At 35.5% G+C, this 288358-nt stretch overlaps 1 protein-coding gene across 1 annotated transcript; it reads right to left on the bottom strand.

Moving 5' to 3' along the window:
- Nucleotides 1-75030: 75030 nt before the first annotated feature.
- On the bottom strand, nucleotides 75031-204295 carry HDX (highly divergent homeobox). The gene is made up of 9 exons (XM_057719049.1): nucleotides 204149-204295; nucleotides 196659-197774; nucleotides 157188-157241; nucleotides 117074-117220; nucleotides 102459-102666; nucleotides 88518-88597; nucleotides 85187-85270; nucleotides 79324-79446; nucleotides 75031-75156 (listed from the first exon to the last, which is right to left on the bottom strand). Exons 1-9 carry the CDS (start codon nucleotides 204293-204295, stop codon nucleotides 75031-75033), a joined length of 2085 nt encoding a protein of 694 aa, XP_057575032.1.
- Nucleotides 204296-288358: the final 84063 nt, after the last annotated feature.

The raw sequence follows: 288358 nt of genomic DNA, 5'->3' as shown, positions 1-288358 counted from the left end.
CAGTTGATGAAATGCCTCCCATACTTTCTATCTGCCCTCAGGGGTACCTTAAAGTTACAGCATCGCTTGTCATATTCTAGGAACAGTTCTGTCTATTGACTGGGGAGAGAAAAATGCCCATTTTTCAGCTCATACTAACAACCAGAACAATGCTTGAAGATAATAATTCAAAGAGATATTACCTGCTCAGTCTCTGAGTCTCTTTGTTTCTGAATACCAATACTGGTGTCCTTCTCTGAAACAGCAACTACACCTCAAATGGCTGGCTGTGATCAGAAAGCAGCCTAGTGGTCCTCACAAGGGGTGTATAAGACCTGCCTGTTTTGACTGAAGAAAGTCTTAGGTAATAGATCAGAAATATATATTTGCACAAAAATGAGGAAAAAGAATCAGATGAAAGTCTCTGATTCTAGGTTCTGATATAGACTGACATGTTTCTTTCTCATAGAGGCCTAAAGTTCTGAGTTACTGGTTTCCAGGAAGGTCACTGGTTACCCTTTATGGGAATCTGATAGAACCAACTAATAATCAACAAAGAGTTTCAGAATTTCTGTGCTTCAGAAAACATAAAATAAACAACCTTAAGCACCTGAATTCCATGGGAATTAAACTACAGTCAGGATCTCATTCATTCATTCAATAAACATTTTTGTGTCATTAAAAAAAAAAAATCTGCCTGTTTACCTGTTTATTTCCAGTGCTCTGCAGGAAGAAAAATCAATGATGTTTGGCAAGATTATCAGCTTGAATGGCAGAAATAAACATTTTCTTAAAAATGGAAGAATAAAAGAAAGCAATAACCAACAACCATTTAATTGAAAAGGTATTAAAAAATGGCTGCTAAAGAAAGCAAAGTTGAATTCTGGAAAGCTCTTTGAGTGTACTGAGAAGAAGGAGCCCAAGTCCCCAGGAATAACCAATGACAAGTTAATCCTTCACTCTGGGGCTTCCAGGCCTGTTCTAAGAACACTCTTGAAAAACTACTCATCACAGAGAAGTTGGCCCTTCATAGGGATCCAGAAGCAGTCAGTCTGCTTCGGTGGGGGAGTACAGGACAGGGAAGTGCAAGCCTAGGTGTTTTAGTTCCACCTCTGTCACTGACTCGTTTTGTAATCTTGAGCAAGTTCCTTCACCTCTAATACCAATCTAACCACCCCATAGAGGTACTAGAACACAATGAAATCACGGAGGTGGAAGCACTTTGCAAAGCAAAGAGCACTGTACCTGTGTAAGAGATTATTATCCAAATAGATTTCATGCCAACCCTTCTGACATCACCCTCAAGGCCTCCTCAGCTTTGGCACAGGATCCCCAACTTCCTCGTTGCTCTCTCCAATTCCTACCTGGCTTGGAAACAGGAGCTTTCATCCTACCCCCACCCTCCCTCCCCAATCTGCCTTCTCTTGCCAGCGTCCTCCTTAATAAGGCCGGCTGAATATAATTATTCTTCATTATATTCTCTCCTAGAGGGGTCCAATCCTCCTCAGGAAAAAACTCCATCTTCTATAACACCAACAACTCTTCAGAAACAACCTACCTATGTGGTAAGTGTGAAGCAGGGGAGAAAGAAAACTGGAGCACTCTACAGCCCCAGGGGAGCAATCTGTGATTTGAGTGAAACTTGCTTAAGAAGCTCTCATTGCCCAGAGCGTGGATGCTCGCGCGCTCACACACACAATCTTAATGAAAGGCTCAGGCTGTTCATTTACCATAGCAATCAGAAATCTTACCTGATTGCTGCTCTCTGCTCCTGAGTCTGTGCTGGCCACTCTGTCTGCCTTCTTTCTATCACCTGTGAAGATTCTAATTGAATGCTGCCCATTTATACACTCCTGGGAGTGGCAGGACTCCAGGAATCTCTGTCCTTACCAATCGTAAGTCAGAATTCCCAAATTTTTGGCCATGTCTGATTTAACCCTGTTTATGTAGACATTACATCAGTTTTGTCAGCTATATATATATATATATATATATATATATACACACACACACATATATATATATATATATCCTTTTCCATATTCTTTTCCACTATGGTTTATCACAGGATATTGAATATAGTTCTCTATGGTATACAGTAGGACATTGTTGTTTATCCATTCTGCATATAGTAGTTTGCATCTCCTAATCTCCAACTCCCAATCCTTCCTTTCCCCACCTGCCCTCCCCCTTGGCAACCACAAGTCTGTTCTCTATGTTCTGTGAGTCTGTTTCTGTTTCATAGATATGTTCATTTGTGTCATATTTTAGATTCCACATATAAGTGATATTATATGGTATTTGTCTTTCTCTTTCTGACTTCACTTAGCATGATAATCTCTAGGTCCATCCATGTTGCTGCAAATGGCATTATTTCATTCTTTTTTATAGCTGAGTAATATTCCATTGTGTATATATATACCACATCTTCTTTACCCATTCACCTGTTGATGGACATTTAGGTGGTTTCCATGTCTTGGCTAAATTATTCTAATTATTTAATATGCCCTATCACATAAAGTAAAAGATGATATTGGACAGATGTGCAGGCCTAAATTAAGGCATAGGCTGGTTATGAAGGAAAGCAGAGTCCAGAAGCTTAGAGGTCTGAAAGTTGTCCAGAGGATGAAAGATGTGTAAGGTCAATTAGCTTTAATCTGAGGGCAGCATCTATTTGTTTCTGACTGATTTTAACCTGTTTGCTGGGTGTGGTTGTACAGGTGTAGATCATAGCCAGAAGAAATATCAGCTGCATAACACAGGGAGATCAACTCAATGACTGGTGATGACCTAGAGGGATGGGATAGGGAGGGGGGGAGGGAGGCTCAAGAGGGAGGGTATATGGGGATATATGTATAAATATAGCTGATTCACTTTGTTGTACAGTGGAAACTGGCACAACAGTGTAAAGCAATTGTCGTCCAATAAAGATCTGGAAAAAAATGAATAAATTAAAAAAAAAGTTTATAGGTGAATTCTGCTTACCAGAAAACCAGTGTGAGAGATAGAACACTCCTATCTCTCTCTCTTTTTTTTTAATGATTTTATTTATTTATTTATTATTTTTTGGGGGGTACACCAAGTTCCTATCTCTTTTTACCTGGTCCCTTCTCTGAGAGGGAAAAGAGTAGTCATTAAACATCTTATCCTGCATCTTAGTGCCAACTCTTGGGGCCTATCTCTTCACTGAGCTCACTCTTTTTATTTCCCCAAATTTGCTGCATTTTCTATCCTCCAGTTCCTCTCTCACTGACTGTTTTACTGTTTCTCCCCTTTCTGCCTAACCCTCTACCCCCCATTTCTTGCCCTTTCCTTGGCTCCCTGGAATATGTTGGCCTCACACAGCTATCACCATCACTTTCTCTAAAGTCATTATATTTTTTAAATTTATTTTTATTGGCTGCATTGGGTCCTCATTGCTGCGCATGGGCTTTCTGTGTTCCAGAGGTCAGGGGCTACTCTTCATTGTGGTGCATGGCTTCTTATTGCGTTGGCTTCTCTTGTTGCGGGGCATGGGCTCTAGGCGCGCAGGCTTCAGTAGTTGTGGCTTGCAGGCTCTAGAGCGTAGGCTCAGTAGTTTTGACACATGGGCTTAGTTGCTCCGCGGCATGTAGGATCTTCCTGGACCAGGGCTTGAAACTTTGTCCCCTGCATTGGCAGGCAGATTCTTAACCACTGCGTTACCAGGGAAGCCCTCTCTAAAGTCATTTTAAACCTATATCTTTCAGGATGCCCTTGACTCATAGTTCATTTATAAACCCATAAATATCAAGTTGACAGAAAAGACTGGACAGAATCAAAATCAAATCCAAATGTTGAGAAAAGTTTTCCACTTTCTCATTTAGTATTTTTCTACTTTCTTAATAGTATTTTTTTATTCTAGTTGTGAATTATGGAGATTTGAAGGACATTTCTTCTGTATTTTACCTACTATATATTTTAAAATGTCTAACACTAACAATGTTCTAAGTAATAATAACAACATTGAATACTATAATTCAGTTGTATTGGGGAGGACTTGAGGATTCCTTAAGGAAACTCTTGATAAAGAAGCAGCCTAGTGTAGAGGAAACAGCACTGAACTAGGAGTTGAGCTCTCCATTCTAGTCCCAGATGCATCATTTAATTCCTGTGTAACTTTCAGCAAGTTGTTTTCCTTCCCCAGTGTAACAACAGCAACAATAATAATAGTAATGTGTATTGCATATTTACTATCTGCCAAGCAATGAAAGAAGCACTTTAGATGCCCTATTCCATTTAATCTTTACAACACCCCTATAAGATAGAAACTACTGCAATTAATATTTAGGTAACTGAAGAGGTTAGGTAACTGAAGCTCAGAGAACTTGAGAAAATTGCCCAAAGTTGTACATAGCCTAAGGCTATGGGAGTTTTCAAAACCAAAGTCCAAGCAGCTAGTAAGTATCAGAACCAGGATTCAAACTCAGGTACATCTGACTCCTTAGTTCTCACCAGTAAGAAATGCCGCTGCTTTACAACATTTTATTGAGCCTTAGTTTCCACATTCATAAAAATAAGGGGATTGGACTGATTTCTAAAGTCCCTTTTAGCTCTAGCAGGTTAAAAGTTATATCAAAGGAATATTGAGATCTCCAGTAGCAGCTAAAATAGCAGATAAAAGCCAAAAACCCAGTGTCAATTCTTTTTCTCACATTGTGTGAAAGGGCCATGGCATGCCAATGCTTTTCTTAGTGATGTTGGGAAGAAAGAGGCATGTTTCACATCAACAATGCTTTGAGTCATAGGTTAAGGGAGAGGAGAGCCTGGCCTTTCCATCGGGAAACTGAAAAACTGGGAGAAAAGTGTGGCTTTTAAGTTCAGATCTAATACATTTGCCAGGGGAAAAAAATTAACATTCTCTTCCAAGAGTGAAGGAGACCAACCCTGCACAAACTGATAACCAGTAACAATGTAGCAAGCAGTCACTGAATCGACTGAGAATTCAACCATATTAATTTCAGTGCCATAAATAACAAATTACTGCCAAGGAGTAATATTCCAGAAGAGAAATTCATGTCTTTGGTTGACATACCAAAAAGGCATGGAGCACTGGTGAGGCCAAGAGTTATTCTGGGAGTTATTCTCCCTCTACATTCTCTTCCTTGAAGATCTTGCCCGCTAACGTGGCTTCAACTATCATATCTATGTGGATGACTCCCAAATCTATATCTGCAGTCCTATCCTATCACACTAACTCCAAATCTGTATCACAGCTGCCTAACAGACATTTCCACAGCAACATTTAGATGCCACTTCAAACCCATCAAACGTCAGATTTATCATCTTCTGTTCCAAGTCATTTCCCAATAAAGTGGGAAAGATGTTTTGACATCTGTAAAGACAAGTACAAATATAAAGTATTATTTTTCTCATTCAGTGTCAAGGACAACATTGTTTACCCAGACACCTAGGCCTGGGACTTTGGAGTACTCCTCCAAATCCAGGCACTTACTAAATTTAAGAGATTCCTCTGTTGTGATATCTCTTATATCTGTCCCTTCCTTTCCATTCTCAACATCATCACCTCCAGACTATTGAATTCTAAAGCTTTATCTCTCACCTTACATAAATGAATGTAAATATGTAAAGCACCTGGAATACAGTGGTGATCAAACAGTGTTAGATGTACTTTTAAGTACTAGACATACTCCACTTAGATGTCCCTCTGGCACCTCAAACTCAACATGTTCTTGTGTGTGTGTGTGTGTGTGTGTGTGTGTGTGTGTGTGTAATTAAAATTTTTATTGGAGTATAGTTGATTTACAACGTTTTGTTACTTTCTGCTGTACTTCAGCAAAGTGAATCCATTATACATAACATGTTCTTAACTGAATGAATTTCCTTCTCTAAACCAGCTTCTACTGATTTCCCAATATCAATTATTGACACCATAATCTACTCACTCAAGTCAAAAAACTGGGGGTGAGTTTTCTTTGAATTTTTTCCTTCTCTTTGTACCTGCGTGTAATTTCTCATAACATCTTATCAGTTGTCTCTAGTGTTACTTTCAATATGTCCCCTTTTATATGTCCTCATAGGCACTGGCCCAAAGAAAAATCTTTTGAGTCAGACATAGCTAGCTCTGGATTTAGCTCAGCAATTTACTGTGAGATCTTGGGCAAATTATTTAACTTCCCTTAATCTCAGTTTCTTTCTCTGTAAGCATGGAGATGTTTTCTGGATTAAATGAGATTATTGTATGTGTAGTTCTGATAATAGAGTTACCTCTCAAAAATATATTCCCTTTCCCCTCTCACAATCTTCCTCTTCTTCAAGTTGTTTAAAGTGTAAAGTTAGGCAGTTGATTTGAGGTCTTAATGTAGGCATTTATATTTATAAACATCCCTCTGAGTACTGCTATTGCTGCATCCCATAAATTTTGGTATTTGTATTTCCCTCGCATTAATCTCTGAGTATTTTCTAATTTCCCTAGGATTTCTTCTTTAACACAGTGGTTGTTTAAGAATGTATTGTTAATGAGAAAAAAAAAAAGAAAGAATGTATTGTTAATTTCATGTATTTGTGAATTTTTGTTTTCCTTTTGTTATTGGTTTCTAGCTTTAGCCCACTGTTGAGGGAGAAGATACTTTGTATGATTCCAATCTTTTTAAATTTATTGACTTATTTTGTGGCCTAATCTATGGCCTAAGGAAAATGTTCAATCTGTACTTGAGAAGAATGCACAGTCTGTTGTTAGGTGGATTGTTTTGTATATGTCTACTGTGTTTAGTTGGATTATACAGTTGTTCAAGTCCTCTATTTCCTTATTGATTTTCTGTCTAAATAGTATATCCATTATTGAAAGTGTGATATTGAAGTCTCCAGCTATTCTTGTAGAACTATTTCTCCCCTTCAGTCTGTCAATTTTTACTTCATATATTTTGAATCTGTTATTAGGTGCATAAATGTTTGTAATTGTTATGTCTTCTAGCTGTACTGAACAAAACCTTTTATTAACATATAATGCCCTTCTTTGTCTCTTAAAACTGTTCAGATTTAAAGTCAGTTTTTTCTACATGGTTCGAAAGGATATATGCACCCCAATGTTCATTGCAGCACTATTTACAAGAGCCAAGACATGGAAGCAACCTAAATGTCCACCAATGGATGAATGGATAAAGAGGATGTGGTACATATATACAGTGGCATATTACTCATCTGTAAAAAAGAAAAAAATAGTGCCATTTGCAACAACATGGATGGACCTAGAGATTGTCATACCTCAGTATGACATATCTCAGAAGTAAGTCAGAACAGAAAGACAAATATATGATATTGCTTATATATGGAATCTAAAAAAAAGGGTACAATGATTTTATTTACAAAACAGAAATAAAGTCACAGATGTAGAAAACAAACTTATGGTTACCAGAGGATAAGGTGGGGAGAGACAAATTGGGAGATTGGGATTGATATATACACACTACTATATATAAAATAGGTAACTAAAATAACTGTACTCTGTATAGCACAGGGAACTCTACTCTGTAACGGCCTATATGGGAAAAGAATCTAAAAAAAAAAAATAGTGACTATAAGTGTACGTATAACTGATTAAATTTGCTGTACAACTGAAACTAACACATCATTTTAAATCAACTATAATCCAAATAAATTTTTAAAAGATCTTAAAAAAAGAATATTTTTCCTGTTATTTAGGTTATCAATTATAAACAAATGTGTTAAAAGCTAAAAATATCTTCCAGAATAAATTAATAAATGCATGATAACATTAAAAAAAGTGATACATATATATACAATGAAATATTACTCAGCCATTAAAAAAATGAAATAATGCCACTTGTAGCAACATGGATGGACCTGGAGATTATCATACTACATGAAGTAACTCAGGCAGAAATGCAAGTATCATATGATATCGCATATGTGCAGAATCTAAAGAAAATGATACACATAAATTTATTTACAAAACAGAAACAGACTCACAGACTTAGAGAACAAACTTATGGTTAACAAGGGCCAAAGGTTGGGGTAAGGAATAGATTGGGAGTTTGGGGTGGACATGTACACACTGCTATATTTAAAATAGATTACCAACAAAGTCCTACTGTACAGCACAGGGAACTCTATTCAATATTCTGTAATAATCTAAATGGGAAAATAATTTGAATGAAGAATAGATACATATATATGTATAACTGACTCACTCTGCTCTATACCTGAAACTAACACAACATTGTCAATCAATTATACTTCAATATAAAATAAAAATTAAAAAAAATAAAGTTTATTTTCTGATATTATTAAAGCTATCCCAGCTATCTTTTGGTTACTATTTGCATGTAATGTCTTTTTCCATACTTTCATTTTCAACCTATTTGTGTATTTGGGTGTAAAGTGAGTAATTTGTAAGCAGCATATAGTGGGATTGTGGTTTTTATCCATTCTGCCAGTCTCTGTCTTTTAATTGGTGAGTTTAATCCATTTACACTTCAAGTGATTACTGGTAATGAAGGACTTACTTTTGCCATTTTGCTATTTTAATATATATCTGATATCTTTTTGTTTGCTCTATTCTTCCAGTATTGCTGGTTTTTTTTTTTTTTTTTGGACTTTGGTTAATTTTTTTTTAGTGTAACATTTTGAATTCCTCTTTATTTTCTTTTCTGAATGTTTTAGTTATGTTCTTAGTAGTTGCCATGGAGATTACAGTTAACATCCTAAATTTAGGGACTTCCTTGATAGCACAGTGGTTAAGAATCCACCTGCCAATACAGGGGACATGGGTTTGATCCCTGGTCCGGGAAGATCCCACATGCTGCAGAGCAACAAAGCCCATGTGCCACAACTACTGAGCCTGTGTGCCACAGCTGCTGAAGCCTGCACACCTAAAGCCTGTGCTTTGCAACAAGATAAGCCACTGCAATGAGAAGGCCATGCAACACAATGAAGAGTAGGCCCTGCTCGCTGCAACTAGAGAAAGTCTGCACACAGCAGTGAAGACAAAATGCAGCCTAAATAAATTAATAAATTAATTAATAAAATAAAATAAAAATTAAAAGAAAAACATCCTAAATTTATAACAATCTAATTTAAATTAACATGAATTAGCTTCAAGAACCATAACTTTACTCCTAACTCCATCCCTCCCTTTATGTTGTTATTGTCACAAATTAAATCTTTATACTTTGTGTGCTCATTATCATAGATTTATATTTATCATTTAATGCATTTGTTTTTATAAATCATGTAAGAAACAAAAAGAGGAGCTACAAACCAAAAATACAATGATGCCAGCTTTTATTTTTATCTATGTAGCTACCTTTACTAGAGATCTTTATTTCTTCATATGACTTTTAGTTACCTTTCCTTTCAGCTTGAAGGACTCCCTTTAGCATTTATTGTAAGGGAGGTCTACTAGCAACAAATTCCTTTAGCTTTCATTTTTCTGATAATGTTTTAATTTCTGCTTCATTTTTTAAAAATATACGTATAGAATTAATTTTTTTTTTTTTTTGCTGTGTTGGATCTTCATTGCTGTGTGTGGGCTTTCTCTAGCTGTGGCAAGAGGGGGCTACTCTTCGTTGCTGTTCACTGTGGTGGCTTCTCTTGTTGTGGAGCGCGGGCTCTAGGCTCATGGCTTTAGTAGTTGTGGCTCACAAGCTCTAGAGCACAAGTTCAGTAGCTGCACATGGGCTTAGTTGCTCCGAGGCATGTGGGATCTTCCCAGACCAGGGATCAAACCGGTGTCCCCTGCATTGGCAGGCAGATTCTTAACCACTGCACCACCAAGAGAAGTCCACTGCTTCAGTTTTGAAAGATAGTTTTCCTGGGCATAAAATTCTTGGTTGACACGTGACCAAGCAATTCCACTCCTAGGATTATATCCAAAAGAACTGAAAGCAGGAACTTAAGCAAGTATCTGTACAGAGTTAAGAAAACAAATTGAGACCCCAAAACATCATTTAAGAACTAATGTAAAGGCCAGCCTAGTTGAGTGAGCCTGAGTATGAAGTCTACTGAAGGAAAAGAGATGAGTCCTTGACAATATCGGAGCCCTGGATGTAGCCCTCTCGATCGCCTGGCTTCATCTGGCTTTTCAGTTAGATAAGTCACTAACTGCTCCCCCTTTTTATTATTTATGAGAGTTTGAGTTGTATTTTTCTATGAGCAACCGAAGGAGTTTCAGAACCAGATACTTAACAGATGTCCTAGAGGGACTTAGGACACTCACCCTGGGAACCCAGTAGTCATGTTATAAGGAAGCCCAGGCCACACAGAGAAGCCATGTATAGGTGTTCAGGCTGACAACCCCAAGTGAAGTCTTAGCCAACAGCCAGCATCAACTGCCAGACCGAAATAATTCTCCAACTTCCCTGATGATGCAATGGTTGGGAGTCCACCTGCCAAAGCAGGGGAAGCGGGTTTGGGCCCTGGTCTGGGAAGATCCCATGAGCCACAGCTGCTGAGCCTGAGCACCACAGCTACTGGGGTCCATGTGCCTGGAGCCTGTGCTCTGCAACAAAGAGTGGGCTCTGCTTCCCACAACTAGAGAGAACCCGCGTGCAGCAGGGAAGACCCAACACAGCCAAAAAAAAAAAAACAACTCTTTGCTTAAAACATCTTATAAAAAGAAACATAAGAAGCTTGTGGCTGGAAAATTCCAAGAGGGCAGGACCTCCTATCCCACTTTCTTCTGCGGCCTTGACCTCATCTCTCTTAGAACTTGACAGCTATCGCTTCTCGGCCTTTTGGCTAAGATCAAGTGTAGAACTTGACAGCTGTCCACACAAGCTTCCTGTCCAGGCTGCCACATCTTTCCACCCAAGCAACCACTTTCTCCTGCTTGTTCCTCTCATCTCCAACTTGCATCTACCCTGTAATGCCTGGGTGATTCCACCGAGTGCCCTTGTGCCACCAGCCCTGTCATTAGAGGGGCAGAAGATTTGGAAGCTGGATGTGGTGGGAGCTTTTCTTTTCTACAGGAAGCCTGCATCTTGTGGTGGCCAAGGGCACAAACTCTGGGTTCAAGTCCCCACCCTGCCTCTTCCAGGTTGTGTGCCACTGGGCAAATGAAGAACCTTCTCTGAACCCCATAGTCCTCTTCTGAAGAATGGGCATAATAAGAGTCCCCCTTCCAGGGTGGATTCAGGTTTGGAGGGCCTGAAGTTTGTATGATTTTGGAGGATCTAATTAAGAAAAAATTTAATTATGAATAAAGAATTAGCTACAAAAAATAACTAATGTAAAGAGCAAGGAACTCAGTAGAAATGCTAAAAATCAAATTAATAAAATGAAGAAAAATTCTGGGGTAATCATAGTGAATGAAAAGGATAAAGACAAATTAAACTAATATTATAGAATAATAGAGATGGGATCAAAGATAATCTAGTAAGTATAATGCTGAAACAGAATAACTTCTACAATAGAACAGAGAACATATTAGAAGATATAACATCAGAAAAATTCCCTGAAATAACAGAACTAAATTTGCAAATCTAAAGACTATACTCTGAGTTCAAGGTGAATCTGACAGATATTGATTGGAATCAAGTTATATCTTGATTACATTATTAAACAAAGGATAAAGATGGCAACCAGGCACAGAAGGCAAGTCATGTACACAAGGGGGAAAAAAAAAAACTTGTTGACATAGTATTTCTCCAGAGACATAGCTAATGCCAGAAGACAGTGGAAATGAATATAATGTTCTAAAAGACAGTGTGATACAAGAATACCAGCAAAGTTTTTAGAGCAAATGTAAATTTAACAGGCATACATTATAAAGCACGAAAGAATTCAGACTATATAACTAGCATGAGAACATTTTTTAGAGAGGGAAAACTACCGAAAGATGAAGTATTTCATTAAAAAAAACACCCTACCAAATGATGAATGGCTGGCCAACTGAAAGAAGAGTGGAGAAGCTCTAGAAAAAGCACTAGTAGTAAACATTTATTCCATTTAATCACACACACACACACACACACACACACACACACACATCCATTCATCTATTAATAGACACTTAGCTTACTTCCAAATCCTGGCTATTGTTAGTAATGCTGCAATGAACATAGGTGTGCATATAACTTTTTGAATTAGTGTTTTTGTTTTCTTTGGATAAATACCCAGAAGTGGAATTGCTGAATCATCTAGTGTTACATTTTTAATTTTTTGAGGTAGCTCCATATTGTTTTCCATAGTGGTTGTACCAATTTACATTTCCAACAACAGTGTAGGAGGGTTCTCTTTTCTCCACTTCCTCTCCAGCATTTGTTATTTGTAGTCTTTTTAATGATGGACATTCTGACTGGTGTGAGGTGATATCTCATGTGGTTTTGATTTGCATCTTGATATTCGTGAATTTCTGATACCCATAGGCTCACTTTTTCAGCAAGGCTGAATCTAGGACAAAGTTCCCTAATTGGTAATTACTAGACATCCATTTCCAGACATAATTCTTGGCAAAAGTATGAAGCTGGCAAAACTTATCTCTGGAACACTTCCATCCTCCTAATTCTGTGGGCACCTCTAATTTTGCTGCTTGTTTCAATTCCTCCCCCACTTCTTCCAACAGCTAATCTAAAGCTCTTCAAAGGTTAGCTGATAATGGTTTAAATGCTGAAGGTGGGGCAGTAGGAAGGGATTAAGGAAGCATTTACGGAGAGGAGTGATTAACTTTTTTTTTTTTTTTTTTTGGGCACACGGGCTTAGTTGCTCTGCGGCATGTGGGATCTTCCTGGAGCTGGGATCGAACCCGTGACCTCTGCATTGGCAGGTGGATTCTTAACCACTGCGCCACCTAGGAAGTCCCAAGGAGTGGTTAACTTTTGAAGTGTGACTATTTGGGCAAAGGGAGTAGTCCATTTTGCTGGACACATGGGGTAGATTTCTGGGAAAGAAAGGTTAGATTAGGATCAGATTGTGGGGAACTTTATACCTCTGGGTTGTGGCATTTGAAATTAATTTGATTGACAGTGGGGAGCCTTTGAAGGTTTTGTTCAGGTGGTGACTTGAATAGGATGAAGCACAGGTCTCTAAAAATCCTCGGTTAAAATGCAAATTATGTTCCCCCAGAGGGTAATGCATTGGTTCATTAGCACTTATTAACACCTTAGAGAGAAATTTATTATCAAGGAGCAAAGTGCCCTGAGGGACTGGGTCACAAGCACAAAACAGAGCAATATTGATTAGGAAGAAAAAAGGAGTAAACAAGTTTCAGAGAACAAGTGGTACCTGAATGTACATTGTAAGGGGGCCCTGGGCAGATGGAAGGAAGCAGGAAAGCAGCACTAGGCCTTGGGTGGGAAGACATAAGGGCACCAAGAGTTGAGGTGCCAGGCTAGGTCCTGGGTCCAAGTATAGTGATCTGAAGACAGCTTCTGGCGCAGAAACAGCTGTCTTTTCTGCTAGCTGGAAATCATACCATGAGAGATTCATTCTATAGGATCTGGAAAGCATTTATTTAAAGATACTTTGAGACCCCTAAGAAAACCCAAATTCCACCAGGTAACAACACCTAGTGCACATTATTGGGCTCTAGTTTCATCACTTCTCACAATCTCCCTTTTCACATCTGTAAAATAGGGATAGTGCTGTTTTGCCTTGCTCATATATTTGAGGTAAGAGAATGAGAGGGTCAGATGAGATGATAGATGATATAGAATGTTGTAAATAATAAAATGCTAGACCAGTATAAGGAAGGGTGTATTTTTTATAGTTTTCCTTTTCCCCCACAGTACTAGACAGAGAGCTGGACATTTTCACATATGTACTTATTAAGACTGAATTGAAATGATGAATTGCTGTAATTTAATATATTTTCACAAGGATTATATGAAGCTAAAAATCTTTAACAACAACAAAGACAAAAAAGCCTTACTTTAGGAAAAATAGTCCATGATCAATCTTAGAGTCCAAGGACTTCCCTGGTGGTTAAGTGGTTAAGAATCTGCCTGGGGACAGGGGACACAGGTTCAATTCCTGGTCCAGGAAGATCCCACATGCTGAGGAGCAACTAAGCCCATGTGCCACGACTACTGAGCCTGTGCTCTAGAGCCCTCAAGCCACAACTCCTGAAGCCTGTGTACCTAAAGCCCGTGCTCTGCAACAAGAGAAGCCACTGCAATGAGAAGCCCACACACCACAACAAAGAGTAGCCCCCGCTTGCTGCAACTAGAGAAAGCCTGTGTGCGGAAACAAAGAGCCAATGCAGCCAAAAACTAAATAAATTTTAAAAAATAAATTTATAAAAAAAAAACTTAGATTCCAGAAGATATATTGCTTGAGAGAGAACAATTATTTACCTTTACTTTTGCTGTAGCCTCTGCAAGCTATATGGCTAGGCTGCTGAAGTCCAAATTTGTTTTAGACTATCACCACTTCCTAATTAAGTACAGTTTAGTGTACTGCTCTGTGCTATTTAACTTTTAAAAAGTGATCTAGTACAGTTTGTTTATTTAAGCTATTTTCATATTTAATTTTAATATAAGAAAGTAGATAATTATTTTTCTCTAAATGCTTTATATCAGTAGTTATTGATTTCACCTTATCTATATATATTTTTGCTGAAGCTCTTTGATCATTCTAAGACTTCATTTAAATTCAAAAGGAAATCATTGAAAGTCTTTAAATGTAAATATATATTCACCTGATCTTCAAGTCATAGTCAATCTTATAGGGCCTAGGTCCTGGTACTTCAAAGCACTGTGCAATGGGTTTGAAATGCTTCTAGCTCTTAATCTCTCTCCTGGTTCTCTGCTTCCTTAACTATATCCCAATCTGGCTGGACAACCCCAACACCAATGAACCCTTTAAAGTGATATAGGTCAGTGAAAGGACATAGCTGTAAGGGAAAAATAAGATTTACCTATGGAAATCTCAGTTTTCAGAAGAGCAAATAATAAAATTTGAGTTAGCAGATCTGAGCTCCAGTCCTGCACCAGATGTTTACTATACTCTGCAAGTCACTTTCCCCTTCAGGCCCATAGTTTCTCTATAAGTAAAATGAACTACTGAACTAGAAGATATCTAAGGTCTTTTCCACCTCAATCAACTGAATTTCCATGCCTGAGAATATAGGATACAATTGTGCCCATTGGCCTAGGTGAGCGATGTCAAAGGACAGGCACACGCTAATTATTTCCTCATGTTACGTGCTCTTTTAGCAAAACCTCACGGAAGATCACTTGTCTAAGTACTCTCATGGTTGTCAACTTTAGATACTGTACAAGGCCTTTCAGAGTACTTGCTATTGACGTATCTCATCACCCACTCAGCAATATCTCAAAAAGTGTGACCTGGGGTTATCCTCATTAGAATCACCTAGAATGTGTGTTCTATGGTTCCATTCCAACCTGCTGTAAATAATAATATTCTGGATAGGTGAGGACTGTGAATCTGCACCTTATCAAGGTCCTCAGTTGATTCTAATGTCCCCTAATGTTTGAGAATCATGGAATACAAGGTTAGAATCATTCAAGAATATGTGAGATACAGGGAGAAGCAGAATAATCATGCCTTGAAAACAGTGCTTGCTGAGGTGGGAAGAGTGTGGGTGAGGAGGTAGCACACTCAGTATAGAAAAAACAAATACCTGCTTATAGAACAGAACATTAAAAACAATTGAAGAGGTACTTTCAATTTTTCACCATTGAGAGTGATGTTTGCTGTGGGTTTGACATATTGCAGCAGTATTTACAATAGCCAGGATATGTAAGCAACCTAAATGTCCATCAATAGATGAATAGATAAAGAAGATGTAGCACATATATACAGTGGAATATTAGCCATAAAAAGGAACAAATTTGGGTCATTTGTAGAGATGTGGATGGACCTAGAGTCTGTCATACAGAGTGAAGTAAGCCAGAAAGAGAAAAACAAATATTGTATATTAATGCATATCTACAGAATCTAGAAAAATGGTACAGATGAACCTATTTCCAGGGCAAGAACAGGGATCAGATGAAGAGAACGGACATGTGGACATGGGAGGGGGAAGGGGAGAGTGGGATGAACTGGGAGATTAGGTGTGACATAAATACACTACCATGTGTAAAATAGATAGCTAGTGGGAACATGCTATAAAGCACAGAAAGCTCAGCTCCGTGCTCTGTGACGACCTAGATGGGTGGGATGGGGAGGGTGGGAGGGTGGTCTAAGAGGGAGGGGATATAGGTATACATATAGCTGATTCACTTCATTGTACAGCAGAAACTAACACAATATTGTAAAGCAATTATACTCCAGTAAAAAAATTGAAAAAGAAAACAATTGAAGAATATATTAGGCTTGAAACTAAGCACAAGATTACATGAGAATGAATCCTCAGAGGGGAAAAAGTGAAATGTGAACATTTAACATTCTAAAAAATCCTTCAAGTTAAGATATTACACTTGTAGACAGTACTGGTAGTAACATCTTTCGGGTGTCTTGATTTTATTAAGGGGGTAGACTACTCACTTCTTTTCCTCAAAGACCAGGAATGTGGTACTGGAGTTGCTGGAATTTTCCCTTGGAAAGTGGGATTTCCCTGGATTCTTTAAAAGCCAAATTATCAGGGGCTTCTCTGTACTGTGAGGTGCCAAGGCTGGCAGGAGAAATAATGGAAAGGGAACTAGAGGAAAAGGAAAATGTGAGAAAGAATATGGAAAATGATAGATGAGTCAGGGAAAGGAACTAATCAAAGAGAGACAGTTTATAGGAATAGAAAGAGAAGGCTAAACCATGTAAAATATCGTATAGAGACTGGGATTGAACAAAGCTGGAAAGGAGAAAGAAGAAAACTAGGTGCATGGTTTTCTGTGGGGAACTCTAATTCGTCACATGAAAGGAGAAATAGTTTGATTCTGTACCTAACCTGAAATAGGGTCCCCTGAAGGTCTTTGTGCCCATACAAATGACTTTCTCCTTGAAGTTGAAAGCTGGTTTCAAGGTTGTTCCTGCCTTAAAACATCTTTAAGAACTGGTCTTTTTTTTTTTTTAAGGGAAACATTCAAATCCCTTTGCACATGGTTGGTTATATATTAATTCGGCAAACAGACAAACCCTTAGAGTTGGGTAACAGTGTTAGCCTAAGGTACAGTGATAGGCTCTATCTTGTGATTCGAGGTTAAAGGGTTCCCACTCAGAACCTTATTCTTCACTAGCCTGGTCTGAAATTCCCAGAAAGACTCACTCCAGTCCATTAGCTTTCTCTCAAGAGTCTCTATTAAAATGCAAATATCATTCCTGGAAGAGGTAACATATTAACCAATTCACACCATTAACATTTATTAGTTTTCTCAGATTAGCTCTAGCAGGTTTGCTTAGAGCAAGGCCTGGGAATAGAATAAATCTGCAGAAGTTTAGATTTTTTTTTTTTTTTTGGTGGGGAAGGTGGTCAGAAGGGCAAGATGGTTTTGGGGAAATTCCTGAGAACAGGCTTTTTCTAATATTTCATTTAAGGTTGACCTGGGATGGGATGGTGAAGACCAGGAGAAATTGAAGGAGGAGGTATAAGTTGGGTTCCTCAGAAGCCAGTATTCATGGACTGGATATATAGGCTAGAGGAAAGTGTTGGAAAAAGGTATAGATACAAGAAGATATTTTGGGATGGGAAGATGGGGTGGAGGGAGAAAAAGCTCTGAAGACCATCACTTGGTAAGACCTATCTGGAGCTCAGTTTTCTCATTTGTTAAGATAAGGGGGATGGACTAGATAATATCAAAACTCCTTCAGAGGCTAACATTCTAGGATGTTTGCTCCACAATGTGATCTAGGGCCTTCAGTTCCTGGTAAAGTTGAACTCCTAATGTATTTACTGTGAACAAGCACTCTGATTGGGAGTGTGAAACAAGTGAAAGAAAAATAATAACTTGCTGGCTGCTGGTCTATCTGTTGGTAAAAGTCCAATGAATCACACATTGGTTTTGTATTAGTACAGGAACTGCATTCTCATAAAGACAAATGCCTATACATAGGGTTTAATAACTATAAAGAATAACGTGTTCTTGCAGTTTCAACTTTCTTTCAGAGAATGGGATTGATGAGAAGTAATGTCTCTCCCTGGGCAGATAGTCAAGGAAAGAAAAGGTTCACAAATTTTCAGTCTGTTGATGATTCACCAAGATCTATTGAACCTAAAAGAAATGCCTTGGCCATTATATAAAAGTGGTATCATAGGACAGATAACCTCTTTCTCAATAAACTATATATACATATACATATTTACAAGTACACAGTAAAACGCTCCCAGCCCTTATAGTAACTTAACAGAAAAAGGATGTGTTTTCAACATTTATTGATACCTGAATAGAATGTCCTTCACTGAGTTGATGAGAAGTAAGCAGAAGTTTAGTAACCTTCAATCCTCTGTTACAACATGGAGGGCAAAGACCTATTTCCTGCAGAGATGAGTTGGAAGTTTACCAAAGATCATTCAGCCCAACCCTTTCATTTTAAAGTTGAAAAAATATGATCCAGTAATCCCACTTCTGGGCATATACCCAAAGAAAACCATAATCCCAAAAGAAACATGTACCATAATGTTTATTGCAGCACTATTTACAATAGCCAGGACATGGAAGCAACTGAAATGCCCATCAACAAATGAATGGATAAAGAAGATGTGGCATATATATACAATGGAATATTCCTCAGCTATACAAAGGGATGAGATGGAGCTATATGTCATGAGGTGGATAGACCTAGAGTCTGTCATACAGAGTGAAGTAAGTCAGAAAGAGAAAGACAAATATTATATGCTAACTCACATATGCGGAATCTAAAAATGGTACTGATGAATTCAGTGACAAGAACAAGGACGCAGATGCAGAGAATGGACTGGAGAACTCGAGGTTTGGGGGGGCGGGGGGTGAAGGGGAAGCTGAGACGAAGCAAGAGAGTAGCACAGACGTATATATACTACCAACTGTTAAATACATAGCCAGTGGGAAGTTGTTGTATAACAAAGGGAGTTCAACTCGAGGATGGAAGATGCCTTAGAGGACTGGGACGGGGAGGGTGGGGGGGGGGACTTGAGGGAGGGTGGGGGGGGAGTTGAGGGAGGGAGGGAATACGGGGATATGTGTATAAAAACAGATGATTGAACTTGGTGTACCCCCCAAAAAATAATTAATTAAAAAAAATAAAGTTGAAAAAGTGACTTGGCCAGGGTACCACAGTGATTTAGAGGCAAAATCTAGATGCAAAGCCAGTCTCCTGAGTATGTACAGAGGCAGTGGGCCATCAAGGTAGAGCCCATGGACATTAGAACTGCAGATATGGGTTAAAAACCAAAAATACTACTTACTAGCTATATGACCTCAAATTAGTTACTAAATCTTTCTAAGCCTTGTTTTTCTTATCTATAAAATGGAGGTTAAAATATCTACCTTGTGGAGCTCTTTTGAGGATAATAAACTCTAATACACATGTCAAGAAATGCCGAGACCAGCTCAGCGACTTGAGGCGAGTGACGGGTGCCGCAAGCTTGAAGAAGACACAGACACAGACTGAAGAGAAAAGTGGGACCGGGGGGCTCAAGACCTCCCGGATCAAGAGCCCTGCTGACTCATCCCAGGTTGCTTTTATTGAGTTCGTGGGCTAACATTCTCAGGTTACACTCATAAACAATCAAAGGCCTCACATGACTGAGGCAATTATCTTTGTTTACTTCCTGGGTCCAAGTTGAGCAGGTGTGGATCTGAGCTGGGGGTGGAGAGCAAAACAGCCCTGGGGGCAGGAGACCTCTCTCAGATATTGGGGGTCTGTGCCCCACCCGTGTTGGCCCCTCTGCGACTGTGCCTGTCTTAGGTTGTTCCTCCCTTGAGGAATCTTACCCGTCTCTGGCTAACCAGTCATCCTTCAGGACCAAACAGGGTGATATTAGTCTCCACGCCCCGCACCCTCAGCTCCTCCACTGCTCAAGCAGGACATTCTGAATCCCACATACTTTAACATTTTCAAGGTTTCAGAAAGGTTCCCGAATGTCTTCCCACAAAGAAACAGTATAACATAATGGTTAAGGGCAAGTATTCAAGTATTCTGGAGCTAGGTTGTCTTGGTTTGAATTATGACACCACCACTTAATCTACTTTTCCATGCCTCAGTTTCCTCATTTGTAAAATATCAAATTAGTATTTACTTTATAGATTTGCATATATAAGTTTCTGTCATATAGCAATTCAATATAGATGCTAGCTCTTATTACTACCATCATCACGTCCACTTGCTTATCACCTCCTGCACGCCATTAACTGCTTCTTTTATGGTTGTTAAAGTAGACTACAAAGGGTAGGGTCTCAATAATATCGACTTTCCCCACTGGCACACAGTGTGGCCTGGACTAAATATTAGTAGAGTTCCAGATTTCATTAAAGGCATCCATTAGCATACAAACCCTCTATGTAGGAGGGAGAACACTTAAGCCATTATCATTTTAGTTAGAATAATCAGATTAGCTATTATCAAGGCCTTCATTGTCACGATCTGGGGAGTTTGGTGGGAGTTGAGGAACACTACAAAGTTTGAAAACTAGGGATGGAAACCAAGGTAGAAATGCATAGGAAGATGTTAGACACCTCCATAGGTGTGGAGGGTGGTTATAAAACAAAGGGAGGGAATTAAGAAGGTTAGAGGGGTGGAGAGCAAATCCAGCCCTAGGCAAAGCTGTGGATTTGTCCAGTGCCACTTGTACCCCTTCCCCCAGCCAATTCTTGTTGCTTTTAATACCACCTTCCCTCTGGGCATTTAGCAAACAAATACCCCTAAGGTGTGGGTGGCTTAATGTGTTGCCCTTCCCAGGAGTATGACTGTGCCTAATCTAACAAATCTTCTTCTTAAAGATGTTTTTTTTTTTTTAAATAACCAAATACCATCTCAAGATAAATCAGGATATATGAAAATGGGATTCTTTGGAAAATCTTGGTAGGGGTAGCAGTAAAAGTAAGGGGGAGTTCTGGTCTCCAGCTTCTCTAATTCTGAGTAGGGGAAGCACCACCAGCAGGGAGTAGAGCACAGGGAAAACCACAAAAGGGGGAGGAGAATCCTCCCTGTGGCCTCAAGCCAGTTACTTGGGCAGGGATTCTTATCTGGAGTGAGATTCCCTCTGGGATCCCCATGTTCTATAAGACATCCCTCTACTTTTCCATGAAGTTTCTGACTCCTAGATTGGTTATTAGTATTAATTTTCTTCATTTTTAGAGGTATCTATGATTCCCATTAAAAAGAAGGGACCTTCCAAAGGATATCACTCAGGCATCTGCCTATTGATATGCCTTACCCAGGGATTTAGTATGGGTTGAATACAGAAGTGGAAGAGCCCTAAGTATAACATTTCCTCACTGATACTTGTGCCAGAGGTCAGCCAAATATTTAACTCAAGGAATCAAAATGTAAAGATTCTCTTTTCCAACTCCTCTAAAGACAGCGGTAGCCATTTTGAGACGCATTTGTACACTGAGATCCAAGGCAGCTTGCATCCAACCATTTCATTTGTTTTCAAGTGACTTACCTTGAAATAGAGCTCTGAACAGAAGAAAATATATCAATGGCATTCACATACCCCTGCTCTCCATTATGATGTGTGAGTCACTGGCCTCACATTGCTATTTCCCTAGGCACCCCAAGTGTGTCTGCTTTTTTCTCATTGCTTTAGTCATTACAACAAGGTGTGACTTCCCCTGAGAGTTGGAAATTGTAGTTCCTGCTGTAACTGACATATTTGTTAGATGGATTCAAGTCTTTCACTCTCTTGATTCAGGCCAGAAAAACAATAAACTAAGCCAGTGAAATGGATATACCAACAAATAAACTTTGAGACTATGAAGAAATGTCAATGTCTATTAACACATCACCACTCTTCCAAAATGAGTTTTGTTTTACATCTGACCTGTGGACACAGAATGTTGCCTGCCATTTCAGTAAACAAAGAATATTGTAGCTATAAAGCCATCAGCCACTGCAGCAGCCCCCAACAGTGTACCCTGAGGGGAATTCAGGATGGAGAAAAATAGGATACTGGTCCTAGATAGTCAGATGCATATCAAAGGAATAATTCCAATGAGCTCAGACTCTTGCATCTTCCCACATATAGAAAAGCACTAAAATCATTAACTTGAGAGGTCTGTTTTTTGTGATTAGCAGTAATCTTTTGATGTTCGACTACAATTTTTTTTCCAGCAAAAAACAAATCTTGGCTCCTTTATTATCTCTTTAGAACAATCTCTCAGAGCTATCTGAGTGGCTGTATCCCAGGATATAGTCCTCAGTAATGCCCCAAATAAAACATAATTCTCAACTTTTAGGTTGTGCATTTTTTTTTCAGTTAACAGACCTAAGAACCAAAATCAGCAATATACCTTTTCTCTCCACAAATCTATCTCTGATCTAGTTTGTGGTGTGAAAGGAAACTTACCATTGGAAAATCAAAATAAAATTAAGGGACTCTAAATCCACTTATGTTTCTTCTGATTTTAAGAACTGTACTTATAAGTAAGAAGAAGGAGAATCCTTTATGGTGTGATTTAGGGTATAGTGAGAAAGCACTATTTTTCCCCAAATGTCTTCCTCTATTAAACTGCTAATGCTTCAATATCTGTTTATTCATTCAGTAAAACATTTGTAGTGTCTACCATGTACCAGTCACATTCTCAGGAATATGAAAAAAGTTGAGGGTATCTTCAGATAGGGAAAGGGGAATGTAAAAAAAGCACTTGGAAGCTGACCTGTGGGTAATGGGGGAGGGGAATGAAAAAGGGATATGGCCAAGAGAAGAAAAAGTTCAGAAAGCAGAGAGCAACAGATTTTCCTGATTTCTCTGTTGTGGTCCCAATGGCAATATGTTTATATGTCTCATTCACTGCTCCAATTAGCTAGTTCAATTGGTGATCATAGCTCTTAACCAATTAGTACCCTTCTTAGTTGTGGGAGAGAATTATTCTGAAAAAAGTAATGTTATACATTTAGGTTTTCTTTCTTTACTTTTAGGGTTTTGGAATGATTGTTGAACAGGAAATTTATTAATTTAATGAATTTAAAGTAAATTAAATTTAATTCAGTAATTAAATATCCACTGATGTTGTTAGCATATAACTGACTCAGCACTCTTGTTTTGAACATGAGAGAGCAGGTAAATATTTTGGCATAGCTTATCAAGGTTTTTCTCCAAGTTTTGTTTGTTTCTAATTCCTAAGCACATATTACTCTAGGGCATATATTTTTTGTGAACCAAATTTGAATATATTTTAAAAGCACTGATTACACATTGTTGGTATTGACAGTTTCCCACAAGGACTGACATTGGTTTTACCAGCATTTTTTACCTGATTCCTGAGACCAGTAGGCAATGATACCAATAATACTTCTGGACCACACCAGTAAATAAGACCTACTCTGCAGTAGAAATCTCACAGCCTGAGATGGCTGACATTGAAGAATAGAAATTAGCTTTTTAAATCTTCTTTACTCTCTACTTAAGTAGACAATCAACAGATTTCTTCCCCTGAAACATAAATGATTCATTCCTTAGTAGATCTGATACCATAAAAATTCAAAAAAATTTAAAAGTATAATCAAGGAGTTCCCTGGCTGTCCAGTGGTTAGAACTCCATGCTCTCACTGCCGAGGGCCCTGGTTCAATCCCTGGCCGGGAAACTAAGAAGATCCCACAAGCCTCGCAGCTTGGCCAAAAAAAAAAAAAAAAAAAAAAAGAATATAATCATGATAGAACATTTCTCTAGGTTGTGAAATATATATATGGCTGTTCAACATAAGATCAAAACTATAGTGATGGTACATTTTATGTGATAATTTTTAGTGATGTTAAAGTTGTCAATTTTCAATACATTATCCAAGAAAAACACTATTGGGGCCAGATCAATTTATCAGATTAAGTTTTACTCACTTGAGAGTTTTCAATCAACAGTCCTTTGAAATAATTCCCTGTTGAATTAATCTGTTTCGGAAAACTGTTATGCCCCATGAGGGGGGAAATCTGTTTACTGAATTTTGAATGGAAAATATTCACATAGGAAACCAAAAGGTTCTGATTTTTATTGAAGATGTGTGTTTAGAAAAACTAAGAAATTAATGTTGAAACAATACTATTTATTATACAATACATACATACTAATCTATGGACCTTTTAAAAGTTCTACTGGTTTTTATAGGAATATACTTTTTCTTCTCCAGGAGGACCCCACATTCCACTTAGTTGTCATGTCTTCTGTGTCTCCTCTGGTCTGTGACAGTTCCTCCATCTTTACCTGTCTTTCATGACCTGCTCATGATTAGATTGAGATTATGTATTTTTGTATGAACAACACAGAGGTGACATATCCTTCTCAATTCATCATAGTATGTCTTATACTGGTCATGATAACTTTGATCATTTGGTTAAGGTGATGTCTGACAGATTTCTACACTGAATAGTTATTATCTCCACCCCCCACTTTTAACTAATGATATCTTGTGGGAGAGGTACTTTGAAATTATGAAGATATTCTGTTTCTTATTATATTTTTGCCCATTGATTTTAAAATCCATCTAAGATTCTTGCTTGCAACAGTTATTACTGTGATATTTGCCTAATAGTGATTTTTTTTATTTGCCTCATTTCTTCTACATGTATTGATTCAAATCTTCTAAAAGAAAGAGTTATTTCTTCTTTCTCGTTTATTTACTTATCCAATCATTTATTTACATAAGTATGGACAGAGAAATATTTATTTTATTTTATGGGTTATAATCCAATAGTATCATTATTTATTTTGTTGTTCAGATTGTTCTAGTTTGGGCCACTGGGATCTCCTTCAGGCTGGTTCCTCTGTACCTTTGACATGCCCTCTTACTTTATTGAGCACTTCATTACTTTCTGGGACAACAAGATGCTCCACACTCACCTTTTATATTCCCTGCCGCAGCCCTAGAATCAGGAATTTCTCCATGGAGTCTTGGCTCCTTTCATTGGAGAACAGTAATTAGAAACCAAGATCTGAAAACTATGTAGACATATTGCTACTGCCTCTAGGTGCTCTTTGGCACACAGATCTATAATTATTTCAGTATCTATCCATCTGTATACATATTAAACAAAACAGGAGTTCATTTTGATGTCTCCAAATTTCGTCTCCAATTCCAATCCAACATGACAGGTTTCATTCTAGTCCTCCCCCTTTTCCTATTTGTAACTTCTGTCTCTGACAATGAGAAGGCTGGCTCTCATTATCCACAATCCTATATATACATAAAGTAGTTTCAGTCTGTTTCTGAACTTTATATTTTATTGTATAGATTATTTTTTACAATTCCAATTGACAACATAAGGAGAGGAATGGTTTACTTTACAATAGGATTAGTATAGGAAAATAAGATTGGGAAAAGCCTCCATCCTGACTGCATGAATCACATAGACAAATGTCCCATGTGTTGTGGACTCTATTCTTTCCTTTACATGCAGTGGGCTAACTGTTAAGTACCTTTCTAGGTTCATAGGAAAACAATATGGGGGGTTTCCTTGCTCTCCCTCTCATCTACATGGTAATCAGCCTACTGGCAAGATTGATGCTAACATTATATCAATAACAACTAACAAACACAAACATGATTTCCTGTGCAAGGCACTATGCTAATTGTTCTATGTGCATTTAACCTTCACAATAGTCCCAAGTAATGCAAGATTATAATATTCCCTTTCCAATTTGCAAACAAGGAAAGTGAGGATCAGGGAGGTAATATGCTCAAGATCACACAGCAGAAATGGTCACAAAGGTCTTTTTGATTCTAGTATCAGCACTTGACCAGTATTTTATATTGCCTCACTACAGTAAAGCATACTGGTGAGAAAAAGAAGTTCAGCAGCTATAGAAAGGATGAGATCACTTACATGAAAATCACCCAAGATGTTTGTAAAAAATAAAAATTCCTAGGCCACACTCCAGACCTCCCACACCAGAATGTCAGCAATGGTGCCTGTAAATCAGTAGTTTACATGTGTTCCAAGCGATTCCTCAGTTTGAGAACCACTGCTATAAACTATGTGCTTCTTGGTAGCTTGAGTGTATTTGGACATACTCTGGTCACACATCTCATGTCAGGCTTCCCACTGTGGAACAAGGCATCCTTTAGTTTCTTAAATATATGGAAAATATCTGATACCACACGTTGTCAGCTTGCATCCTCCAATCAGGGAGAATCTGATTCTACAAGAAATATCCATTCTCTCTCAGAAGTTATTGAAAGTCTAGTCATTTCATTTTCTCAAAGCTCTTCGCAGCCTTGAAGTAAAATAAAATGCTCTTGTCTCCTGTTATAAGGACTGTGGAGTATCTGTGAAAAGCTAATAACCAGTTAAAACTAATAAAGAAGTAGCATTTTTCCTAAAAGCTATAACAAATTTATAATAACAGGTGTTTTTGAGGAACACAAGACCTCAGGATTATGAAGACAGAGAGAGACGATTTAGGCAGGGTTAAGGTTCAAAAATTGTGAGATGCAATCTTTTCTTGTTAAATCTTCATGTAGTTACTACCATAAACTCACAAGCTGCAAAGAGTTGTATTGGGTGGGCCAAAAAGTGCCTTTGGTTTTTTCAGTAAAAATAAAAGATACATTTTTCATTTTCACCAAGAACTTTATTGAACAATGTATTCACCCTTTTGTTCCACTACCTTCTGCCATTTTTCAGGCAACTTCATAATTCCATCTTCCAAAAACTTTTTATCTTTTTGAGCAAAGAACTGTTCCAGGTACCTTTTACAGTCTTCCAGGGAATTGAAATTTTTTCCAATAAGAGAATTTTGTAAAGACCAAAATAAATGGAAATCAAAAATGCAATGTCTGGTGAATATGGTGGATGAATCAGAACTTCCCAGCCAAGCTGTAACAATTTTTGCCTGGTCATCAAAGAAATGTGATCTAGCATTATCCTGATGGAAAATTATGCATTTTCTGTTGACTAATTCTGGATGCTTTTCATCAAGTGCCACTTTCAGTTGGTCTAATTGGGAACAGTACTTGTTGGAATTAATTGTTTGGTTTTCCAGAAGGAGCTTGTAATAGAGGACTCCCTTCCAATCCCACCATATACACAACATCACCTTCTTTAGATGAAGACTGGCCTTTGGTGTGGTTGCTGGTGGTTCAGTTCTCTTGCCCCATGATCTCCTCTGTTCCACATTATTGTACAGTATCCACTTTTTTTTTAAAGCTCTCTATTGGAATTTAATTGCTTTACACTGTTGTGCCAGTTTTTGAGGTACATCAAAACGAATCAGCTGTATTTATACATATATCCCCATATCCCCTTCCTCCTGTGACTCCCTCCCACACTCCTTATCCTGGCCATCTAAGTCATCACCCATCATCGAGTTTATCTCCCTATGTTATGCAGGAACTTCCCACTAGCTATCTATTTTACATCTGGTAGTGTATATATGTCAATGCTACTCTCTCACTTCGTCCCAGGTTCCCCTTCACCCCGCTTCCACCCTGTGTCTTCAAGTCCATTCTCTACATCTGCATCCTTATTCTTGACCTGTCACTGGGTTCATCAGTACCATTTTTTTAGATTCCATATATATGAGTTAACATACGGTATTTGTTTTTCTCTTTCTGGCTTACTTCACTCTGTATGACATTCTCTAGGTCTACCCACCTCATTACAAATAATTCAATTCCATTCCTTTTTATGGCTGAGTAATATTCCATTGTATATATGTGCTACATCTTCTTTATCCATTCATCTGTTGATGGGCATCTAGGTTGCTTCCATGTCCTGGCTATTGTAAATAGTGCTGCAATGAATATTATGGTACATGTTTCTCTTTTGGATTATGGTTTTCTCTGGGTATATGCCCAGTAGTGGGATTGCTGGGTCATAGGGTAGTTCCATTTTTAGTTTTTTAAGGAGCCTCCATACTGTTTTCCATAGTGGCTGTATCAATTTACATTCCCACCAACAGTGCAGGAGGGTTCCCTTTTCTCCACACCCTCTCCAGCATTTATTGTTTCTAGATTTTTTGATGGTGGTCATTCTGACTGGTGTGAGGTATGTATCCACTTTTCATCTCCTGTCACAATTTGTTTTAAAAACAGAATGTTTTCATTACTTTTCAGTAGGGAATTGCATGCAGAAATATAGTCAAGAAGGTTTTTTTGCTTAACTTATGTGGAACCCAAACATCAAAGTGATTCACATAACCAAGCTGGTGCAAATGATTTTCAACACTTGATTTAGATATCTTGAGTATGTCAGCGATCTCCTGAGTGGTATAACGTTGATTGTTTTCAATTATTGTTTCAATTTGATCCATATCAACTTCAATTGTTCTACCCGACAGTGGAGCATCGTCCAGTGAGAAATCACTAGCACAAAACTTCGCAAACCACTTGACATATTCAATCAGTCATAGCACCTTCTCCTTACACTGTACATATCTTTTTTTTTTTTGCTTTTCCATTGTGTTTTTACCTTTCTTGAAATAATAAAGCATAATATGCCAAAAATGTTGCCTTTTTCTTCTGTCTTCAATATTAAAATGGCTACATAAAAAAAATTCACCAATTTTGATGTCTTTTTTTAAATGCACACTGATATGACAGCTGTCACATACAATCTAACAAAATTGTTTTGAATGAAGTTAAAGACAACTAAATGCTACTAGAGCCATCTTATAGAAAAAAACGAACAAACCTTTTGGCCCACCCAAAATTTGTTAGTGCACTTTCAAATATAATGCACCCATATCATTGACTTATGCACATTTTTCTCCTCCACCAACTCCTTTGCTACAGGAAATCTACCAAATCATTGCTTTGGGGCTGCAGCTTCCACGGAGTAGTATGCTTTCTCAAAAGCCATCCAGTGGTCCTAAAACCATGCACCTCAGATTGGGACTTGAACCCACGTGGTCAGGACTCAAACCTGGCCAAAACCCTAGATCTTCCAACTGAGATCACACACCTGGTTTCAGGACTTAATGAAGCTCAGGTTCTTGATGTCTCATCACAAAAAGAATTCAGTAAGAGACAAAGTGATAGGTAAGAAATTTATTTAGAGATTTATTTAGAGAGAAACACACTCTGCAGACAGAGTGTGGGCCATCTCAGGAGGTGAGAAAGCCATCAGGGTATGGGTGTTGTCGGTTTATGTAAGGGTGGGTAATTTCATAGGCTAATGAGTGGGTGGAGTATTCCAGAATTAGGCCACTGCCCACTTTTTGATCCTCATGGTCAGCCTTGGAACTGTCATGGAGCCTGGAAGCTGACTTGTCTGCCATCTTGGACCCATTTGGTTCTAATCAATTTATATCCTCAGGCTATGTCATTCTTTCAAAGGTTGTGCCCTGCCCTTTTCCCTCCTGTTTCAGTCCTACAATTGCAACACAAGCAATACAGTCTCTTCTCAGCATCTCTAGATCTGGTTACAACTATGGCAAACAAGCCTATAGACATGTAGCAGGCAAGGAAAGTTATTGGAGCCTCATATCAGGTTGTTCTTGTAGTCCATGCTGTGGATCCACCCAGATGCAGATTTACTGTGAAGCTAATAAAGTTGAAGCTTCAGGGCCTTTCACTTGTATAGATGCTTTCCAAGGCTCTGAGAGGCACTTTAGCAATGTGTTCACATGTTCACATGCTTGTGCAAAATTTGCAAGTAAATTGCATGCATTATTTTTCCTAAATAGGGAATGCCACGTTATATACATTTCAAGCCCTACAAAACTAGATCCATTCTGTGTCTACCATATCTCAAGCAAGTTCTAGCTCCTGTGTAGTTAGAACCCTGTGGACTGGGTTCAAAATAGGCATACTTTTTACCATATCCTGCTTAGAGTGAATAACCTTACTTACCTCAAGTGTGACTCTCCAGCTTGTAGCTCTGAGGTGTGCCAGAATATGCAGGAAAGAAAATACCTTCTTTTTTTCATTTGATAAATTATTTTCTTCACTTGACTGCTTTGAAGGCAACTATGGGCTGTTTTCTGACCTTTGAAGTCACAGGGAGAAAACTGGCTCATGCAAATAGCTCTCTATTTCACCATCCACCCTATATTTAAGCTCCTTCCCTACCAACAGGAAGGGTCATGACCCTGGCCCAAGCTCTGTTTTCTCTTCTGTCCTAGTTATCAGTATTTAATCAGGACCTACATTGAGATGAATGCACTTAGTAGCCTTCATGAAATGTTAAATTTAGCACAGTAACACACACCAGTGTTCCAATCTCATCTTGAAGTAATGCCAACATTGTTTACCTCCTAGTTCTGTGAGCAGTCCCTGAAGACAACTTTTACATGCAAAGAACTTGCTTCAATACTCAATATCTACAATGATGAACAGAATGGTGCCTGAAAATATGCCCCAAAGTAAAATTACTTATAACGAACAGAAGTTTGGGCTTTCATTCTCTTAAGGCTTCAGAACTACCTGCTTCAGTAACAACAACAACAAAAACACTTATTGAATATTCACTGGGTGCATGACATTGTACTAGGTGCTCCCATCATTTGATGCTGTTTAAGGGAAAAATGGGCCTCCTAGTCTTTGGGCAGCTCTAATCAAGAGTTAGAGCTTCATATGGCTACTCTTAGGTCAGAAGAGAGAACAGCATAAAATCAGAATTGAAAATTTCTCTTTAAAAGTTTGCTCAAACAAAATAAAGAATAGGGATGTTGGATTATAACCCATTGTATATATAAAATAATAATCCATGGGTCCATGCTGATATAAAAATTATTTAATAAGTAAACAAATAGGAGAGAAGAGAAAGCTCATATCTACTAGTAGAATTTCAGCTAATAAATGTTGAAAAAAGGATGAAAATAGAAAACCACTATTTGACAAACAGCACACTAAAAACATAGTCTCAAAGTATCCCCCCCACAAGATAATTATTAATTAGCCAAAGAAAAATAATAAATTTAGAGTGGAGAAATTCTCAAGCAAATTATCAAAGTTAATAACATCACCAGTAATGGGACAAATGGAGGTGATATGATTCCTGATATGATCCACCAAGAAGCATGCATTGCTTCTATGCTATTTCTACCAAAGTGCATAATCTGATCACAAACCTAAATTGAGGAATATTCTACAAGAAAATTGCCAGTACTTTTTAAAGATTTCAAGGTTCTGAAAGACAAAGAAAGACTAAGACTCTATTCCAGTTTAAAAGAGACTTAGGAGATATGACAACTGCAAATGTAACATGTGATCTTGAATTAGATGATGGATTACAAAAAGCACATTGAGGGGGCATTGGTGATATTCAAATAAGGTCTCTAGATTAGATACTACCATTGGATCATTGTTATTTTCCTGATTTTGATAGCTGTGCTGTGGTTATGTATGATGAATCTGATGAATATGGGAATTCTTTGTATAACTTTTGCAACATTTTTTGTAAGCCTGAAATTGTTGTAAAATGCAAAGTTAAAATAAAACTTAAAATTGGTTTATATTTCTGAACACAACAGATACTTATGTTCTTTTATTAACTTGCTATCACATTTCAGAGAGACAAGATGCTTCTTAATATTGGCTTGAAGAGATTCAGTATATCATGTATTGAACACATCCCATATGAAGGGCACAGGAAAATGTGGAAGATACTAAAATTAGTAAGACCTAGTCCCAGGTCTCACTGTAATAGGAAAAAAGGACATACCCAACCAAGATGAAGAGCTGTGATTACCGCTATAAGAGAAAGGCAGATCACGTGTTACAGGCACTCAGAAGAAGGAGAGCTTATTTCCTGCTTTAGAGTATCAGAGAAAACACAGTTGTGAAAATAATCTTTGGGCTAGGTTTCAACGGAAGGCAGGATTTCAATAAGTGTAATTTGGGGATATTGTGGTAAAGTACATATAAGACTAAGAGAATAGCATGAATAAACTTCAGAGGAAGCAAGAAAATTCAGAGAAAATTCAACAGCCCCAACACAACACATTTGCACATTTTGTTTTGGACTACTTTATTGGGATATTATTTGATTATTATAATTTTTGATTGCTCATGAAAATTGCAGGCTCATACCCACAAAACACTAGATTTGGAAGGTACCTTAGAGGTCTTCTTACCCAGCTTCCTCATTTTATTGCTGGGGAAAATGAAGAGGCTCTTTCTTCTAAGGCTTCACACAGTTAGTAACAGCAGTAGAACTAGGATTCAGAGCTCCTATTTCCAAATTTAGTACTCTATCTACTCTAACATTGTGAAACTTTTAAATAAGCATTGTATCAGCCAGACACATTACCATGCAGATACAGGAATTCTCCAGATTCCTATCACCCCCAGAATCTAGTCATACTGCAATTCTGTCCTCCTTTTCCTATGCCCCTTCTATTTTCCTTACGAAGTTTTATGTTGAAGATTGGGCAGAGAGGCACAGTTTTACAGTTCTCTGTGACAGCCAGCAAGTAGCCAGCTATTAGCTGACTTTGATGGGGCTGAAGTTCTATTCTCATGTAAGCCCACGCATGTGTTCATTTCTTCTGGCTATAATTGGTTGATGAATCACTACTTAGTCTGAAAGAAAACAATCAACAGAAAGCCAAATTATCCTGTCATTTGTATCTCTTCAGGAAAAGCCTTCATAGCCATCCTACACACCCTTCCTTCAGACGCATATGCTTTTCTTTTTGAAGAGATGACATGAATTCTAAAAATGCATTTGCTAAAATAATAATATCCTCACAAGGCATGAAGCCAGGCCAGGGCACCAGCGAAGGAGAGTGAGGGAATTTGGGCTGGAAATTAATATTTTCTACTCTTTACATATGCAACTGACTGTGTCTGCTCTGAAGGCCCATCTAACAATGTGTTCCTCACTGTAAAAACCTCCCTATTATCTTCAATACATCACTTTCTTATCTGCATGAGTGTAGGTAAGATTTATGCACAAAGCATGGACAATTGTGAGAAGCAGGCAATGGTGACTTAGAGATCTTCTCACCTCACTGCACACTAGGCTTGCAGAATGAAAGGGAGGACTAGAGACCCTTTTGGAATTCTAAGCAGTTTGCTGGTAAATCTTAAGATTCAGATTTAAATGGAGCTAACCCCGGTCCTGCCTAAAGCCAAGATTAAATCCATTTAAGTTTGACCCCAAGTAACCAAGCTGGCTATGAATGACAATTAGAAAACTACAAAGAGATGATGGGGATGGAAGCAGATTGTCCCCGTTCAGCAGAAGAAACATTGAGGTTTCCATTGCTAATGGGTTATTAAAGAAAGGGAAAAAAGCAGCTAGCTCTGTAACTCTCACATTTAGGAGCAGCTTCTTTATGATCAGGATCACAGCCAGAGCATCAGGAAGTCCTGGCTTCTAGGCTGAAGTGCATGTATCCCCCAAATTAGTATGTCCAAGTAGGGAAATTGAGGACAGATATGGTGAAGGAGGTCAAGATTAAAGACTTATGTTACCTTTCTTGTTTTTGTAGATCACCAATTTTCCATGCCATCTACTTCAGTTTCCCAGCGACAGAAAATGCCTGGGGAAAAAATACTCATTTCCAATTTTCTCTTCCTACTTACTGCTACTGTCAGTTTCTTCCCCTCCAACCATCAACTTTTGCCTGTCCTCCGTCACATTTTCTCATAATCCTGCTCAAGGAAAAACTAGTTGAGATGGTTGAGACTGATGATTGTGTAATATGTTCCTCATTTCAGGTAACATTTATATTCTAACAGGGGCCTTTGATCCCTTATTGAAAGAAGTGGCAAGCTAAGGAAGGGGCAACACTTTGGGGTTGGGATGCCTCTTTCTGCTCTTCACATCGCTGCAGGGAGCTGGCCATCTATTTCACTCTATCGGTAAGGCTGCCCAGTACAGTAGAAAGCCATCTGAATAGCAGTAACAGCAAAGATGCTACAGCCAGTTTCCCATTCTATGTTCTGTGGGTATAGCCTTAATGAGTTAATAATGCAAAGTACAAACATATCAAGCTGAGTTTTTAACATGTGGTTAGATTCAGTGAGGAGAAGAGTTACTAATCTGACTTTTTCTTGAATTATCTCTACCCTCCCCATACATACTATCCCCTTGCGATCTCCCCTAGGATTGCTAAAATAATTTCCAATATAACATTCATTATTTAGCTTTTTCAAACCCTCCCCACTCTGGATGCTGCTATTTAGTTGCTTTTATGTATGGGCACCATCTGAGAATTATGAGAACAACCATGAGGTATGGGGCTTTTAATCTTTATCTCATGTACCTGCTTTGTAGATGGTTCTAGCCTTTCTGAGCCAGGGAAAGTATTCATAATTCAGATGCTATCATAAGAATAGGATTGTCTGCTTTATATAGTGGCTACAAATCAGCTTTTGAGATGGTAAATCAGAAACTGGGAGCCACTTTAAACAAATTAAATAGTACCATAGTCAATATGTTATTCATTTCTTTCCACTGTTCCTGTAATAGGTTCAAAGTAACAGAACTGGGCTTCTCAGCCCTGAGGAGGCAAATTGTCTCCAGGGGCAGCATGACATTCTCTAAAAGGAAATTATATTTAATTCTTAACTGAAAGTAATAAATATAACCCAAACAAACATTTTTTAGAAAGCAGGTGGGGTCATGAGTTTAGTAAAATCAAACAGATGACAAGGTTGTCCTGACCTTCCCCTAAATCAGAAATAAGTGCAAGAGTGTATATGTGAAGCATGCAAGTGGTGAGCAGAAGACAAGGTACTCTCAACCAAGTCTCTTAATACACCAGACTCAGGGAAAAGCTGGACTAATAAAATGTGTTTTACATAATCCCCTGAAGGTCAGAGCCCCAGGCAGAGAGTTCTTTTGCAGAAGGAAATTCTGAAAGCATAAAAGCTATTTTGACTCAAGGCAGAGCAGAACATTTTCAGGACCTGAGGAGTGACAGGTACATTTTCTGGGTGACAGCATGATTAGAAATTCCCAATGGGCAGCTATGTGTGTTAAGGGAGGATCAAAGAATGAGAGATCCTTGATTCTCCTATAGGGAGATGACAGTTGACTAAGAATCCAAAGTGTTCCATCCTGACAGTTTGCTTAAGGGCTTGGATTTAAATTAACTGTTATAAGAGGCAGGGGAAAGCATCTTAGAGTTGTGCAGTGGGAAAAAGTCAAATGTTAACATTTTCCACATGTTCATGAACAAAGTTGTAGAGTTCCCTTGCAAGGCAACTTAGGGTATTAGGAAAAAGGGCTAGTCTTGGTGAAAGAATATCTGAGTGCTAGTCCTGGCCTCTGCTACTGGTTAGCTATTTGTTGCTGGTCAATTTTCTTCTTTTTGGGCCTCAATTTCTTCAATTTTGAAATAATTTATTCTCTCTTTGTATTTTTTAGACCTAATAAAAAGGTGGGGTGCAAATATAGGTTTGCTTAATTTTTATCTTACCAATAAAGATACTTTAGAAGATACTTTCAAAAATACCCTACCATCTACTATTGCCATCATCTATAAAGTGGAAACAAAATGGTACTTACCTCATAGGGTTGTTGTGAGGATAAAATGAATTGATGTATGCAAAGTGTTTAGAACAGCACTTGGCACTTAGTAAACATTTAATTTATATTATTGTTATTATCATTATTATTAATTCAATACATAAAATATATTTTAACAAATTAATAGGATTAATAATGCAAAATTAGAGGAAAAATAATTATTTTTTAATAAATTTATTTATTTATTTATTTATTTATTGGCTACATTGGGTCTTCATTGCTTCACATGGGCTTTCTCTAGTTGCAGTGAGTGGGGGCTACTCTTCATTGTGGTGCGTGGGCTCCTCACTGCGGTGGCTTCTCTTGTTGCAGAGCATGGGCTCTAGGCACGTGGGCTTCAGTAGTTGCAGCATATGGGCTCAATAGTTGTGGGTCATGGGCTCTAGAGTGCAGGCTCAATAGTTGTGGTGCACGGGCTCAATTGCTCCATGGCATGCGTGACCTTCCTGGAGCAAGGATTGAACCCACATCCCCTGCATTGGCAGGCAGATTCTTAACCACTGCACCACCTAGGAAGTCCCCAAAAAATAATTCTTGAAGTTGCTTAAATTCTGGTTTATGAACAATTCAATTTGTTTTATATTTCTCTTAAAAAGCCCTCATAGATCAGGACAAGTCTCACATTTGATAATCACTGGTCTGGATGATCTTAAAAAGTCACTTCTAACACCAATATTTTATTCAGGGGGCATTTAAAATGTAAAAGATAACTAATTGATAATATAACATATTAAACTTCACGGGTCTTTGTAAGATTTACCAGTAAATTTGTTAGGGGAACCACTGACTGAAATCACCCACCCTGGCCAGGCAAAATAGTAGCCACTTGCATGAGTTATCCTAACAACAGGAGGTCCTGGTAAAGAATGCTGAACTAACAAGCTACCATCAACCGGAATAACTCAGGAAAGGTCAAAAGAAGAGAGGAGACACCAGCCCATATATCCTACCAACCTCCCAGAATCCTTCTCTCTGGAATTCATCTTGGCTGAGCGATATGCATGCCACCAGGAAAGACCCTGAGTCAGAATGGCCAGAGACAGCCCAGAAACTAACCCCATCACCATAAAACCCAAAATTGTGAGCCACGTGGTAGAGCAGTTCTCCTGGTTTCCCTTACCCTGCTGCTCTCTGCCTGGGTGCCCCTTCCCAATAAAGTTTCTTGCTTTGTCAGCATGTGTGTCTCCTTGGACAATTAATTTCCGAGTGTTAGACATTAATTTCTGAGTGTTACACAAGAGCCCACTCTCGAGCCCTGGAAGGGGTCCCCCTTCCTGCAACAAATTCAAGGAAATTATGACAATATTCAGAAATTTGCAAATCAATTTTTCGTGGCCCCTTCCAAACTCTAGTAGATCCTTTTTGTCTTTCTCTACCCAGAGCTTATTCTGCCATACATTCTTGTGAATTCCTGCTAAAGATTTTATATCACTAAAAGTTTAGCATTGCCACTCAGGCAAGGATGTTGGCTAGCTAGTTGAATTGAAGCTCCTTAAAAGTGCAACTCTTGGGGCAAAGGCGAGGGGGTGGAGGGTAGTGTATTAATGGCTTGTTTCACAAAGTTAGTTGGGTGAATGTCTGTCCATAGGTCACATTGCTATAAATGATGTAGCAAAAACATCCTCCAAAAGTTAAATATTACAATAAAGATCTACTTTCTTTGCTAATTCCTATAGCATCCTATTGAACAAAGTATTTTCCATAGAAAGTTAATTAGTTCTAACATTCCAGTCTTGCCTCCCAAATCTTCCTCCTATGAAACTTCCCTTTGGCCAGAATTGAGCCCTTAATGTTATTCATGCTTTTGTTCTTTGTTTATGCCATTTCTTCTCTGTGGAAAGCACCAGTTCCCATCACTCTCCATTTCTGTCAATTAGAATTCTATTACCTTTTTAAAGTTTGTCTTAATCTCCATTTTTTCCACGAAGCCTCTCTTAATTCCTTCTCACTGGATATGATAGTCTCCTTCTCTGAGTCTCCTTGATACTCTTTAATGTTATTTCTCTTCAGTTTAACACAATAATTAATACTAACTTTATAAGCCATACAATAATCATGAGGAGAAAGAAATAAAAATGAAGTACAAATTTCTTTTCACAAACAGAGTAGTGGGCAATGAAAAACCTAAGTCTGTGATGGTTAGTTGTGCTTTTCACCTTTCCTTAACAGTAGATTATTAGAAGTACTAGAAGCCTAGGCACAAGGAATTGCCTCTCTTTGGAAGCTCTCTGAGCCCTTCCACCAGTAAGGGAGTAGAATTTGCCACCCAAAAATATGTGTTCTTGGTGTATTAATTATTTTAAGCTAGTTATTTTCTCAGCAGGCACATGGGAAAAACTCTGACAACCAAGTAGGAGTTACTCTTTTGTAATAAATATATCTACAAGAAAAATCTCCACTTGTAAGTGTGTCTCCCTCACTGTACCAGGAAGAGGAGAATGACCAAATCTCTAGAAATCTATCATTAGAAATAGCAAGGACTTAAATGTGCATAACAAACTCACCCTTGTTTACTGTGCTTTTCCTGGTAGCCTTCCATAACTGACTCCTTGCCCTCAACACCCCCTTTTGTCTTTAGCTGAGCGTGGTATTTAAGGTGAGGGCTTCAGACATTTTGGTGAGTTATTCAGTTTTCCTACATCTCTCCCATGTATACATGTTATTAAACTTGTGTGTGATTTTCTCCTCTTAATCTGTCTCATGTCAGTTTAATTCTTAGACCAACCAAAAGAACCTAGAGGGGAGGAAAAAATTTTCCCTGACATACCTCACCCACACTCTGATCTTATTTTCAAAGAAAATGCAATTTTCTAAGTTGTTCTCGGAAAGTCAGACGAACCTTGCACTAAAGGTCAGCCTGAAAGTCATACTGGAAATTTGCCTGACCTTTTCACACCTAGCTCAAATGCAAGTAGAAATTTTACACACACATGAAATGAAAGCCCAAAGAAGGTCTTAGGATATGTGACCTTGAATATTTATAAGCTCTAGAGAAGCAATGTGAATGCATCTGTATGGCTGTGCTACCCCCTTGTAGTGAATGCAGATAAGAAAACTGATTAAGGGGAACAGCAGTATCATTCCTTTAAATTTCACAAATTAAGTCTCATCCAGTGCTTGAGATGAACAAGATATAATGCTTTAGGCTTCCAAAGATAGGACAATGATCAATCACTCACCATCATTCTGCTGGCCTTTTTAAAGGTTGAAGGTGCATAGGACTATGAGATTGCCTACTTTTCTCAGCTGATTGATCAATTGAGTCATACAGCCAACTAGTTTGACAGATTCTTTTTATCCAGCTGACAGAATTGATTGGTTATTTTGATATCAAGTAGGCTCAGCTTCAATATCTTCAGGGAATCTTTCTAGTGAGCACCTTGTAGAGAAAATATTTCATTATAGGCAGAAAAAGAAATATCTTTTAAAGAATTAATGGCTACAGTTTATATCAGGGGATTAGGAACTTCAGCTTTTACTTCAAGCATAGTTTTCCACTTTAAACATGACATTGAATGAGTCATATAACCTCAGAGTGGCCTTATTTTCTTCATTTACAAAACATAAAATTATACCAGCACCTTATTATGATGTCATTGTATTTTATAGTTGTATTTTTCAATATCTGCTATGTATTCATGTCAGTTCGAGCATCAGATCTTCAATATGATCACTTCCAACCCGGCCAACAGTCCCCTGAGATCATACTATTGGAGTCACTGCTGGTTAGTATAAAAGGGATTCTATCATAGTTCATAAAAACAGGCTGAGAGCTAACCTATCTATGGGTTCAATCTCCTGACTGAGATTCATGTACATCACCCCCCCCCCCATTCTTTATGAAGCTACAGAGCAGAATGATTATTTCTTATTGCTTAAAGACTGGAAAGAGAATATTGAGGTAGTGTGGTCTAGTTCTCTTAAGAAGTAGAAGGCAGAAGTATTTCTCACTGCTTAAAATGTAGTCAAATCTACCTCTCATTTTCCAGATTTTTCAAGTGTAAAATGAGGAAAATAACATATATTACATTATTTCAGCTTACCAACATTTATGCCATCTATCTATTAAATACTATAGAAATATCTATAGTATTCTGGTCCATACTACCGAGGTAAATTTCTGGTCCATACTACCTAAAAAAATCTGCAGATTCAATGCAATCCCTAGCAAAATCCCAATGGCATTTTTGCTTAAATAGAGGAGAAAAAAATTCTATAATTCACATGGAATCTCAAAGAATCCAAATTGCCAAAACAATCTTAAAAAAAACAAAACAAAAATTTGGTGGCCTCTTACATTCTGATTTCAAAATATATTACACAGTTACAGTAATCAAAACAGTGTGGTACTGGCATAAAGACAGACACATAGAATAATGGAATAGAATAGAGAGCCCAGAAATATACACCCTTGTGTTTATAGTCAGCTGGTCTTTGACAATGGCACCAAGAATACACAATGTAGGAAAAGACAGTTTCTTCAATAAATGGTGTTGGGAAAACTAGATATCCATATGTAAAGAATGAAGTTGGATTTTCTTATCCTACATAATATACAATAATTAACTCCAAGTGGAATAAAAACTTAAAATTAAAATCTTAAACTATAAAATTCCTAGAAGAAAGCACAGGAAAAATGCTTTTGGACATTGGCATTGACAATGATTTCTTGGCTATGAAAGCAAAAGCACAGGGAAGAAAATAAGACAAATAGGACTACATCAAACTTAAAAACATCTGCATAACAAAGGAAACCATCAGCAGAATGAAAAGGCAACCTATGGAATGAGAGAAAATAATTGAAAAATCATATCTAATAAGCAGTTAATATCTAGAATGCAAAAAGAAATTCTACAACTCAACAACAAAATCCCAAATAATCCAATTAAAAATTGGCAAAGGAACTGAATAGAGATTTTTTCAAAGAAGATATAAAAATGGCCAACAAACATACAGAAAGATGTTGAAAATCATTAATCATTAGAGAAATGGAAATCAAAGTCACAATGAGATATTACCTTACACCCATTAGGATTGCCATTGTCTAAAAAACCAAAATAAATGTCATGAGATTGTAGAGAATTGGAAACTCTTATACACTGCTGGTATGAATATAAAATGGCATAGCCACTATGGAAAACAGTACAGAAGGTCCTAAAAAAACTTAGAATTACCATATGATCCAGAAATCCCATTTCTGGATATATATTCAAAATAATTGAAAGCAGGATCTCAAATAGATATTTGCACACTTACATTCACTGTAGCATGTTCACAGTACTCAAGAGGTGGAAGCAACACAAATATCTATCAACAGATAAATGGATAAAGACAATGTGGTATACACATACAATGGAATATTATATGGCCTTTAAAAAGAAGGAAATCCTGTCCCATGCTACAATATATATTATCATTGAAGATGTTATGTTGAATGAAATAAGCCAGTTACAAAAGAACAAATACTGAATGATTACATTTAATAAGATATCTAGAATAGGCAAAAACATCAAAACAGAATGTAGAAGAGTGGTTCCTTGGGGTTAAGGTGAGGGGAAAATTGAGAGTCATTGTTCAATGGGTATAGTTTCAATTTTACAAGATAAAAAAGTTCTAAAGGTCTGTTACACACCAATGTGAATATAGTTAACACTTTACTGAACTGTACACTTAAAAATGTTTAAGATGGTAAATTGTATATTTTATGTCTTTTTACCACAATTTAAAATATATTCTAGAAAAAATGACAAACATTTAAAAATAAACTTTATGAATTATTAAATTAGAAATCATTTTCATGAGATGTCATGCTATATGCTCCCCAAATCATTTTAATTAATACTTTAAAGGTTCACATCTTTGGATGGAGATCAAGATGGCAGGATAGGAGAATGTGGGCTCATTTCTCCCACAAACACATAAAAATACATCTACATGTGGAGCAATTCTCACAAAAAACTAACTAGAAACTGGCAGAAGGTCTCCTCTATGACCAAAGTTGCAGGAAAGATCTCCACATAACCAGGTAGGATGGAAAAACTAAAAAAGGTATCAGTGCCCCTCGGAGACAACTATAAGGAAGAGAAGGTCCACAAAGGCAGACACTCACCCTGGGGAGACCCCTTGCCTACTGAGAAATCCACTGGGACAAATAGAGGGTATGGAAAAGCCTAGACTCTACTCAGGAAGAGCATGCATGCTGGCTTGCTAACAATCAGGGTGGAGAGAGGCTTGCGCTGGCAGCTGATGCCTCCCTGAACTTCCCAATCTAAAGGGACAAACACCTTGGCCCATTCACTCCACACAACAGCTTGGAATGAGATCAGGGCAGAGATTTGGTCTAGTTGTGCAGAGACAAACCAGGGCACCTGAGGTGTGATCCAAGGGGGAACTGTGAAGCCTGTTGTCAGTGCACACAGAGTGGGAGCAGGTCTGGCCATGGCAAACATTGTTAGAGCCTACATGAGGCAGTGCTACAGGGATGTGCAGAGGTTGGGCACTGAATCTCAGGCAGATAGGCCCTGGGAGAGTACTTGATCTAACTACTCATACATGGAGAAAGCCCAGAGGGTCTGGAGTGTCATCTTGTGGTTCATTTCCTGGAGGGATCCACCCATTCCACAACTCAGCTTGGTCCCAGATCAGGGGCTGAGAGGTCCTGGGAGAAGTATGCCACAGAGACAGCCCAGGTCTCAGGCAGTAGCATGGCCACCTCAATTCCTGCATCCATAGTGCCCCAGCCCCCAGTCTCAGCCTATTTCACACCAAAGTCTTGAACCAAGTCTGAGATGAACACAACAGAGCAAGGGATGTGACATTGGGCCATTTCTGGGGGGAACCTTGGATGCCTACACAGGAAGTGCATAGGTTCGCTGTGACCACACGGGCCTCACTTTCTTCAGTAGTTATCTCCTTTGAGGCAGCGAACACAGTCAAGGGCAATGTAGCCTAATCAAGCCCCACTCTCAGGGCTTCTACTCCAACAACTGGGGAGAAGACCACACTCCCAACAGGATGGTGATAGTTTCAAAGAGGAGGACCCACCTTACATTCAGCATAGACTCTGAACACCACAACAGCAATCACACCCCCTATCAAGGGGATAATGGCCAGCATACTCTGAGGAAAGATGTGACTGGCATCCATACTAAAACCAGCCCTTGCACCAAAAATATTGGACACACACAGTCTACACAAGAATGCTCCCACATAAAAACACCCCTTCAAGACTACAGTAGATAACTATTTCTCCTAAATTCGTAGAGATCTGTCTATGAAGGGGAAGGACGCAGAAGGAAGTAAATAATAAAGCTCAGAGAGGAAATAAATAAAACAGAGAAAAAAATAGAAAAGTTCAATAAAACCAAGAGTTGGTTTTTTGAAAAGATAAGCAAAATTCATAAATATTTAGACAGGCTCACCAAGAAGAGAGAGGGCCCCTATAAACTAAATAAGAAATGAAAGAGGAGAAATAACAACAGATGCCATAGAAATACAAAAATATCATAGGAGAATACTATGAACAGTTATATGCCAACAAATTGGACAATCTAGAAGAAATGGACAAGTTTCTAGAAACATACAGCCTGTCAAAACTGAGTCAAAAGGAAACAGATAATTTGAAGGACTGGACAGCTTCACTGGGGAATTCTATCAAACATAAAGGGAAGAATTTATACATAGACTTCTCAAACTTTTCCAAAAAAATTAAAGAGGAGGCAATACTCCCAAATTCATTCTATAAAGCCACTATCACCCTGATACCAAAACCAGACAAAGACACTACAAAAAAGAAAATTACAGGACAATAACTTTGGTGAAAATAGATGCAAAAATCCCCAATAAAATACTAGCAAACCAAATCCAACAATACATAAAAAGGATTACACACCACGATCAAGTTGGATTCATTCTATTGTTGCAAGGATGATTCAACATATGCAAATCAGTCAATGTGGTACACCATATTAATAAAAGGAAAAACAAAAACCACACAATCATCTCAATAGTCACAGAATTTTGTTGACAAAATTCAGCATCCAGTTATGATGTCTCACCAAAGTGTGTACAGAGTGAATATATCTCAACATAATAAATCCATTTATGACAAACCCACAGCCAAAATAATACTCAAAGGTGAAAAGCTGAAAGCCTTCCTGCTAAGGATGCCCACTCTCACCACTTCTACTCAACATAGTATTAGAAGTCCTAGCCAGAGCAATCAGACAAGAAAAGAAAAAAGAAATGAAAGGTATCCAATTTATAAGGGAAGAGGTAAACTGTAACTATTTGTAGATGACATTATACTCTATTTAGAGAACCCTAAAGTCTCCATACAAAATCTATTAGAACTAATGAATGCATTCAGCAAGGTAGCAGCATACAAGGTTAGTATACAGAAATCTGTTGCATTTCTTTACACTAATAATGAAGTATCAAAAAGAAAGAGTAAAAAAAAATCCCATTTAAAATTGCATGCAAAAACATAACTTGGAACAAACTTTTCCAAGGAGATGAAAGCCCTATATGCTGAAAACCATAAAACATTGATAAAGGACATTGAGATGATTCAAAGAAATGGAAATATATCCCATGCTCTTGGATTGGAAGAATTAATATTGTTAAAATGGCCATACTACACAAAACAATCTATAGATTTATTGTAATCCCTATCAAAAACCCATGACATTTTTCACAGAACTAGAACAAATAATTCTAAAATTTATATGGAACTACAAAAGACCCAGAATTGCCAAAAGCAATCCTGAAGAAAAAGAATAAAGTTGAAGGAATAACCCTTCAGACTTAAGACTAAACTACTAATGCTACAGAAATCAAAACAGCATGGTATTGGCACAAAACAGATATATAGATCAATGGAACAGAATAAATAGCCTAGAAATAAACTTATGCACCTATGGTCAATTAAATTACAATGAAGGAGGCAAGCATATACAATGGAGAAAAGACAGGTGCTTCAACAAGTGCTACTGGGAAAGCTGTACAGCTACATGTAAATCAATGAAATTATAACACTCCCTCATACCATATACAAAAATAAACTCAAAATGATTTAACAACCTAAATATAAGACATGACACCATAAAATTAGAAAAGAACATAAGCAAGGCATTCTTTGACATAATTTGTAGCAATATTTTCTTAGATCTGTCTCTCAGCATAAAATAAATAAATAAATAAGTAAATAAGTAAATAAATGCAAAAATAAACAAATGGGACCTAATAAAACTTAAGAGCTTTTCCACAGCAAAGGAAACCACACACACAGAAAGAAAAGCTAACCTATGGGACCAGAGAAATTATTTGCAAATGATGCTGCCAACCTGTGGCTAATATCCAAAATATACAGACGGCCCATAGAATTCAATATTAAAAGAACAAACGACCTAATAAAAAAATGGGCAGAAGACCTACATAGACATTTCTCCAAAGAATACATACAGATGATCAGCATGAACATGATAAGATGCTCAACATCACTAATTATTAGAGAAACGCAAATCAAAACCACAATGAGGTATCAACTCACACTTGCCAGAATGGCTATAATCAAAAAAATCTACAAACAGTAAATGCTGGAGAGGGTGTGGAGGAAACGGAACCCTACTACACTGTTGGTGGGAATGCAAATTTGTTCAGCCACTATGGAAAACCTTACACAGGTTCCTTAATAAAGTAAAAATAGAGCTATCATATGATCCAAAAATCCCACTTCTGGGTATATATCTGGAAAAAGATGAAAACTCTAATTAGAAATATACATGCACCCCAATGTTCACAACAGCACTAATTACAATAGACAACACACGGAAAGAATCCAAGTGGACATCAACAGACAATTGGCTTAAGAAGATGTGATATAGGCACAGCTAACAGGAGCCCTGTCTCCTTGGTATCCGAAGGGGCTTTAGCTTCTGGAACATGCAAGGATGAGTCCATGCTGACAGCCTGGGCTTTGGGACAACCCAGGGCCAAGTCCACAGGATTCCCCAGGGTTTCAGCTTTGGGACACTGTGGAGTCCAGTTCTCTCTGACAGGAGTCCAGTCTTCTTGGAACCTGCCAGGAGGTGGTGCCACTGAATGAAAAGGTAATCCACAGGACCCAAGACATGGAAGCTACTAATATACTCCTGCCATAGTGCCTTTAATACCATGTTGACTCGTACAAGGGAAATAAGAATCACAAGTTGAAGCTGAACTTAGTCTGGTCTCAGATTTACCTGATGGTCACCGCTCACAGTTCCTGCAGAGTCCAGAGATTTCTCCTTGAAGGAAAGGTTCTGGAAAAATCAGAGGGATAAAGAATGTAGCTGATTCCCATCTTGTGCTAATGCCCAAGAGGGTGATAAGAGTATGGCAGTGATATCAGAAATGGAGAGAGAATGGGTAAACTTAGAACAATCTGAATACCAATCTTTTCTTAAGACACAGGAACAAAAACAGTACCACTTGCTTGGAGACTTAAATTTCATACAATCAGTACACTGCCACTCATCCTGAGAGTCTGGGGCTTGGATAGTCTTTTTTTAATCCCATTTATTGCTGGTACAAGTGACCTGTGGTGTATGGATTCCTCCACCAGAAGTCAAGTCTGAGGCTCTAGGGAGGGAGCACCGAGTCCAAGACCCTAGAACACTAGAGAATCCTAAGCCACAAGGAAGATTAATCACAGAGAACTCTCAAAGAAACCTCTATCAAAGTCTAAAACCTGGTTTCACCTGACAGCCTGCAACTGCCAGTGCTGGATACCTCACATCAAACTACAAACAAGACAGGAACACAAACCCACCCATTAACACACAGACTACCTAAAGCCATACTAAGCTCACAGATACCCTAAAACACACCACCTGACATGGCCTTGCTCATCAAATGGAAAAGATTCAGATCCACACACCAGAAAGCAGGTTCCAGACCCTCCCATCAAGAAGGCTACTCAAGACACTGGACCAACCCCACCACAGGGGGCAGAAAACAGAAACAAGAGGAATTACTACTAGGCAGCATAGGGAAAGGAGACATTAAATACTAAAAATTAGACAAAATGAGAAAACAAAGAAACACCTTGTAGGCAGAGGAGCAAGATAAAAACCCACAAGACCAAATAAATGAAGAAGAAATAGGCAAATTGGCTGAAAATGAATGCAGAGTTATGATAGTAAAGATGATGCAAAAATCTCAAAAAAAAATAGAGAAAATACAAGAAATATTTAATAAGGATATAGAAGAACTAAAGAGCAAACAAACAGTGATAACACAATAACTGAAATTAAAAACACTCTAGATGGAATCAACAGCAGAATAACTGAGGCAGAAAAACAAGTAAATGAGCTGGAAGATAGAATGGTGGAAATAACTGCAACAGAGCAAGAAAAAGAATAAAAGAATAAAAAGGATGCAAGACAGTCTCAGAGACCTCAGGGACAACATTAAGCACACCAACATTCGAATGATAGGCATCCCAGAAGAAGAAGGAAAAAAAAAAACAGTGTCTGAGAAAACATTTGAAGAGATTATAGTTGAAAACTTCACCAACATGGGAAAGGAAATAGTCAATCAAGTTCAAGAAACACAGAGAGTCCCATACAGAATAAACCCAAGGAGAAAAACACTGAGACACATATTAATCAAACTAAAGAAAATTAGACACAAAGAAAAAATATTAAAAGCAGCAAGAGAAAAGCAACAAATAACATACAAGGGAAAGCCCATAAGGATAACAGCTGATCTTTCTGCAGAAACTCTGCAGGCCAGAAGGGAATGGCAGGATATACTGAAAGTCCTGAAAGAGGAAAACCTACACCTAAGAATACGCTAGCCAGTAAGAATCTCATTCAGATTCGATGGAGAAATCAAAAGCTTTACAGACAAACAAAGTTTAAGAGAATTCAGCACCACCAAACCAGCCTTACAACAATTGCTAAAGGAACTTTCCTAAATAGGAAACACAAGAGAGGGAAAAGACTTACAAAAAGAAACCCAAAACAATTAAGAAAATGGTAATAGGAACACACATGTCAATAATCACCTTAAATGTAAATGGATTAAATGCTCCAACCAAAAGACACGGACTGGATGAATGGATACAAAGAAAATGACCCTTCTACATGCTGTCTACAAGAAACCCACTCCAGACCTAGGGACACACACAGACTGAAAGAAAGGGAATGGAAAAAAGATATTCCATGCAAATGGAAGTCAAAAGAAAGCTGGAGTAGCAATACTCATATCAGACAAATTAGACATTAAAGACTATTACAAGAGACAAGGAAGGACACTACATAATGACCAAGGGATCAATCCAAGAAGATATAACAATAGTAAATATCTATGCACCCAACATAGGAGCACCTCAACATATAAGGCAAATGTTAACAGCCATAAAAGGGGACATTAACAGTGACACAGTAATAGTAGGAGACTTTAACACCCCACTTACATCAATGGACAGATCATCCAAACAGAAAATGAATAAGAAAACACAAGCTTTAAATGACACATTAGACGAGATGGACTTATGATATTCCATCCAAAAACTACAGAATACACTTTCTTCTCAAGTGCACACAGAATATTCTCCAGGATAGATCACATCTTGAGTCACAATCAAGCCTCAGTAAATTCAAGAAAATTGAAATCATTTCAAGCACATTCTCCAAGCACTACACCACGAGACCAGATATCAATTACATGAAAAAAACTGTAAAAAATACAAACACATGCAGGCTAAACAATACACTATTAAACAACCAAGAAATCACTGAAGAAATCAAAGAGGAAATCAAAAATACCTAGAAACAAATGACAATGAAAACATGATGACCTAAAACCTATGGGATGCAGCAAAATCAGTTCTAAGAGGGAAGTTTACAGTAATACAATCCTACCTCAAGAAAGAAGAAAAATCTGGAATAAACAACCTAACCTTACACCTAAGAAAATTAGAGGAAGAAGAACAAAAAAACCCAAAAGTGAGCATAAAGGAAAGAAATCATAAAGATCAGATCAGAAATAAATGAAAAAAAATGAAGGAAAAAATAGCAAAGATCAATCGAACTAAAAGCTGCTTCTTTGAGAAGATAAACAGAACTGATAAACCATTAGCCAGATTAATCATGAAAAGAAGGAGAAAACTCAAATCAACAGAATTAGAAATGAAAAAGGAGAAGTAACAACTGACACCACAGAAATACAAAAGATCATGAGAGACTACTACAAACAACTATATGCCAATAAATTGGCTAATCTAGACGAAATGGATAAATTCTTAGAAAAGTACAATATTCCAAGACTGAGGCAGGAAGAAATAGAATATATGATCAGATCAATAACAAGTAATGAAACTGACAAAGGATTAATCTCCAAAATATATAAGCAGCTCATGCAGCTCAATATTAAAAAAGCAAATAACCCAATCCAAAAATGAGTGGAAGACCTAAATAGATATTTGTCCAAAGAAGACTTGCAGATGGCTAACAGATACATGAAAAGATGCTCAACATCACTAAGCTTTAGAGAAATGCAAGTCAAAGCCACCATGAGGCATCACCTTACACCAGTCCGAATGGTCATCATCAAAGCATCTAGAAACAATAAATGCTGGAGAGGGTGTGGAGAAAAGGGAACCCTCCTGCACTTTTGGTGGGAATGTAAATTGGTATAGCCAGTATGGAAAACAGTATGGAGGTTCCTTGGAAAACTAAGAATAGAACTACCATATGGCACAGCAATCCCACTCCTGGGCATATACCCTGAGAAATTCATAATCCAAAAAGAAACATGTACCACAGTGTTCATTGCAGCACTATTTACAATAGCCAGGACATGGAAGCAACCTAAATGCCCATCAACAGATGAAAGGATCAAGAAGATGTGGCACATATATACAATGGATTATTACTCAGCCATAGAAAGGAATGAAATTGAGTTATTTGTAGTGAGGTGAATGGACCTAGAGTTTGTCAGACACAGTGAAGTAAGCCAGAAAGAGAAATACAGATACCATATGCTAACTCATATATATGGAATCTAAAAAAAAAAAATGGTACTGATGAACCCAGTGACAGGTCAAGAATAAAGATGAGATGCAGATGTAGAGAACGGACTTGAGGACACAGGGTGGGGGGTGAAGGGGAAGCCGGGGCGAAGTGCGAGAGTAGCACTGACATATATACACTACCAAATGTAAAATAGACAGCTAATGGGAAGCTGTTGCATAGCACCGGGAGATCAACTGGAAGACTGGTGTTGACTTAGAGGGGTGGGATAGGGAGTGTGGGAAGGAGTCGCGGGAGGGAGGGGATATGGGGATATATGTATATATACAGGTGATTCACTTTGTTGTACAACAGAAACTGACACAACAGTGTAAAGCAATTATACTCAAGTAAGTAGCTTAAAAAAGATGCGATATATATATTTTATATATATATTTACACAGTAGAACATTACTCAGCCATAAAAAAACATGAAATATTGCCATTTGCAGTAACATAAATTGAGCTAGAGATTATTAGTGAAGTTAGTCAGGCAAAGACAAATATTACATGATAGCACTTATATGAGAAATCTAAAATACAATACCAATAAATCGGTATACAGAAATGAAATAGACTTCCAGGCATAGAAAACAAACTTATGGTTACCAAAAAGGAAAAGGAGGGATGGAGAGGTAAATCAGTGGTATGGGATTTACAGATACAAACTACTATGCATGAAATAGATAAGCAGCAAGGATTTACTGTATAGCACAGGAACTATATTCAATATCTTATAATAATCTATAATGGAAAATTATCTGAAAAAAATAACTGAATTACTTTGCTATACACCTGGAAACTATTACAATATTATAAATTAACTATACTTCAATGAAAAAATTTAAAAAAAGGATTCACATCTTTGTATACATTTCTAAGATATGGTATTTCAATGTTTAAAACATGACTTAACTGTAACATTTGGCTTAGTCACAGCTGTGTAAAACTATTTTATTTCTGTAAATTACTGCAGTCTAAGAAGTAGGTGCAGCTCATTCAAATTTCTTTATCTTGTATTCTCACATTTATTGTTATGCCGTCTCACTTTAAATGTTATTATATTGGTCTCCTGACTCTAGGAACACAAGAGCTTTATTTTAGTCAGGAGGTTCTCAGGAGTCTCAAATGGTCTGTGTCATAGCAATTCACCTCTGAGTCCCCTCTACCTTTTTCTTTAAGGTGATAGGATACAGAAGATTACATTACAGCCCTAGGATGCTATCACTGTATGCTCTCTTAACTCCTCGTATGTGAGGGTGAGTCAAAAATTATCTGCACTCCAGTTATATTAAAACTTCTGTTGGCCACACTGTCTTATCAGTGCTCTCCGTTCAAGGCTACTGTCTCCCCAGTCACTGCTGTGCAGGTATGAATGTGTTACATCAGTTCATTTGTAACTGAAGTGTAAGCAAAAATGGATATCCCTCTTGTGATTTGCATGAAAGAAGAGCAGCCTGCAGTGATTCATTGTTTTGTGGTCTGAGGGTGCACCTGGTGCCATTATTTATCGAAGACTTTGTGCACAGTATGGAGACAGTGTTTTGCCGTGAAGAAGTTTATGAGTGGATAGAGATGCTTATTGGAGAGCTGAAGCCTAAACTTCGGATTAAACGCAGAGGACTGCTATCCAAGCACGTTGTGATCTTGCATGACAATGCAAGTCCGCACACTTCTGCCCACACTGTCGACACTCTGCAAAAACTTCATTTTGAGGTGTTAATGCATCCTCCCTATAGTCCTGATCTTGCTACATCAGATTTTCACCTGTTTGGCCCCCCGAAAGCAGCCCTGCAAAGAGTAAGATTCACTTCTGATGAAGAAGTGAAGCCAGCGGTGCATTTGTGGCTCGCGGCTCAGCCTAAAACATTTTTTAATGTGGGAATACGAAAGCTTGTTGACAGATGAACAAAGTGTATTCAAAAGCAAGGAGATTATGTCCAAAAATGATGTATTTTTCTTTTCTAAAAGTTAATTAAAATAAATTCTACAGCCAGAGTGCAGATAAGATTTGACTCTTATAATTCAACCCCACAGGGACAACACCCTTGTTAAACCGAAATAATCCTTGTCTGAAAATGAGGTGTCAACTTATTATAAATTATTGGAATTGTACAGTCAAGTGAGTGGTGCTCCCTTCAAAGTAATAACTTTGAGAACTATATATTTTATTCTAATGGTGATGCCTTTGATCTAAACAATGCAAGAACTTCTGTTTTGGAGCTGCCAGCAGAGCCAATTTTTGAGCCACATGAAGAAATCAGTCCTACCACTTTATAGTCATGCCTTGTATAATGTGTGAGACAAAATGGCAGGACTGTTTCTCTCAGTGGGAACTTATCTGAGATTACATCCTCACTACCATTATGAGGGAAAATTAAGACCTGGCTTAAATGACCAACTATTTCCTAAAACTTTGTCTGACTCTCCTCAGTCAGAGGGAAACCCTCTCTCCTCTGAACTGCCAGAGTGCCTTGTTGATACCTTTCTTGGGACACTGAGGTCATATTGTTTTTGGTTATAGTTAATTCTACACCTTTCCTTTTTTTAATTAAAGCTTCTTAGGAGTATGTCTTATTTAGCTTTATATCTCTCTCACAGAGTGGGCTATCAGCCAATATTTCTTGAGCGAATAAATGAATGAAAGACCCAAAGGGAACCATTTTTTGACATTGAATAAAAAAGCTTTCTGGGCCTCATCTATGAAATGGGAATGCTAATAATCATATCTAGTCCACAAGCATGTTGTGAAGACCAAATCAGAAAAAATGAAAAAACGCTTTGAAATAGCTAAATGCTATAAAAAATGTAAGCTATTGTTATTAATTCATTTTTTGTTAAATTGAAACCATTCAAAACTTTCAACATATATTTATTGGCACTGTAGTGAAACAAAGATGAATCTGACACCTTCATTGCTCTTAAGGAGTTTCCAACCTTCTTCATAGCACTTTATGACTCCCTAAGTTATATAGTGATTATTTTTTGTGTCTTCCACTAGAATGAAAGCTTTAAAAAGATAGATGTTGTGTGTCATGTTTAATGCTGTACCCCCAGTAAATATTTGTTGAATGAGTTAATGAACGATTGGCTATACCTAGGAGAAAATATAGTACTTTAGTCAATATTCAACAAATATTTACTGAGTTCCTACTATAAGAAAGCAGAGGATGCAAAGGTGAAAAGAAAATGCTCAGATATCTAACATAGACGGCAGAGTGTGAACAGAAAGTTGATAGAGTTGTAAGCAAAATTCTGTGTGACTCTATAAGTTTTCATGGAGTTCATATTTAATCTGGACCTTGAAATATGGGCAGAATTTGGGCCAGTGGCGATGAGGTGAAAATATTTTAAGCAAAAATAGTCTCATGAGCAAAGCATAAAAAGTAGGAAGGTTTAGGTACACTTGGGAAATCCAAATAGTTCACTATAACTGGAGCATAGGACCCAGAGGAAGTGAAAATGGTCGAGTCCATACTGGGGAAGGCTTTGAATACCATAATAATTCAGCCAAACAATATTCCTGTCTGTAGAAAGAGGAGTTTTGTACAATATTGCTGGGAAACATGGTGTTAGACTTGATGACTTAGAAGTTCAGCCTGGACCCATTATTTCCTGACCTTTTAATGATGTTGCCAGTGTTATTTTAGTTTAAAATCCAATTATAACAAAAGGTAGGGTCCTAGAGTTCAGTTTTATTCGAAGATCTTTTCTGACCCCATAGAAAACAGTTTTGACATGTTTGAAGAATCTGTTTTTGTTTCTGTTTTTGTTTTTTTGTTTGTTTGTTTGTTTTTGGCCATCAATGGAAAATCTCACATAAAACAGGGAACAGCAGAAATAAGTCATTTCCTTTTGTTGTGTGACCTTCATAACGTTGGTCAGAAATTTACTCATATTTTATTGTGTTTTAATTTCCACAAATCAGTACAAATCAAGTAGTATTAAACTCTGGCTAAGAAAATGTAAATGAGATTTTGAGCAAATGCTTTCCAAAGACTAATGATCAGAAGAAGGATGTAAGAAGGAGGTCAGTAGAGTCAGTCTTAGCTGGTTGCCCAATTTTAAGGATAGTACCAATGCCATCTAAGAGGAATACATGTGAACATGAGACCGGTTCTCTTCTTTGGCAGATCTCAATAATGAGACTTTTATTTCTTCATTCTAGTTCCACTTCATTTTCACACACCCTCCTGTCTGTAAAACATTTGGCAATGGAAGTTGTTGCTTTATTTCACTCCCACTGAACACTTAAATAAATGAAAATGCAAACCAAATCATTGCTTTATATAGTCTCCTCCTTGTACACCCACTCTTATGTAGAACTGAGTGCTTGATGTCTGCCATCTTCATCCATACATCCAGCCATTCATCTATCTGTGCATCTACCCATTAAACAAGCATTTACAGAATAAGTACATTTTCAGATACCGTGTCAGGTACTATGGGTTCTGTGCTTTATCTTAATAAGGTAACTTACATTTATTTTCATTATATTCACATGTAAAATCTAGAATGGGTATAGAAAACAAACATATTAACCTATAGATGGAGCCATTTAAAAACTTTTAAACATTTAACAATATACTGATTTATTTTAAATTCCTGGTAACTGAATGGATTACCTCAAGAGAAATGTTCCTTTTAAAGTCAGTTTGCTTCAGGAGCTGTAGTTAATCATTGAATTGAATCTTTCTTTCTTTCTCTCTTTTTTAAGGAAGTCCAAGAATCTAAGAGTTAGAATGAACCGTGCAATCTGATCATTGAAAGGCTCATTTACTTACCATTCTCCAATGAGGAAATTCTGTTATATTTATTCTTAAATATACGGTGTGATTTTTTTTTTTGTTGGTTTTTAGCTGACATGGTGATGGTCAATAAAAAGAACACTGAATTTAGAGTGAGAATTTTGGGTTTGATTTTCACTTCCATAATTTATTAGTCATATGACCAGAGGAAAATCATTTAATTCTTTATAAGTATCAGTTTCTGTATTTGAAAATAGGAAAAACAAGGCTGCCTTGTTTACCATCGGGTTGTCATGAGAATCAAAAGAAATAATAGATATGAACACCCTTGTTAAGCTGCCAAATGCACTTTAGCTATAAAAAGGAATTTTTTTTTCTTCTTCAGGCTGCGTATCCAGAAGAATCAATAAGTATTGATTAGAGTTAAACTGCTGGAAATTTTCAAAGAATTGTTGCAGAAACCTAAGGAGAAGAAAGATATTTCAAGTGAAAGACAAAAACAAAACAAACAAAAAAACCTCCTTATTTATAGCAATGCATTAAGCAGGTTCAAGATCATTCATATTTGATTCTGGATGGTGTTTTTTATTCCTCTAATCTCCAATTCATCTGTTTTGCTTTGAGTTTAAAACATGCCTGAGTAGCAGAGCTGCCCCTATGGGATGGTGATTATTACTCCAGGCCTCAGGATTTGTGCGTGTGTGTGTGTGTGGTGGGGGGCTCACTCTAGAAACTAGGAAGTGACTAAGAGAGGTAGCCTATAGGGGAGAAGATGATGACTCTCTTAGAAGATACTTAAACAAACAAACAAAAAACACAGGAGTAAGTTCAGTCCATAAACTTTCGCACTAGAGTGAATAGACTGAAATAGCCCTAAGGATAAAGATGGTTCCTGTCTTACTCATAATTGTTTTAGTGCCTGGCACACTGTAGATGTTTTATAAATATTTGTTCATTGACTTTCAATTTATAACAAAGGGAAGGACTTTCCAACTCTAACCCTCCCACAAAGCCTTCTAAATTTGTACATTATTTTCTGTTTTCTTTCCTGTTTAATGATTAATTTAATCTAAATATAAATGACTGAGGAAGGGCAACGGGTAAAGCACAAGTATTGTCCTAGGGTTTTCAATCGAAGTGTTTTTATACAAATGCTGTTGACCTGTTCCATTTGTGACCTGGGCCAGTTCATTTCTCCCTAGGCAATCTGGTGCTCCCCCACTCCTGGGAGATCACCATATTGATACCAAACTTTGTGTGGACCTCAGCCCAGTTCTCTCTCCTACCTCTCCTTTTTACTCGAATGAGACCTCAATAGGTTTCCAATCTGTGCAGTTTTCCTCTCACATGGGACACCACACCCAGGAAAGATCTTTCCTGGCACTGAGGGACAAAAGCTGCTGAAACCTGACTCTTGATCACTGGTGATTTCAAAGAAAGATCTTGATCAAAAGGGGGAAATATAAAAACAAAAAATCAATTAAAATAGAGTTGGGAGGCTAGAAGGGGGTGCTCTCATGCCCTATGATGATAGCAGAGCCCAACAAGAAGAATAAAGTTTCCCTCTTCTTGTCTGGTTAAGAGCTCAGGCACTGAGGGACTGTAACAACTCATCCAATGAAAGCCACTATATTTTGAATTCTCAATTCCTCCAATGGACTTTTTGTTTAACATAGCTATCCCAACTTCTTTTTCCTCTCTTTTTTTCAAAAGAGTTCTCCTTTGCTTGCTGTGTGGGAACTTGCATGTGGCTTGCCATGGTTGCAGAACTCAAATTGCAATTATTTGCTGATCCTAAATATTTGCTGGAGAAACAATCAACAATCTATTTGCTTAAGGTCAACATTACAAAACAGTGTCCCCTCTGGCCAGGTGAATTTTAAAAGTGTGCCCCTTTTAGGCTATCTTCCATTCCGAAATTGCAAGTCTAAACAAGAGGTGTACAAATTACATTTCAGCACCCATTTAATCCCTTGCCTGGGTACGTAGGTGCAATGTGCAAACCAAACAATAACATGCACCATCACTACTCCCAATATTATCACTATCTCTTAGAGATAGCCCATACTCTTCTAGAAACAACTCTGATAACTACTAATTACTCCTTATAGTTTAATTTTCTTATTTTTTTAGTAATTTCTTAATCTTGTGGTTCAGCCTGCATAACTAAAGCATTGAAAATTTACTCTACACTATTTATTTCCTTTTGGGAATAGTCATATTCAAAACCTTCATCTTTCTAAAGGCAATTTGCACACTGTATAAGAAGGTCTATTTTATATTAACCTTTCTGCAACTGTGCAGAAACCTCAAGTATAGTTGTAATCAATGATAGGTTGTTTTAGAACACAGACATAGAGGAAGGCACACTTAATGCCTCCTGAAAATAGAAGACTTTTTTCTTTACTTTAAGACCAATTCTTAAGAATTCAAGAAGCAGAAGATTTCTTTGCCCAGCAATTTAGAGATTCTTAAGGGAAGTAAATGACTATAGTTGGCCATTCCTAAACAGGTTATTAGTTGCACAGATCTCCAAATTTCAATAGGGTGTCAATTTGAATAAAGTAAAAGATGTGAGAGCATTTTTAGTATGGTTTCAATATTTTAGTTTTTCTAATATGCAGCTCAGTCTTCTTTAACCATATAGGAATCTAGAGCAACACCATTAGTAGCTCTACTTTACTCCTGACTGACTATATTGCATCAGAAATTTTATTTCCTTCCAGGTGCAACAATCTCAGATATTCTACAGGAGAGTCACCAGGTTGGCTTCAAGTTTGGTTATGAAGTCAAATATGGAATTGTTGGAAATAGCTATGGCTGTTTGAAGTGGGAAAATGCTTTTTAAGGATAAAAATTTGAGTTGTGGATGGAGAGAGAGGCCATACTTATTGGCTTCAAGTATTCGCAGGGGTTTTACATACAAAATGGAGAATTGTTCTGTGTCAATTAAAAGGGCAAAACTTGGATTAATAGGCAGAAGTTATAAGATGTCTGAATTTAATTCTTTAAAATGCTTGAGGGATGTCACAATGGAATAAATTGTCTTCTTAAAGAGAGATCTACCCATCATTAGATGTGTCCAAGTAGAATCTAGAGGTCTATATGCCAGTGATAATTGAAAGGATTTCTTTATTGGCTTAGAAATTGATCTAGTGTTGTTTAAAGTGTCTTTCTAGTCTGAGGTTCTATACCAAATTGACCCGGTGGATTTTGTCTACAGGATTAGTATTTTTAGAATAAGATACCACTATCAACAAACATGTTTGAGTGACTATTGTATGCAGATGCTGGGGAAGTTAGTAATATAGTCTTGCTCAGGCCTCAGAGACAGAAGCAGGCCTCTGACAGACCTGTGACTCTGCCTGGACTGCATGCCTGCTTGCACACCTAACAATTGCTGGTAGCAAGTCAAATGGCACTTACAATAAGAAAGGGAGTGGGTCTTGGAATTTCTTGAGCCCTGGGGACCTGGCCAGTCCCCCAGGGTCTGGAGAATCTTGTGACTCACATGGTGAGACCAACAACATTGTTAAAGTAAATCCAGAGTTGCATTTTTGCACACAAACTGATGATAGTTTGTTGTCTGGAATTATAAACAGGAGCCCCCAGAACTCCAATCTGAAGTCTTGTCTGTGGAGCGGATGCACCGTCCAGGACCCTTCCCAATTGGGACTCCAGATTGCTGTCACTCAGAATTTGCCAGCAATGTTTGGATCTGGATGTGAACCTCTGTCTTTACTATTCTTTCTTAGTTAATTCTTTTCTTAATTAGTATACTGTAATCTTTGTTAATTCAATAAACTGTCTCCAAATTCTTGTTTAACTGAGTGTAGAGTGGTTTTTTTGCCAGCGAATCCTATGAACCTTGAAACCGAAAGTAAGGCTTTCTGCAAAACAATATAGAACTGTATTCATTCTTAAAATTAGATATATGGTCATCACAATTATTTGATTAGATATTGGTGAAAGACTGAAAACCTCCAGCCCTTAAGATAAAATGTGAGAAAGTCTGCTTTCTAAACATTGTTATTGGTATTTCATTTTGTTTCTGGGAAGTGTAAAAAAAAAAAGGCCCATACAAGTACTTCTAACTGTGGGAATAGGTAACCTCAAATAGCTGCTTAGCATGTAATTGTTTGGTACAAAGGGTATAAGACAGTGAACAAAAGATTCCTGGGTTCTGTACTGGCTCCTGAGTTCTTTTGTAACTCTTGGATCTTGGATAACTTACTTTCCTCATGATAAAAGAAGTTCAATTATATTCAGTCCTAAAATATTTCTCTGCTACTGTTAGGCTTTGGAGTGCTACGGAGACTCAAGTATATCTAAACTCTACCACACCAGTCATCCTTTCCCCACTTTGAGGTTACTAAAAGAGAAATCACATGAGAAACAACAGTAAGTGAGAAAGTAAAGTGTGACTGTATTATTAGTTAAGGACTTCACTGTGTTTGTAAAAACCTAGTGCTGGGATGAGTGTAAAACTAATTGGAAAACAAGTTTAGACTGGGAACTTAACAGGGGTCTTTTTCCTGAGCCCAAATCAGTCAGATCAGCCACCAACTGGCTGCATAGTATAGCATACTGAAAAGATGTGCTTGAGAAGAGGTGAGCAGGCATCAGTGGACTATGCCTTTTGACACTCTTAGGTTCATGGAAGGAGGAGGTAAAAAACTCCAGAGAGAGAGAGAGAGAGAAACTAACATTAATGATATTTTCATACATAGTTACCGCACTCACAGCAAAAGGTGACCCAATTATTTTCCTAGGATCTGATCCATCAGTTGGTGCTGCTCCTATTTGTGGATTCTTGTTATGTGTGTTGCTTTAGATGGACTTTTAATGTGAACTTAGAGGCCTACATCTTCCTTAGAAATGTACATCTACTGTCATCAACATATGGTTTTAGGGTCTGTGCTAGGCAACAGTTGTTCTGCTCTAACATAGAATCCTTTCTAATTTTCTGAAAATGACAGACAGGTATTGATTCATGAACAACCAACTCAGTTTGGGGCCAGTGCTGTGGTAGCTTCTTATTCTATGATGAAGGAACTAAAAAATTCAAGGGTATGGAAGACTTCAATGTTAGAAAAGAACTTAAAGTGTAGGCTTTTTATATCTGCAAAGACCAAGGCTGATACAGATCAATGAAGTCCTTAGAATTATGAAGATTGTTAATGAGTAACAACAAGTCTCTGAACAATGAAACTATGTATAGACATTATTTATAACTTTAATACAGAGTTTCTCCAAGTGGGATCTGAGGATCACTTATATCACAATCACTTGGGTAAATCACAGCATTAAAAGAAAGCAAAAAAAGCAAAACAAACAAACAACAACAAAATCCCAAATAAACCAAAACCCCAAGTCTCAGGTTTCCAGAATCTCTGGCTATGAGGCCTAAGAACTTGCATTTTAAAAACCGCCCAGCCCGCCCCCCATGATTCTCATGCAGTTTTAACTTTGAGAACCATTGTTTTAAAGAGGTAGTTTAGAATCAGTAAAACAACGTACTACTCTATAATCTAGTATAATGGAAAATACACTGATCTGGGTAGGAGGAGACCTAGAGTCTAGTCCTGGCTTCACCTTTTGTTATCTGTTAGATCTTGGGTAAGTGATGTTATCTCTATGAGCCCCATTTTCCTTCTTTTTACAATGAGAGATTTGATCCAGAGAAACTCTAAGGTCTTCAGCCCTAACATTATATGAATCAACATAGAGGACATTAAATTAATTGAACTTGTTCCAAGAGGTCATAGAACCTAGTAGAACCCAGCACAATTCCTGGCACATAAAATGGATTTAATATTAAGTATGTGAATGCAGACAGAAAATATAAACATGTTCAAACTGGAATTCAGTAAGTTCTCAGGTGACAGGTGTGCAGTGAACAATGCCTTAAAGAAAACTAGGAAAATATTTGGGAGCTATCTTTAAATCTATGAAGACAAATCATGTATTTTTCCCAATATCATCTTTTTGTGGCCAACAGGGATGAATTCTTGGCTGGATCCAATCAACTCAAACTTATCCTTTTATACAAAGCTTCTTTTGATAACTGCCCCTTATTGAGGTACCCTCCAAATAACTCCTCACCAACCCCTTAGTAATCACACCATGACATTTAACACTCAATCTCAATTGTATGTTGTCTTGTATGTTACATTTTGTCTGTTTAAGCCTAATTTTTAAAATTATGCCAAGCTCCTGGAAGCCAGTGAAAATACTCTTTTCTATATGTCCTCTAGAGCCTATAGTGTTGAATATATAGGTAATCAATGAGTATTAATAGATGTTAATCTTTTTTCTGTATTGCTTTGTAAGTTGTAAAGTGCTTTTAAAACCAGTTCCATGATTCTCACAACCACTGTGAGAGGCAATCAGAGTAGGTTTTATTTCCATTTCATAGATGAAGAAATTGAGGCTGAAAGAATTTACAGCTTGAGCAAAATCATGTAGCCAGTGATCTTTCTTTTCTACCACACAACAGTGTGCCTTACTGGAGAAAAGAGAGGCTGGGGCATAGATTTTAAGATCCAGGAACTTTCCATCTCAAGAATTTCAGCCCCTTCTACTAAAAATGTTGGTAGCAAAAAAATACCAAAAAAAGCGGGGAGATAAAAGCCTAGAATATTATGAGTTTCAAATTAGAACAAGAAACATTAATTATTGGATAAGTAGCTTTATTACATTTTGACCTTGATATTGTCTTGGTTCTAGGGTTTTCTAAACTCCTTCACTGAGGCTCTTTTTTTCTTCTTCCTGGTTTCCAGCAAGCATTTGTATCCAAATGGGTCAATGTATTTTATCTGAGCGAACCTGAGGTCTCTTGCTTTTTATGTCTGAGACGTTTGTTATTGTTGTTGTTGCTGTTTTTCCAGTTAAGATGCATGTTAAATCTTTAAAAATGAAAAATGAATATAGAGATTGGTTCAAGATGGCAGAGTAGAGGGACATGCACTCACTTCCTCTTGTGAGAGCACCAGAATCACAACTAACTGCTAGACAGTTATCAATGGGAGGATACTGGAACTCACCAAACAGGATGCGCCACACCCAAACACAAAGGAGAAGCTGCAATGAGACCATAAAGGGGCACAATCATGATTAAATCAAATCCCATAACCTCTGGGTGGGCAACTCACAAACTGGAGAATAATTATATCACAGAAGTTCAGACTGGAGTGGAGGTTCTAAGCCCCATGTCAGTTTTCCCATCCTGGGGGTCTGGCAACGGGAGAAGGAGTCCCCAGAGGGTCAGAATTTGAAGGCCTGTGGGATTTGATTGCAGGACTTCAACAAGACTGGGGAAACAGAGACTCAACTCTTGGTAGGCACACACAAAGTAGTGTGTACACTGGGACCCAAGGAGAAGGAACAGTGACCCCATAGGAGACAGAACTAGACCAACTCGCTGGTGTTGGAGGGTCCCCTGAAGAGGTGGGGGGTGGCTGCGGCTCATGGTGGAGACATGGACACTGGCAGCAAAGTTCTGGATAGTACTTATTAGCGTGAGCCCTCCTGGAGTCAGCCATTAGACCCATGAAAGAGCCTGTAGGCTCTAGTGCTAGGTCGCCTAAGGCCAAACAACTAACAGGGAGTGAAATCGCCCCACAAACCAGCAGACAAGGATTAAAGTTTTACTGAGCTCTGCCCACCAGAGCAACACCGAGCTCTACTCATCACCGGTCCCTTCCATCAGGAAGCATGCACAAGCCTCTTAGATGGCCTTATCCTCCAGAGGAAAGACAGCAGAATCAAGAGGAACTACAATCCTACAGCCTATGGAACAAAATATACAACCACAGAAAAGACAGACAAAATGAAAAGGCAGAGGGCCATGTACCAGATGAAGGAACAAGATAAAACCCCAGAGAAACAGCTAAATGAAGTGGAGATAGACAACCTTCCCAAAAAAGAATTCAGAACGATGAGAGGGAAGATGATCCAGGACCTTGGGAAAAGAATGGAAGCTAAGATCATGAAGATGCAATAAATATTTAACAAAGACCTCGAAGAATTAAAGAACAAACAAACAGAAATGAACAATACAATAATTGAAGTGAAAAATACCCTAGGAAGGAATCAAGAGCAGAATAATTGAGGCATAAGAACGGAGAAGTGACCTGGAAGACAGAATAGTGGAAATCACTGTGGCAGAACAGAATGAAGAGAAAAGAAAGAAATGAAATGAAAACAGCCTAGGAGACCTATGGGACAATATTAAATGCACCAACATTCTCATTATAGGGTTCCCAGAAGGAGAAGAGAGAGAGAATGTACCTGAGAAAATACTGGAAGAGATTATAGTCAAAAACTTCCCTAACATGGGAAGGGAAATAACCACCCAAGTCCAGAAAGTGCAGAGAGTTCCAGGCAGGATAAACCCAAGGAGAAACATGGTGAGACACATAGTAATCAAATTGACAAACATTAAAGACAAAGAAAAATTATTAAAAGCAACAAGGGAAAAATGACAAATAACATACAAGGGAACTCCCATAAGATGAACAGCTGATTTCTCAGCAGAAACTCTGCAAGCCAGAAGGGAGTGGCACAATATATTTAAGTGATGAAAGGGAAGAACCTACAATCAGCAAGGATCTCATTCAGATATGACAGAGAAATCAAAAGGTTTACAGACAAGCAACAGCTAAGAGAATTCAGCACCATCAACCCAGCCCTGCAACAAATGCTAAAGGAACTTCCCTGGGAAACACAAAAGAAGAAAAGGACCTACAAAAACAAACCCCAAACAATCAAGAAAATGATAATAGGAACATACATATGGATAATTACCTTAAATGTGAATGGACTACATGCTCCAACCAAAAGACACAGACTGGCTGAATGGATACAAAAACAAGACCCATATATATGCTGTCTACAAGAGATCCACTTCAGACCAAGGGACACATACAGACTGAAAGTGAGGGGATGGAAAAAGATATTCTATGCAACTGGAAATCAAAAGAAAGCTGGAGTAACAATAATCATATCAGATGAAATATACTTTAAAATAAAAATTATTATAAGAGACCAGGAAGGACACAACATAATGATCAAGGGATCAGTCCAAGAAGAAGATATAATTGTAAATATTTATGCACTCAAGATAGGAGCACCTCAATACAGAAGGCAAATGCTAGCAGCCATAAAAGGGGAAGTCAACAGTAACACAATAAAAGTAGGGGACTTTAACACCCCACTTACAGCAATGGACAGATCATCCAAACAGAAAATAAATAAGGAAACACAAGCTTTAAATGACACATCAGACCAAATGGACTTAATTGATATTTATAGGACATTCCACCCAAAAACAACAAAATATACTTTCTCCTCAAGTGCACTTGGAACATTCTCCAGAATAGATCACATCTTGGGTCACAAATCAAGCCTCAGTAAATTTAAGAAAATTGAAATCATATCAAGCATCTTTTCCAACCACAATGCTAGGAGATTAGAAATAAGTAATAGGAAAAGAAAACATAAAAAACACAAACACATGGAGGCTAAATAATACACTACTAAATAACCAAGAGATCACTGAAGAAATCAAAGGGAAATCAAAAACTACTTAGAAACAAATAACAATGAAAACATGACTATCCAAATCCTAGGATATGTAGCAAAAGCAATTCAAAGAGGGAAGTTTATAGGAATACAATCCTACTTCAAGAAACAAGAAAAATCTCAAATAGACAATCTAACCTTACACCTAAAGGAACTAGAGAAAGAAGAGCAAAGAAAACGCAAAGTTAATATAAGGAAAGAAATCATAAAGATCAGAGCAGAAATAAATGAAATAGAAATAAGGAAAACAATAGCAAAGATCAATAAAACTAAAAGCTGGTTCTTTGAGAAGGTAAATAAAATTGAGAAACCTTTAGCCAGACTCATCAAGAAAAAGAGGGAGAGGACTCAAATCAATAAAAGTAGAAATGAAACAGGAGAAGTTACAATGGACACTGCAGAAATACAAAGCACCATAAGAGACTACTACATGCAACTATATGCCAACAAAATGGACAACTGGAAGAAATGGACAAATTCTTAGAAAGGTATATCCTTCCAAGACTGAACCAAGGAAAAATAGAAAATATGATCAGACCAATCACAAGTAATGAAATTGAAACTGTGATTAAAAATCTTCCAACAAACAAAAGTCCAGGACCGGATGGATTCAAAGGTGAATTCTATCAAACATTTAGAGAAGAGTTAACACCCATCTTTTTCAAACTCTTCCAAAATTTGCAGAGGAAGGAACACTCCCAAACTCATTCTATGAAGCCACCATCACCCTAACACCAAAACCAGACAAAGATACTACAAAAAAAGAAAATTACAGACCAATATCACTGATGAATTTAGATGCAAAAGTCCTCAATAAAATACTAGCAAACAGAATCCAAGAACATATTAAAAAGGATCTTACACCATGATTAAGTGGGGTTTATCCCAGGGATGTAAGGATTCTTCAATACACAGGAATTAATCAATGTGATGCACCATATTGACAAATTGAAGAATAAAAACCATATGATCCTCTCAATAGATGCAGAAAAATCTTTTGACAAAATTCAATACCCATTTATGATAATCTCCAAAAAGTGGATATAGACGGAACCTACCTCAACATAATAAAGGCCGTATATGACAAACCCACAGCAAACATCATTCTCAATGGTGAAAAACTGAAAGTATTTCCTCTGAGATCAGGAAGAAGATAAGGATGTTCACTCTCGCCACCATTATTCAACATAATTTAGGAAGTCTTAGCCATGGCAATCATAGAAGAAAAATAAATAAATGGAATACAAATTAGAAAAGAAGTAAAACTGTTACTGTTTGCAGATGACATGATACTCTACATAGATAATCCTAAAGATGTCACCAGAAAACCACTAGAGCTCATCAACAAATTTGGTAAAGTTGCAGAATACAAAATAAATGCACAGAAATCTTTTGCATTCCCATACATGAACAATGAAAAATCAGCAAGAAAAATTAAGGAAACAATCCCATTCGCCGTTGCAAAAAATGAATAAAATACCTAGGAATAAACCTACCTAAGGAGGTAAAAGAACTGTATTCAGAAAACTATAAGACACTGATGAAAGAAATCAAACATGACTCAAACAGATGGAGAGATTATACTATGTTCTTAGATTGGAAGAATCAATATTGTGAAAATGACTATATTACACAAAGCAATCTACAGATCCAATGCAATCTGTATCAAATTACCAATGGCATTTTTTATAGAATTAGAACAAAAATCTTTAAATTTGTATGGAGACACAAAAGACCCTGAATAGCCAAAGCAATCTTGAGAGAAAAAAAAAAAAAAAAAACAAAAAACGAACTAGAGCTGAAGGAATCAGACTCCCTGATTTCAGACTATGCTATAAAGCTACAGTAATCAAGACAATATGGTGCTGGCACAAAAACAGAAATATAGATCAATGGAACAGGATAGAAAGCCCAGAGATAAACCCATGCACATATGGTCAACTAATCTATGACAAAGGAGGCAAGGATATACCATGGAGAAAAGACAGTCTCTTCAATAAGTGGTGCTAGGAAAACTGGACAGCTACATGTAAAAGAATGAAATTAGAACACTCCCTATCACCATACACAAAAATAAACTCAAAGTGGATTAAAGACCTAAATGTAAGACTGGACACTATAAAACTCTTAGAGGAAAACATAGGAAGAAAACTCTTTGACATAAATCATAGCAAGGTCTTTTTTGACCCACCTCTTAGAGTAATGGAAATAAAAACAAGAATAAACAAATGGGACCTAATGAAATTTAAAAGCTTTTGCACAGCAAAGGAAACTATAAACAAGATGAAAAGACAACCCCTAACATGGGAGAAAATATTTGAAATGAATCAACGGACAAAGGATTAATTTCCAAAATAAACAAACAGCTCAAGCAGCTCAATATCAAAAAAACAAACAACCCAATCCAAAAATAGGCAGAAGACCTAAATAGACATTTCTCCAAAGAAGAAATACAGATGGCCAACAAACACATGAAAAGCTGCTTAACATCACTAATTATTAGAAAAATGCAGATCAAAACTACAGTGAGGTATCACTGCACACCAGTCAGAATGGGCATCATCAGAAAATCAACAAACAATAAATGCTGGAGAGGGTGTGGAGAAAAGGGAACCCTCTTGCACTGTTGGTGGCAATGTAGATTGCTACAGCCAGTATGAAGAACAGTATGGAGGGTCCTTAAAAAATTAAAAATAGAATTACCATATGACCCAGCAATCCCAGTACTGTGCATATACCCAGAGAAAATCGTAATTCAAAAAGACATATGCACCCCAATATTCTTTGCAGCACTATTTACAATAGCTAGGTCATGGAAACAAGCTAAATGTCCATCAACAGGTGAATGGATAAAGAAGATGTGGTACATATATACAGTGGAATATTACTCAGCCATTATAATGAACGAAATTGGGTCATTTGTAGAGACGTGGATGGACCTAGAGACTGTCATATAGAGTAAAGTAACTCAGAAAAAGAAAGACAAATATCATATATTAATGCACTTGTGTGGAATCTAGAAAAATGGTACAGATGAACTGGTTTGCAAGGCAGAAATAGAGATACAGAGGTAGAGAACTAACGTATGGACACCATGGGAGGAAAGCTGGCAGGGGGGTGGTGGGATGAATTGGGAGATTTGGATTGACATATATATGCTAATGTGTATAAAATAGGTAACTAATAGAAAATTTATTTTTGAAAAAAACTATATAAAATAGATAAACAATAAGGTCCTAGTGTATAGCACAGGGAATTCAATATCTATTCAATATCTCATGGTAAACCATAATGGGAGAGACAAAAAAGAAAAAAAATAAAATAATAATAATCCTAAAAAAAATAAAAATGAATATAAAAATTTATAAGGCCATATAATAAAATAAATCCATTGAAATCTTTAATTTCTCCAGCACCTATGTTAGCAGATATAGAAATAGAGCCTTGCATCCAGTAAACAGGCTTAGGGAAGATAAAGTGCCCTTTCCTCTGACTCTAGGCCAGTGAAGATGCAATGTCATACAATCCTTGATAGAGGGGTGAACCTAGTATTTTCTAATGGCATTTGATTAGAAATAATAACACTTCCTTAGAAAGCAAAATATGTGCCTATGAATAGACTGGAAGAAAGCCTGCCTGTAAATATAGAACATGTAGTTAGAAAAACCACAATGTGTTTTCAGATGATAAATAACATGTTTGAACAAAACAGGTTAAAGTATTCCAGAGCCAGTAATAACTGATTAGAACTCATTTTATTTTTCTATTGCTCTAAAAAATTCCCTTGTGCCAGCTTGCAGTCTAAGTTCTGCACCTATCCCAACCCCTGGTGACCACTGATCTGATTTCTGTTTCTATGGCTTTGCCTTTCCCAGAATTTCATATAAATGGAATAATATAGCATGTAGCCTTTTGTGTCTGGTTTCTTTTACTTAGCATAATGTCTTTGAAGTTCAACCAAATTGTTGCTTGTATCAGTGGTTTGTTCTTTGATTCACTTGATTAGAAACTGAAGACAAACCAAAAAAAAATAGCAAGTGACCTAAAATTTCTGCAGATAATTTCAAAAATCTGTCAGAAACTCACCTGTATACACATACACACTAAGATAGAGGCTAACACTTGTCATATAAAGTCAAATGAATGTTTAAAGAAATACCATTTTCCACAATGTTTGGCTCATATAAGCTTATAAAACTGTATACATACAGATAACAGATGAAAGAAAGTGGATGAAATATGTTATATGACATCGATATTGTATTCAATACAGGATAAATCTGATTAGCTCCAGTTCCCATGGCAGCTCTTTGATAGAGAGGAAGGGCTATTAACTCTCTAAGGCAGTAAGAAGGCTATTGAGGGCACTACCAATAAACTGTGCCATCCTTTGAATGTGACAACCTTACTAGCTTCTTACTAAATGTAGGTGAAATTGTTTTGAATTGTGTTTTGATTCTCTTAGATGTTTGTATTGAGCCATTTTTGTCCAGGGTAAAATTGGTAGTTGGGTATTGTATTTGGATCCCCTCAATCTCCTTTTCTATAAGTAATAGTAATAGCATTGACTAACATTTACTGAGAACTTAATGTGTGCTAGGCACTGTGCTAAGCACTTTATGGCAGGTTATCATATTTCTCACAACAACCCCATGAGATAAGTATTATCATTATTCACATTTTGCAAAGAAACTTAAACACAGAGAGTTCAAATAACTCGGTCAAAATCATACAGCCAGTAAGTGTAAAACTCAGATTTGACACAAAGACTTAACTCCTACAATATTCTACCCTAAACCCTGCACTATAATACTCTACCTACATTTAACCTTCTAGATTTTATAGTCTAGAATTCCCTCTCTTTTGCCCACCAGCCACTTAGTGCCTTCCATTTTTATGCCTCCCTCAAGACTTCTTGAGGTATTTACCCCTCCCTGGTTTTAATCACCAACCTCCCCAGCTATCCTTTTCTCAGTGCCCTGATCTTCTTCATCCAATGTTGTATAGAATGCAGCTGATTAGGCAAATGCCATTATGGTATGAATACTTTATAGCTCTCCTTAGCTTTGTCAAGGATGATTACATCTTATACCAAATTATTCCCAATAAATTACTACCAATAAACTTCCAACAGAGGCATGGGAGATGGGTGGGGACAAGAGAACTTTCCCAACATCCATTATTTTATACCATTTAAGCCATATATACGATTGACTATATGCACCCACTTCTTCCCCAGGTGCTCTGTGATGACTGATAGACTGCAAGACAAGATTTCAGACATGGTGACCCTGTAGCAGAGCATTTTTTTCCCTTTTGTATAAACTAACTGATCCTAATGGAGATGAAACCTGTGACCTGGGTCTTAGACCTGTGTGCTCTCCAATTTAAGCTAACGAGTTATAGATACCATTTCCAACATCACTGAAGCAGTACATTGACTGGTTTCCTAACAGCTTGAAAGAATTAATAAACCTCCCTACAGATGTAACTGTTAACTAGGGAGTGACCTAGGTACTGAGAAAGGTTAGAGTTTCACATGGCCTAGATCACAGGGGAGGTACTTGATAATGATAGTCTCGGTATACATTGTATTATAAAATGAAGATATACATATTGATTGTTATCTCACAACAAAATCCAGAATTGGTAGCATTTTCTAAACTTCCCAAACTGGCTGAAACAGAACACTATAATAAAAAGAAACAGTCTTATTCTTTAGAGAAAAATTGGAATTACATTCAACTGACTTCAAAAAAATTATTACTCCAAATGCATGTTGTCATACCCAATATGAGACCTTTCATTACCAAAAAAGGATTTTATTTTATTTTTGAAATTTAGAATAATTTACTAGTATAGGTAATGAAAACATTACTTAGGTAGAAGTATTAAGGAGAAGTACCTTATAACTTGCAGCCAAAATATAACTACTTTATTATTGTGAAAGTAAATAAGTAGCATCATTTGTTTTAAATCTAAGGTAAAAAGTATAGTGTTTATGTAAAGCACCTACTTGTTAATTCTCTAGAATAAATGTATTTTCATTAGTAGAAGTTTCACTTTTTTCTCGTATAAATTAAAAAAGAAATCCCCTTTAGGTCCAAATGTAATTGAGACTAAAATACCTTGGTGACAAATGGTCACATGGGAAAATGATCTCAATACACTGTAAAGAGAAAAAGCTGGACACATAACTGCATAATCGGTATAATTTCAGTATTGTTGAATATATGTAATATGCAGAAGAAATGACAGGAATTAAATATACTAAGATGTTAATGATTATTGTTGGGGAGTGGGATTGTGAACGTCTTTTTCTTTATATTATCTACATTTTCTAAAATGTCTGTAATGAACATCTATTTTTATAATATGATATAAACAAGAAATATAAAAAACTAGTCTCAAAGAGTGTGAAAAACATCACTCAATTTTATGGACATACTCATCCATTGACTTGTCTTTTAAATATATTTGTAATGATTCCAAATCATTTTTATAAAAACCAAGGATTTCACCACCTTATGTCAATGATTTTGCAGATCTGAGAACGACTTGGGTCATTTGGAGTTCATGTTTATGTGTGATTTTGTCCTTCTAACATTCTTGAAAATGTATCAACTGGGAAGGAAAACTGCTGATGTGCTGTTTGAAGCTCATCCCTTGTCCGCCCCCATTTGATAACATGCAAAGTTTTATTTGGCATAAGACTTTAACCAAAAAAAAGTATGGGTGTATTTCACCCAAATTAAAAGCATGTTCAGCTGATGTCAAAGAGAGCCAAAAGTTAGATACGATCACTGCCACTTAAAAAAAAAAAATCTGTTGTAAAAATAGCACTCTTTGCTTATACTGTGGCGATTTACTTGCTGGTTTTACCATTTGAATCTGTTGTCTATTACTGAATATTCACTCTATTCCACTGGTGTTGGAGTAATTCTTTGTTATGTAAAGTCAATTAAGGATGATATACATGTCAGCTTGGAAATCAACCAAATTTCCACTTGAGCACTCCATGCTCTCCCTTTTCTGACTCCAAATACCTTATTATTCTCTGCATTTTTTGGTCTTCTTATCAGAACCTTATTTTGGGGAGGAAAAAATTATCTGTAAAAGAGGAATAATGTTTACAACACAAAGACTTAGAAAAATAAACATTAAAAGAAAAAGATGTTTTTATTAGTTGGAAATCATTTATTGCCTCTATAAAAGTTTAAATAAAAACCCTACAAAAGTTCACATTACAGCCTGATGTGGTTTTAACGTGATAGTATGTTTCAGAGGTAGTGCCAGTAAAATGCAAAACAAGATTACTAAAATGAATTAACATGTTAATGCAAAATAAACTTTCAATGTGGAGAAATATACACTCAGTATACACTTTAATGGAACAATAATAATACATTTCCAAGAAAATATCACTTTCTTCTATTTTATCCCTTAGCAAATCTGTTCTTAATAAAGGTTTGTTTGGGGCAATGGTATGCGACTGTAGGCTCACAAGTTAGTAGGCTCCTCCATTATAACATCACAAAGCATGGCTTGGTGAAGAGCATGATACAGTGCTGTCTGCCAAGGATAACACCAATTTCAAAGATAAACCCATTTATTCATCATTTAGATACCATGGTACTGATAACTCCCTTAAAAGGCTAATCTATCAGAATTTTGCATTTTTAGCATCTGAATGAAAATCTAATGTTTAAAAAATAAGCAATATTCCTTGTATACCATGACTGCAATATGGAGGAAGGACAGAAGATAGAGTTTTCAGAATTCTTCTTAAATATGATCATAAGCTATCAGCCCAAGGTGAGGTAACTATTCTTGGAAATCGGCTGAATGCTCTCTCCTCCCTAAAAAAGGGCAACAAAGTCAATCTTAGAGCCTAGAATTCTTTTAAATGTAACATTTATGATTTCACCTACAAACTTACATACTGCTGACTGTGAAAGTACCTTAAAATAGATGTTACTGTCTTTGGAGAAATTATCTCTTAGACATCTTTTGAAGTCTTGGTAGTATACAGAGCACAGGATCTGATTGGGCTGCAGCCTTTTCTTCTCCAATAACAACGAACATTTCTATCGCAAGATTTCAATAGTAGTACAAAAGTCCTGCTGTTGATAACTGATCTTACAACAAAACATCCCTAGGTTCCATGAAGAGGCCAATTTTCTTTTAATGTTTTCCTTGCATGTGCTAATTTTTCTATTCTCCAGGGTAACTGCAGTTCTCATTTTCTTGGGACTAATTTTAGCTTGGCTGAAATGAGAAAGGTACTTCAGGGTTTTTTTTGGCTGCTCCATGCGGCATGTGGGATCTTAGTTCCCCAGTCAGGGATCAAACCCATGCCCCCTGCATTGGAAGCGCAGAGTCTTAACCACTGGACCACCAGGGAAATTCTAGTAAGTGCTCTTAGATACACATTTCTTGTTTAGAAACTGGTTGTCTATACTAAGTGAAAAGCAGACATCAAAAGATAGTTAAAAAAATAAAAAGTTTTTTTTCATGTTGGCCTCTGTCTTTGTGAGAGAGAGCATGGCTTCAGGTAGTATGCTCTGTTTTATTATTGTGTCAAAGCCCTAAAGAAAGAAACGCTAGTTGTTTTTCTCCTCCCAGTCATGATGATGTTCACAAATGCAGTCTCTAAACTGATATTTTTCCTGCTCTAAAATGTCTCAAAACCAATTCCAATCTATACATGAGAAAATATATTTTCTTCATAGATTTTTAATACTTGACCTTGGCATCTTTTTCAAAATCTATGGTGTATAATTTCATCCTGCCAATTTTGATTTTTTTTCTGGATACATCTATTTCCTTTGGTTCCTGCTACAGAAAAATTGCATTTCATTTTAGAAATGTTTTACATTCAATCACAGTAAAAGAAATAGTTCTAGGGCTGAAACACAAATGCCAAGACAAAAAGGATTCCTAAGTGTACTGTTATGATTTATACAGTTTCTATTTTAATGGAAATTTAAACAGTGGCAAGGGAATCATCTATGCTTCCTCTCAAAATTATAGACTAGGATTCCTTCCAGGAATTATACCTAGCAAAATCTTCAAATCTATTAAAATTTCTACTTAAATAATTTTATTTATATCCCTGAAAAAGTAAAAACAAATAATTTATTTTGAAGTTTATGGCTTTCTGAGGAGTAGAAATCCAATGTCCCTATTGCAGGACTAAAATGAATATTTTTATAACTGCTGAAGTGTGGCAAGTATAATCTATAGAGTTGAAAGATGTAGGAGAGAATCACCTATCTTTCCTTTGTAACAAGAACTCAATAGTAAGGGGCTTAAATTGAAGCAAGAGAAATTAGAGTTTAAAGATAGACTCAACAACTAGTAAAAAAGATCCTAAGAGAGACTTGAAGGCCTGGAATTTGTTCTTGTTACCTTAAGAAATGGTTTCTATATTTGCTGTGTATAGTAGGGACTCTTTATCTCATAGGGGAATTAGTGTGACTGATAAACTTAAATTTAATATCTGAGGTTTGTTATTCAGCTCTCTTTTCTCTGAATGGAATTTGACTTGTCAACAAGGAGCACTAAACATTGTTTATGAAGAACCATATGGTTCTCAGCTAAAAGGGAGCATACCTAACCACTGAACTATCTCTGCTAACAAAGAACCATAATAGTAGCATGGAAGCAATATTAAATCAGCTGACAAAGTGAAGGATTATCAATGACCCTTACCTATTTGTGTGTACAGGAGGGGACATTTCAAGGTCAAAGACATTCATGACTGCCTTTCTGTATTCATAAGTTGGTATCTGTGAATTCCAAGCTCAAAATTGGTTTTACTTACAAATTACAAAAATATCTGACATAGAAGCTTGATGGCCAAAAGAGCCATCTAGATACTTCATTAATCTTTTAGGTATAGATAGTAATTTAATCATGTGATACAATTCCACACTGCCAACTCACAAATATGTGATACTGTGTGTTCAGGGAGAAACTGGCATTTTCCCTTCTATGGGTCTTGGTAATGCCATCTGGTACCCCGGAAGGGAAGGCCCGCAAAAAATTGTCTACAGTGTGGTGCCATCTGGTACCTACTAATAGAACAACTGGGTAGCATGCCCATTTTAGGAGTGTACTCATATAATAGTATCCAGGAAATTCAGAGGACTGTGATTTACAACTAAAGTAGTATAATTCTTTTTGGATATTATCCTTGGCTGACGACTCTGTACAAGCCTCACATAAAAATGAGGTAAATTTTGTGGCAAATCTGAGTGACTAGATAAAAAAAAACAGAGAAAACTCAGTGGCTTACCTTGAATTCTTGTTCCATAAAATGTAAGAACTGAAAAAAAATACTAAGATAATGGTGATAAACTTGTAATATTTGTGCAACATTTCATCTAACTCAGTTATACAAATTTACTAGTAGAAAGTGAATCTTATCAATATTTGTCATTTGCAGCAATAAAGAGTTCCCATTAAGATTAATCTTTTACCACATTTTGTTTCTATACACTTAATAATTTATTTGACTTCATGTTGGTGAATTACTTTTCCATAATGCTTTCCCCCCTCCCCCCAAATATTTGGGTTAGATAATGGAAGAATATCAATAATTTATAATTATATACTAGTAATCACTTCAATTTTTTCAATCAAGTCAAATTCTCATAGGGGTTTAAAAATAAATCCCAAGACTCATCCAGGTTAAAACATTTTTAAGGTTTTGTTTTCAATTTTCAGTCCACTTTCCTGAGTAAAAGTGTATGTGAATGACAAGAAAAGGAGAGAGGAAGAAAGAAGATGTAATGGTTACAAAAACAAGACTAATCAAGCTTCAGTAACTTGATAAGCTATGTTGAAATATCTTTGTTTTTGTGTCTCTGGTCAAAACTATTACTAAAACTAAGATTCTTCTATAAAGCCCAAAAAACCTTTCAGAAATTAGACATTATGCATTTCATAGCTAAACTGCTCAAAATTAAATACATTTTTTTTCCCAGAGTTCCATCAGTTTGGAAAAAACTCTCAAACAATGCTTTTAAATTTTACATACATTTTTTGCATCATAATCATTATATCTTGCTCACCCTTCATAGCATACGTTGTTCAACAATATGTTTTTCCAACTGAAGAATTCCAGGGCAACAGAATGCAACTATCTTGAAATTCATACCTGTTAGGTAGCCAAAAGACTGTATCCTATATCACCCCCCCAACCCAATCACAAACTGTCTGAGGCATTTTTCTCTGATAAAGAAGACACACTGAATGAGGTATCATCAGGCTCCGGTGAAGCATGATTGAAATCCATCTCTTCTAATTCAGGAGGTAAATCTGACAGCAGTGCCTGAATCAGAAAAATCAATTGTTTTGAATTAGTATCTGGACATATTTTTTCTCCAATTTTATCGTTGTGGTCCTTTCATGTTTATTTATTCTTACAGATTTATTCTTACAGAAAGGAGCATTTCTCTTTCAGGACCTTATACAATATCTTACCTAAGAGAAAAATTCTTCATACACTACTAAGGAAGTAACAAAATACTAGATCTTGAGAGTGTGGATTATATAGAGTGGAACCCTGGACAAAAGGAAAAAAAGGCGAGAAATGAGCAACTATTCTGAACCAAATACTTTGAAGTGTTTGAGATAAGTGATTTTCATATGTTTTGAGTATTCACTGATCACTGCTAAAGGGCTTTAAAATTATATTCCTTATTAAAATAGTCCTGCCCAGTTATGCTGTCCTTCAGACTAACACACATTTCACAAAAGCTATTTTGTACTTCAGTGGGAGAAAGTACTTAGCAGTTAGGGAAAAAGTTCAGCTATTCTACTTTAGACTAAACTTTAAATTTAAAAGTCCAAGTGATTTTTTGTTTTCCCTTTAGGCCATGACCATATCTACAGATGGCCAAGCATTCACCAAGGCACTGCTGAACCAGTGAATTTGAGTGTAATGATGTATCTAGAGAGCTGCTCATTTCTCTGCTGAAGTGATTAGCATATGCCAAGAGCCATGAACTAAGCTTCGCCGTGGTGTAATTGTTTCACCTGTAGTTGTAGATCATGCATTCATACTAGATAAATAAATAATTAATCAAGTTTTATCTGGTTGGTAGTGGTGATGCCCATTTGACCATCAGAAATTGCAGATTAAATGATTGATTTGCTGCTCCTAATACCCCAAATAATGTAGCATATCTTGGCAATTTTTAGACAACACTACTTGTAGTGTGGGCTTTAGGTGCAATAGTAAACAAAGATCAAGGGAACAGGAACAAATGCAAGCTTGCCACTACCCAAATAAGGAACAGAAAGACGGCATGTCTGAGAACACATGAAATCCACTGTTGAAATAAGACAGTACTCTCCTATTCTCTTTATTAAAAGAAGCAACAGCTATAAATCCTATACTTTTTGTCTTAGAGCAAAGAGGAAAGATTAGAGCTTTCTGTCAGGCTGCAAAAGGAAAGACTAACTCTTATCTGAACAAAAATTTGTTATTTATTTTATGCTATTAAATAGTTCATGAACTTCTTGATGAAACAGAGTACTCTTTGCAAAGCAGTCACCTAAAGTTACTATGTGCTTTCTAAGGTTTCTAGATTGCAATAATAGGCCACAGAACCATTTTCTTCTAGATCAGTTGTTTACTACTAATCCAGTCTAGGTGAAACAAAGATGATGCTGACATTGGTTGATCATAGTTTATGAGAAATACATCATTGGATTTATTTCATTTTGCAAGTGTGAAGAAGCCACATTAAAGAGGGCAAAGTACTCCAATTAACATAGCTTAGAGTATTGGAAAGTCAAGTAGATGAGCAGACTTAATGACATTCTAAATTCTAGTGGGGAGACCTTCAAATCAAAGAAGCACTACTATTTATTTCTTTCTCATTGCATTTAATGTAGTTGATTGACTGAAATGAGTGTAGTATGAAATAGTAAAACTTTAATATCTGAAGTAGTATAAGGCACTACTAATGCATGAAGTCCGCTTCAAAATTCTTCTTTTCAATATCTTTCTGGATTGCAACATTGGCACACTGAACAAATCTTCAGATTATGTCAGTTGCTAGAAATGTCTTTTTCATAGACTAAAGTGAATACAATGAACTTTCTTCACTCCAGGTTTTTCATTAGTCAGAGTCTGACCTAGTGCCACTCTTCTCAAGAGATTAAAGCATTTCTTAAACATATCAGTCTCTGTGATACTTATTCTAGGTCCTAGGGTGTGAATGCCAAGTTACATAATGTTAATCATTCTTATCCTCCTTGCAAAGTGGAGGAATTGAAGTTCAAGAAAGGTAACTGACCTGGCTAGAATCACATAGTGAATTATCAAGGGAAGAAGGACCATAATTAATGACTTAGTTCAGTGCTGGCAACATTATTTTTATTTTAAAATGGCTGTTGATTAAAACAAAATTTGGATAATCTAATATTTCAGTCAGACATTATCATATATTTTTAAATCCTGGACTGCTTCATTGGGGCAAAATATTCTGTGGACCACTCATCTCACTCAACCGAAATCAAGATTAATAGAAAAACAGGATTCTTAAATGAGAAACCAATGACACAATGGTTCTCTTTTATTAGGCAGAATAAAAATTAATTCCTTCCAGAAATAAACCCCTAAGTATCTCATAGTGTGAAGATCAGTAATTTAAGGGATGACCTGGATAACTTTTGTGGACTACTATTGGTGCCTTCTATATTTTTAGACCATATTTTGAGATACATTATACCCAATCTCAACTATGAAAATCAGTAGTTTTTATTTGGGTGCTGATTAAATAGGCCATGATTTTCCGTAAAATTTCTGAATAACCCACTCTTTTTCCCCCAGCCAATGTTTTGTTCATATCTTATTTTATCAGCCTTTTATGAGAGGAAAAGTACAAGAAAAGGAGAAAAATAAAATGTACCATAGGTAATTTTCTTATTTGTTAGTGGTTTTGGGAAAGAATAAAGCCAGGTTAGAATTAGAAAATTAAATTCAGTTTGTGTGCTATTCCTAGATATCAAGAGATATGGACAACTGCTAATAAGCTGACCATGTAACTCTGAATTTCAAACCATGCTATGACTTTTGGGACCAGGACCACACTCCAAGTTACTCGCATAGTTGGACCTAATTCTGTCTTTTTTTTTTTTAACATTTATTTAATAAAAATTTACAGTTCCTTTGGGGCCATGTTCAAGACAACCACCTCATTCATTTAAAAATCTGTAGTTTAGTTTCCTAAAAAGCAAATACATTTTCAACATGCCATGGAATATGCATAATTCACATAATAAAGCAAAATGCTTAAATAAAACTGGCAAAGGTAACTGAAGACTACGGTCTTGGGATGCCTGTATATGTACAGCACGGGGGGAGCACAATTCATGAAACTGGACACATAATGTACATGGTGGTTTAAGCCTCAGAAGTAAATTCTTCTATAGTTTAAATTTTGTGGTTCAGTACTTTGGTGAAATTTATAAAGACATTTTCTTATAAAAAAAAAAAGGAGAATTGTGGGATGCTAAGACACTAATCTTTTCCCCTGGAGATAACTGGGGTAGGCTACATATATGCAGTCTTGCTTGGATGTAAAGGGTAAATATTTGTACTCTGGCTGAATAAAAACCTCTGAGACTACTTCCTAATTAATGGTTACCTGTGTGACATACTACTTACATTGAATTTCTCTGATAAGGAATCAACATAGTACTATACTTCTCAGACACAAATTTGGTATCATTTAGTATTAAATGGAACATTAACATAATTCTACAGTCCTTTTTAGCAAGATTAATAAATTATTACACAAATCTTAACTGAAAAAACGAGACAGAAAATGTAATTTGGGAGGAATTTGTAAACAAAAATCCATAGCGACAAACAAAAAACGTTGCATTTCATCTTTGGGGTAGAGGAATCAAACACTATCATTAAATCAGGAAAAGTAAATGCTGCACTGTGGTCACAAAGAATTTCACATTTTTTTAAGTGATGAGCAACGTATCATGAAATAGAAGGTATTCAAACACCTGTGAACTCCAGCAGTGGCTAGAAGGTAAACAAAATCCAGAAGAGAGGAAAATGCCTCACTTTCACTCACAAGGGGTCCCAAAATATGTACCTCTCCAGTTAGTGTAGCCCCATCTCTACAAACATTTTGAGAATTTCTTTAAAACTAATTAAATTAAATGATATGTGTAAGATGGGGAATACAATCAACAATTATGTAAAAACTTTAAAAAATGTTTTCCCTACTTAATGCTTGCTTAGAAATAACAAAGTATGTTAATCAGTTATTTTGATTTTCTACCAAAGCAGCACATAAAATCTGAGTAGTTATTCTCAAGAAAACTGTGCTAAAGAAGTCACAAAGTAACAAATCCTTCTTTGATGCCAAGTAGGAATGAGCCTTAAAAATGAAAAAATATGTAGAATCCAAGTGTGACATGCCACTTTTCAACATGATACATTATAGCTTACTATTCTGTCACTTACCTGCTGTTGTTCCTTATCATCAGCTTTTACAGCTAGTATCAAGCTTCTTACAAACGTCTGAAGTTTAAAATATTTTTGCTTTTGAATCTCTAGCTCGTTTTCAATGAATCTGACTTCTTCATTCTGAAGAAGAAAACATCAAATAATACAATTACTCTATGCAAACCTAGGATTGTACATGTTTGATCTACAATACAATTTTTAAAAAGCAATCAAATTAGAGGGACAATAAAGAAGATAAAATTTTAGCACAAAGGAATATAAAGCACAGAAGTAAATTCTCCTGTTACTCAAAGGCTGCCTTTTAAGCAAATCACCAACAGAAAATAATCTGCAAGGTCAAAAATCCAATTAAATAAATTCCACTAAGAGAAAAATCAAGAACTAGTTCCTTTCGTGGAAAGAATCCTCCTATATTAAACCTAATTAGCATTGGATTAGGATTAAGAATAGACAGAGCCCAATTAACCCCAAGTAAAGAGCAATAGCAGATGCAGTAATGCTGAATGTACCATTCACAAAGCCAAATACTGAGAACTAAAAAGGTTATTATTTTGTACCAAGAAGGGACTGAAATTAAATTTTTAAAAAGACTGTCTTAAGTAGTTTGCTGAGGTCCCCACCTTTATGTCAGAGTCTGTTATTCAGAAAATATCTCCAAATTTACCACTGTGTACCACTGATTTGAAACCCAGTCTCTCTTCACTATTTTTCCTAGTTGTTTAGGAAAAGAACAATAGACTAGGTTTGGGGAGGATTTTAGTGCCAGGTCTACTGATAATTGTGTAAGCTTGGGTAGACCAATTAACCTGTGATTCTATTTACTCATCAGTAAAATGGATATAATACTAGCAGTCTTTGGGAATTCTAGCTTGAGGGTTATAAGGCTTAAATAAGATAACGGCCATGAAATTGCTATGAATAGATTTACTATTTAAGCTACAGTAGTCAAGAAAGTATGGTATTGCCAAAAGGGCGGACATATAGATCCATGGACAGAACAGAGTCCAGAAATATATATTATATATCACATTATATACATAATATATACATATATATACACACATACATATTTTTTGATTTTTGATGAAGATGCTGAGGTAATTCAATGGACAAAAGAAAGAATTGTTTTTCAAAAAACAGTGGTTGAACAATTATAAATCCATAGCCCCCTCCAGAAAAGATTATCAACCCTTACCTCACATCATACACAAAATTTAATAAGAAATGGATCATAGACCTAAATGTAAAACCTAAAACTATTAAACTTCTAGAGGAAAACAGAGGAAAAAATCTTTATGTCCTTGGGTTAGGCAAAGATTTTTCAATAGGACACAAAAAGCATGAAACTTAAAAGAAAGACTTCATTTAAAAGAAAAAAAATCTCAACCTTTGCTTTCCAAAAGACACCGTTAAGAAAATAAAAATACAAGCTATATACTAGGAGAAAAAAGTTGTAAATCACATATCTGATAAAAGACTTGCATTCAGAATACATAAAGAGCTCTTACAGCACAAATATAGGACCAGTAACAGAATAAAAAGCAGACAAAATATTTGAACATACACTTTATCAAAGAATAAATGTAAATGGCCAATAAATATGTGAAAAATGCTGAATATTGTTTGTCATTAAGGAAATGCAAATTAAAACCACAATGAGATACTACTACCAACATACTACAATGGCTAATGTTAAAAACACTGACAATAGCAAGTGCTGATGGGAATGTGGAACAATTCGTAGTCTCATACTTTGCTGGTGGAAGTGTAAAGAAGTATAGCCACTTTGGAAAATGTTTTGGCAGTTTCTTATAAAATTAAGCATACTCTTTTTACCATCTGACTCAGCAATCCTACTCTTAAGTATTTACCCAAGGGAAATGAAAACACATGTCCACAAAAAGACATACATGAATATTCATAGCAGCTTTATTCATAATAGCCCAAAACTAGAAGTTACACAAGTGTTCATCAGCAGATGAATAAGCAAACTGTGGTCATGGTTACACAACAATGTCCAGTTGTCAAAACTAAACATATGGAAAGGTGAATTTTATTATATGTAAATTATATATCAAAAAACCTGATTAAAAAAATTATTAGCCAGCCCTCTTGCCAAAAAATTTGCAAATAAGCTATGTGTATCTTCTGCAACCAGTGAACCTCTCTCAAAGAGCACAGCAGGACCTTTAACAACATTTGCTCAAAAAGCTGCATAAAATACATTAAAATTAGTTAATTCTATGGGTATTCTTGTTTCAATTGAAAGGATACAGTTGTATTAACCATATTCAATCTATGAATATGTTTACTGCGTAAATTATTTTATCAGCTCAGTTTAGAACTTATTTTACCTAATTAAACTGTTTCTTTTTCAGACCACTTAATAACAAGTGAATAATCTGCAAATGATGATTCAAGCTAAACTCCTTACCCAAAGGCACTCTACAGTAATCTAAGTTATAAGTAAACATTATAATAAAATTTCACTTGCTCCTGCTATAATACATTTGACTAATTCTAAACTTTTTGTTTTTGTAGTATTCATTGTTAGAACAGGAGCATTAGTAAAGTGCTGACCAGGAAGTCTTTTTGAATACAGGAGATATCTATCATCATCATCATAGTGTTTCATTTGAATGCACAGTCCTTTTAAGCTACACTCACAGTACATTAGAAAACACTTTAAAAACATTTTTTCACATTTGTAAAACTCGGGAAGCATCTTTTGGTATGCAGACCTCTAATTTCTCACGCAAATATTCCTCCTCAGTATGTATGCAATGTTTTAAAAACATAAACAGCTTTAAGATAATTTAATATTTCAGACATTTTCTTCTTGGAGCTGCTTTTTGCAAGCTTATTAAACACTTCCTGGATTACTGCAGTGATTTATGTGTATTTTCAAGACTGTCCTAAGCAAATGGAGCAAATGGTTTGCAAGAGGAACTAGTAAGATAACATCAATCACTGAATTTCACAAACCAAGACCTAGCTCATTTTCCTGTTAAAATCTTCCCTACATTCCCACTAAGCTTTGTCAGTTCTTCAAGATGATTGTAGGGAGCACTCAAGGCTTCATGTGGAGTGGGGCTTTGATCTCTGAACAGGCTATGGATGGCAGCCAAACCTGAGGTGTTATTTGGTAATATAGCTACGCATGTCTCAGAAACTGAGCTCACTAACTTGTCTTATAAGAATTTGAGGTTAGTTAGATCTCCTAGCAATATGGATTTCTAGCAAATATCTCAGTCAGAATCTCCACTATGCCCACACTGAATATTGATGGTTGCATAGTATTAATTACTAAACACACATAGAAAACATTCTTTCATTTTGCTACAGTGAATCTCAATAACGAGAGATTATTTAATTTAGAGTGGGGGAGGGAGTTATAATAATCCAGCTTGGGATCTTAATTGATTTTATATAAATGAGCACTTGCATAATAATATTAAAAGTATTTCCAAGGACAAATTAATTTATTCACTCAGGAACCAGTTACTGGACACCTATGTCCCAAGCACTAGACCAGGTAACATGTACGTGAATAAGACAAGTATCTACCTTCAAGAAGCTTATGATGAATATATTCAAGAAACCAACAAAGTGATTTTGATCCCCAAAGAACACTAGCATGTATATGCAAATATAAATTTATTTATTTATTTATTTATTTATTTATTATTTTTATTTATTGGCTGCGTTGGGTCTTTGTTGCTGCTCCGGCTTTCTGTAGTTGTGGGAGAGCAGGGGCTACTCTTCGTTGCAGTGTGCAGGCTTCTCATTGTGGTGGCTTCTCTTGTTGTGGAGCACAGGCTCTAGGCTCGTGGGCTTCATTAGTTGCGGAGCATGGGCTCATTTGTTGTAGCTCTCGGGTTCCAGAGTGCAGGCTCAGTAGTTGTGGCTCATGAGCTTAGTTGCTCCACCGCATGTGGGATCTTCCCAGACCAGGGCTCAAACCCATGTCCCTTGCACTGGCAAGCAGATTCTTAACCACTGTGCTACCAGGGAAGCCCTGTATATACAGGTAGACTAAACCAATGTTCTCTGAAGGAAGATTAAATTTCCAAACTGGTAAGGCTATTTTATTTATTTATTTTTCTGGCTGCACCACCACACAGCAAGCAGGATCTTAGTTCCCTGACCAGGGATCAAATCTTGCCCCCTGCACTGGAAGCTCAGAGTCTTAACCACTGGACTGCCAGGGAAGTCCCTGATAAGGCTATTTTAAATCAACCTACTGAAATCAGCAATGAGAACTGCTATATGAGGCTTCACTTACCCTTACTCCAGAATTAAGGCAACAAAATTCACTGATGAAGTGAACTGAAATACCTTAAATAATGATTATAAAGAGATATATTTTCTATATAGGTGCTAATTTTTGAGAGTTAAGTAAAAGTTTATATAAGATGGTGATGTGTTATAAAAGATATCCTTAATAAAGTAGTGAAAGACCCCTTGTTCTCAGAGCATTTACCAAAATGGAAAACACTAGATCATTAAATGTCCTTTGTAATTCAAATTGATAAATGAAAATGATAATTGACATTTCTGGGCTGGATACTCTGGCCTGCCCAAGTCTTCAGCTTGAAACCTTCTCAAGTGGGCTGGCACCCCAGAGGGGAAAGGTTCTGGAAAGAATCCTCTGAGATCTGGGCCTGGCCCTATCTGACCTGTTTGAGAGTACTAAGTGGAGTACACTTAACAGCTGTGCAATCCAGTCCTCTCGTCTATAGTTTCCATAGCCTGTGCCAAGTGGTGGCTTGCAGAGCCATTTTAATTCTGAACTGGGCATTTAGAAATATTATATGACCATGTAGGAGAGATTAGAGTGATCTCCTGTACTTCAGAACCAACAACTTTATAATTTTATTAGTTGAAAATACAGTTGAAATACAGGATTATATTGTGCTCTTTGACCACTTAGCAAATAAATTTCAAACACTAATTTCCTTCTGTGTTTACAATGTTCAATATTTTAAAGTCTGACATGTTATGAACATTTGAAAAACAGAATCTGTTGAATGACATAACTTTCAATTATAGTAAAACTGAAAAGATTTTTGAGAAAATGACAGCTGTTGCCTTTTCTGATTAAATGTTGTTTTTTGTTAACATCTTAAGATTACTAGTCTCTGCTTTGAAGATATATGATATTCCAAGAAAATAACTTTTGTGTATGAAAGGAATGAATCTGTTGCCAAATTTCAGAAGGCCCCAAATTACCTACCAAAATAGGATACTGATTAACAAAGGGACAACAGTTACACCTCTATACAGAAAACATATTGACATATAGACTGACAGCTTATGTCAAAATTTAATAAAAACAAAATTATGTATGGCATGCTGTCAAAGTATGTCTTTCGGTTTATTAACAAGTGACATTAAGAAAAGGTCATTTCTATTCATATTCATTCAGTATTTGCTTTGGGGATTATTTTTACACTTCTTCTAAAGCAGGTATATTATTATATTAGAAAAAAGTCTTCAGAAATTGAAATTCAAGGTAAAATTAGCAAGGGACACTGGAAAAAATACCCCCTTTACCATCAACTTAAAAATGAACGTGGGCTTTAAAAAAAGCATATGCCTCATCTTGCTATACACCATCAATACTTACTCCTGCTCAGCAAACTGTACTTAAAGCCATAACCACTACACCAGCCAGCATTAATTAAAATGTCCAGCACCTTGACTGATATCCAAGCGAAGTGCCTGAGGAGTCAATGCAGAGCCCCAGGATGCTTAACGTATCAAATGGAAGTGAAATAAACCATTACATAGGTACTGTAAAAGTCTGCCTCCTTTAATACCTTCTCTTAAAAAATTCAGAATTTGAAATTACTTTTACCTTATAATCCAAGAGAGAATTCACTTGTTCTGCTTCAGAACTACTTATCATGTCACTTTCTTCATCATCAATCATTTCTATTTTCTGTAACACAAGTAGAGAAGTTTTCATAAATATATATCTCATCATCATCACTATGCTCAATAATGCATAGAGTATATATGCATTCAACATTCAGTTTTAGTGATGAGGTTATCTAGTCTAGGTTATCTGGAATAACTCTGACTGGCTCCTCAGCTTTACACCCAGTATGTGTCTGAGCCACTCCCTTAGTAAATAGTAAATTATTGTAATACTATTTAAAACAGAAAAAACACTTTCACCATATCCCTGAAAAAACAGGCACTCGAACCCTGCTTCAATAGTGCTCTCCAGGAACAGGGAACTTGCTTCCTGTAAGGGTAGTCTGTTTAATGATAACCAAATTTAATTGATTGGAAGGGCTTTCTTTTTTAAGTCTCCATATATCTGTTTGCAACTTGTAATATAAAATGACATGCATTGCAAAGTCAAATACAGTTTTTAAAAAAATTCACCTATTTATGGCACTCCATTAGTTAGACATTTGAAAGCAGACATTTATAATGTAATGGTGAAAGGAACATGGTGACTTGTTTTCTTCACTGGACAGTAAATAGGAGAAGAGAGCAAGAACAAGAGACACACTACACTGCCATTAGTTTTAGAATTAAGGTACAGCATAGTTTGTACAGTATCTTGCACACAGTAGCTACTAATTAAATATTTGTCAAAAAAATGAACAAAGCAGCTTAGCACTGATGAAAAAAAAATTACCAAAAAGCTCCAACCACAGAGGCAAGGCAAGTTGTCTAATCATAGTATCTTTGTTTTCAAAAAAGCAAAACCAAAACCAAAAGACAAAATCTGCTTTAAATTTTTCTTTTGCATATGAAAAACACAGTTAAGAAAAAACACTTTTAAACATTTGAATCCTGCCAACCCAAGAGAAAATTTAAAAAAGAGAAAAGCTAAGCTAGAGTTAGTCACTAGGCAGTCTTTTAAGAACAATAATATTAATAGCAACATGTCGTAGGCAGAATTTGAAATCAAGTTTCCTGCCCAGCAATAGATATGGTGATTAAAAATCACAAACAAACTTAGAATGGTCATATTTGATATATTGTCTATGAGGTTATGATACCATAACAGCATTTGTGACCTGCAGGCTTCTGAGTCAGGAGGACAGCTGCAATGAAATTGCTTTCTACTGATGCCTGGAGATGAATCTAATGTTTTGTTTTCTATTATAATCACTGTACACTTGGGGCTTAATCATGTCGGCTCTCACCAGAAGGCAGATTTGATATCTTTTTTGATGTTGTTTTTTAGATTTTTCTATTTGGATTGGTTCTAGGAAAAAAGAGCTAAGTAATCGAGGGAGGAAGGCCCCAAGGGCCACTGCATAGATTTGCGCACATAAATAGGTCTTGTATGTGTTTGTGATTTGTCATCCATGAATAATTGGGGACACTCAAAAGTTACAGGCAGAGGAGATCAACCTTTGAAAGTTTGGAGTTTTGTCTCTGAAAATCCACTGTTCTTGAAAAATTAGGTGCCTGAGTGACAGTGAGTCATGCCATGCCATGACTTCATTCACCATCTTCAAATGTCTGCCACAGGGGAGATCCAATGCTGAGAAATTCAGACTGAAAATGAGCATGTCTTTAGGGGAAAAGAGGTTCCAATTTGTAAATAATTGTATATAATGTGTAATATTATTACTCCAATCTGGAGCAAAGGAGATTATTACTCCGTGGAATTATGAATACTAGCACAATTAATAATTTTGGAAAACAATTATTGCTAGCTATCCAATGAAAACACAACTTTGCCTCTAAATAAAAGACTGTTTTCCTATATGCCCATTAAATTTAGTGTTAGAAGGGTCAAACATCAACTTAAATCAGGACTGAAATCATTAAATGCAATCTAAACTACACTCTTTATGTGGAAAATACTGTTATATGTTGTTGATGTCTAACAAAAAAGAACAAAACTGTATTTTATGTGCTCAATTTTTATTAAGGAAATGTGACAGAATTATAGTGTCAAATAAATTATGTTTGCAATGGAAGCCAGGGTAAATCTTGAAGTTACAGCCATTTTGTAATAGAAAAATCCATTATAGGGACCATTTGTAAAGGTTGCAGTCAAGCACAAAACACTGATTCGAAAGCAAAAACAAAAGCACAATGACATTTGCCTTTATGTCTGACTTTAGGTTAATACCATCTTGATTTCTGTATTACTTGATGGAGTCAGAGTATAAACAGATGCTGCTAAAACAGCTGCTTAGAGAACATCTCTATATACCAGTAATGCTTGCATTTTCACAAAACCCAGTTTAATCCCCACGTGGGCTGTGTCTGCTTGCTATTCAGTTTCTTAATACTGCCTTTCCTCCATTGCTACAATTTTTAAGATGACTAGCAGAGTCCAATTTAACTAAAAAGAAACAGAGCGAAGTAAGCCAGAAAGAGAAAAACAAATACTGTATGCTAACTTATATATATGGAAGTGACAGGGCAAGAATAAAGATGCAGATGTAGAGAATGGACTTGAGGACACGGGGTGGGGGGTGGGGTGAAGGGGAAGCTGGGACAAAGTGAGAGAGTAGCATTGACATATATACACTACCAAACGTAAAATAGATAGCTACTGGGAAGCTGTTGCATAACACATGGAGATCAACACAATGATGGGTGATGACTTAGAGGTTAGAGGGCTGGGATAGGAAAGGTGGGAAGAAGGACCGGGATATATGTATAAATATAGCTGATTCACTCTGTTGTACAGCATAAACTGGCACAACAGTGTAAAGCAATTATATTCCAATAAAGAGCTTAAAAAAAAAAAAAGAAAAGTTTCCAAATACAGTATAGATAGGTATGGTCTGAACAGAGAACACAAGAATCAGGAATCCTTGGATACAAGTCCCAGAACTAAGAAAGCCTTCCTCCATAGTCTCAGGCTAAACTTTTTTAACTCTGCCATCTGTCAAATGAGAACAAATCTGCTCTTTGCTAAATGTGTTGAAGCAAAATAACTTATGTATAAAATGTCATGTGTAGTAAGCATTAGGTTTTTATATTTGCAAAGCTCCTAAATTAAAGAAAAAAGGTACAAATGACATTGCTTTAAATTTCATTTATTAAACCCTGTAAGATATATCTTTGCATTGGTAACAGATCCGTTTCAGTTTGTGAAGTAGAGCAAGACTTTATTCTGACAATGCTGATATTGTCACCAACTGGAAACAAATCCTTGGAATCCATCACGTAATGAGGAAAGAATTTCAAAATGTACATACCACATTATCTGCAGATACCACATGGTGATTCTCCTCCTTATGAGCCCTTGCCTCATTTGGAACAACTTCATTGGATTCCTCTATAGAAACAAAGAAGGCCATGATTTCATTTTTCATTCCTTAAAACTTTATTGAGAATGCTTATTTCAAAATCACTTAAATAATATCTCCATTACAAAAAGACACAAATGGCTATTCCAACAGTGTGTTCAAAGGAAATAAGTGTGGATGGATTCGAATTTAAGGATGGTCATTACTGTGCTGTTTATAATTGAAAAAAAACTGAAGCAACCTATATGATTAACAGTGAAGGCGTGGATAAATCATGTAGGGCTTATCTTTACATTAAATACTAGAAAGCCACTAAAAATGAAGTAGAATAGTTGTTAACAAAGAAAATATTCATGATCTATTGGAAGGAGAAAAACTGAAGGTGACAAAATCTGCTATATAGGTACACTGTGATCTTAAATTTGTAAAAGAAAAAAGTGAATATTTTCATGGAGAAAAAAAAAGACTGACACTATTTACACCAAAACATTGCCATTATTATTTCTGAATGGAATTACAGGCTATTTTTATTGCTCTTCATTTTGTCTAATTTACTTGCTTTGATAATTCTTATTTTCTTCCATTTGCTTATTTATATTTAAATATTTTCTACAATAAACATGTATGGCTCATTTTAATAAGAAAAAGTGATAAAAATAATGTTCACCTATATAATATAAAACTATAAATATAGTATATTCTCAATTTGGTAAAAAGGGATATGTATTTGAGTGTACACACACACGCAAACAATCTTGTATATATGTAAAGAGAAAACACTGGCATAAATATTTTCTCACCCCCATTTCAATAAAGGATATCACTGAGGGGTAGGATTATTTCTAATTTTTCACTGTATGTTCCAATATTTTCTATAATGAACATGTATTCCTTTTATGATCAAAATTTAGTATTCTGATATTGTAGGGGGAGTGGCCAAGGTGGGAGAGTAGGGAGACTCCGAGCTCACCTCCTCCCATGGGCATACCAAAATTGCAGCTATTTGCAGAGCAACTATCCATGAGAGCAACATGAAGACTAGCAGAAAAGATGTGTTACTGCTGGAGATATAATGAAAGAACCACAAGAAGAGAGGTAGGAGGGGTGAAGACACAGTATAGCGAAGACCCATACCTCTGGCGGAGGTGATCCACAAACAGGAGGATAATTATCATTGCAGAGGTTCTCCCCAAGGAGCAAGGGATCTGAGCCCCACATCAGGCTCCCCAGCCCAGGGGTCCTGCACTGGGAAGATGAGACCCCCAAATTGTTTGGGTTTGACAGGCAGCAGGGCTTACTTTCAGGAGAGCCAGAAGGCTGTGGGAAAAAGACTCCACTCTTAAAGGTCACACAGAAAATTTTACACCCTCCAAGATCCAGGACAAAGTAGTAATTTGAAAGGAGCCTGGGTCAGATGTACTTGCTGATCTTTGGAGAGTCTCCTGGAGAGGCAGGAGGCAATTGAAACTCACCTTGGAGATATAGATGCTGGCAGTAGCCATTTGGGAGCTCATCCCCCCAAGGACACTGGTGCTAGTAAACACTATTTTGGAATCCCCCCTCTAGCTTATTAGTGCGGGGACTCATCCCACCCACTAACTGGTGGGCACCAGTTCTGGGATATCCCAGGCCAAACAGCTAGCTAGGCAGGGACTGTCTCACCCAGTAGCAGGTTGACTGCCTTAGGATTTCCTAAGATCCCAGCTGCTTCAGGACCTGACCACATCTACCAGAGTGCCCAGGACCTGGCCCAGGTCACTAGTACACCTGTGCTAACCCCAGGACTCCCAAGGCCCCACAGTCAGAGACTGTGGGACTCAACTCTGCCCATCAGTGAGAGGAACTCTCACCAATTTTATTCAACATAGTATTGGAAGTCCTAGCCATAGCGATTGGATAAGAAAAAAAAAATACATCCTAATTGGAAAGGAACAAGGAAAACTGTTACTATTTGCAGATGATATGACAATATACAAAGAAAATACTAAAGACACCGCCAAAAACTACTAGAATTCATCAATGAATATGGTAAAGTTGAAGGATGGAAAATTAATTTGCAGAAATCTATTGTGTTTCTATACACTACCAGTGAACTACCAGAAAGAGAATTTATGAAAACAATCCCATTCACAATCACATCAAAAAGAATAAATTACCAGGGAATACATCTAACTAAGGAGGTAAAAGAACTGTACTCTGAAAATTATAAGATACTAAGGAAAGAAATTGAAGATGACAAGACAGATGGAAAGAAATTCTATGTTCATGGGTTGGAAGAATTAATATTATTAAAAGAACCATACTACCCAAGGCAATCTATAGATTCAATGCATTCCCTATCAAAATATCAATGGCATTTTTCAAAGAACTAGAAAAAATAATTCTAAAATTTGTATGGAAACACAAAAGACCCCAAGTAGCTGAAACAATTTTAAGAAAGAAGAACAAAACAAGAGGTATCACACTCCCTGATTTCATACTACACTACAAAGCTACAGTTATCAACAGTAGGTTCTAGCACAAAAACAGATACATAGAACAACAGAACCAAATAGAGAGCCCAGAAGTGAACCCATACTTACATGGGCAATTAATCTATGACAAGGGAGGCAGAATATACAGTGGGGAAAGTACAGCTTCTTCAATAAACAGTGTTGAAAAAACTGGACAGCTACACAGAAAAGAATCAAAATAGACTACTTTCTCACACCATATACAAAAACTCAAAAAAGATTAAAGGTTTAAATGTAAGACCTGATATCATAAAACTTATAGAAGAAAACATAGGTAATAAGTTCTTTGACATCAGCCTTAGCAATATTTTTTTTGATATATATCCTCAGTCAAGGAAAACAGAAGCAAAAATAAACAAATGAGACTACATCAAACTAAAAAGGTTTTGCACAGTGAAGGAAACTGTCAACAAAATGAAAAGGCCACCTACTGAATGGGAGAAAGTATTTGCAAAGGATGTAACTGAGAGGTTAAGATCCAAAATATACAAAGATTTCATATAACTCAATATCAACAACACAAACAATCCAATTAAAAAGTGAGTAGAGGACCTGAACAGACATTTTCCCAAAGGAGACATAGAGATTGACCAACAGGAAAAGATGCTCAAAATCACTAATCATCAGGGAAATACAAATCAAAACCACAGTCAGATATCACTTCACATCTGTCAGAATGTCTATTATCAAAAAGATAAGAAATAACAACTGTTGGCGAGGATGTGGAGAAAAGGGAACCCTCATACCCCGTTAGTGGGAATGTACATTGGTGCTGACAGACACTGTGGAAAACAGCATGGAGACTCCTCAAAAATTAAAAATAAAACTACCATATGATCTAGCAATTCCACTTCTGGGTATTCACCAAAGAAAATGAGAACACTAATTCAAAAAGATATATGCAGCCCTGTGTTCATTGCAACATTGCTTACAATAGCCAAGAAATAGAAGCAATTTAAATGCCCATTGATAGATAAACAGATAAAGGAAAATCTGATACACACACACACACACGCACACACAATGGAATATTACTCAGCCATAAAAATAATGAAATCTTGCCAGTTGCAAAAGCATGGATGAGTCTAGAGGGTATTATGCTAAATGAAATAAGTCAAACAGAGAAAGAGAAATACTGTGTGATTTCACTTATATGAGGAATCTAAAAAACAAAACAAATGAACAAACTAATCAAAAAGAAATAGAGTCATAGATACAGAGAACAAACAGGTGGCTGTCAGATGGGGTGGGGCTGGGGGAGGAGAGAAATAGTTGAGGAAGATTAACCGGTAGAAACTTTCAACTACAAAATAAATTAGTTACAGGTATGAAATGTACAGTGTGGGGAACTATAGTCAATAATTACATAATATCTTTGTGTGGTGACAGATGACTATACTTGTCATGGTGATCATTTTGAAATGTATAGAAACATTGAATCACTATGTTTTATATCAGGAATTAACAAAGTGTTGTGGGTCAATTATACTTCACAAACAAACTCATACAAAAAGAGATCAGATTTGTGTCTACCAGAGGCAGGGGGTGGGGGGATGGGAGATAGGATGAAGGTGGTCAAAAGCTACAAACTTCCAGTTATAAGATAAATAAATACTAAGGGTGTAATGCACAACATGATAAAATAATTAATGCTGCTATGGGTTATAAATGAAAATTGTTAAGAGAGTGAGTCCTAAGAGCTCTCATCAAAAAAAAAATATTTTTGCTATTTTTTTAATGTCATTTCTATATGAGGTGAGGGATTTTTACTAAAAGTTTTGTGATTACCATTTGATAATGTATGTAAGTCGAATCATTATGTTTGTACACCTTAAACTTACACTGTGCTGTATGTCAATTATATCTCAACGAAACTGGAAAAAGAAGTTAGCATACTGTAAATATGAATGAGTAGTCAATCTCCAGCTCTGATACTAATAAAATAACAATGAAATTTTTTAAAAACCTCAATAGTTTAAAAATGAGAAATGAAAAAAAAAAAAGAAAAATTAATTCAGAAAAATCAGTCTACTAAAATGTTTTTTGTGCTGAGCTAGGGGGAGTGGCTAATTTACAACATAGTGTGTCTACAAGATAATCCTCTGTCTTAGATGTCCCCCACCTCTACCCCTTAGAAAAACAGGGCAGTAATGTTTCTCTCTTTTCTTTCTGCACAGCCTTGTCATAGAGATTATTTGGATAAATACTAGTGGAAGTTCTCTGCACTTTGGTAACGAACAATTTATTTCACCGTAGAAAGCAGAACAAAAATCAGTTCTCCTAAGATTTTTTGAGTCCATTCCTTCCCATGGAAAGACATATAAGGGTGCTCTGTATGAACATGGGCGATGACTAGGAGGAAAACATTGCTTATCCAGGAACTTACATATGAGTACACTGAGAATTAAAGATATTTGGGGAAACTTTACCAGAGTTTTAATGCAAAGTGCACTATAAATTTGATTCAATTTTTTTTCTATAAGAATCATTCCTAGATAGAGGAAACTTTATTCATTAGTTGGACATTTCAAATCACTGCATTTCAAGTCCTGTGTAATCAGCAACTAAATGAAATGAAGGAAGGGAAAATTGTCATCAGATTTAGCTGCAGAGCTGGCATTAGTACTGGTGCCCCAGGAATACAAGTTATAATCCTCATCAGCAGATCATTACTGGCATCATTACTTAGAGGTTTGCCTTACATTTCTGTCTCACTTGCTCATGACTTGGTACACAGTTCTGCTTTACCAGCAACAGATTCATCCATCATCTGATTCTTTTATAAGATGTATATAAAAACTGTTTTGAGGATTTCTAAAATAAAAAGGTATGAAATGATACAGCTGAATAAGATGTTTTCTTTTGCTTACAAATAACTTTCACATTAGTAAAAGTTTGAAAACTAAATAGTCAATGTGTCTCAATTGGAAAATAAATAAGTAGAATTATTAATCAGTGAAAACTCTAGAGGGCACTCTATGTGGTGGCCACATGCTTACACCAAGTAACTGTTTGCAGAATTATTTTTCATGTGCATACCCACACACATAATAGATACAGCTGAAAAGAGGCTTTGTTATTAAATTTAACTAATTTAATATCATAGATGTTAATTGTTCCTATACTTTAGACAGTTCGCATCTCAGGATAGTATAAATCTTTAAAGTTGCTCAACCATAAATATATTTTGGTAGACATAAAACTTGAAATTAAGGAGCTGAGTCATCTATTACTTTTGCTAAAGTTTGCAGTTGGGTGGGGAGGGGAGTGAATCGAGGTAGCTTTTTCTTTATCAATCCCAACCACATCTCCTTTCACTTCCCCTCCACACATGGAAAAGCAAAGGAAATGGAAGAAGCTAAGGTGGAAGTAGAAGGTGGAAATTGGAGGTAGGTCAGAAGCTCTGTATCAGAGAAGTACCCTCTCCCCCAGAAGCAAAAGAATGGACTTGAAACTGCTAAAAGATCAACAGCACTTTTTCATGATTTTGGCTAACTCTGCCTTTCACTGTGTTTTAAAAAATAATCCTTGTTTTTGCTTGTACAGTTTTTTCTAGACTATTTTAAAGTGATTTTAATTGTTTTTTGACATGTAAACTGTGAGCCCTGATTTAGACATTTTTCCTTCTTAGACATTTAGGAGACTAATCCTATTGAATCAACAGCTATATTTTAAAGGACCCTGTTTTTTCAAGTTTTTAGTTTTTTGAAATAGTATGGGAAGCTACTCTGATTATCTTGTCTCTATATCTCTAAGATGGAATTAATGGAAAGAAAGTAAATATACATTCGGCTACATTTTCATAACTGGAAGAGAATACGGTTAGCATATTTAAAAGGTATGATAATTAATCTAGGCCAGATGATACAATTCACTTAATTGTCACAAAAGAATCACACAGTTAAATCTATCAGATTAGTATTCTCCGTCAGTAAAATGAGGATGATAACAGGACAAAACTAGTAGGAAATCATAAAGAAAAAGATTCTTTTCAGTATTTGAGAATTCTTTTTTGCTTTTATTTTGCAATTTCTGATGAGAATGAAAAGGTTACCATGCAGCTATGAAGAATAAGCCACCGAGAGGAATTCTAGACAATCTCACTTCCCATCATAGTGTATTTTGATTCATGCATTAAATTATCTCTCCTTTTTCTCATTAGGTCTAGATTACTATGCCAGCTGTCTAGAGAGCACGCTATTAAATGACAAAGGATGCCAGTGTAGGAGCAGCAGTCCATTAGCAACCTTAAAATTAACTCACTTTTTCCCCAAAGGCCAAACAGTGCCTTCAGGTTTTTAAGTAAAAATAAAAGACACATTTTTCATTTTCACCAAGAACTTTATTGAACAATGTATTCACCCTTTTGTTCCACTACCTTCTGCCATTTTTCAGGCAACTTCATAATTCCATCTTCCAAAAACTTTTTATCTTTTTGAGCAAAGAACTGCTCCAGGTACCTTTTACAGTCTTCCAGGGAATTGAAATTTTTTTTTCCATTTTTTTCTGAAATAAATGGAAATCTGAAGGTACAATGTCTGGTGAATATGGTGGATGACTCAGAATTTCCCAGCCAAGCTGTAACAGTTTTTGCCTGGTTAGCAAAGAAACATGTGGTCTTGCGTTATACTAATGGAAGATTATGCATTTTCTGTTGACTAATTCTGGATGCTTTTTGTCGAGTGCTGCTTTCAGTCAGTCTAATTGAGAGCAGCACTTGGAATTAATTAGTTTTCTGAAAGGAGCTCATAAGAGAGGACTCCCTTCCAATCCCACCACATACACAACATCACCTTCTTTGGATGAAGGCCAGACTTTGGTGTGGTTGGTGGTGGTTCATTTTGCTTGCCCCACAATCATTTTCATTTCAAATTATTGTACAGTATCCACTTTTCATCAGCCATCACAATTTGTTTTAAAAACGAAATGTTTTCATTATGTTTCAGTAGAGAATTGTATGCAGAAATATGGTCAAGAAGGTTTTTTTCGCTTAACTTATGTGGAACCCAAACATCAAAGCAATTCACATAATCAAGCTGGTGCAAATGATTTTCAGTGCTTGATTTGGATATTTTGAATATGTCAGCTATCTTCCGCGTGGTATAACGTTGATTGTTCTCAATTATTGTTTTGATTGGATTGCTATCAACTTAAACTGGTCTACCTGACCATGGAGCATCGTCTGGCAAGAAATCTCCAGCATGAAACTTCACAAACCACTTTTGACACGTTTGATCAGTCATAGAACCTTTTCAATACACTGCACAAATTGCTTTTTTTTGCGTTTCAGTTGTATTTTTACCTTTCTTGAAATAATAAAGCATAATATTCAGAAAATGTTGCTTTTTTCTTCCATCTTCAATATTAAATTGGTTACACAAAAATTCACCAATTTTGATATCTTTTTTTAAATACACACTGATATGATAGCTATCACATACAATCTAACAAAATTGTTTCAAATGAAATTAAAGATAACTAAGTGCTAGTGAAGCCATCTTCTGGAAAAAAACAAACAAAACTTTTGGCAACCCAATACTTATTAGTTTTTTTACACATATTAGAACAAATAAATACAAGCAAAGATTCCACTGAATTCCATCCTTGGCAGTAACAATGTACAGACGGATAAACAGAAGTAAAAAAACATACAAGTATATTACATGATGGGCTATCTTTTCAAAAATACAAAAATAAGCTGTCTTTTGAAAAAGCAGGCTTTGTAGGTTTTTATTTAAGTTTGTACCTGTCAACTATAAATTGGAACTTGCCATCTGCCTGTACAGGAATTAAATCACTTTGTGCTGCTGTAGCTACTGACCTTCCACATCCCCTGAAGGGAATTCAGGGTGGAGACCAGGAATGAGGCACTCTGTGCTTTGGAGGATGGGCAAAACAGGTCTTCAGATAGTTAGATGTTTTCAGGAGCTGATTTTATGAGCTCAACGCTTGCATCTCTTCATATCTAGGAAAGCATTAAATCCCTACATGGTGACGTATGCTCCTCCTGACTAGCAGAAACTCCCTACCAAAAAATGTGTTTGATTGCATGTACTCCTCCTTTACCAAGAATACGTATATACTAATCTTCCCCCCTGCCTCTTTGGAACAGCTCTCAGAGCTATCTGGGATGCTGTCTCTGGGTTGCAGTCCTAATTTTGCCACAAATAAACTCAACTCGCAACTCTCAGGTTGTGCAATTTTTTTTTAATCGACATACCCAAACTACAAGGAAATAGCTACAAATATAAAACATTATCAGAACTCAGGTTGATATTTTCTATTTTCTATTTTGAATTGTTTAAACATTATCTAGGTCAATGGTCAGAGCCAATGAAGAGCTTTCTAGGCACCAATGCTCAAGAGTTCCTAGAGATTTGCTGAACACTCATCATGGAAATAGAAGGTACAATTCATTTTTCTCTTTCAAACAAACAAAACTATTTTCTCCACTCTGTTAATAAGCCAGATATGCTTGCATCACTCACTTCAAAGTAACAGTTCTATCAGGAATTAGAGCACCAAGTGACCCAAGAAAACACAGCATCAGTACCTAATGTCTAAAAACAACAATAATCTATTGGTTTTGAAATAGTCATGTTACTCATAGATCTCCTGTAATCAGAACAGAACTGTGTCCTTGTAGTAAAGTTACTGTTTCCTATGGACAAAGCATTATTTCATTATTACTAACTACAGAGCACAACATCTAAGCAATCTTTTCAGTCTTCAAAGCTGTGGAGAACTTTCATATTCCCTAAAATCATCAACATTAAAAATGAAACAAAAAACAGCCAACTGGTTAAAACACACAATAGGCACGTACATACACACACAGATATCTATACACAAATTCTTTCATGTTAAACACAACAATAAAACATTCCTAAATAATTATTTTGATTAATTTAAAATGTTTCTTTCTGAAGATGGTAAATACTAGAAAATATGATGAAGGCTTATGAGTCTAACATAATTATATATTCCTGTATGATTGATGTCCCATAGTTGAATTTAAATTTCCCTTTGCCACTTTATTATTATTATTATTTTTAGAACTTTTATTGAGCCAATACTTATTTTTTAAAATTCCCTTTTAGGCAGTGTAGTCAGTGTTAGAGAATGAAACTCCCCTTAGGGGCTTATGCAATTTCCTTTTATCAGAATATTTCCTCACAGCTCTTCCACTCATCCATAGAAATACACAAATCCCTACTTCCTCACTATCCCTTAAATAGCTGCCAGACATCATTCTCTAAGGATCTATTTAGAATCACTGAAAATATTTGTACACTAAAGCTGCACATAATTAATGTATACAATTCAGTGAGTTTGAACATGTATACACTTTTGTTACCATCACCACAATCCAGGTAATAAACACATCCATCACTTCCAAAAGTTTCCTGGTGTCCCTGTAACCATGTAGAGCTAAATCAGACTGCATGTTAAATCTGTTTCTTTCATTTTAAACTTTGCTTTTTGCTGCTTTTGTTATTATAATCATACATGATAGCCTGCCTCAGGGAACTCTGCCCCTCTGCCTGAATGTTAAACTAAAGTGTCTCTGTTCAGCTCACAGGCAGACAATCTGCCCTGTCCACCTGAGTGAATGGCTGAAATTAACATATCCCCTCACTGAGGCTGGTTATTCCCCGAGATCTTTTGTAAGACTGACGGCCCTTTAACTTTACTTCCTCACAGCCTCTCCCTCTTTGATTCTGTAAAACAAACTGGCATCCAGACCCCAATAAGATGGTTTTTTAAAGACACTATTCTTCCATCTTCACGGTTCGTGAGCTTTCCGAATAAAGTCGTATTCCTTGCCTCAACACCTCCTCTCTGATTCATTGGCCTGTTATGAGGATAGCAGAGCAAGCTTGGGCTGAGTAACATCGCTTGTTTTTTGTGTTACAAACAGTTAACATGATTTACCCTCTTTAAGTTTTTAAGTATACAATCACTTATTACTAACCATAGGCACCGAGTTGTTCAGCAGTTCTCTGGAACTTATTCTTTTTATGTAACTGTAACTTTATATCCATTGAATAACAGCTCCCCATATCCCTCTCCTTCTATTCCCTAGTACCATAGTTCTATCATCCACTTATATACCTTTAACCATTTTAGATGCCTTATATGAGAAGAATTTCTGCTCAACCCCTATGAAATCATTGAGATAACGATGCCTCTTCCTTCTGAAATCTCTTTCTTTCCTTGGTTTTAGTAATAACATACTATCGTGACTCCCCTATATTTGAATGTTCTTTCAATGGCTCCCTATTCTCCTCCAGAAATATGGATATTTCTCAACACACTTTCCTTGTCCATCTTCCTTTCCTGTTTTCCATTTTCTCACAGAGCTAAATCATCTATTTCTATGGCTAGAAATTTTTTTGGCCTCAATGTGGGTGATTCCAATATTTCTTCTCATATCGTATCCCTTCTTCTGAGCTCCGGACCCATATTATCCAAGGGTCTGCTGGACAGCTCCACATAGATGTCCTGCCATCATCTAAAACTCACCACATGAAAAACTGCTTTCATCTTCCCACATTATGCTACCCATTTAGTGCAGTACCCATAAAGATCTTAAATGAATTTGGGGACTGGGTAAAGGTATGAACTAAGTTCACCTAGAAGAACTGGTGTGCTACAAGAGCTAAGAATGAGAGCCTTGACAAATCTTCAGATATCTTATAAAACCATGATTATAAACAATCACATTAATCAAACATAAAAGGAAATCCAGAATTTAATTGATGTGTGTATGTATACAGACATGAATGTGTGTCTATCTACTTCTCAATCTATATATCATCTATTTATCTATCTTTGATTTAAAAAAGCTAAACAAACTCACTGTAAAAATGCTGAATTATTCAACAAATAGTGTGGCAGAATTGGTTAATCATTTGGAAAAATAAAATTATGTATTGTTTTCACACACCTGAAAGCAAAACAATTTCTAGGTGGGATAAATAACACATTGTAAAAATGAAACCATCAGGATACACGAAGCAAATATGGGGTATGTTTACATAACTGTAGTACAAAGAAGGATTTTGTAATCGACACCAAAGTCACAAACCATAAAGGAAAGAATTGGTATATTTGACAACATAAAAATTACAAACAAAAGTTCTGACATTTGAAAACCCCATAAGCAAATTTAGAAGGCAAAAATAAACTGGAAAATATAGTGTTAATATCCTAATCAATAAAATAAAAACAAACAAAATGGGCCAATGCAAAATTCTTGCTCTCAATTACAGATGCAAAAAAGAAAAACTCCACTATATATTATATGATTCATTTATGTGAAATGCCCAGAAAAGACAAATTTATATAGTCAGAAATCAGATCAGTGGTTGCCTAGGTTTGGAGTGGGAGTGGGTATTGGCTGAAAATGGGCTCATATTTTTTGAAATTTTTTGAAGTGATGAAAATATTCTGTAATTGGATTTTAGTGATATGAAGTGATTATTCTAAAATTTGATTTCAGTGATGGTGATGGTTGTAGAAATCTATACAATTTACTAAAAATCACTGAATTCTATTTTTGTAATGGATGAATTTTATTCTATGTAAATTAAACCTCAATAAAAGTGTTCATTAAAAAGGTGTCAGGAGAGGACTGTTTCCATGCTTGAAGTCAAATGAAAGATACTTCTCATGGACAAATGGTATAACTGCATGTTATTATTTGAATTATCATTTAGGGAAACTCTGAGAAGTATTATAAAGATGATCCAGCCTAATTCCCTTATTTTCCAGATGAGAAAACTAAAGCCTGATGAATTAAATACTTCACCCGAAGTCACATAATCAGCTAGTGGAAGATCTAGGACTTGCACCCAGGTTGTCCAGCCACTAGCCTGGGGTTTGTCACACTATACCATACTGTCTTTCATTACAATGTATTTGAAATGTTCTAACCTAAATTGACTAGAATTCTAATAAAATTAAAAAAATCATGTACTATAATCTATGGATTGTTGTAATAACCAATATTTCTATGCATGGGAGATCATTATTGTGGTAGATGAATGTTACTTTTTGTGATGATGATGTGGGAGACTGCTTAGATGGAAGCATTAAAAATCAAAAAGATAAAATACAAATGTTGGTGAGGATATGGAAACAAAGGGTAGAGCCATTATGAAAAACAGTATGAAAGTTCCTGAAAAATTAAAAATAAAACTACCATATGATCTAGCAATCCCTTTTCTGGGTATATATCCAAAAGAAATGAAATCAGTACCTCAAAGAGGTATCTGCGCTTCCACGTTCATTGCAGCATTAGTCACAGTAGTCAAAGTATGGAAACAACCTAAGTGTCCATTGATAGATGAATGAATGGATAAAGAAACTGGTATGTATACAAAATGGGATATTACTCAGTCTTTTAAAAAAAATCCTGCCATTTGCGACTGCTTGGATGAACCTAGAGGACATTATGCTAACTAAAATAAGCCAAACACAGAAAGAAAAATACTGCATGATCTCACTTAAATGTGGAATCAAAAAAAAAGTCAAATACGTAGAAGCAGAGAGTAGAATGGTAGGTACCAGGGTGGGGAGGTGGGAAAAATGGGGAAATATTGGTCAAAGGGTACAAAGTTGCAATTACATAGGATGAATAAGTCTAGATAACTAATTTTGAGCATGATGACTAAAGTTAACAATACAGTTGACCCTTGGACAATGTGGGGGTTAGGGGCACAGACCCGTCTGCACAGTTAAAAGTCCAAGTATAACTTTTGACCCCTCCAAAACTTAACTACTACTAGCCTACTGTTGACCAGAAGCCTTACCAATAACATAAACAGTTGATTAACACATATTGTGTATGTTATATGTATATTATGTATATTTTATGCATTCATGACATACCTTTTTCTTTTCTTTTTTTGCATATTTCTAGGCTACATGGTTTGTCTGAAAGTTTTTCCCAATTGTTGCAAATCTCCAAAAAATTTTCCAATGTATTTATTGAAAGTGGACCAGTGCAGTTCAAACTCATGTTGTTTAAGGGTCAACTGTACTATATGCTGTACCAAATGCTGGAAATTTGCTTTGGGAGTAGATTTCAGGTGCTTTCACCACACAAACACACAAAGGTAACTATGTGAGATGGATAGGTTAATTAGCTTCACTGTAGTAATCATTTCACTACATACATGTATATCTAAACGTTACACGCTTTAATTCTTTTAAAATAGAATAAAAATAAATAAAAATATGTCTATTTCTTTTTGAATGTTTAACCAAATGTTTTGAGAACTTTAGATCTGAAGTGCAGTAAGCTGAAAAGCAAGTAAAAATGCATCAAATTCACAAAAGATATCATTAAGAGATGTAGCATATAAAATACCTTGAGAGCTTCCTTCAGACAAACAGATGGATACGTCATCATTTCTGTCATTATCCTCTCCTACTTCAGGACCAGCTTCCTCTCCTGGTGTGAGTGTAGATAAAGAAACAGATTCGGGCTGCTCAGAAAAATCAGCAGGGCCTCCTCTTGGAGGTGGAACTTCAATCCCCATTAAACGATATTTCCTTCTTCGATTTCCAATCCAAGTCTTTATAAGAGAAATACAGGAGAAAGTTTTGTAAAAATAGAAACCTTAGCAGTTCACAGCATTAAAATAATGAATGGATGCTGCATAAAATATGATTAAAAAGAATAAATAGGTACCTAGAATAATTCTGGTTTTTCTTACTCAATAAGCTAAAATGAAAATAATTACTTTTATTTTAAAATATTAGAAGAAATATTTATCTAAATATTCAGACTTGCAAGCAACATGCAGCTCATTGCAGAACACTTTTTTGTTTTTGTTTTTCTGGTGAAAATAATCCACTAAATATTTCAAAAGAAACATGAATTGGTTCTTTTCCAAAAGGGACCAGGCATGCAGCTCTAAATATAGTTCATATCCTATTCCCTTTGCTCTTCCTAGGTGAAAATGTGCCTTCTAGTAACTTTGTTTGGATCCATAATGATTACCTGGATATTTTAAGTATTCTAAAATTTCATTTTATTAGATCTAGAACCAATTTTTAAAACTTTTTATAGTAAAAATAAATTTGGAGTCACAGGAAGTTGCAAAAATTGGTCTTCCCTCAGTTTCTTCCAATTTACATTTTACATAATTACAGCACCATAACAGAAAAATGAAAATGATATTGTACAACATGTGTGTACAATTCTATATTACTTTATCACACCATTCTTCTCCTCCCTCCCACCATGCTCAACCCCTGGCAGCCACCAATCTGTTTTTTACCTCTATAATTGTGTCATTTTGAGAATGTTATATAAACAGAGTCACACAGCATGTGACTTCAAAAATTTCAAGAAATTGGCTTTTCTCATTCAGCATAATTTCCCGGAGATTTATTAAAGTTACGTATATCAATAGTCCATTCCTTTTTATTACTAAATAGTCTTCCATGATACTTATGTGCCATTTTGTTTCCGTTTCTTTGCAATGCTTGTTTAACCCTTCACTTGTTGGAGGATACTTGGGTTGTTTCTAATTTTTGGCTATTCCATACAACTAAAAAGCTTCTATGAACATCCATGTACAGGTTTTTGTGCTAAGTTTTCATTTCTCTAGGATAAATATCCAAGAATGCAATTGCTGGGTCTAATATAATTACATGTTTAATTTTAAAATAAACTGCCAAATTGTTTCCATGAAATTTGTGCCATTTTACATTCCTACCAGTAATGTATGAGAGGTCCAGTTTCTTGGCATTCTTGCCAGGACTTGGTATCACAAGTAATTTTTTTTTAGCTGTTCTCATTTGTGCATGTAGTAATAGATCATCAAGTTCTTAATTTGATTTTCCCAACAGCTAATGATGTTGAAAATCTTTTCATGTGATTTTTGCCATCCAAATATCAGTGAAATGTCTCTTCATATCTTTTGCCCATTTTGTAATTGACTTGGTTTTTTCTTTAATACTGAGTTTTGAGAGTACTTTATATATTCTAGATATGAGTTTTTGTCAGATACGTGGTTTTGCAAAATTTTCTTCCATTCTGTAGCAAATATGAGTCCTTTGTCAGATGTGGTTTGCAAACATTTTCTCCCCATCTGTAGCCTGTGTTTTCATCATCCTGATCTTTTGCAGCACAAAAGTTTTTTAATTTTGATGAAGTCCAAACAACTATTTCTTTTTTCTTTTATGGATTATGGTTTTAGTCATTTTCCTAAGAATTCTTCACCAAGCCCTAGGCCACAAAGATTTTCTCCTATGCTAGCTAAAACTTTTACAGTTTTATTTTTTACATTTAAATCTCTGATCCATTATGAATTCACTTTTGTATAAGGTGTGATATTTACTTCAAGGTTAATTTATGTTTTCCTATAGATATCCAATTGTTCCAGCACCATTTCTTGAAAAGACTTCCTCCATTGAATTATTTTCACAACTTTGTCAAAAATCAACTAAGCTGGCCATGGTTGTGCAGGGCTATTTCTGGGCTCTCTATTCTGTTCCAATGATCTATACGTCTTATCAACCTGCCAATACCACAGTCTTGATTAGTGTAGTTATATAATAAGTCTTGAAATTGCAAAGATGGATTTCTTCCACTTTATTCTTTTTTTCCAGAACTGTTCCAGCTATACTAGTATATTTCCTTTCCATATGAATTTTAGAATTATCTTGTCAACATCAACAAACAATCTTGCTGGAATTTTATAGGAATTATGTTAAACCTGAATACCAATTTGGGGGGAGTTTACATTTTTACTATGTCGAGTCTTCCAGTACACGAACACAGAATGTCTCTCCATTTATTTAGAATTTCTTTTATTTCTTTCATTAGCATTTTGTAGTTTTCAGCAAACAAGTCCTTTACATGTTTTGTTAGAGTTACATGTATTTGATTTTTTGAGTGATTACAAATAATGTATAAATATCTTAAATTTCAATTTCATTGCATTCATTTTTACCATATAGACATGCAATTAATTTTTATATGATGATCTTCTATCCAGAGACTTTGAATTCACTTATTAGTTGTCAGAGTGTTTTGTAGATTCTTTAGGATTTTCTACACAGCCAATCATGTGTTTCTTTTATTTCCTTTTCTTAATTTATTGCACTGGTTAGAACTTCCAGTACTATATTGAATAAAGGTGGTTAGAGGGGACATCTTGTTTCTGGTCTCAGGGGGAAAGCATTCTATTTTTCATCATTAAAGTATGATGTTAGCTGTAGGATTTGGGTGCTTGTAAATTTCTTTTTTGGGGGAGATTTTTAATGATGAGTTCAATTTCCTTTATAGTTATAGGGTAACATAAATGTCCATTGCCAGAGAAATGGATAAAGATGTGGTGTATATATATATATATATATATATATATATATATATATACAATGGCATACATATTACACAGCCATAAAAAAGAATGAAATAATGCCATATGCAGCAACATGGATGGACCTAGAGTTTATCATATTAAGTGGAGTAAGTCAGACAAAGACAAATATCATATGATATCACTTATATGTGGAATCTAAAAGGATGATACAAATGAACTTATTTATAAAACAGAAATAGAATCACAGACATACAAAACAAACATTAGCAAAGGGGATAGCAGTGTGGGGGAAGAGATAAATTAGGAGTTTGGGATTAATGTATACACACTATTATGTATAAAATAGATAACCAACAAGGCTCTACTGTATAGCACAGGGTACTGTATTCAATATCTTGTAATAACCTTTAATGGAAAATAATCTGAAGAAGAATATATATATATACGCACACATATATATGTAACTGCATCACTTTACTGTACACCTGAAACTACACAGCATTGTAAACTAACTATACTTCAATTAAAAATGGTTAACAATAAATAAATGAATAGATACATTTTTATATCTTCCTTAGGTCCTGTGGTCCCTAGCAGATGAGACTTCTTTCTACCCTTCACAGTCTTCTTATGTTTGTTTTATATATAATATCCAGGGATTTTAGTTGTACTTAGTAGGAAGGGTAGGGAAAATTATATCTACTTCAACATTTTCAGAAGCAGCAGTCTAAAACCAATTTCATTCTCAAGTTTCTCATCCAATTATGAAAAAGCTCATTTTATATGATTAAACTTTGAAACCTTTATAGTTTTACCATGTGACTCTACAAAGTAGAATTGCCACACCAATCGACAAAGGGGAAGAATAATTCTTAAAACCTGCGTATCCTCTTCTAGTGTAGAAAGTCATTCAATACCGCTTCATAATTTCACATCTAAATTTGATTATGGTACCCTTTCTTTGTATGCCAAGTAGAATTTCTTCTATACAACAAGGTCTGCATAAATACAGAGCCACCTTGGATATTCTCTAATGTAAACAAAAAACATGAATAAGTTAACATTTAAGTGGTAAGATTCTGCAAAAAAAAAAAAAAAATGCAGGCCAAAACAGAAGAACTATCCACTTAGTCCAAGAAGAGTAATTCTTCTTCATAATTTTTTTTGGGGGGGAGCATTTTCTCCTTAAGTTCAGGAAATGTAGTACCTTTGATGTATTTGGCATTTAATGCTAAATGTGAAACCTGAAACACATGGATTGCTTTGTAGGCTCCCAAGCGAAAATTACCTGGTAGAAAAGAAAAATATTTATGGATATTAATTTTCCTAGCTTTGCTAACTTTTCCCATAGGAGAAATACTATTTTAAAGAGTATAGTTCCATTTCAATTTCCCATTATATGGTCTCATTGAGAATAAACTACTAGACTTCATAAAAAATAAGGAATTTCAACTTCTTACTAAAGTTCCATTAAATTGTCATGTACTTTCTCTATTTCCTATCTTTGAATACTGACGCTTATCAAATTTTAAACGCAGAAGCTTCTTTTCCACAATAATCTTAGCCATGGATGCTTGGGAAAATGATGGTGTGGGCAGAAGAAGAAGAATACCAGTGCTTTTTAGGATGCTTTTTGCTTCCTTTGAGTCATAAAGGATTGGAAAGAGAGAAAGAAACAGAAAACAGAAACCAATTTTCATTTATTTTCAACTTGTCTTTTTCACCTTTCTTGGGAGAAATGAGTGATTATGGAATGTATAGCGATAAAGTAAAAAATATATGTGAACATTGGGATTATATGAGATTTATTACATACTAGGGCTGACATAGTTCCTCTCTGGATATTTCTCAAAACTGGAAGGCACCGGGAAAATGATTCGGTATACAAACATAATGTTAATGGGTTTATTACATTTTCAAAGAATCATAGAAGATGGAAGTAATTTTAGAAGTCAACTAGTCTAAACTTCCATTTAATGTAAAAGTTCCTTCTTCAGCGTTGTAGGTGGATGGCTATTCAGTCTTTGCATGAAAATTTCAGGAATATGGAACATACTACTTTGCAAGGTTCCCCAGTCCAGTTTTTGGATAGTTTTTTCAAAATGCTCTTCCTTAAACTGAATCAGTATTTATTGCCCTATTAATTATCTAGGCTTTGGTTCCAGTTTTTCACTCTGGATCCACCTTATCCCAAATAGCCTCTTCTACATTCCAGCTATCAATTATGTAAAGAGTATTTATTTATTTATTTATTTTTGGCTGCATCACACAGCTTACAGAATTTCAGTTCCCCGACCAGGGATTGAACCCAGGCCATGGTGGTGAAAGTGCCAAATCATAACCACTAGGCCACCAGACAACTTGAATGTTTGTTTCTTTCTTTCAAGATAAATACCCCTACTTTTGAAATATACAGTTTTTCACCCATTTTATGTGGTCCATGTTTAAGTTATTTTATCACTCTGGGCCTCAGATTCCTTATCTGAGGAAACTGGAACTTGAGATAACTGGTTTCCAAATCTTTAGTCTCTTGAATAATCTTTATCCCTCCAGAGTTGCTCATAAATTTATAGAATAACTGTATCTTTTCAACCAGAACTCCTATGTATTGACAGCACAAATATCATGGCTATTAAAAATGAGGACTCTTAGTCCCTATAAGCTTCTAAGTACATTTCTATTAAAATAATAAAACAATATTCCAAACTATTGTTAGTTTAAATGTATATTATTATATCCTTGTATTCTGTGTGTTATACAGAGAGGGCACACTTTTCTGTTAAACATTCGTTCTTTCAAAGGAAACCCTCTTACACTGTTAGTGGGAATGTAAATTGATACAGCCACTATGAAAAACAGTATAGAAGTTCCTCCAAAAACTAAAAATAGAACTACCATATGATCCAGCAATTCCACTCGTGGGTACATATCCAAAAGAAAAAAAAGAAAAATCAGAAACACTAATTCAAAAAGATATAAGCACTCCAATGTTCATAGCAGCATTATTTACAATTGCCAAGATATGGAAGCAACCTAAGCATCCATCAACAGATGAATGGATAAAGAAGATACAGTACACACACACGCACACACACACATTGCAATCCTACTCAGTCACAAAAAAGAACAAAAATTTTGCCATTTGTAGCAACATAGATGGACTTGGAGGGCATTATGCTAAGTGAAATAAGTCAGACCAAGAAAGACAAATATATATGATATCACTTATATATGGAATCTAGAAAATACAACAAATTAATGAATATAACAAAAAAGAAGCAGAATCACAGATATAAAGAACAAACTAGTGATTACCAGTGAGGGGGAAGGGAAAGGACAATACAGAGATGGGGCAGTGGGAAGTACAAACAATTGGGTGTAAGACAGCCTACAAGGATGTATTGCACAACACAGGGAATATAGCCAATATTTTGTAATGACTGTAAATAAAGTGTAATCTTCAAAATTGTATAAAAAATCATTCTTTCATTCCACAAATATTACCGAACATCAAGTACGTACAAAGCACTGCTCTAGTGCTGGGGATACAGTAGTGAAGAAGCAGGCCTGATATATGCCCTCATGGAGCTTGAATTTTCAATCTAGTAGATGTATAGGCAATAAACGAATAGACAAGAAAAATACAAATCACAGAATTTGACCAAATATTATGGAGCGAAAGAACCAACTAGAATATTTAGCCACAATGACATAGTGTAGTGAAGTGAAATCCTTTCCAAATTTACCTATCATAAGAATTCCTGGGGGAAAGGAAACATACAGATTCCAAGGTGCTTCCCTGCTTAATCCTGATTTAGTAGGTCTGGGATGGGGTGATCTGTATTTTTATGAAGTTTGCAAAGTAATTATTATGGCAAGGTGAAGTGGAAACAGAAATAATATTAGACTGGTAACAGAGATCTAGCCTTTAATCACTGACCAGCTGTGTGACCTTCAGTGAGCCATACCCTCATCTATCCACATTTTTCTTATATAAAATAAGAGTATGAAATTCAATCCCAAGATGCCCACCAGCTTTAAGTCAATGTCCATGTGTACACATTGGTGGTGGAGAGTTATATGTAATGCAAAAAGCAAGCTAAAAACAGAACGTGAAAAGCATTCTTCTATTTAAAGACATTTCAAATCTAGCCACAATACTTGGAAAACAAATATAATCTAAAATGTAAAAACATAATCTGTTTTCCATGAAATTTACTTGTCTTTCAAAATGTACTTTAAACATCCAAACGTGTTGTTTATACAAATATTCGACCACACAAGAGTTCGTTTTGACATATGTCCACTATAACCCAAACACAGATGGAAAGGGCAGGCATTAAACTGAATTGTAGAGAGATAGAGGGGGAACTAGCTTTTATGGAGGACTTACAGTGCTTTATACTTATTATCCACTTATATTATCTCAAAACAACCCTCTGTTATATTATGTCCATTTACTGTTAACTGAAGCACAGAGACATTAAAAAAATTTGACCATGCTAAATCGTAAATTCCTAAGGAGAGCTGTGTTTTTCTCATGGTATTTAGAAGAGTTCTGGCACATAATAGGTGTTTGGTTTACCTTTGATGAATGACTAAGTCAATAAATAATAGGCACTACCTGGGAAAACATTCCAAATTAAAGAAATATATGCACATAATAATACTCAATGAAATTAAAAGGAAAATATACCAAGTTTGCTTCCTAGACTTTTTAGAAGTATAAGATATAACAAAGAAACATGAATTTAAAATTTCCACATTATTCCACAAGTAATGGTTAACTAGACATCCTGAGGCAAAGTTCATTTTGGTGATCAATAACTAGAAGATCTATTGGACTTTAAAACACCTATATGGTTTCTCCCAAAATCTCAAGAATATATTTATGTGGCAAACATTCTTATTTGCAGTTTATATACCTAATATTACAAAGGAGATCCTCTTACAACACATCACCTTTTCAAGTTTCTTTCTGCCGTGGGCATGATGCATTTTGGAAAATCACTAAAAACAAAAAGATAGTAAGTAGTTCACTATTCTTTCCTCTAGTAGAAGTTTCAACAAGCCATAAACAAGAAGAAAATGGTAATACGTCTTCCTTTTTCTGTATGTTAGTACTTTCTATAGGGATAAAGGTTTCTGCACAGTATCAATGGCTTTGGCCTTATTTAACATTAGTTATGCCTAAAACTCCTTTATATCAAATAGAATCCTAGCAAGGAACCCTCTGGATATCTTATCTTTCATTTTGGGAGAATATGTTTTTAGTAATACTGTATCCCTGTGTCCTCTCTCCTGCAGTATGGGGTCTCAAGGAACCTCTATGACAGTCCATGGAGCCTGAAAGCTGCTGTCATGTCACATGGAGTTTATTAGTATCAGTGGAAGATTGAATAAAAACAAAAATGAAAACCTCAGTAGAAAAGTTGGAAGATAAATTTGAGGATATCTTACTGAAAGTATAGCAAAAAAACAAACATTGAAAATGGAAATCTCAGGGTAATAGCTGTGCTCCAGGTGCAGAGTAACCAGTTCAGGTTGGAGCAGATCAGAGGATTCCAGAAAAAATGTCTTTAAGATGATAAAATTGTTGTACTACCAAACATGTATGAATGTATTGGAAGGAGATATGTATAACTGGGGAAGGGTTTGAGGATAAATTAGTAGTAGTAACTAGAAAATTAAGCAAGCAAATATACAAAAACCAAAAACTAAGTAAATAATGAACTCCAAGGAAACAAAATAATACTATGCAGAAAAGGACAATAAATAATATTATACTACATAAGTCAAATGTGTGAAGCATTTACATAATCATAATAATGTTAACACTATCAAACTAATCAAAATTATGAAACAATTATACTGTGAGGATAAGAAGAGAAGAAGTATGCATATAGGTGAAAGGATCAATAAAGAGATCTTGAAAGAGTTAGAAAAACATGCCTTGCATTTCACAGTCAAAAATCAATCAACAATGCCTAACACTGAAAAATCAAGAAGTAGTGATATAAATAGATAGAAGAGACATCTAGGTGTTCCCCAATATTTTTCTCCTTCTTCCAAGGATAATAGAAAGTTTAGCCGTGCACATGGCTCCCCACAATATAACTACATTTGCAGCTTCTCTTGCAGTTAGGTATGACCATGTGACTAATCTTTAGCCAATAGGATTTAAGTGAATGTGTCTTTTGGCAGTTTCTGGGAATCCCCTTTAAAAGATAGCTGGTACACACTTTTTGTCCCTTCTTTCTCTCCATCTTTGTCACGCTGCCTGGACCATAAATGCCATAATTTTGGACCTTGAAGGTAAGGGCTACATCATAGGGATGGCAGAATGGAAGATGGAAGACATCAGAGTCTCTGAGGACTTCACAAGGCACAACTGCCATGCAAGCTCTGGACTTGTACATGGAATTGAAATACCTTGTTTAAGCCACTGTTATTTTAGTTTTTTTGTTATTCACAGCAAAACCTAATTCTAATTAATATGACACATTATTCAGATGGAGGTAAATACCAAATGAATCATCTAAAAGATTGGAAAGTAGTGGGAGGAGAGGAGAAAAGAATGTTGGTTTTGTAGCAAGCTCTACAGAATTTAACTCCTTAAGCTATGTGCATGTATAACTTTGATTTTAAAAAAATTAAAAACAACTATGACAACAAAAACACATGCTCTGTATTTCCCTCGCTGTGGCTTTTGCTTAGGCTCCTCATACCACGATCCCATTCCAGTTTCTCTTCAGTCACTTATATTCTTTCATCATCCTTTTTGCTAGACTTCAAGCTCCTTAGAAATAGGACAAGTGTCTAATGCATTGCTAGTTTCCTGTTCGTATATATAACACATCATGCTCAGTAAATACAGGATTTTACTTGATTTCTCATCTGAATCCTAAAAAAATAAAAAGCAAGGCTCTGGACAGGGCAGTATTTATTTTAGGAATAGTACTTATTTTGAGAAATGTGCTCTATGATTTCTCCCTATATTTCTCCCTCTTTCTTCATGTATATATGAGAAAATACTTTATTTCTTCCTCTGGAAGAGTCCTGTGTTTTGTCCTTTTTCTTTAATAGTACTTTCCCCTTGATTTTCTGGAATGATCCTCCAGTGTGAGCTGAAGCCTCCTTATACTTGCTCACAAGAGCCAACTGTTAGCATCTCTTCTGAACTCTGCATTGAATGAGCCATGGAATCAGCCGTGGCAGGAATCTTTATATCATAGAAATCAACAAATGCTATAAATCAGGGCTTTTTTCCCTTAAAAAGCTGGTTGTTAAATACTTACCAGCACACTTGTGCCACTATCTAAATCTTATACAAATATCTTTCAAATGGAATGTAAACTATAATTCCCACAACTGATGAATATACTTTTTCAATCTATCATTCGTTGTATAATATGTGAGATGTACAGTAGTCCCCCATTATCTGAGTGAATGCCTGAAACCAGGCATAGTACTAAACCCTATACATATTATGTTTTTTTTCTATACACACACCTACAATAAATTTAAATTTATAAATTAGACACAGTAAGAGAATATCCGAATTGCCAGCATCACTACTCTTGAGCTTTGGGGCAGTTATTAAACAAAATAAGGGTTACTTGAACACAAGCACTGTGATACCATGACAGTCAATCTGATAACCAAGATTAACTAAGTGACTAACAGGTGGGTAACATATACAGCATGAATAAGCTGGAGAAAGGGATGATTCATATCCTAGGATGGAGCAGGGTGGCACAAGATCTATCATGCTACTCCAAACAGAGCACAACTTAAAACATATGAATTGTTTATTTTTGGAATTTTCCATTTAATATTTTCAGACTGAAGTTGACCACAGGTAACTGAAACTGTGATAAGCAAAACCACAGATAAGGGGGGACTACTGTATTTCACATCACCTCATTCAATTTTATGAGACTGACCTGCTGCCGGCTGCACTAAGAGGGCAGCTACCTCATTCAATTTTTAAAACGGTGTTATTGAGGTATATTAAACATGCCATACAACTCACTCACTTAACATGTACAATGAAAAGGTTTTTAATATATTCACAGAGTTGTGCAACAATTACCACTAGCTAATTCCAGAACATTTTCATCATACCAATAAGAAACTCTATACCAATTAGCAGTCACTCCCCATTCCTCCCTACCCTCAGCCCCCCAGCAACCACTAATCTACTTTCTGTCTCTATAGATGTGCCTATTCTGGACATTTTATTTTAATGGAACTATAAAATATGCAGTCTTTTGTGACTGGCTTCTTTCACTTGGCATAATGTTTTCAAGATTCATCTATTTTGTAGCGCATTTCAGTAGTTCATTCCTTTGTATGGCTCTTTAATATTCCACTATATGCATATATCACATTTTGTTTATTCGTTCACTTTATGGACATTGGTTTTTTTTCCACTATTTTTGCTATTATGAATAATGCTGCTATGAACATCCATGTATGTTTTCTTTAAACAACAAATATTTGTTTCTCAAGGTACTAGAGACTGGGATGTCCAAGAGCAAGGCACCAGCAGACCTGGTGTCTGGTGAGAGCCCACTTCCTTGATCGTAGACAGCCAAATCCTCTGTGTGTCCTCACTGGGCCAAGAGAGAGAAAGAGAGGTCTTGCTCTTTTCATAAGGGCATTAATCCCATCTTGAGAGCCTCACTCACATGAACTAATTTAACTTAATTACCTTACAAATGCCCCACCTCCAAATATCATCATATTATGGATTAGGGTTTCAATATCTGAATTTGGAAGTGACACAGTAAGTCCACAGTAGTAACATTTACCAAATATTCACTAATCAAAGACAAAAGTGGCAATGTGATTTCTACTTTTTCCACTGAGATTACACTGCATAAGATTAAGTTAAATTTGAAGATTCAATGAAAGGAAGAGCTTACTTGTGAACTACCCAGACAAGGGTAATAATTTTTGTTAAGATTAAAACTTTTCATATCAATAAAAATGATTATTTTACACATTTTATATCATGAATCAATGTGCATATTTTCACAGTAATCACCAGTGCTATATACAAGGATTTTAAAAATTACAAGAAAAATTTGAAGGATACTTCATTAATATTGATAAGTTTAGAGTTGCTTTTCAATTTATAGTATACTCTTGATTTCCATGTTAATGATGGTAAGTTGACACAAGAATTAGTAGTTTTTTTTGAACTTGAATAGATTAATTTTGAAATTTATAAACTTTTGCTTCAAAATGAAATCAATTTTTCTAAAAGAAGATGAAATGATGTTGTCAATGTAGATGCAAACAGTGAAGGAAATGCTCTTTTTTTTCCTTGATGCACTTATAGGAAATATTTTAAATAGGTTTGGAATAACTTAGTTATGTGAATCTACAGTTGGGCAGTAGCCTTGGGGGGATTGGTTCCAGGACCCATTGGGGATACCAAAATCCATGAATACTCAAGTGTCATAGTTGGCCCTCCATAGCCAGAGATCCTGCATCTCCATGTATAAGTTCTTGAGTGGTCATACTTTTCATTTCTTTTGAGTATATACCGAAGAGTGGAATTGGTGTCATATGATAACTCTATGTTAAAAATTTTGAGGACTGTTTTCCAAAGTGGCAAAAACATCTTATATTTTCACCAGAAGTGTATAATAGTTCCAATTTTTCCACATCCTGGCCAACACTTACTCTCTGTCTTTTGTGGTTTTGATTTCCATAATGACAAATGATATTAAACATATTTTAGTGTGTTTATTGCCCATTGGTATATCTTCTTTGGATAAATGTCTATTCTAATCTATTGTACATTTTTAATTGCATTATTTGCCTTTTTACTATTGAGATGTAAGAGTTCTTTATATATTCTGGGTATAGATCCTTATTAGATATATGTTTTGAACATATTTCCTCCCATTCTGTGGGTTATCTTTTTCACTTTATTGATGGCATTGTTTAAAGCACTTCATACAATTTTTAAATTAATTTTTATTGGAGTATAGTTGATTTCCAATGTTGTGCTGGTTTCAGGTTTACAGCAAAGTGAATCAGTTATACATATATCCATTTTTTTCAGATTATTTTCCCATATAGGTTATTACAGAATATTGAGTAAAGTTCCCTGTGCTATACAGAGTAGGTCCTTATTAGTTATCTATTTTATATATAGTAGTGTGTATATGTTATTCCCAATCTCCTAATTTATCACTTGCCCCCATGTTTTCCCTTTGGTAACCATAAGTTTGATTTCAATATCTGTGAGTCTGTTTCTCTTTCGTTTGTAAGTTCATTTGTATAATTTTTATAATATTCCACATATAAGTGATATCATATGATATTCGTCTTTCTCTGTCTGACTTACTTCACTTAGGATGATAATCTCTAGGTCCATCCATGTTGCTGTAAATAGCATTATTTCATTCTTTTTATGGCTGAGTGATTTTCCATTGTATATATGTACCACATCTTTATCCATTCCTCTGTCAATGGACATTTAGGTTGCTTCCATGTCTTGGCTCTTGTAAGCAGCACTGCAATGAACATTGGGGCACATGTGTCTTTTTGAATTATGGTTTTCTCTGGGTATATGCCCAGTAGTGGGATTGCTGGGTCATATGCTAGTTGTATTTTTATTTTTTTAAGGAATCTCCATACTGTTTCCCATAGTGGTTGTATCAATTGCATTCCCACCAACAGTGCAGGAAGGTTCCCTTTTGTACACAGCCTCTCCAGCATCATTTATTATTTGTAGATTTTTTGATGATGGCCATTCTGACTGGTGTGAGGCATTTTTCAGAAAAACAAAACAAAAAATTTTAGAATTTGTATGGATACACAAAAGACCCTGAATAGCCAAAGCAATCCTGAGAAAGAAAAACAGAGCTGAAGGAATCAGGCTGACTATATTACAAAGTTACAGTAATCAAAAGAGTATGGTACTGGCACAAAAACAGATATATAAATCAATGGACCAGAGATAAATTCACGCACATATGGTCAACTAATCCATGACAAAGGAGGCACGAATATACAATGGAGAAAAGATAGCCTCTTAATAAGTAATGCTGGGAAAACTGGACAGCTACATGTAAAAGAATGAAATTAGAGCACTCCCTAACACCATACACAAAAATAAACTCAAAATGGATTAAAGGCCTAAATGTAAGGCCAGATACTACAAAATTCTTAGAGGAAAACACAGGCAGAACACACTTTCACATAAATCACAGCAAGATCTTTTTTGACTAATCTCTTAGAGTAATGAGAATAAAAACAAAAATAAACAAGTGGGACCTAATGAAACTTAAAAGCTTTCACACAGTAAAGGAAATCATAAACAAAATGAAAAGACCACCCTCATAATGGAAGAAAATATATGCAAATGAAGGGACTGACAAGGGATTAATTTCCAAAATATACAAGCAGCTCATGCAGCTCAAAATCAAGAAAAAAACAAACCCAATCAAAAAATGGGCAGAATCTCTTAATAGACATTTCTCCAAAGAAGACACACAGATGGCCAAAAAGCATATAAAGAGATGCTCAACATCACTAATTATTAAACAAAAATCATACAACTTTTTAAGGCTTTCATTTATGATACTCATCAACCACAACATGAAAATTATTGAAAATGCCTTACCCGAACTATTTCACAGTCAACATTTAATTCAGTTGCAACTGCTTCAATCTTCTCTCTACAAACAGAGCCAAGGCTGGTCATGCCATTGTCCCAGTACTTCTTAAGGGTGGCTAAGTCTCGGTCACTGAACTGAGTGCGGTCTTGTAGCTGTAAAAAACATTTTTAAAAATTAGAATAATCAAAGGAAGAATATTGAAGAGAGAACCATCAGAGTGAGATGTGCTAGGTTACTTTCAACACATAAATTAATTTCACAATATTTACTCTATGTTCCCTCATTCTGAAATGGGCATTATCATGGTATTTATTTCTATGACATGAAAGTGTGCTAGAATAAAATGAGTAAAAAAATTTAACTGATAGCAAGAAAGCAATGCTGTTTTCAAAAAGATTATAATCACACAAATAATAGATGTTAATTGTAGAAAATACAGATATATTTTAAAAATAAGAGAATTTAAATCACTAACAATCCTGGAAATTAAACTTGTTAATTATAATGTATATTCTTTCAAACTTTTTTCTATAATACATACATTCACATTCACACTATGTATATTTAAAAAATACCAGAGTCAGGATCATGTAACGGCGCTGTCTTTTGATACATTAATCTATATTTACCATAGATAGGCTGCTAATAATGTTATAATTAAAAGGCTAAATAAAAGAAATTTAAGAAGATAATGTTGTTTTAAAAGAACAATCATATTTATGGCTTCAGAAAGTTTCAGAATAAGCCCATCCTTTTTGTTCTTAGGTTGTTTTTTAAAAAAAAAACAATAAACTATGGACTTTACATATTGTTTTAATTCAGTGAATCCTGGAAGCATCCCTAGTAAATAAATTAGAAGCATGATAGAATAATAACCTCTATTTGTGAATAAGGAGTCATGAAATGAAAGGTCAAAGGACTTATTTAACAGGGCTCAGAAAGACCATGGCAGAGTTAGAAATAGAATATATCTGATTTTTTCTAGTAGCTTTACCCCTATGATGTCTCCAATTATCCCAAGGGGTGGTAAAAAAAATCTAAAAATTGACTTTAATTAAAAATATATATGCTGCAAAACCCTGTATGTGTATGTGCACGTTTGTGATGAAAGAGTGTGAGTGATGAGAGCGAGAGAATGAGAGGAAGAGAGAAAGCCTATGAGAGTGAGTGAGTTGAGGATGAAAGTGGCAAATCATGGCATGAAGTATGAGGTTCTGTAGCTGCCTTCCGCCTAAGATATGATACTAAACAACAGGTGCAAATTTGTTTTAAATTTACCACCTTTTGAAAACAATTTTAGCTATCAGGAGGAAAAGCAACATATGAATTCTCAGTTTACCACCAAGAAAGTGAAGTTAGGTTGTATAATTAATGTGTGTTTTTTCATAAGACATATAGTACAGTATTTCTTTGAGTCTGTGTTAATCAATTTCCTTACCAGCTAGATCTGTTCTCCCCCCAGTTTAAAAAAAAAAGCCCTGATGAGTAACATTTATTACAAGCACTGGTACCAAATTACATGTTTCCAATAAAAGAATCAAAATATGTCATCCAAGCTTTTTTTTAAATCGAGTGAAATAACCCTCAAGTTATAATATTTATAACATAAAAATGTCATTATGTGTCCCTCTTATATTGATTGTACAATAGTTGTGGGGCTAAATTTCTCAAAACAAAACAGAGCAAAATAAATGGTAGCAAGGTTCTAGGTAGATTCAAATAGTTCATAACAGCCAGCATAAATATTCCCATAGAACCAAATTCTCCACTGCACGCTAGCCTACATTATTGTCAAAGTGGAAGGAATAATGAACAGAACACTGAACACACACAACCAATTAATTTGTAATTCATTTAGAGGACATCCAAAGCTGATTCATCCCTTAAATTGAACTAAATAAAATCTGATTTGATTTCTTAGAAATGTGTGCTGGGATCTTAGCATTAGCAATGCTGAAGGTAACCTGTTATGACAACACCTGTTAAATAGAAGCTTATGGGGGAAAGACAGTTATTTTTAAAGCTCCTAAGAGCATATTTTAACTAAGAAAATAAATAAGGTAATAAAAATCAATTAACATTAAAGCTGAATACTCATTTAGAGAAGGAAAAAAAATGTGGACCTTAAAGAAAAAGGTGAATTCTTCCCTCAGGAAGCCTGAAGTTGAAATCAGCTTTGTCTCTCTGTTGGACTCTAAAGCCACTTTCACTTTACAAGACATCCCTCAGCCTTAATTGCTGACTTAAGTGAGGGAGACATATTAGTCAATTATCTTGCTGATTTTGTGAAGAGTCACATTCCAGTAGCCCTGGAAATCTAGGTGAAAGCTGAGGTTTGGACTATGTGACAAGACAATTGTTTTCATTTCACTTGGATTATATTGTAACACAATAGAAAAAAACCTTCTGGCCTCTTCACCAGCCTTAAGGACATTTCTAGGAATTTAGTTTGATTTTTCTTTTAAAAATAAAACTTGTGACAAAACTCTGATATTGGGGAGCAGAGTTTCTTGTTTTAAGTATGTATCTTAGTTAAATGTGGAACTGAATTATATATTTGTACTCAGAAGCAACCCTTTTGAAATGAGAACTATTTAAAATTTCTAACTCAACACTTCTTTCACTTTACTCCCTCAGTTTTCCATGTGTTGTGCACTACTCTGCCCTATCCCAATCATCAGTCCAGATATTAACCCATGCTGTTGAGATTTCAAACTTGTTTTGTGAAAGCTTGTTCATTTTTCCACTAGATAATGGGCTGCTTAATAGCAGGTATCATGCCTTTTTATTTTCATTGTAAAAATAAAAGTAATTAAGCACTTGATTAAAAAAAAGTCAAACAATTAGAAAGGTATAAAACGAGCTCCAGTCTCTCTCCCTTCCCTAGTTATAAACTCCCAATCCTGACACCAAAGGCAACCGCTGTCAGTAGTTTCCTGGGTGACTTTCCAGGGTAAAAACGTGTATACACTTAAAAAAAAATCAATGACACTATAAACAGTTTTTTCACTTAGTATATCTTGAAGATCTTTCTACATCATCACATACAGATATACTTCAGTCTTTTTAACTGCTACATTGTGCTCCATCATATGGACGCTACAATTTAGTTATGTAATTGTTATCTAATATTAACTAATTATGTTATCTAATTTAGTTATCTAATGATGGATATTTAGGTGGTTTTCAGGTTATTGCTATCAAAATCAATGCTGAAATGGACATTCTGGTACTTATATCTTGCTTTATATTTGCAATTATATATGATGGGAAATTCCAAGGCATGTGTTTTGATCACCTCCACTTCTTCCAGGGAAGAAGAGATTCCTGCTTAGAGTTATGGGGATTGATAAACAAATGAATCCCAACACTAAATAGATGAAATCAACAGTAGTGTAGAATTATATATACTCACAGCCTGTAAGAGGAGAACACTGTGTGCCATGCAGGGTCATATGGGAAATCTACTTGGAAACAGAATGAACTAGCAGAGCCTGTGGTGTAACTCCTAAATGTGGTGAAATATCTGTTTCCCACAGGCGGATGTGATTGACTTGTTTGAATCATTCTGTGGGCTAGCAGAGAACTGAAGCTTGCTATTCAGGGATAAGCAAGCAGGAACTGTGCCTGGTCCCTGTACTAAGGAGAGTTGTTTGAATATGGTACTTTATCTGCAGGAACACATGGTAAGGGGAACTTGTGGTTGGGCCATCATTCAAGACCCTCTTGGCTTTCTCCATATGTCAAGACACATATAATATGGGGACTTAATTTTAGGTCTTATACCACAAAATGGAATTGGTTGGCCAAAGAGTATGTGCATTTAATTTTCTTTTTTTGTAAATGTAGCCAAATTACCCTTGGAGAAGGGCTGAAATGTATGATAGTCCCTATTTTCCCATATCTTTATCAATGTTACGTATTATCCAACTTTATAAATTTTGCTAGTTTAGTGAAAAATGGTAGCTTGCTGTTTTGATTCGTATTTCTTTAAGTGAGACCAAGGGTTTTTATATGCTTATTGGCCTTATGTATTTATTTTTCTGAGAAATGCTTATTTAAAGTATGATGCTTTTCTTATTTATTATTTTAAAAAATTTTTTATACCCTTAGTGACTGGAACTGTACTAAACATATGTTAGATATATTTTTTGTAAACAATGATATTTTTAATCATATGGCATACATTTTCTATGATTAGTAATGCATTACCCTTTTAAATTGTATGCTTTAAAAAATGTATGCTCTACAGATATAGTATTCCATTCAATTTTTTTAATGCTCTTTATTGGAGTATAATTGCTTTACACTATTGCACCAGTTTCTGCTGTACAACAAAGTGAATCAGTTGTATATATACATATATCTCCATATCCCCACTCTCCTGTGACTCCTTCCCACCATCCCTATCCCACCCCTTTAAGTCATCACCAATCATCAAGTTGATCTCCCTGTGTTATGCAGCAGGTTCCCACTAGCCATCTGGTTTACATTTGGTAGTGTATATATGTCAATGCTACTCTCTCACTTTGTCCCAGCTTCCCCTTCGCCCCCCTCCCCGCCCCGCGTCCTCAAGTCCATTCTTTACATCTGCATCTTTATTCTTGCCTTGTCACTGGGTTCATCAGTACCATTTTTTTTTAGATTCCATATATATGATTTAGCACACATTCAATTTACTTATTGATAGAGTGCCTATCCTCAGTGAAAGTGTCTTCTTATCTATAAGAGATGGAATATGGGGTCCTCACAAAGAATACTCTTTTGTGACTTCTGGGTGGAAATTTAACTATTTTTTTCCAAATTGTGGTCAAACACACATAGTATAAGATGTACCATTTTAACTATTTTTAAGTGTACAATTCAATAGTAGTAAGTACATTCACATTGTTGTGCAACCAATCTCCAGATCTTTTTCATAGCAATTAAACAACTCCCCATTTCCCCATTCTTTCCAGCCACTGGCAACCACCATTCTACTTTCTGTTTCTAAGAGTCTGATTACTCCAGAAGATAGCTTATGTAAGTGGAACAATACCATATTTGTCTTCTTGTAGCTGATTTATTTCACTTAGCATAGTGTCCTCAAGGTTCACCCATGTTGTAGCATGTGTCAGAATTTCCTCCCTTTTTAAGAATGAATAATATTCCCTTTTATGTATATACCACATTTGTTCACCAATGCATCTGTTGATGAACATTTGGGTTGCTTCCACGTTTTGGCTATTGTGAATAATTCTACTGTAAATATTGGTGTACAGGTATCTGTTTGAATCCCTCCTTTTAACTCTTTGGGGTATATACCTAGAAATTGAATGTATGGATCATATGATAATCCTATTTTTAAATTTTTGAGGAACCGCCATGGTACTTTCCATAGGGGCTGCACCATTTTACATTCCCATCAACAGTGCACAAGTGTTCTACTTTCTCCATATGCTCACCAACACTTGTTAGTTTAATTTTTTAATAGTAGCCCTGCTAATGGGTGTGAGGTGATAGTTCATTGGGTTTTGATTTGCATTTTTCTGTGATGTTGGGCATCTTTTCATATACTTGTTAGCCATTTGTATATTTTCTTTGGCAAATGTCTATTCAAGTCTTTAATCAGGTTATTTGTTTTTCTGTTGTTGAGTTGTAGGAGTTCTTTATATATTCTTAATATTAACACCTAATCAGGTAAGAGATTTATCTTTTAAGTTCTGATAATTTTTAGTCCTTGAATTTCTGAGATATATTCCTGTGATGATTAATTTTAGGTGTCAACTTGACTGGGCCATGAGGTACCCAGACATTTGGTCCAACATTATTCTGTTTATCTGTGATGATGTTTCTAGATAAGATTAACATTTGAATCAGTAGATTGAGTTAAACAGATGGCCCTCCCTAATGTGGGTGGACCTCATCCAATCAAATGAAGACATGAATAGAAAAAAAACTCTGAGTAAGAGGGTACTCCTTTCTGCCTGATTGCTTGAGCTAGAACACTGGTCTTTTCTAGCCTTTGGAGTCTGACTGAGACATTAGCTTTTCTTGGATCTGTGAGCCTACTGGCTTACAGATTAGACCTTGCACTGTTAGCTGTCGTGATTCTCAAGTTTTTAGACTTGGACTGGAACTACACTTTTGCTTTCTTAGATCTCTAGCTTGTTGACTGCAGATCTTGAGACATCTTAAGCCCCCATAATTGTGTGAGCCAATCCCTTATAATCTCTCTCTTTCTCTCTCTCTCTCACATATATACATATATATATATATATATATATATATACTTTCACTCCATATAAATAAATACATATACATACACATATATACATACATACATCTTGTTCTGTTTCTCTGGAGAATTCTGACTAATCTCTTAATCTCTTTATAAACCTAAGGCCACCTGTACTTTACTCTTTTTTTAAATAAATTTATTTATTTTATTTATTTATTTTTTGGCTGTGTTGGGTCTTCGTTGCTGCACGTGGGCTTTCTCTAGTTGCGGCGAGCGGGGGCTACTCTTTTGCTGTGGTGCACGGGCTCCTCATTGCCGTGGTTTCTCTTGTTGCTGAGCACGGGCTCTAAGCACGTGGGCTTCAGTAGTTGTGGCACATGGACTCAATAGCTGTGGCTCACGGGCTCTAAAGCGCGGGCTCAATAGTTGTGGCACACGGGCTTAGTTGCTCCGCAGCATGTGGGATCTAAGGCGCAGCGATCGAAGCCGTGACCTCTGCATTGGCAGGCAGATTCTTAACCACTGCGCCACCTAGGAAGCCCTGTACTTTAATCTTGAGAAGAACATCCTTCAACTTTACACTATAGGTGTTTGGGCATGGGGTATCTTGAATCTTTAGTCCTAGGAGTATTGCCATCCAAATCCTTGAACCAACATCCTTCAAAAGCCACCCCATATAAGAACTTACTGTCATTTTTGGTTTCACTCTTTTAAAAAGATCAATATCCATCTCTAGAATTTAAAATGACATTGTCCAGCTGACATTTTACTTGTCTCACATGCAGTTTCAATCACAATCTTCTGTTATAGGAACACCATACAAAATGTATCAGGCAGAAACAGAAAACTTCTTTCTACTGACAAGCAGCAGTAAAGCAAAAATCCCTACTATCATAGGTAAGTTTAAAAACATTGAATGCAGATAACTGGACTTTTTAAGAATTCCCTGTAAAAACTGACTCTTCCTCTTTGGAAAGAATCAAATAAGGGTTTTTTCTCTAAACTTAGCAGGCAGCAGTCTCAATACAAAATAAAGGAATTGCTGGTAAGCCTCTACATACAAGAGCAAATTTGCTGACAACAAAACACTACACAACAAAATCTCATATCTCACATCAAGAAGCCCATCCCTTCAATGTGTATACAAAACTAGCAACAAAAATTAAAGGCCAAAGCAGCAGAGATTCTGATTATGATGTGCATATAGTAGGGGTTTAGAATTGGTAAGAAGTAGTGAGGTATAATTTTCCTCCTTAGTGCAAAATAGTGGGAATCAGGAAAGTCCTAGATTTTAATCTTAACTTTGTCTCTTCCTAGTTGTGGGCAAGTGACTTAATCTCTGAGGCTTAGTTTCCTCATCTGAAAATGGGAATAATACTACTTACGTCATAGGATTGTTAAAAGGATTAAAAGAGAAAACCCATATAAAACAAAACATGCTCATAGAGGGACCCAATAAATGTTAGTCTCTCCCTGACACATACCCTGCCCACCCCCCCGCACCTACCTCTATCCTAAACAGGAAGAAAGTACAAGGTGCTATTACAGGGAGACTAATTTAAAAGAAGAGCCACAAATCATAGACCTGCAGGAATAACCTGTTATTTTAGAAAACAACAACAACAACAAAAAAAAACAGAAACAGAAAACAGCAGCAGCCCTGCATGCTTGGAATTTGCCCCAGCTACTTTGTGAAGGGCATCTCATCCTGCCTACTTTTTTCTTCTTTTAGAAATTATATATTTGCATATATTCAAGATAGAGGATGTAGCTTTTTAAAAACTATTTATATTTTAGTCACGATTCTCAGGGAACACAGGTGTTACTTGGATGATAGCTAGCATGTGAAGAAGGTCTGATTTCCTGTCTTGCCAGTATCATGTCACCATTCAAAAGGTCTAGAGATACCCCTGTGATGGCTGCTCAGGTTCACATTTGGTACTGCCAGCTGTCATGTGCTGTCTGAGGAAACTTCTTTGTTGACTAAATTAAATACTGGGAGTCCAGTATTTGGGAGTCCTGAAGCAAAATTCTAGAGCTGAAGGGCAAACTGCTGCAGGCTTATTCTGCAATATGGCACTTGGTCAGCTGCCTATTTTCACTACTTCTGCTGCTTACGTCCTACAGTTCTTATACACTGGTTATAATTCTCTATTATTAATTTAGTAATTGATAAAATTAGGAAAAAGTTAGTTAAAAATAAATCAAAATAGGAAGCCCACATTAAAGGGTACAAATGAACTTATCTACAAAAGAGAAATAGAGTTACAGATGTAGAAAACAAACTTATGGTTACCAGGAAGTAAGCAGGGGTGGGGGGAGGAAGGAGGGATAAATTGGAAGATTGGGATTGACATATACACACTACTATATATAAAATAGATAACTAATAAGGGCCTTTTGTATAGCACAGGGAACTCTACTCAATACTCTATAATGGCCTATATGGGAAAAGAATCTAAAAAAGAGTGGATATATGTATATGTACAACTGATTCACTTTGCTATACAGCAGAAAGTAACACAACAGTGTAATCAACTATACTCTGATAAAAATTTTAAAAAATGTAATTTGAGAGGAATCTCTTGATTACAGTAGAATAAGCATGGGGACATCTTGGAATGTTCAGAGCTAGTGAAACAGCAGCCATTAGGACAAAAAGGGGTATACAGGATCATAGAATTAGACACAAATGGAGTAAGCATAGTAGCAAATTGGGTAGTTAAGCACTGAGGAAAACTTACATAATTTTTCTTTACATATCTCTCATAATTTTAATCCAATAGCAGAAAGTGTTATTAAATTTTTCAATGTTAAGTATATTTTTGGCATCATATATAGATATCAAGTTATACACAACCATACTTAATATGCAATCTTAAGACATATCTAATGAAAGTAACTTTTTGTATAACCTTAAGTGAGAAGAAAAATCGGTGGTAAACCTTCCACTAGATAGGAAATTTTGTCAATCAATTAACATTATTGGGTGTCTACTGGGCGATATCATAAGCATACAGCTTTACTGTTTATAAGTTTACATTTGTTGTCACTAAAGCTCATGTGTGGCTAAAGATTCTATAAGTTTGAATCCCAGCAGACTTTTGACAAATTCTTCTTTTCTTAATTTCATTGCATCACACAGGTTCTTTTTTGTTCTTAGATTCTCTTTTTTAAAATATTTTTATCTTTCTGAACTAAGGTATAACACAGACCTAAAAATGAGAATTATTTTTGTAAAATGTAATTAAACTCCAAAAGGTTTATCAGAAGGTATGACTTCAGTCAGTTTTCATACCTGAGAATGGGAAAGCTTTTGCAATGAGTATAAAACAGATATAATCATAAAAGTTAGGCATTTCAGTTGCAGCATGTGAGAGACAAGACAGTTTAATTTAATAAAATATCTATACAGCAGGCAATTATCCTGCCACCCACACTACTATCCTAAAAATCTCAGGTGAAAGAAAAATGTCCATAATTACCTCTACAACTGTATTTAAAATACTTATACTGTTAAATGACAGCATTAATATAATTAATGTCATTAAATTGCCCAAACTTAGACCTACCTTTCTTGCCTTAAAGGATGCCATTTAAAAATAACTTATTCATAAAGGCTGATGTTTTGAAAACAGATTAAAACAAAACAAAGAAACAAGTCCATGAGCATTTTCTAAAGAATAAGACCTAATTTAGGGGAAAACCATGCCTTACCAGCCAGTATATCCTTAACCTACTCAAGTGTGAAAGAATGAAGAACAGATCTACACTGAAGAGTAGCACAATATAGATAAAAAATGAAAATTCATTTGACTGGTGCTTTTTTTTTTGTTGAAACCATTGTATTTATTTATTTTATTTCACATGGAGTTGAAGTTAATTAATATCAAGTTAAATGAGATAAATATTTTTAACCATTTTAAAAACTGAAGCATAGTTAATTAACAATGTTGTGCTAGTTTCAGGTGTACAGCAAAGCGATTCAGTTATACATATATAAATTCTTTTTCAGATTCTTTTCCATTATAGGTTATTATAAGATATTGAATATAGTTTCCTGTGCTATACAGTAGGTCATTTTTGTTTATCTATTTTTTTATTTTTATTATCCATTATTTTTTAGTTTTTATTTTGTGTTGGAGTATAGTTGATTTACAATGTTGTGTTAGTTTCAGGTGTAAAGCAAAATGATTCAGTTACACATATACATATATCTATTCTTTTTCAAATTTTTTTCCCATTTAGGTTATTACAGAATGTTGAGTAGAGTTCCCTGTGCTATACAGCAGGTTCTTGTTGATTATCTATTTAATGTATAGTAGTGTGTATGTGTTAATCCCAAATTCCTAATTTATTTCTCTCCCCTCCCTCCATCCTCTTCTATTTCCTTTGATAACCATATCTTTGGAAAACCTTGCTTTTAAAAGGGCTTTGATTCATGTTTAGAAACACAAGAATTGGGTAGGTAATGTGGATAAGTAAAAAGATTTAGTTTCTGAACATTGACACTTTGGATATGATAGCTAAATAATATGTATATTAAAAATCCAAATTACAAAGTACATTTGAATCACTTAGAAACTTTATCATAAAAAAGAAAAAATAATTCTTAAAATAGTTTTGATAATCAAATTAATTTGTGGCCATTTTGAAAATATGAACAATTATATAAATGTAAAAAGTGGTATATATATGGTAAAAAGGTAGCTTTCTTTTCAATTCTGGCCCTTCCCAATCTATCTGTAGAATGATGCCATCACCAATACAAGGAGAAAACCTTTCGGGAACACAGACTCATACAAGCAAATGTTTATAATTAACATGAGTGTTTACAGATTACTGAAATTAAGTCACCCAAAGGGATAAGAGACTATTATTAGGTAATTTTATAATATCGCAGATGAATTTTGAAACCTGATTTCATATATGATAACATAAACCATAAAAGAGAAATTTGCACACAATTCAGATCTAAAAACAGCTTCCGAAAGAATTACATTAGTTTACTGCATTGTGCAGGTAAAATTGAAAAAAACTCATTTGAAGTCTACTATAATTTTATATTAATATTCATCATATGCAGTTTCCACTGTTAACTTCAGTAACAAGTACTAAAAATGTTAAAAGTCAACATAAGACCAGAGAGCACTGGAATCACAACTAACTGCTGAACAATCATCAACAGGAAGACACTGGAACTCACCAAAAAAGATACCCCACATCTGAAGACAAAGGAGAAGCCACAATGAGACAGTAGGAGGGGCGAAATCACAATAAAATCAAATCCCATGACCACTGGGTGGGTGACTCACAAACTGGAGAACAATTATACCAGTCCACCCACTGGAGTGAGGGTTCTGAGCCCCACATCAGGCTTCCCAACCTGGGGGTCCAGCAATGGGAGGAGGAATCACCAGAGAATCAGACTTTGAAGGCCAGCAGGGTTTGATTGCAGGACTTCCACAGGACTGGGGGAAACAGAGACTCTACTCTTGGAGGGCACACACAAGTTAGTGTGTGCACCAGGACCAAGGGAGAAGGAGCAGTGACCCCATAGGAGACTGAACCAGACCTACCTGCTAGTGTTGGAGGGTCACCTGCAGTGGCAGGGGGTGGCTGTGTCTCACCACAGGGACAAGGACACTGGCAGCAGAAGTTCTGGGAAGTACTCATTGGCATGAGCCCTCCCAGAGTTCCCAATTAGCTGTGCCAAAGAGCCTGTAAGTGCCAGTGCTGGTTTGCCTCAGGCCAAATAACTAACAAGGAGGAGACTGAGCCTCATCCATCAGCAGACAAGCAGATTAAAGTTTTACTGAGATCTGCCCAAGTGAACAACACCCACTCTAACCATCACCAGTCCCTCCCATCAGGAAGCAAGCACAAGCATCTTAGATAGCCTCATCCACCAGAGGGCAGACAGCAGTAGCAAGAAGAACTATAATCCTGCAACCTGTGGAATGAATACCACAGTCACAGAAAGATAAACCAAATGAAAAGGCAGAGGACTTTGTGCCAAATGAAGGAACAAGATAACATCCAAGAAAAACAACTAAATGAAGTGGAGATAGGCAATCTTCCAGAAAAAGAATTCAGAATAATGATAGTGAAGATGATCCAGGACCTCAGAAAAAGACTGGATGCAAAGACTGAAAAGATGCAAGAAATGTTTAACAAAGACCGAAAAGAATTAAAGAACAAACAAACAGAGATAAGCAAAACAATAACTGAAAGAAAAATACACTAGAAGAAGCCAATAGCAGAATAACTGAGGCAGAAGAACTGATACGTGACCTGCAAGACAGAATGATGCAAATCACTGCCATGGAACAGAATAAAGAAAAAAAGAATGAAAAGAAATGAAGAGAGCCTAAGAGACCTCTGGGACAACATTAAAAGCACCAATATTCACATTATAGGGGTTCCAGAAGGAGAAGAGAGAGAGAAAGGACCCAAGAAAATATTTGAGGAGATTATAGTTGAAAACTTCCCAAACATTGGAAAGGAAAAAGCCACCCCAGTTCAGGAAGCGCAAGGGTCCCAGGCAGGATAAACCCAAGGAGAAACATGCCAAGACACACAGTAATCAAACTGACAAAAATTAAAGACAAAGGAAAACTATTAATAACAACAAGGGAAAAGTGACAAATAACATACAAGGGAACTCCCATAAGGTGAACCGCTGATTTCTCAGCAGAAACTCTGTAAGCCATAAGGGAGTGGCACAATATAATTAAAGTGATGAAAAGGAAGAAGCTACAACCAACAATACTCTATCCAGCAAGGATCTCATTCAGATTTGACAGAGAAATCAAAAGCTTTGCAGACAAGCTAAAGCTAAGAGAATTCTGCACCAACAAACCAGCCCTACAACAAATGCTAAAGGAACTTATCAAAGTTGGAAACACAAGAGAAGAAAAGGACCTACAAATATAAACCCAAAACAATTAAGAAAATGGTAATAGGAACATAGATATTGATAATCACGTTTAGTGTAAGTGGACTAAATGCTCCAACCAAAAGACACAGACTGGCTGAATGGATACAAAAACAAGACCCACTGCTGTCTCCAAAAGACCCACTTCAGACCTAGGGACACATACAGACTGAAAGGGAGGGGATGGAAAAAGATATTCCATGCAAATGGAAATCAAAAGAAAGCTGGGGTAGCAATACTCAGATAAAATAGACTTTAAAATAAAGACTGTAGCAAGAGACAAGGACAGACACTATACAATGATTGAGGGATCAATCCAAAAAGAAGATATAACAATTATAAATATATATGCACTCAATATAGGAGTTTCTCAATACATAAGGCAAATGCTAACAACTATAAGAGAGGAAAGAGATAGTAACACAGTAATAGTGGGGGACTTTAACACCCCACATACACCAATGGACAGATCATCCAGACAGAAACAATATGAAAATGCAAGCTTTAAATGACACAATAGAACAGATAGGTTTAATTGATATCTATAGGATATCCCACCTGAAAACAGCAGATTACACTTTCTTCTCAAGTGCACATGGAACATTCTCCAGAGTAGATCACGCCTTGGGTCACAAATCAAGCCTTGGTAAATTTCAGAAAATTGAAATCATATCAAGCATCTATTCCAACCACAATGCTATGAGATTAGAAATAAATTACAGGAAAAAAAAAACCATAAAAAACACAAACACGTGGAGGCTAAACAATATGCTACTAAATAACCAAGAGCTCACTGAAGAAATCAAAAAATACTTAGAGACAAACGACAATGAAAACACGATGATCCAAAACTTATATGATGCAGCAAAAGCAATTCTAAGAGGGAACTTTATAGCGATACAATCCTATCTCAAGAAACAAGAAAAATCTCAAATAAAAAAATCTAACTTTACACATGAAGGAAACAGAGAAAAAAGAACAAACAAAACCCAAAGTTTGTAGAAGGAAATAAATCATAAAAGAGCAGAAATAAATGAAATAGAAACAAAGAAAAGGATAGCAAAAATCAATAAAACTAAAACCTGGTTCTTTAAGAAGATAAAGAAATTTGATAAACCTTTAGCCAGACTCATCAAGAAAAGAGGGAAGGAATCAAATCAATAAAATTAGAAATGAAATGGGAGAAGTTACAATGAACAATGCAGAATTAAAAAGCATCATAAGAGACTACTACAAGCAGTGATATGCCAATAAAATGGACAACTTGGAAGAAATGAACAAATTCTTAGAAATGTATAACCTCCCAAGACTGAATCAGGAAGAAATAGAAAATATGAACAGACCAATCACAAGTAATGAAATTGAAACTATGATTAAAAAATTTCCAACAATCAAAAATCCAGGACCAGATGGATTCACAGGTGAATTATATCAAACATTTATAGGACAGCTAACACTCATCCTTCTCAAACTCTTCCAAAAAATTGCAGAAGAAGGAACACTCCCAAACTCATTCTATGAGGGCATCATCACCTGGATACCAAAACCAGACAAAGATACCAGAAAAAAAGAAAATTACAGGCCAATATCACTGATGAATTTAGATGCAAAAAACATCAACAAATACTAGCAAACAGAATCCAACAACACATTAAACGGATCGTACACCATGATCAAATGGGATTTATTGTAGGCATGCGAGGATTCTTCAATATACACAAATCAATCAATGTGATATTAACAAATTAAATAATAAAAACCATATGATCATCTCAATAGATGCAGAAAAACCTTTTGACAAAATTCAACACCCATTTATGACAAAAACTCTCCAGAAAGTGGGCATAGAGGGAAACTACCTCAACATAATAAAGGCCATACACAAAAAACTCCCACAGCAAACATCATTCTCAATGGTGAAAACCTGAAAGCATTCACTCTAAGATCAGGAACAAGACAAGGATGTCCACTCTCACCACTACTATTCAACATAGTTTTGGAAGTCCTTGTCACAGCAATCAGAGAAGAAAAAGAAGTAAAAGGAATCCAAATTGGAAAAGAAGTAAAACTGTCACTGTTTGCAGATGGCATGATACTATACACAGAAAATCCTAAAAATGCTGCCAGAAAACTACTAGAGCTAATCAATGAATTTGGTAAAGTAGCAATATACAAAATTAACACACAGACATCACTTGCATTCCTATACACCAAAAACAAAACATCAGAAAAAGAAATTAAGGAAACAATCCCATTCACCATTGCAACAAAAAGAATAAAATACCTAGGAATAAACCTACCTGAGGAGGGAAAAGACCTGTACTCAGAAAAGTATAAGACACTGATGAAAGAAATCAAAGACGACAGAAAGAGATCGAGAGATAGACCATGTTCTTGAACTGGAAGAATCAATATTGTGAAAATGACTATACTATGCAAAGCAATCTACAGATTCAATGCAATCCCTATCAAATTACCAATGGCATTTTTCACAGAAGTAGAACAAAAAATCCTAAAATTTATATGGAGGCACAAAAGACCCCGAATAGCTAAAGCAATCTTGAGAAAAAAAAAAAAAAGAAAGAAAGAGACAGAGCTGTAGGAATCAGACTCCCTGACTTCAGACTATACTACAAAGCTACAGTAATGAAGACAACATGGTACTGGCACAAAAACAGAAATATACATCAATGGAACAGAATAGAAAGCCAATAGACAAACCCACACACCTATGGTCAACTAATCTATGACAAAGGAGGCAAGGATATACAATGGAGAAAAGACAGTCTCTTCTATAAGTGGTGCTGGGAAAACTGGACAGGTATATGTAAAAGAATGAAATTAGAACACTCCCTATCACCATACACAAAAATAAACTCAAAATGGATTAATGACCTAAATGTAAGGCCAGATACTATAAAACTCTTAGAGGAAAACATAGGAAGAATACTCTTTAACATAAATCACAGCAAGACCTTTTTTGGCCCACCTCCTAGAATAATGCAAATAAAAACAAAAATAAACAAGTGGGATCTAATGAAACTTAAAAGCTTTTGCACAGCAAAGGAAACTATAAACAAGACAAAAAGCCAACCCTCAAAATGGGAGAAAATATTTGCAAATGAATCAACAGAGAAAGGATTAATCTCCAAAATATATAAACCGTTCATGCAGCTCAATATCAGAAAATGACCCAATCAAAAAAATGGGCAGAAGACCTAAATAGGCATTTCTCCAAAGAAGACATACAGAGGGCCAAGAGGCATGTGAAAAGCTGCTCAACATCACTAATTATTAGAGAAATGCAAATCAAAACCACAATGAGGTATCACCTCACACCGGTTAGAATGGGCATCATCAGAAAATCAACAAACAATAAATGCTGGAGAGGGTACAGAGAAAAGGCTACTCTCTTGCACTGCTGGTGGGAATGTAAATTGATACAGCCACTATGGAGAACAGTATGGAGGTTCCTTAAAAAACTAAAAATAATATTACCATATGACCCTGCAATCCCAGTACCATGCATATACCCAAAGAAAACCATAATTCACAAAAACACATACACTCCAATGTTCATGCAGCACTATTTACAACAGCCAGGTCATGGAAGCAACCATTAACAGCTGAATGTATAAAGAAAATGCAGCACATATATACAATGGAATATTACTTAGCCATGCAAAAGGAACGAAACTGGGTCATTTATAGAGACATGGGTGGACCTAGAGATTGTCATATAGAGTGAAGTAAGTCATAAAGAGAAAAACAAATATCGTATATTAATGTATATATGTGGAATCTAGAAAAATGTTACAGATCAACTGGTTTGCAAGGCAGAAATAGAGACACTGATGTAGAGAAGAAACATATGGATAACAAGGGGAGAAAGCTGGGGCAGGGAGGGAGGTTGAGGTGGGATAATTGGAAGATTGGGATTGCCATATATACATTACTAGTAAGAAAAATAATATCAAATTGTAAACTTTAAATATATGCAGTTTATTGTATGTCAATTATATCTAAATAAAATTCTTAAAAAAAAAGTCATCAAGACCGTATGTTTGGCTACATTTACCTGCTACTGTTGTTATTATTTTGTTAATATTACGTTGTGTACCTAGAAGCATCAACCATCCCAATCTCTATTCACACATGTATCTAGTTCTAAAGCATATAGTCCTATGGACTCTTAAAATAATCTGCTATTGGTAAGTGTAATAATGAAGTCTATTTTTTTCCAGTAAATTGCTAACCTGTGATTGATATTAACTAAACTTATTGTGGTTATAATTTCATGCTATATACATATCAAATCATATGCTGTACATATGCTTTCAACATGTACATATTATGCTTGGATGAATGCAATGTTATATGTCAATCATGTATGAATAAAACTGGAAAAAATAAAACAAAAAGTAAATCTCATTAAGGCAATAAGTCATATCTAGTTTTACTGTGTCCCATGTTATATAAACTTCTACAGAAAAATTTAAAGAATTAATTCCCGTTTCCAATGTTGTAGCTTCGTAGCCTCTGTTGTGCTGCACTTGTTATGGTATAAATATTTTTTATCATATTCTAATAATTTGCTTAACTTTTAACTAGAAGCTACGAGAGGGCAGAGACTGGAAGAATTAGCTTTTCTTTGTATAACACTTAGATTTAAGAGCATAATTCAAGGGCATGTGGCTCATAGAACTGCAGGGAAAGCAGATCTCTAGCAATTCCTCAGTCCAGGCTAGACAATTTCAAAATTATCTGAGATAAATAAGTATCGGTATTCATCTATGGTTATCCAGTGTACAAAAGGAAGATCTATGCAAGTAACCAGAAGATTTTAATTTGTGATAACTTTTGCAACCCATTGTAATTAAATTGTAAGTAAAAGAATAAAAGAATTGACTTATTTTTCATACATTTTCTTGCATAAGAAAAAAGCTTAGAGAGGTGCTGAGAAGAAATTCATAACTTTAGCATGCTTAACAATAAACTATTCAAATGGAGACTTGTCTCATAACAAGACAAATCTATAATGTGGATAAGTGTTACTGATTAAATCAGATAAATGTAGAACTTAGAACTACTCTTCAATCTAACTTGAAAGGCTGAAATATTGTACAATGAATTTCAGGTATTATGCATATCTCTACAGCCTTCTGAGGAATGGGAAATGGAATGTGTAAAGTCTTTTTAAACTGGCTGCTTCTCTCAGCAATGTGTGTTTAAGATTCATCAATGTCTGCATGACTTCATAGCTCATTCCTTATTATCACTGAATAGTATTCCAATTCTATTCAGTGTACCAGTTTGTTTATTTGTTTGCTTATTGAAGGACATCTTTGTTGCTTCCAGTTTTTGGTGATTATGAATAACGCTGCTATAAACATTTGCATGCAGGATTTGGGTAGAAACAAAATTTCAAATCGGCTGGGTAAATACCTAGGAGCAAGACTGCTGGGTAATATGGTAAGACCATGTTTAGCTTTGAAGGAAACTGCCAGATTGTCTTTCTTCTTTTTTTAATTAATTTATTTATTTATTGGCTGCATTGGGTCTTCGTTGCTGCACGTGTGCTTTCTCTAGTTGTAGCAAGTGGGGGCTACTCTTCATTGTGGTGCACTGGGCTTCTCATTGCTTCTCTTGTTGTGGAGCATGGGCTCTAGGCACACAGGCTTCAGCAGTTGTGGCACAGGGGCTCAATAGTTGTGGCTTGCAGGCTCTAGAGCACAGGCTCAGTAGTCGTGGCACATGGGGCTTAGTTGCTCCACGGCATGTGGGATCTTCCTGGACCAGTGCTCGAAGCCGTGTCCTCTGCATTGGCAGGTGGATTCTTAACCACTGGGCCACCAGGAAAACCCCAGACTGTCTTCCAAAGTGGTTGCACTATTTTACATTCCCACTACCAATGAATGAGAGTTCCTGTTGCTCCTCATCAGAAATTGCTCTATTAGCGTTTTGGATTTAGCTATTCTAACGGGTGTACAACATTTAACATAAAACATATACAATCAAAAATCACATGGAATTTTCACAGTAAAGACACTGATACTTTGCAAAGTCATCTATCTTTGTGTGAATTTTTTCCCCAAATAACATTTAAAACTATAATTTTATATTTGAGCTTAAACATGTGTTTATGCTGAAATTTACACTTGCTTAGAAAATATTCTAAAGAGTCTGGAACTATTTGCTCGAATATGACTTTGGGAAAAAATCACAGTAACTAACTCATTTTATCAATCACCTTAAAGTATTTGCTGCTTGCATACAGAAAATGCTAGGCTCTGGTCAAAGTTTCTGGTAACTGTGACTTTGAAGTATCAAGCAATTGTAATCTAAATAAGCAAACTGAGAAACACTGATAGATAAATTAAGGGTTAAACAGGATGTCCTTTGTACTTTATGTAACACTAGAAAAGGGGTGGGGGACTTGGATGAAGGTGGTCAAAAGGTACAAACTTCCAGATATAAGATAAATAAGTATTGAAAAGTGATGTACAACATGATGACTATAGTAAACACTGCTATCTAGTATATTTGAAAGTTGCTGAGAGTAGATCATGAGTTGTCATCACAAGAAAAAAAAAACTTTTTCTTTTTTTTTGTATCTATATAAGATGATGGATGTTGACTAAACTTATTGTGGTAGTCATTTCGCAATATTTGTAAGTCAAATCATGTTGTACACTTTAAACTTTTAACAGGGCTGTATGACAATTATAATTCAATGAAACTAAAACTTCTTTTGCTGTCATTAAGATAGCCAATTCCAAATCAAAACTGGTTGGTATATACAGCCAGATAGCCAGTGTCCTTCAATAGACATACACAATGTTTATTAATTAAGCTCTTTAAATTTTAATTTCATTATAATTAAAAAACAAACCAATATGTATGTAGGTAGGCAGTTTAAAATGTTTATCAGGAAAGCATGATACATGAAAGTCTCACAGAAGTTTTTTATGACACTCACTCAACAGAAGATGGATGTGTTTTACCAGGTACACGCTTAATACTAAGTCAGGAGAAAAAAAAAATAGAGCACATTAATTTAGTATAGGGGGAAGACAGGAAAAGATATGCTTCTTTAAAGTATCTCTAAATAAACCAGACTGCTAATCTTATTTTTAAAAATTCATAATTCTTATTTTTTTGGGAACCCTTTAAAAAGAGAGCCTATCTTAATTAACTGACATGTAATTGTTCTAACCATCTAGTTCCTGAACATAAAGAATGGATTAATCTAGTTAGTTTCTTAGACCATAAAAATTATCTGAATTATAAAAATACTTTTTAAAATACACACCTTTGTGTTGTTAAAATATATATATCTCCTGTGATTTTTTTATTACATACATTTCCTGCTATTTTCCCAATATCATAGCTGTGTCATATCTACAGTATATTTAAACAATGGTATGAATCAACAAATTTAGAAACAATCAGCACAGTTTTTGAAAAATCATCAAGTTGATTATTGTCCAGTAATCAATCAATTAAGTCAAAACAGCAGATCTAAGGTCCTCTGATAGAGAATACTGTAATGTAACACATTACCAATTCATTTCAACATGCTTATGGGTAGAGTATTATAGGTGACAGAAGAGAGCCTTGCTGGGAAGACTGGACAAACAAACAGAAATCAAAGGCTAAATGGAATTAAAGACTGAAATGTGTGGTACAAACAGTAAGTGTTATGTAATTTCAGACAAAAGACAGCTAAGTAGGTGGTCACTGGGGAGGACTGTGAGTTGAGGCTTGGAGGCATGAGTAAGATTTGGCTAGAGAAAGATAAGAGGAAGTGAGAACAGTGAAGGTGAAGGTGAGGATACCAGAGAACACAATAGATTCGCTCAAGTGAAAAGAGGAGGCAACAACCTCCACTGAAAAATACATTTAAACAAACAAGGTGGAACCAGAGTGAGCTTTAATGCTAGAATAAGTTTTATTAGATTCCACAGGCAATGAGAAGACACAGCGGCTGCATCAACAGAAGAGGGACATGAAAGAAACTATAAATGCTAAACAGGATTATAGAAACCAAACTGGGGTAACATATTTCATATATCACAAGGGAAAGAAGTATAGCTATGAATTCCAAATCAAAGCAAAAACTGGTATATAATTACTAAATAATGAACAAATAATTCATATATAAATAATACACTATATTTTTTAAACCCCTAGATTTCATAACAGTTAATTCTAAAGAAATTCCACAGTAGTGTTGCTGAGATTGCAAAGGCAAAAAACCTTTTGAGTAATGGAACAGTCAAGTATAAACATGCACACACACTGCAGTAAATATTCTTTCACTGCAATGAGGCCTATTTCCTACTGCAGTCAGTCCCTCCCACCCCAAACCCTTGCAATTATCCCTATTCTGCTTTCTTTTTTCTCCCTAGTACTTAAAACCTTCTGACATATAATTTATTTGCTTATTTTATTTGTTTACTGTATATGTCCCCTGACTACAAAGCAAGCTCCACAAAGGCAGGGATCTTTGTCTGTGTGGTTCCTAATATATACCAAACGCTTACATCAATGCCTGGAACATAGTAGGAACTTCAAATAAAAATATTTGTTGAATAATCAAATGAATATGGGAACTTTATTAAAATGAATTATAATATCTTGCATTCTCAGTTTAAAGAAGCAAGATATAAAGAGTTATTTTAAAATTGGTGAAAAGGAGAAAGCAGGAGGTATCGTGTAAATATTTATATGTTTAACTACCTTTATCTTCCAAGTTTCTTGAATAATTACTTTGATTTGAGTGAGAAGTTGAAAGATGAGGTGTATGAAGTAGAAAGAATAAGGAGAATTAACTATTACTTCACAGCCAAAAACTATTATAAGATTTTTTTCCTTCATGCAAAGGGCATATCATTTATTTTCTCAATATAGAAGGGTAATTAAATAGGCAGAGAATAAAGCATACTTGTTCCACTGGGTTTCGTGTTGTAAAAAAATCCATCTTTGCATTCATATTATATAAAAATTTAATGGAATAATAATCATTGAATTGAGATTTTACTTGCACTGATTTTACATAAATATGAAGGAAAAAACAAAGTTTAATTGAAAAATTTTGTTTATGGGAAATATTCTAGAAAGAAAAAGAGCTACAAAACAACAAGAATTATAAGATTTTATGTCAAACTCCATCTATCAAGCATCCATCCTTTTTAGAAAAGCTTAATTCCCAACCAGAAGTTTAGATGACCAAGGTCATTCAACTTTTAAAAATATAAATATTCACGAGTCCAACTTATTTTCCTTAAAGTTCTAAATATTTCACATGAGATAAATTTCAACCTCCTATAGACAAGATGAATATCTTCTTTTTTGACATAGTTTTCACATTTTAAATGTGTCTACATATAAGTTAATAACTTTAAAAAGGTCCTCCTAAACAGACATGAGAAAACAAAAAGATATGCTCCTTAAAAGTAACATTATGTGAATTAAAAAGGTCTTTCCACCATATTATTATTTTGTATTCCATGGTTAGTTGTTGCAAATATACTATCACTTCTTCAGAGACAGTTTGATGACTGCTGTGGCTGATTGATTTGTGATATTTTTCTATTGCTTTCCTATTTTGGAATTATGGTTTGAGGGCCTGACAGGCTCTACATTTTTACAAAAGTATTAGGGAATGCTATTAATCTATTTGGAAAATATATTTTTTCTTCTCTTGGTGCCAACTTAGTTTAAAGCATAAACTATAATCCTTTTAAATAAGCTGGACTCTAATCCCAAAACCATAGTTAGTAAACCTAAAAAATACTTTCAACTACAACATACACCATTATTGAGCACTTTCAAGTTTATTTCATTTAAAAATCAAAATAATCCTGAGTGGTACATATTATTATCTAGATTTTTATTGATTTAGGAATTGATGTTTAGAGAGGTTAAATAATTTGCTTAGGGTACCAAATAGTAAATTGTGGGACATGTTTTAAATCTAAAAAGCCTATAACATTAACCACAGACCATATGCATACATGAATCCATGAACCCCATTTTCAAGTGACCTTTATAAATTTAATATTTAAATGATCCCTGCCTAGGTGACTAACTTTAAAAAAATTTCAGAATCTGTGTAGGTCCAGCATATGACAGATGGCTTATTACAACAAATATAATTCATACAAAAATAACTACTAAGCAACAGTCTGTGGCCAAGATAGACAAGGTTCATATTCTCATGGGGTTTAAAATCTGGTGGTGGAAAAGAAAAACAAGCACACAGATAAATGTGCTACTTTGGGTTAATGTTTTGCGTAAGAAGAAAATTAAATAGAGTTAGTAGGATAAAGAGTAACTTGGGCTAGAGAAGAGCTTTTAGATAGAGTGGCTAGGGAAAACCTTTCCCACAAGAGGTGACATTTGAGCTGTGCCCTGAATAATGAGACACATATACTACATACATAAATACATATATATAAAATATTTATACAATTATATCTCCAGACATAGGTGTTTTTTAAAAGTTCACAGAGCTTCACTTTTACATGTTCAAGATGTGAGACAATTACACCAAGATTAATAAGAAAGTAGACTAAACAAAAGGCCACTAATTAATACTTTCTTACTACTATCATGCATTCATAAGCATTTTACAAGTTTAGTTTAGTCTTTAGATTTATGGTTTTAACTCAGAAGGTTTCCTTCCTATTGATCAAATTAAACTATTGATTTACAAATTTATTTCATTTGAAACTAAGTAAGAAAAAAAACACTGAAAAATTTTAGAGGCATGCAAAGGTTCATTTCTCAACTATATGTCTATCATTATTTTTTACAATTATTTTTACTTTATTGTGGTAAGGACACAAGATGAGATCTAAATGTAGCTTTGTAATATATTTTGAAAGGTGGAAGTGTGAGGCCTTCGGGTCTCTCCTTTTTAACACTGCTTTGACTATTTGGAGTCCTTTGTGGTTCCACATATATTTTAGATTTTTTTTTCCCACTTCTGTAAAAAGTGCCATTGACATTTTGACAGGGATTGCATTGAATCTGTAGATTGTTTTGGGTAGTATGGACACTTTAACATTGTCTTCCAATCCATGAGCAGGGGATGTTTTCTCATTTGTTTGTGTCTTTTTTTTTCTTTAATTTTTATTGGACTATAGTTGTTTTGCAATATTCTGTTAGTTTATACTATTCAGTGAAGTGAATCAGCTATACGTACACATATATCCCCTCATTTTTGGATTTGCTTCCCATTTAGGCCAACACAGAGCATTAAGTAGAGTTCCCTGTGCTATACAGCAGGTTCTCATTAGTTATCTATTGTGTACAAGGTATCAGTAGTGTATATATGTCAATCCCAATCTCTCAGTTCATCCCACCCCCCACTTTTCCCCTTGGTATCCACAGGTTTGTTCTCCACATCTGTGTCTCTATTTCTGCATTGCAAATAGGATCGTTTATACCAGTTTTTTCAGATTCCACGTATATGCATTAACATACAATATTTGTTTTTCTCTTCCTGACTTATTTCACTCTGCATGACAGTCTCTAGATCCATCCATATCTCTATAAATGACCCAATTTCGCTCCTTTTTAAGGCTGAATAATGTTCCACTGTATATATGTACCACAAATTTTTTTCCCATTCCTCTGTTGACGGACATTTAGGTTACTTCCATATCTTGGCTATTGTAAATAGTGCTGCAATGAAGATTGGGGTGCATGTATCTTTTTGAATTACAGTTTTCTCTGGGTATATGCCCAGGAGTAGGATTGGTGGATCATATGGTAGTTCAATTTGTAGTTTTTTAAGGAATCTCCATACTGTTTTCTATAGTGGCTGTATCAAATTGCATTCCCACCAACAGTGTAAGAGGGTTCCCTTTTCTCCACACCCTCTCCAGCATTTATCATTTGTAGATTTTTTGATGATGGCCATTCTGACCAGTATGAGGTGATACCTCACTGTAGCTGTGACTTGCATTTCTCTAATAATTAATGATGTTGACCATCTTTTCATATGTTTGTTGGCCATCTGCCTGTCTTCTTTGGAGAAATGTCTATTTAGGTCTTCTGCCCACTTTTGGTTTGGGTTGTTTGTTTTTCTGATATTGAGCTGCATGAGCTGCTTGTATGTTTTGGAGATTGATCCTTTTTAAGTTGCTTCATTTGCAAATATTTTCTCCCATTCTGAGGGTTGCCTTTTTGTCTTGTTTATACTTTCCTTTGCTGTGCAAAAGCTTTTAAGTTTAATTAAATCTCACTTGTTTATTTTTGTTTTAATATCATTCCTCTAGGAGGTGGGTCAAAAAAGATCTTGCTGCAATTTATGTCAAACAGTGTTCTGCTCATGTTTTCCTCTAAAAGTTTTATAGTGTCTGGCCTTACATTTAGGTCTTTAATCCATTTTGAGTTTATCAACATTTGAATTATAAGGGTCCCATAAGAAGTAGAGAAAGAGAAAGGGTCTTAGAAAATATCTGAAGAGATTATAGTTGAAAACTTCACCAACATGAGAAGGGGAAGAGTCAATCAAGTCCAGGAGGCACAGAGACTCCCATACAGAATAAACTCAAGAAGAAACATGCTGAGACACATAATAATCAAACTAACAACAATTAAATACAAAGAAACAATATTAAAAGTATCATGGGAAAGCAAAAAATAAAATAGGAGAGAATACCATATGGTTATCAGTTGATCTTTCAGGAGAAACTCTGCAGGTCAGAAGGGAGTGGCAGGATATATTTAAAGTGATGAAAGGGAAAAACTACAACCAAGACTACTCTTAACTAGTAAGGCTTTCACTAAAATTTGACAGAGAAATCAAAAGCTTTACAGACAAGCAAACACTAAGAGAATTCAGCACAACCAGACCAGCTTTACAACAAATGCTAAAAGAACTTCACTAGGCAGGAAACACAAGAGAAGAAAAAGACCTACAAAAACAAACACCAAATAATTAAGAAAATGGTAATAGGAACATACATATTGATAATTACCTTAAATATAAATGGATTAACTGCTCCAACCAAAAGACACAGGCTGGCTGAATGGATACAAAAAGAAGACCATTTTATATGCTGCCTACAAGAAACCCACTTCAGACCAAGGGATACATATACACTGAAAGGAAAGGGATGGAAAAAGATATTCCATGCAAATGGAAGTCAAAAGAAAGCTGGAGTAGCAATACTCATATCAGACAAATTAGACTTTAAAGTGAAGACTATTACAAGAAACAAGGAAGGACACTACAAAATGATCAAGGGATCCATCCAAGAAGAACATATCACAATGGTAAATATCTATGCCCCCAACATAGGAGCCCCTCCATACATAAGGCAACTGCTAACAGCCATAAAAGGGGACATTGACAGTAACACAATAATAGTGGGAGATGTGAACACCCCACTTACATCAATGGACAGATCATTCAAACAGAAAATAAATAAAGACACACAAGCTTTAAATGACACATTAGACCATCTCAACTTAATTGATTTCTATAGGACATTCCATCCAAAATTGGCAGAATACACTCTTCCCAAGTGCACATGGAACATTTTCCAGGATAGATTACATCTTGGGTCACAAATCAAACCTCAGCAAGTTCAAGAAAATTGAAATCATATCAAGCATCTTCTCAGACCACAACGCCATGAGACTAGATATCAATTACAGGAAAAAACCTGCAAAAAATACAAACACATGGAGGCTAAACAATTCACTATTAAATAACCAAGAAATCACTAAAGAAATCAAAGAGGAAATCAAAAAATATCTAGCAACAAATGACAATGAAAACACAACAACCCAAAACCTATGGGACGCAGCAAAAGCAGTTCTAAGAGGGAAGTTTATAGCAATACAGTCCTACCTTAAGAAACAAGAAAATTATCGAATAAACAACCTAACCTTACACCTAAAACAATTAGAAAAAGAAGAACAAAGAAACCCCAAAGTGAGCAGAAGAAAAGAAATCATAAAGATCAGAGCAGAAATAAATGAAAACGAAAGGAAGGAAGCAATAGCAAAAATTAATAAAACTAAAAGCTGGTTCTTTGAGAAGATTAACAAAATTGATAAACCATTAGCCAGACTCATCAAGAAAAAAAAGGGAGAAGATGCAAATCAACAGAATTAGAAATGAAAAAGGAGAAGTAAAAACCAATACCACAGAAATACAAAAGATCATGAGAGACTACTACAAGCAACTATATGCCAATCAATTGGATAACCTGGAAGAAATGGATAAATTCTTAGAAAAATACAATCTTCCAAGACTGAACCAGGAAGAAATAGAAACTATGAACAGACCAATCACAAGTATGGAAATTGAGGCAGTGATTAAAAAATCTCCCAACAAACAAAAGCCTAGGGCTAGATGGATTAATGGGCGAATTCTATCAAACATTTCGAGAAGAGCTAACACCTATCCTTCTCAAACTCTTCTAAAATATTGCAGAAGGAGGAACACTCCCATACTCATTCTACAAGGCCACGCTCACCCTGATACCAAAACCAGGCAAATACGTCACAAAAAAAGAAAATTACAGGCCAATATCACTGATAAATACAGAAGCAAAAATCCTCTACAAAATACTAGCTAACAGAATCCAACAGAACATTAAAAAAATCATACACCATGATCAAGTGGGGTTTATTCCTGGGATGCAAAGATTCTTCAATATATGCAAATCAATCAACGTGATACATCATATCAACAAACTGAAGCATAAAAACCATATGATCATCTCAATAGATGCAGAAAAAGCTTTTGACAAAATTCAACATCCATTTATGATAAAAGCTCTCCAGAAAATGGGCATAGAAGGAAATTACCTCAACATAATAAAAGCCATATATGAGAAACCAAAAGCCAACATTGTTCTAAATGGGGAAAAACTGAAAGAATTCCTTCTAAGAACAGGAACAAGACAAGGGTGTCCACTCTCACCATTATTGTTCAACACAGTTTTGGAAGTGTTAGCCACAGCAATCAGAGAAGAAAATGAAATAAAAGGAATCCAAGTTGGAAAAGAAGAAATAAAATTGTCACTCTTTGTAGATGACATGATATTATACATAGAAAACCCTAAAGACTCTACCAGAAAACAGCTAGCACTAATTGATGAGTTTAGTAAAGTAGCAGGATACAAAATTAATGCACAGGAATCTCTTGCATTCCTATACACTAACAATGAAAGAGCAGAAAGAGAAATTAAGGAAACTCTCCCATTCACCATTGCAACAAAAAGAATAGAATACCTAGGAATAAACCTGCCTAAGGAGGCAAAAGATCTGTATGCAGAAAACTTTAAGACACTGATGAAAGAAATCAAAGACGACACAAACAGATGGAGGGACATACCATGTTCCTGGATTGGAAGAATCAACATCGTGAAAATGACTGTACTACCCAAAGCAATTGACAGATTCAATGCAATCCCGATCAAATTACCAATGGCATTTTTCACAGAACTAGAGCAAAAAATCTTACGATTTGTATGGAAACACAAAAGACCCTGAATAGCCAAAGCAATCTTGAGAAGGAAAAATGGAGTTGGTGGAATCAGGCTTCCTGACTTCAAACTCTACTACAAGGCCATAGTGATCAAGATAGTATGGTACTGGCACAAAAATAGAAAGGAAGATCAACGGAATACAATAGAGAACTCAGAGGTAAGCCCAAACACATATGGGCACCTTATCTTTGACAAAGGAGGCAAGAATATACAATGGAAAAAACACAGCCTCTTCAACAAGTGGTGCTGGGAAAATTGGACCGCTACATGGAAAAGAATGAAATTAGAACACTTCCTAACACCATACACAAAAATAAACTCCAAATGGATTAAAGACCTACGTGTAAGGCCAGACATTATAAAACTCCTCGAGGAAAACATAAGCAGAACACTCTCTGACATCCATCAAAGCAAGATCCTTTTGGACCCACCTCTTAGAATCATGGAAATAAAATCAAGAATAAACAAATGGGACCTCATGAAACTTAAAAGCTTTTGCACAGCGAAAGAAACCATAAACAAGATAAGAAGGCAACCCTCAGAATGGGAAAAAATAGTTGCCAACGAAACAACAGACAAAGGATTAACCTCCAAAATATACAAGCAGCTTATGCAGCTTAATGCCAAAAAAGGAAATAACCCAATCCACAAATGGGCAGAAGACCTAAACAGACATTTCCCCAGAGAAGACACACAGATGGCCAACAAACACATGAAAAAATGCTCAACAACACTAATCATCAGAGAAATGCAAGTCAAAGCCACAATGAGGTATCACCTCACACTGATCAGAATGGCCATCATCACAAAATCTGCAAGCAACAAATGTTGGAGAGGGTGTGGAGAAAAGGGAACTCTCCTGCACTGTTGGTGGCAATGTAAGTTGGTACAGCCACTATGGAAAACAGTTTGGAGGTTCCTTAAAAAACTACAAATAGAACTACCATATGATCCAGTCATCCCACTCCTGGGCATATACCCAGAGAAAACCATAATCCTAAAAGAAACTTGTACCATAATGTTTATTGCAGCACTATTTACAATAGCCAGGACATGGAAGCAACCTAAATGCCCATCAGCAAATGAATGGATAGAGAAGATGTGGCACATGTATACAATGGAATATTACTCAGCTATAAAAAATGAATGAGATGGAGCTATATGTCATGAGGTGGATAGACCTAGAGTCTGTCATACAGAGTGAAGTAAGTCAGAAAGAGAAAGTCAAATACTGTATGCTAACTCATATATATGGAATCTAAAAGTGGTAGTGATGAACTCAGTGACAAGACAAGAACGAGGACACAGATGCAGAGGATGGACTGGAGAACCCGAGGTTTAGGGGGTGGGGGGTGAAGGGGAAGCTGAGATGAATTGAGAGAGTAGCCTAGACATATAAATACTACCAACTGTAAAATAGATAGACAGTGGGAAGTTGCTGTATAACAAAGGGAGTTCAACTCGAGGATGGATGATGCCTTAGAGGACTGGAATGGGGAGGGTGGCGGGGAGTCAAGGGAGGGAGGGAATAGGGGGATATGTGTATAAATACAGATGATTGAACTTGGTGTACCTCAAATATAAATAAATAAATAAATAAAATGAAAAAAAAAGAAAAATCATATCAAGCATCTTTTCCAACCACAACACTATGAGACTAATTTCTTTATTAATATTTTGTAGTTTTCATTGTACAGGCATATCTCATTTCACTGCACTTCACTTTATTACACTTTGCAGATGATGCGTTTTGTTTGTTTGTTTGTTTGTTTGTTATTGTTCTTCATTTGTTTGTTTTACAAATTAAAGTTTTGTGGAAACCCTGCATCAAGCAAGTATATTGGTGTCATTTTTCCAATAACATTTGCACATTTCAAGTCTCTGTGTCACATTTTGGCAATTCTCACAATATTTTAAACTTCATTATTATAATTTTTTTATACTGTGATCAGTAATCCTTGATGTTACTTACTACTGTGAAAAGATTACAACTTGCTGAAGGCTCAAATGATGGTTAGTAATTTTTAGCAATAGAGTCTTTTAAATTAAGGCATGCACATTGTTTTGTTAGACATAATGCTAGTGCACACTTAATAGACTATTGCATAGCATAAATATAACTTTTATATGCACTGGGAAACCAAACACTTTGTATGACTCACTTTATAGAAATATTTGCTTTATTGTGGTGATCTAGAACCAAACCCACAATATTTCTGAGGCAGGCCTATACATTTTTTATCTCCTTAGTTAAGTTTATTCCTAAGTATTTTATTCTTTTTGATGCTATTGCAAATGGAATTATTTTCCCAATTTCTTTTTCAGATAGTTCATTGTTAGTGTATAGAAACACAGCAGATTTTTGTTTCCTGCAGCTTTACTGAATTCAGTCATTACTCTTAACAGGGTCTTTTTGTGGAGTATTTAGGGTTTTGTGTATGTAAGATCATGTCATCTGCAAACAGAGATCATTTTACTTTTTCCTTTCCAATTTGTATGCCTTTTATTTCTTTTTCCTGTCTGATTGCTATGGCTAATACTCCCAGTTCTATGTTGAATAGAAGTGGTGAGAGTGAGCAACCTTGCCTTTTTCCTGACCTTCGATGTAAGCTTTTCATTTTTCCCCATTGAGTATGATGTTAGTTTTTGGCTCTTCATATACGACCTTTATCATATTGAGGGCCTATCCTTCTTTTCCTAGTTTGCTAAGGGTTTTTATCATGAAATGGTGTTGAATTTTATCAATGCTTTTTCTGCATCTATTAAGATGATAATGTGAGTATCATATGTTATTTTAATACACTATATTACATTAATTGATTTTCACATGTTAAAACATCCTTGCATCCCTGAGATAAATCCAACTTGGTAATGATGTATGATTTTTTTTTTGGGGGGGGGAGAGGGTTTTTATTTATTTTTATTTTTTTTGGGGGGGTACACCAGGTTCAATCATCTGTTTTTATACACATATACCCGTATTCCCTCCCTTCCTTGACTCCCCCACCCTCGAGTCCCCCCCACCCTCCCCGCCCCAGTCCTCTAAGGCATCTTCCATCCTCGAGTTGGACTCCCTTTGTTATACAACAACTTCCCACTGACTATTTACAGTTGGTAGTATATATATGTCTGTGCTACTCTCTCACTTCATCTGTTTCCCCTTCACCCCCTGCCCCCTCCCATACCTCGAGTTCTCCAGTCCATTCTCTGTATCTGTGTCCTTGTTCTTGTCATTGAGTTCATCACTACCATTTTTAGACTCTGTATATGTGAGTTAGCATACAATATTTGTCCTTCTCTTTCTGACTTATTTCACTCTGTATGACAGATTGTAGTTCTATCCACCTCATTACATATAGCTCCATCTCATCCCTTTTTATAGCTGAGTAATATTCCATTGTATATGTATGCCACATCTTCTGTATCCATTCATTTGTTGATGGGCATTTAGGTTGCTTCCATGTCCTGGCTATTGTAAATAGTGCTGCAATAAACATGATGGTACAAGTTTCTTTTGGGATTATGGTTTTCTTTGGGTATATGCCCAGGAGTGGGATGACTGGATCATATGGTAGTTCTATTTGTAGTTTTTTAAGGAACCTCCAAATTGTTTTCCATAGTGGCTGTACCAACTTACAGTCCCACCAACAGTGCAGGAGAGTTCCCTTTTCTCCACACCCTCTCCAACATTTGTTGTTTCCAGATTTTGTGATGATGGCCATTCTGATCGGTGTGAGGTGATACCTCATTGTGGCTTTGACTTGCATTTCTCTGATGATGAGTGATGTTGAGCATCTTTTCATGTGTTTGTTGGCCATCTGTATGTCTTCTTTGGAGAAATATCTATTTAGGTCTTCTGCCCATTTGTGGATTGGGTTATTTGCTTTTTTGGTATTAAGCTTCATGAGCTGCTTGTATATTTTGGAGGGATGTATGATATTTTTAACATGCTGTTAAATTCAGTTTTCTAGTATTTGTTCAAGGATTTTTGCATCTACATTCATCAGGAATAGTGGTTGTAGTTTTCTTATAGTGTTTTTGTCTGGCTTTGGTATCATGGTAATGGTAACCTCTAAAAATGAGTTTGGGTATGTTATCTCCTTTGTTTCTATAGCTCCCAGAGGTTTAGAGTATGCTGCATCTTATCAGCACTCTGACACAGATGAGATAGAAGCCAGTTCTTCAGACAGCACCTGGAAAGGTTGGAATATTGGATGTTTGGTACATGTCTTTCCCTCCTCAGGAAGAAGCTGTGAGCTGACTGTTTCCTCCCAATTATATGCTGCTGTGCCAGGGGTGGGAATTATGGTGAGAAGGTGTCTCCAATATTCTTACCAGTTTAATGGAGCTAATTTCATACTTGCCCTGGGTGCAAGAGCCTCTAACCTGTGTCTTGGTTTCTCACAAAAGGAACTGAACTGTGTATTGCTGTTGAATTCTGATTTCATGTGGGGAAGGAGAATCTTGCTGACACCATTCCTATTATTTTTTAAAGAGAGTAAAACTAGAGTTTCAAAGGTTTAGTTTAATATTTGTTTGACTCAATTTTATTGCTCTTTTTTTCTAAGGAGAATGTATTGTATTTTTGGTGGCTTTAAATTGTATTACATGTTTAAAACATTATGGTGCTCTCATACTTTCACTGGATTTCTTAAAAATTCTGAAATTAAATAAATCTGTAGAACTAAAAATATATTGCAATTAACCTGAGTAGATCACTAAGTACCAATCTGTATTTTTTAAGTTCTCCTTTCTGTTGAAAGTTACACATGGGAAAATATTTTGAGAAAATCTCAGGGTATAGATAGAAGTGACAGAAATTAGAGAGGATTTAATTGAAATTGTAAATAAATCACGTAGATTCTATCAACCTGTAGCCTTTTGGGAAAAAAGTCATTTAAAAAATTTGGTGGAATTAATTTTCACAATATCACGCAATTATTGCTAGACAATGGAGTCTGATCAGTGTATCCCAACCACTAGAACCAGGACAGTGTTTCACAACCTTGGCTCATCATAAGAATCACTGGGCCATTTATTAAGAATACTGTTTTCAGGTCTTCCTCTAGAGCTTCTGATTCAGTATATCTTGTGTAGTATCCAGACATTTATTTTTAACAGGCCACCATCACCACCAATGGACAAACTCCAATAATTCTTATGATCAGGCAAGGTTGGGAAACACATACTGAATGGATGGATCTTCACATTACTGACTGTGTTCTCCAGGCTTGCCCTTCATTCCAGGTGCTAAAGAGAATGAGTTGCCATTAGAACCCATTTGCAATGACTTACTTAAAAGGTTGTACTTCCATATCTTTCCAAAACTGACTGAAACAGATAATTAACCACATTCATTCTTCCACTTTCCTTTTAGTTCAGACCCTGTCTCAGGCATGTCAAGACTCCAAAGGAAAAAAAAAGAAAAATAGTGATCTTACTCAAAAACAAAACAAAACAAAAAACCAAAAAGCTGAGGACTTCTGCTGAAAACAAACAGTAGCTTTTTCCCTTTCCTGATGCTACTATGAGGCAAAATACTAAAGAGTGGAACTATGAGTTCTAATCCAAATTCAATCATTTGCTAGATATTATAGTCTTTTCAAGTAACTTAACCATCCTGAATTTAGTTTTTTCATCTATAAAGTCTCAATAGCAATGCCTGCCCTACTATCTCTCTACCTTTTTGCAAGGGTTAGAAAGAGATAATCTAAACAAAATGCCTTTAAAGTATAAAATACGGTACATATGATAGCATTATTTTTACTATTGAAGAGCCACAATCTGAGTAGAATTAACATACATTGTGGGCTTCCCTGGTGGCACAGTGGTTACGAATCCACCTGCTAATGCAGGGGACACAGGTTTGAGCCCTGGTCTGGAAAGACCCCACATGCTGTGGAGCAACTAACCCCATGCGCCACAACTACTGAGCCTGTGCTCTAGAGCCCACGAGCCACAACTACTGAGCCCATGTGTCACAACTGCTGAAGCCCGTGCACCTAGAGCAAGTGCTCCACAACAAGAGAAGCCATGGCAATGAGAAGCCAGGACACCGCAATGAAGAGTAGACCCCACTCTCCACAACTACAGAAAGCCTGTGCTCAAGCAACGAAGACCCAACGCAGCCAATAAATAAAAGAAAAAAAAAGTATGTTTATAAAAAAATATATATATAACATACATAGTTTGTTATAATAACAATCAGAAGCATTTTGTAGTTTTCAAAAGTCGAAAAGCATCAAGATTTTAAAAATTCTATAGTAATTCCCTAACTTATATAGACCTACTCTGATTCCACAGGTGGCAGCATATGCTCATACAGTTTGGTTATACAAAAAACTAAAGCAAATGAAAATTCCTTATTTCTTCTGTATTGGTAATTAATCTACATTTTCTCAGTTCCAAACACACTCTTCTATACCATGTTTTTGATGGGACTCTGCAAACCACTTTTCTGCTTTACCAACTGTCATTGAATGAGATGCTGCCATTAGAGAGCAGTAGAAGGAGATTGGAAGGCTGAAGAAGAGAAGATGGTCCTTCCTTCCTGCTTTGCTTCCTATTCCTATCAGTATCACCTAAGGAACAACCCTTCATCCTGGCATTGGTTGTTGGTAATAGTAGCAGTTGGTTTTTCTACACTACCAGGATCAACCTCATTGTGCCCCCAGAGGTACGAGTATTAGCTGGCAGTGTACCAAACTCAGAAATGAGTCCTATCTTAGCAAACCTCTCCTCTAATTTTGTAGTTTCTGAAAATACAAGCTTCTCTTTGTTTTCCTAGCCCAAGGGGTGATAGCTACTTCCTGAATTTAATACTCTTGTTGCTTCAAAGTTTCCTTTTTGCTTTTTAAAATCCTCTAAAGCCTGTCTAAAAAATTTATCATGTTAAATTCTTCTGGCGAGTTTTCTATTTTCCTGCTTGGTTCCTTACTGATACAAACCATCCATTTAATAATTAGTTTCATAAAGATGACTTTTCAGGATGGTGTGCATGGACAGTAACTGTAATATAAAAATGAGTAAAACCAAAATAAAGGTATTTCACACTCTCTAGAATAACAAATATTGGCAAAGATATAGAGATAAAGGAACAATCATACATTAATGGTGGAAATGTAAAATGGTACAACCACTTTGGAAAACAGTTTGATAGTTTCTCAAAATGTCGAATATAAACTACCATACAACCCAGCAATTCCACTCATTGGTACCTGCCAAAGAGAAACAAAAACACTTCTACCTGTAGGATTGCATGCAAACATTCATAACAGCATTAATAATAGCCCCAAATTGGAAGCAACCTAAAAGCCCATCAACTTGTGAATGGATAGACAAAGAACAGTATATCCATACAATATAATACAATTCAGTAATGAAAAGGAATTAACTAGTGCCACATGATGCATAATAGATGAATCTCAAGAAGATTATGCACTGTGACAAAAGTTAGATACAAGAGACCACATATTGTATGATTCTCTTTACATGAAATCTCCAGAAAAGACAAATACAAATTCATAGAGACAGAAAATAGATCAGTAGTTGCCTGAGGTTGGGGATAGAAATGTGGAATATCTGGAAATAGACATGAGAGATATATTACAGAGATTGAAAATGTTCTAAAACTGATATATGATGATGTTTTCACCACTAAGTAAAGTTACTAAAAATCATTGAACTCTACACTTGAAATGGGTGCAGTACATAAACATATACTGTAGTAAAGTTGTTTTATGAAGAGACGCTGTTAAGGGAATGAAAGAGAAGCCACAGATAGGGAGAAAATAATTACAGATAATACAGCTGATAAAGGACCTATGTCCAGGATACAGAAAGAATTCTCAAAACTCTATAATAAGGGAACACAACCCAATAAAAAATGGGCAAAATATTTGAAAGACACTTCACCAAAGAAGATATGGAGATAGCCAATAAGAGCATGTAAAGGTGCTCAACACCATGAGTCATAAGATAAACATAAATTTAAACCACAATATGACCACCCATTATAATAGCTAAATTTTTTTTAATCATACCAAGTTTTGGTAAGGATGTGAAGGAATCAAAAATATAATACTATAAAACTGACAATAACAAATATTGGCAAAAATATGGAGATAAAGGAACAATCATACATTGATGGCAGGGATGTGAAATGGTACAACCACTCTGGAAAACAGTTTGGCAGTTTCTAAGAAAGCTAAACATACACCTACCCTATGATCCACCCATCCTGATAAGTATTTACACAGGAGGAGTGATAGCACATATCCATACAAAGACTTGTACATGAATGTTTACAGCAGCTTTATTTATAATAGCCTAAAATTAGAAACAAACTAAATGTTCATTAACAGGTGAATGGATAAACAAATTATTTTTATTCATATAGGGAATTAGTACTTGACAATTAACACAACATGAATGAATCTCAAAATAATCAGCCTGAGTGAAAGAAACCAGATGAAAAAGAGAGTACATGCTGTATGCTTCCATCTATATAAAATTATTGAAAATGCAAACTAGTGATAAGAAGGAGATCAGTGGTTGCATGGTGAGGTAGGAGGGCAAAAGGTAGGGCAAATTGATTGAAAGGGGGCATTAGGAAACTTTTAGGGTTGATGGGTATGTTCACCCAAGATTGTTCCTTGAGCATATACACATATCAAAACATCAAATTGTATGATTTAAATATGTATAATTTAACTTCTGTTAATTATACCTCATTAAAGTTTTTTAAAAAACTAACAATTCAGTTATTAGAAAACCTGGGTATTTGAATCTTCTTTTTCAACTGTAAATCTTATGAACTTTACATATAGATCAAGTTTGTATGATGAAAATTTAGCATTCAAATTGACAAGTGCTATAAGTGTAAAATATACGATTTCAAAGATTTTGTATCGTAATAAGAATATGTAAAAATCTCAATTTTTATACAAATTACATGTTTAAATGATAAGATTTTGAATATAACAAGTTAAAGTATATTATTAAAATTAATTTTAACATCAGTTTTTAACTTTTTTAATGTTGCTACTAGAAAATATAAGCAATATATGTCTCATATTGTATTTCTATTGTACTACACAGGTTCACAATGTGCCAGACATTGTGCTTGATCTTAGGGATACAATGGTGAGAAAAAACAGATGTTTTCCTTGGTCTCATGGAGCTAATGATCTAGATTTAACAGGAAGAGAGGTATTCATGAAATAACTACATAATCAAATATAAAATGCCATTGTGACAAACGCCCATGTTGGTCACTTTCTAGCTTCTTCTGGAAGCACACTTTATCCACACAATGAAATATAACCATTGCCTTTGAAAATTCTCTCACCCACTTTTAAGGAAAATTTTACCCATGTCCTTCAGTCAAACCCACTAAGAATAAACCACTAGTTAAATACGTTGTGTTTATTACTTGTTGCAGCAAAGGAGAACACATACCATGGAGAACCATGACATGTCTTGGTAAGAAGATGTTAGGAATAAATTATCAGAGGATTTGGGCTTTTGTTGGGTGATTTAGGGGAGGGTATAAGGAAGTGAGCGTTTGCTCTAGATTGGATGCTGTGAGAAAGTGGGGGCAATTCTATGATAGGGTATATTGCATGTGGCATTGCAGCCTTGATTTTAGCTGTTGAGACAAAATTGTGAAGTAGCCTTGTTTTGTTTCATTTTTTGGTCTCTGAGTAATCTTGTTTGAGATTGTACTCTGAAATTGAACAATGTGTTCAACAAGAGAACAAAATAGACCGACTATGAGTGTCTGGCCAGCATGTAATAATATTGTGGCCTAGCTCTGAACATCAGTTCAATTTTGGATGACAGTGGCTGTTTTTTTTTTTCTGTCTCACTAGTATATACTTTGACATCATCATGCACACTGTATTTAACATTGTACAAGGGTGAGTCAAAAATTATCCGCACTCCGGTTATATTAAAACTTCTGTTGGTCGCACTGTCTTATCAGCGTTTTCTGCTCAAGGCTACTGTCTCCCCAGTCATTGCTGTTCAGGTGTGAATGTGTTACATCAGTTCATTTGTAACTGTGGTGAGAGCAAAAATGGATGCCTCACTTGTGATGTGCACAAAAGAAGAGCAGTGTGCAATGATTCATTTTTTGTGGTCTGCAGGTGTACCCGGTGCCATTATTTATCAAGACTTTGTGCGCACTATGGAGAAAGTGTTTTGTCATGAAGAAGTGTGTATGAATGGATAGAGAAGTTCAAGGAAGGTCGCACAAGTGTTAGCCATCAAGAAGGAACCAGGCACCTGTCCACATCCACGGCTGATGACAACACTGAGCGTACACTTGAAATGATTCTGTTTTCTGGTATTCTCAAGGGCCAGTATTGGAACAGTATTAGGAAAAAGGTTCCCCAATCAACAGTGCTCATTACATTGAGATGCTTAGTGAAGAACCGAAGCCTAAACTTTGGATTAAATGTAGAAGACTGCTATCCAAGGGCATTGTGATCTTGCATGACAATGCACGTCCGCACACTTCTGCCTACACTGTTGACACTAAAAACTTTGTTTTGAGGTGTTAAAGCATCCTCTCTGTAGTCCTGATCTTGCTGCACCGGACTTTCACCTGTTTGGTTCCCTGAAAGCAGCCCTACGAGGACGAATATTCACTTCTGATGAAGAAGTGAACACAGCTGTGCATTCCTGGCTCACAGCTAAGCCTAAAACATTTCTTAATGAGGGAATATGAAAGCTTGTTGACAGATGGACAAAGTGTACTGGAAAACGAGGAGATTATGTCAAAAAATGATGTTTTTGTCTTTTCTAAAGGTTAATTAAAATAAATTCTACAGCCAGAGTGCAGATAATTTTTGACTCACCCTCATAGTTTTCCTTCGAAGGAAAAGTTACATCAAAATTTCCTGCATGTTAAAATGCAGATTTATGGGTCCTACACAGACCAACTGAATAAGATTCTTCGGGAAAATACAATTTTAATGAAATTCTGTTATATTAATATTATAAGAATCATAACAGTTTTAGCAGAAAGCCAGAAAATAATATTGTTAAAATATTAGTCATCACTTCTAAATACTGAAGTACACAAGTAATAAATAGTAATGTAAATTATTTAACTTTAAGATATTTATATCAATCATGATTCAATTCTCTGATCAAATTAACTGGGATTATTAGATGTAGAAAAATTATGATATTTTATGAAATACTTTTAAATGTTTTTTTAAAACTGCAAAAACCTGCTCAAAGACTATACAATGTGCTATACTACTGCATTTTATTTAAGGTTACCTTTTTAGTATATGCAAATATGAGATTAATTAACTTACTGAGGTTCAGTTTTGCCAACTTTACAAATATCATGACAATTTTCTCAATGGCATTCTTACTGACGAGACAGGGGGAAACCCATTTGCTGCTTTAAATGAAAGATTACTTACTGCTCTTTTTCTAGAACACCCTGTAATCCAAGGCACAGTAAGGTTTCCTGAAATCTGTGGAAACAACAAATGGAATCTCAGTAAGGTATGCATTGACACTACTTGGAATGCTGATCAACACCAAAGAATTCATACAAGATGTCAAGATAGGTCTGCATTCAGAGCATATCTCCCATGTGGACAATGCTGTTACCTTATTGAAAGCAAGAGATTTAAAAGGCCTTCCTTTGTGGGAAAGTTCAAGAAGTAATGCAGTTCTTCTGAAAATTCAAGAAAATTTTGAGGACACTGTTCTGGCCTGCAAGTATGGTTTGCAAATCTATGGACAATAAAATTATTATAATAAAAATACAGTGCTCTGTGGAATAAATGTTACAATAATTAAATTAACTATATTAGCTCTCTAGATTTATTCATCTTACATAACTGCAAGTCCCTTTTTAAGTAGAAACTACTAAGGTGAATAGCTAGTAACACCTTATTACATCAGCATTGGCTCTTAAGGAGATAGATGCTACTCTCATAGGATTCTGTGGAGTGTTTACAGAGACCAAGGTGTTTCTGTGAGCTATGGCTCAGGTTAGCCTGGACTTAACCATACCTTTTCCTGGGACACACAAGGATTGTGGAGTACTCCAAACTCTCCACTTGCCCTATCCTTCTCTCCCAAACATATGCTTCCCAACAGACTGACAAGTCAAATCAGTCTTGCTAAATGGTAGTGGTGGCGGGAATGTGGTGTTCAGTCAAACATTTATTGGTTTTGATAAATTATATTCAGTGATGGTCCATGAATTTGTATTATGCTTACTGATAAGAAGTGATGATCAAACAGTCAAGGTAAATAGTAAAGTAATATCCTCAGTTATTAAAATTTCAGGTAAATGATTACTGTCCCTGGCCACCAGACCTGCCATTTCACTTTGAGTTCAAAATACATCAATATGCCAAGGACAGGCTAAAGACGATATAAACCCCCAAATAATACTTGTAAGGAAAATTTTTTTTCTCACGTTAAAAATCCCATTACAGTAAAATGGCAATTAACTAGAATGCTTGAGGGTCATGAGAAGGTGTGAATAATTGATTTTTTAAAATGGTGAACTGAGAGTGAAAACAAAATTTCTACAGAAAAATTCTTTAAAAGGTACACTTTCATGTCCTCTCACTAATACTTGGTATATGATACAATGTTTGCAAAGTAAATTGATTGCTAGTCTCAATGAAGGAAGTAAATCTGCTAAAATAATCACATAATGTACTCTTGAAAAAATACAGATATCCAACTATTTTGGAATATGTGTGCACATACTTCCATCTGTGAGGATATTTTAAAACTGAATATGTAAAATTGCTAGAGAAAATACATTAAACAAAATGAATTTCAACCCCCCATAAACTAGTAACTGCTAAAAAGTTAATATGAAACAATAAAAATGATACATATACTAAACATGGTAACTGAATTCCTTTAAACATGGACCTTATACGTTTTAAGAGTATAAAATGTGGTTTCTTTATTAAGTCAATTGTATGTAACCAAGAAAATGGAAAATTCCTATAAGCACCTTAACATTCAAATATTATAAATTCCATGTGATTTGGGAAGAGATGATTTCATTTTTTTGTTTTATAATTCTGTGGCACCAGTTACATGATACTCATGCTATATTCAACTACCCTCTATTATTTACTTCAAATCTATTCTTCAGTTCCTTATGTTTCTGCTAAAACTCAGGAATGGTCAAGCATAGTAGCTAAATTTGTAGGCTTTTTTGAATCATAGTACTGTATAAATGCATCCCTCAAATTTGGAAAGTTTTCTTTGGTGCGATAGTGATGTCAAGGTTTCTCCCTCACCAGAAGCTATAAAAACAGTATTTCAAATAAGTCAGGTAATATACTTCTCATTTAAGTGATATTTAAGTTCCAACACATTTTCAATACCCTGGTTTGTAAAATTGCAAAATAAATCTGCAAGACAAGACTGATTTAACAAATATATTAGAGCTTACATATCCAAATGAGTACTGTGTGTTTCAAAGTAAAAAACTTAGGAAGCTATAAAGTCATTACAATGATATTGCTATTATTGAAAGCACTTTGGGAACTTTTCTTGTGGAATTGTTAGTTCATGACTCACCCAGATATTCTATCTCATTCACATTGCCTCTATTTTAACTGAAAATATAGCAGTTTAGATTGAAAAATCCATATTATTCACTAAACCTGGCTCAGAATGAATTCTGTTTTCCAAAATCAAATTTTCCCTCAAATGATGAAGATTTTTTCACCACTGAAAGCATTTAAAAGAATCCCACAGGTCTTTAAAGCAATTGTAAAAGAACTTCAAAAACTTTTTGACAAATTGAAAGTTATTGAAATAAGTATAGGTAACTTTCCAAGGTAACTAATTTGAATTCTGTTCAAATATTTATCAGGCATCTCAGTACTAGGTGCTGTTTTAGGTGCTACAGGAAATAAAAAGATGGGTAAAACATAATTTCCTGGAGGGCAAGAACTATGATCTTAGAGGGAAAGATAAAACAGGTACATGAATGACTGTAATACAAAGAAAAATATGATAAGTGCCACAAGGGAGATACAATAAACGAAGTGCAATAGGAGTTCAAGATATGGAAAAATTACATCAACTTGAGGATTTATATCTCAGCTGAACCTTAAAAGATGAGCAGAATTTTGATACAAATAAAAAAAAAAATTCTAGGGGGAAAGAATGGCATGAACACTGTGGAATAAAAGGATAGGGTGTGTTTGGGAATGGTCAATTCAGCTAGAACTAGAAAGGAAGTTAGGGTCACTTTGTGGAGACCATGAATGCCAAGGTACATTTATTTCTAATTCCAAAGAAAATTGGGAGTGATTGAAAGTTTTAAAGCAGATGAGTTGTATGGTCAGAATTGTACTTTTATATATTAGGATGATTAATGTGACTAAATGTGTATAGTGAATTGAATAAGTATGGAAACTTTTATAATAATTTAGGCAAGAGATAATCCAGGCTTGGAACTAGATTAGAGGAGGTAAGAATTGAGAAGAGAAATATAAAACACATTTCTAAAGAAAGGTCTTGTGCATGAGAAAGAAGATAACTGGACAGTCTGGAGATTACTGGAATAGTCTTTTATGGCCATCATAAAACTGCCTCCACAAATGGCTGGCCTGCTCAAACCAATGGAGAGTTGGAAAGTCACAACTTTGAACGTGAATGCAAGGAAGTGCCTAGTGTTGGAAATCTGCTTCTCTTGGCTAAGAGTGGGTATACTAAAGCATGTAACACACTAATTTGAATGTAAACTGGAGTTACATCATATGGATAGTTAAGATTTATGAATCCAACTATAACACACTTACCTTTCTCATGGAAAATTATACTTAAAATACATACCATATATCAGAATATTAATTATACATAATATATATACATTATTATACATAGTTATACATTCACAGGAAAGCATGCATATAGTTACTTTTATGGATGCTTTAAGGAATTTTTAAAGGAATTTTTACTGTATTTCATTTTATACAATTTAGACCCTACATAAGACTCTGTTATAAAATTTCTGCTAGACTATGAGATTCCTAAGGGCAAGGTATCATGTTTAAAACAATTTAGTCTATTATTTTTATATAGTCACACACAGAATATACACAGAAAAGCATTTATTTGATTTCAAAAATCTTTCTGTTGGAAAGACCATTCTACACATATGATAGCTATTATATTTTTAAAAATTCAGAGCAGTTCATGGGTTTAACAAAGCTCCTATCTGAAATAAACTATATTTTATATAAGCCAGGAAAACTAAGCATATTATTAATTAGCAAGTGCTTAAAGAGAATTTGATTATCTGAAACACTCAGACAATAACCATGTCTCTCAGCAAAGTTCAGCAGTAAGCAATTCATAAATTAATGTTTTAGCTTTCAATCAGTTGTTTTGGGATCAGTTGAGCATTAAAACCAATCAAACATTCTGCTTTAATCAGCAGGGCTTCCTAGATGTTTTTCAATTATGAGGTATAGAGCACAGACACTGCTGGGTATGTGATAGGCAATCAATAAATATATGCTGATTGATTGATTGAATTAACTTGTGCCTTTATTATTCACTAGCTTCACTTGCCAAAATTCAACAAAGGCCAAGTGTGGAAATATACAAGAGACAATTATATAGGGTAGGCAGTTGCAAGGAAGGGAGTAAGTTGTTTCTGGTTGAGAACAATGTGTTCTGGAGCAAAGAAGAAAAGAAGTATTGACTTATTTTAAAATATTTTCCCCTCTTCTCTCTACCAAGTCTAGAAAAGCTGTCAGAAACTAAATAATCTTTACAATTAAAATTTTAATATCACAATTTTTGGCTAAGCAACTAACACCATTTTTTAAGCATATGGATTTGTCTTATATTAAGTCATATGAAATTAGTGTTTAGAAAAGTTTACTAGCCTGACAAATTCTTGCAATTGACAACCAAGATGCTATTTGTTTTGTTTCTACATAATTTTAGTCTTTAAAATTTCACAAACCATAAGAGATTAAGATCAAGAAAACTGGAATTCTGAGACATTTCAACTGAATTATAAAACATACTCACACATGACAGAACAAAACTGATTTCACTATACTGATTCTAGAGATACTGGCTGTTAAAAATAATGGAAGGATATAAGTAAAATAATATAAATTGACACACAGAATGATTATGTTCTGATGCCAAGGACCTGGGGAGTATACAATTACAAATATGGGTCCCCTGAAATTATGCTCTTAAAAATATTTTAAAATATTATCTTAATTCTACTCATGTAAAAAAATTGAGAAATGTTAGCTTTAAGTTCTACATATATTTATACAATGGAAATTAAATGTTTTATTACATGTACCTTCAGAGATCAGTTCCTTAAAAAACAGCAAAAGATTTATAGCTCTTATCAAGCTACAATCCTTGCTGGGCTGGACTAGCATTTTCAACATGAATCATGGTTTCATATATTTGCTTTGCACATGGATCCTTGTTGAACTAAAAGACAGGCATTTAAAAGAAATCAAATACCCTGGTTATTTGTTGTGCTAACACTATCTGTACTAATACTTTTATTCTGTAATTTAAAAAAACAAGCAGCAGAGATATCAGCAAGATGAAGGACTAAGCAGATCTAGAGTCTCATCGCTTTGCCCCAGAAACATTAAATTTACAACTAGGGATTGACAAGAATAACATCATGGTAGATCTAGAAATTAGTCAAAGATTCTACAGCAACCAAGCAAAAAAAAAAAAAAAATCAAGAAAAAGTCACATTAAAGAAAAGTAGGACATTTCATGATGTTTTAAAAAATGTCACACTCTCTTCCTCATGTAGCATGGCATGGATCAGCGAAAGTGTTGACCTGGTCACCAGTCCCCTTATGTGAACTAAAAAGATCAGAGTAGACTGAATTTACAACATTCTAACCTGGCTTTGGGCTGCTTGAGAGGTTTATCTCTTTAGCTCCTAACTTGGAGCTCACATAGCCAATAGTGGCATGGCTCAGATCTCAGGCTAAAGGAAGTGGCAGGAAGCATCAGGCAAGACTCAAAGAAATGGCAAGAAGACTACAGACCCACATACACCTGGAGAAAGAGATTACTGATTGATGAATATACTGGACCATTTGAGGGTCTAGCATAAGCAAGAATGAGACTCTTTGGGAAATAAATGTATTTATTTTTACATACAGAGTAGTTACATACAGAGGGGAATCAGTACAAAGCATGCACACAGGACCAGGGGAGACACATGTCCAGGAAAGGCCTACAGAGTCCTTAAGCCTTTATACCACTCTAATTAGTGAAGGTCTTCAACTGTGCAGATCCAGACTGCAAAGACTGGGAGAGGTGGTTGTTTATTCAAATGTCCAATTTTAAAAAATCACAAAATATACAAAGAAATAGGAAAACATCAGCCATTCAAAAGAACAAAATAAATGTCTAGGAAATGTCCCTGAGGAAACATGAACATTGGATTTACTAGACAAATACTTTAAAACAATTATCTTAAATATGCTCAAAAAACTAAAGAAAAACATAAAGAAATAAAAGAAATAAGGGTGACATATGCACAAAATGAGAACATTAGCAAAGAGATAGAGATTATAAAAAGAATCAAACAGAAATTTTGGAGCTGAAAATACTATAACTGAACTGAAAAATTCACTGAAGGAGTTCAACAGAAGATAAAAGAGGTAGAAGAAAGGATCAGTGAACTTGAAAAGAGGTCATTTGATATTATGAAGTTTGAGGAGTAAAAAAGGGAGAATAATTCTTACCAATAAAAAGGTGAACTGGGCCTAAGAGACTAATGGAACATCAACAAGCAGACCAATATATGAATTATAGAAGTCCCAGAAGGAAGAGAGAAGGGCAAAGAGACAGAGCAATGATTTGAATAAATACCTGAAAATGTCCCAAATTTGAGAAAAGTCACTGATATACAAACCCAAGAAATTAAAAAAACTCCAAGTGAGATAAATACAAAGAATTCCACACAGAGACACATTATAATCAAGATGTCAAAAGACAAAGACAAAGACAAGGAAAGAATACTGGAAGCAACATAATTGACTCATCACACACAGGGGATTCTAAATGAGATTATCAGCGGATTTCATCACAGAAAGCTTACAGGTAAGAAGGAAGTTGGATGGTATATGTAAAGTGGTAAAAGAAAAAAAACATCAACTGAGAATTATATATCTAGGAAACTGTCCTTCAAAAATGAAGGAGAAATTAAGACATTTCCAGATAAATGTAAGTTGAGTGAGTTTATTACCACTAAGTCTGCTTTGCAAGAAATGCTGAAGGGAGAGCTTTCAAACTGAAATGAAAGGACACTAGACATTAAATTGAAGCCATAAGAGATTACAAATTTCCCCAGTAAAGGTAAATACATGGACAAATATAAAAATCAGTATTATTATAACATTTGCTTTGTAACTCCACTTTTCATTTTTCTACAGGAATTTAAAGACAAAGGCATAAAATAATTATAAATCTCTGTTAACGGGTACACAATACATAAAAATGTAAGTTGTAATATCAGCAAAGTAGTAAGACAGAGCTGTAAAAGATTAAAGTTTTTGTACACAATTGAAGTTAAGTTACTACCAATTTAAAACAGATTGTTATAACTTTAAGACACTATATGTCACCCCAATGGTAACCACAAAGAAAATATGTATAGAATATGTACAGAAGGAAATGAGAAATGAAACAAAAAGAGTTACTATAAAAAAGACAGTTAAATGGGAAGGAAGGTAGTAATGGAGGAAATGAGGGACAAAAACATAAGGCATTCAGAAAATAAGTAACATAATGGCAATAGGAAGTCCTTCAGTATTAGTAATCACTTTAAATGTAATTGGAGTGACTTTCCCAATTAAAAGACATAGATTAGAAGAATGGATAAAAAAACAGGATCCAGGGCTTCCTAGGTGGCACAGTGGTTAAGAATCCGCCTGCCAGTGTAGGGGACACAGGTTCGATCCCTGCTCCAGGAAGATCCCACATGCTGTGGAGCAACTAAGCTTGTGCACCACAACTATTGAGCCTGCGCTTTAGAGCTCATGAGCCACAACTATTGAGCCCATGTGCTGCAACTACTGAAGCCCATGTGCCTAGAGCCCGAGCTCTGCAACAAGAGAAGCCATGGCAATGAGGAGCCTGAGCACCACAACAAAGAGTAGCCCCCACTCACCACAACTAAAGAAAGCCCACACACAGCAAAAAAGACCCAACACAGCCAATAAAATAATTAATAAATAATAAATAATTAAAAAAACAGGATCCAACTATAGGCTGTCTACAACAGATGCACTGTAGATCTAAGAAACCTTACCTTACACCATACACAAAATTAGCTAAAATGGGACAAAGGCCTAAACATAAAAGCTAAAACTATAAACATTTTAGAAGAAAATATAACAGAACAGCTTCATGATGCTAGATTAGGCAATGATTTCTAAGATATCATACCAAAAGCATAAGAACAAAATAAATACTAAATAAATTGAACTAGATCAAAATTTAAAACCTTTTGGCATCAAAAGGATACTATCAGTAGAATGAAAAGGCAACCCATGAAATGGCAGAAAATATTTGTAAATCACATATCTAATAAGGGGTTAATATACAGAATATTTTAAAACCCCCTACAATCTACAACAATACACAAGCAATCTGGTTTAAAAGAGGCAAGGGAAGATCAAGCTAAAGGAAATAATGGAGTAGGGAGGAAATGAAAACTATTAGAGGAGAAAAAAATCCAAAAGAGAATGGAAGAGAGGAGTCAAGATGGTGGGACAGGAGGATGCAGAATTTGTCACTCCTCACAAGTTCATCAAAAACACATCTACAAATGGAACAATTCCCATACGGCTCCTGCTGAACAGTAGCAGTAGACTTCAGACACCTAAAAGAACAAGAGAAAGAAGAAAAAAAGGAAAGAAAACAGGAATCAAAAAAGAGACCAGCAATCCTGGGGGGAAGCTGAAGGTGAGGAGAGATCTCCACATTAAAAACGACTACCTCACAGAGGGGAAATCAGCTAGGACCAAAAAGGAACTTCAGGGGATCAAAGGAGAATGCAGTGGATGGTCTGTGGAAGGAAGGACAGAGTAAGAACCACACACATGATCTACACCAGAGCGCTGCACATTCCAGCCTGAATTGTGAGTCGCCTGTTGCGAAGGGGAACTAGGTGCTGGAAAGAGGAGTTTGAAGTACAGTCCCAGGGAGAGGGCAGCTCTTGGCTGTGAAAAGACAGCCTGAAGGGACAGGAGCAAAGGGTGCCATGAGTGGGAAAATCTGTGGAAAAAGCCTGACACCATAGCACGATGTCACTGTTGAGTGGCATGCAAGGGGCAGAGCTGCCATTATAAACCCCTTCCCCAGCCACCGGCTTCTTCAGCCTTTGAAGGCACTGGGAGGGGCTCCCACATGAGCAGGCCTACCCACCCCTCAGGCTCAGGCTGGGGTTGCCTCTGCCTGCATAGGCTCTGGGGGCCTGAGCACCTCCCACCCAAAACCTCCTTGGGAATCAGCCCTGGACACCTCTGCTTGGGATGAGAGTCCACTGAAGCTGGCAGGGTTGGAGGGCTAAAGTGTAGGGTTAGAACAGACACAGGGAGGGAAACACAGTTGGCTGTGCAGATACAATAGAAGAGACAGGAGTGAGGGGATGCACGTCTGGGAATGACCCTAGAGGAAGTATGGTCTGCCTGGAAAGCCAGTTGCCATTGTTGAGAGAAGGACAGTGCTCCTATACATCAGCTCCTGCCCCTGCAGGTACTGGGAGTACCAAAGTGTGCTCCAAGCAGTTGCTGCTTTTGCTCTCTCACACCTGGGCAAAGTTCAGATGCCTGAGGGTGCACACAGGCAGAGGGGGGTTAAAACCCAAACTGAGCCTGAAGGGCAGTGCAGGTAAGGAATAGAAACACAAATCTTTCTATGTAGCAGCACAAGCTGTGAATTAAATCCCCCAAATCTGCTGGGTAAGTACTGCATTTCAACATCTAAGACCAGTCTAGCCTTTGTAGCACTGGACTTTGTGGGCAAATACACACTGGAAAAAGGCTAGATCAGAGTCTGAGCTGGCCCCACAGTGTCCACAGCAGGCCCAGAGACCTACCTAGAGGTATTGGAAGGCCTCCTGGGGAGGTGGGCCAAGGAAAATATTCTTATTACTATTCTTTGTTGGTTTGTTTTGTTTTGTTCAGTTGTTGGTATTGTTGCTTTTATTATTTTTTATTCTCTACTTTTATATTTTTATTTATCTTATGTTATTTTCTTATTATATATAAAGTTTATATTTTTATATATTTCCTTTACTTTTTTGTGCTCTGTGGCCGTTGTTTTGTTTTTGTTCCTCATTTTATGTATATTTTTTTCTTTTTTCTTTTTTCAATTGTTTTTGGGTGTGTATTCTATGTTTTATTTGCTTTTTTGTTGTTGTTGATGATGTTGTTTGCTTGTCCCCACTTCTGTTTTATTTTTCATTCTTTTTATTAGTATAACCCTAACTGACTGTTCTCCTATTAGAATTCTCTTGTTTGGTTGTCTGTTCTCTTGTTGTTTTTTCTTTTCTGTGCATGCGTGTGTGTGTGTGTGAGTGTGTGTTGTGTGTTGCTATTGCTGCTGTTTGTTGGCTGCTGTTCTTGCTATTTGCCCTGAGCTTTTTGTTTTGTTTTGTTTTTCTTTTTTCTTTTCTCTATTTTTTATTAGGCCACACTGTGCAGCTTGCAAGCTCGTGGTTCCCTGACCAGGGGTCAGGCCTGGGCCTCCAGGGTGGGAACATAGAGTCCAGGAGGCTGGAACACCAGATAATTCCTGGGCCTAGGGAATATTAATTGGCATCAGCATTCCTGAAGATATCCATATGAACACCAAGACCTGGCCCCACACAACAGCATGCAAGCTCCAATGTTAAACACCTCACACCAAACAACCAGCAAGACAGGAACACAGCACCACCCATCATTAGACAGGCTGCCTAAAGTTGTACTAAGCTCACAGGCACCTCAAAACACACCACCTGACGCAGCCCCCCCCCATCAGAGGGAAAAGACTCAACTCTACTCAACAGAGCATAGGCACCAGGTCCTCCCACCAGAAAGCCTGCACAAGCCCCTGGACCAAACTCACTCAGCAGGGGGCAGTCAACAGAAACAAGAGGAACTATGACCCTGCAGCCTGTAGAAAGAAGACCATAAGCACCGTAGGTTAGACAAAATGAAATGACAGAGAAATACGCTGCAAACAAAGGAACACGGTAAAATCCCACAAGGCCAAATAAATGAAGAGGAAATAGGCAAGCTATCTGAAAAAGAATTCAGAGTAATGATAATAAAGATGATCCAAGATCTAGGAAATAGAAGGGAGAAAATACAAGAGACGTTTAATAAGGACTTAGAACTAAAGAAAAATCAGTGATGATGAACAATAATAACTGAAATGGAAAATGCACAAGAAGAAATCAACAGCAGAATAACTGAGGAAGAAGAACGAATAAGTGAATGAAACAGAGACTGGTGGAAATAACTGCCAAGGAACAAATAAAGAAAAAAGAATGAAAAGAATTAAGGACAGTTTCAGAGGCCTCTGGTACAATATCAAATGCACCAAAATTCAAATTATAGGGGTCCCAGAAGAAGAAGAGAAAGGAAAAGAGCCTGAGAAAATATTTGAAGAGATTATAGTCAAAAACTTCCCTAACATGGGAAAAGAAACAGTCAATCAAGTCTAAGAAGTGCAGAGAGTTACATACAGGATAAACCCAAGGAGAAACATGCCCAGACACATATTAATCAAACTAACAAAAATTAACTACAAGGACAAAATATTAAAAGCAGCAAGGGAAAAGCAACAAGTAAGATACAAAGGACTCCCCATAAGGTTATCAGCAGATTTTTCAGCAGAAATCGCTCAAGCCAGAAGTGAATGGCAGGACATATTTAAAGTGATGAAAGGGAGAAACCTACAACCAAGATTACTCTACTCAGTGAGGATCTCATTCAGAATCAACAGAGAATTCAAAAGCTTTACAGACAAACAAAAGCTAACAGAAATCAGCATCACCAAACCAGCTTTACAACAAAGGCTAAAGGAAATTCTCTAGGTGGGAAACACAAGTGGAGAAAAAGACATACAAAGCAAACCCAAAACAACTAAGAAACGTGCAATAGGAACATACATATTGATAATTACCTTAAATGTAAATGGATTAAATGCTCCAACCAAAAGACACAGCTTGGTTGAATGGATACAAAAACAAGACCCTTATATATGTTGTCTACAAGAAACCCACTTCAGACCTAGGGACACGTAGAGACTGAAAGTGAGAAGGTGGCAAAATATATTCCATGCAAATGGAAATCAAAAGAAAGCTGGAGTAGCAATATCATAGCAGACAAGATAGGCTCTAAAATGAAGACCATTACAAGAGACAAGGAAGGACACTACATAATGATCAAAAGGTCAAACCAAGAAGAATATTAAACAATTGTAAATATCTATGCACCCAACATAGGAGCACTGCAATACATAAGGCAAATGCTAACAGCAATAAAAGGATAAATCAACAGTGACACAATAATAATAGGGGACTTTAACACCCCACTGACACCAACGGACAGATCATCCAAACAGAAAATAAATAAGGAAACACAAGCTTTAAGTGACATGATAGACCAAATAGACTTAACTAATATTTATAGGACATTTTGCCTGAAGGTGAAAGAATACACTTTCTTCTCAAGTGCTCACAGAACATTCTCCAGGATAGATATTCTCCAGGATAGATCACATCATGGGTCACAAATCAAGCCTTGGTAAATTTAGGAAAGTTGAAATCATACCAAGCATCTTTTCTGAACACAATGCTATGAGATTAGAAATCAATTACAGGAAAAAAAAACTGTAAGAAATAGAAACACATGGAGGCTAAACAATCACCACTAAATAATGAAGATATCGCTGAAGAAATTAAAGAGGAAATAAAAAAAAATACCTAGAAACAAATGACAACAAAAACACTATGACCCAAAAGCTATGGGATGCAACAAAAGGACCTCTAAGAGGGAAGTTTATACCAATAAATCCTACCTCAAGAAACAAGAAAAATCTCAAATAAACAACCTAACCTCATACCTAAAGCTATTAGAGAAAGAAGAATAAAAAAACCTAAACTTCGTAGAAGGAAAGAAATCATAAAGATCAGAGCAGAAATAAATGAAATAGAAATGAAGAAAACAGTAGCAAAGGTCAATAAAACTAAAAGGTGGTTCTTTGAGAAGATAACCAAAATTGATAAACCTTTAGCCAAACTCATTAAAATAAAAGGGAGAGGGGATTCCTAGGTGGTGCAGTGGTTAAGAATCCACCTGCCAATGCAGGGGACATGGGTTCAAGCCCTGCTCCAGGAAGATCCCACATGCTGTGGAGCAACTAAGCCCGTGTGCCACAACTATCAAGCCTGCACTTTAGAGCCCGTGAGCCACAACTATTGAGCCTATGTGCTGCAACTACTGAAGCCCATGCACCTGGAGTCCGTGCTCCATAACAAGAGAAGCCATGGCAATGAGGAGCCTGTGCACCACAATAAAGAGTAGCCCCCACTCACCACAACTAAAGAAAGCCCACGCACAGCCAAAAAAGATCCAATATGGCCAATAAAATAAATAAATAAATAAATAAATAAATAAATAAATTTTTTTTAAAAAAGGGAGAGGACTCAAATCAGTAAAATTAGAAATGAAAAAGAAGTCAAAACTGACACCACAGAAATACAAAGGGCCACAAGAGAGTACTACAAGCAACTACATGCCAATAAAATGGACAACCTGGATGAAATGGACAAATTCTTAGAAAAGTACAACTTTCCAAGTCTGAACCAAGAAGAAATAGAAAATATGAAATAGCAATCACAACTAACGAAATTGAAACTATGATTAAAAATCTTCAAATAAACAAAAGTCCAGTTCCAGATAGCTTAACAGGTGAATTCTATCAAACATTTAGAGAAGAGCTAACACCTATCCTTCTCAAAATCTTCCAAAATAGAGCAGAAGGAGGAACACTTCCAAACTCATTCTACAAGGCTGCCATCACACTGATACCAAAACCAGGAAAAGACGTCACAAAAAAAGAACATTATAGGCAACCATCAATGAATACAGATGCAAAACTCCTCAACAAAAAACTAGCAAACAGAATCCAACAACACATTAAAAGGACCATATATCATGATCAAATGGGATTTATTTCAGGGATGCAATTATTCTTCAGTATATGCAAGTGAATCGTGATACACCATATTGATAAGCAAAGAATAAAAACCATATGATCATCTCGATGTAGAAAAAGGTTTTCACAAAATTCAACACCCATTTATGATAAAAATTCTCTAGAAAGTGGGCACAGAAGGAAAATACTTCAACATAATTAAGGCCATTTATGACAAACCAACAGTAAAAATCATTCTCAAAGGAGAAAAACTGAAAGCATTTCCTCTAAGATCAGGAACAAGAAAAGAGTGTCCACTATTGCTACTATTATTCAACACAGCTGTAGAAGTCCTAACCATGGTCCTAGCAATCAGAGAATAGAGAGAAATAAAAGAAATTCAAATTGGAAAAGAAGTAAAACTGTCACTGTTGGCAGATGTCATGATCCTATACATAGAAAATCCTAAAAATGCCACCAGAAAATACTAGAGCCAATCAATGAATTTGGTAAAGTTGTAGGATACAAAATTCATACACAGAAATCTCCTGCCTTCGTATACAGTAACAATGAATATGCCAAAGAAAAAATAAGGAAATAGTCCCATTTACCATTACAACAAAAAGAATAAAATACCTGGAAATAAACCTACCTAAGGAAGCAAAACACCTGTACTCAGAAAAGTATAAAACACTTATAAAAGAAATCAAAGATGACATAAACAGATGGGAGAGATAAACCATGTTCTTGGATTGGAAGAATCAATATTGTGAAAATGACTACACTACCAAAAGCAATCTACAGATTCAATGCAATCCCTATCAAATTACCAATGGCATTTTTCATAGAACTAGAAAAAAATTTTAGAATTTGTATGGAAACACAAAAGACCCTGCCAATGCAATCTTGAGAAAGAAAAATGGAGCTGCAGGAATCATGCTCCCTGACTTCAGACTATAATACAAAGCTACAGTAATCAATACTGTATGGTACTGGCACAAAAACAGAAATATAGGTCAATGGAACAGAATAGAAAGTCCAGAGATAAACTCACGCAGCTATGGTCACCTAATCTATGTCAAAGGAGGCAAAAATAAACAATGGGGCAGGACTTCCCTGGTGGTCCAGTGGTAAAAAATCCACCTTACAATGCAGGGAATATGGGTTCAATTCCTGGTCAGGGAACTAAGATTCCCACATGCCTTGGGGCAAATAAGCCCACGTGCCACAACTACTGAGCTTGTGTGCCTCAACTAGAGAGACTGCATGCCACAAACTACAAGGCCCACGTGCTCTGGAACCCATGCACCACAACTACAGAGCCCATGTGCCCTGGTGCCTGTGTGCCACAACTCGAGAGAGAAAACCCACACACCACAACCAGAGAGAAGCCCATGCAACACAATGAAGAGCCTGTGGGCTGCAACAAAAGATCCAGCATGCCTCAATGAAGATCCTGTGCGCTGCAGCCAAAAATAAATTAAATAAATAAATAAATAATCTTTAAAATATATATATACAGTGCAGAAAAGACAGCCTCGTCAATAAATGGTGCTGGGAAAACTGGACAGCTACGTGTAAAAGAATGAAATTAAAACACTTCCTAACAGCATACACAAAAATAAACTCATAATGGATTAAAGACTTAAGTGTATGACTATAAAACTATAAAAACCAGGCACTATAAAACTTTTAGAGGTAAACATAGGCAGAACACACTTTGACATAAATTGCAGCAAGATCTTTTTTGACCCACCTCCTAGAGTAATGGACATAGAAAGAAAAATAAACAAATGGGACCTAATGAAACTTAAAAGCTTTTGCACACCAAAGGAAACCATAAACAAGATGAAAGGGCAACCCTCAGGATGGGAGAAGATATTTGCAAACGAAGCAATTGACAAAGGATTAATCTCCAAAATACACAAGCAGCTCATACAGCTCAATGTCCAAAAAAACCAAACAACCCAATCCAAAAATGGGCAGAAGACCTAAATAGAGATTTTTCCAAAGAAGCCATACAGATGGGCAACAAAAACATGAAAAGATGGTCAACATCACTAATTATTAGAGAAGTGCAAATCAAAACGACAATGAGGTATGACCTCACAACAGTTAGAATGGGCATCATCAAAATATTTACAAACAATAAATTCTGGAGGGGGTATGGAGTAAAGGGAACCCTCATGCACTGTTTGTGGGAATGTAAATTGATACAGCCACTATGGAAAACAGTTTGGAGGTTCCTTAAAAAAGTAAAAATAGAACTACCATATGACACAGCAATCCCACTCCTGGGCATATAGCCAGAGAAAACCATAATTCAAAAAAACACATGCACCTCAATGTTCATAGGAGCACTATTTACAATAGCCAGGACATGAAGCAACCTAAATGCCCATCAACAGATGAATGGATAAAGAAGAGGTGGTACATATATACAATGGAATATTACTCAGCCTTAAAAAGGAATGGAATTGGGTCATTTGTAAAAACGTGGATGGACCTAGAGAGTGTCATACAGAGTGAAATAAGTCAGAAAGAGAAAAGCAAATATCGTATAATAACACATATACATGGAATGTAGAAAAATGGTATAGGTGATTTTATTTGCAAAGCAGAAATAGAGACACAGAACGTAGAGAACAAATGTATGGATACCAAGGGGGAAAGGAGTGAGATGCTCAGAATTGGGAGACCGGAATTGACACTTATACATTATTGATACTATGTATAAAATAGACAACTGATGGGAATATACTGTATAGCACAGGGAACTCTACCTAATGCACTGTGGTAACCTAAATGGGAGGGAAGTCCAAAAGGGAGGGGATATCTCTATGTGTATGGCTGATTCATTTTGTTGTGCAGTGGAAGCTAACACAGCATTATAAAGCAACCATACTCCAATACAAATTAATAAAAAAGAGAGAGAATGGAAGAAAAACAATAGGAAAATCAGTGAAAACATTTTGTTTTAAAGAGCAATACATTTAAAAATGTTAGGCGGGTTGACTATATTGTATTGACTGGTGACTGCCAAAAAGATATGACCATGTCTTAACCACCTGAATCTGTGTATGCGACTTTATTTGGAATAAGGGCCTTTGAAGATGTAATTAAGGATCTTGAGGTGTAATCATCCCAGATTATTCAGGTGGACTCTAAATCCAAGGACTAGTGTCCTTACAAGAGAAAGAATAAAGGAAATGAGAGGAAGTCATGTGAAGATGGAGGCATAGACTGGAATTATGCAGTTACAAGTTAAAGAATGCCTGGAGCCACAAGAAATTGGAAGAGGCAAGGAAGTATTCTCCCTTGAGCCATCAGAGAGAGTACAACACTGAGGATACTTTGATTGAAAACTCTGGGGTCCAGAACTGTGAGACAATAAATTTTTACTGATAAGCCACTCAATTTGTGGTTATTTGGTATAGAAACCCTAGGAAGTTAATATACTAACTAAAGCAAAAGGAAAGAGGAATGAGGAACACAAATTACTAAAATTAGGAATAAAAGAAGGCACTCTACCAAATTTACAAACATTTAAAACATGAAAAGGGAATACTGTGAAAAACTTTATGGCAACAAACTAGATAACTTAGACAAAATAGATATCTAGAAAGACCTAAAATCCCAAAAGTGATCCAAGAAGAAATAGAAAATCTGAATGCGCTTTAACAAATAAAAAATTAGTAATACCAAAATGTCCAACAAAAAAAGTCCCAGCCAAGATGGCTTCATTGGTGAATTGTACCAAGCATTTAAAGAATTAATAACAATTCTTCACAAAGTAAGAGATAACACTTCACAACTCATTCTACAAGGCCAGTATTAACCTAATATCAAACCAGACAACATATTATAATAAAGAAAACTATAAGCCAATATCTCTCATGAATATACCTCCAGAAATCTTCAACAAAATAGCAAACCAAATCCAGCAACATGTAAAAAGGATTTATACCATGTTTAAGTAAGATTTATCACAGGAATGCAAGGTTGATTAACATCTAAAAATCAATTAACATAATATACCATTTTCCTAGAATAATGGACAAAAATCACATGATAATCTCAATGAGCATAGAAAAAACATTTTTAAAAGATTATCCATAATGATCCAATGGGGCTTATCCCAAGAGTTTATGGTTGGTTCAACATATAAAAACTAATCAGGAGTAATGTCACTAAGATGGGACGTAGGTCTTTCCTGACTTTGCTCCCCCTCACAAGAAGAACAAATAACAACTATTACTGGGCAAGCCACCACAGAGAAAATCTTGGAACACTGTTGTGAGGATGAAGCAGCCCCTTGGACCAGAGAGACCAAGACAGACCACATTAGAATGGTAAGAGAAGTGGCTACATGCTGCCCACATTGCCCCTCCCCCAAGCTAACCCAGCACCACACCAAGAGGTTTACTCTGAGTCTACAGTTCCTCCAATGGAAAGAGAGCACACATGGTAGATATACAGCCCTGCCTGCATTGTGGGTCACTTCTTGGGATTCCCCACTCTGGTCTAGCCCACAGGGATTACGGGGGAATTTGAGGGGCTTAACCACTATGAACCTGATTGTGATGGAGAAAGGGGGAGAGGCTAGCAACAACCAGAACTTGCATCTTGGTACACTAAGTTCCTACCTGGAGCATCCAAGTAGTGGTCTCAACCAGTGGCTTTGCTCATCTGCAGAGCCAAGTTGGTGGCACAGTCCAACCAAGAAACTTGACAGGGTGCAGGTCTGCCTAATTTGGGTCCTCAGAGGAAGAGCATTCTAGTCCTGGAGTCTGGTCTTCCCCAACTTAGGCAGGGTAGCTGAGTCATAGCCCAATCCACTGCTGAGCACAGCTCCCAGCCCCACCTGAGCAGAAAGGCTGGTCAGAAGACCTGATATCTGCATAACCCAACAACACTCATGCAGAGTGTGGCAGGCAGAACTGATCACCCACAGAGAAAACCTAGTGACACTGTTCAGCCAGAAAAGTTGGGGAGGGGGTCAGCTGATTCAAGATGATAAATAAAGAGCCTTGCCCAGCTTGGAGTCAGTTTACCTGTTCTGCCCAGACAGGGGAGCTAATTCTAGCTCCACCCATTGCTGAGTGTAGCTCCGGGCCCCTCAAGACAAGAAACCCTGACCCAGAATACCTGAGAGGCTTCTTTGGGCTGGCCCTCCTGTTCTGCCTAGACAGAGGAGCTAGTTAACACTGTTGAGTGTACCTCCCTGTCCTGCCCAACAAGAAAGCCTGGCCAAAACACCTGGGCAGCCCAGAAACGCTAGAGTGGAGAGTTCAACAGACAGAGTTGATCATCCACAGAGCAAAGCCAATGGCCCCATTCAGCCCAGAACAAAGAACTTTACCAGCTTTGGAGCTGTTTCTCCAGCTACCCCCAAGTAGGGAAACTAACTCAGAGTCCTGTTCACGGCTGAATACAGCTCTCAGTCTGCCAAACCAAGGAACTTAACCAGAGCACACAGGAAGCTGCACAGCCAATTCAACAGCCCTATGTACAGTGGCACTCAAAGAGAGCACAACCCATGGCTTCCTCCATCTGCAGAGCAAAACTACAGGCCTCATCTGACCAGGGAATTGAGTGCATAATCTAGCATGATTCTGTTCCCCAAAGAATGAGCTGTATAGGCCCTTGGTGATGTCCTGATGCCCTGCCAGGGCAGGGAGTCAAATTTATAGCCTCACCAACTGATGAGTATAGTACCTAGACCTGCTGCTGAGTATAGAAAGCCTGTCCAGAGAATACACACAACTGCAGAGCTGTTATATCCTACAGCCTAGTTTGGGTAGGAAATTAAGCCAGCAGTACTATCCAACCATTCTCAGCCAGCTGCATCCCACCCAAACAAAAAGCTTGGTCAGTAACCTTGCCCCAAAATAGACCCTGATAGCAAGCCCCACCACCTGCCCAAGGACATAACCAGCAAACACATCCAGAAACCCAACCTGAGCTGACTGGTGAAGAACTGTCTCTGCCAGAAAGAACCTATAAAGTGTGAAAGATACAACTTTCTCAAATGTGCAGATACCAAAGTAAAGAATCAAAGGTCGGGGACTTCCCTGGTGGTGCAGTGGTTAAGAATCCACCTGCCAATGCAGGGGACACGTGTTCAATACCTGATCTGGGAAGATCCCACCTGCCACAGAGCAACTAAGCCCATGTGCCACAGCTACTGAGACTGTGCTCTAGAACACACGAGCCACAACTATTGAGCCCACGTGCCACAACTACTGAAGCCTGCACACTTAGAGCCCGTGCTCTGCAACAAGAGAAGCCACTGCAATGAGAAGCCTGCACACCACAACAAAAAGTAGCCTCCATTCACTGCAACTAGAGAAAGCCTGCACACAGCAATGAAGACCCAATGCAGCCAATTTAAAAAAAAGAGAGAGAGAGAATGAGCTTTAAAAAAAAAGGAATCAAGGGTCATAAAATATCAGGTAAACAGGATACCTCCAAAGGGAACTAATAAAGCTCCAATAACTGACCCTAAAGAAATGGAAATCTTTGACTTATACAAAGAATTCAGAATAGTGTTCTTAAAGAAGTTTAGTGAACTACAAAAATATAGGTACAAATGAAATTAGGAAAACAATACATGAAAAAATGAGTTACAAAGAAATAGAAACCATAAGGAAACAACAACAATAAATCTTAGAGATGCAAAATACAATGACTGAAGAATTCAATAGAGAGCTTCAAAAGCAGACAATCACACAAAAGATTCATTGACCTAGAAGACGAGACAAAAAAAAAAAAAAAAAAGATGAGACATTTGCAATTATCCAGTCAGAGGAGCAAAAAGCAAAAAGAATGAGAAAGAATGAAGAAAGCCCAAGGAATTTATAGGATGCAATAAAATGAATATCTATATTATGGGAATTCCAGAAGGAGAAGAGAATGAGAATGTGGAAGAAAGTCTATTTAACCCAATAATGGCTGAAAACTTCCCAAACCTGGGGAAAGAAATGGACATCCAGATCCATGAGACCCAAAATATCCCAAATAAGTTGAAACTGAGTAGAGCAATACCAAGATACATTATAACTACAGTTGCACCTCATTTTATTTCACTTCATTTATTGTGCTTTGCAGATATTGTGTTTTTTACAAATATTGGGTTGGCCAAAAAGTTCGTTTGGGTTTTTCTGTAACATGGAAAAACTCGAACGAACTTTTTGGCCAGCCCAATAGAAGTTTTGTGGCAACCTTGCATCAAACAAATCTATCAGTACCACTTTTTCAACATTTGTTCACTGCATGTCTCTGTGTCACACTTTGGTAATTCTTGCAACATTTCAAACTTTTTCATTATTACTGTATTTGTTATGGTGATATGTGATCTTTGATGTTACTTTTGTAATTGTTTGGAGGCAACATGAACCATGCCCATGTAAGATAGCAAACTTAATCAATAAATGTGAGTGTTTTAATTGCTCCACCAACCGGCCATTTGCTCATCTCTCTCCCTCTCCTCAGGTCTGCCGATTACCTGAGCCACAACAATATTGAAATTAAGCTAATTAATAACCCTAAAATGGCCTCTAAATGTTCAAATAAAAGGAAGAGTCAATGTGACAAACTTTGTCTTATTTTAAGAAATTGTCACAGCCAACCCCAATCTTCAGCAACCAGCATCCTAATTACTCAGCAGCCATGAGCATTGAGGCAAGATCCTCCACCAGAAAAAGATTATGACTTGCTGAAGGCTCAGAAGATAGCATTTTTTAGTAATAAAGTAATTTTAAATTAAGGTATATACATTGTTTCTTAGACATAATGCTATTGCACACTGAATAGACTACAGTATAGTATAAACATAACTTTTATATGCACTGGGAAGCCAAAAAGTTCATATGTCTCACCTTATTGCAATATTCATTTTATTGCAGTGGCTTGGAACTGAACCCAAAATACCTCTAAGGTATGCCTATAAATAATCAAAATTCAAAGCCAAAGAAAGATTTTGAAAGCAGCAAAAGAGAGAAGTTATATACAAGGAAACCCCCATAAGACTAAAGGCAGATTTCTCAATAGAAACTTCAGTCCGGAAAAGAATGGAATAACAAATTCAAAATATTGAAGGAAATAAGCTGCCAACCAAGAATTCTATATCTGACAATGCTATCCTCCAGAAATGGAGAAAAAATATTTTCTTGAATAAATGAAAGCTAAGGGAGTTCATCACCACTAGACCTGCCTTAGAAAAAAATGCTAGGGGGAGTTCTTTGAGTGGAAGTTAAAAGACACTAATTAAAATCATAAAAATGTAAGAAGTTCGCATAAAACTCACTGCAAATGGTAAAGATATAGTCAAAATTAGATTCTGTAATATGGTAATGGTAGTGCATAATTCACATACAACTGTAGTTTTAAAAGTTAAAAAATAGACACAGTAAAAAGTAACCATAACTACAATAATTTGTTACAGGTTGAGTAGTATAAAAATATGTAAACTATAATATCTATAAGCTAAAATGTGAATGGGAAAATAATAAAAAGGGTAAAGAGCAGCTATTATGGGAAACAGTATGGAGGTTCCTAAAAAACTAAGAATAGAACTATCACTCCTGGGTATATATCCAAAGAAAATGAAAACACTAATCTGAAAAGACCCCAATGTTCACAGCTGCATTATTTACATTAGCCGAGTTATGGAAGCAACCTAAGTGTCCATCAACAGATGAATGGATAAAGAAGATGTGGTATGTATACACACACACACACACACTGGAATATTACTCAGCCATAATGAAGAATAAAATTCTGCCCTTTGCAACAGCATGGATGGACTTAGTGGTACTTTGTTTAGTGAAATGTCAGACAGAGAAAGACAAATAATCTATGTCATCACTTAAATGTGGAATATAAAAAATAAAACAAATGAATATATATAACAAAATGGAAACAGATTCACAGATATAAAAAACAAACTAGTAGTTACCAGTGGGGAGAAGGAAGGAGGTAGGGGCAAAGTAAGCACATGAGATTAAGAGATACAAACTACTATGAATAAAACAGATAAGCAACAAGGATATATTATACAGCACAGGTAAATATAGTCATTATTTTGTGATAACTTTAAATGGTGTATAATCTATAGAAATATTGAATTACTATGTTGTATACCTGAAACTAATATAATATTGTAAATGATCTATACTTCAATAAAAAAGTATAAAGTTTAGGAATGCTATTGAAGTTGTTATCAATTAAAAATAGGGTGTTATAATTTTAATATGTATTATGTAAGTCTTATTGTAACCAGAAGGGAAAATCATGTAGTAATTACAAAAAAGAACATAATAACTCAAGACATAGTGATACCAAAATACACCAAAACAGACATAAAAAAACAGCAGGATAAGAAAAAAGGAACAATGGATCTACAAAGCAGCCAGAAAATAACAATTGGCAATAGTAAGTCCTTACTTATCAATAATGAATTTAAATATAAATGGATTAAATTTCCAATCAAAAGAAACAGAATGGCTGGAAGGATGAAAGAACAAGATCCACCAATAGCTTACAAAAGCCTCAGTTTAGCCCTGAATACACGCGTAGACTTACAGTGAAGGGATGGAAAAAGACCTTTCAAGCAAACGGTAACCAAAAGAAAGCAGGAGTAGCTAGGCATATAATAGGGAAAATAGACTTTAAAATGAAATTGGTAAAAGAGACAATGAAAGTCATTATATAATGATAAAGGGGTCAATCCATCAAGAAGCTATAATGATTATAAATATGTGTGCACCCAACTTTGGAGCACCTAAATATGTAAAGCAAACACTAACAGAACTAAAAGAAGAGATAAACAGCAATACAAGAATAGCTGGGGACTTTAATATCCCATTTTCAAAAAGGAATAGATCATTCAGGCACAATATCAATAAAGAAGCAGAGGATTTAGCCAATACTATAGACAAAATGGCTTTAACAGACATATACAGAATATTTCATTTGACAACAGAAATAAGCCAAAACATTTATGGTTAACTAATATTTGGCAAGCAGGCCAAGAGTACTCAATGGAGAAAAGAAAGTCTAATAAATGGTGCTGGGAATATTGGATTTCACACTCAAAAGAATGAAACTAGACCCCTATCTAACACACTGAATTAACTGAAAATGGTCTTAAATGTAAAACCAAAAGCCATAAGACCCCTACAAGAAAAGAAGAAAAAAATCTCCTGACATGAATCTTGACAATGATTTTTTATATATGACACCTAAAGCACAAGCAATGACAAACAAACACACACACACACACAAGTGGCATTGCATCAAACTAAAAAGCAGCAGCACAGCAAAAGAATTATCCTCAAAGTGAAAAGACAAAGTATGGAGTGGGAAAAAAAGTTTGTAAACCATATAGCTGATAAAGAGTTAATATCCAAAATGTATAAAGAACACATATAACTTAATAGCCAAAAAACAAATATCCCAATTAAAAAATGGGCAAAGGACCGGAGTAGACATTTCTCCAAAGAAGATATACAAAAGGCCAACAGGTACATAAAAAGTTGCTCAACGTCACTAGTCATTAAAACCACAATGAGATATCACCTCAAGCCTACTAGAATGGCCATCATCAAAAAGACAAGTGCTAACTAAATGCTGTGGTGAATGTGGAAAAAAGGGAACCCTCGTGCAGTGTTCATGAGATTGTAAATTGATACAGTCTTGATGGAAAACAGTACAGAATTTCCTCAAAAAATTAAGAATAGAACTACCATATGATCCAGCAATTCCACTTATGGGAATATATCCAAAGGAAATGAAAACACCAAAATGAAGAGACATCTACACACCGAGTTCATAGCAGTAGTATTTACAGTAGTGAAGATATGAAAATAACCTAACTGTCCATTGATGGATGAATAGATAAAGCAATTGTGGTATATACATACAATGGAATAGTATTCAGCCATAAAAAATAAGGAAATCATACAACTTGTAACACCATGGATGGACCTTGAAGGCATTATGCTAAGTGAAATAAGTCAGAGAATGAAGTACTGTACAACCTCACTTATATGTGGAATCTTAAAAAAAAATAACCAAAATCATAGAAAAAGAGATCAGATTTGTGATTATCAAAGTTGGAATGTGGGGGGAGGGAGAATTGGAGGAAGTTGGTCAAAAGGTACAAACCTCCAGTTATAAGATAAGTACTAGGTGTGTAATGTACAACATTATGATGATAGCTAACTGATATAGAGTTAAGTTGTTAAAGAGTTAATCCTGAGTTGTCATTATAAGGAAATTTTTTATTGTATCTATATGAGAATATTGATGTTAGCTGAACCTATTATGATAATCATTTCACAATATACATAAATCAAACCATCATGTTGTAAGCTTTAAACTTATACAGTGATGTGTGTCCATTAAAAAATTAAATAATTAAACTTGCTTAATTTTAATTAAAAAAAGTTTTTATCATGAATAGGTGTTGAATTTTGTCAAATTTTTTTCTGTGTCTATTGAGATGTTTACATGATTCTTTTTTCATTTTATTGATGTTCTATAACATATTAATATGCTGATTAATATCAACATATTGATGTTAGATATGTTGAATATGTTAAACAAGGATATGTTGCATCCCATGGATAATTCCCACTTGGTTATGGTGAATCATACTTTTAATATACTGCTGAATTCATTTTTCCAGTATTTTATTGATAATTTTTTCATTTATATTCATCAGGGATATTGGCCAGCAGTTTTCTTTTCTAGCAGTGTCCTTTTCTGGTTTTAGTATCAAGATAACGCTGGCTTCATTAAATGAGTTTGGGGGTGTCTCTACTCTGTGATTTTTTGGAAGAGTTTGAGACAGATTGGAGTTAATGCCTCTTTTAATGTTAGGTAAAATTCACTGGAGAAGCCAAATGGTCCTGGGCCTTTATTCATTGAGAGATTTTTGATTACTGATTCAATCATTTTATTAGTAATTGATCTTTTCAGATTTCTATTTCTTCCTGATTTAGTCTTGGTAAGTTGTATGTGTGTAAGAATTTTGCTATTTCTTCTAGGTTGTCCAATATGTTTTTGTATAGTTGTTCATAGTAGCCTCATGATCCTTTGTATTTCTGTGGTGTCAGTAGTAATGATTCTTTTTTCATTTATAATTTTGTTTATTTGGGTCCTCTTTCTTTTATTTTTGTGTAGTCTGGCTAAAGGTTTCTCAAATTGGTTTGCCTTTTCAAAGAACAATCTCTTAACTTTGTTAATCTTTCTATTTTTTCCCTGTTCTCTATTTCATTTATTTCTGATCATTTCTTCATTATTTCCTTCCATCTGCTACCTTTTCACTCAGTTTGTTTTCCTCTTTCTAGTTCTATGAGGCATAGAGTTAAGATTGTTTATTTGCAATCTTACTTGCTTCTTAATATGTAGACATTTATTGCTAAGAATTTCCTTCTTAGAACTGCCTTTGCTAAATCCCACAAGTGCAAGTATGTTGTGTTTTTATTTTACTTTGTCTTGAGAAACTTTTTATTTCCCTTTTAATTATTTCTCTGATTCTTTGGTTATTTGGGAGAGTGTTGTTTTCATTTTGTTCTTAAATTTTTCAGTTTTCCTCTTGTCATAGGTTTCTAATTTCATGCCATTGTGGTCAGAGGATACTTGGTATGATTTAAATCTTCTTGAATGTGCTAAGACTTTTGTGGCCTAACAATATGGTCTAGAAAATGTTCTATGTGTGCTTGAGAAGAATGTGTATTCAGCTGTTGTTAGAATGTTCTGTATATGTCTGTTAGGTTTATTTTGTATAGTATTTTTCATGTGCACTGTTTCCTTATTGTTTCTTTCTGCATGCTATATCCATTGCTGAGAGTGGGGTATAAAGTCTCTAACTATTATTGTATTACCATTTATTTCTTCTTTGGCTCTGTTAGTTTTTGCTTTATGTATTCAGATGCTCTAATATTGGGTTCATACATATTTACAACTGTTATATCTTCATGATGAATTGGCCCTTTTATCATTATATGACCTTCTTTGTCTCCTTTTACCATTTTCATTTTAAAGTCTGTTTTGTCCGATATAAATATTGCTACCTATGCTTTCTTTCGGTTACCATTTGCTTGAAATGTCTTTTCTTCATCCCTTCACTGTCAATCTATGTGTGCTTTTAAGGCTAAAGTGAGTCTCTTGTAGGCAAGATATCATTGGATCTTGTTCTTTCATTCATTCAGCCATTCCATGTCTTTTAATTGAAGAATTTATTCTGTTTATATTTAAAGTAATTATTAATAGGTAAGCACTTACTATTGCCATTTTCAAAGCTGTTTTCTGAATATTTTGTAGATCCATTGTTCCTTGTTTTTTATCCTGCTGTTTTTGTGTGTGTGTGTTTCTCTCTTGATATCAGCATGCCCTGAATTATTTATCATGTTCTTTTATGTAATTACTATAGGATTTTCCCTTGTGTTGAACATGAGGCTTACATAAAATATCTTAAATATATAATACTTATTTTAAACTGATCAACTGAACTTAAGTTCCTTAATTTTACACTTTTAATTCTCTTTCCCTTTACATTTGATATTGTTGTTGTTACAATTTACATGTTTTTTAATACTGTGTAACATATTGTGTTTATGTTTACTTTGGCTGTTTTTTTAAAATTATGCACCACTATTACCATATTGCAGACTGTAACTATGACTATTTATTTAATATTACCTGTGAGATTTATGCTACTTTTTCTGTTTGTATGTTCTTAATTAGTGTCTTTTTACTTCCACTCAAAGAACTCCATTTAGCATTTCTTATAAGGCAAATGTGGTGGAAATGAACTCTACTGGCTTTGGGTTATTCAGAAAAGTCTTTACCCTTCCTTTGTTTCAGATGGACAGCTTTGATGTCTAGAGAATTCTTGGTTGACTTTTTTCTTTCAATATTTTGAATATGTCATCCCAGTCTCTCCAGGCCTGAACAGTTTTTGTTGAAAAATCCATCAATAGTTGTATATTTTTTATGTAACTACTCTTTCTTTTGTGCTCTAAAATTTTATCTTTGTCTTTGACTTTCATGAACTGAATCATAATGTCTCTCACCATGGCCCTATTCAGGTTCAATCTATTTGAGATTCTTTGGGCCTCATGCATCTGGATGTCCTTTTCTCTCCTCAGGTTCAGGAAATCTTTAACCATTATTGCTATAAATATACTATCTGTTCCTTTTCTCTTTCTCTTAACCTTCTGGAATTCTCATAATGTGAATATATCATGTTTTGTCATGTCCCATAATTCCCATCAGCTTTCTTCACTCTTTTTCATTCTATTTGCTTTTTGTTCCTCTGACTGGGTAATTTCCATTGTCTTGTCCTGCAGGTCATTGAATGTTTCTTCTGTATGTTCAAATCTATTTTTTAACCTCTACTCAATTTTTCAATTCATTTATTGTATTTTTCAACTCTAGGATTTCTGTTTGGTTTTTTTGGTGGTTGTTATTTCCTCATTCAACTTGTTTTGTTTATACATTGTTTCCCTTATTTCATTAAGTTGTTTCTCTGTGGTTTTGTGTAGTTCACTAAACTTCCTTAAGATGATCACTGAATTATTTCTGATAGTTTATAGGTCTTTATTTCTTTAGGGTCAGTTATTGGAGCTATATTATTTTCCTTTGGTGATGTCACATTTACCTTAACTTTAAGTGATCTTTGACTCCTTAAGTTTGTATCTGTGCATTTGAGTAAGTGGTTTCCTCTCTCAGACTTTAAAGGTTCTCCTTGGCAGAGATAGTTCTTCACCCATCAATTCAGGTTAGATTTCTGTGCATGCCTGCTGGTAATATCCTTGGGCAAGTGTGACTTTTATCAGGGTCTATTTTGGGGAAAGGTCACTGTCTGAGAGTGCTGAGGACAGGGATGGGAGTGTGTGTCACTGGTTCAGAATAGCTGGATAAAACTGCTGGCTTGGATTCCTGCCTATGTGAGGCTCTAGAGTGTACTCTGCAGTTGTTCAGGCTAACTAGGTGTTCAGAACTGGGATCTATACTCCAGAGTAGGCATGGCTATGAATTTGATTCCCTGTCTTGTCAGGGGAGCAGAACAGGCCCCGTGATTTGCATATCATCTTGTTTGAGGACCCAAATCAGGCAAGACTATGTTCTGAATTCTGTGGCCATACAGGGCTCCAGATTTGGTTCTGCAGATGGAGAAAGCCATGGCCGTGCTCTCTATTTAAGTTCCACTGTAAGCATGGCTGTTGGATGGGCTATATACCTTCTCACATGCACTGAATTACGTTCCCTCTTCAGTTGTACTGAATGTTATACTCAGAAATGGGTGGGGCTATGAATTATTTTCCCTGCCTAGGCTAAGCAAAAGAACCATCTCCAAGGTCAGAAAGGCTCTTTGTTTGTTGTCTTAACTGAAGCCAACCCACACCCCAAGTTCCCTTACTAAACAGGACCACTGATGTTGTTCTGCAAACTATTGGCTCTGTCTGAGCACCTCTTAGCTCAAGTGCTGCTGAGCCCCACGGCTTTCAGGAGTTGTTGCCAGCCTTTCTGGTCAGATGGGGCCAGAAGGTACTCTCCACAGCAGGTGGGTCAGCAACACTCCTTTTTGAGAATCCAAAATAGACAGATCTTTACCCTGCCATGTTCTATGGCCAGCATGCAGCCCCAACTTGGTTCTGCAGATAAGCAGAGCTGCTGGTTGGAATTACTCTTTGGTCTTGCATATGAGCAAAGCTGCTGGTTGGGATTACTATAAATGTACCATCATATCTGCAAGTATGAATGCAGTCTGCCAAGATCTGTGTGTTGGTTGTTGCAAGCCCCTCTCCATCACAGTCAGATTCCCAGTGGTTGAGCCTCACAGATTCTCCTGAGAATGCCCATGTTGCAAAGTAGGTGCTCCTGCAAAGTGCTGCACGATGTTGGGGGTGGGATGGTTGTCCCCCTATTTTCTCTCTACCCAATAAAGGAACTAAAAGCTAAGTGGAGACTGTCCACATGGTACTATGCTGGCCTGGGTGAGAGACAATGCAGTCAACATGTAGCTGCCTCTCTAACCCTTCTAATGCAGTCTGTCTTGGCCTCTGTGGTGAAGGAGGATGCTTCAGCCTCATCCCCATGTTCTAGGATTCTTTCATTAGTGTCTTATTCTTGAGTTGTTAGTTGTTATTAGGTGTTAATTCTTGTTAGTTGTTTTTGTTGTGAGGGGAAGTGAAGTCAGGAACAACTTACGTTGCCATATGGGTGACATCAGAATCCTCATGATAAAAACTCTTAGCAAATAAGATATAGAAGTAACATGCTTCAACATAAAAAGGCCATATATGAAAAGCCCACAGCTAAAATTATACTCAATGGTGAAATGTTGAAGGCCTTATTTTAAGATCAGGAATAAGACAAGGGTGCTGACTCTCATCACTCTTATTCAAGCTAATATTGGAAGTCCTAGCCAGAGCAATAAGGCAAGAAAAAGAAATAAAAGACATCACAATTGGAAAGGAAGAAATAAAATTGGATCTATTTTCACATGATGAAATTTTATATATAGAAAATCCTAAAGAGTCCACCAAAAAACTGAGCTAATCCATGTAAAGTAGCATGATACAACATTAACATATAAAAACCAGTAACATGTCTATACACTAACAACTGAACTATCTGAAAAGCAAATAAAGAAAATGAACCCATTTACAGTAGCATCAAAACCATAAAATACCTATGAATATATTAAACCAAGGAGGTGAAAGATGTCTACTTTGAAAAGTACATAACATTAATGAAAGAAATAGAACAGAACATAAATAAATGAAACTGTATCTTGTGTTCATGGACTGGAAAGATTAACATTGTTAAAATGTCAGTACTACCAAAGGCATCTATAGATTCAGTGCAATCTCTATCAAGGTTCCAATGACATTTGTTATAGAAGTAGAAAATAATCCTAAAATTTATGTGTAACCACAAAAGATTCCAAATAGCCAAAACAATTCTGAGAAAGAGTAAGGCAGGAGGTATCACACTCCCTGATTTCAGGCTATATTAAAAAGCTTTAGTAATCACTATGGAAAATAGTATGGAGGATCCTCAAAAATTAAAAATAGAACTACCATATGATCCAGCAATTCCACTTCTTGGTATTTTGCTCCCCTACATTCATTGCAGCATTATTCACAATAGCCAAGGTATAGGAGCTACCTAAGTGCCCATCAATAGATGACGGAATAAAGAAAAATCTGAAACACAAATGTGTGTGCATGTGTGTGCGTGCGCACGCACACACACACACACACACACACAGGAATATTACTCAGCCATTACAAAAAAGAATGAAATCTTGCCATCTGTGACATGTATGGACCTAGAGGGAATTATGCTAAGTGAAATAAGTCAGAGAGAGAAAGACAAATATCATATGATTCACTTATATGTGGAATCTAAAAATCAAAATAAATGAACAAACACAACGAAACAGAAACAGAGACATAGAGACAGAGAACAAACAGGTGGTAGCTGGGGGGTGGGGTGGGGAATGAGTGAAATAGGTGAGAGTTGATGTACAAACTTCCAGTTGCAAAATAAATAAGTCATGGGGACAAAAGGTTCAGCATGGGCAATATAGTCAATAATAATGTAATATCTTTGTATGGTGACATGGTAACTAGACTTATCATGGTGATCATTTTGTAATGTAGAGAAATATCAAATCACTATGTTGCATACCAGGAACTCACATAGTGTTGTAGGTCAATTATACTTCAACAAACAAATAAGCTCATGGAAAGAGATCAGATTTGTTGTTACCAGAGGCAGCGGAAGGGAGAAGTGAATTGGATGAAGGTGGTCAAAAGATGCAAATTTCCAGTTATAAGATAAATAAGAACTAGGGATATAATGTACAGCATAATTAATATAATTACTACTACTATATGCTATATATGAAAGTTGTTAGAGTAAATCCTGAGTTTTCATCACAAGGAGAAACATTTTGTTCTTTTTTATAAATCTGTGACTATATGACATGATGGTAATCATTTTATGCCGTATGTAAGTCAAAATATTAAGCTGTACACCTTAAAACATATAATGCTGCATGTCAATTGTATCTCAATAAAGCTGGAAGGAAAAAAAGCTATAGTAATCCGAATAGTGTGGTATTGGCATAAAAACAGACACACAGACCAAAGGAGGAGAATCAAGAGCTCAGAAAAGAACCAATCCATATATATTCAAATAATATTTAACTACGAAGCCATGATTACTCAATGCAGAAAACAAAATCTCTTCAATAAATGGTGCTGGGAAAACTGGATATTCACATACAAAGGAATCAAAATAGACCCCTATCTTACATCACTCACAAAAACTAAGTGAGAATGGATTAAGGACTTAAATGTAAGACTAGAAACTATAAGACCCCTAGAAGAAAACAGAAAAAAAAGTCTCCTTGTTGTGGATCTTGGCAATGATATTTTGGTATATGACACCTACAGCAACAAAATCAGAAATAGACAAGTGCAACTATATCAAACTGAAAAGCTTCTACACAGCAAAAGAAATGATTGATAAAATGTAAGGACAATCTATGGAATTAGAAAAAATATTTGCAAACCACGTATTTGGTTAGGGGTTAATATCCAAAATATATAAAAAATTAATACAACTCAATAGCAAAAAACAAATATTCCAATTAAAAATTGGCAAATGACCTCAATAGACAATTTCCAAAGAAGATAAATGAATAGCCAGCAGGTATATGGAATGTGCCCAGCATCACTAATCATAAGGTAAATGCAAATTAATATCACAATGAGATATCACCTCATGCTTGTTATAATGTTTATCATCAAAAAGATGAGATAAAAAATGCTGTCAAAGATGCGGATAAAAGGGAAAACTTGCACAGTCTTGGTAGAATTGTAAATTGGTACTGGCACTATGCGTAACAGTATTAAGGATCCTCAATAATTGAAAAACAAAACTACCATATAATCAAGCAATTTCACTTCTGGGAGTATATCTAATGGAAATGAAACCATTAACTTAAAAAGATATCTGCATCCTCATATTCATAGCAGCATTATATACAGTAGCCAAGACATGGAAACAACCTAAGTGTCCACCAACAGATTAATGGATAAAGAAGTTATGAAATATATATAGAATGTAATATTATTCAGCCATAAAAAGAATGAAATCCTGCCATTGGCAGTAACATGACTGGACCTCAAGAGCATTATGCTACGTGAAATAAGTCAGACAGAGAAAGACAATTAGTTGTATGATCTCACTCATGTGGGATCTAAAACAAACAGACAAAAAAAATCAGCCTCATAGAAAAGGACATGTGACTTGCAGTTCCCAGAGGCAGGGAGTGGGGGAGTAGGAACTGGATAAAGGTGATCAAAAGGTACAAAGGTCCACTTATAAGATAAATAAGTACTAGGGATGTAATGTACAGTATCATGACTATAGTTAACACTACTGCCGTATGGTATATTTGAAAATTGTTAAGAAAGTAGTTCCCAAGAGTTCTCATCACAAGGAAAGAAAGATTTTTTTCTTTTTCTTTTTAAAAAATATACATTAGATAATGGATATTAACTAAACCTATTGCTTAGTAATAATTTCACAATATATGTAAATGAAATCATTATGCTGAACACCTTAAATTTACACAGTACTGTATGTCAATTATATCTTAATAAAACTGAAAAAATATGCAAAATAAATAAATATCAAAAAAGAAAAGAAAAAGAAAAAAATCAATGTAACACTCCATATTAATACAATAAATGGAAAAATGCACATGAATATATCTCATTAGATGCAGAAATAGCATTTGACAAAAATTCAACATATTTTCATGATACAAGCACTCAACAAACCAGGAATAAAAGGGGACTTTTCCTTATCATCCTGAGAAAGACCATCTACAAAAACCCCACAGGTAATACCATATTTAATTGTGAGACACTGAATTTTTTCCATATGAGATCAAGAAGAATAAAAAGATGTCTTACCACTTCTACTCAGCATTGTATTGGAGGTTCTAGCAATTAGTCAAGAAAAAGAAAAAATGAAGTAAACTTTTACACAAGTAAAACTATCTGTGCTTGTAGATGGCATGATTTTATATAAATAAAACCCTAAGAAATCCAAGTGTCTAATATAACTAATAGACTAGTTCAGTACTTTTTCAGGATACAAGATCAACGTACAAAAATCAATGAACAATCCAACAATTAAATTAAGAAAGAAATTCCACTTAAAATAACATTAAAAGTTATATACTTATATATAAATTTGACAAAATAAGTGCAAGACTGAACTGAAAAGTACAACACATTGTTAAAAGAAACTAAAGAGGATCTAATAAATGGAAAGGCATACCTTTTCATGGATCAGAAAAAACAGTATTATTAATATGGCAATACTTCCCAAATCAATCTACAGACTGAACATTATCAAAATTCCATCTTTTGTTTCTGCAGAAATTGATAAACTGATCTTAAAATTCATATGCAAATTTAAGGGACCTAGAATAGCTAAAATAATTTAGAGAAAGTAGTAGATATTTGGAGGTTCACACTTCTCAATTTCAAAACTTACTACAAAGGTACAATAATCCAAACAGTGTTGTATCAGCATAAGAAGAAACATATATATCAATATAATAGAATTGAGAGTCCAGAAATAAACTCTTCCATTTGATTAACTGATTTTGAGAAGGATGACAAGACCATTCAATGAGGAAAGTATAATCTTTTAAACAAATAGTGATGGGACAGCTGGATAGTCATATGCAAAATAATCAAGGTGAACTCCTACCTCATATCATACATAAAAACAAGCTCAAAACAGCTGAAATGCCTACATGTAAAAGATACAAGTATAAAATTCTTAGAAGAAAACATATGAGTCAGTCTTTGTTATTTCGGCTTAGGTAATAGCTTCTTAGATACACACCAAAAGCACAAGTAACAACAGAAAAAAATAGATAAATTGGACTTGATCAAAATTAAAAACATTTGCATTTAAACAATACCCTCAAGAAAGTGAAAAGAAAGTGTATGGAGTGAGAGAAAATATTTGCAAGTCATATATCTGATAAGGACTAGTATAGAGAACATGAAGAACTGAATGTTTACAACTCAAAGAACAAACAACTTAAAAAATGGCCAAATTCTCTTAATAGACATTTCTCCAAAAAAGATATTTGAATGGCCAATAAGCACATGAAAAGGGAGTTAACATTGTTAGCTGTTAGGAAAGTGCAAATCAAGACCTCCATGAGATATTTCAAATCCATGATAGTGGCTATAATCAAATGACTGACATGACAAGTGTTGGTCAGGAGATGGAGAAATTAGAATCCTTTTACATTGATGGTTGGATTGCAAAGTGATAAAACCACTTTGGAAAAAGTTTTGGCATTTCCTCAAAACTTTAAGCATAGAATTTCAATATGAACAAGAAATGCACTCCTAGATATACACCCAAGAGATATTTCCACACGGAAATTTGTATATGAATGTTCATAGAAGCATTATTCATAATAGACAATTGTGTAAGCAACCCAAATGTCCATCAACTAATGAATGGATAAACAATTTATGCTATATATGCACAATAGAATATCATAGAGAAATGTAAAAGAATGAAGTGCTGATACATCTATAACATGGACCTTGAAAACACTATTCTAACTGAAAGAAGCCAGTCACAAAAAGCCATCATACTGTATTATTCCACGTATAATAATATTCAGAATAGATAAATCCATAGAGAGAGAAAGATTAATAGATGCCTACTGCTGGGTTGGGGGATTTGGTGTGCTAATGAGTATGTAGTTTATTTTTGAGGTAATGAAATGTTCTAAAATTAGACTGTAGTACTGCTTGAACAGCTCTGTGACTATATTAAAAACTATTTAATTGTACACTTTTGATGTGTGACCACTGTACTATTATATCTCAATAAAGTCATTTAAAAATGATCCATGCTAACTACACCTATTCAACACAGATTACTATTACTTTTTTAAAGTTGAATATTTGCCTGAGAGTTATTTTAGCAGTCATTCAATCTACCTTTCTTCAGGTTAAAATACCATTTGTATTGGTTTAGAACATCATAATGCTTAAAGTTTTTACAACTATAAAATCTCCATGTTTATTTAAAAAATGCACTTAAGCCCACAAATACTGAATAAATTTGGAGGGTACTACCAAAGTACTTCCACTGGTGGGGATACATTGTACTTATTTAGTACCTTTTAAAGAAAGCTCAAAGTGCTCTACCTCTATTAACTTCTAAGTTTTTAGGAAGTTCACCAGAGTTGTGAATGCAGATAATTATTAAGTAACAATATTAACTGCAACAAACATCCTGAATGTATAGCACTTGTCTTCCAAAATACCCCAATATCTTCACACAGATTATCATCAATTATTAATCTGTAATCAACACAGCACTCAAGATAAATAGGTGGACTGACATAGACATGAAAAGTGAATGGCACTTTGGAGACAGTTGCAATACAGTTGCAATTTAGCCCCAAAGGAGTGAGGTCAGCCTGCTGAGTTTCTGAAATAGAACTGGGCTATAGTATCCTGGCATAGCTACCTCCTGACAGTTTCCTTATCATCACTTCAACCCTTAATATGGTATTCCAAAGTGACTCCAAAACAGAGCTGCTTTCAATTTCTTAGCATCCTTATGGATCGCCTCAATTTGTACTCAGTCACCTAAATAGCTTGGAACTAGACTATACACTAGGAACAGGACCTCGGCTTGAAGATACCTGGTACAAGAGAGAGAAGAGGCAGATATCTCTGTTATACAGTCCCAGGGTCAGAAACTAAAGAGAATTGCTTGCTTGCTTATAATTTCATAGCTAGAAAGTTGACAAGATGGTCATAGGTTTTATCTTTCTAAGTCCTGATCTACTAAAAATACAGCTTGGTAATAGAGCATCACCAAAATCTTGGAGGATAACTGCCATGGACTGAATGTTTTTGTCCCAGCTCAATTCATATGTTGAAACCTAATCCCCAATGTGATGGCATTTGGAGGTGGGGCTTTTGGGAGGTGATTAGGTCATGAGAATGGAACCATCATGAATGGGATTAGTGTCCTTACAAAAGAGACCCCAAAGAGCTCCCTTGCCACTTCTGACACATGAGGACTCAGTGAGAAAATAGCTATCTGTGAATTAGGAAGCAGGTACTCACTAGATACTAAATCGGTGAGCACCTTGATCTTGAGCTTCCCAGACTCCAGAACTGCGAGAAATAAATGTTTGTTGGGTTTTAAGTCACCCACAGTCTATGATATTTTTGTAATAGAAGCCCAAATGGACTAAGACATTAATCTTCATGGATTACACTTCCCCAGGCTGCCTTGGTTCCCTAAAATCTCTACTAATTAAAATTAAGTTGGGGCATGAAACTAATATAATATTGGGTCAACTATACTTCAATTAAAAAAATATATAAATAAAAACAAACAAAAAAGAAAGGTGGGGCAGAGTGAAGCCCCAAGGGTTCCATGCAAGCACTCTGTACCATACTATCTCAAGTCAAGTTGGAGGAGGTCTGTTATAATATAAATAGAAATATATAGGTTTTTAATACATAGATTATGGTGAGGTTGAGAGGTGATCACCAATCTTCTTTCAGCCAGCACATACAGCTATTTCTTCTTCAACCACCTTGTGATAATTGTGGGCTGTGCAATATTCTACTTGAAATGGAATGTAAAGAAGACCTGGACCAGCAGAGTTTCATTAACTTTTCAAGTACCATGTCATACGTATAAGAAAGTTTATGTGTCAGGGAATGTACAAAGAGACTTGCACAGATTGTGTCATTTCATGTACAGCATTCCTGTGAAGTAGATATTCAGTGGATTATACAAATGAGGAAACTGTTACATAGAGAGGTTATGACACCTGCCAGAGGTCACACAAGTAGAAAGTAGCAGAGCCTAGATTTGAATCCAGGTCTGTGTGGCTCTAATCCCATACTCTAAGTTATGTCAGACTGTCATTCTTTAAAGAAATTTCTTTTCCAAAAAATGGTGCTGTTTTATTCCATTTAAAAGGTTCTTTTATATAAAATAAATTTAATTTCTTTAAAAGTTCTGTCAGGAAAAAAGATAAAGACTATAAAAAGGTAAAACCATAGGCTGAATTATCCTTTAAGGAGCAATCAATTTATGAAACATTAAAAATACACTCTGTACTCTCAAGCCTCCAAATAGTCTAATAAAGTTGAAATCATTAGGCTGCATGGTAAAGCAGAAGAAAAAAAAACCCACATGATATATTTCTGAGTTGGAATCCTGGTTCTGTCATGTACTGGCTGTATGATTCTAGGCAAGATATTAAAATGTAGATAAAATGCCTATATGACCAGATTGCCGTGAAGATTAAATAAGATCAGGTATATAAATTTACTGATGGTGCCTAGTACATTCAAGGCCCTCAACAAATCATAAATATTATTGTTATTACGATTATTAGGAACAACACTGAAGGGGTAAAGAAATGCAAAAGAGGTGAATAAAAGGGGGTATTGGGGAGGATCTGAAAGGTATGGTTCAATGTTACTTTAAGCACGATTTAGGAAAGAGCAAACACAGAAAAATGAAAAGATCCTTAATAAGAAATGACTGCTAATGATGATGACATACTCTTCCATTAGAGGTAGGTTGCAGAGGGATACTTCCTATACTATGTTATTGCTTTTCATTTTGTAGCAGGGAGCTATGAGATAAAGGGAGTCAAGAGAAGTTGGTTCCTTGTATTGGTTGAGAATAGCCTGGAATCATTTTAAATACAGATAAAAAAATACCATGGTTGAACAAATTAAAGGGTCTAGCTAGTAGCAAGAAAAAATGGCAAACATTCTTGCCTTGCTATTCAAATTCTCTGAAGCAGATTTTTCAGAGAGAAGATCTATGGCCTTAAGAGATATTCTGAGGTAGGTTTATACCTCACCGTTGTGATTACTTGAAGCATATCTAAACAACTGAATGTGTGAAACAGTAAAGAAATAATGCCTATTTTTGTACAGGTCTAAAATTGCTTTAATTCTTACTATGAATGTCTTTTCCCTATAAACATTTTAAAAAGACAATTTGATTAATGTTGCACTTAATGTTTTAATAAAGCATTTACTTTTAGAAAAACAGTTAGCTGAGATACTGCAGGCTCTGATTTCTCAACCATTGTCCCCTAGAGAAATGATTGACTTGCCTGGCTATGTACCCAGGGAAAGCACTGCTCATCTGATGACATCTTCCCAAGCCGCAAGTAGAAATCATAACAGGAATAATCTATGTTCAAGAGGATGTCTAGCCAATTTAGTCCTATTTTAGTGATGGGAAATGCATGCTTCCCATAAGGCTATTATTTCCTGAAAAAACTCATTTTAAATGTAGAGAGAAAGTTGCCATGTTATAAAAATTATTATCACATTCCATGAAAAAAAAAGGACTCTATTTTTAAACATGACAAAGAAGTACAAGATTCTTTAAAGAGTTGACCCCAAACCACTACTTAGAAGCAAAAAATATCAAATTACTTCAAAATACGAGTTCAGTGACCCAGGTCTCAAATCTAATTGATTACCAATGCAATTTTTTACACCAAACAAACTTTTATAAAACCTTTATAAAATAAACATACACATTACCTGGTAATTGTTTTGGTTTTGTGACAATCTCAATTGGTTTGATGATGCAAAATGTGAAGAAAAATTACTCCGTGATGGATTTGTATCACTATATAGTGTAGTAGACGCTGTATGCAATGAGGTCCGTGGTGTCAAATGGTATTCTCTGTTTTGATACAGTACATTGTCTGACAAGTCTCTAATATTCACCAGTTGTGAATTTGGCATATTTCTTCCTGGTCCGGGCAAAACTGTACTTTGGTTCTCAGCTCGAAGGGAACTGCCACTTTCATAAAATCTTGAGTAGCTTGGTATCTGTGCTCCCATCAATGCCAACTCTTCCTCTCTGGCATACTCATCATCAGCATCTCCAGTCTCCATTGCAATGGACAAGCAAGTTCCATCTGTTGAACTAGGAGGCTTCTGTGTGGCATTTCCTCCCAGAATTCTCTGGGGGTAATCACTAACAGCCAATGAAAATACTTCACGGATTTCCAAGTTTTGTGTTCTGCAGTAAGGGTCTCTAATAGGTGGCTTTTGCCCACTTAAGTTATGTGATGCTGAACCCGTGTGTTCAGGCTTATATGATCTTTGAATTCCGACTGGTTCAATTTTGCAAGGTCGATGGCACACAGATGCCTTTTGAGGTACCATCTCAGAGGCTTGCATTGAAGAGCTTCCATAGTGTTTCTTTGTGTGATTGTATACAGAGTTTCCAGCATTTAGCACACTTGTCTGTCTTGACAAAATAATTGTTTTTTCACCTAAGAGCAGAGAGGCATTTTTACAGTGTGCTACTTGTCTTTGAACAGGAATGTGCAACTGAAACTCAGTATCATTTTTACTGGCTGTTTTCTGAATAGGGATTTTATGTGCTTCTGTAATTTGTGTATTTGTATGTTTAGTTGTCCCTTGCCTACTTGATGAACTGGCTGGACTGTATATACCAGTTACAATGACATCATTATTGGGCAATGTCCAAGAAGACTGTTGGCTTGAGGGTGGAGCAATATTAACCACATTTCTGACTGCAACGTCTGGAGCTGCCAAAGAAGTACCAGAAACAGTTCTTGTTGTCGCTGCTCCTGATTCAGAATTCTTACTACTCATTTTTCTTCTTTTATTGCCAACCCACGTCTGGAAGGATAAAAAAAAAATGCCATTATGGAATAGTTCCTAGCAAAAAAAACAAGAAAAAATAATTTCTATGTGATACATTACATTCTCATTTGTCAAAAAATCAAGGCCTATACAAATTTAAAAGAAAGAATATACACTAAAAGAAAAAGCAACTAAAGTATAAGATTAGAGATGATCAGGGACCAGCACATAATAAATATCTTGGAACTTTAACAGGAGAATTGTATTATTGTTCTTCTCCTCAAAACCCATCCAATTAATCTGTAGCAAGAACCCTAAAATGTTTATATCCCTTGGCCTAGTAAATTCACTTCTGGAAATTTATCCTAAAAGTAATCCTAGATGTATACAAAGTTTATATGCAAATATGTTCATCATATTTATTTATGATAGTGAAAAATTGAAAACATACTAGAGGTAGGATGTTTAATGACATTGGAAAATGCTAGGAATATTGTTAAACAAATATACACTAGGAATCTTCAGATTTAACAACTTCTTTTCTATGAATATATCATAACTTGGCTAATTAATATTGCTAGGTATTTAGGTTAATTTTAGAAATATTCACTATTATAAACCATAGCAATATACATCATTGTGCATGCATCTTTGCTCTATTGGCCCATTAGAATGCCATCTTAGAAGGAAAATTGCTTGGCTTTTTGATTTTTTTAAACTACCCTCCAATGTATAAGAGATCTGGTTTCCCCACACCCTCTATAACACTCTGCATTATCCTTTTGTAGTCTCTACTAGCCCAGGAGTTATGAAAATGTATATAATTGCTGTTTTGATTTGAGTTTCTATAGTTAATATATTACTTTGATAGAGTTGCTTACCCATTACTTATACTAATTTTTATATTGGTATATTTGTCTTTTTGAATTGATTTATAAGAGCAATTTTCTACTAAAGGTAGCAGCACTCTGTCACAAGTTGCAAATATTTTTTCCGTTTGTCATTAATTTATGGTAGTTATTTTCTTCTTCATGCTTTTTTCTACTTACCAAATTTTATGCAGTGAATATGTATTATTTTTGTAAACAAAAAATTAATAAAAATAATACCAGTGGTTGGCATTTAGAATTTGATTACAAAATATGTACCTTTATATAAGTAAATTTATTATAATAATCTTAGTATTATTACACTGAATCACGATTCTTAAAATATGCAGTAAGAAATATTATGTTCCATAAAATGATTAGTAAACTTTATACTTATTTCTAAATGCATACCATATTATAAACTACCAAAACACATTAATCTATTAAGAATTTAAAAAAATAAGTGAAAACATTAAATGAACTAGCCTTGCACAAACATGATGCAGGGTGTATTTGGTTAACTTTGTGTCAAGTGCTTTTGAAAACCACATAAATTATCCAATTTTCAAAGTATATTTATACTACATACAACATTACATATTGTAATACTATAAATAAAAGCTAACAAGTATTGAATCCCCATTATGTGTTTTTATATATACATGTATTAGCTCCTTTGCTAGGTATTATTTTTCTAATTGTATAAATGAAGAAACTGAAATTCAGCAATATTAAGTAGCTTGTGGAAGGATATTCTGCCAGCTACTGGCAGAGCAAGGAATCAAAATCAATTTAATTTGATCTCAAAGAACATTCTCCTTCCACTATGGTGAGAAACTCCTGAAACGCAGTTGGTCATTTCTGTTGGTCATTTTACTTTTATAATTAGTACTTATCTAATAAAATGTTCCAGAAACTGAGATGCTCCATTTTGCTTCACATGAGGCTGTGGGAATTTAAAACTCACTCTTTTTTTTTTCCCTTCAGATCTTTATTGGAGTATAATTGCTTTACACTGTTGTGCTAGTTTCCACTGTACAACAAAGTGAATCAGCTGTATTGATACATATATCCCCATATCCCCTGCCTCTTGAGCCTCCCTCTCACCCTCCCTATCCCACCCCACTAGGTCATCACAAAGCATTGAGTTGATCTCCTTGTGTCATGCAGCAGCTTCCCACTAGCTAGCTATTTTACATTTGGTAGTGTATATATATATCAATGTTACTTTCTCACTTCATCCCAGCTTCCCCTTCCCCCCTACCCTATGTCCTCAAGTCCGTTCTCTACATCTGCATCTTTATTCTTCCCCTGCTACTGAGTTCATCAGTACAATTTTTTAGATTCCATATATATGCGTTAGAATACGGTATTTGTTTTTCTCTTTCTGACTTACTTCACTCTGTATGACACTCCAGGTCCATCCACCTCACTACAAGTAACTCAATTTCATTCCTTTCTATGGCTGAGTAATATTCCATTGTATATATGTACCACATCTTCTTTATCCATTCATCTGTTGATGGACATTTAGGTTGCTTCCATGTCCTGGCTATTGTAAATAATGCTGCATTGAACATTGGGGTGCATGTATCTTTTTTGATTATGGTTTTCTCAGGGTATATGTTCAGTAGTGGGATTGCTGGGTCATATGGTAGTTCTATTTTTAATTTTTTAAGGAAACTCCATGCTGTTTTCTATAGTGGCTGTATCACTTTACAGTCCCACCAACAGTGCAGGAGGGTTCCCTTTTCTCCACAGCTTCTCCAGCATTTAAAAAACTCACACTTATTTAGTTTTACTAAACAGCAGAGGTGAGAATTATAAGCAGAGGGACAAATGAATATAAATGTCACAAGAGAAGGAGGTAGTGGAGAAAAACTAAAACGTTTTAAAGTATATACTCAAGAGAAATATTGAAAAAGAAATGTTTGGGGATAAATATAACTTCAACTTATGGTTCAAAAAGGTGAATATTACAAATATTCAGTGTAAGTCACTGTTATGGCTTTTCAAATAAGAAAAATATGCAGAGGAAGAATGATGTATTTGTTTGTAATTTGAACATTTTAAAACTTTCAGTGGGAAACCGTAGTGAATTGGTTAAAAGTTGAACTCAAGATGTGCTATATCTGGAGGGCAGCTCTGGGCAAGATTTCTAAGAAAACAAACCACCTACCATGTTCTCATCACAATACCCACATTAACACAGGAATTTTAAGTGCATTGCACATTTATAGCTTACTTTTATAGTTTTGTAGTTCATATATAGTGTTACTTATATAGTTTACTAGCTATTTATATCATGTGTGCATAAAAAAGGAAAATGCAATAGAATATGACATGAATATGAATCTCAGCTATCTAACAATTTCATTTGTTCAGAATGCAGCCAATATAGATGTCAAGAGATCCATGTACTTTACTGAAAGGACAGCCCTTGATCTTAAAACAGACTTTATCTTATTTTACACATAATGTTACCAAACCTGGTATCCTCATCTATAGTAAATTAAAAATAACAAAACAGGAGGGGGCATTGGTAATAGTGATTGCTGTTGCAAGCACCTTGAAAGCACCAAAACTAAGAATGTTCATTAAGTATTACTCACTAAAAATGAGAAGAAAGGAAAAATATAAGAGAATTGATGTGAGAAATCATTAAACAGTCTGGGGTTCTTTAGTAAAGGGGAAAATCACCCCATATACTGTACCATGCTGTAAGCATTATTATTTTATAGCACAGTACAATAATTGATTTTCATAGTAAAACTCTGAGTCAAAAAGTAAAGGTTCAGGAACTTCCCTGGTGGTCCAGTGGTTGACTCTGCACTTCCCGTGCAGGGGGCGTGGGTTAGATCCCTGGTTGGAGAACAAGAATCCCATGTGCTGTGCGGTGCAGCCAAAAAATAAATAAATAAATAAAAAAGAAACCCAAAAAGTAAAGGTTCAGCTATTTTCAATAGTCTCTATTGAAGTAGAAAAGTATATAGTTAAGAAATATTTTACATTAAAATGTTGAAAATTAAATAAAATTCATTACCTAAGGGTTCCCAATAACTGAAACAAATTTCACTAAGTCATTCAGTTAAAGGATCCAAAATTTTCCAATGCTTATTGGATATAAATGATTCTCATTACAAATGTTTCATTGGTGAGAGAGAAAAAAATGGGTCAATCAAAATTGATATGATGAGCATTTGGGATTTGGAACTAATAAAGTGATACTACATAGAAAAAAAGAAAGGTTGGGATGGCCCTATATACATTAATATGTATAAAATGGATGACTAATAAGAAAAACATCAAATTGTACACTTTAAATATATGCAGTTTATATGTCAATTATATCTCAATAAAACTCTTTTTAAAAGGAAAAAAAAGAAAGGCAATAAAGTTGGGTCACCAATCCTTGGTGTCCATAAAATTCTTTTTAAGTCCTTTTTTATAAAGTCAATGTCTCCAAACTTTTTCTTTTTCTCTACTTCCTTCTTTGTTTTCCTGTTCCTTTGCCCCATTATATATACTTTTTTTTTTCAGTTTTTTTTTTCCTTCAGACCTTACTGGAGTATAATTGCTTTGCACTGTTGTGCCAGTTTCTGCTTTACAACAAAGTGAATCAGCTGTATTTATACATATATCCCCATATCCTCTCCCTCTTGAGTCTCCCTCCCACCCTCCCTATCCCACCCCTCTAGGTCATCACCAGTCATCAAGTTGATCTCCCTGTGTTACGCAGCAGCTTCCCACTAGCCATCTATTTTACATTTGGTGGTGCATATATGTCAATGCTACTCTCTCACTGTGTGGATGTTTTAACCTTTTAAGTTCTTTTTACATTGGGATCAAGTTCTTAGTACAGTAGGATTTTAGTTATTTTGAGAAAAAAATGCAATAAATATTATATTAAAATAATAAAGGAAGATCTCTTTCAAGTAGAACATGTAGACCTAGCAAAATATCACGGGCAGAGGAGGTTGTGGAATAATGACTCTATAAACAACTCCCTTCTCCTATGGCTGGAAAAACCACCAAAATTGTGTTGAAATTTAGATTAGGAAGACCGAATTTCTGCAGAATTTATACTCCCCTAGAATAGAGAGAATGAATCTGTTTTACACCATTCCTTACAACGTACATAACATTGTACTTGCAAGCTTACATTCTAGAAAGTTCATTTCTTTCATTCCTATTATTTGTTACAGATTTCACACCACTTGGGGCATAAGTATAACCCTTTGTATTTCCACAGTCTCAGTATTCAAGTACAATCAAGTAAGTTATTAGGGGGAAGACTGCAATAGCAAATTATAAATATGAAAGGTCACAGTCCACAGAGCAGCTGCCTAAGAAGACTTTTCATTTTAAAGTAATGATAAAATAAGAGAGAAGAAAAGAAAAAAAGTTACTGCAGAAAAAAATGAGTTTGTACTTATAAAATGGAAAACTTATCAACTAAAAATTTTTTTTCTTGAGGTTTATTAAAGGTATTGCAAGTAGGGAATTTAGAGCTATCAATAGGAGATATTTCTAGTTATTTCACAAATCTGAGTATGATGGTTGATCTCAGCAAACAAGAAACAGATATCTTGGATATATCCCCCCGTAGAACTGGTGGCATAATTCCCTATTTGAAGGTGAATATATCCTTCAGTCTTTAAAAAACAGATTTTCCAAAGAATTCTTCTTATCAAGAGATTTTTATCTTTGGGGTCTTTGAAAGTTCCTACAACAGAAAAATAAACAGAAGTCCTTTCTCTTACCAATTAGCCTAATGAATGACAAAGATGGGAAAGTTGCTAACCTTTGAATCCCTAAGGTTTCACACCAGGAGGATTTGTAGCATATTTAGACAATCATGAAAGGACCTACTCACTCACTATGAAATCTGTGACTGCCTCAGTTAGATTTGTCTCTTGCCTCCTCTATTTCACCTTCTCACTGCCTTTCCCAAATGTGTAGCAGCTCTGATTTTTACAGCTGGTTAACTATGATTGTGATAAAGGAAATTTTCCTCCCTAAGAATTTCTTGTCCCTTACTTGCTAACCCCTTAAAATGAATACACTTTACTTAGAAGGAGGAAGAGATATTCATAAAAAGGCTAGGTTTTCCTAAAAAGGCAAAAATATTGAAGTCATAAATGCCTAATGAAAAATTTAAACACAAGAAAATATGCTAGGTCCCTTGGTAAATGCCTGTTTTACTGATATCAATTTGGAGGGTTATATCTAGATGAATTCTCAGTGTAAACAAAGCATGAGATCAACAACTAATCCTAAAGGTAACTATTAGTTCAAAGGACTGGGATTTTTTAAAGATACATTTAAAATGCAAAAGTTTTAGTGCTTTCAAGGTATTTATAGAAAAAAATACATACTAAATGATTAGCTCTTTATTAAAAAATAGTAATTTTATACCAGGGAAATGAAGCTGTTTATAAAGTTAGTGACTTCATACCCTGATAGTTTTTCTCATATTAAGCAATTATCACTTGTAATAAAAAAACTATAAATTCAAGAGTTTAAGACCTTAATACTTACCCTGACTACACTGAAGTCCAGCTTAGTCTCCTGTGCACACTGTAATATGAGCTGAAAGCAATTTTTACTTTGATTTGTCATTCCATTTTCATAATAACGCTGTAAAATCCTTTGTTGTTCTACAGTAAATACAGAACGCAGATTCATCTAAAAATAAAAGAAGATACTCTGAAAATTGGAATAAAAATTGGATATGTGTAGAATTTGCATGTTTTTGTTTTTTAATACAATTTCAATGCTTTCAAGCTGCGAGATTTCTTTAAGTGAAATAATCCCAATAATGGGCAATAATTTGTGTGCTAAAGGGAGACAGGTTCTCACTGAAAATTATGCATAATGTGAACACATTGAATTTGTTCAAAAAAGTACCAACTTTAAAGACAAAACAACAACAAAAAAGAGGAAAGCCCTTATCTAGTTAATGTCAGTGCATGGAGAAAAATGTTCTTTCACCGAAATAAATATTTATGGCTAGTAAAGCCAGAGATGGTTGTATGGTGGTAGCCATATGTGGTAAATTATCAACAGGGACACTCACTGTTCTTTGTCAAGCAAGGCATCTGGTATGTGTCTTACAGCCAGAAGCTGTGCTCTGGAACAAAAGGGTGCTTTTATTTTTTTCTTTTTCTGGGATAAAGGGGTTCATTTTATGTATTAAATCAAAATCTCTCTTTAAAGGTTAAAAATAAACAGGAAGATTTAGTGACTGTGAAAATGTATTTGCTTTAGGCAATACTAACCAAAATAATTATTTTTAATGTCTGTAGTATATAAATCAAAATTAAAAATCATGTACATTTTACTAAAAATAAACCATGGACTTTTAATTAACATCATAATTAGACAAGAGAAATTTTTAAAAAACACATTACTCTTCCTGCCAATAGGCAAGATGTTTAATATTAAGGGAAAACAGCTCTGTGAATCTCACAAATAAGAGGCCGGACAAACTCTTCATAAAGGAGATGAATTCTAGTAATGCATTTTATAAAGACAAACACATAATTAGATAAAGGCAATTTCAGGTTCCTCTTAAAAGCTGTCACACTAAAATTATTATTCTTAACAGCTGACAGAAAGAAAACCCTTTTCAAGGAATGAATCTCTTCAAAATTAGGAAAACAGCAACAACTAAAACAATATAAGCCAAATCAAGCAGAAATCATTCTAGTATACTGGGTATGGAAACAACTAAGTACATTGACATGGAAATAAAAATAACTTCCCTATTTTGAATATTTTGAACAATAAAGCAGTTTCATAAACAAATTAAAGACAGTCATATAGCCATCCAGTGCAATCTGTACACATGACTTTTTTTCTTGATCATACAAATGTTTTCCTATATAGTGTTAAGAGATCTGGTGAGAGAAAATCACATGTGGAAGAGGGCAGGAACACTCAGAAACAAATAACTCCACTTTATGAAGGGGATCTCATTCAAGTACAACAATGTGGAAGTGTAAACCTCTTATCTGCAACCTGACCAAATTTTCAAGGATGTTTGGGCCAAGGGATAGCGATGATATTCATCAAAACAATATTACTATCATGTCTGCCAGCTTTCAGAGCAATTTGGGGTCCCTTTTCGTAAATGGTTCAGCTACAGTCAGGAAAGAAGCCAGAAGATGAAGATCAAATACCTGAAATACCTTATCTGGTGTGGATTAAGAAGCAAGTATTGGTATTCCAATACTGTGGAATGAGATCTGAGTAGGGTGGTAAATTTCAATTCCACTAATGCATAATCCGGGTAATGGCTCTGATTCTGCTCTGTAGGGCTATAACTACCAGAAAAAAGCCTAGAGTGCAAGATACGGCTGATCCCCAAGTGCATCACTGTATCTGCCTTAATAATGTAGGAATGCTTTCCTATTGGCTGGCTACAACTGTTGCCCCAGTATGATATGAATCTTAAAAAGCATGGCAGGTTAGTTATCTTGGTCTGTGAAGTGGCAAGTTTTTGAAGGACTGCACAGCCAAAGTTCTTAATCATTTGCACAAAAACAGGAAACAAGTTGTAAAAACTTTCATTTTAAAAGTTGGGTTGTTATTTATGTGGAAGATAAAAGGACGATCCATTGGATTCATGGAAATTGAGGTCTACTGGGTTGGGGTAGGGAAGGTAACTGAATTAGGGGATTAAATATTGAAATAACAAGTCATTTAGCTTTACCTCATGATTTCCTAGTCTAATACTACCCACTGAGCACATGCCAGCCCACAAGAAATAAGACAACCTGTGACCTACTCTCAGCTCCACTGGAGACTATTTGGTAAATTACTATTTCTCTGAGCATCTATTTCCTAGTCTGTAAAATTATGTATTATATGACATGTTTTACTTTCCAGTCTGGATTGTCAAAAATAATTTAAGATATGTGAACTTATTTTTCTTAATTTTTTTTTGGCCGTGCCCCGTGGCTTGTGGGATCTTAGTTCCCTGACCAGGGATTGAACCTGTGCTCCCTGCAGTGGAAGTGCAGAGTCCTAATCACTTGACTTCCAGGAAATTCCCATTTTTCTTAAATTTTAAAGCATGTTATAGTTGTAACATATTTATATTTTTATGGATAACTAGGCCCTTCAGTTTACCTATCATATTCAGATATGGAATATTTTAGGTTGCTCTCAGCTTTAGGATTTGGTGTTTTAATGAAGACCCTGAGCCATTGGAAAAAGATTAAATTATACTCAGTATGTTCTATTCAAACAAGCAGAGCAATGAGTGAAATATTTTAGATGTATTGCTTTGAAAGTACTTGAAAAATATAGCTTTGAGGAATGACTGCCTCCTTAGGAGTTCCAGATAGCTAAGGCTATATTTTCTCATTGGAATATTTCAGATAAATTCCTATGTAACACTGTTCTTATAGATCTGATATCATACTTAAAACCAGTTCTAATAATGCCCTAATAATGTTTTAAGTGGCTAAATCATTTGAAAAGTACCAAAGAATTTTACTTATTAAGTACTGATTCTTTGAAAACCTGATTTTAAAAATGGAATGTGTCCATAAAATCATCACCAATTCAAATAGAATACATTCTTTCCAACACTAAAAATTTGAATTTTGGGTAAGCCATCAATTTTTTTGTTTGTTTGTTTACAAAGAGTTGAGCTTAGGTTAATATAATGCCTTGAATAACTTTATCTTGGCCAACATGTTTCTATGAACATTGTCCTTTTAATCCATTATTATTATTCACTTTTAAGTTTACATACAGGAAAAATCATGATTTTTCATGTACAGTTTTATGAGTTAAAGCAAACATATATAGTCATGAAATCACCATCACAATTAAGATATGGAACAGTTCTATCATTCTAAAAAAGTCCCTTATACTACTTCTTTATAATCAATCTCTCCAGCCACCCAGCTCCTGACAATCACTATTCTGTTCCTGTTATTTTGACATTTATAGAATGCCATACAAGTGGAATAGTACAGTATGTATTTTTTATGAGACTAGCTTCTTTCATTTAGCACAATGTATTTGAGGTTCATCTGTGCTGTCTGTATCAGTGGTTTGCTCCCTTTTCTTGCAGAGTAGCATTCCATTGTAAGAATGTACCACAGTTTATCCATTCATCCATTGAAGGACATGTGGGCTGTTTTAAAACATTTGTGTGCAGGTTCCTGTCTGCAAATAATTTTCCATTTCTCTTGAGTGAATACCTAGGAGTGGGATTGCTGGGTCATATGATAAATGTATACTTAATTTTATAAGAAACTGCTAAACCCTTTTCAAAAGTGGCTGTACAAATTTGCTTTTGCGCTGATATTCCATGAAAGTTTCAGTTTTCACTTCCTTACCAGAATTTATTATCATATATTTTTTAAAAATTAGTCATTTTAATAGTTGTGTAATTGTATATTATTATTGCGGTTTTCATTTGTATTTCCCTAGTGACTAATGATATTGAGCAACTTTTAATATTCTTATTTGTCATTCATAAATCTTCTCTGTAGAGGTGTCCAAATACTTTGAAAATTTTTAAATTGGATTGTTTATTTATTATTGAACTCTTAGGGTTCATTACATATTCTGAATACAAGTCCTTTATGAGAAATATGATTTTCAAATATTTTCTCCTTGTTTCCGGCTTGTCTTTTTATTTTACTAACAGTGTATTTCACAGAGCAGCTTTTAATTTTAATGAAGCCCAATTTATCACTGTTCTTTAGTTTTATAGATTGTGCTTTCAGTGCCATATCTAAGAAATCTTTGTCTAGCACAAGGTCACAGAAACTTTTTCCTATGTTTGCTTTTAGTAGCTTTATATTTTTGCATTTCATATTTAGGTTTAGGATCCATTAGGAGTTGATTTTTGTATAAGGTGTGAAGCACAGGTCAAAGTTTTGTGGGTTTGGGGTGTTTTGTTTTTTGTTTTTGTTTTTTTTTTTTGCATATGGGTATCCAATTTTTCCAGTACCATTAATTGAAAAAAAACTTTTTATTGAATTGCTTTTCATCTTTGTTAAAAATCAATTAACCGTATATGTGTGCCTCTATTTCTGGACACTTTTTTCTATTCCACTGATCTATGTGTCAATTCTTTCATCAAAACCACACTGTCTTAACTACTGTAGCTTTATCGTAAGCCTTGAATCAGGAAGTGTGAGTCTTCCAACACTCAATTCAGCTATTCTATATCCTTTACATTCTCATGTGAATTTTAGATTCAGATTGTTGGTATCTACAAAAATTTCTGCTGGGATTGGATTCAATCTATAGGCCAGTTTAGGAAAAATTATGTCTTCCAAATCATGAATACGATGTATTTCTCTCTAATTGTTTAGATTTTGTTTGATTTATTTCCTCAGAGTTTTATAGTTTTCAGTATAAAGATTTAGTACATAGTCTGTTAAATTTATACCTGTGTATTTCTGATATGTGTGTGTGTGTGTTTTAGAGGGGCTATTGTAAATGGTAGTTTTAAAATCATGGTTACTATAGTTTATTTATTTATGTATTTTTGGCTGCATTGGGTTTTCATTGCTGCATGCAGGCTTTCTTTAATTGCGGAGAGTGGGGGCTACTCTTTGTTGCGGTGCATGGGCTTCTCATTGTGGTGGCTTCTCTTGTTGCAGCGCACAGGCTTTAGGCACATGGGCTTCAGTAGTTGCGGTACACAGGCTCAGTAGTTGTGGCTCATGGGCTCTAGAGCACAGGCTCAATAGTTGTGGAGCATGTGTTTAGTTGCCCCATGGCATGTGGGATCTTCCTGGAGCAGGGCTCAAACCCGTGTCCCCTGCATTGGCAGGTGGATTCTTAACCACTATGCCACCTAGGAAGTCCAGCAGATGGATTCATAATGGTTACTATAGTTTAAAATAATGTATGTATATTTGAAATTTGCTGAGAGAGTAGATCTTAAGTGTTCTCACTACACCAAAATAGAACTATGTGAGGTGATGGATATGATATATGAATTACCTTGATTGTACTAATCATTTCATAATACATATGTATATCAAACCATCACATCATACACCTTAAATATATACAATTTTCATTTGTGAATTATACCTCAATAGAGTTGGAATTTTAAAAAATTTCCAATTGTTCATTGCTAGTATATCAACATACAATTTATTTTGGTGTATTGACTTTGCTAAACTCATTTATTGGTTCCAGAAGCTTTTTTGCTGACTGTCCGGTATTTTCTAAAGAGTTACGTCATCCACAAACAGAGAAAGGCTCATTTCTTCTTTTCCAATGCATATGTCTTTTATTTCTTTATTGCACTGGCTAAGACCTAGAGTATAATGTTTTAATAAGAGCTGTGAGAGTGGACATTTGTTCTTTGTTCTCAATTTTAGAGGAAAAGCATTGTCTTTCACCATTAAGTGTTATGTCAGCTGTAGGTTTTTCATATGCTTTACAAGCTTAAGGACGTTTACTTCATTTCTGTTAAACTGAGAGTTTTTCTTATTATTACTATTACTATCATCATTATAATGAATGGATATTGAATTTTGTCAAATGCTTTTTCCTATATCTACTAAGATAATTATACAGATTTTGTTCTTTAACCTTTTGATATGGTAAATTATGCTGGTTGATTTTCAAATGTTGAACCAGTCTTCTGCTCCTGGAACAAACCCCACCTGGTGATGATGTATTATTCTTCTTATATATTTATTTTAGAAATATTTTGTTAAAATTTTTTGAGTCTGCATTCATGAGGGATTTGTTTGATTTTCTTTTCTTGTATTGTATTTGGTTTGGTACAGGGTAATGAGTTAGGAAGTGTTCCTTCTACTTATATGTTCTGGAAGAGTTTACATAGAATTATTATTTTCTCATTAAATCTTGCTTAGAAATCAACAATGAAACCATCTGAGCATGGAATTTTCTTTGTTGGAAAGTTTTAAGCAATGCATTACATTTCTATATTATTCAGATAATCTATTTCTTCTTGAGTAAGTTTGGGCAGTTCTTGTCTTTCAAAGAATTGGTCCATTTTATCTAAGTTGCTGAATTTCAAGGTGTAGTTTCTTATATACTATTTCTTTATTATCCATTTAATATTTGTAGGGTCTATTGTGATGTACTTTTTCCTTCTTGATACTGGCAATTTGTTTCTTGTATCTTGGTCAGTTGACAAGAGGCTTATCACTTTTATTGATCTGAAATGATTAGCTTTTGGTTTCATTGACTTTTGTCTATTGATTTTCTGTCTTCATTTACATTGATTTCTGCTCTTATCTTTACTATTCTCTTCATTCTTCTTTATTTGGACTTAATTTGCTCTTCTTTTTTCTAGTTTTGTAAGGTGGGGACTTAGGTTATTGATCTTTGACCTTTCTTCTTTTCTAAATATAAGCAATTAATGCTGTAAATTTACTTCTAAGTACTGCTTTGGCTGCATTATACAAATTTTGATAGGTTGTATTTTTTAACAGCCTTATTGAGCTATATCTGATGTACATAGAGCTGCACAATTTTTAATGTCTACAATTTGATGAGTTTGGCCTTATGCAAAAACCAGTGATGACATTACCATAATTAAAGTAATCAACATATCCAACACCTCCCAGAGTTTCCTTGTGTCCGATTGTTTATTTGTTCTGTAATAAGAACACTTAACATGAGATCAACCCTGTTAAATTTTGAAGTGCAGAATACTGTATCATTAACTATAGGTATTATGTTCTACAACAGATCTCTATAATTTATTCATTTGTCATAACTGGAACTATATAACCATTGAATAACAACTTCCCATTTCCCTTACCCTCCATCCCTGGGAATCACCATTGTATTCTCTGACCAAGATACAAGAAACAAATTGCCAAATTGCCATTGTATTCTCTATTTTAGATAGCTCACATAAGTGGAATCATGTGGTATTTGCCTGTACTACTTATGTCACTTAGAATAATGTTCTCCAGGTTCATCCATGTTGTTGCAAATGGCAGAATTTCTTTCTCTTTAAAGACAATAACATCCCATTGTATGTACAAGAGTGAGTCAAATATTATCCACACTCTGGCTGTAGAATTTATTTTAACTTTTAGAAAAGACAAATACATCATTTTTCAACATAATCTCCTTGCTTTTCAATACATTTTGTCCATCTGTCAACAAGCTTTCATATTCCCTCATTAAAAAATGTTTTAGGCAGAGATGCAAGCCATGAAGGCACCACTGTCTCTTCACTTCTTCATCAGAAGTGAATCTTCTGCCTCGTAGGGCTGCTTTCAGGGGATCAAACAGGTGAAAGTCTGATGGAGCAAGATCAGGACTATAAGGAGGATGCTTAAACATCTCAAAATGAAGTTTTTGCGGAATGTCGATAGTGTGGGCAGAAGTGTGCGGATATGCACTGTCATGCAAGATCCTAATGCCCTTGGATAGCAGTCCTCTGCGTTTAATCTGAAGTTTAGGCTTCAGCTCTTCAATAAGCTTCTCACTGTAATGAGATCGTTGAAACTTTTTTCTGATAATGTTCCAACACTGGCCCTTGAGAATCCCAGAAAACTGTAAGCATCAACATTCTAGCTGGTGGTTGACTTTTGAACGTTATCTTGGTCAGCAATTGAGAATGTTTCCATTTCATACTCTGCAGTTTACTCTCAGGCTCATAGTGATAAATCCATGTCTTGTCACCAATAATGATTCTCTTTAAGAAACTTACCTTCCTTAGAGTATCGTTCCAAATTTTGTTTGCAGATATCCAAATGCTTCTGTTTATGTTCTTCTGTGAGTTGTTTCAGTACCCATCTCACACAAACTTTTCAAAACCTAAGTCTGTCATGGATTACTTTGTTTTGAGATGTTAAAGCAGCCTCCCAACCTTTTTGGCACCAGGGACCAGTTCCGTGGAAGACAATTTTTTCATGGAATCGGCAGGTGGCGGTGGGGGGAGGTGGGGTTCAGGCTGTAATTCGAGTGATGGAGAGCGATGGGGGAGAGGCAGATGAAGCTTTGCTCACTGGCCCCAATGCTCACCTCCTGCTGGGCGGCCCAGTTCCTAACAGGCCATGGACCACTATTGGATCACAGCCCAGGGGTTGGGGACCCCTGCTCTAAATTAACTCTAAGCACTGATTTAACTGTATTCCACATATTTTGATATATTGCAATTTCATTTTCACTGATTTCACAGTGCTTTCTGATATCCCTTGTGGGCTCTCTTTTGACCCATTGGTTACTTACAACTGTGTTGTTTACTTTCCAATTATTTGAGGATTTCCCAGATATCTTTGATTTATTGATTTTTATTTTAATCCCTTTATGATCAGAAAAATCCCTCATATTACTTCAATTTTTTAACTTTTGATAGTTTGTTTTATGGCCCAAAATATGGTCCACGTTGATCAATTTCCCATGTGCTTCTGGGAATAATGTGTACCCTGCTTTCTTTGGGTGGAGTCAACTAGGTTGAGTTGGTTGAAAGTGTTGTTCAAGTCAAGCAGTTATTAATTTTCTCTCTACTTCTTTTAGCAATTACTGAGAGAAGCTGTTAACATCTCTAGTTGTATGCTAGTCTGTTTCTTATTTCTCTTTTATCAGTTTTTGATTCATATATTTTGTAGCTCTGTTATTAGGTACACAAATATTTAGGATTTTTTTGTTCTCTTAATTGATCCCCTTATCAATATGAATGGTGTTCTTTATGGCTGATATTTTTTTCTCTGAAATCTTCTTTATCTGATATTAATATAGTCAACTTTATTTAGATTCATGGTATATATTTTTTCATTTATTTATGTTTAACCTAGTTGTAGACATTTATAGATGAGTCAATGTCTAATGTGACAATACCCATCTGTTAACTGGTATGTTTAGACTATTTTGCAATTAATATAATTATTGATATGATTGGGCTTAGATGTAATCTTTCTATTTGTTTTCTATTTGTCTCGTTTTTTGTTCCTTTTTTCCATTTTGATATTAATTAAACATTATTTATAATTCTATTTTATCTTCTCGGTTAGCTCATCAATCTTCGTAATGTTATTTTAATGATTGTTTTAGTGACCATGGTATACACCTTTAATTTATTATCAAGATAATTTATCATAATATTATATATACTACTTCACATACAATAGAAGAATCTTATAATAGTATACTTCTATCTCTGTTCTACTGTCTTTTGTGCTATTGTTGTCATACATTTGCTTTTACATGTTATAAAACCTCCAATAATTGGTTATTTTAAAAAATTAAACAGTTATCATTGAAAGTGATTTTTAAAAATTAAAAGATCACACATATTTACCTACATATTTGTTATTTCCATTGTGTATGTCCAAAGTTGTTTTTTTTAGGTGCAAATGCAAGGAGCTTTACTATAGTAATGCCCTTCATTTTCTTTAATTCTTTACAGGCTACATACAAAACAAAAACACAGTAACCAACAAAAGTTAATTTCAATTTGGTATCATTTTCCTTTTGCCTGAAGGATTTCCTTGAACATTTTTGGTAGTGTGTTTCTGCTGGCGATGCATTTTTTTTCTTTAGAATGAGTAAGAAAGGCTTTGTTTTGCTTTGATATTTTGATATAGGATTCCAGGTTAACAGATTTTTTCTTTCTTTAAGTACTTTAAAGATGTCGCTCCGTTGTCTTCTGGCTTGCATTGTTTTCAACAAGATGCTTCCTGTCATTTTAATGTTTGTTCCCCTGTACACGAAGTCGTCTTTTTCCCCCTAGATGCTTTTAAGATTGATTTATCTGAGGTCTTCTTTGTTAGGCACATCCAAAATTGCCTTTAGTCTAGGGCTAATTTGTCTCATTACTAAAGTAATACCTTTCTGAGGACCATCCTAGATGTTCCATGAAATATAAAGTTTTCCAGCCTGGTGGTTGAAAACATAAACTATTCCTGGTCTTATGTGAGATCTGAGGATTGTTTGCCTGATCCTTTCTAGTGGTTCTTTCCCTGTCTGCAAGTTTTCTCACACACTGAAGTTGATCAGCATTCAGCCAAAGACTCAAGCGGTCCCTCTACAAATCTCCAGAGCTCTATGTGCAGTTTTCTCCTTTCTGTGAGCATTCTCCCCTCCAGTACTCTATACCTCAAATTCTAGTCACCCTGTCCTCCCTAAACTCTGAATTCTTTCTCCTCAACTCAGAGAGACTTCCAGGCTGTTTGGTTTCCTTTCCCTTTGTTGTGGTTTGGATACTTTCTCCAGGCAGTGAGTTGAGACACTCACACGGCTCATCTTATTTGTTTCCCTTCTCTCAAAAAATCATGGTCTTGTGCTACTTTTTGTCAAATGTCCAAAATCCACTGCTGCATACACGTTTTTGCTGTTTTTTGTTTGTTTGTTTTTAGATATTTAAGATAGATGAGTGGGTAAATCCTGTTCCTGTTACTTCATCATAGCTGTAAGCAGAAGTTCAGGTGGCCTTTTGGAGTGGTGGAGTGGGAACACTATGTTAGGAGTCAGGACATCTCTGTTCCTATTAAGCTTCACTACTTGCTAGTCTTGTGACCTTAGCACAGATAATTGACCTCTTAGGCCTCAATTTTTTCATCTAGAAAATAAAGTTGTAAAACCTGTTCTACTCTTCTTCACATGATGAATTATCTTCATTAAAATACTTGGCAAACTATAATGGGCTATGCAAAAGTTATTTTTGTTAATTATAAACACTTATATAACCAACTGGTCATTCCTACTAGGAATAATTATTTTAACACATAACAAACCACTCCCACATCATGTGTATATAAACCTCAAATAAAGGAAATATACATTAATATATTATCATGGCAAAAAGAAGACAGATCCTGACCTTATTCTATGTAATAAGAGTTTGATCTTTTAAAGTTTTGGAGAATGCAAAAATTAAGCACAACACCAATGTGCATGGTGTCCATGTATGTAGATGCCTCTGCATAATTTTTAATGTAAATTTTATATTGAAAATAAAAGGATATCATAATAAAGTAGGAGAATTCTGTTAAAAACTAAGTTATTAAATAGTGTTTTATTTAGCTAAAGCTTGATTAAATATGCAATAATGAATTGACACTTTGAACTTAATGAAATTTGAATATATGCAAAAAGAACTGCTATGGTAAATCTGTCCTCAGAAGCTGTCACTTTAATCTATCATTTACATTTAATGATCCTCATCTTTACAAACAGCAGTTTTTTTCTATTTAGTTTTTTATAATTAACTTGCCAGAATTTGTAGATATTGCAAAAAATATATTTCAACAGGCATTGCCTCTATTCAAATACTATGAAAGGATATTCACTATTTGTTTATTGAGCTATAGCTACTGAAATGCATCACACACATCTCTTATCTTCCATTTTAGAGATATAATTGACCTCTATTACTTAGGTGGAAACATGAAGCAGGAAATTTTAACAACAACCCAGATAACTTTCTCAAGGCACAAAGAAATTATACACTGACCTCATTTTAAAAAAACACTTTAAAATTCTATATATTTAATGCTCATATTTTCCAAATACATAAAAGCTAAATATATATTCATAGTGACATGGGCACAAATTCCAAGACAATATTATGTATACATTTTCCATATAAATAGATAAAAAGATATACCTACAGTGACATATATCTCTATAGCCACATGTCTAATGTCTAAATTCAAAGAAGATAAATGTTTATTTAAAAAAGTCACTGGCAAGTAGATATACTAGATCTCAGATTACTTTCATCAATTATAATAATTTGTTAGCTTTTAATGACACTTGCTTTCATCACAAAGTGGTAATGTTAAAATAATAAAATACCTTTAAACTACAAATACCTTATCATACACTCCAATGTCAAAACTCATAATAAAATAAAAAAGATCAATTTCAAACAGACAATCAGTTGGACCACAGAAGCATAAGCAAGGCCTCAACTGCATAATTGATTTCCTGTTGTCTTTAGCTCTGCTTTCATACAATCCCACATGCATACACTCATACAGAATATATGACAATTAATGACCAGCGATATATAGCATCTCCTGATAAATAAAATACTACCTTGCTCCATATATATTTGCTCACTAAACTCTATTTCTTTTTATATTTCTAGCCCCAAGCAAATCACGCAAGATAATCATTTCTACCTTTCACTATTTCATGATAGTGATTCCACTGCCCTAAGCACTCACCACTAACATTCCGCAATTAACATTCTAAGTTAATACCTTTAAATATAGGTTGCATTTTAATTTACTATGGAGGGGAACTCTATAAAATTTCTCATAATTGCACATTGCAAAAGTGACTGTTAATAAATTACTCATTATATCAAAATAATGTCTCCTTAATTTCACTATACTGTGAATTTATCCTTATTAGTTGTCTCTTTTGTTTATCATTCACATAACTCTATCCCACTGTATCCTACCTCTTCTCTCCAGCAAGAATTTTCATTGGTAACTAAAATTTGTTTTTAAAACGTTAAAGCCATATTTATTCACTTAAACTAGATATTCTTTTGGTGTTTTGTGAGTCAGATTTACATAGTACATGTTAAGATTTTAGGGTAGTTTACCTAGAAGCACAGGGATGGACTGTTCAATTCTCTTACAGTTTTCATCCCTGTTTTTATTGCAAAAACTTTGGGGGGAAATGTACACATCCTGTTCTTTAGGGGTTGGAGGGAGATTTCTCAAAGCACACCATCTGGTGATAAGTAGATAACAGTATATAATTACACACATGTATAGTGTTGAACCAACACACATATTTGATTCATCAAATAGTAGCAGTATAAATCAATCCCTACAGATAATTTTAATAGACTAAGAAACTGCTTAATTGTTTAAAAGCCTCATGGAGCGCAATTCAAATCTGATAATCACCAGTAAAGTCTTTTCTTTCTTCCTTTAAAAGAAGAAAACAAAATCAAAAACAAAATCTTTCCTATATTGTCCAAATCTACCTTTGGGTCTCTGTTTGAGGAACTCTGCCTTAAGGCACTCAACTTATTCCATCAAATGTATTTTAATTGTGCTATATTACGATAAAAGAGAAGTTTTTTCATTATACCTGGTGGAAAGGCTCTGTGTGTAAGTGAATACATGCATATTGTGCGGTTTTCTTTTCAAGATTATCAGTGAAATGAAACCCTCAAACTTAAAAATTTTCAGAAAACTTGCAGACCTCTGAGAACATGTCCTTGGAACCCTAGGGGTCTGCAGACCTCAATTTTTAGAGACACCGCCTTATGTTAAGCCTATGACATTAAGATAGAAAACATATGTTATTGCCAAATCATAGATGTTTGAAGAATGGGATAAACAGTGACCCCTAATATTTTTGTTGGCACTGCATTTCTCCTGCCTGGTCTTATTTTTCACTTGGATATGAGGCACAGAAGGAGAGATTGTTACATAACAAAGGTGCTTCTGGGTATTTCGTCACAATGATATTCATTCCTGTTAATCAGACCAGATCTGAACACATGGACTATACTCTCCAAGGTTTGATCATGACGGTATTCAGCAATTGTTATTTTACCACTAATATTTAATTCAGGTAAACTGATACCCATTTGCAAAAATATTCTCAAGTATATTTAGAAACTATAGCTTCACCTGTGAATTGTCAGAACACATATTGCTTCAATATACTCTGCATTAGTGAGAAATCAGAGCAAAACTTTTTGCAAAATAACCCTTTCCTCGCCAAGTCACTGCTCTCAAAAGCTACCAATATATGCGTATTACCACAAATATTTTAATTTACTCACTTAAGATTTTATTTATTAAGCATATACTTTCATATATAGAGCTATTAGTGTACTGTGTTCTGAACATAAGTTTTAAGCCAATTTCAAAGGGGTCAAGAGAGTCAAAAGAATAACAGTGTTTCTCAATAATGTCTTTATTACTTCTCTTTAAAGTTGAAGGTTAGGAAGTGGGCAATGAATAGCAGGCATAGTAGTTATTGAAATACTGGTTCCTGAAGAGAACCTTAACACAATTTTGTCTGCACTTAATATTTTTTATTAATATATGGATTTCATAACTTCTTAAAATTTAATTAATAAATAGGATCATAGAATTTTAAAGCTAAAGATACCCTTAGGTATTATGAAGATTGTGCCCTCATTTCACAGTTGAATAAACTGAGGGCCAGAGATGTGATGTATTTCAGAATTTGTTTTACAAAAAATGTCTAATGTATATTATAAACTCTTTGATGCCCAATTCACTTTATCCAACACCTAGAATATTATAGAACACAAACTTACTAAATAAGTGTTTTTGAGGATGATATCAACTAAAGGACTATCGACTATATTAGTTTGCTAGAGCAGCTATAACAAAGTACAAAAATTCTGGGTGACTTAACAGAAATATATTGTCTTGCAGTTCTAAGGGCTAGAAGTCTGAAGTCAAGGTGTTGGTAGAGTTGGTTCCTTCTGAGGACAGTGAGGGAAGGATGGGTTGTAAGCCTCTTGTAAATGGCCATCTTCATGTTTACATGGCATTCTCCCTGAACACTGACCAATTGCTTATCCCAATAAAAAGATTATAGGTTGGCTTCCTTTATCAGCCAAAAAGGCCATAAATTCCTGTGCCAACCCTTATCCCACCACACCCCAAGATATCTATATCCTTATTCCTGGAACCTGTGAATATGTTAGGCTCCATGGGAAAAGTAAATTAAGGTTGCAGGAAGAATTAAGGCTGCTAATCAGTTGACCTTAAAATAAACAGATTATCTTAGATTATTTTAGTGAGCCCAGTATAATCACAATTATCTTTAAATGTGGAAGATGGAGGCAGAAGAGTAACTGTCAGAGTGATGCAATGTGAAAGATGTGATCAGACGTTGCTGACTTTGAAGATGCAAGAGGGCCACGTGCCAAGGAATGTGGACAGCCTCTAGAAGTTAGAAAAGATAAGGAAACAGATTCTTCCCTAGAGCTTCCAGAAAGCAAAGCCCTGCCGACACCTTGATTTTCACCCTGTGAGACCTGTTTCAGACCTCTAACCACCAGAACTATAAGAGAATACATGTGTTGTTTAAAGCCACTGTGTTTGTGGTAGGTTACTACAGGAGCAAATAGAAAACGAATACAGTTCCTCTTGAAGATATTAGCAACAGTGACCCCAATAAATCTATACTCTTCTGTAACACTGTTGACAAGTCAAGTAATTAGGATTAATATCATTTTAACAGTATATCAACAAAACAGTGGATTCACTCAGACTCTTAACAATTTTACCCATTTCATAGGTGTAGCTATCTTCTCAATGAGACAATATTGACTCCAGAATGGAGCAAAACTGATGTATATTAGCCAAATAATACTTTGATTACATATTACTTTACACATGTGAAAATGGACGAAAGGAAATTCATGGGATTTTTTTCTATAACTACCAGTTCTTAAAAGTTTAGGTTGTAAGGAATTCATATTTCACTTCATATCAGTGCTTCTCAGACTCTGATGTGCATATGAATCACCCAGGGATCTTATTAAAATGCAGATTCTGATTCGGTAGGTCTTGGGTGGAGCCAGAGATTCTGCAGTTTCTAAGAAGTTCCCAGGTGATGCCCATACTGCTATTCCATGGGACGCACTTTGAACAGCAAGGATATAATAGACACAGATGCACCAAACCCTACCAGGAAAGTAAAGTGGCTCTAAATCACAACCAATACTGAGTTCAAAAGTAGTCTCTCTCTACATTAAGTACTACTAATTGGGAAAAGGAAAAAAAAAAACTCAAACTGACCTTTAGCATCTCTTAAGCATTCACTGATGATAAAAGTGAGCCTCTAGGTTCTAATTAAAATGTTTGAGTGATTATTCTAATAAATACATATTCAAAAATAACTTCATGCTGTCTTAGAAGAGTGGGGATGAGTCAAGGCTAAGCTTTCTATACCTAATGTAATATTTCCCATTAACATAGAATATATTTTTTCTTCCACATTTTACAATTCCTCAGATCTCTTCCAATTGCTTCCCTGTTGAGGAGATTTCAACACAATAAATGATTGGTCTATGAAAGGGCAAAGCTTTTTGGAGTATGATCTCAGGTAATTACTTTCCTAAATTGCATAGCTATTTCATCCATAAAGCACACTACAGGTAGACCAAGCTAAGCAAGTAACGTATATATAAAGAAATATATTAAAGCAATATATTAGTGTAGGAGAAAACTTATCTCATGATCTATCCTTTCACAAAACCCAATGCAGAAACGCTTTCACCATTGCTTGGTACTTGACACTAGGAAAAAGAGTGTATAGGTCTACATGCCTTCTGCCACTGAAGCCACTGGAGTCAAAACAAGGATCCCTTTCTCCTAAACCTCATCCTACCTGTTAAAAAGTTTCATTTCCATTGAGAGAGAAAGGAAAATGTCATAGGCATTACAGACACATAAAAAAGAGATAAGTCGGGGGAGATTATACACACACATAAGCACAATTTTTAAAAACAATAAATGAAGAAGGGTCTCACTCTAGCTCTCCAATCTAGAACCTAGTAGTTAAGGGTGAAGCCTCTAGAATCACACTTGCTTTGAAGTACTGGCTCTGCCATTTACTACTTGTATGACCTTGGAGAAGCACCATGCACAAATGCTTGTCTACCTGAGAAAAGTGCCCTCCCAGGGCATGTAAGTCACATGTTTCTTTGGCTGTTTTAAGAACCTTAAAATAAATTTCCCCCAACCCCAAGGGAAGAGAGGCCAAGAAAATGTTTTCCTCGATTTTTGCCACTCTAACAAATAACACATTTAAAGATTCTAAGGATCAACCCAATTGGACACAAGTCTCATGTAAAACAATAGATCAAGAAGGTAAGGCAGCTGCTGTTGTAGATTTCTTTACAGATGTCAGATGTAAAGTATGGCGTTTGATTGACACAATATAGTATTAATTGTTCAGATGCCATGTACCTAGGTCTCTGGTTAATCCAGGCAATTTTGCTACTAGTTGGCACAAGGATGATTTCATTTGCACAGACAGGTTTGTTTATTGTTTTGAAATTATATGCAGGCTAGAAAGGTCTCAGGGTGTCAGTGACAGTTTCTGAATATACTAACGTCTCCAGTCCTCTTTGTGTGCAGAATATATCTCTCTAGAATTTTCACTGTTTACTTCCAAATTACTATGCCTAGATATAGTATACTCAGTGCAAGTATAAGACACCACCAATTTCATGTTTACCTAACTGACTCCACTGTAAAATCAAAATCAACAATTCAAATATTTTTATCCTATTGGGGATTACACTACACAAAAATATAATTCCCTCTGGGAATACAATTTTAAAAGCAGAATTAATTAAATATATTTTTTACAATATTCATAGTTTACTTACAATAGTCTATGACAATAGTTTTCAGATTTATAGAATATAATACCCTTTTGGACTGCTTTTCATCCATGTTCTTAAACCTCAAACCTTGAGGTCATATTGAGATGGTGCCTAAAAGTGAAGCAGCAGTCAAAGCAAAATCTGTAGAAAGCCTCTATGTTAAACCACAATCACTTTCTTTCAAATAAATTTGAGCTCCATAGAACAATGCAGTTTGAAGCCCAAGGGGTAGGAAAGTGACAACTGATATGTCATAAAATAGCAAGTATGGCACCATCACAATGATTAGCTCTGATTTAAGATGAAAACTATCAGTGACAGTCAATGTAAAGCAGCAAATGCAAGACATCTTGCAATAAAAAGTGAATAATTAGTAAATTTAAGAGAAGATGCATAATGCAATGTTATCAAAGAGAAATATAGACAATGGAAAATGTCAGCATTTTTTAAACTGAGAAAATTACAGACAGAACCATTTCTGGGATAATGTTCCCTTGGTCTTGTTTATAAGCAAAGAACATATTCACAGGCCACCCTATATATACAGATATCTGTATTGCATTTTCTTTGACTCAAATTCAGGTTTATTCAGTCACTGGAGGGTCCCTTGCTTGACTAATGATGAATAAGTTTTCACATATATACAGTTCTTTCTATAACTATGTTACTTTGTTTCCCAAGAAATTGGAAAACAAAGACCATATAGAGCTATAGATATTTCAAATAGTCATCCAGATGCTTTGGATAAAGAAATATATGGTAGATGGCATAGTCTCAACTCTTAAGAACAGGTTTAAAATCCAGTTGAGTAGTCTAGTCTAACACACACATACACACACAAAATAAAATTTAAAAATAAGAAGACAGTATAAAGCAGGCTATAACAAAGTGACAAATATAAGAAATGATGTAGGAGTTCCAGAAAAGGCGAGCTTAATAAGGGTTGGATTAGACTTGGAAGGTACTTATGGAGAGGTGCAACTTAAGTTGAGCTTCCAAAGTGAGTAAGATTTGAATAGGCAAAGACAGAGCATCCTAAGTGAAGGGAGTGGTAGTGGTACAAGGAGCAAAGTTCTGGAGGTAGATTGTTCAGGGGACATTAGGGAGAGTTGTGCACTGAGAAATAAAGTAAAATAAGGTCCCTGTAGTATGATAAAGTCAGATTACAAAGCTCTTCACAATCCAAGTGTAATTGGGCTTGGAACAATAGAAAATAAGGAGCCAATAATATTTTGGTGAAGAAAAATGACTTGATGAAGGAAGTGATCAAGCCATTAGTCTGGCAGGATGAATTGGAAGGCTGGCTAGGAGGCTTCTGGAATGACTGGATGGGTGGTGATGAGAGTTTAGACTGTAAAATAAGGGAAGAATGGTAGGAGACGCTTTCAAAGGAAAATTCACCAGAACTTGATAACCCCTTAACTATGAGAAATGGAGAAAAATCCAGATTCCTCTGTAAAATAAGAGTTCATGATCAGACAGTGGAGCAGAAGTATTAACACTACTATACAATTTCTCCACCAAGGACAGACAGGCAAGTTGTTCCACACGGTTGTTGAGTAATATAGCCGCTCCCAAAGAAGGGGAGTCGGACAAGGTCTCTCATAATAGGATTTGACCTTGGTGGTTCTAACAGAGACACAGAGGAAGAAGGACTTAGCACCAAACCTGAAACAGAGACCAAAGCTTTATGAGACCTTACCAAGAAGGAAAAAAAAGACGAGAAAAGAAAATTTCTTACTCTAAGTCTCTCCAAAGAGTTTGTTTCAAAAATCACTGAGTGGCACGCCGAATCAGAGTTCCTTGAAGACTAAAAGTTGGATTCACTTGAATAATTAGTGGGTTTTTTTTTCTCCAAATGGTTTCTCATCTCAGTAATTTCTATTCCAAACTCCTGAGTTCTTTCCATTATTCTAAACCTGATAACTGTAGATTAAGAATTTGCCTTCTTAAATTTTTCAGGCCCACTTCGGGACTGGATATGCTCATTAGGCAAGATTCAAAGTAGCTGGCAGAGTCTTTCCATCAACTAGCGCTTGAAAAATCACAAGGCCAACTTACAAACCCATCCCATATTCTCCCCAGACAGATCTCAGCCCCACCCCCTCCAGCGAAACGGAAAAGGCGCATGCGCAAAGGCAAACTCCACGCCTATTCTCCTCTCCACGAACTCCCCCCTACCCACGCCACCTCCCCGCAGAGGTTGTTATTGCGCAGGCGCAGCACCTTCAGCGCGTTTGAGTAGGGCTGTGAGAAATCTACAGTCCAGTGAAATCTAGAAGTGGCATAATTGAATACCCCTCCTTTCTTCGGAGGCAGAGGCGCCAATTCCTCCTACTCCGGGGCCAGAAGCGCGTCCCAAACGTCGCCCTCTCTCGGAGCAAGGTCCTTCGCTCTCTGCCAGTGTCTACTGTATCCTTATCCTCAGCTCGTTTTTAACCTCACTCTGCCGCCAGGCTTCACTCGGAGGGTAAAGGCAGTTGGCTCCCCAAAAGCCGCTCCAGTTTGTTGGCAGCCTCTTTAGGCCTCTGAACCTTCGTGCCCCCCATTGGGCAGAGCATTAGCTCGGTGCCTTGCTCGCCCTCCTTCGCCCTTCACACCCACCCATGCTGGGTGCTTACCTCGGGCGTGGTGCGGTCACGGGAGGGATCAGAGGATCCCAGATCAAGCCAGTGCTGGTGCAGGCGTATTCAGCGAGATTTTTCCTGGGTCTCCACTGCCTCCTCAGACAATGAAATCAGCGTGTCCGATCATCAATTCTCATCATGATCGTGACGTCACAAAAGACAGCGGCCAATGGGAGCCCGAGATCAGCTCCGGACAGTCCCTGGCCTCAGCCCAGAACCCAAGAGTAGGGAGGGGGGAGAAGAGATAGCTGCCTGCAGTGGGGCTGCCTCTTCCTCGCACGTATTAAGCTGCATCCAAAGCCAGGCCTCTGTACCTCTCCCTTCCTGAGTAGAATTGAACGCCCAGCATCCCTGTTGCTATAGTAGTTATAAGCCAGCCATTTGAGCAGGTGCTGCCTGGTCTTCCAACTTGAGATTCGCTTACAGCAGAATTGTTGCACACTGCCAAATTCAAATGATCACATACAAAAATAAAGTTTTTTGTGGTCAGTGTTCAATTGACAAATGTATATTCAGTGTTACTGAAATCAAGAAGGTGTCCATTGAGCCTTTAGAATTTGTCGATAAGAGTGAGTATACTGTTTTATGTCTCTAGTTAACTCTGGCGAGTGAAGAAATTAAAGTTATTCTTCTGTTCACCTAACCTTCATATCTGTTCTGCTGGAAGTTATTTGAATAATCACCATTACACCATTACAGAAAAACAAAAAGAAAAACCTCAAGCCATATGCTCTATCAGTTAACACCCTTGATTCACTCCCAAAATATGCTGGATGCCATGAGAGATGTAGAATTCATTGGTCCTCTGCCATTGTAGAACTTATAACATCATTCAGAAGATATGACTAGCACACATTAAACTTTCACAACAAAATAAAGTACCGATCATGTGCTCAGTCATGAAGTCACCAACTACAGACAAGTTACATTGTTTAATGACTGAAAATATCAGTGAGGTGAGAATAGTTGGGGAAGCATTCTTTGCTGTAATTGAAACTTGAGCGGGTTCTTGAATGGTGGATAACAGAGGATGGAAAACACTGCATTAAAGAGGAAGAAATAGGTAAAAGTAGGAAAGTACTTATTTTATATATATATATATATATATAAAATATAAATATAAATAACGTGAGGTGGTCCATGATGAAATAAGCCTGACAAATAGAGGACATATGTTGAGGACTAGTGGGAGATAGGATAGACTGATACTAAAAGCCTTTGAAAGTAGGCAGAGAATTTTGATTTTATTAAAAGCCACCAAAGGCCTTAGAGCAGAGTACCTCAAACCTCTATAATCAATGATCTATAGAGCAGCTTGAGTGGTTTGTTTTGGTTTTTTTTTTTTAACAAAAGTCAGATCATGCCCAGCTCCAGATTATCCAATGGCTTCCATTCACATATACTACAAAATACAAATTAGCCCCAAGGTCCTAAATGATCTGGATTTTCCCATCTCTCTGGCCTAATTTCCTGCCACTAACTCACTTTCCAATCACACCGACCTTGTCTGCATTTCTCAGACAAGTTAAGCTCATGACCACACCAGGGCCCTTGCACTATTGTTCCCTCTGATCTTCGTAGGACTTAGTACCTCACTTGATTCACACCTCAACTCAAATGTAACCTCTTTAAAAGGTATCAATTTTATGTAACTTCTTTTTAAAAAGTAACTTCTTTAAAATTTAAAGAGGTTACACAATACCCATATTTCAAATTGCGATCCTCTCAACACTCCCTATACCTACCTACACCCCTTCCCTTTTTAATTTTTCCTTATAGCACTTATTACTAACACACTCTATATTTTTAGTTATTGCAAATATAAGGTCCATAAAGGTGGGTTTTTTGGTTTGTTTTATTATTATATCCCTGGCATCTAGAAGAGTCCTGGACACAATGTAGACAAATCAGTAAGCACTTTTTAAATGAATGAGTGAAAAAAAATTTTCCTCACTGGTCAGTCATCAATTTGCAGTTTGAATTGGATTGGGGATAGGCTGTAGTGAGAAAGATTCATTAGATAGTTTTATTGATAATCCAGGTTCTAGATAACTTGGGCCTAGATCAGGATATTAAGAGCACAATTGAAGAGAAAGAATTGAAGTTGAGACATTTCAAAGAAAGAATGATAAGGGTGAAAGTGGAGAATTCAGAGATGACCTACCTATGATGGATTAATATACTCATTAAGTACCTACTGCATACCTTGAACTGAGGTGATTTGAGAAAAAATAAGGGTAGGTTCCCTACCCTTGAAAAATTTATAGTCCAAATGACAAGAGAAAAGATATATGAAACTAGAGTACAAAAAAAGGTAATTAAAATCATCTAGTTGCTCATTTTTCTTTTTCTCTCACACTGCATATTCAAGCCATTAGTAAGTCCTGTATGCTGTACTTTCAAAATATGCTCCAAATATGAGCACTCTTCACTTCTTCCATTACTACTACACCAGTTAAAGACACTATCACTTCTAGCTCAAACCAATACAAAAGCATCTTACATGATTTCCTATCATCTTCTATTGTCCTTCTTTAATATTGATACTTTCTCTTAACATCAGTTAAAATATTTTTTACAAAGTTGAAGCAGATCATATCATTACCCAGCTTAAAGCCCTCCAAATGCTTCCCATTAGATTAACAATAAAGTTCTAAATCCTTGTTATGGCTTATTTTCCACCACTTTTTCTACCGTAGTTCACTATGTTACACTGGCCTTTGCCTCCGCCCCACTCCCCTCTTTCTGGAAAGCCTGTTCCCTCTTTAGCTTCTTGGAAAACTCTTCCCTCAGATCTCCACATAGCACACTACTCCAATCAGATTGTCTGCTAAAATTTACCTCCTCAGATGTGTCTTCAGGGACTAATCTATTTAAAATAGCATCCCCCAATCACTCTCTATCTCCTCTGTCCTCCTGCTGTGCTTTACTTTTCTTATACCATTATAGGACATCACATAATTTGCTTACTTGCTTATTTTGCTTTTCCCCAAATGGGTAAGGATTTTATCTCTTTTATTTACTGTTATAGCTTCAGTACCTAGAACCATACGTGGAACATAGTAGGCACTCGATGAGCCTTTTTTGAATGAATGGATGTAGGAAAGCATAGATTGCATGGTGTAATCTATGCTAGAGTGATAAATATTTAGAAGTCAGAAATGTTTCTAGTACCATGGCTTAGGTATCTGTACCTACCCTGTTCACAATATATTAATTAAATTCATGTTTATTGAATTTGTAAGTAAAAACAATCTGGGAGGAATAATTAAAGCATGTATATTAACCAAGATTTCAAAGATCTCAAAAGACTCAACATACAAATGGAACAAGATCAAGTCTGACAGGGCCCAACAGTATGTCTTACATTTACGTTTACAAAAATCAGTTCTAGAAGTACAGGATGAGCAATAAACATCTAAGATGGGAAATACTTTATTTCAAAATTTTATAAATTCAGTATGAGCTAGTATACTATAGATAATAAGCAAGATAATTGAGAAAAACTGCATTAAGAAAAAGCATCTAAAGCAAGAAAGTTCTACTATCCTCTACCTTGATCAGACTACATTTGCTCTGTTCAATTGACTGTCCCTTATTTTAAATGAAACATTCACAAATGGCTGCATCTAGAGAAGAGAAATCAGGAATGATGAAGGCACCTACAAAATATATGATATGAGGCAAGGCTCTAGGAACTGAGGTTGGTTAATTTAAAGAGGGGGAAGACATGAAGAGAATATAACTATTTTCAAATATTTAAAAGACTACTGGGGAAAAGACACATGTGACATTGTGTGGTCCTCCAGAATGCAAAACCAAGGCCAAAAAAGACAACTAACAGGGAGATAAGTTTCAGCTTAACATTTAAGCATTCAAAAATGATAGGGACTGCTTTATAAAGTCAAAAGACCTCAGTCATTGGGGATTTTCATGCATAATGAATAACAATCAGGAATGAAGGCTTATCTATATTGATTACTAAAGTTCATTTCAACATAGACTTTACTGACTTCTGGATCACATCATATAGGAATTAGGAAAATGCCTTAAAGGTAGAAGTGAATTTGTTCTCTTAGGATTTAGTTTGGTGAAGTCGAATAGGAGGAAAGTTCTAGATTGGAATACCACTAATAAAAGGCAAAAAATTTACTGTTCTTCAGTAGGTAGAATCTAAATAAAACATTTTCACAGTGCATTTTGGGTCAGTATAGAGCTGCATATACCAAAGAAAGTGCTTTCAACTTTCACTTTTCCTATTTAAACTTTTCCCACTAGTAAGCAATTCTTTTACCAATTTGTTTTAACCAAGGCAACCATTTATTGATACATGTCAAGCCTGCCTATGTAATTCCAGAATACAGCTCTAAACAATATGGCTTGCTAGGTTAAAAAAAAAACTAATTTCTAAGCTATTTAAAATTACATTAATTTCTCTAGTCAAGCTAATTGTCATTAATCAGAAGCTCAATGCTTTGTTTCTAGATTATTCACGTTCTTTGTCTCGTTCACTTTTTGCTGTGCAACTTTTAGGCATTTTGTAGCTTACAGACAGCTCCAATAGAAGTTGTACACCAAAAATTGATGAGAAAATTGTTGTCCTTTTAAACTCTCTTGATTCAAAGCATGTAGGAAATAAAATGAAAATGCAATGTTAAATTTATAGGTTCTCTATGGATTTCAACTATCCATGGTAGTCTTGTTCTTAGTATTTTGGTTAAAGAAATGCCCTTTGGAGGAACTTCCCTCACCTTACTGTGGGGGCAGGTCAAAGTACAATTAAGAGGAAAGAATTCTCTGGCATAAACGTTTAGTGGAAAAGCCCTGAGAATCATTAGCATGTCCGCTTCTGCTGCAATGATTCTATAAATGACCTCTGCAGAATACTAAATTTCTACTTTGTATTTTACTTATTAAGGTACCTCATATAGAAAAAGTATTAATGAAACTTGTTCACCTAGCAAATTTCTAAAATGAAACTGATTTTTGAGCTCCACTGTGGTTTTTGAGATGTGATATATTATTAATATTCCTGTTTGTTTCTACTCAAACTGAGCTTGTTTACCCTGGATCATCACCTGGGAACACTGAAGTGTAATTTTTGGGGCCTCATGTACAGATTCAGAAACTCTGAAAATGGGGCCCAGAAACCAGTGTTTAGCAAGCCATAAAGGAAATTCTTATGTATAAAAACGTTGAGATCCAGTATACTAGATCTAAGTATAAGGGGGAATAATGGAGGCAATTTTATTCCACAAATATTTATTTAGCTCCTATTATGTGTCAGCCACAGATAATTTACTAAGACATGATTTTTGTCCTCAAAATGTTCATAGTCCAGTACAACAAAATGCAAAACAGTGAGCTAGAGATGGGATGGAAGCGGGGGTTGTGAGTTCTAGGAAAACTAGAGTTATGAATATGAGTGATCGGCTTTTGCAGAGTGGAGTACTGTTTCTGACACATCAACAGCTATATTTCTGATATTTCTCTGAATGTTTTTCCTTTTAGTCATGTTGTTGATGCCAGAATGAATTGAGAGAACAGAGCCTCAGTTATTCTAATTTAGCAGTCGTGCAAAGAAAACTGCTAAAAAAAAATCAATATTTTCCATATATCCGTAAAAAGTCCACTTATAAATATCTCTCTTTAGAGGGCAAAATGAAATTCATATCCTTTTTCTCTAATTCGATATTGAAATTTACTTGTAGCATCTTGCCATATATCTAGGGCACCTACATAATTACATTGACTGACTTCTGGAAATAGCTTGAACCCTATTTATATGGGAAAGGAAATATACTGCTTTATCAAGGTTAACCTGCCTTTCTTTAAATTTTAAAGTGGTTCTCAACCAAGAGGGGGATTAGGGATACATTTGCTAATATGACACAGCCATGGATACTTTCCCCAGAAATATACTCACATACAAATATACATGATATTTACTGTGGGATGAGACCATGGATTTCCTATAGATCATCTGTGAACTTGCTGGCCTCGGTATATTCTAGGAAATAACCTTCTAGTTATGTGCTTTGAGATGATCCACAAAGTGATTTATTTGGTAATAAGTGCTAGTAGTAGTCCCAGATAAATTGCCTGGAAAGGGATTACTTATTTAGCACTATGAAGTGTGGGCCATCCCAAATGCCCCCAAATCAGTATCTTTTACAAGTTTTCACCCCCTAATCCAACCAGACACCCATAATTTGTTCTGAAATCATTTATCCTTAGTGAAACTACAAGATCTGAGGAGTTGAAGGGACCAGTAGTCCTCAGGTGAAAACAAGGGAGATGCTTTGAAAATAACTTTGCCCAAACAAGCAGAATGTATGTGAAGAAGTGCCCAAATATTCTTTGGTATCTGTTTTATAAAAGAAGATAGCAAAAAAATCTAATTATTCCAAACCAGTATTTGTGGTACAGGAAGAATTGTGGAAGGAAAAGAAAAGAAGACTTCTTAAAAATCCAGTCATTTGACAAGCTTTTGAAAAACCACTCTGCACTAAAAATATAAAGGATTGAGATGGCTATTTTTCAGGTAGATTGAATAAGGAAAAAACCTATCTCATTTTTCAGATCATCTTGCCATCACTTTTTCTGGACAAGGAAAACAAAGCAAAGTGAATTACCTAAGGTCAACGTATCAGTAACTTACTAAATGACATACTTTTGATCAAATAGAGCTGATGATATTTTGAAAGTGACTATTAACAGTCATGTCATTTCCAAGCCTAGGTAGTGGATGAAGGTTGAAGAGCTAAGGACTGGCAAGGTGAATTAATGGATCTAAGGGCTGGATCTAAGCCAAGATAGAACAAATGATCTGAAACCATGTGAATAAAACAAGTAAGTGCACATAAAATGTCCAATAGTCAGAACCAGATAGTGAGGCCCAAATTATAGGCAGTTAGAGAAAACAAATCAGACATGTAGCAAAAGTGAGCAGGCAAAATTCTGGATCCAGAGGTGCCAGACTGGATTATAGAAATCAAGAACTCAGTTAAAGAAAACAAGCATCAGAAAGCCAGCAAAATATTGGGAAACCAGCATTAGGATCTAAGTTGGCAGGCAAAAAGTTGGGCAGATTCAAATACAAAGGTCAAGTTAAAAAAAAACCCAAAAAACAAAAACCCAGAGACTAAACAAGAAAGATAAACTCCGGCCAGGCCAGTTTGCTTTAATAAACAATCAAGAATGTGAGCGGTCAGGAGTCAAGGCACATCAAGAAATGGCAGCCATAGAAGCGTAGAAGTAGAAGCTTCTGGCAGTCAGATTCTGACAATAAAACCCAAAGGAAAATATGAAGTGTTTTGGATGTCTTATAAGATTTTATAATATCTTTCTTTCAAACTTAAATTAATATAATTGTTTCTATTAGAGTAAATTTTCTAAATGACACACAGAAAATTTATTTGGTTAAGAAATTTTTCATTATTCCTTTTTAAAAATTTATACTATTTTATACAACTGGCTTCCATTATACAGACTGTATGAAAATGATATATCATCATTTTATAAGCTTGCCTTAAGAAGTTTCTTTTTATTCTTTTGTTTTTAATTGAATTAAGGTTGATTTACAGTATTATATTAGTTTCAAGTGTACAGCATATTGATTCGATACTTTACAGATTATATTCCAGTTAAAGTTATTATAAAATAAAGGCTATATTTCCCTGTGTTGTACAATATATCTTTGTTGATTACCTGTTTTATACATAATACTTTGTATCTCTTAATCCCATATCCCTGTCTTGCCTCTCCCCCTTCCTTCATTCCACTGGTAATCACTAGTTTGTTCTCTATATCTGTGAGTCTTTCTGTTTTGTTATATACATTTGTTTGTTTTATTTTTTTAGATTCTACATATAACCGATAACATAGAGTATTTGTCTTTCTTTGACATTTCACTAAGCATAATACTCTCTAGGTATGTCTCTAGGTCCATCCACGCTATTGCAAATGGCAGAATTTCATTCTTTATTATGGCTGAGTAGTATTTCACTGTGTGTGTATATATATATATATCTCATATCTTCTACCATTCATTTGTTGATAGATACTTAGGTTGTTGACATATCTTGGTGAGTACAAATAATGCTGCTATGAACATTAGGGTGCATGTAACTTCAAATTAGTGTTTTCCTTTTCTTTGGATATATACCCAAGAGTGGAATTACCGAATCATATGGTAGTTCTGTTTTTAGTTTCTTCAGAAAACTCCATACAGCTTTCCACAGTCGCTGCACCAGTTTATCAGTTAGGTCCCATTTGTTTATTTTTGCTTTTATTTATTTTGCCTTAGGAGATGGATCCAAAAAAATATCACTACAATTTATGTCAAAGGGTGTTCTGCTTATGTTCTCTTCTAAGATTTTTATGGTTTCCAGTTTTACAATTAGATCTTTAATCCACTTTGAGTTTATTTTTGTGATATTAGGAAGCATTCTAGTATCATTCTTTTACATGTAGCTGTCCAGTTTTCCCAGCACCACTTATTGAAGACACTGTTTTTTCTCTATCGTATAATCTTGTCCCCATTGTGGTAGATTAACTGACCTTAAATGTGTGGGTCTATTTCTGAGATCCCTATTCTGTTTCCTTGGTCTATGTGTTGGTTTTTGTACCAGTACCATGCTGTTTTGATTACTGTAGCTTTGTAGCCTGAAGTCAGGGTGTGTGGTACTTCTGGCTTTTTTCTTTTTTTAATTAATTAACTAATTTATTTATTTTCTTACTGACTGTGTTGGGTCTTTGCTACTGCATGCAGGCTTTCTCTAGTTGCAGCAAGTGGGGGCTTCTCTTCGTTGTGCTGCATGGGCTTCTCATTGTGGTGGTTTCTCTTGTTGTGGAGCATGGGCTCTAGGTGCGTGTGCTTCAGAAGTTGCGGCACATGGGCTCAGTAGTTGTGGCTCTTCGGCTCTAGAGCGCAGGCTCAGTAGTTGTGGTGCACAGGCTTAGTTTCTCCGTGGCATGTGGGATCTTCCCAGACCAGGGCTCGAACCTGTGTTCCCTGCATTGGCGGGAGGATTCTTAACCACTTCACCACCAGAAAAGTCCCTTATTCCTGATTTTAGAAGAAAGGTGTTCAGCTTTTCACCATTGAGCATAATGTTAGCTGTGAATTTGTCATAATGCCCTTTATCATGTTGAGATATGTTCCCTCTATACCCACTTTGATGAGAATTATTGTTTTGAATGAATGTTGAATTTTATCAAATGCTTTTTCTGTGTCCATTGAGATGATCATGTGATCTTTTTCCTATCTTTTGTTAATGTGGTGTATCACATCGATTGAGGAATTTTTATTTTTATTTATTTATTTATTTATTTATTTTTGGCTGTGCCACATAGCATGTGGGATCTTAGTTCCCTGACCAGGAACTGAACCTGTGCCCCCTGCATTGGAATTGTGGAGTCTTAACCACTGAACTGCCAGGGAAGTCCAGAGGAATTTTATTCTTAATATTGGTTCCTTCAGCACAAATCCCCAGTTTGCTTCAGATCTGTGTTGTGTTGTGTAGATTCACATCTCTTTGCTGAGCACTGTAATTGAGTTTAATTTTTTATCACCTCAGATTTATTTGGTGACACAATGCATAGGAAAGGAAATGTAATAAGCTTGTTTGAGTTATGCTGTAATATAACCCATTTTTTTTCCCAGCTGGTATGATACATGAGAGCCTTCTATAGGTTCTAAAAATCTAAATTAGTGTTAGCAGTACAGATTTTTAATTACGATTCAGCAATTCAGTCTGACAAGAGCCATTTTCTTAACATTTAACATATTCAATTGGCAATCTAGCCTAAGGTCATGCATAGTTGGTGCCTATGGTAGCCTACCACTATTTTGTTCTTCACAGTCAAAGCGTTAGTGTTAAGATCTTGTGTAGCAATTTCAAAAACACAGTTATTTGCATCTTTAAAACCTGGAGAATCTGCTACATTGAATAAATGTTAGCTTTAATGGATCTGCCTTTGTAATTTCTTTAACTTTTAAGTATTAATGTAGAGTCTTTTATATCCTTACCCACTTGTATCCCTCTTCTTGTCCTCAAAAGCATTATATCCAAAGAAATTTGATAATTTAAAAACTAGACACATTAAACAGTCTTCTAAGTGGGTAGGAAGAAGAATAGGTGAATAATGGCAGTGGTATGCTAGAGCCTACTAGCACTTGCTCAGGAGAGTTGATTGTGTGCATCTCTTCTCAATTCTGTCACTTTTGCAGCTTCAAGTCAGCTACGGTGGGGGTAGTAACATAATGAAAATCAGCAAACAGAACAAATCAGGATTTCTTCCTCACCAGAGAGCCAGTTTAAGTATTTACCAAGCACATTGAGGGTATCGGTAAAGGAAAATATGAGGACAGAGTATGGAAAAGTAGTTTGAAGCTAACTGGAAGGAAATTAGTCAAGTTACTTTTGTTACAATTACAATACAGGTACAGTCAAAAAATGAGTCCATGTTTGGAAGGAGTGAAAACATTTCACTGTATTTGTGCTTACAAATTCACTCTTCTAATTTAAAATAGAATAACTTAATTACCAAGTGAATTGAATCTAGTTAACTCTTTTGGAAAATTGTTATCGAGTAACTAAGTTATTTGATAATGAGAATAATTTACCTCATCTTAAGTTTTATCCCTAACTTGATAAAAAAGAATCATAAACATTCATAAATAATGTGAATCCTGGGATAGCGGGTTTCACACTATTCTAAGGAAGTAGATTCGAGGGAGGTAAATTGACAGGGATGTTGGTCAAGGGAGTTTTAAATTTAAGCTGGTCCTGGCAAGGTTTGCATCAAATAGGTCAGTGTTGTGACTGAAAGTTTCAAGCAAGACCTAGAATTAAGTAATCAGAAATGGAGGCAAGAGCTGCAGAAACAGAGTTGGATGTTGACATAATGTGTAAAATATTATGAAACTAAAAATAACACTTCTCCAAAGTGGGTGTTAAGATAGCAACAGGCCAGGAGAACTCTCTTTTAGAGACACATGTCTTAGGCCTATTTGTAAATCAGTGCCGTTATGAGTGAAGCTACCCTCGATTTATGAACAAACTCACCTGGAAATAATGGCCAATACTCTCAAATCTTAAAGACAATCTTTACCTGGACAAAATCATCATTAGTATTCTAATACTGTGGAAAAATTGTTTAACATAACTTAGAATTACAGGGCTGCCAAGGATCACAAACATTCATCTAGTCAATGCTCCTGTTTCTAAATAAACCTGTTCCTAAGCAACATTCCAGTAATATTTTTAATCTATGTCATGAACAATAAACTATGAAAACTCAGCACACATGAATAATTTAGTGTGGTAATCAAATAAAACTTACAAAGTCAGGCCTTTTTAAACTCAAATCTAATCTACATTTATTAAGCTCCCACAATATTGAACACCATCCTGGATATATTCCCATATGTCATCTCATTTAATCTTCAGGAGAGGAGGGAGTTGACTCTGTTTTACAGATAAGAATATTAAGTATGAATAATCGCTATGTTGCTGAACGCATTAAAGCAAAAACTGCAAACATTTCATTTAAATGATCCTATTTAGCATGAGTTTTGTATAGTCAAACAGAGGTTTAAAATTTTTTTTAATAACCAGCACTTACAAAAAAGCAAAGCCCACATTTTCTTGTCTTAGGTTGTATATCTGTTTCCCTTTTTTCACATCACACCTAGTGATGGTAATATTTGCCCTTTTCTTGAATGAAAACCTCATACCAGGTCTTAAATAAATTCCTTACATATGTCTCATTTAAGCTCCACAACAATGTTGAGATATTATTATCCCCATTTTCAGAGAAGGAACCAAGTCTCAGAGAGGTTAACCTCACAACATTTGTAAATAAAAAAATCAGGATACAAACTTAGTTGCACCTAACTTCAAAGCCCATCATTTATAAACACTTTCTTATATTGCCTTCTGTGCTCATATGATGTTCACATTCTTTAAAAAGAGATACTATTGGGGAAATCTGATTATGGACTGGGTAATAGATGATACCAAGAAATCATTTTCATTTTATTAGGGATGAGGTTAACAGTGATAATGTAAGAAAATGTCCCTTCTTAAAGAGATACATACAGAAATACGTAGAGGTGAAAAGATGTAACGTCTGGATTTTGCTTTGTAGTATTTCAGCAAAAGAAAGGTTTAGATAAGCAAATTTGGCAAAATAATAACAACTGTTGAATCTGAGTCATGGATGTATGGGGGCTTTACCATTATTCTCTCTTTACTTTTGTGTATATTTAGCATTTACATAATTATTATTTTTAAAGAAGTCATGAACCTAAGTATAATCAAGACTTCTATGTCCCTATTTTCCCTCAGTTCCACCACAATGGCCAAGGGAAGAAATTCTCATATTCTTATCTGCCTCGTGCTTTCTATCTAAGGGGTTATACACAGCAGAACCAACAGGTACACACTTCCTGTTTCTTGCCAAGAATGAGCTACTTTAGGTCTTGGATGCCAAAAGGTTTTGAAGGTAATATAAATTCATAACTACAGAAAGCTATAATATGTTCATTATGCCCTGTCCACTCTATCAAAAAAAAAAAGTCATACTCCCTGCTGGCATTCTCTTAACACCTTACACAGACTTAATTTACCTCATACAACTTATCACTGTATGATATTATATTATATATTTACATGTTAATTGTCTTTTTTACCCCCACTATACTATAAGCTCCATGAGGGAAAGGATTTGTCTGACTTGTTTACATCTACATTCCAAGAAGCTGGAACAGTGCCTGACACATAGTAGGCACTCAATAAATATTTGTTGAAGGAATGAACAAATGAATAAAGGGCTAGCTGCAATCACTTGTGAATTTCTGCCACTAGGCAAGGAAAGCATTAATACATAAGATTCATTACTATATGCTCAAGTATAAATACGTTGGGAGCTCAGGAAGAGGTAGCTTTCTTGCGATGGCCAGATGATGGTGGTACAAATGTGTTCAGGTGTCAGGGGCTTGTAGATAGATAGCTTGAATAATACAGTACCAATTCCCATTCTGAAGAAGGGTTTGGACAATGAAGATTTCTAACCATTTTCAATCTTGGATAGATGTCTACATGGACCAAAGCTAAAGACATTGAATCAGACCATTAAAGGCTTTAGAATCTCAGAGTGTCTGAAGTCTCCAGAATTACATGACGTCACTGAAAAGGTTGGTAAGAGGGCCTCAGGCATCTCGCTCCTCAGGCAGATGGAGATCCTTACTCAGTGTTCACTGATGTATATTTGTTACCTGGGTCTGGCGACAGGACTGATACCCTGCTTCAGCTTTGTTCATCTTGCCCTAGAGTAAGGAGAAAAAAAATGAAACAATTTCTTACATTGCTACCCTAGCTCTGGAAAATTTTAATGCTAAAGTGTACTTTAACAATAGCAGGTGAGCCCCTTTATTGGATAAAGGGTAGAGGGAGAGAACAGGTAGACGGTAAGACCATGAAAGGGGTACGCGATGAAGAGGGGTAGATGCTACAGAGAAAAAGTGGAAGGAAAGACAGATTTTGCCTACTTAATTTGGAGCATGAGTATTTGAGTTCCTATGTGACTGCACTCTTAATTGCCTCTCTAAAATGATACACTTTCAACCTCTGTGACAAATATCAAATTTTAAGATAGAATCAAACTTTATTAAATGATATATATATCTTAAGAAAGATTACATGACACTGGAATAGCAAAAATGAGAATAGAATATGTTACATGTTTTATAAGAATGATGTGAACACAATAGCACACTTGTGAAATTCCTTACAAATGTGAAGAAACTATTAGATCATGTGCAAATAGGATTACATGTACTTATTTTTAAGTAACTAATATACAAATTTAGTGAGTGACTGAAGTGTTAAAGTGGAAATTATTCAGTTTTAAAGCCCCTGTTCTATAAATCAAGACATTTTTAAGTCTAAATTACATCATATGTTAGACAGTAACCCTACCTTACAAGCCACAACTTTATAAAAAGCAATACCATACCTTGACAAAAGTAGAAAGGCAAGAATATTATAGGCACCTCAAACATGTGGTCAAGGAATTTCTAGAAATAAGAACAATTTATGTGAAGTAATAATATGCTCATTATGCCTTGCCCATCTTACTACCCTATCAAAAAAAAAAAAAAAGGTAAATCCCAAGTCCAGCAAAGTACTACATAGGGAAGAACAACTGGGATGGGGTGGGGGACTACAAATTCCTATCAGATATGCCATAGCTTAAATACTACAAATGCCCCAATAACCATGAATTTGGATACCATCTGAACTGTAGTTAAGCCTATTAATATAAATCTTCCAAGCTACAGGACAAGACTAATGTTGGTTACACACTATCCTTAGAGTAGTTAAATGCCTAAATCTCTCCACTACCACCATTACTATCACCTGTTCACCCTCTGTATTATACTCCCCAGCAAGAAAAATAATGATAATGATTAAGACAAAATGGAGTTCTCAAAGACATAAAATTAGGCATACAGTTTCATGAGGAGGAGATTTTATCAAATCAAGTAAAGAGAATGTGAATAGTGCTAGACTAGTACAATATCTCTTTTCCTTTCCAAGTTGTTGATGTGGTAAAACAGGACTGGAAAACACCAGACCAGGGTAAATCCAAGGGAAAAGCTCATGTGGGCAGCTTAGAAAATTCTACTGCCAGAAAAGGACTTAGGTAAAGGGAGGCACAGAACAGGTACCTCAGACTTCTCTTTAATCTGAGCATTGGGCTGAAGCAGCAAGAGTGACCTTGAGCTTCATACATAGTTTGCCTTAGCTTATTGTAACTTTACTGTGTATATTCCTTAATAAGAACCTGGGAGACTTCTATTTCCAGCCCCGTGGTCAGAAACATGAAAAGTCTCTTACTATAGTACACTTAGAAATGCTGGAAAAATAACAACTTCTTTTTTTTTTTTACATCTTTAATGGGATATAATTGCTTTACAATGTTGTGTTAGTTTCTGCTGTACAACAAAGTGAATCAGCTATATGTATACATATATATTCATATCCCCTCCCTCTTGAGCCTCCCTTCTACCTTCCCTATCCCACTCCTCTAGATTATCACAAAGCACCAAGTTGATCTCCCTGTGCTATGCATCAGCTTCCCTCTAGCTATCTATCTTAAATTGGTAGTGTATTCATGTTAATGCTACTCGCTCAGGATGTCCCAGCCTCCCCTTACCCCTCTTTGTCTTCAAGTCCATTCTCTACAGTCTAACTACATCCTTTTAAATGCATAGGCGAGCTTGCAAAAAAGTAAGGGAAGGACTTACATTTCAGTAATGAAAGGTGAGGTTACTCTCACCAAACCGTCCTGAGAAAACAAATTAAGATACTAGATAAAATATTTGTTTAAAAATATCTCTTTAGAAACAACAAAAAAATGATAAGATAGTTTGGAACTTCAGGCAAAATTTGAAGGAAAAGTGAGAATCCAGAGAGGTAAGAACACAGAAGCTATTTTAGCCCTGAGAGCATTTGGCAAACTAGAAAAAATTGAATTTTGTTAGCTGGGGTCTCAAAATATAGACCTCAGGTATTCAGGGTAAAAGGAAAAGATAAGTATACTATTTTTGTTGCACAAATACACATCACCTGTGTCATCCAAAAAACCTCAAGCTGTGAATTTAGTTTAACAAGGTAACAGAATTGTAGTGTCCCTAGACATCCAGAAGTGGATACAAATTCTCCCTGGATAAAGTCACTTTTATTTTAGGTTTCAAGTTATTTCCACAGTTAATTGTTCAAAGTACAATAAGCAGCACACAATGATAATCAAATATATAAAAAACCTAGATACCAAAAGGAAAACCAGTGGAAAAAATAGCAGATCCAAAAAAAGACTTCAAATAATAAAATTATCAGAAATACTTTTAAAACGACTATGGTTATTAGTATTAAAGAATAAAAAAGAGAATATTAACAATTTGGTAGGGAACAAGAAATAATAAAAAGTGGCTCAGCAGACATGATAAAGCAGATTTGATGGAAATTATAAAAGTAAAAAATACAATTACAAAAATTTAAAAATAAATATAATGTATAGCTTTTAATAGGAAATTAGACATAACTGAAGAGGTAACTTATGAATTGGGATATAAATCAAGAGAAATGAGCCACAATGCAAGCGTAGAGAGAGAAAATGATTGAAAATGTGGAAGAGAAGTAGGTGGCATGAAAAAATAGAATGAGGAAATCTAACGTGTGATTAATTAGAGTCCCAGAAAAAGGAAGGAGAAAGGATGGGGTAGAAGCAATATTTAAAGGGATATTGGTTGTGAATTTTCCATGAGGCTAAGAAAAGTTTGAAAGCAAAAAAAAAAAAAGACAAAAAACAGAATAAGATACCATAAAATTTTAATTTTTAAAAAGTGATATAGCAGGGGAAAAAGATGGCGGCAAAGTAGAGGGACGTGAAATGCATCCCTCTCCACAGATGCATTGGGAATGCACGGAAGGACGCAATAATTCCCACAGAGAACCAGCTGAACACCAGCAGACGGCCTCGGACACCAGAAAGGACCGCAAGGAGCCCGACATAACTGGTAGGAGGCATCTACGAGGGCTCAAAGAGGGTGAAGCAGCGGAGCTGTGGCAGACGGGAAAGAGTGAGAAACATACGGAGGGTCCGCAGCGCAGCTCAGCATTCCCGGACCGAGACATCGATCCACAGCTAAACAGAGGGTCCGGGAGCAGGAGCGTGGGAACCGGAGAGCTGGTTCAGGGTGAGAAACATTGTTGCCAGTAGGGTGATGGACGGAGAGGACAGGAGGGAGGAGGTCCACGGAGAGGAGTGCCTGTCCCTGAGAGCTGCCTGGCCATGATGGTGGCTGGAGGCTGCAGGCTCACCGGTGGGGGGAAGGAGCCATGCGCATAGCCTCCCTCTGTCTTTCAGTGCCTCTGCAACAGGCAGTGGAAAGGAGCCCGTGGGCCACCTAAGGCACTCAGGGATAACAAGCACCCTCAGGCACTCGGGCGGGGCTAGATTAAAACCCCTTGGAACACCGGCAGCAGGGAGGCTGCCGAGAAAAAAAAAAAAAAACAACAAAAAAAACCCGAGAGAGGCCCAACTCTAAGACTTTCTGTTTACGCCTGAGCCACCAGCGTCCCTCTGCAATAAGCACCTCCAAGCCCGACTGAAACAACAGTGTGCCACTGCTCACTCACTTCCAGGAGAAGGAGCCACTATTGTACCCTCTCCCTCCCCACACACTGAAGCTTACAGACGAACAATAAAGGAACCTCTGCTGGTCACAGAATAATGCAAAAAAACCCAAGGCGAGGAGAAGGACACTTACAGCTGAGACTCCAAGGAAACAGAAATATTAGTATCATTTCCTATTGAACTGGTCCATTCTGGGATCAGGTTTGGATTTTTTTTTTCTTTTTCTCTCTCTTTTTTTTAATCTTTATTAAATATGATCTTAGCCCTAAGGGATCTACAAGTTTGATAACATAATTTTTTAATGATTTTTTTATTATTTTTTTTTTTTGCCTTTTTATATACTTCTATATCTAGCTAAGTTTTTGGTACTACGGACAATATATCTCTCATACTTTCCTTTCATCCTTATCTTTTATACATTTCTATTCCTTTCTTTTTATTTCCATATTTCCAACCATACTACACTCTTCTGTTCCCCTTTCTTCCAGCCATTTTTAGTTTATTTTATCTTAACATACTTATAAGCAACACTATCGATCTGCTAAGACTCTTTGCTCTATTCTCCAGATGACACACTACCTTGGTATTTAATATTAGGTTTTTGTCTTTATCTTAGTTCTTAGTACAGTTGTCTAATTACATTCTGAGAATCTCCACTCTCTCTGGTGGTACTCTGGCTCTTTTCTATAGTTGATCCTAGCTTACAAAATCTCCCTGGATTGATGTTTATATGTGTAAGGTGTTATTTGTTTGTTTGCTTGCTTTTGCTTTTGTCTCTGATTTGTTCTGTTTCAGTTGTCAATTTCTGTTGGGTTTCTCTTTGAATATCTGATAGCACACTGGGGTTCTGTCAGGTCTTTCTAGAGCCTTATGTCCTAATGGATTCAGTAATTGTGTGTCTTATACATGTATGTGTTTCCTAGACATAATATTTGTTTAATCCAATGCTTGGACATTAGTCTGAGGCTTGGACAGTCTTCTATAAACACCTCTATTGCCAGGACAAGCAACCCGAAAAGTTTGGACAACCATGAGGAAACAAAGAAACACCATGCAGGCAAAGGAGCAGGAAAAAACCCCACAAGACCAAATAAATGAGGAGGAAATAGGAAAAATGCCTGAAAAAGAATTCAGTGTAATGATAGTAAAAATGATACAAAATCTCGATAACAAAAGAGAGAAAGTACAAAAAACAGTTCATAAGGACTCAGAAAAACAAACAGCAATGGATAACAAAATAACTGAAATTAAAAATACTCTAGATGCTATAACCAGCAGAATGACTGAGGCAGAAGAACGAATAAGTGAGTTGGAAGATAGAATGGGGGAAATAAATGTCACAGAGCAGGAAAAAGAAAAAAGAATAAAAAGAATAGAAGACAGTCTCAGAGACCTCAGTGATAACATTAAGCGTACCAACATTCCAATGATAGGCATCCCAGAAGAAGAAGAAAAAAAAGAAAGGATCTGAGAAAATATTTGAAGAGGTTATAGTGGAAAACTTCCCCAACATGGGAAAGGAAATAATTCACCAAGTCCAAGAAGCACAGAGAGTCCCATACAGAATAAACCCAAGGAGAAATACAGCAAGGCACATATTAATCAAACTAATGACAATTAAACACAAAGAAAAAATATTAAAAGCAGCAAGAGAAAAGCAACAAACAACATATAAGGGAAAACCCATCAGGATAACAGCTGACCTTTCTACAGAAACTCTGCAGGCCAGAAGGGAATGGCAAGATATACTGAAAGTCCTGAAAGAGAGAAACCTACAGCCAAGAATCCTCTACCCAGCAAGAATCTCATTCAGATTTGAGGGAGAAATCAAAAGCTTTCCAGGCAAGCAAAAGTTAAGAGAATTCAGCACCACCAAACCAGCCTTACAACAAGTGCTAAAGGAACTTCTCTAAGTAGGAAACACAAGAAAAGGAAAACACCTACAAATACAAACCCAAAACAATGAAGAAAATGGTAATTGGAACACACATGTCAATAATCACTTTAAATGTAAATGAATTAAATGCTCCAACCAAAAGACACAGACTGGCTGAATGGATACAAAAACAAGACCCTTCTATATGCTGCCTACAAGAAACCCACTTCAGACCAAGGGATACATATAGACTGAAAGTAAAGGGATGGAAAAAGATATTCCATGCAAATGGAAGTCAAAAGAAAGCTGGAGTAGCAATACTCATATCAGACAAATTAGACTTGAAAGTAAAGACTATCAAAAGAGACAAGGAAGGACACTCCATAATGATCAAGGGATCCATCCAAGAAGAACATATCAAAACGGTAAATATCTATGCTCCCAACATATGCACCTATGCACCTCAATACATAAGGCAAATGCTAACAGCTATAAAAGGGGACATCGACAGGAACACAATAATAGTGGGAGACTTGAACACCCCACTTACATCAATGGACAGATCATCCAAACAGAAAATAAATAAAGACACACAAGCTTTAAATGACACATTAGACCATCTCGACTTAATTGATATTTATAGGACATTCCATCCAAAAACGACAGACTACACTTTCTTCTCAAGTGCACAAGGAATATTTTCCAGGATAGATCACATCTTGGGTCACAAATCAAACCTCAGCAAATTCAAGAAAATTGAAATCATATCAAACCTCTTCTCAGACCACAACACCATGAGACTACATATCAATTACCGGAAAAAAACTGCAAAAAATACAAACACATGGTAGCTAAACAATTCACTCTTAAACAACCAAGAAATCACTAAAGAAATCAAAGACGAAATCAAAAAATATCTAGAAACAAACGACACCGAAAACACAACAACCCAAAACCTATGGGACACAGCAAAAGCAGTTCTAAGAGGGAAGTTTATAGCAATACAGTCCTACCTTAAGAAACAAGAAAATTATCGAACAAACAACCTAACCTTACACCTAAAACAACTAGAGAAAGAAGAACAAAGAAACCCCAAAGTGAGCAGAAGGAAAGAAATCATAAAGATCAGAGCAGAAATAAATGAAAAAGAAAGGAAGGAAACCATAGCAAAAATAAATAAAACTAAAAGCTGTTTCTTTGAGAAGATTAACAAAATTGATAAACCATTAGCCAGACTCATCAAGAAAAAAAGGGAGAAGATGCACATCAACAGAATTAGAAATGAAAAAGGAGAAGTAACAAAGTACACCTCAGAAATACAAAACATCATGAGAGACTAATACAAGCAACTATATGCCAACAAATTGGATAACTTGGAAGAAATGGATACATTCTTAGAAAAATACAATCTTCCAAGACTGAACCAGGAAGAAATAGAAACCATGAACAGACCAATCACAAGTACGGAAATTGAGGCAGTGATTAAAAATCTCCCAACACAAAAGCCCAGGACCAGATGGGTTCACGGGCGAATTCTATCAAACATTTCGAGAAGAGATAACACCTATCCTTCTCAAACTCTTCCAAAATATTGCAGAAGGCAGAACACTCCCAAACTCATTCTACGAGGCTACCATCACCCTGATACCAAAACCAGGCAAAGGTGTCACAAAAAAAGAAAACTACAGACCAATATCACTGATGAATATAGATGCAAAAATCCTCAACAAAATACTAACTAACAGACTCCAACAGCACATTAAAAAAATCATACACCATGGTCAAGTGAGGTTTATCCCTGGGATACAAAGATTCTTCAATATACACAAATCAATCAACGTGATACATCATATCAACAACTTGAAGGATAAAAACCATATGATCATTTCAATAGATGCAGAAAAAGCTTTTGACAAAGTTCAACATCCATTTATGATAAAAGCTCTCCAGAAAATGGGCATAGAAGGAAATTTCCTCAACATAATAAAAGCCATATATGACAAACCAAAAGCCAACATTGTTCTCAATGGGGAAAAACTGAAAGAATTCCTTTTAAGAACAGGAACAAGACAAGGGTGTCCACTCTCACCATTATTATTCAACATAGTTTTGGAAGTGTTAGCCACAGCAATCAGAGAAGAAAAAGAAATCAAAGGAATCCAAATTGGAAAAGAAGAAGTAAAATTGTCACTCTTTGCAGATGACATGATATTATCCATAGAAAACCCGAAAGACTCTACCAGAAAACTGCTAGCACTCATTGATGAGTTTAGTAAAGTAGCAGGATACAAAATCAATGCACAGAAATCTCTTGCATTCCTAAACACTAAAAACGGAAGAGCAGAAAGAGAAATTAAGGATACTCTCCCATTCACCATTGCAACCAAAAGAATAAAATACCTAGGAATAAACCTGCCTAAGGAGGCAAAAGATCTGTATGCAGAAAACTTTAAGACATTGATGAAAGAAATCAAAGACGACACAAACAGATGGAGGGACATACCATGTTTCTGGATCGGAAGAATCAACATCGTGAAAATGACTGTACTACCCAAAGCAATTTACAGATTCAATGCAATCCCGATCAAATTACCAATGGCATTTTTCACAGAACTAGAGCAAGAAATCTTACGATTTGTATGGAAACACAAAAGTCCCTGAATAGCCAAAGCAATCTTGAGAAGGAAAGACAGAGCTTGTGGAATCAGGCTTCCTGACTTCAAACTATACTACAAGCCTATAGTGATCAAGACAGCATGGTACTGGCACAAAAACAGAAATATAGATCAGTGGAACAGAATAGAGAGCCCAGATCGAAACCCACGCACATATGGGCACCTTATCTTTGACAAAGGAGGCAAGAATATACAATGGAAAAGGCAGCCTCTTCAATAAGTGGTGCTGGGAAAATTGGACAGCTACATGTAAAAGAATGAAATTAGAACACTTGCTAACACCATACACAAAAATAAACTCCAAATGGATTAAAGACCTAAATGTAAGCCAGACACTATAAAACTCTTAGAGGAAAACATAGGCAAAACACTCTATGACATAAATCAAAGCAAGATCCTTTTTGACCCACCTCCTAGTATAATGGGAATAAAATAAAAAACAAACAGGACCTAATGAAACTTAAAAGCTTTTGCACAGCAAAAGAGACCATAAACAAGACAAGAATACAGCCCTCAGAATGGGAGAAAATATTTGTCAATGAAGCAAATGACAAAGGATTAATCTCCAAAATATACAAGCAGTTCATGCAGCTTAATACCAAAAAAGCAAATAACCCAAATCCAAAAATGGAAGGAAGACCTAAATAGATATTTCTCCACAAAGAAGACATGCAGATGGCTAAAAAACACATGAAAAGATGCTCAACATCACTAATCATTAGAGAAATGCAAGTCAAAGCAAAATGAGGTATCACCTCACACCAGTCAGAATGGCCATCACCAAAAATCTAGAAGCAATAAATGCTGCAGAGGGTGTGGAGAAAAGGGAATCCTCCTGCACTGTTAAGGGGAAGGTAAATTGGTACAGCCACTATGGAAAATAGTATGGAGGTTCCTTAAGAAACTAAAAAGGGAACGACCATATGACCCAGCAATCCCACTCCTGGGCATATACCCTGAGAAAACCATAATCCAAAAAGAAACATGTACCACAATGTTCATTGAAGCACTATTTACAATAGCCAGGACATGGAAGCACCCTAAATGCCCATCAACAGATAAATGGATCAAGAAGATGTGGCACATATACACAATGGAATATTACTCAGCCATAAAAAGGAATGATGTTGAGTTTTTTATAGTGAGGTGTATGGACCTGGGGTCTGTCATACAGAGTGAAGTAAGCCAGAAAGAGAAAAACAAATACCATATGCTAACACATATATATGGAATCTAAAAAAATGGTACTGATGAACCCAGTGACAGGGCAAGAATAAAGATGCAGATGTAGTGAACAGACTTGAGGCCATGGGGTGGGGGGTGAAGGGGAAGCTGAGACGAAGTAAGAGAGTAGCATTGACATATATACACTACCAAATGTAAAATAGATAGCTACTGGGAAGCTGCTGCATAACACAGGGAGATCAACTTGATGATGGGTGATGACTTAGAGGGCTGAGAGAGTGAGGGTGGGAAGGAGTCATGGGAGGGAGGGAATATGAGAATATATGCATAAATAGAGCTGATTCACTTTGTTGAACAGCAAAAACTGGCACAACAGTGTAAAGCAATTATACTCCAATAAAGAGCTTAAAAAAATAAGTGGTGCTGGGAAAACTGAACAGCTACATGTAAAAGAATGATATTAGGACACTCCTAACACCGTACCCAAAAATAAACTCAAAATGGATTAAAGACTGAATGTAAGACCAGACAAAATAAAACTCTTAGAGGAAAACATAGGTAGAGCACTCTGACTGCAGCAAGATCATTTTTGCCCCACCTTCTAGAGGAATTAAATTAAAATAGAAATAAACAAATGGGACCTAAGAAAACTTAATAAGCTTTTGCACAGCAAAGGAAACCATAAAGAGACAAACGACAATCCTCTGTATGGGAGAATATATTTGCAAATGAAGCAACTCACAAAGGATTATTCTCCAAAATATACAAACAGCTCACACAGCTCAATATCAAAAAAAAAAAAACACACAAAACCACAATTAATAAATAGGTGGAAGATCTAAATAGACATTTCTCCACAGAATGCATACAGATGGCCAAAATATACATGAAAAGATGCTCAACATCACTAATTATCAGAGAAATACAAATGAAAACTACAATGAGGTATCACCTCACACCAGTCAGAATGGCCATTATCAAAAAATCTACAAACAATAAATGCTGGAGAAGGTGTGGAGAAAAGGGAACCCTTCTGCACTGTTGATGGGAATGTAAATTGATGCAGCCATTATGGAAAACAGTATGGAAGTTTCTTAAAAAACTAAAAATAGAACCATCATATGACCCAGCAGTCCCACTCCTGGGCACATACCTAGAGAAAACCATAATTCAAAAAATATATGTGCGCCCCAATGTTCATGGCAGCACTATATACAATAGCCAGGACATGGAAGCAACCTCAATGTCCATAAACAGAGGATAAAGAAAATGTGGTACATATACACAATGGAATATTACTCAGCCATAAAATGGAACAAAATTGGGTCATTTGTAGAGATGTGGATGCTCTTAGAGACTGTCATACAGGGTGAAGTAAATCAGAAAGAGAAAAACAAATATCATATACTAATGTATATATGTGAAATCTAGAAAAATGGCATAGATGGCTTTATTTGCAAAGCAAAAATAGAGACACAGACATAGAGAACAAATGTATTGATACGGGGGGGAGGAATTGAGAGATTGGGATTGACACATATGAACTATTGATACTATGTATAAAATATATAACTAATGAGAACGTACTGTATAGCACAGGGAACTCTGCTTAATGCACTGTGGTGACCTGAATGGGAAGGAAGTCCAAAAGGGAGGGCATATATGTATGTATATGGCTGATTCATTTTGCTGTACAATAGATATTAACACAACATTGTGAAGCAACTATACTCCAATAAAAATTAATTTAAGAAAGAAAAAGTAATTTTTGCTACACAAACCCTTCAAGAGAACACGTAAAAAGAATGAATGCTCCCCAACTCATTTTATGAGAACAGAATATCCATGACACCAAAATCCATCAAGGAACCTACAGGAAAAGATAAGGCAATATCACTAGCGAACTCAGTATAAAGATTCTAAACAAAATATTAATTGACAGAGTATAGTAATGTATAAAAAGGATAATATGCCATGACCATTGAGGTTTTTTTTGAAAAGCAACATATATTTAACATTAGGAAATCAAATATAATTCATCACCTTAACAGATTGAAAGATAAAACTTCTGAAATTATCTCAATAGGTTAAAAAAGTTTAATAAAATTCAGTATCATTTTATGACTAAAATACAAACAAAACTCTTAGTAGAGGAAAAAAAGAAGTAAATTTAATCTGATTCTTGGTATGTAGCCCCAAAAATCAAAAAGCAAAAACTATATGATTTCATATTTCATGATGAAACATTGAGAACTTGCCTTTTGATATCAGAACACAAAATAAAGATAATTGCTCTCACCATTTCTATTCAACAGTTTGCTAAAAGTCCTGGTCAGCACAGTAAAGCAAGACAGTGAAATAAAGGTATAAGGAGAGGGAAGTAATAAAATAAAGTGTCATTTTTTCACAAACAATGTAATTGTCTATGTAGAAAGTCAAAAGATGACAACTAAATTATTAAAACTAATAAATGAGCTCAACATGTTCTTGCATATAAAATCAATAGTTCTTTAATATACCAGCACCAAACTGTTAAAATAAGATTAAAATATCTATTTCTATATCTGCATATCTAGGAACAAATGTTAATACATACAAGATTCTTCCACATAGAAACTTTTCATACTTTATTTAGAGACATTAAAGAATACCTAACATTTTAAGAGATATATCATGTTTGAAATTGGAAGACTCAGTATTGTAAAGATGTCAATTCTCCCCAAATTGATCTACAGATGTGATGTAATTACAGTGTAAAAAATTTCAATTTTTAAAAAGAATTTGAAAAGCTGATTCTGATATTTACATGTAAGTAGAAATGGCCAAGAACAGCCAAGACACTCTTGAAGAAGAAGAAGAATGTGGGAGAAATTGTTCTACTAGTTATCAAGAATAATGTTAAAATTTAGAGTAATTATGAAAGTATGATACTCACTCTGGAATGCACACATAAGCCAGTGGAACAGAAAACAGACCAGAAAAAGTTTCATGAATATATACACATTGAATATATGACACGGTGGCATAAAATATTAGTGGGAAATTAATAACTTTTCAATAAATGATCTGAGATACAAGGTATCCATGTTGAAAAAAATGTCAACCTCTGCTTCATATCATACTAATAAATCCAACTGTAAATGGCAAAAGCATAAAGCTTTCCAAGGACAGTACAAGATCTTCACGATGTCAAGGTAGGGACAACCTTCTTAAATAAGACACAAAAAGCCAGAAAGAGAAAAACAAATACCGTATGCTAACTCATATATATGGAATCTAAAAAAATGGCACTGATGAACCCAGTGACAGGGCAAGAATAAAGATGCAGATATAGAGAATGGACTTGGAGACATGGGGTGGGGGGCAAAGGGGAAGCTGGGACAAAGTGAGAGAGTAGCATTGACATATATACACTACCAAATGTAAAATAGATAGCTGCTGGGAACCTGCTGCATAACATAGGGAGATCAACTCGGTGATGGGTGGTGACTTAGAGAGCTGGGATAGGGAGGGTGGGAGGGAGTCATGGGAGGGAGGGGATATCGGGATATGTGTATAAATACAACTGACTCACTTTGTTGTACAGCAAAAACTGGCACAACAGTGTAGAGCAATTATATTCCAATAAAGTGCTTAAAACAAAACAAAACAAAAACAAAAACAAAAAAAATTACAGGATACAGTGAAAACAGTGCTTAAAGGAAAACTTTCAAGTTTAAATGCATATAGTAAAAAAGATGAAAGATCTCCAATAAATAGCCTAACTTTACACCTTCAGGAACTAAAAAAAGATCAACTTTGAGAAGATCAACAAAACTGACAAACATTTAGCTACATTGGGTAGCCAGAAGAGAAGTGGGGGGGGGGGGGGAGAAAGAGAGAAAGAAAGAGAGGCCTCAAATTATGAAATCAGAAATGAAAGTGGGGACATTACTGCTCATTTTACAGAAGTAAAAAAGGATTATAAGAGATTATTATGAACATTTGTACACCAACAAATTGGATAATTTAGATGACATGGACAAATTCCTAGAAACAATCTACCACAACTGATTCATGTAGAAAAAAGTCTAAATAAACCTATAACTAGTAAGGAGATTGAATCAGTAATCAAAAACCTCCCAACAAAGGAAAGCTCAGGACCAGATGGTATAATTGGTGAAATCTACCAAATATTTAAGAATTATCACCAGTCCTTCTCAAATTCTTCCAAAATATTGGAGAGAAGGGAACACTTCCTAACTCGTTCTATAAAGTCTGCTAACAAAGCCAGACAAAGACACTACCAGAAAAGAAAACTACAGACCAATGTTCCTTATGAATATTGATGCAAAATGCCTCAACAAAATATTGGTAAATCAAATTTGGCAACATACTAAAATGATTATAAACCATGACCAGGTGAGATTTATTTTGGACTGTAAAAATGGTTAAACATACAAAAATCAATCAATGGAATATACCACATTAATAAAATGAAGGAATGAAAAACAAGTGGTCATCTTAATTGATGCAGAAAAATTATTTGACCAAATACAACACCATTTATTGATAAAAATACTTAATAGACTAAGAATAGTATGAAAATTCTTCAAGATAATACAGGCTGTACATAAAAATTCCACAGCTAATATCATAGGCAGTGGTGAAAAACTGAAAGCTTTCCCACAAGATTGTCTTCAAGGCTGCCTGTTTATGCCACTTCTTTTCAATATAGTATTAGAAATTTTATGTAGAGAATTAAGATAAAAATGCATAAAAGTCATCTAAATTTGAAAGAAGTAAAATTATTTTTGTTTATAGATGATATAATCTTATATGTAGAAAATCCTAAAGATTTCACAAAGAATTGTTAGAGCTAATAAATGAATTCAGTACATTGTAGGATACAAAATCAACACAAAAATCTGTTGTATTTCTATACACTAACACTGAGCAATTCATAAAGGAAAATAAGAAAATAATTCAATTTACAATAGCATCAAAAAGAATAAATACTTAGGAAAAAATTTAACCAGGGAGGCAAAACACCTGAATACTAATGATTTTAAGACATTACTGAAATAAAGAAGATATAAATAAATGGAAAGAATCTCATTTTCATGTATTGGAAGACAATATAGTTAAGGTGACTATACTACCCAAAGCTATCTACAGATTCAATGCAATCCTTATCAAAATTTCAATGACATTTTTTGCAGAAATAGAAAAACCTAGCCTAACATGCTGATGGAATCTCAATAGACCCAGAATAGTCAATCTTGAAAAAGAATAAAAAAGTTGCTGACCTCACACTTCCTGATTTCAAAACTAACTACAAAGCTACAGTAGTCAAAACAGTGTGGTACTCATATAAAAACAGACATGCAGACCAATGGAGTAGAATAGAGACCTGAGATAGAATCTCTTGCATATATGGTTATATAATTTTTGACAAGTGTGCCAAGACCATTCAATTTGGGAAAGGACAGTCTTTTCAACAAATGGTTCTAGGAAAATTGGATATTCACATGCAAAAGAATGAATTTTGACTCTTACAACATGTACAAAAATTAACTTAAAGTGGATCAAAGATCTAAACATAAGAGCTAAAGAAAACATTGGACTTGAATAAACATTCCTCCAGAGAAGATACACAAATAGCCAATAAGCAAGTGAAAAAATGCTAAGCATCATTAGTCATTAGGGAAATATACCTGAAAACCCACAGTGAGATACCACTTCAAACCTATTAGAAAAATAACAAGTGTTTGTGAGGATATGAAGAAATTGGAACCCTTGTGCATTACTGGTGGGAATGTAAAATGACATAACAGTTGTGGAAATAAGTATGGCAGTTTCTTGAAAAGTTAAACTTAGAATTAATATATATTCCAGTAATTCCACTTCAAGATATATACTGAAAAAAAATTGAAAGCAGGACTCAGTCAGATCATGGCACACCAATGTTCATAGCAGCATTATTCATGATAGCCAAAAGTCCAACCAAAAGCCAACCCAATGTCCATTGATGAATGAAGGAATAAAAAATGTAATTTATATATTACATATATTCATATACATGCATATGCATATATTTGTGTGTATACATACAACCTCAGGAATGTTAGCCTTAAAAAGGAAGGACATTCTGACATGCTAAAACATGGATGAACCTTGAGGATATTATGTTATGACAAATATTATATTAATTTTTTAATATGTGGTTCCCAGAGTAGGCAAATTCATAGAGACAGAAAGTATAATAGAAGTTACCAGGGACTTAAGGGTGAGCAAGAATAGGGAGTTATTGTTCAATGAGTACAGCATTTCTTTTTGGGATGAGGAAAAAGTTCTGGACATTTGTGATGGTTGCACAGCATTGTGAATGTATTTAATGCCACTGAAGTGTACATGTAAAATGTAAAAATGACTAAAATGATAAATTTCATGTTCTGTATATTTGCCACCATAATAAAGAAATCATGATAGTTGTAATTAGTAATCACCAAATATATGCCATGTCATGTACTATACTAATAACTTTAATATGTTTACCTCCATTTTTTCCTCAAAAAAATCTTAACTGCATCAAAAGATATCATAAATAACTGGAAAAAATGTAGCCAGAGAGAACATATATGTAATTGTCTATTTACATATACTTGTTATACATAAAAGTCCTACAAATCAATGAAGAATAAAACCCAATACAAAACAATGAGAAGACATTAATAGACTTTTCATAGAAGGGTAAACATGAATGTCCAATAAACATACTACAATCTCTCTAATGATTAAGGAAATGCACACTAAAATGACAGTGAAACATTCAGTCACACCCATAATATTGGCAAAAATTAGAAGTCTGACAATAACACATGACGGGAAGAATGTAAAGCAACAAGAACTCACCCAACTGTAGGAGTGCAAAATAATAGCAATATTTATTATTTGGCAATATATAACAATGAGGGGACAAGGATAATGACATAGGGTGAGAAATTTCAATTGTATAAATGATAGTTTCTTAGATTTAAGAGTCTGAACAAGGTTGTTAATATTATTATCTATACATTTTGTGAATCTGAAGTATTTTACTATTTAAAGAAATAAAAAAATGAATTGTTGAAAAAGTGGTATATGAAGATTTGGATTCTGGAAATACCTTCTCTAATGTGACTAACCTTCAGATATTTAAATATAATTACTCTGACAGGAAAAATAATCTATATCTATATTTTTATATATCTATATCTATCTATATCTATATCTATCAAAATCCTTGCAACTCTCACAGCTCTCATAGCAAATTCAGTCCTTAGAAGTAAAGCCAGAACCAGTTTCTGGATCCTGAAAATACCTCTAATAAATTTTCATGACAATTGTTCTTCTAGTTCCCTGACAGTTTCATACCAGCACCTGGACCATTAACATATGTTAAACCTAATGGGAGGTATCTGTTATGAACCCCAATTAAAGATATCAAGAAATACACCACTCCCTTTAGAGCTCTAAATCCTTGGGATGTATAGGCACTTACTATTCACAGATTCTGCAGGTCCTAAAAGTTTAATCACTTGCTACATCCAAATTCAAATATTTTAGCCCCAAAGCTATTTTTTTAATCTGCTAGCACAGCGGATTACTTAATTTAAACTCTTTAGCATCTTGAACCTTAATTTCTGGCTAAGTTCTCCTAGCCCTTGACTTTTCAAACTCATCTGTAAACCACTCAGATCCAAACTTTAACAATAAGAGATGAGGCCTCAGGGCTTGTTCTGTCTTGATTCAACACTACCATCCAGATAAAATAAAACCTGAAATGTTCCTTTGTTTATAATTAACAACTTGCCAATACAAAATGTTGTAGGTAACTAATTTTTTATTTTGATAAGAACACAGCATGAGGTCTGCGCTCTTAGCATATTTGTATTTGGAAGTGCACACTACAGTAATAATAACTATAGGCACAATGTTGTGCAACAGATCTCTAAAATTTGCTCACCTTACATAACTGAATCTTATACCTATAGAACTGGAACTCCCATTTCCCCCTCCCCTCAGTCCCTGGCAACTACCCTTCTACTGTCTGTTTCTGAGCTGAACTATTTTATAATAGTTCTTATATAATAGATTCATGCAGTATTTGTCCTGTGGACTAGCTCATTTTATTTAGCATATTGTCTCCTATGTTCATCCATGTCACATATGGCACAATTTACTTCCTTTTACTAATATTCCATTGTTTGTATATACCACATTTTCTTTATCAATTCATCCTTCAATGGACATTTAGTTTGTTTCCACAGCTTGGTTATTGTGAGTAATGCTGCAATGAACATGAGAGTGCAAATATCTCTTGAGATCCTGATTTCAATACTTTTGGATGTATACCCGGAAGTGGAATTGCTGGATCATATTTTGGGAAAACTGAATATCTGCATGCAAAAGAATGAATTTGGAGCCTTATCTTCACCAAACAAAAATTATCTAAAATGGGTTAAAGATTAAACTAAGACATGATATTGTAAAACTCCTAGAAAAAAACATAACAGAAAAGCTTCCTGGTATGGTTCTAAGCAATGATTTCTTGGATACGACACTAAGAGTACAAGCAATGAAAGCAAAAATAGACAAGTGGGACTAAATCAAACTAAAAATCTTCTGCATGGCCAAGGAAATAATCAGCAAAGTGAAAAGGCAACCTCCGGAACTGGAGAAAACGTTTATACAGCATATATCTGATGAGAGGTTAACATCTAAAATATATAACGAACTCCTACAATTCAATAGCAAAAAAAAAAATCCAAATTACCCAATTAAAAATGAGCAAAAGGTTTGAAAAGACATTTCTCTAAAGAAGACATGCAAATGGCCAACAGATAAATAAAAATATTTTCAATATACTTAATCATCAGGGAAATGCAAGTCAAAAACCACAATGAACTATCACCTCAAATCTGTTAGGTTAACTATTATTTAAAAAAAATAACAGAAAGATAACAACTGATGACAAGGATAGGAGAAAATTGGAAACTTTTACACTGTTGGTGGGGGTGTAGGTTTATGTGCAACCACCATGGAAAACAGTATGGAGTTTCCTCAAAAAAATAAAAATAGAATTATTATATGATACAGCAAGACACCTAATTATTTACCTTCAATATACTGATTTGTAGTCAGAGAATGAACTTGAAAACTTTTTAAAAGTTTGTTCATTCAAGTTCAATAGCTTGAATGCCTATTAAAGAGTCAGGAGTATGAAATTTACAAATACTGATCCCTGTTATAAAGCTCTGTTCTGAGGTGGAAAGTCATGTCTAGGACTAAATGCCCTACCATTAGGAGGTAGGGGCTGCATCCCCTACCACCAGGACAAGGAAGAGGGAATAGAAAAGTATCTGTCCATAATTCAGGGGCTAAACTGCAGGCAAAATCAAATTTATAGAGATATCAAATTTAATAGAGTTGGCTGATGACAGCACAACTAAGAATATTGTTTGAAAGGTTTAGCAGAAACAGAAGTTTGATTGTTTCCTAAATTCTGTTCTAAATTAAACTAAAGGCTATTTTTTTTGTATCCTGGACTGAAAGCTACATGAGCACAGACACCAGAGGAATTGTGTTCTCCATTCATTTCCCCAGTGCCTCATACATTGCTTAGCATACAGTAGCCACTTAATAAATATTTGTGGAATAAATAAATCAATATTTCTCTGATGCTAACTCCTTCATTAATTCATTTTTTATTGTTTAGAGTTATTATGGAAAAAGCCCTGGTGCCCAAAGATTCAAAACCTTCAGCTTCTATTGATGTTCCAATGAGGCTCAGACCACAGTGTTTCATCATGTGATTTGAGGCCAATTTTCTGGACATTTAAAAAATTGAAAACTTGTGTGCCCTTGGAGCATAGAGGGTCTTCAGGATCCCAGAACTTGCTAAGTTATTGGGGCCATATCCTGTTTTAACAGTTCCCTCAGTGAGACCTAAAATAAATGCCATCCCAATATAGCAACATGTATGTGGATCACATGAAGAAGTTTTGGATTTAGATCCCAGGTTTCCATAAACTAACTGTATTCCTTTAAACAAGTCATATCAACACTTCACATCTCATTGATAAAGTAAGGGAGTTGAGCTAGAATATCTTTAACTATCCTTTCAGCACAAACTGTTTAAATCATTGAACTGACATGTCGCAAGTACAAAAAAGGAACTTTAATTCTGCTGGATATCAATGATAATAATAGCAATAACTGATAAGGAATATTTTCATACTATTTACTATGTGCTAAATGTTTTAAATGGATTATTTGGGGGGTTCTTATATAATTTTTTCATTTAAATATGTATATTTTGATTCAAAATTACAGGGCTTTAAAAATATATATACTTTTTTGGGTTAAAACATCATTTTAGAAAACTTACAACATAAAAAATAACACAAAGCAAAAACTTGGTACATTTTTGGTGTATATCTTTCAAATATGTGTGTGTATGTGAATTCATATTTGTATAAACAAAATTCAAAAAATATTGAAATCCTATTTTATAATTTATTGCTCAACATAAAGTGAAATTTTCCTTAAAATGATTTCTAATGACTACATATCATTAAATTGTATAGCCTACCTTGATTTAATCAATGCCCATTGCTGGACATGTTGGTTATCTTTAGTTTTGTGATATTACAATTCTGAAATGAATACTTTTATGTATAAATTATTTGAACTGCTGGGTCAAGGATTATGCACTTTTTAAAAACTCTGAATACATGCTGCCAAATTTTGCTTCAAGAAATTTTTACCAATTTGCAATATCACCAGCAGCAGACTGTTCATTTTACCTTTTCTGACTCTGAATATTACTATTATAAATTGCCAAACCTATAAGGAAAAAATGACATTTCATCTTGCATTTCTTAGATTACTGTAATTTTTTTAAAAATTATTTTGTGAATTAATTATTTATGATCTTAGCTCATTTTTCAAAATCAAGTGTTAGGTGGGAGTAGGAGAGAAACAGGTGAGGGAGATTAAGAGGTACAAACTTCCAGTTGCGAAATAAATGAGTCACGGGTATGGAATTCACAGTGTGGGGAATATAGTCAATAATTATGTAGTATCTTGGGGCTTCCTAGGTGGCGCAGTGATTGAGAATCCACCTGCCAATGCAGGGGACACGGGTTTGATCCCTGCTCCAGGAAGATCCCACATGCCATGGAGCAATAAAGCCCATGGGCCACAACTATGGATCCTGCGCTTTAGAGCCTGTGAGACACAACTATTGAGCCCAAGTGCTGCAACTACTGAAGCCCACATGCCTAGAGCCTGTGTTCCACAACAAGAGAAGCCACGGAGCCTGCACACCACAACAAAGAATAGCCCCCAGTCACCGCAACTAAAAAAAAAGAAGAAAGCCTGTGCACATCAAAAAAGACCCAACACAGGCAGTAAAATAAATAAATAAATAAATTTATTAAAAAAATGTAGTATCTTGTACAGTGACAGACTGTACTAGACTTATTGTGGTGATCATTTTGAAATGTATAGAAATATTGAATCACTATATTGTGTACCAGGAACTAACTCAGTGTTGTAGGTCAATTGTACTTCAAAAAGAAATAAGTAAACCTATAGAAACCTATAGAAAAAGAGATCAGATTTGTGGTTACCGGAGTTGAGGGGTGGGGAGGGAAAGTTGGGTGAAGATAGTCAAATGTTACTAACTTCCAGTCATAAGATAAATAAGTACTAGGGACATAATGTAAAACATAATAAATATAATTAACACTGCTGTATGTTATACATGAAAGTTAAGATAGTAAATTCTGAGTTCTCATCACAAGGAAAAATATTTTTTTCTATTTCTTTAATTTTATATCTATATGATACAAAACATTGTGGTAGTCATTTCACAATGTAAGTCAGTGCTGTATGTCAATTATATCTCAATAAAACTGGAAAAAAAACAAAAAATATTAAGAGAAAAAATAAAGGTAAGGAAGTGGAAACAAAATCAAATGTTAATCTTTACTTAATTGGCTTATAAGAACTCTGCCTTATGGACATTAACTCTTTGCCTATAATACATGTTGCAAATACTTTTTTCCAGTCTATTATTTGCTTTTGTTCATGGTGCTACCGAAGCCATTAGTCAATTCTCACTTTTTTGTTTAAATACATAGAAATATGTTTATTGTTATAGATCAGATAACATATTATTCATTTATTTTTGATTTTATAGTTTCAAATTTTATATTTAGCGCTTACATTTGTTTAAAATTTGTTTTTGGTGTATAAGAATTAAAACCATTCTTTCAAATAATTGTCATAACACCATTTTTTGAATAATTTGTTCATCTTTTCTCCATACATTGTTAAAAAAACACACTTTAAAATCTACTGGGCTGTTTAGAATTTTCTTTTGGTTTTGTAGTTTTCTTTTGTCTTCCAATAGTGCTATGAAGTGAGTATTACATTCTTATTTTACATAGGGCAAAAGTGATTTTCAGAGATGTTGCATGACTTAAGGTCAGATAGCTAATAACTGACATAGTCCAGGCTGGAAAACAAGTGGTTTGACTCAGATTCATTTTTGCCTCATCACTACCAGAAAGGATTAGACATGTCAAACAAGTATTTGTAGGAGACCAAGTTTCAGGCCATTTACAGGCTTACAGTTGCAGGTATAGTTTCCACACTTTAATTTGATAATTTAAATTACTAAAATTGCATTTTAAAATTTTTAGTGGATGTATAAACACATCTACAAAACATACTTCACACAATTAATCTTAACATAGAGCTCTCAATTTTAAAGATGTATATACATATATATTTGTTGTGTTTTGTTTTTTTGGTTTTTTTGTTTTGTTTTGTTTTGCCACAACTACTGAAGCCCGTGCACCTAGGGCCCGTGCTCTGCAATAGAGAAGCCACTGCAATGAGAAGCCCGCATACCACAACAAAGAGTAGCCCCTACTCTAGACAGTTAGAGAAAGCCCGCACACAGCAACAAAGATGCAATACAGCTGATGAATCAATCAATTTATTAAAAAATATACGTCTACAATGTAGTTTTAATTTGCATTTCTTTAATATTTAGTGATGTTGAGCATCTTTTCATGTGTTTCTTGGCCATCTTTTTCTCTTCTTTGGAAAAATGTCCATTTAGATTTTCTGCCCATATTTTGAGTGGGTTTTTTTATTTTTCTTGATGTATTTCTTTTAGGAACTTTTATTGAGATATAATTGACATACAATAAACTGCATATATTTAAAGTGTACAATTTTGAGTTTTTTTTCTTATTAGTAATGTATATATGTCAATCCCAATCTCCCATTTCATCCCACCCCAACCCCCCCAGCTTTCCCCACTTGATGTCCATATGTTTGTTCTCTATATCTGTGTCTCCATTTCTGTCTTGCAAACAGGTTGATCTGTACCATTTTTCTATATTCTGCATACATACATTAATATATGATATTTGTTTTTCTCTTTCTGACTCACTTCACTCTGTATGACAGTCTCTAGGTCCATCCATGTCTCTACAAATGTCCCAATTTCATTCATTTTTACAGGTGAGTAATATTCCATTGTATATATGTACCACATCTTTTTTTATCCATTCATCTGTTGATGGACATTTAGGTTGCTTCCATGACCTGGCTATTGTAAATAGTGCTGCAATGAACATTGGAGTGAATGTGTCTTTTTGAATGATGGTGTTCTCTGGGTATACGCCCAGTAGTGGGATTGCTGGGTCATGTGGTAATTCTATTTTTAGTTTTTCAAGGAACCTCCATACTGTTCTCTAAAGTGGCTGTATCAATTTACATTCCCACCAAAAGTACAAGAGCGTTCCCTTTGCTCCACACCCTCTCCAGCATTTATTGTTTGTAGATTTTCTGATGATGCCCATTTTAACCGGTGTGAGGTGATACCTCATTGTAGTTTTGATTTGCATTTCTCTAATAATTAGTGATGTTGAGCAGCTTTTCATGTGCTTCTTGGCCATCTGCATGTCTCCTTTGGAGAAATGCCTATTTAGGTCTTCTGCCCATTTTTTGATTGGATTGTTTGTTTTTTTGATATTGAGATGCATGAACTGTTTATATACTTTTGGAGATTAATCCTTTTTTAATTCATTTGCAAATATTTTCTCCCATTCTGAGGGTTGCCTTTTAGTCTTGTTTATAGTTTCTTTTGCTCTGCAACAGCTTTTAAGTTTCATTAGGTGACATTTATTTTTGTTTTTATTTTCATTACTCTAGGAGGTGGGTCAAAACAGATTTTGCTGTGATTTTAAAAGTATTTTTTTGAGGACTTCCTAGGCAGCGCAGCAGTTAAGAATCCACCTGCCAATGCAGGGGACATGGCTTCGAGCCCTGCTCTGGGAAGATTCCACATGTCACGGAGCAACTAAGCCCATGCACCACAACAATTGAGCCTGTGCTCTAGAGCCCGTGAGCCACAACTCTTGAGCCCATGAGCCACAACTATTGAAGCCCACGTGCCTAGGGCCCGTGCTCCACAACAAGAGAAGCCACTACAGTGAGGAGCCTGTGCACCACAATGAAGAGTAGCCCCCGCTTGCAGCAACTACAGAAAGTCCATGTGCAGCAATGAAGACCCAATGCAGCCAATAAATAAATAAAATAAATAAATAAATTTATTAAAATAAAGTATATTTTTGAGTTCAGTTTTGTTTGTTTGTTTGTTTGTTTGTTTTTTTACCAATTTCACCTTTGTAGAGAAGTGATACTTTTACTGTATAGGTAATGAAATAATATGCCAGCTACTGGCAAACTTTCCAATATCTCATATGTACACATTTAAATAGCCTCTGTTTTTGAGAAGACAATGCTAGAAAAAATGTATTAATTCATATGTTATATAGCCCAATGACACCTGCAATTTCTCTTGGCCATTTTGTAGTTCTATATTTTGATATGTAATTGCACAGTTCATAAGAAATTTGGTCTTCTGAGACTTCCCTGGTTGCACAGTGGTTAAGAATCTGCCTGCTAATGCAGGGGACACAGGTTCGATCCCTGGTCTGGGAAGATCCCACATGCCGCGGAGCAACTAAGCTCATGCATAGGCCCAAGCCTGTGCTCTAGGGCCCACGTGCCACAACTGCTGAGCCCAAGTGCTGCAGCTACTGAAACCTTTGTGTCTAGAGCCCATGCTCTGCAACAAGAGAAGCCACCGCACTGAGGAGGCTGTGCACCACAAAGAAGAGTAGCCCCTGCTCTCCACAATTAGAGAAAGCCCGCGTGCAACAACAAAGACCCAACGCAACCAAAAATAAATTTAAAAAAAAGAGAAATTGGGTCTTCAAATAAGATATTTTTATGCTGGGGAATGACACTTTTTTGCCTAAGATGCCTAGAGCTAGGGTCTAAGAATCATACAGCCCAAACTTCACTATAATGATTTTTCTGGGCTGGCTCACAATAAGATTGCTATCATTACAGAACTTACTGAAGTGGTCAATGCAGAGCAAAGCCCTGCAGAATAAAATTCACTTTCAAATTCTCCCCTGCCTTCAGAGCAGCATGACAGGTTTTCTTATGTTCTCACCTGCACATGGAGGCAACAGATCCAGACTTAACTTCCTATATAAAAGACACTGAGGCTTTTCTCAGTTACTAACACCTTTCTTTATTAATTTTCTCCCTGCCCCCTAAAAAGCCAAAGAAGTGTTTCATTACACCTACAACCACCAGCATAATCCTGCCAGAAATTTTATTTGACTTAAACACTCCCTAGAGGTTTACATTTAATCCCTGGACACTTCCACAAATTCAGCTCAGAAGATAGACTCAGAAGTTAGAGGAAAATCTACTTTTAAGTAAAAGAGAAATTTACATGTAATAGCAATTTGGAGTTAAGCATTCAATTATGTGGTTCAGGTGAGATCAATTAAAAGGCAGTTCACCCAAATAGTCAAAACAACCTTGAGAGAGAAGACCACTCCCTGATTTCAACCTATAATATGAAGCTATAGCAATCAAAACAGTATAGTACTGGCACAAAAATAGACACACATATCAATGGAAGAGAACTGAGAGTCCAGAAATAAGCCCACACATATATAGACAATCAGTTTACCACCAATGAGCAAACAACATACAATGGAGAAAAGACAGTCTCTTCAATAAATGGTGCTGGGAAAACTGGACAGCCACATGCAAAAGAATGAACCCAGACCACTATCTTATGCTATATACAAAAAATAACTCAAAATGGATCAAAGACTTGAATGTAAGACATGAAACTATAAAATTCCTAGAAGAAAACAAAGGTAGTAACTTCATTGGCGTCAGTCTTAGCAATGATTTTATGGATCTGACTTCAAAAGTAAGGGAAGCATAAGCAAAAATAAACAAATGGAACTACATCAAACTAAAAAGCTTCTTCACAGCAAAAGAAATGATCATCAAAATGAAAAGGCAACCTACTGAATGGGAGTAGATATTTGCAAATCATTTATCTGGTTAATATTCAGAATATATAAAGAACTCATTCAACTCAACATAAAAGAAATCCAAAGAACCTGATTAAAAAATGGGCAGAGGATCTGACTAGACATTTTTCCAAAGAGACATACAGATGGCCAATATGCACATGGAAAGAAGTTCAACATCACTAATTATTAGGGAAATGCAAATCAAAACCGAAATGAGATATCACCTCCCACCTGTTAGAATGACTATTATCAAAAAGACAAGAAATAAAAAATGTTGGCGAGGATGTGGAGAAAAGGGAACTCTTGCATATGACCCAGCTTTTCCATTTCTGGGTATTTATCTGAAGAACACAGAAACAATAATTTGAAAAGATATATGTACCCCTATGTTCATTACAGCATTATTTTATAGCCATGATATGGAAACAATGTGTCCATTGATGGATGAACGCATAAAGAAAATGTGGTGTATGTATATATATATAATGGAATAATAGACATAGAGATAATGAAATCCAACCATTTGCAACAACATGGATGGACTTTGAAGATATTATGCTAAGTGAAATGTCAGATGCATAAATACAAATTACTGTATGATTTTACTTATATGTGGAATCTAAAAAAAAGAAAGGAACAAACAAAATAAAACACAAACAAACTCATAGATACAAAGAACAGATTAGTGGTTACCAGAGGGGAAGGCAGTTAGTGGGTGGGCAAAATGGGTGAAAGGGGTCAAATACATGGTGATGGATGGCAACTAGACTTGCGGTGCTGATCGTTCTGTAGTGTGTACAGATAAATTATAATGCATACACCTGAAACTTATATAATAAAAAAATGCAGTTCAATGAACTGTCCTAGAAATATCTTCCATGAAAGTTACATATACACTTTTTATTACACAGGATATGCTTTTAAACTTTTAATCTATTATTAAGAAATATTGACTTACTGTAAATCCTTCAGACTTATTTTATTTTTCTCAAGAAATTTTTAGTCATCCCCTTGTCCAAATATTACTGCTGGATGCCTGTTAGAGATGGTGGCTATTGTTTCTTGTGATCCATGTGCCAAAAGGATATTATTATATAAATATATTATCTTACTATTTCTTCTTCCTCAAAGAATGAGAACCACGAATTAAAACTAGAATTAAATTAATTGTCTAGAGCATTACAAATATTTTTATTTATAAATGGTTGATATTTAGGTGAAAAGTGTGAAGCCCTGCATACATCTTAGAAATAGCATACTTTGGTATCATAGAAGCAATCATATCACTAAAAGCATTATCTCTACCCTCCTCCACTCTCCTAAAATTATCCTAAAGAAAATGTCCACTGAGAGTAGTATCATGTTTAAAAAAAAAAAAACCCTTACTATCATTATTGTTGGTAATAATTAATCATGTGTTCCTTCTACTACCCTGTAACTTCCTATTTTGATCTATAGATTCATATTTTCAAATGCCTTGTGATTATCTACTGCTATCTTAAAATTAACCCATCAAAGTGGAATTGGGGTTAGTAGATGTAAGCTTTTATATATAGAATGGATGAACAATAAGGTCATCCTGTTCAGCAGAGAGAACCATATTCAATATCCCATGATAAACCGTAATGGAAAAGAATGTTTAAAAAAAGAATGTGTGTATATATATATATATGTATAACTGAATCACTTTGCTGTACAGCAGTAATTAACACAACAATGCAAATCAACTATACTTCAATAAAAAATTTTTAATGGAATTTATCTTTACATTTATTTATCTTCTTGTATCCCCAACTCTATTAATGGCATTGCCATCTTCACAAGAATCTAGAGTCACCACATACTGTTTTTTAAAAATTTTTATTGGAGTATAGTTGATTTACAATGTTGTGTTATTTCAGGTGTATAGCAAAGTGAATCAGTTATACATATACATATATCCACTCTTTTTAGATTCTTTTCCCATATAGGTCGTTAGGAAATTGACTACAGTTCCCTGTGCTATACAGTAGGTCCTTATTAGTTATCTATTTTACATATATAGCAGTGTGTATATGTCATTCCCAATCTCCCAATTTGTCTCTCCCCCCCACCCCTGATAACCATGTTTGTTTTCTACATCTGTAACTCTATTTTTGTTTTGTAGCTAAGTTCATTTGTACCCTTTTGTTAGATTCCACATATAAGTGATATCATATGATATTTGTCTGTCTGACTTATTGCACTCAGTATGACAATCTCTGGGTCCATCCATGTTGCTGCAACTGGCATTAGTTCATTCTTTTTTATGGTTGAGTAATATTCCATTGTATATATGTGCCACATCTTCTTTATCCATCCTCTGTTGTGGATATTTAGGTTGCTTCCATGTCCTGGCTATTGTAAATAATGCTACAATGGACATTGGGGTTCATGTATCTTTTGGAATTATGGTTTTCTCCATATATATGCCAGGACAAGGATTGCTGGATCATATTGTAGTTCTATTTTCAGTTTTTTTAAGGAACCTCCATACTGTTCTTCATAGTGGCTGTATCAATTTACATTTCCACCAACAGTGTAGGAGGGTTTCCTTTTCTCCATACCCTCTCCAGCATTTATTGTTTCTAGATTTTTTGATGATGGCCATTCTTACCAGCATGAGGTGATACCTCATTGTAGTTTTGATTTGCATTTCTCTAATAATTAGTGATGCTGAGCATCTTTTCATGTATTTTTTGGCCATCTGTATGTCTTCTTTGGAGAAATGTCTATGTAGATCTTCCATAGGGTCACCATATACTCTTTATTCACCTCCTCACATCTAAATAGTTAAGTACTTTTAATTTTGCCTTTGCAATCTTTCTCATACCTGTCTCTTTCCTTAAGTGTATGCTAACATTATTATAGTCTCAGCCCTCACAATTTCTTACCTGAACTATTACAGTGCTCACAAATGTTTTCCACACCATTAATTTCTTTCCATTGCAATATAGTGTTGACACTGCCTGCAGAAAAAAAGAACTACCTCAAAAATGTGGCTCCATTTTTATTATGCTGATACTCAACTTTCTTTGTTACCTACAGCATAAAGTCCAAACTTCTTACAGCAGTACTGAAAGTCCTCCATAATCTGTTCCTAACCTACCTTCTTTTTTCCCCTGTCTATAATTTTTTCTCTGAACTCCCACATATCTTACATTCAAGTTTTATCACACTATGGAGCAAATTTAAATAACAGAACATCCATTCTGAAGCTTTACCCAAACCCGTCACCACAGAAACTTTGTGTTATGTTTTGTTTCTTTCCTGTTTATGCTCTCACAGCACTTTTTACCTCTGATAATGTGATTGGAAGTTCCTTCTAGTCATCAACAGAGTGAAATTAGTAACAGTCTAGATTCTTCCAAATCCTACTTGAGGCTTTTGATATTTGAGATAGTGTAAGTGACATATTAAAGACTGTCATTTAAGATTTATAAGCTATATCCCTATACTAAGTTAGAGCCCCAGAAATCTACTTATTGAGACCATTAATCTTATTGTGACCACAAATCCACTTATTGAGACCAAATTCCTCATAAACATCTTTACAGAACTACATTTGAACACTTTATTGTGGGTCCTATATAAGAAAGTATTATAAAGAATATTTTTGCATTCTTAACTCTAGCACTTGTCACCATCTGCTTGGTATTATGATAGTTTGTGTGTATGCATTTTTTTTTCACTATCTTGTAAATTGGTGGACAGGGACTATATTTTGTTCATCTGATTGTGTACAACATTGCTCTTCATATAGAAAGGCTTTACATAACTGTATCTCCTTGAATTGTAAAAGAAAATAATTTTTAGTTTATAAAATTATTTACAAATGATTAACCTTAAATCATATCATATACGATTTCTCATTTAAGCACCTATTCATTTTCAATGCTGAAGGAATCCATCTACTCAGAAAAGAAATGCACATATGAAATAGTGTTAATCCAAATTGGAATGATAGCAGAATTTCATCCTTTTTAATGGCTGAGTAATATTCCACTATGTGTGTGTGTGTGTGTGTGTGTGTGTGTGTGTGTGTGTGTATCACATCTTCTTTATCCAGGCATCTGTTGATGGGCACTTAGGTTGCTTCCATATGTTGGCTAATGTAATTAATGCTGCTATGAACATTGTGGAGTATTTAACTTTTTGAATTAGTGTTTTGTTTTTTCCACATACATACCCAGCAGTGGAATTGCTGTATCATATTGAAATTCTATTTTCAGGTTTTGGAGGAAGCTCCATACTGTTTTCTATAGTGGCTGCAGAATTTTACATTTCCACCAACAGTGTATAGGTTTCCTTTTCTCCACATCCTCTCCAACATTTGTAACTTGTGGACTTTTTGATGACAGCCATTCTGACAGGTGTGAGGTGATATCTCATTTTGGTTTTGACTTGCATTTCCCTAATAATTACCCATGTTGAGCATCTTCTCATGCGCCTGTTAGCCATCTCTAAATCTTCTTTGAAAAAATGTCTATTCAGTTCTTCTGGCCATTTGTTGATTTGGTTGTTCATTTTTTTAATATTGAGTTGTATGAGCTGTTTATGTATTTTACAGTAATGTGGATGGACCTAGAAGAATATTATGTAGTGAAATAAGTCAGGCAGAGAAAGGTAAATGCTATATGATATGACATGTGCAGAATCTAAAAATAATACAAATGAATGTATATGCAAAACAGAAATAGACTCACAGATATTGAAAACAAACTAGTGGTTACCAGAGGGGAGAGGGAAGGGGGAGGAGCAAGCTAGGAATATACGATTATCAGATACAAACTACTATGTATAAAATAGATAGGCAACAGGGTGTATTATATAGCACAAGGAATTATGGCCATTTTCATGTAATAACTTTTAATAGAGTATAACCTGTAAAAATACTGACTCACTATGCTGTGCACCTGAAACTAATGTAATATTGTAAATCAACTATACTTCAATAATTAAAAAACCCTACCATATTAAAAAAAAATGGAATGACAGTTAGATTCCTTGGTTCTTTGGATTGCCCAGTCATCCATTTCCTTCCATTAACTCAGTCAATATAAAACAAAGGATTTGGAGACCTTATCTAGAGCTGCATCCTGTTATTGCCCTATAAAGTAACTCTATCCATCCACAACTTAAATTTTCATGAGGAATTCATACTCTTTTCAAGAATAATTAACAAATATTTTCATAACTGAACCACTTATTCCTTTATTCCATGACTGTTTTCTAAAATGTGTCAGCATTTTTCTTATCTGTTCTAGAATACTGTATGCTTTGGGGGATTTGGTTTGTTCTTTTTATATTATGGAGAACCTCATAACAAGACTAATGATACATAACATGGGAAAGGTGATGCATATTAATAGTCCTGTGAAGTATATTTATAGGTAATATTATACTAGTTTCTGCCAAAGATTGAAACTATCATATTTTAATTTTACTTCAGTCTTGCCTGTACAAATGCATACTCAGCCATACAAAGGGAGCACCAATTTTCTGAAACTTGTGTATCTTTACACCATGGTGTGCTGTTTCCATCAAAATATACTGGTGAAAAACAAAGTAGAAAATTCATAAGAAACAAAAAAAGTGACAAGATGTTAGAAACTAAAAACAAATAAAAGTTTGATTTACAATAAAGGTCAACATTTGTCTTTAAAATAAATCTGAAACTTGGTAGTACAAGTTAATATTTTTAATATGCATCCATTTTAACACAAATAGTTCTGTTATTGAAATTTGGTTTATCTCATAATCAAAGAGATACGTAGCTGCAAGTAAGTTTTAAAATTTTTAACTAATATGTTTTGTAATATAATGTAATAGTGAAGTATTTACATAGGAATTATTATTATTACATGCTACACATAATATTATTTTCTCTTTTAACATTATGAATTAAAAATGTTTTATAGCAGGCTTCATGAAGAAACATTCTGTGTCAACTAAGAGAGGGAATATTTTGTTTTAAATGTGTGAGGTATTAAGTCAATTTCTTTTTTTTAAGTATGGAATTCTAAAGAAAAGAACAGTGGTACAATCAGGATCTTTAAAATAATCTCTCTTTTTCTGCACTTGTATTCCTAGGCCTGAAAATATCACCTTTTCATTTGAAACTTTAACTTAATAGCTTTTCCTGACATTCTGCAGCTCATAGTGATTTCTCTCTTCCCCAGACTCCTACTGCACTGAGAACCAGCACCATACAATTTTGCTCTTAATTGTTATAATAGTTTTCATGAGTCACTCTTCTCAACTAGATTGTAAGCTCCTGAACTGAAGAATTCATGTATTACATTTCTCTTGCCTGGGACAAAATTGGATAATTGTTTATTAATAAATGTAGCCAGCAATTTTCTACCTTTTGAAACGTTTCTACTCCTTTCATTTGGGGCTGCTCAAGAAAGGTCAGATTATTATAAAAATTTTTAGCTATATATTCAACAATATCCTCTAGTATTAAAATAGAGTTATCAGGCCTGAAACATCAAGATACATTTCACGTGCATTCTGAATTTTACAATATACCTTAGTGTATGGTCTCCAGAAATACTTTCTGTCTGAAAGTGGGGACATTCTGTTCTGTACTGAAAATTCATTCAACAATGTGTATTGGACAGCTATGATGAATTAGGCATTGTTTAAGGAGTAAAAATAGATGTGAAAGGTCTCTGACCACTGAGGAAGAGAATTTATTCCCAGTTCTGTGCTAGCTGGTATGCATAATATATCTTATTCTTACACTTCAAAGAATGTATCATCATCCCCATTTTACAGTTATGTAAACTGCAGTTCAGAGAGGTTAAGTAATTTTCCCAAGGTCATAGCTTCCAAATGGCAGAAACAGAATTTGAACTCATGTCAGCCTATCTTCAAATCCTGACCTTACAGTCATATAAGAGATACAGTAATATGAAGAAATGCTTGCAATGTAATGTGATTAACTACTATAATAGAAATACATATACCAAATACTGTGGTAACACAGAAAAGTGAGTAGAGCACAGAGATGGTAGTGACTCTCACTGCCTAAAAAGAAATGATGCATAATTCTCAAGTCAAATAAGTCATTTCTAAGCTCTCAGAGTACCATGTTACTTTCTTAAATAGTACTAGTCACAGTTATTTTATATTTTATGGGTAGTTATTTGACTGTATCTTCAGTCCCCTCTGATAAACTTTAAATTCTATGACTTCAGAGACTATTTCTAATTTTGCTTACTATTTATCTAACACAATGCTTGGAAACCTAAGAAATATTTATTAAATGACTGGATGAACGAATGTTGTGAGATTTGAGTTGAGTCTTTAATGGTGAGTAGAAAAGTATAAGGTGGAGAAGAGGAGAAATGGCCTTTCAAGAAGATACAGCTCTTGCACCCGTGGCTGCTGGCTTCCCTGTGCATTTGGCACCACTGGGGCTCCCGCAATTCAAGAAGTCATACTACCTCTGTGCTCTGTACTCACTGAGGCAGACTCAAGAGCTCCAAGGCACCCTCAGGACCAGACTCCTGTGGGTGGACCACATACAGAGGTGGGAATAAAACCAAAGCTGAACCCCAGGGAAGGAGTCACTAATAAAGAGGATCAAAAATTTTTCCATCAGTTGCAAAAGCTGAAGATTAAATCCCCATCATCAGCTAGGTAGACCCTGCATCCATGGAATATTTGAGTAGACAATGAATGTTCTCACAAATGTAAAAGGCCTAGCTCTGTCAACTGTGGACTTTGGGTGCAAGCACATGCAGGAACTGGGCCAGATCAGAGTCTGAGTGGTCCCCACAGGGCCCACAACAGATCCAGAGTCCATCCCAGAGGCACAGGAGTGACTCTTGCGGAGGCAGATGTGGGCTGTGGCTCACAGCATGTGCAAGGACACTTACACCTAAGACCCAAGGGAAACATAATTATTACAATTAGTTTTATTATGTTTTGATTCATTCTGTTCTTAGTTATGGGGTTTTTTGTTTGTTTTTATTTTGCTGTTGTTTTAGTTTTTATTTCCTTTTAGTCTTGGGATCTTCATGTTTTATAAAATATTTTCTATTTTTATTTTTATTGTTTTTAACATATTTTTATTTTGCTTTTCTGTTGTTCTGTATTCTTTTCCCTTATTTTTTCTTCTTTTTCTTTATTTTTTTATTTTTTATATTTATATTTCTGATTTGCTTTTCTGTTGTTCTGTGTTTTTTCCCTTTTCTTCTTTTTTTTCTTTATATATATATATTTTAATATTTCCATTTATACATTGCTTTTCTGTTGTTCTGTCTTCGTGCCCCCTCTCTTTTTCTGTTTTTTTTGGAAATCATTTTTGCCAGTTTGTTTTGTTTCTTAGCTTTATTCTTCAGTTGGCACTCTGCTTTGATTTTGTGTTTTTGCTAGTTTTCTTTTTAATTGTTTGATTTCATTCTAGGGTTCTATTGTTTGTCTGGTTGTTCTCTTACTTTTTGTTTCATTTGTTGTGTTTTTGTTTCATTTGGATCTGCCTTTGTTTCTTTTGTGTGTATATCTGTTTCCTTGTTTCTGTGTTTCTTTGATTTGCTTTTCACCATTTGTCTGGGATTTTGTTACTCTTTTTTTTTAATCCCCTTTATTGCCATGTTGAGCAACTTGTAGGGTCTTGGTTCCCTGACTGGAAGTTAAGCCTGAGCCTCTGGGGTGGGAACACTGAGTGCAAGATGCTGGACCACTAGACAATTCCCAGCCCAAGGGAATATTAATCTCCAAAAGCTCTCACAGAGGCCACTATCTGAATCCAAGACCCAGCTCCACCCAACTGCCTTCAGCTCCCAGCCCTGGATGCCTCACACCAAACAACAAGCAAGACAGAAATGCAAACCCATCCATCAGCGCACAGATTACCTAAAGTCATACAAAGCTCACAGGCACCCCAAAACTCACCACCAGATATGGCCCTGCTCATCAGAGGGACAAGAACCAGCTCCACCCACCAGAATGCAAGCACCAGTCAGTCCCAACAGGAAGCCTGTGCAAGCCACTGGACCAACCTCATGACAAGGGGCAAAGAACAGAAGCAAGAGGAACCCAGGAGACTAGGGAAAGGAGATCCAAAATACTGTAAATTACACAAAAATGAGAAGACAGAGAAATATTTTGCAGACAAAGGAGCAATATAAAAACCCACAAGACCAAAAAAATGAAGACAAAATAGGCAAACTACCTACAAAACAATTCAGGTTAATGATAGTAAAGAGGATGCAAAATCTCAGAAATAGAATGGAGAAAATACAAGAAACGTTTAACAAGGACTGAGAAGAACTAAAGAACAAACAAACATTGATGAACAACACAATAACTGAAATTAGAAATACTCTAGAAGGAATTAAAAGCAGAATAACAGGTAGAATAATGGGTAAGTGAGCTAGAAGACAGAATGGTGGAAATCAGAGCAGAAGGAAAAAAAAGAAAGGAAAGACTTGAAGACAGTCTCAGAGACATCTGGGACAACATTTATGGCACCAACATTCAAATTATAGGTGTTCCAGAAAAAGAGGAAGAAAAGAATGGGTCTGAGAAAGTATTGGAAGAGATTATAGTCAAAAACTTCCCCAACATAGGAAAGGAAATAACCAAGTCTAAGAAGTGCAGAGAGTCCCATACAGGATATGCCCAAGGAGAAACATGCCAAGACATAGTAATCAAACTAACAAACACTGAACACAAAGAAAAAATAAAAAGCAGCAAGGGAAAGACAACAAATAGCATAGAAGGGAATCCCCATAAGATTAACAGCTGATTCTTCAGCAGAAACACTACAGGCCAGAAGGGAATGGCAGGATATATTTAAAATGATGAAAGGGAAAAACCTACAACCAAGATTACTCTAGCCAGCAAGGATCTCATTCATATTCGATTGAGAAATCAAAAGCTTTACAGACAAGCAAAAGTTATGAGAATTCAGCATCAACAAACCAGATTTACAACAAATGCTAAAGGAAATTCTCTAGGCAGGAAACACAAGAGAAGGAAAAGACCTAGAAAAATAAACCCAGAACAATTAAGAAAATGGCAACAGCATCATATATATCAATAATTACCTTAGATGTAAATGGATTAAATGCTCCAACTAAAAGACACAGACTGGCTGAATGGATTCAAAAACAAGACCTGTATACATGTTGTCTACAAGAGACCCACTTCAGACCTAGGGACACATACAGACTGAAAGTGAGGGGAAGGAAAAAAATATTCCATGCAAATGGAAATCAAAGAAAGCTGGAGTAGCTATACTCATAGCAGACAAGATAGACTTTAAAATAAAGACTATTACAAGAGACAAGGAAGGACATTACATAATGATCAAGGGATCAATCCAACAAGAAGACATAACAATTGTAAATATTTATGCACCCAACATAGGAGCATCTCAATACATAAGGCAAATGCTAACAGTCATAAAAGGGGAAATCAACAGTAACACAAAAATAGTCAGGGACTTTAACATTCCACATGCACCAATGGGCAGGTCATCCAGATGGAAAATAAATAAGGAAACACAAGCTTTAAATGACACATTAGACCAGATGGACTTAATAGTTTTTTACAGGACATTTCATCCAAAAATAACATAATTCACTTTCTTTTCAAGTGCACATGGAACATTCTCCAGGATAGATCACATCTTTGGTCACAAATCAAACCCTGGTAAATTTAAGAAAATTGAAATTGTATCACGCATCCCTTCTTACCACAACGTTATGAGACCAGATATCAATTACAGGAAAAACACTGTAAAAAGTACAAACAAATGGAGGCTAAACAATACAGCACTAAATAACCAAGAGATCACTGAAGAAATCGAAGAGGAAATTAAAGAATACCTAGAAACAAATGACATTCAAAATACAATTATTCAAAATGTATGGGATGCAGCAAAAGCAGATATAAGAGGGAAGTTTATAGCAATACAATCCCACATCAAGAAACAAGAAAAATCTCAAATAAACAACCTAAACTTACACCTAAAGCAATTAGAAAAAGAACTAAAAAACCCCAAAGTTAGCAGAAGGAAAGAAATCATAAAGATCAGATCAGAAATAAATGAAAAAGAAATGAAGGAAACAATAGCAAAGATCAATAAAACTAAAAGCCAATTCTTTGAGAAGATAAACAAAATTGATAAACCATTAGCCAGACTCATAAGGAAAAAAAGGGAGACTCAAATTAACAGAATTAGAAATGAAAAAGAAGTAACGACTGACACCACAGAAATACAAAGGATAATGAGAGACTAATACAACTATATGCCAATAAAATGGACAAACTGGAAGAAATGGCCAAATTCTTAGAAAAGTACAATCCTAAAAGGCTGAACCAAGAAGAAATAGGAAATATGAACAGATCAATCACAAGTACTGAAATTGAATCTATGATTAAAAATCTTCAAATAAACAAAAGCCCAGGGCCAGATGGCTTCACAGGTGAATTCTAACAAACATTTAGAGAGGCACTAACACCTACCATTCTCAAACTCTTTCAAAATATAGAATAGGGTAGAAGACTCCCAAACTCATTCTACGAGACCACCATCACCCTGATATCAAAACCAGACAAAGATGTCATGAAAGAAGAAAATTACAGGCCAATTTAACTGATGAATATAGATGCACAGATACTCAACAAAACACTAGCAAATAGAATCCAAAAGCACATTAAAAGGATCATACACCATGATCAATTGGGGTTTATCCAAGGAATGCAAGGATTCTTTAATGTATGCAAATCAATCAATGTGATACACCATATTAACATACTGAAGGATCAAAACCATATGATCATGTCAATAGATGCAGAAAAAGCTTTCAACCAAATTCAACACCCATTTATGATAAAAACTCCTGAGAAAGTGGGTATAGAGGGAACCTACCTCAGCATAATAAAGGCCATATATAACAAACCCACAAAAAATTATTCTCAACAGTGAAAAACTGAAAGCATTTCCTTTAAGAACAGGAACAAGACAAGTGTGCCCAGTCTCATCACTATTATTCAACATAGTTTTGAAAGTTGTAGCCATGGCAATCAGAGAAGAAAAAGAAATAAAAGGAATCCAAATTGGAAAAGAAGTAAAACTGTCACTCTTTGCAGGTGACATGATATACATAGAAAATCCTAAAGATGCCACCAGAAAACTACTCTAGCTAATCAATGAATTTGAAAAATTAGCAATATACAAACTTAATTCACAGAAATCTCTTGCATTTCTATATACTAACAACAAAAAATCAGAAAGAGAAATTCAGGAAACACTCTTATTATCCATTGCAACAGAAAGAATAAAATACTTAGGAATAAACCTACCTAAGGAGGCAAAAGACCTGTTTGCAGAAAACTATATAAGACACTGATGAAAGAAATCAAACATGATACAAAGAGATGGAGATATATACCAAGCTCATGGATTGGAAGAATCAACATTGTCAAAATGACTATACTCCCCAAAACAATCTACAGATTCAGTGCAATCCCTATCAAATTACTAATGGCATTTTTCATAGAACAAGAACAAATAATTATACAATTTATATGTAAACACAAAAGACCCAGCATAGCCAAAGCAATCTTGTGGAAGAAAAATGGAGCTGGAGGAACCAGGTTCCCTGACTTCAGACTACACTACAAAGCTACAGTAATCAAGATAGTATGGTATGGCACACACACACAAAAGAAATATAAATCCATGAAACAGAATAGAAAGCCCAGAGAGAAACCCACACACATATGGTCACCTTATCTTTGACAAAGGAGGCAAGAATATACGATGGAGAAAAGACAGCCTCTTCAATAAGCATGCTGGAAAAACCGGACAACTAGATTTAAAAGAATGATATTGGAACACTCCCTAACACCATACACAAAAATAAACTCAAAATGGATTAAAGACCTCAGTGTAAGGCCTGACACTATAAAGCTCTTAGAGAAAACATAGGCAGAACATTCTAAGACATAAATCACTGTAAGATCCTTTTTGACCCACCTCTTAGTATATTGGAAATAAAAACAAAAATAAACAAATGGGACCTAATGAAACTTAAAAGCTTTTGCACAACAAAGGAAACCATAAACAAGATGAAAAGGCAACCCTCAGAATGGGAGAAAGTATTTTCAAACGAAGAAAAGGACAAAGGATGAATCTCCAAAACACACAAACAGCTCATGCAGCTCAATATCGAAAAAACAAACAATCCCATCCAAAAATGGGTGGAAGACCTAAATAGACATTTCTCCAAAGAACACATACAGATGGCCAACAAACACATGAAAAGATTCTGCTCAACACCACTAATCATTAGAGAAATGCAAAACAAAACCACAATTATGTATCACTTCACACTTTTCAGAATGGCCATCATCAAAATATCTAGAAACAATAAATGCTGCACAAGTTGTGTAGAAAAGGGAACCCTCCTGCACCATTGGTTAGAATGTCAATTGATACAGTCACTATGGAAAACAGCATGAAGATGCCTTAAAAAACTAAAAATAGAACTACCATATGATCCAGCAATCCCACTATTGGGCATATATCCAGAGAAAACCATAATTCAAAAAGACACATGCACCCCAATGTTCATTGCAGCACTATTTACAATAGCCAGGACATGGAAGCAATCTAAATGTCCATCAACAGATGAATAGATAAAGGAGATGTGGCACATATGTACAATGGAATATTACTCAGCCATGAAAAGAAACTAAATTGATATATTTGTTGTGAGGTGAATTGACCTAGAGTCTGTCATACAGAGTGAAGTTAAGTCAGAAGAGAAAAATAAATAGTATATGCTAATGCATTTATATGAAATCTAAAAAAACAGTACTGATGAACCTAGTTGCAGTGCAGGAATAAAGACAAAGACATAGTTAATGGAGTTGGAGACAGAGGATGGAGAAGGGGAAGATGGAATGTAGTAAAAGAATAGCATTGACTCTATATACTACTAAATGTAAAATAAATAGTTAGTGGGAAGCTACTGCATAGCACAGGGAGATCAGCTCAGTGCTTTGTTACAACCTAGAGGGGTGGGATAGGAATGGTGGGACAGAGGCTCAGGAGGGAGGGGATATGGTGATATATGTATACATATAACTGATACACTTTGTTGTACAGCAAAAAATAATATTGTAAGGCAATCATACTCAAAGATGTATAAAAAAGAAGAAGGTATCAATTGGGCAATAAAGTTCTTGATTGATTGAATGAGCTTAAATTATTTTACAGTTTTCTAATCTATAAACCAAGAATGTAAGGACTATTCTCTATCATCAAAAGTTACTCCAAATGTGATAGAATGTGCAGATTACACTCAGTGTTTTACCTTGCCCTGAATAGGACTCTAGAGAAAAGATGGGACAATTGGTAGAGTTTCCAGTAATTTGGAAGAATGCTTCAAGTATACATTCACAGATGTGAGTATTGTATTTAAATCTGACATAATAGACTTAGCAGCAACCATCATATGACATTAAATATAACATCAGATCCATTGTACATTAGTAGACTCCAAAAAGAAATTTAAAACTTCAAGGAATTGAAAGAATTAAATGACAATAGACACTTATAAAAACTTTACAATCATTTTTTTTTTAAAAATCAAATTTTTGGAAGAACTCTATTGGTCAAGAATCTTAGCCCAAGTATATGTGTTTTCATTAAACTCAACAGCTTTTACACAGCAAAGGAAACCATAAACAAAACAAAAAGATAACCCACAGATTGGGAGAAAATATTTGCAAATGATGTGACCTACAAGGGATTAGTCTCCAAACTTTACAAACAGCTCTTGCAGCTTAATATCATCAAAAAAAACAACCCAATCAAAAAATGCGCAGAAGAACTAAATAGACATTTTTCCAAAGAAGACATAATATGGCCAAAAAGTACATGCAAAGATGTTCAACATTGCTAATTATTAGAGAAACGCAAATTAAAACTATAATGAGATATCACTTCACACCTGTCAAAATGGCTATCATCAAAAAATCCACAAACAATAAATGTTGGAGAGGGTGTGGAGAGAAGGGAACCCTCCTACACTGTTGGAGGGAATGTAAATTGGTACAACCACTGTGGAGAACAGTACAGGGGTCCCTTAAAAAAACTTAAAATAGTGCTACCATATGATCCTGCAATCCCACTCCTGGGCATATATCTGGAGAAAAACAGGGCCCGAAAAGATATATGCACCCCACTGATCATTGCAGCACTGTTTACAATAGCCAAGACATGGAAGCAACCTAAATGTCCATCGACAGAGAAATGGATAAACAAGATGTGGTACATATACACAATGGAATATTACTCAGCCATTAAAAAGAATGAAATAATGCCAGTTGCAGCAACATGGATGGACCTAGAGATTGTCATACTGAGTGAAGTAAGTCAGACAGTGAAAGAAAAATACCATATGATATCCCTTATATAAAGCATCTAAAAAGGAATGATACAAATGAATTTATTTACAAAACAGAAACAGACTCAGAGACTAGAGAACTTATGGTTACCAGGGGGACGGGTAGGGGGAAGGGATAGTTAGGAAGTTTGGGATTGACATGTACACACAGCTATATTTAAAAATAGATAACCAACAAGGACCTACTGTATAGCACAGGGAACTCTGCTCAATATTATGTAACAATCTAAATGTGAAAAAATTTGAAAAAGAATAGATACATGTACATATGTATAAATGAATCACTTTGCTGTACACCTGAAACTATCACAACATAGTTAATCAACTGTACTCCAATATAAAATAAAAAGTTTAGAAAAACAAAAACAAAACAAATACATGTGTTTTCTCTTTTATAAACTGTAAACACTTTAAATACTGATATGAGCATGTTTCTTTCTCACTACTTGGGAAAAAATGTTTTGTAATTAGTGGGCTTTTCCCCAAATCAACTTGAAGGAAAATTCTCACTTCTACATAATTCTGGCTCATTAGTTATATCTAGAATTGTGGATAAGATGATGAAATAAATGTGGATTCATAATATCAATAGTAAAATTGATAAGCTAACTTCCAAAATGAATTTGAGCAGATTTGCATCATTGGAGTTGTGAAACATGAAACCTATTTGTAGAAATTTAACATTTATGTGACCCAGCTAGATGGCATAGGAGATGTGGCTCTCATTATATCATGAAATATATTTTAAGGGTCCAAATTGGTTCCTTATTAACTTGAGGATTTTATATAATAATAATATGACTTTTAATGCTTTAGGTTGTAAGGTAAAGGTAAAATTAAAGTACCCCCCCAAACAAATTTTGAGGTCTGCCCTCACTTTTGTTCTTTCAAAAGTTTGTTACCCCAGACTGAAGAGACTTGGAAAAAGAAAGGGATTTTTCATGCAATTATCTACAAAAACAATACACAAAGAATGAGTAAATGAAATCTATATTATTAGAAATCTTCATTCAACTAGGTATTAATATGTTATAAAAATATCTAAAAATATCTTTGTGAATCATCCTACTAAGGTGATATAGTGAAGATGGTGAGAATGAGAATTGATTTAGCCTTTTAATTATTAATAAACAAATATTAGAAGAGCAAGAATATTCTTCCAAGAAAGTCCTATTATTGTATGTATGTGTGCAGACGTCCTTTTTAATTAATTTTTATTGGAGGATTGTTGCTTTACATTACTGTGGTAGTTTCTGCTGATATATATACCATTTGAGTGGTATATATATCAGCAGTGACATAATATATCACTCAAAAAAATTACATTTCCTTCCCATCTAGGTCACCACATAGCACTGAGTAGAGTGCCCTGTGCTATACAGTAGGTTCTCATGAGTTATCTACTTTATATATCATAGTGTATCTATGTCAATCCCAGTCTCCCAGTTCATCCCATCCACTCCTTTCCCCCTTGGTATCCAAACATTTTTTCTTTATGTCTGTGTCTCTATTTCTGCTTTGCAAATAAGTTTATCTGTACCATTTTTCTAGATTCCACATATAAGTGTTATTACATGATATTATCTTTCTCTGTTTGACTTACTCCACTCTGCATGATGATCTCTAGGTCCAACCATGTTGCTGCAAATGGCATTATTTTGTTCCTTTTTATGGCTGAGTATTATTTCATTGTGCACACATACCACATCTTCTTTACCCATTCCTCTGTCGATGGACATTTAGGTTGCTTCCATGTACTGGCTATTGTAAATAGTGCTGCAATGAACATTGGGGTGTATGCATTCTTTCAAATTATGGTTTTCTCTGGATATATGCCCTGGAGTGGGATTGCTGGATCATATGGTACCTCTGTTTTTAGTTTCTTAAGGAACCTCCATACTGTTCTCCATTGTGGCTGTACCAATTTACATTCCCACAAACAGTGTGGGAGGGTTCCCTTTCTCCACACCCTTTCCGGCATTTATTGTTTGTAGCTTTCTTGTTGATGGTCATGCTGACCGGTGTGAGGTGATACCTCATCAATCCTAAACAGTCTACCAGAACACTCTACTAGAGGTCATCAACGAATTTGGTAAAGTTGGAGGATACAAAATTAATACACAGAAATTGCTTTCATTCCTACACACAAACAACAAAATATTAGAGATATTGAGGAAAAATCCCATTTACCATTGCATCAAAAAGAATAAAATACCTAGGAATAAATCTAGCTTAGCAGGCAAAAGACCTGTACTCTGAAAACTATAAGATACTGATGAAAGAAATCAAAGACAACACAAACAGATGGAGACATATATCATGTTCTTGGATTGGAAGAATCAATATTGTCAAAATGACTACACTGGGACTTCCCTTGTGGTCCAAAGAGTAAGACTCTGCATTCCCAATGCAGGGGATCTGGGTTTGATCACTGGTCAGGGAACTAAATCCCACATGCATGCCACAACTAAGAGCCCACATGCTGCAACTAAACATGCCACAATGAAGATTCCGCATGCTGCAGCTAAGACCCAGTGCAGCCAAAATAAACAAACAAACAAATAAATAAATAAATAAATATCTTTTTAAAAAATGACTATATTACCCAAAGCAGTCTACAGATTTAATGCAGTTCCCATCAAATTACAAATGGCCTTTTTTCACAGAATTAGAACAACGTATTTTACAATTTGTGTGGAAACACAAGAGATCATGAATAGAAGAGAAAGTCTCTTCAATAAGTGGTGCTGAAAAACTGAACAGTTACACATAAAAGAATATAGTTAGAACATCCCTAATACAATACACAGAAATAAACTCAAAGTGGATTAAAGACCTAAATGTAAGACCTGACACTTTAAAACTTTTACAGGAAAATATAGGCACAACACTCTGACATAAATCACAGCAAGATTTTTTTTGATCCATCTCTTACAGTAATGTAAATAGAAACAAAAGTAAATAAATGGGACCTAATTAAACTTAAAAGGTTTTGTACAACAAAGGAAACCATAAACAAAATGAAAAGACAACCCTCAGAATGGGAGAAAATATTTGCAAATGAAGCAACTGACAAGGAATTAATCTCCAAAATATACAAACATCTCATGGAGCTCAATATCAAAAAACAAAAAACAACTCAATCAGGGTAGATGGTTCAAGATAGCAGAGTAGAAGGACATACACTCACTCCCTCTTGCAAGAGCACAAGAATCACAACTAATTGCTCAACAATCATCAACAGGAAGACACCAGAACTCACCAAAAAAGACACCCCACTTCCAGAGACAAAGGAGAAGCTGCAATGAGATGGTAGGAGGGGCGCAATTGTGATAAAATCAATCCCATAACTGCTGGGTGGGTGACTCAGAAACTGGACAACAGTTATACCACAGAAGTCCACCCACCAAAGTGAGGGTTCTGAGCCCCATGGCAGGCTTCCCAACATAAGTGTCCAGCAACAGGAGAAGGAATCCTCAGAGAATCAGACTTTGAAGGCCAGTGGGATTTGATTGCAGGACTCCCACAGGACTGGGGGAAATAGAGACTCCACTCTTGGAGGGCACAAAAAATTAGTGTGCACACCAGGACCCAGGGGGAAGGAGCAGTGACACCATAGGACACTGAACCAGACCTACCTGCTGGTGTTGGAGGGTTGCCTGCAGAGGTGGGGGGTGGCTGTGGCTCACCATGGGGACAGGGACACTGGCAGTGGGGGTTCTGGGAAGTGCTTATTGCTGTGAGCCTGCCTGGAGTCTCCCATTATCCCTGCCAAAGAGCCTGTAACCTCCAGTGCTGGGTAGCCTCAGGCCAAACAACAAACAGGGTGGGAATGCAGCCCCACCCAGTGGCAGACAAGCAGATTAAAGTTTAATGAGCTACGCCCACCAAAGTGGATTAAAGTTTTACTGAGCTCTGCCCACCCAGCCCTACCCACCACCAGTCTCTCCCATCAGGAAGCAAGCACAAGTCTCTTAGATAGCCTCATCCACAAGAGGGCAGACAGTGGTATCAGTAGTGTTTTGTTCTGAAGAACTGAAAATCACAGCCACAGAAAGATAGAGAAAATTAAAAGGCAGAGGACTTTGTACCAGATGAAGGAACAAGATAAAACCACAGAAAAACAACTGAATGAAATGGAGATAGGCAACCTTCCAGAAAAAGAATTCAGAATAATGATAGTGAAGATGATCCAGGACTTTGAAAAAAGACTGGATGCAAATATTGAAAAGATGCAAGAAAAGTTTGACAAAGACCTAGAAGAATTAAAGAACAAACAGAGATAAGTAATACAATAACTGAAATGAAAAATACACTGGAAGGAACTAATAGCAGAAAAATTGAGGCAGAAGAACAGATAAGTGACCTGGAAGACAGAATGGTGAAAATCACTGACATGCAAAAGAATAAAGAGAAAATAATGAAAAGAAATGGATATAGCCTAAGAGATCTCTGGGACAACATTAAACACACCAACATTCACATTATAGGGGTCCCAGAAGGAGAAGAGAGAGAGAAAGTACCCAAGAAAATATTGGAAGAGATTATAGTCAAAAATTTCCCTAACATGGGAAAGGAAATAGCCACCCAAGTTCAGGAAGCACAGAGAGTCCCAGGCAGGATAAACACAAGGAGAAACACACCAAGACACATAGTAGTCAAATTGACAAAAATTAAAGACAAAGAAAAATTATTAAAAGCAACAAGGGAAAAGTGACAAATAACATATAAGGGAACTCCCATAAGGTCAACAGCTGATTTCTCAGCAGAAACTCTGCAAGCCAGAAGGGACTGGCATAATATATTTAAAGTGATGAAAAGAAAGAAACTACAACCAAGAATACTCTACCCAGGCAAGGATCTCATTCAGATTTGACAGAGAAATCAAAAGCTTTATAGAAAAGCAAAAGCTAAGAGAATTCAGCACCACCAAACCAGCCCTAAAACAAATGCTAAAGGAACTTCTCTAAGTGGGAAACACAAGAGAAGAAAAGGACCTCCAAAAACAAACCCAAAACAATTAAGAAAATGGTAATAGAAACATAGATATTGATAATTACCTTGAATGTAAATGGACTAAATGCTTCAACCAAAAGACACAGATGGCTGAATGGATACAAAAACAGGATCCATATATATGCTGTCTCCAAGAGACCCACTTCAGACTTAGGGACACATACAGACTGAAAGTGAGGGGACAGAAAAAGATAATGTAGATCAGGTGTACAGCATAGAAAGCCCAGAGATAAACTATGGTCAACTAATCTATGACAAAGGTGGCAAGGATATACAATGGAGAAAAGACAGCCTCTTCAATAAGTGGTGCTGGGAAAACTGGACAGCTACATGTAAAAGAATGATATCAGAACACTCCCTAACACCATACAGAAAACTAAACTCAAAATGAATTAAAGAGCTAAATGTAAGGCCAGACACTATAAAACGCTTAGAGGAAAACATAGGAAGAACACTCTTTGACATAAATCACAGCAAGATCTTTTTTGACCCTCCTCCTAGAGTAATGGAAATAAAAACAAAAATAAATATGTGGGACCTAATGAAACAAAAGCTTTTGCACAGCAAAGGAAATTACAAGTAAGATGGAAAGACAACCCTCAGAATGGGAGAAAATATTTGCAAATGAATCAACAGACAAAGGCCTTTGTAGAGACATGGATGGACCTAATCTCCAAAATAAACAGTCCATGCAGCCCAATATCAAAAAAACGAACAACCCAATTCAAAAAATGGGCAGAAAACCTAAATAGGCATTTCTCCAAAGAAGACATACAGATGGCCAAGAGGCACATAAAAAGCTGCTCAACATCACTAATTTTTAGAGACATGCAAATCAAAACTACAGTGAGTTACCACCTCACACCAGTTAGAATGGGCATCATCAGAAAATCTACAAACAATAAATGCTGGAGAGGGTGTGGAGAAAAAGGAACCCTCTTGCACTGTTGGTGGGAATGTAAATTGATACAGCCACTCTGGAGAACAGTATGGAGGTACCTTGTAAAACTAAAAACAGAATTACCATATGACCCAGCAATCCCACTACTGGGTATATACCCAGAGAAAACCATAATTCAAAAAGACACATGCACCCCAATGTTCATTGCAGCACTATTTAATAGCCAGGTCATGGAAGCAACCTAAATGTCCATCAGCAGATGAATGGATAAAGAAGTGGTACATATAGACAATGGAATATTACTCAGCCATAAAAAGGAATGAAATTGGGACATTTGTAGAAACATGGATGGACTTAATGACTGTCATACAGAGAGAAGTGTGTCAGAAAGAGAAAAACAAATATCATTTATTAATGTGTATATATGGAATATAGAAAAATGGTACATATCAACCAGTTTGTAAGGCAGAAATAAAGATACAGATGTAGAGAACAAACATGTGGACACCAAGTGGGGAAAGCAGGGGAGGGGGAGCATTGGGTGGGATGAAGTGGGAGATTGGGATTGACATATATACATTACTAACAAGGAAAAAAAATCAAATTGTACACTTTAAATATATGCAGTTTATTGTATGTAAATTATATCTCAATAAAAGTTCCTAAAAAAATACATCAAGAAAAATAAAAAACCCAATCAAAATATGGGCAGAAGATCTAAATAGACATTTTTCCAAAGAAGAGAAAAAGATGGCCAAGAACCACATGAAAAGATGCTCAACATCACTAAATATTACAGAAATGCAAATCAAAACTACATCGCAGACATGTATTTTTTTAAATAAATTTATTTATTGATTGATTAATTCATCGGCTGTATTGCATCTTTGTTGCTGTGTGCGGGCTTTAGCTGTTGAGAGTAGGGGCTACTCTTTGTTGTGATGCATGGGCTTCTCATTGCAGTGGCTTCTCTGTTGCAGAGCACGGGCTCTAGGTGCACAGGCTTCAGTAGTTGTGGCACGTGGGCTCAGTAGTTGTGGCACACAGGCTTAGTTGCTCCATGGCATGTGGAATCTTCCCAGACCAGATATTGAACCTGTGTCCCCTGCATTGGCAGGCCAATACTGAACCTCTGCACCACCAGGGAAGTCCTAGACATGTATTTTTAATAAACTATTTATAATACCACATCATCTGACTGGATAATAAGAAGACAAATGGGGATGTAACAGAAACTGTGATCAGTAAATTGAATATGTATTGTCCAAATATTTTCAGCAGATAAAATATTTCCAAATAGGATATTGAATTTAAATTTCTTACTTGCTAATTTTTCTTGAATTTTGCCATTATTCTTTCCCACATCCATATCATCAACATTGGATGCAGGTCTTTTTTTTTTTTTAATTTTCAAAGTCTATAGCAAAGTCATTCAGTTCAATAAACATTTACTGAGTGGCTATCATGCAAAATATGTATAGTGGAAAAGAGATTACACAAACATGAATTAAACGTGGTCTCAGTTCTAAAGAAGATTACATTATACTGAGGCAAGATATGCATATTATTAACTTAGATTCACATACGGATAAGAAAATCACACTCTAAGTCATATTTTGTGTAATTTACTTGCTAAGTTAAAATGTGACTTTTTATGATATTATTAAGTATTTTCTAAAGCTTACCCAGTGTTGAGAGGAGGGAGAAGAAAGAATAGAGTATACTATTGTCAATGTTTGCTGCTGAAACCTTCACAGTCTTGGCTCAGGGTGATGGTGAGCCTGGATAACAAACCACATACAATGAAACTTGAAAACAACTGTGAAGCAATATATCAAAAAGTAGAAAATAATCTAGTATTGAATGCATAGTTCTTGAAGATTCATAGGTTTCCACATAGTTTGAAAAAATCGCAAGATTTATTTTTAAGGCAGCTGAGAAAAATACCATAGTAATTCTGAAATCTGAATTCATATTCACAACATTGTTTAATGGTGATGGAAAAATAAGTCCGACTGCTCACCTACCCAATGCACGTTCTTCCTGCTCCAAAAAAGCCTTCTCTGACTTCAGGCTATAGTGATCACTTCCTCCAATGAGCTGCTGCAGCTCTCATTATGTATACTGTTCATTTATTGGTTAATGATATCTTTTATATGGTTATTTTGTATTTTAACTTTTCACTAGTGTCTTTCTCTATATAAATAGACCATAATATCCTTGAAGGTAAGAATATATGTATTTCTTTGAAAGTATAGCTCCCAGTGCAGTGTCAATCACATTTTGAATAAATGCACAATAAATATTTATTCCAGGACTGACACTTTTCTAAACCTTTTATTAAGGACACATATCAACAGCTAATTAACGTCAGTAATGTTTAGGAGAATTGTAGCAGCCATTGGTTTACTTATATCCTTTGACCACGGACAAGATGTGAAGTGGCTAGTTTAGACTTCCTAAGTATAAAAATAATGCAAATAACATCTCTGCAAATTTGTGGGTATTTTCAGTGATGCCAGAATAACCTTAGTATTGAAATTCAAGGAACACAAGGGGAAGTCGGAGGAAAAACTTTGAAATATGCCTCTGAAATATTGATGACACTAGAGGGTTTTGGCACAATTAGCCCTAACCTCTGGCTTAGTTAGTGAACATATGAATTACCAGGAAAGCAGTGTGATAGATGTGTTTGCAGTTTCCATTACTAATGAATATGAAATGGGGTATATCATTCTTATAAAGCAGGTTGCATGAATGTCGAAAATAAATTTGTGGGGTAGTCTGTCTTGAAATTTAGTAATACCTATTTTTTTATTTGGTTTTAATAAGGTTCATACAACAAATTTGTTTCTAGGGGACTGCAGTTTTGGTATTTTACATACTTAAATGGGTAGAAAACGGTCTACAACATAAACAGCTCTAACTGCCACACTACAGTTATGCCTGTTCCAAACTTAGCTATTTTTAGGTAAATGGGTTGTATAAAGCATAGGTTGAGAATTGCCCA

Source organism: Hippopotamus amphibius, chromosome X (genome assembly GCF_030028045.1).
Source record: "Hippopotamus amphibius kiboko isolate mHipAmp2 chromosome X, mHipAmp2.hap2, whole genome shotgun sequence".
NCBI lineage: Eukaryota > Metazoa > Chordata > Mammalia > Artiodactyla > Hippopotamidae > Hippopotamus > Hippopotamus amphibius.
The sequence above is the reverse complement of the archived record's forward strand: the minus strand, read 5'-3'. Positions and strand labels throughout refer to the sequence as shown.

Excerpts from the sequence above, each read along its gene's own strand:
- HDX (XM_057719049.1), bottom strand. The coding sequence starts at position 204,295 with ATGAATCTGCGTTCTGTATTTACTGTAGAACAACAAAGGATTTTACAG. Across the intron at positions 157,242-196,658 it reads AAAACCAAAACAATTACCAG|ATTTCAGGAAACCTTACTGT; the intron begins GTAATGTGTATG and ends TTGTTTCCACAG. Across the intron at positions 79,447-85,186 it reads ATTCTCTCTTGGATTATAAG|AATGAAGAAGTCAGATTCAT; the intron begins GTAAAAGTAATT and ends TTTCTTCTTCAG.